The 238,800-nt window shown below is 41.1% G+C and overlaps 1 protein-coding gene and 1 pseudogene across 1 annotated transcript; one reads left to right on the top strand and one right to left on the bottom strand.

The window, feature by feature from the left end:
* Positions 1-25,201: 25,201 nt before the first annotated feature.
* Positions 25,202-203,975, bottom strand: LOC124711735 (2-oxoglutarate dehydrogenase, mitochondrial-like). The gene is made up of 18 exons (XM_047241947.1): positions 203,727-203,975; positions 176,509-176,724; positions 141,132-141,234; positions 132,317-132,572; positions 124,265-124,499; positions 106,457-106,636; positions 106,054-106,234; positions 105,840-105,967; positions 97,491-97,643; positions 96,246-96,474; positions 84,185-84,335; positions 78,937-79,064; positions 77,409-77,587; positions 53,529-53,651; positions 49,739-49,902; positions 33,512-33,659; positions 33,258-33,412; positions 25,202-25,620 (listed from the first exon to the last, which is right to left on the bottom strand). Exons 1-18 carry the CDS (start codon positions 203,973-203,975, stop codon positions 25,521-25,523), a joined length of 3,078 nt encoding a protein of 1,025 aa, XP_047097903.1. The 3' UTR covers positions 25,202-25,520.
* Positions 203,976-233,680: 29,705 nt separating this feature from the next.
* Positions 233,681-233,798, top strand: LOC124712941 (annotated as a pseudogene).
* The last annotated feature ends 5,002 nt before the right edge of the window (positions 233,799-238,800 follow it).

Raw genomic sequence — 238,800 nt, 5'->3', positions numbered from 1 at the left:
TGGGATGCACTTCTATCAGTCAATCGTAGCTCATGTCATGTGATCTCACCAGCCAATGATACCAGATATTCACAGCGTGGGACATTTGATGCAGTCAGCCAATAGCAACATCACTGTTAAGTATCATGAACACCGACGTAGGAAAAGTTAATGGTTTAAGTTAATATATGCACACTACAGCAACAAGAAAAGCTAAGCTTTCACATATAATATTGGTCATCAGAAATGTTTTGCTGTTTTTTCTGAGGGTGTGGTTAGGCAGGATTCTGAGAGCACAGCTTAAGTTGCAGCAGCTGAGTATGTCTGACAATTATAAATTTTAGTGCTATGTACCAAAAATTTCATAGGTTATCTGGCTGAATAAATGTTCTGTCCACAGAAAAATTAATTATGTCTGAAATTGTCAAATAACTCACCTCACACTTTTTTTCAAGGATAATTATACTTCTTGCTATCATTATTGCATAACTTGTATTCTATGAAAGAACTAAAATAAATATGAAAAACTAACCTTGAAACTTGGTCTCTTTTAGTCTGTGTTTCCCTTTAAGCTATATCATCAACACGTATGTGCCTGTAAAATTTAAAAAAAATGGCCTAAATGGTTGGTCTTCAGGGCCCAAAATTTTTCTATGCGGCTGGTCCTCAAAGTGTTTAGTTTTGAATCAGATTAAAATGATTTATGATGTAAGAAATTCATCACATATTCTCACACATAACATCATTCATATTGGATAAAAGGAAATTTACTTTGAAAGTAAAATTAGATGGATAGATCATATAACTAATGAGGAGGTATTGAATAGGATTGGGGAGAATGGAAGTTTGTGGCACAACTTGACTAGAAGAAGGGACTGGTTGGTAGGACATGTTCTGAGGCATCAAGGGATCACCAGTTTAGTATTGGAGGGAAGCATGGAGGGTAAAAATCGTAGAGGGAGACCAAGAGATGAATACACTAAACAGATTCAGAAGGGTGTAGATTGCAGTAGGTACTGGGAGATGAAGAAGCTTGCACAGGATAGAGTAGCATGGAGAGCTGCATCAAACCAGTCTCAGGACTGAAGACCACAACAACAACAACAACATCAAAAACAACAACAGTCTATTAGAAATGTAAACAGTTGTGATGTCATGCTCACTGAAAGCAGTTTGTTGTTACGAAGTATTGCATGGTTTTCATTGTAAAGCCTTTGACAGATTTTGCTGTTCATAGACACCTGTATGAGTGCTGTGTTTTGTTGTTGTAAATGGTGCATTGCCTTTGCAACTGAAGTTTTATTTTAGTGTTAATCTCTCTTTTATGTTTTATTGCTGCAGTAGTAATCTGCAGTAGTGGACTAAAGTAAAAGTCTTTGTTAGAGTATCAGTTCTTACCAGTCAAAATGACAAAAATTCATGGAATTCTAAAAAATTCCCAGGATTTTTTCCAAATTTCCCAGGTTGTGTACACTCTGTGGGCACTTTAATACTGAATCAAGTTGTGTATCAAATAGTTCAACACCTTTTGCTGTGGATCAGAGTCTTCACTAAAAGTTTGCAAACACAGTTGTTGACATATAAAGCCTATAAACTACATAATGTACATTGGGATACTATCTTGTAATAAAAATATAGATAATACTTAATTTGCTCTGATCATTTCCAAAACTTGTGTAAGAAATCAAAAAACCATCTAATCTCTAAGTTATTATTTAATGCAGATTGCTACATAATCTAATGAACTGTTTAACTCTGAGTGCAGACAGCCTTCAGGGTAAGTGGTGGGGAGATGGAGAGGGGGGCGCCAGTGACACATTGCTGATTGAGAGAAATGTTTAATTCAACTTCAAATACATGTCACACATCATTAGCAATGTGAGGCAGACATGCCACCCTCAGAAAATGTTGGCCAGTGTCAGCTTGCAGGCAGCTGACTTGTATCCTGGTGAGGAGAGGCACACATAGGCACTCTGTGTTGAAAACATCAGGCTGAGCAATGGCCAGCTGCTTGATAGTAGGTCATGGCCTTGACATCACAGGCACTCTGCTACTTTTGCTGTGACGCTGTTACTCTGTGGTATGGCTGCTGACATTGTCTCAGACCAGCGCGCATTCACTGTAGAGGCGGGTGGAGATTGCCACGCACAAGACACAACCTGCTGCCCTCTGACAGGAGTTTGGTGATGGCATTTGCAGTTGGCTGGTCAGTGGCACTGCAGCATCAAGTCCTGCAAGGAGACTCAGTGCTGATGGTGACAGAGTAGGTCTAGCTCATCTTGTAATCCTTTTGCGCATGTGTTATTCTAACCCACACGTCACCACACTGCGTTTACCAGCCCGCAGTTGCTACTGCAATTCTTCATGGCAGCTTACTTACATCTTCTTACTAATCTCACTAAAAACTATGAAGCAACAATACAGTGCTCCCCTGCACAGGGAAGGCCAAACTCCTCATGTCTTGCTCAGGGCCCCTTCTCCACTGTTACTACTTCTGCCCTTGATCTATAAAATTAATATACACTCCCAAGCCTATACTAAGTGGCAATTCTTAAATGCCACACACGTTCTACATTAAACTTCGTGGCTATTTCTCATTATCTTTAAGCCCAACATATTCAGTTTTCTCTGATTCTTACAGTACAATATTCCTCACACACTTTCTATGGCTGTCATCCCCTTGGTACCTCTCCATGTATTGCTTAATCTCACAAAATCTCTCATTGCCCTACTCATTATCTCCAGTACTACAAAACATATTTCACTGCTAGGCCCCTTGCCTCACTTCTGCACAAACAACTTCTAACTATCCATTCCATACTTACAAACTAAAACTGCACTCTTTCTTTCTTGATACATTAGCATATCAACTTGAACAAGACATAGTCCTGCTCCATTTAGCTCTTATGCTTGGCATCTCATCTGTCTATCCAGCGATTTTTAACCCTTTGTTTTGGAACAATTCTTGGAACTTTGTCTTTGCAACAACAGTTCCCCCTGCACTTTACAAGAAAACATACTCCCAAAACTACCCTCATGAGAGAATCACATCCACACTACTATTCACAACACTTTGACAGGTAGCCCCAGTTATTCCTCCCACCGATGTGCTCATTACAGATTGAATTCCCCTTAAAATGCTTGGTTTTCCAGAACTCCTGCTCACCCAAAACAGTTTCTTGAAGGCTTGTTGTTGTGGCACTGCACCAAGTGAATTACACCTTAGCGTATTTGTACACCATTTAACTGGTTTGTCTTGTACAACGGACACTTCTCGTGACAGCTCCACACTTGCCACAGCTTTCTGTCACTGAAGGTTTACATTGCCATGATATTCAGTTACAACATTTACTATCATGCTCCTACTGTATCCTTCACCCACTTCATAATCATCATATACATCAGACTGTGGCAGCGCTGTAAACAGTTTGCTGCGCACATTAGCTGCTTGCCATGCAAGGCTGTGTCCCAGTACTTGCACTTGTGCTACATTCTGAACCTCTGATGCACACTCTTCAAACATATTCAACCCTATTGACTTGATCATCCACTCAACAACTCCGTCTCCTCTTCCTTTACCTCTGTTCTCTGCTTTTGAGAAAGTATATGTGTTTGTACAGTTTCTACCTTAACATCTACAACACAAGGTTCAACAACTTCTTGTGTACTCCATGCAGTACCCTTAACTTCAACAATGTTTTTATTCTGTGCGTTGCTTACAGTCTCAGGAACTTCTATTATGCCACTATTTACAATTACTTTGGTCTCCCTAGTCAAATGATTGTCCACCACTCCGTGATGTTCTTCCCTACTCTTCACAGGATCGACAGGTTTATCTAAGGGGTGGTTATAATTAAACTGACAGTGTTCTGAGTGCTGCAATGCAGGCTGTATACACCAGCAAGATGCTGAAAAATAGTAGATATATTCATTAATTTGTGTGCTCTCAGAGTATGCTGGGGGGAAAAAAAAAAAAAAAAAAAAAAAAAAAAAAAAAAATATAACCAGTTCCACTTTTTGCCACCAGGGAAAATATGGCGCTGTGAGCAGTCAGAATGTAATGTGGGTGCAGGAAATGGGGAGGAATGATCAAATACATGCTAACAGCGGTTCTGGCACATTTATTAGGACATGATCACAAGTTATGTGTTCAGTATGGTTTCAGCAGCATGCTGCAACCATAACATGCCATTGTTAACAGTTTCTCACAGCATATGTTGTGTAGTCACAGTGATATTTTGCCGTATGCTGTCCTTCAGATCAGGAAGAGTCCAGATACATTCCTGATAGACACAAAATTTCAGATGTCCCCACAACCAGAAGTCACATGGATTTAGCTTGGGGGTCTGGAAGGCCACTCATCTTGAAATTGCCTAGAGATGATGCAGTTGTAACTGAAGGTTCCTTGAAGCAATTCTTCCACCTGGCAAGTGATATGTGGTGTTGTCCCATCTCGCATGAAAATAGTGATGTGGATACAGCTGTGTTCTAACAAAGCTGCATTCATGTGTTGAAAAAATGTTGCTGTACACATGACAAATCTGGGAGGTGTCATCTCCTCAAAGGGAAACTGATCGAGAATGAAGGAGCTTGAGAAATCACACCACCAGTCACATAAGCTAAGTGCCTTGGATGTTCCTGCACAACATGTGGCAGAGTAGAACCCCATATGTGACAGTTCTGAGCATTCATAGTGCCCTGAAGAGTAAAATGTGCCTCATCCGTCCAAAGAATATTCTCTGGCTATACGTCATCCATTTCTGTGCGTCCCAGTATCAAAGGTCAAAGTCACGGCATTGTAGCTTACCCTGGGGCTTCATTTGGTGCACGTTCGTAATACGTTAGGGATATCAGTGTAAAATGTGTCACAAAATTTTTGAATTGTTGACCAGGGAAGAGGGAATTCCCATTACACAGCTCTAGCACTGGCTACAGAATCTGAGATGTGCACTGCATCATCAGCTATAGCTACAACAATTTCATGAACAACTGCAATGGAAATGGGCCACCTCCCTCTCCCTACTGCATCACCTAATTCACCTGCTTCTTTGAATTTCTTGATCATACTCTTTATCCCATTTATTTATACGGGGACCCTTTGCAGCTCTTTCTGTCAGCAATATTCCCGCAACAAAGTGCTGCTATTGCTGGTGCTCTGATATAATAACTTTATCAGTTGTATAAGGTCTTTAGTCTTAATAGCCATACAGGAAACTTTAACCTTCTTATGTCTTGTCCAAGATGGCGACGCATATAGATGTGGTAGTAAATCGGTCCATAAATTGCGAGTATTTAGCGTCAATAAGGTACAAGTTATGCGACAAAATCGTATCAAGTGGCATTAGAATTTGTTCAGTGTTGCATATTTGGTATCATTCGCAGTGCTTCACGAAAATAAATCAAGAAAACATCTCGTATACGTGTGGAACAAAGTGTAACGGACGTCTGGCAGCGAGTGAAATGTGCCGCGCAAATCGTGAAATCATAGTACTCGAATCACTGCAGAAAGAACTGAAAGCCACAAGAGAACATGCTCTGTTGTTGGAAAACATTATTAAAAGTGTATCTGACCCATCACATAAAGAACTCGGTCAACTGCAAGAGTACAGTGAACCAAAGAAATGTGCAAAACCTAAATTTGTTTCCAGTGTGTTAAAAGTTCCGTTAAGAAATCGATTTCAACATCTTATTACAGATTGTGAACTTAAAAATGTTGAAACAAGCAACTCACACCAAGACTACGAATCAGAATCGGCGGACAGTAAATTTACAAAGCGCAATAAGTCAGTAAAACGTAACTGTCTCGATGTTGCAAACAAAGTGACTCCTAAAAACTTTAGTAGGCCTACAGTTTTGCTTGCTGACAGCCACGGAAGAGGAATTGCAGGAATGCTTCGTTTCCAGCAGGATCTCAATGTGACAAGTGTTGTGAAACCTGGAGCAGGCCTAAAAGAAGTTTTGAAAAACTATAAAAACAATAATAGCGTGACACAAAGTGAATGCATTGTAATATTGGGCGGTGCAAACAACGTATATAAGAATGAACTAATAGTAGCAAACAGAGTGCTAAGAGATGTGCTACGTACAACAGAGGATCAGAAAGTTATTGTTGTAGGCATTCCACACAGACATGACCTTACTGAATCTTCTTGTGTGAACAGAGAAATCCAAAAAGCAAACAGGATGTATGAAAGGATCTGCAAGACCACTTCAAACGCTTTTTTCCTCAGTATTGACGATCTTGAAAGACAGCACTTCACAACACATGGTATGCATTTAAATAAATGGGGCAAATCGCTGCTCAGTCAAAAGATCAAAATGGTAGTGGATATTGTTTCTCCTATATGTAACAAAAGTGATCCTATTCCACTACCACTGGTAAAGGATGCCTGCAAAGTATCTTCCCTACCATGTACTCCAGTTGCAGCAGTAACACAACATCAGGTATCACTGATTACAAAAGAATGTGGTGGGAGAGAGGAAGCTGTAACTACAGTTACAACAGGTAGAACACCTCGTTCAGGAACTAAGATAACAGAAACAGCAAAAGTGGCAGCATATTCAGCAACAAGTGTACCAACAGGTGATCCAGCTGTCCATTCTGCAGCAACATTTGAACTACCTACAGTGGGAACCCAGCCACTTAGATCATGCCATGAACAAGAAGACGCGAAGAGACCTCCAAGAGTAGAAGCAGTATCAAGTGTAGCGGGCAAACGGAAAACTGTACCTCCATTACGTCTAAATGATTTTTTAGTAGAAGGCAGCAAGGGGAAGAAGCCCATAAGATAAATAGTGCCAGAGATATAATAGCCTCTCAGCAAAATAGTGCATCTGTAAAGAAAGACAGGTTTGATTTTATAATCTGTTATCTTAACATTGAAGGAGTAAGGGATAAAGAATTTATTGTCAATGACTTTGGATTAGAAAATAGGTTTGATATCTTTTGTTTAAGTGAACACTGGGCTAGTGAGAGTGAACTTACATTTATTAAATTTGATGATTATATTCTAGCCAGTAGCTACTGCAGAAAATTGCATTTAAGAGGTGGTGTGGTAATATATGTTAACAAGTCATTTAGCGGTACATTCAATAGATTAGATCTAGATTTTCTGTGCGATGAACAGAACTTTGAAGCTGCTGGTATAGTAATAGACGGTTTTAAGTTAGTTGTAATTTCCCTGTACAGGTCACCTAAGGGTATAACCAATGTATTTTTAGAAAAACTGGACCTGCTGTTATATGTACTTACAGATACTAGATGGATACATTATGATATTGTGATAGGTGGAGATGTGAATGCTGAATTCGATGTCACAACACAAAAACGTACTGTCACTGAACTTCAAAACCTACTAAGACAGTGCAACTTACATTCAGTCAATAACAAACCTACAAGAGAACATGCATGTCTTGACAATATTTTTGTAAATTTTAAAACAACAGAAGAATCATGTTTTGTGACAGTATTTCCGTATTCTGATCATGATTCAGTATCTTTAAATTATACAAGTAGGTTCCCTCTTGATAAGAGTTATGTAAATAAGTTTGTCCCAGAAGTTGTGGTCACTAGACCAGTCACAGATGAGAAAATTGACAGGTTTCGTACGTCCCTTTCTAACAGAGATTGGTTTGGCCTGTGTTATGATGAGACACATTATATTCTAAGCAATTATCTGCCAGCAAAGGTACTATTTGATAGGTTTCTCAAAGCATTTTTTGGACACTTTAATGACTGCATACCAATAAAGAAATGCAAAGTAACTGACAGAGTCCTAAAAGCAAAAGTTCCAAATAGACAAAATACATGGTACACAAAACAGCTGTCTACTATGAAAAATCAAGTTATGTTGTTGTACAATATTTATAAAAATCTGAAAACCAACCATGCTAAACTAGCCTATGTTAGATCTAGGAATGAGTACAAAAAAGCAATTGTGGAAGCCAAACAAGCACACAATCTCGGAAGTATTGAGAAATCCACCAATAAGTGCAAAGCAGCATGGACTCTAATAAATAGTGTCGCCAAAGATAAAAGAAGTGACAAAATTAGTATCTCTCCCCAGGAATTTAATGACTTTTTTATTAAATCAGTTGAGGAAGTAGGAAGTGCTATAATTAAACCTGAAATCAGCTCATCACAGTTACTGTCAAAAAATATTGCTAGGTCATCAAAAAACACAAGTACCTTCAATTTTTCTGAGGTCTCACCTGGTTTTGTGTTAAGAATAGTGAAGCAGTTAAAATCATCAGACAGTGTAGACATATATGACCTGTCTTGTAACATGCTTAAGAAAGTAATAGACTGTATAGTGTACCCCCTAACATATTGTATAAACAAGTGTATACTGGAGGGTTTTTTCCCTGATGAGCTTAAACTGTCTAGGGTAGTTCCAGTACATAAAAAAGGAGATAAAAATTCTGTCTCTAGTTACAGGCCAATATCCATAGTCCCAGTTTTCTCAAAAGTTCTAGAATGCATAATTTACCAACAATTATCTGTTTACTTTGATAACATAGGATTAATAAGTGGATCACAGTATGGCTTTAGGAAAAACCTGTCAACCATTGATGCCATAGACAATGTTGTTAAATACATCCATCAAGTATTTGAAGATAAATGCTTTGCCCAGGTGACTTTTTGTGACCTAAGCAAAGCCTTTGACTGTGTAGAACATACACTGCTACTCGAAAAAATGGACTTTTACGGTGTTAAAGGTAACAGCCTTAAGCTATTAAGATCATATTTACAAAACCGTAAGCAAGCCGTCTGTGTTGGGAAATAAATGTCCAGTATAGAACAAGTTGAGGTAGGTATTCCGCAGGGATCCGTGCTGGGCCCTTTCCTTTTCCTAATACACTCCTGGAAATGGAAAAAAGAACACATTGACACCGGTGTGTCAGACCCACCATACTTGCTCCGGACACTGCGAGAGGGCTGTACAAGCAATGATCACACGCACGGCACAGCGGACACACCAGGAACCGCGGTGTTGGCCGTCGAATGGCGCTAGCTGCGCAGCATTTGTGCACCGCCGCCGTCAGTGTCAGCCAGTTTGCCGTGGCATACGGAGCTCCATCGCAGTCTTTAACACTGGTAGCATGCCGCGACAGCGTGGACGTGAACCGTATGTGCAGTTGACGGACTTTGAGCGAGGGCGTATAGTGGGCATGCGGGAGGCCGGGTGGACGTACCGCCGAATTGCTCAACACGTGGGGCGTGAGGTCTCCACAGTACATCGATGTTGTCGCCAGTGGTCGGCGGAAGGTGCACGTGCCCGTCGACCTGGGACCGGACCGCAGCGACGCACGGATGCACGCCAAGACCGTAGGATCCTACGCAGTGCCGTAGGGGACCGCACCGCCACTTCCCAGCAAATTAGGGACACTGTTGCTCCTGGGGTATCGGCGAGGACCATTCGCAACCGTCTCCATGAAGCTGGGCTACGGTCCCGCACACCGTTAGGCCGTCTTCCGCTCACGCCCCAACATCGTGCAGCCCGCCTCCAGTGGTGTCGCGACAGGCGTGAATGGAGGGACGAATGGAGACGTGTCGTCTTCAGCGATGAGAGTCGCTTCTGCCTTGGTGCCAATGATGGTCGTATGCGTGTTTGGCGCCGTGCAGGTGAGCGCCACAATCAGGACTGCATACGACTGAGGCACACAGGGCCAACACCCGGCATCATGGTGTGGGGAGCGATCTCCTACACTGGCCGTACACCACTGGTGATCGTCGAGGGGACACTGAATAGTGCACGGTACATCCAAACCGTCATCGAACCCATCGTTCTACCATTCCTAGACCGGCAAGGGAACTTGCTGTTCCAACAGGACAATGCACGTCCGCATGTATCCCGTGCCACCCAACGTGCTCTAGAAGGTGTAAGTCAACTACCCTGGCCAGCAAGATCTCCGGATCTGTCCCCCATTGAGCATGTTTGGGACTGGATGAAGCGTCGTCTCACGCGGTCTGCACGTCCAGCACGAACGCTGGTCCAACTGAGGCGCCAGGTGGAAATGGCATGGCAAGCCGTTCCACAGGACTACATCCAGCATCTCTACGATCGTCTCCATGGGAGAATAGCAGCCTGCATTGCTGCGAAAGGTGGATATACACTGTACTAGTGCCGACATTGTGCATGTTCTGTTGCCTGTGTCTATGTGCCTGTGGTTCTGTCAGTGTGATCATGTGATGTATCTGACCCCAGGAATGTGTCAATAAAGTTTCCCATTCCTGGGACAATGAATTCACAGTGTTCTTATTTCAATTTCCAGGAGTGTAATAATAAATGACCTGCCATCATTTATCAAATCCAGAACAGTACTCTATGCTGATGATACAACATTTCTGAACAGCAGTAATGATCTTAATAGCCTTAAAACATGTATTACAGAGACAACTGAGCAAGCTTAACTCTGGTTTAAAGCAAATGGGTTCTTGCTTAATGAAAGCAAAACCCAGCAGATGGTATTTAGTTTAAAAGACAAGTTTCCATCAGATGATCCTAGTTGTGTTAAATTTTTGGGGGTATATTTGGATGATAAACTTTCTTGGAATCCACATATTAAGTATATTAGCTGTAAATTGTCTAGGGTAATCTATTTGTTAAGGCGATTAATGCACTGTGTACCTAAAAATTATGTTAGAGTATCTTACTACTCATTTTTCCAAAGCATCATATCCTATGGCATTATTTTATGGGGAAACTCCACTTGTGTGCATGATATACTATTGCTGCAAAAGAAAGCTATTAGGATAATTACAGGCTCACCATACAAGGGTCATTGTAAACCTTTGTTTACTCAACAAAAAATCATGACAGTAATAAACCTATATATTTATTATGTTTTAATCTACACAAAAAAGAATTTACCTAAAGTAAAACGCAGGGCAAATATACATTGTTACAGCACTAGGACAAACAGCTCTATCTATATGCCCTACCACAGACTGTCAAAATCAGTCAACAGTTATGAACTTATGGGCCACAAATTATTTAACAAACTTCCACAAGGTATACAAAATTTACCAGAGCAACAATACAAACAAACACTTTATGACTGGTTAGTTGTAAACCCATTCTACAATGTAAAGGATTTCATGACCTGTGATATTAAACTGTAAAGATTTTCACAATTCTGTCCTTCTATAGCATGTACTGTACTGTATTGTATTATATGTATGACTTTGTCTATTGCTGTAATGGCTTAAAGACAATAAAATTATTATTATTATTATTGATATCAAAAGAAACATTTCACATTCTAACTGCTTACAGTGCCATATTTTCACCTGGTGGCAGAAAGTGGAACTATTATTTTTTCAGTATACACTTTGAGCACACTGATTAATGAGATTACATACAATGTTTCTGCACCTTATGATGTATTCAATCAGCACTGCAACACTCAGGACACTGTCAGTATAATTTTAGCCTCCTGTTACATTAAAGGTAGTCAGACAGCCTGCAAGAAGGGGTGAACTATCCACAAGCCTGCTCCTCTCCCTTTCCATTTCCCTTTCCTGTCAGCTTCCTCCTCTTCTCTCCTCTCTGCTGAATCCCTTTCCCTCCTTTCCATCCTCCATATGATCACCATATTTCTCACATTTCAAAAGCTACTGTTACCTTCTTTTCAATTTGAATCACTTCACATCTCTTGGACAGCTTTGCATTGTCTGCTTGCTCCTTACCTACTTCATCTCTCAAAATTCTCGATATATCCTCCGTGGTAGCCCCTTGTGGTATTGAAAACCCTATTCCCAGTGACATTGACAATGACCTGATTACTTCTTATCAATTACACATGTTCAAATGTAAAACATTTAAACATACAACTATCCTAAAACTTCTCACTGCTTAAATACTGAGCCAAATTCCTTGCTCAGCATGAAACAAAATCAAATTACGAAAACATCTTAGCCACAACACTATCATATTAGTTCTTATTTTAACTTACTTACTCTCAATAAATTGCTGCTCATAATTACTGCTATGCATCGAAACAATGACTAAACTTAGCTTCATCTCCCGACTTACTGCTCATGGTTCACAGCTTATGACATCCATATTTCCCATACCACTGAGGTGAAAATTAATGCTTATGTTTACACCTCAAGATACTGTATGCATTCACCTGTCACATACTGAACTTACCAGCACAACTTAACCTCTGACTTGCCATGACCACATAGTCAAACAAAAATGATACAAGAAACTACACTCACCCCACCACATGTTGATGAAACTGCACCCTTGCAGTAGTTAAGTCATCTTCTCCATCCATGGATTGTGGTTGTAAGCGCTATCTGCTGTTACGAGCCCATGTGTATAAGATCCCCTGATGACACAACCTGTTCAGTGCAGGTGGCACTTGGTGAGTAAGTGGTGGAGTGATGGGCCAGTGGGGTCCAGTGGCACACTGGGGATCAAGATAAATGTTTCATTCAACTTTAAATACACCTCACATTGTTAGCAATGTGAGGCAGAAATGCCCCACTCCTGCAGCCCTGGACAGTGTCAGCTCTAGGGTCAACTGTGGAAGCATGTGAAGACTGCCGTGCATGGGGCACAACCCGCTGCTCTCTGGCAGGAGTCTGGTGATGGCAGGTATTGATGGCCAATCAGCAACAACGTGGCACCAACTCCTCAAGGACACTCAGTGCAGACAATGACTGGCCCAAAGCATTCTTGAATCCATCTGTATAACGGCCGCAACGTTGTTGGCTTGGGGTCAATTCACTTTGCGACTTCAGCAGTTAAGGATATTCACTGGTGAGCAGTGTATTTGTCATGACTAAAGTGTTTAAAATTTTTCAGGCAATAAGTCTAAAAACTTGTAGAATATCTGCAAGGATACAGGAATGCAGAGAACTTTTCAATAACTGCACTAGTGGACTTTAACTCTGAACAGCAGAGCAGTATTAGACCCATATAATTTCTAAATATGTTTGTGAACTTTGAAAAGTTATTCACAACCAATTGTTTGAACTTTTAAACCAGGCAATGGAAAACCCGGGATGGAATAAGGACATTATTATAAAAAATGGTAGATTGCTACCCACCATATAGAGATGTCACAGACAGGCACAACAAAAAGACTTAACCACAATGTGTGCCTCAAGGCACCAATCTTGTTTGCATTATACATAAATGACTTACCCATACATATAAATTTCACATCAGTTCTGTTTGTAAATAATACTTCTGTTTTAATTGAAGATAACAATGCAGAAAAACATTCAGAGCTACATCGTAAGCACACTGGCTACCCTAGAAAGCTGATTCTAGTTAAACAATTTGAAACTGAGCATTGTAAAAACCCATATGGTACATTTCAAAACCAAACATTTGAAATGTGTGGAACTTACAATACAACATAACAATCAACCTATGAAAGCAGCTGACATGATAAAATTCCTAGGACTAAATGTGGACAAGAACTTAAGCTGGAATAAATATATTGATTTCCTATCATAAACTAAGCAGTTTTGCATTTGCAGTGCAAATACTAGCAAATTCCACTGACTTGAATACACAAAAAATTGCATATCATTGTTATTTTGAACCAGTCATTAGATATGGTATAATTTTCAAATAATGTATCTCAAATACTGAAACTGCAGAAGAAAATTGTCAGAGACATGTGCACTGCACAGCAATACAGAGTCTTGTTGCCCATTATTTCAGAAACTACAAATCCTAACTATTCCCTCCATATACACTTATGAAATTACAATTTTCCTACATAACGGACAAAAATTATTTGAGGAGAATCATTTTAACCACACGTCTAACATGAGAAATAAAAATTTTATGCTACCTACACACCATTGAAATTATATGCACAGACTCCACAGTATATGGGGATGACAATATATGAGACCTTAATGGGCAAAAACATATTTAATATGAAGCCAGAGATCTTAAAAACAAGGCTACAACAAATTCTGTTGGAGAAATACAACAATTCAATAGAAGAATTCATAGAGGATGAAATGATAACTTGAGCAAGGGGAAATTAAGTGATAATTTTATTTTTTATTATAGGTTATCTGTCTTGAACTGACTGCAATCTAATTCAAAATTAATTATTTACATTGCAGTCAGCTCAAGACAGATAACCTATAATAAATGATATTAACAGCTGCTGCGGAAGGTGACCACACAAATAAATGTTAATTTTATTGTAAGTATATATAACAAAACTGTGTTGTTATGCTGCTGTTTGTTAACATCAGCTGTTATATGTTTACACTGAAATTTCACCACAATTTTGACACATCTCCTTTACCTGAATCAAATGATTTAGATTATGTATGTTACAAGACTAATAAACCACAATTCACTGAACATGTGAGCTTGTGGTCAAAAGGCCTTCTTCTCAAATAGACAGAGAGAGAGAGAGAGAGAGAGAGAGAGAGAGAGAGAGTGAGAGAGTGAGAGAGTGAGGGGGGGAGGGGTGTCCACTTCAGGAGGCCTTTTGCCCAAAGACTCCCATGCTCACATGGGTTGGTTTGGGTTGTTTGGGAGAAGAGACCAAACTGCGAGGTCATCAGTCTCATGGGGTTAGGGAAGGACAGGGAAGGAAGTCGGCCATGCCCTTTCAAAGGAACCATCCTGATGCTCACATGTTTAGCAGTCTTTTTGTTGTGCCGGTCAGCAGTTCAACATCTCTATAAGGTGAGTACCAATCTATCCTTTTCATAATATTTTTGAACTTTAACTTTGAACAGCAATGTGGTATGCCAGTTTTTGTACATTCTTTGTTGAGTTCACAAACTGATCTGTCACACTCCAGTATTAAATAAGGGTTGCAAAACATTTTCATTGCTGAACAGTGCCCAGCTAGTGTTAAGAACAGTTATTCATTTCATCTCACCAACCATAATCCTCGCAGCAATTTATTACTTTATTACTATATCTTCGTCGTTTACCAGCCATGGCTGGACAGACTGCATCACAAGTACAATGTTCATCAACTAACATTTATACAACACCATATACAAACTTTATATTACAAATAAAAGAAAATATTTATGCAGTGCACAAAAACACACAGAACATAGAGAAAATGAAATATAACTAACAGGAAAGTAAAACTTCATAGCAGCAAATGAAAACACCATAAAGCAAAATGTTTACAAAACCATGTAGATCACACACATAAAGTTTCGTTTTGGCAAAATACGTACTTTAAGTAAAATACAAAATTAAATGTGCAGTTAACTGAGAACATAAAAAGAAGATTAAATTTATGCAAAATTATATTTAAAACATAACAATATTTATTATTTTGTCCATTCACTAGAACCACTGTTGAAAAACTCTTCCAAAGAATATACTGGATGTTGTTTCAAGTCCTGAGCAATTTTTTTCCGAAATAATTCAGGTGGCAGGGATTTCACTTCTGGGGGCAGTTGATTGCACATTTTTAGGGCGACTGTGGGAAAGCTATCTTGTGTGCTTGATAGGCGACACCTTGGCACTTCAATGTTCCTCTTACAGCGAGTGACATGATTATGTATTTCTTGTTTTATGCCAAATTTCCTTTGATTTTATTTTATATAAATGAGGCAGAAAAACACATACTGGCTAAAAACAGTCATTATGCCTAGCCTGGTGAAAATAGGCTTACAGTGGTCCAGTCTTTTGCTATAGAATATGATCCTGATGGCTTTTTTTTGTAATAGCAACACATCTTTGCAGCCTGAGGAGTGTCCCCACAACAACAGTCCATAGCTAATGTGGCTGTGGAAGAGTGCATGGTAGACTAATGTGAGAAACTGGTCAGTTATTACCCTCTTCAGCTTCCTCAGGAGGTATATCACATGAGAAAGTTTGGTGCATACATATGCGGTGTGATCATTCATGGAGAGTTTGCTGTCAATCTTGAAGCCCAGTAGTCTGACAGTCTCCATGTTTTCTTGCTCTTCAATGTTAGTTAGACTGCATATCAAATGTTGGGTTTTTTCTTCATTGATCTTCATTTTATTTATGATGAACCATTCTTTTATTTCTTCAAACATCAAATTTGATGCACCAAGAGCTTCTGTGGCTGTATATCCTTTGGCAACAAGGGTAGTGTCATCTGCAAACTGCAACATTTGACTATTACAGCTCGTATCATTGACATATATGAGGAATAGGAGAGGTCCTAAGACTGATCCTTGGGGCACTCCATGTTCCATTTTATGTTCAAGAGAAGTTATAGAAAGCTGACAGAATGCTGTCAAGGTAATGTGTCAGGTTTGTGGTCATCTTCTACATACATACATTGTGAATTATTACAAATCATGTGATTATGGTACTGGAGACACGTCCAAAATTACAAACTAGAATCTAACATTAATTTTTAAAACTATATTTAGTCTATGTAGCAGTATCTATATTTTATTATTTTCCAGCATAGATAAATATCTTTCTTGATAATGGACAATTTGTTTTTTCTTTTTTACAATATAATGCTAATTTTCAGTTGGATTCTGCTCAAATTATCAGCTCATCTTCCATGAACTCTTCTAATGAGTAATAACATTTGTGTATAAGAATTTCATGTAACTTCTTTTTTAGTATCCCTAGATCAATGTTTAGAATGTTTTTGCCTTTAAGTTTGTTGTAGACCTTCATGCCCATATATTGTGGGGACTGAGCATACAATTTCGATCTATGGGCAGAAAGCATAAAATTGAAACTTCCTGGCAGATTAAAACTGTGTGCCCGACCGAGACTCGAACTCGGGACCTTTGCCTTTCGTGGGCAAGTGCTCTACCAACTGAGCTACCGAAGCACAACTCACGCCCGGTACTCACAGCTTTACTTCTGCCAGTACCTCGTCTCCTACCTGCCAGGAAGTTTCATATCAGCGCACACTCCGCTGCAGAGTGAAAATCTCATTCTGGAAGCATAAAATTATCTTTATTCCTTGCACTGTATGGATGATCAAATTGGTTTCTAATGAACAATTCCGGTTTGTTGTGTAAAAATACCATTAGCTCGTATATGTATAGGGAGGGGACAGTCAAAATTTTTAGTTTGTGTAATAATGGATGACATGATTCTCTTCGCTGTGCAGTGCACATATTTCTGATAATTTTTTTCTGGAGCTTCAGCACACGAGATATATTATTGGAGCTCCCCCAGAAAATAATGCCATATGTTATCACTGATTCAAAGTAACTTAGATATGCTACTTTGCGGGTGGACATATTAGTAGCACTTGATAAAACTACCCAGTTTGCTGCACAGGTACTCAATATGTGTGTTCCAGTTTAAATTCTTATCGAGGTGTAGACCTAGAAATTTGGCAGAATGCACTTCTGATAATTCCTCACTTTTATGATTTATACTAATTTCCTGGTCTCTTGACTGTTTGGTTCTGAATTCAATCAAGTTTGTTTTTAATATGTTAAGCTTCAGTCCATTTAACTGGAACCATGACTCTAGCCTATCTAATGTACCAGTGACTCTATAAGGAATTATTTCTGTTTCTTCGCTTTCTATCAAGACCGACGTGTCATCAGCAAACAGAACAGCTGGTGAATTTATGTTTAATGGTAAGTCGTTGATATACAATAGAAAGAGAATTGGACCGAGGATCAAACCTTGCGGGACACCCCGTGTTGTTGTTTTCCAGTCTGAATGGTAATTTACACCATCTGAAGAGATGATTGTTCTTTGTTTTCTATTAGATATGTAAGAAGTAAGCCATTGAAGTACTGCACCCTTAAGCCCATATTATTCTAGTTTGTGGATTAGCAAGGAATGATTTACGGAATCGAAAGCCTTTGTCAGGTCGCAGAAAATTCCGGCTACTTTACTTTTTTATCTAGAGCTGCACTAATTTTTTCTTTGAAATTATTTATGGCATCTGTTATTTTTTCCCTTGTTGGACGCCAAACTGATTGCACAAAATAATCCCCTGTGATACAATAAAGTTTTGGATTTGGATAGCAACCACTTTCTCGAAAATTTTTGACAGCACTGGAAGGAGGCAGATAGGACAATAATTCCCCATATCTTCTCTTGACCCTTTCTTGAACTTTCAAACCAGTCACACACTTAGTAATCCTATTTGACACACAAGATACAGTGTGAGGAAGGACTTTAGTTTGTTACATCTTCGTCAGCGAAGCGTGTAGGTATATATAGTGTTACTACAGCTGTTGGCCTCAGCTTAGTGTCTGTCTTGGCTATGATATTTTCACTATGTTGTTCATAGTAGTTCACTTGCATGCATATTTCCAGAGTCCTTATTACATCTACTCCTACACTCCCCTTATTTTGATTTTTATTGTTGACTCTGTTTTCAGTTAAACATAAATTTTTTTTTTTTTTTTTTTTTGCTGCAGTATAATTAAATCTCACTATATTTAACTCCAGCCTATTAATTTCTGTTTTTGAGTTCCCTGACCTACTTAACTGCTTAATGGATCTAATATTCCATGCACCAACTGTGACATCTCCTGGAAAGCCCAATAAAAACTAAACTAAACCTATACCAGACTTGTAAATTTGAAGTATAATAAAAAAAGTACAAAACTAAATATATTTCTGTTGATAAAAACCGTAGCTGATACAACTGATAGGTATACAACCTACAACTCATCAATATGATATATTTTTGTGTTAAATATGTAATAAAATATGTATTTTAGTATCAGAGAATAAGTACACAATGTAAAGACATTCTTTGTAACAATGGACATCTTATCTCATAGAGGTTAAAAAAACTTGGTTGAAAGACCGAGGACTGCTTTTGTCTCTGCTGTTGAAGAATTAAGTCACTTAGCTGTTCTGATGCACTAGTATTCATTTTATAATTTGCAGTAAAAAGTGAATTTCCCTGTTCTTATTCAAAACCTCTCCCTCCCTGTGGAAATACTTAAGTGAAGGATAATTATTTAAAGTGAGTTATGTAGAAGATTGCCCACCCAGCTTTCTTTTGCCACAATGGCACACAGGTGGCCATAATGTTGAGCCCCACCCTCAACTTAGCATTATAAATACTTTCAATATTGATATAACAATGAAAATAATCAATTACTGATAATATAATGTAAACGGACAGATAAAAAAATCTACTCACCACGTGGTGGCAAGGGAACACACACATAAAGAATTTAACTTTTATAAGCTTTTGTAGCAAGTGGCTCCTCCTTCTGGTGGAAGAGTTGAAGGGGAATGAAGAGGGGTAGAAAGAAGGGCTGGAGAGATTTAGGGAACGGTGTGCAGTTTAGAAAAGTCACCGAGAACCCCGGGTCAGGGAAGACTTTCCAGATGGGACAATAAGGAAAGGAAATAACTGATTATTTTCATCGTTATATCAATATTCAAAGTATTTATAATGTTAACTTGAGGGCGAAATCCAACATTTAGTATTTAATTAAATGTTAAGTAATGGCCACCTGTGTGCCATAATGACAAAAGAAAGCCAGGTGGGCAATCTTCTACATAACTTAAATACATTCCTGCAGGAAACTCCTCCAAGAGCTCACAACAGTATCTCAGTACAGTTTCTCTTTCATTTGATTCTTCTGTAAAAACCATTCCCTTTTTGGAATGAACAGCATGTATCATAACTATGACACTAGGGTAAAAAATTATCTACATCTTGAACAAAAGAATCTAAGTATGGTACAAAAAGGAGTACACTACTCTTGCATAAAAATATTTAATGCTCTCCCTCAGGCAATAAAAATGTCAGTTACTGATCCACCTACTTTTAAAGATAAACTTAAACAATATCTTCTAAGTAAAACCATTTACTCATTGGACGAATTTATGTATGAGAATATGTGAATTGACTTTGATCTATTGTAAGTCTGTACAATGTAATTTTTTTTACAAAAACAACTCTTGTAAACATTTTTTCTATGTAATATATTATTCATTGTACAACCTATTATTATAAACAAATGTCTATAAATCTATGTAAATGACACCTTCTACACCCAAGCGATTAATCGCTAATGGGACTACAGAGCACGAATGAAATAAATAAATAAATTAATTAAATAAATAAGACTTCAAATTTACAAGTCTGGTGCAGGTTTAATTTAATTTTTATTGGGTTTTCCAGGAGATGTCACAGTTGGTGCATGGAATATTAGATCCATTAAGCAGTTTCCTTCACATCCCGTCTGGTAAGTCTCCCCTGACCTGGGGTTTGTAAAAGTTAAATCCTTTTGTGTGTGTGTGTGTGTGTGTGTGTGTGTGTGTGTTTTCCCCTGGCACTGCTTGGTGAGTAAGATTTTTTAATCCATCCATTTATATTATATTTGAATATTGATAGTAATTTAGAAGTATTAATATTTTCAAGTTGATTTTATCAGAATTTTTACAGAATTGCATATGTAGATTTAACTGCAATAGACAACAAGCCTTAGGTTTGCCTTACAATACCTTTGGGTTTGCAATTAAATTTATTTCTGTCATGGAAATGCTTATCCTAAAGTGGAGCCAACTTGAAACTTCCTGGCAGATTAAAACTGTGTGCCCGATCGAGATTCGAACTCGGGACCTATGCCTTTCGCGGGCAAGTGCTCTACCATCTCAGCTACCGAAGCACGACTCACGCCCGGTACACAGCCCAGGCTGTGGCTAAGCCATGTCTCCACAATATCCTTTCTTTCAGGAGTGCTGGTTCTTCAAGGTTCGCAGGAGAGCTTCTGTAAAGTTTGGAAGGTAGGAGACGAGGTACTGGCAGAAGTAAAGCTGTGAGTACCGGGCGTGAGTCGTGCTTCTGTAGCTCAGATGGTAGAGCACTTGCCCGCGAAAGGCAAAGGTCCCGAGTTCGAATCTCGGTTGGGCACACAGTTTTAATCTGCCAGGAAGTTTCATATCGGCGCACACTCCACTGCAGAGTGAAAATCTCATTCTGGAGCCAACTTATTCTCAATGAAAATTATGTATCACAAGTAAAAATCGTTATGCTACGTAGGTGGTTATATCGTCTCTCTCTTCAGAACAATTAATTTGATGGGCAAAAGCAGTAATAGTTGCATGCTACTTCTGACTATCTTTGAGCTAAATGCGAGTTTAAATAATATAATTCAACCATTAAAAACAAAACTGTACCCACTTCTATCAACATTTGTGCCTGTGTAGCAACCTTAATTATCATTGGCGTATATGTAATCAGCAGTTACGAGCTTGCAGAATATATGCGACACCAACAAAATATTAAATATATTCCTGACCACATCTTACATTTAAAAAATCAAAGAATTTTCATGCCGGAGAGAGAGAGAGAGAGAGAGAGAGAGACAACCCATAGGATGCTGGGTTTTGTTTCTCTGATGGTAATATCCTCCTAAGTATTCCCCACTCAGAAATACATATGGGGTACTATTCTATCTCCAGAATATTTAATCCAAGAGGATGCCATATAGTAGAGTTTCATGTCCTCAGGAAATATAATGGCTGTAGTCTCCCCTTTCTTTCAGCTGTGCACAGAACCTAACTGCAGGCCACACCAATGCTTTGCGAGCATCAGCTGGCACCAGAAAAAGCACCGGTGCTCTGCTGTAGCAACTGTGGTGAGGGGGAAGGTGAAGGAGGCAGACACACTGTTGTGGCAGTGGTAGGAGAGGAACATAATGTGGCAGTGCTTAGCGAGGCAAGAATCTTCTTCTTGTTTGATGAATGGGCGCACATCAGGTGGAGTACCGGTATTTAAAAATAAATAATAAATAAAAAATAAATATAATAATTGTAATAATAATAATAATAACAATAATAATGCCAATTTTGTGTACAGACTAAAAGAATAGTTTTATTGTGCTCCTTATTTTTCACTAATTTACAACATTCTTTGTTTATCTTTGACATTGCTTTGAAGCCACTAATTTTCAGATATTTGGAACAATTGTTCTGGCAGCTGCATTTTGAAGGATAGCTTCCAACAAAGCATCAGACAAACTAAAGCTTTTTTTTTTATTTTTTTTATTTTTATTTTATTTTATTTTATTTTATTTATTTATTTATTTTTTTTTTTTTTTTGGTTGAATTCATAGTTTCAAACATAGTAACACATTTCAGGGCAAGGGCATGCATCCTCGGTAATTGTTGATCAATGCCTATCAAAATTTTATCAGCTCAACTTTGAGACACAGTGCGGCACCCTCTGGGCGCACCGAAAAAGGAATCATAAAAACTTTGAGTGCAGGTTTTACTTGCTTTAATTCTTCAAATTCTTCATACAATGACTAACGCTTTTGTGTACTCACTGATATGCTCATAGGTACCTAAATTCAAAGATTTTAGAGAGGGCAAATTGTCCAAATTTCCTCCCTGAAGCTGACTTTTAAAAAGCAAAAGCTGCAATTTGAAACTTTCAATATAGTCACAAATAGTACCAATTAATTTATTTTTACCTTAGAACGAGATATTTAAATCACATAAACGCACCGTGATGTCTTTCCTGAAAGCTAGGTCAGAGATCCGTTGTTAATCATCCAAGTCTGACTGTGGAGAATCTTTCATATATGTGAATAGAGCTATTTCTTGTCTCAAATCGAAAAATATTGAGAATACTCTTGAGCAACTTAACCATCATGTGGCATAATAAAAAGGAGTGTCTTTGTGAATTGATTCAAGAGCCTTCAAAAAAGCCTTTAAATTCACAAGGATTCAAGCCTTGCTTTCTACAAAAATTCACAATTTTTGTAACTTTATCCATGATGGACCTAAACTTGTGGAAAATTTTTGCACCTAGATGTTCTTGATGTAAAAGGAATAGTATTGCCAAAATTGAAGGAAGCCCAGCTTCACACACTTTTTTTTTCATACTCCCTACAAAATCTACCCATTCTGACAACTCTGCAGGGCCCCCATCAGTTGCAACATTGTACAGGCAGTGCTTAAGTAACAGCTGCATATTGTTCAAAACCACCTCTACAGCCAGGAAAATATCTTCCCTGGTTTTGATACTTTTCAGAGAAATAACATCCACAAGTCCCTCAGAAACAGTGAACTCTTTTTTTGACACCTCTTATAAAAATTGCAAATTGAGCTATGCTGTAACTGCCAGTGCTCTCATCAAGGGAAATTGAGTACTCTAGGAAGTTACATTTATCACGCAACTGCTCCTTTCATTCTGCGCCAATTTATTGTATGTTCAGACAAGCTTTACGGCTCAAATTTGGCCACTACAGATGGGCATATTACCTCTGAATACACTACAGAACACTCTTTTTACAAACTGGTCATCTGTAAAAGGTCTTCCACTTTTCACAATTTTAAGGGTAACAGTGTAGTTTGCCTCAAATGCACTTTCCAATGTGCAATTCAGCTCAGATGTTTGCGGGACAGCAACAGCAATTTAACTTTAAAATCTTACCGCACAAAACAATCTCTTAATTTAGTTATCTAAAGAGAAATAGCACAAGTTTCTACAGATATGAGTACAATTACAAAAGGGTATATTTTTGATTTTCCTTTTAAAATGAACAGTATAAAGAGTCTCACCTCTTCAGATTGTGGCAATTCTGTTTTTAATTTAGTAATCAGTTCACTCCTCTTCAATCCAACAATACCCTCATGTGTTGAGGAATGTTTTATCTTTGTAGTGACGGTGCACTGTCACTGCTTTGATACTTATGACAGAGTGGCATATTAAGCACAATTTCCCATCAGACTTTACAAGCAAATACGAATCTTCCCATTGGGCATTAAAAAATGGCACACCTACATCTGAACGTTTTCTGCTCATGCTGAATGCTCGCAAGACAGATTAACAGTGTCCCATTTGATAATATTCTGAAAAGATACTTCTGTGCACCAAAGACGACACCAGAGAGAGTGTTGTCTGTCACACACATGCTGCTACAGCCACTATACAGGAGGGAAGATGGGAGGGAGGGAAAAAGCACTGGTCCTGCTCAACGTGGCACAGGGGCACGCAAGCACTAAGTCCTCGAGGTCTAGCACCTACGGAAAAGCCTGTCACCCCTCTTCAGGAAGTGTGTGTTAGTCTGGCCCATCCACAGAGACCCCTTCCATGTGGCTACACCGATATTATAGCTATCTGCATCATTGAGATACACAAGCCACTCCACCATGGCAAGACTCATGGTTCATGAGGGAGGGGGTGGGGGAAGAGGCAAGTGTGTGACATGTTGTATTCATAAAATTACTGGATGAATAAATGCAGTACATTTCACACTTCAAAACAGTAATTTATTCATTTATTTAAAAACTAAATTAATCACGAGCTTACATTTATCAACAGTCACAACAATCTGGCACTGAAACAAATCCTCATCAATGATCTGCAGTTCACAAATTAATATTGTGGTTCATATTGTGTCATACAATCCATATAAAACAACAAAATAAATATCTGACAATGCATGTGTATTATTGGTCCTTTCTAAGAAGTTTCAACAATTAACAGCAGTTTTTATTTAAGTAGAACTAAAGCAGGTGAAACTATGAGTTGCAAACCAAATTTCTACGGAAACAGTCCAGTTACATGCAAAGCATATTGCAGAACATAACAGATCAGCTTTGACATGATATTTCTTTATAGATGTATGTTAATTAGCTACACTATTATGGTAAGATGCACTTAAGATGGACTGTGCAGTGCAATGACATATCACATCAAAACATGCAACATTTATTAAACTGTAGGAAAATATGAAATCCATACATAATAATATTTTACAGAGTTCCATGGAAAATCAACAGCAGTACCTTGGGAACTTTTACATTAAAGACATCTGGCAAACATATGAACCTGCAAAATATATTTTAAACTAAGCTAAAGCCAATCAATATAGTTGATTAAGTCACTTCAACATCAAGCACTCAACATCAGACAAATTATCTGCCGGACAGTTAATTTCTTATAATGGAAAATGTTTCTGGGTGTTGCATGCAGAACCTCAATCCAAAAAGGTGACAATTTTGATTGCCAACATATTTATAGAAATATGCCAGAAAGTAACACAGACTTTAAGACATAAGTAAAAGCAAAAAGCACAGCATGTACTTAAAACACTAACTCATGGACAGAATTAAACAAATATTTAGAGCACATAATGGAAAAAGAAAAAGTATCAACAATTTCTCAGGACACATTACTTCTGCAACAAAATACACAGTCAATAAGAAGTTTTAATTCTTACATGCATAAAACACTGTACACACAATGCACATATCAGTTTATTTCACATGGCACAACCACTACTGGGTGGAATTCTCTCTCTCTCTCTCTCTCTCTCTCTCTCTCTCTCTCTCTCTCTCTCTCACGCACACACACACACACACACACAAACACATAAACACACAAAGCTGACAAAGTCAGTCAGATGAAACACACTGGTTAACAACTGGGCAAATATGATTAATTGCACACTGCTAAAACTAAGACAATAGCTCCAGTCTAATGAGATAGTGCATGTGCTTAACATCTGGTGGAAATCTTCAAACATTTGCTGGTAAAAAAGTGTACAGGTGATATGAGCCTTCTAACCATTGGCATGTACAATATGAAATGCCAATAACTGAAATGGAAACATGAACTAGGATGACTGTTCAAATTGACATCGCCTCATCAAGAAAAGCAGCAAGTTCCCTAAGGTGAAGGACTCTACTACCAGTTGCTGAAGATGCAGAAGGAGGCCGCCCAGCATAACTGAAACAGACATATCAAACACATTGTTTTAAATACATAAAAACCAATGCATAATGCCCAGTTCCTGCAATATGTGGGAAGAGGACACACAGAAACCAGTAAAGGGAAGGCAATTGCAAAAAGTTAAAACTGTTAATTCAAACATCTTCTAATACCAAAACACTTACTAATTTCAATATAACCTTTTATCTATTTTTTTCATAATATTTTAAATGCTACAGGAAAATTGAACCTTTTATCACTTTTAATCACATTTTTCTAACAAGTGTTTAATGCAGGTAGTAGACACATCACTGCAACAGTATCATCAATATATCGAGTAAAATAGAGAAAGGGAACCACTAACATATAGCTGAGTGTGGGGGAACAGAAACATACAACAGGTGTTTATACTAGCTTTAGAGCTCTTGTTCTTTCTCTAGCAGAAGTACACAAATCTACATACACAACCACACAGACACCCAGACACCCAAATGTACACACCTGCAGTTGTAGCAGGTAAAATAAAGTATGCCACTTATTTGCAAATAAGACTAAAGTCCCTAACTGTACTAATCTGCACTTTTGAGATGAAGATTAAACCTAACTTTCCACTGCACCTCTCTGCCAAGGAAATTCTGAGACTGATAACACCATTTATGTGCTCTGACTCATCACATCACTAAAATAGTTGACATAAATCACACATTCAGGTTCAAAATGCATTAAATATCAACAGCAACCACAAATACAGTTGTTCTCAGGACAGATGTAACAGCTTTGCCAATTCATAATTAAACTGTCACCTTCATCACAGGGAACTATTTGTCACATCTATGCAAAAGGTCTCTGATTATTGCCTTTCAGTGAAGCTCAAGAACATGTCTGCTCATGTGTTCCCATTTAGTAGATCAGTTGTAATGAAACTTACACATATAACAAGAAACACTGTAAAACACACACCATCAGAATGCAAGCTGGCTCATTTCACTGCTGTCTGGTCTGACATGTCACTGCATCAGAAATTACAGACATTACCCATGTCAGGTAGAAAGAAAATGATATCCCTGGTAAGTTTACAACAAATTACTTCTATGAACACCTACACCTACATAATACTCTGTGCACTATATAGTGCTTGGTGTATGGTACCCAGTACCACCACTAGTCATTTCCTTTCCTGTTCCACACACAAATAGAGCTATGGGCAAATGCCTGTCTCTATGAGTCCTATTTTTTCTTATCATCTGGTCCAGATGCAAAAAGTATGTTAGCATTAGTGGAACTGTTCTGCAATCAGCTTCAAATGCCAGCTCTCCAAATTTTTTCAATAGTGTTTCACAAACTTTACATTGTCTTTCATCCAGGGATTGACTTTACAAAGCATCTCCTAAATACTCACACATTGATCAAACTAATTGGTAACAAATCTAGCTCCCCGCCTCTGTATTGCTTTGATATCTTCCTTCAATCTGACCTGTTGCAGATCCCAAAAACTCAAGCAGTACTCAAGAACAGGTTTTATTTGTGTTCTGTACGCATTCACCTCCTCATATTAAGCACACTTTCATAAAATTCTCCCACTAAATCAAAGTTGAACATTCACCTTCCCTACAACCATCCTTATGTACTCATTCCATTTCGTATCTTTTGCAATGTTAATTGACCTGACTGCATGAAGCATCACACTATTAAAGCTATATTCAAATATTATGGGAATGTTTTTTCCTACTCATATGCATTACCTCGAATTTTTCTACAGTTAGAGCAAGCCGCCATTCATGATACCAACCAGAAATTAAGTCTAAGTCATTGTGTGTGCTCCTACAGTCACTCCCAATGACACCTTCCAGCCGCAGATTGCTGCACACACTATCTGCCAAATCATTTATGTAGAGAGATAACAACAACAGTCTTATTACAGTTCCCTGAGACACTCCTGATGATACCCTTGCCTCTGATGAACACTTGTCTCCGATGAATACTTGATGTCAAGGGCAATGTAATGGTTTCTATTACTTATGAAGTCTTCTAGTCATTAACAGCTCTGAGAACCTACTCTGTAAGCTTGTACCTTCCTTCACAGTTTGCAGTGGGGCTCTGTGTTGAACAATTTTTGGAAATCCAGGAATATGGAATCTGCCTGTTGACCTTCACGTAAGTTTCACAGGATATTGTGCGAGAAGAGAGCAAGCCAAGCTCTGCATGACCAAAGCTTTGTAAAACCATGTTCATATGTGGACAGAATCTATTCCACTGGAAGGAAATTTATTATATTCAAACTCATAATATGTTAAAGAATTCTGCAACAAGTGCATGTTAGGGGTACAGGTCTGTAATTTTGTTGGTCCTTTCTTTTACCCTTCTTATAAACAAGAGTGACCTGCACATTTTGCCAGTGGCTTGTGACTTTAGGATGGGTGAGACTCTCATGATAAATGCAAGGGAAGTAAGGGGCCAATGCTCCACAGTACTTTCTGTAAAACTGAACTGAGATTCCATTTGGACCTGGCTCTTTTGTTTTAAACTCTTTCAGTTGCTTCTAAATGGCAGGGATCCTATTACTTTGTCGTCCCCATGGGAGTTGGTGTGATGGTCAAGCAATGGTATGTTTGTACAATCCTACTGTGCATGAATGATTTCTTAAACATGAAATTTAAGACTTCAGCTTTCCTTTTGCTGTCTTCTACTGCCACACCAGACTCGTCAATGAGTGGCTTGATTGAAGCCTTCAACCCACTTAGCAGTTCAACATAGGTCTAGAATTTTCTTGGGTTCCTGGCAAGATATTTTGCTAAGTTATGATGCTGGTAGTTCTAAGCTTCACTCCAATAGCTGAAAATATTCTTTCTTCTCCCCCTTTTGATACTTTCTACATTATATTGTGGTATTTGGATGGGGATTTTAAAGGTTTTTCCACAAATGAGGTAAGTGATGCACCATAGAAGCAAATATTGCAGAGTAGTTTTGTGTGTGCATGGAGAAACATGAGTTGGATTGGTCTGTTCTTGTGTTACTTTGTTTTGCACATTGTTTGAGTTTCTAACAGTGTAAGTAATAAATAATTTACATGAACTCAAACCTAGTTTTTCCAACAAATTTTAGTGACTTGGTTGCAATCAAATGAATGAGTGACAATGCAGTTTTGGCTGTCTATTTATATTAAGATGGACTATTCTGAGTGTTGCTTTGCTGCCAATGGTACTGTGATGTCTGACTGAGTGGATTTTGAATCTATGTCAAGAATTCACATTTTAAAATTGATTAGCAGTAGCAAAAAACACAAAAAGAAATTTTATATGTTGTAATGAAAGGAGAAGTATCCAATGTAATGAAGACTATAGACAAAACAGGTTTGAATGTGGGGTACTGAGCTTTAATTCACAATGGATGGTTTATCTATGCATCAATTCTGATACATTATAACAGATTTGTTTGGTCTATTTTGGAATCCTGTGAAAAGCAAAACTAGGTGATAAAATATCTAGAAATGACAGCTTTAGATAAAATCAAAGTAGTAAGTAAAATATAACCTCTGCACCATTTAAGGCCATTAAATCTTTACACAAGATAATTTTGAAATCAGCTCCAAATGACAAAAAGAAAATGGAAACATTTGAGGGAATTTCTGGCTTTACTTTTCAATGAACAGCTGTCAAAATTGGATCTAAGAAGTCATTTATTGAAGCATCATTTTCAAAAGCGAGTTGGGAGCAATCTAATATATTATGTATTGATAACAGGATGTAAAATGGAATGGCTACGTAAATTCATTATTATGCAATGGAAAGTGCAAGTTAGAATATCAACAATATTATGAAAAGGATAGATTGCAATTCACTGTTAAGATGACATACAGAGTTGCAGACAAGCACAACAAAAAGATTGTTATACAATGAGCTGTGCTAATGCTAATAACAACTCACAATTCCAGTATGTGGCTGACAGGATAAAAGACAAATTGGGCACAAAACTTCTACTTTATGGTACTGGAAATGTAACAGGGTTTACGGAAAAAAAGGAAGCTTTACAAAAGAGCTGTGAAGTCACTGCCATTAAGAGTAACAAACATTACAGGAACGAAAAATCCAGAAACTCCATAACAAAGTAGCTGAAGACTCAAATAACAAAAACATGAAGTGCAGCTTGGGATCTAAACAGAACATATTTCAACTGTGGTTCCAGCAGCCCCATATCAACTGATAATTACAAAAGCGAGGGAAGGAGATGCTTTAACTGCACCAAGTTTGGCCATATCTCATCTGAATGCCCGAAGGAGAAGAATAGTCTAAAGATGGCAATGAAGGCATACACTGCTAAGTAGGGCAGCCTATTAATAACTTAAATTAAAAAATGTCTGAGGAAGTAACTAAAAGCTGACAGCATTAATTGACTGTACTATTCAATTTCTTACACAGTGTTTCTCAGAAAAAGGATGCTCCAAGATTGCTAGATACAGAATTGTTTTTGACATGATTTGGGAAAAGCTCCCTTTCCACAAGGTTATTTTACACATCCTGTTGAGATTGATGATGTGAAAATTGAAACATGGATTTATGTTTTCTCTAGAGACATTGTGAATTTAGAAATGGTAGCTGGTGAAGATTTTCTAGACGAAACTGAAATTTCAATAAACAAGGATGGAGTTACTATTAGGAAGTCAGAAGGCAAATCTCATATCATGTGTATCAATACAGGAGATAAACCAGAATTTTACAACAAAAGCTCCTTTAGTGATGATGTGAAGGAACATACTGCAGATTTAATGAGTAATTACACCCAACAATGACCAGGTCTACTGCTGTTAGAATGATGACTGTTAAGAGAGAAAAGTAATCAATACATAGTGTATTTAAAAAAGAATGACCTGATTTTGGATTGTGGTAATTATGAAACATGGGACCTGCCGGAAAGGAAATGTGTGTTGTTTGAATGGTCATGCCCTAGAATTTCAGAAAATAAATGTTAGATGTCAGTCAATGTATCTTCTCAGTTTGCAGTCAATCAGAAGTAATATGAGGTCTGCTCAACAGAAGGCATTTTGTGTGACACAGTTTGCAAAGAGTGAGTTAGTGATTTTGGTGCAGGGTACTTTTCATTGGCAGTTTGGCACTAATCTACCTGCACCCAAAAACATTCGTTGTTGGTGTCATCAATTTGGAGAGACAGGATGCTTGTGCAAAGGTAAATGTCCACAGTGACCTCAAACTTCTGATGACTTGGTTTAGTTTTTACCACAACTTCAGGAGTGCTCCAGTGATGTCATTTTCCAACAGGACCAAGCTGCATCTCACTCACAGAATAACATATGTCAGTTTCTAAATTACACTCTGTGTCAATGTTGGGTAGGGAACACGGGACACCAAGACACTGCCCTGCATTCCTGGTCCCCAACATTACCAGGCACAACCCCATGCAATATTTTTTCTTGTGGACGTATTGAAGGAAAGTGTGTTCATCTCCCCTTTATCTTGTGACAAAAAAAGTGAAGAACAGAACAGAACAACAGCCACCATAACTTCTGTAAAGGCAGATACACTGTGTAAAGTTCATGACAAATTTAGCTATTGTGCTGCTACTGCTGCTGCTGCTGCAGGACCAACAGAGCATTTGTAAAAGCATAACTAAAATTAAGATTTTCTGAGTATTTTTCAATGTATTCCATGTTTGTAGTATGTTTTTCTCAATAAATATGGAATTTTGAAATCGGGCCTTTCTTTTTAAAACACACTGTATAATAGACTGAGCAGATTGCCACCAGGACCAAGAGACCCTTTTGATAACTACCCCCAGGTGTGACTTGATCAAGGAACAATAGAACCTAGTTCATCTGAATATGATAGCCAGGTCATTGCTGTAAAAAAGAAAAATGCAGAGTATTTCCTCTGTATAGATCATAGTAAATTAAATAAAATTACAGTGAATGATTGTTACCCATTGCCTCTTATAGAAGAACCACAGATGAAGTACAAGATGCCTGTGTATTTTGCACACTGGACTCAATTTTTATGTTTATGATGAAGTGGAAAGGCAACAGTATACTTCATTTGAGACAGTCAAAGCAAATCCAGTTCAAGAAAGTTCCATCTGTATTATCAATTATCACATTCACCTGCAGTTATCCATCTTTTCTTTTTACATGGATGATATTCTAATACCAGGAAAGAATGAGGATGAGGCACTGTGGGGGCTTGGTGTAGTGTCAAAAATTGCAGCAGATATGGCTTGGAAATTAATTTTTCAAAATGCCAATTCTTGTATGTGTTTATACAGTATGAACAAATCTGACCTTCTCCTGAAAAGACAAAAGCTCTCTACAGCTTTCCAGCCCTGAAATATATTGCAGCAGTACAAAGTTTCCTGAGGCTAACAGGATCTTTTAAGAAGTTTCTCTCTAATTACTCTACGACTGCCAAATCTCTGAATGATTTACTGAGCAATGTTCAGGAATATAAGTTTGAAGAAAAGCAGAGACACCCTTTCATTGGATCCAGTTTTAAAAGCCTGGAAACTAAAATATGAAACTGAACAACACACATGCAAGCAAAGAACATTTTGGAGCTGCGTTATTACAAAAATATCCAGATGATAAGTTCCATCCAGTCTGTTACATGGGTAAAAAAACACCTCAAGAGGAAATATATATTTATGAACTTAAAACCTTAGCTACTGTTAATATCTCAAGGGAATTTTGATGTTTTTACTAGGAATACATTTTAAAATTTAACAGACTGTGTCGCATTCTGAAATATCATGGATGAGGACAACTTGTCACCAAGAATAGCAAGATGGACTTCAGTGTTAGAAAAGTATTCCTAACACCATGGAATCTGGGTCTAGCATGACACATTTAAAAAATCTTAGAAATGTTCTCAATGTAACCACATGTACAAATTAATTTGTGATGTGAATGTAAAATGACTTGTTCCACATTACGATCTATCGTGCAGAATGATCCATGGAACATATAACTAGCTAAATCACTGTGTAAATGCACTGTTTGGTTTTGCAGATAGGTTAGTAGCTAGAATCCAGAAAGTTCAAGAGAAGAATGACGGTTTGGCAATGATCATGGACAGTCTCGGAGAATACCTTGTAAAAACTTTATTGAGAGAGGGAATTCTTTTCAAGTTCAGTGAGGGAAGAGAGACTTAAGAGACTCTAATACACAACATGAAATAATCAAGCTTGCACCTGAGAAAGGACATTATGCTGTTAAACTGGAGAGGAAATAAAACATGATTATTATACACCAAAATTGAACGGCAAGGTGAAGAGCGACTTCTGATTGTGTAAAATGTTTAATTGTGAATAAGAAATCAAAAAGCAGAAGAGTTTCCTTTAACTCTTGTTCATAGAGATTGAGCCATTACATACTTATCATATGGATCATACTCCACCACTTCAGTTGACTAATGAAAGAGCCAAGCACTTTTTAAGTATTATTGATGGACGAGAGCTATTGAAAAAGTAACTTACATTTTGCCGCTATACTGTGAGATGAAGTGTTGGAGTGGTGTTGGAGTGCCTACTGAATAATTATGCAATGGGTTGTGATAATTTGCAGTGCATGTTGTCTCTGCTTTGTTCACTGCAAATGTTTAAGACATCTGCTGCAATAGACAGTGTAACTGTATCTGGCACGGGAATTCACTTACACAATATTCCTGGTTCCATTTATTGCTGTGTTGAATCTTGGCTGAACATATGTCCATGGACCTTGGTTCTTGTGTTCCTCTTGAGCCCAGCACAAAAGTGCATTTGGATACTTCGCACACTCATTCTTCACCAAGTCATAGGGGAAAGGGCATATCTGTAATTACAATAAAAATAAATATTTTGTGATCTGAACTAGATGTAAGAGTAATAGCCTAAAGTACAATTATGTGTATTATTTATACAATTAAAATACCTGTTCAATCCTTGTAATGGCTATGTCATTGGTCAAAACTCTCTCATCACGAGCTTTTCGCAAGTCATAGAACACCTTGCCTGTGCAGAATATTAATTTCTTGACAGCATCTGCATTCTTGCTAGGGGCCCCGTTCTCTGGAATGACCCTGAAAATAAAAATAGTTTCAAAAAAGAGGATGAAGAAACAAATGTTAAACTATAATAAATGAAAACCATCTTCCTTGAATTTATAATTAGAGATCAGACTGAGGGAAATGGTTATTCGAAAAATCAGATAGGTAAATATGTAAGTAACTCAAAATCTGACCAGCCTGAGTCTCACAGATTGGTTACTGTACGTACTTAACTGACAGTAGTATTCGTTACTTGAATGACAGTGTTATCCCCTCCCTATTTTATATTCTGAGAGGGAAATGATCTAGACACAAGGACAACTTAAATTGTCATTTGAATCACATAAAACCCTTTAATAAATATTAAATGCAGAGCATTTACAGTAATTCTTTACTTAAGTGATTATTCCTAAATTTTAAAACACCTGTGGGTAGATAATATTCTCCAAATGGCCAAATTCATTCAATTTCATCCCTGCTGCCATTTTGCTTCCACCCACCCACCTGCCCATTGAGGCCTAGCAAATGTTCTCAAGGGTGCATGACATCCACAATTATCTACAGTGAAAAGCAGTGGCTGATACAGAAGAACCTCAAGGAGGGGGTGCTAAAGACATCTTGAGCTGCCTTTAATTTTATCATAATAATCAAGTCACATGCAAAGTTTAAGAAAGTATTATTTAAACTGAATATATTATATATAAATACAAAGATGAGGTGACTTACCGAACAAAAACGCTGGCAGGTCGATAGACACACAAACAAACACAAACATACACACAAAATTCAAGCTTTCGCAACAAATTGTTGCCTCATCAGGAAAGAGGGAAGGAGAGGGGAAGACGAAAGGAAGTGGGTTTTAAAGGAGAGGGTAAGGAGTCATTCCAATCCCGGGAGCGGAAAGACTTACCTTACGGGGAAAAAAGGACAGGTATACACTCGCACACACGCATATATCCATCCACACATACAGACACAAGCAGACATATTTAAACTGAATATACACGTATACAAGACAATGTAATCATATGATATAAAAAAGTTACAAATGTGGTTCTCTTCCTTAAATGATGAATTCTATGCATCTATTCTTCTTGGCAAATTGGTTAATTACATCATCAATAGGACAATCAAAGTCAGGGTGGGTGTTCAACAGAACTAAGTCATTAAGTCAATCCTCCTCAATCGTCAACCTCAGCCATGTCTTTGTATGCCACACCATTAAAAACTTCTTTCTACTGTAGTAATAGATGCAGGTAGACAAGCAAATATTTTGTACAGTGTGTGCAAAGTAGGAAAGTCAGATCTAGGATGAACAGTCAATGCTTGAATAGCAGAATCATGATCATTAAGGGTGTTTATGCTCATTTGCTTGTATTGAAGAATCTCTCCCATTAGTCTCTTTTTAATCACAAAGAGTGATTTTTCTTCAAAGAATAGTAGTTCAATTAAGCACTGATTCAATTCATGTGGCAGATCATTACCATCATGTTTCAGCAGTTATGAGGGCAAAAGTATGTCGAATTTAAAAGATAAATATTTTCTTCAACAAAATGTTCTCTCATGTCAGTCGTCCCACGGTCCAGTGTTGGAAGGAAATTCTTCAGTCCTAATATTTCTGCTTCTGAATGTAAACTAGCCTCCTATTCAGCAAATAGTCCTTATTTATAACGCTATGTATCGAAGGTTTTCTGTACAAGAAAACAGTAGAATATTTGTGACTTTTCTTGAACAAGTGCCAGACAGAACAACATACCGAGATCACTAGAATGGCCACGACTTTTCTTGTAAGCATGTGTTAGCTATCTATGTGCCAGACAGAAATGTATAAATATTATGACGTGGATGTGCGTGCTACATAGGAAATTACAACTATTCAGTAACTTGATTCAGTTGGGTCAACTGATGAAAGAAGTGAATGAATAGCGTGCGGACTGACTGGTGGGGGCAGCTTGGGTGGCAATGCGGGCGGCCCCACAAGGGGGTCGTGGTGACGACGACTGTAAATATGGAGGGAAGCAACAATGTGGTTGTTAGTCCCTCCGTGTATCTGAATATGCAGGTATGACCCCCTGCCCTCCTCCCTCCTTCACCTTCTTCCTCTCTCTGTTAGAGTAAAAAAACTTCTATGTCTTGTACTAGATACATAAATGGATAACTACGCTAGTAAAATTCAACTGTCAAAAATGAAACTAAGTACACAGCATAAAAGTTCAAATCACTACCTAACATACATAATTAGTAACATATGTTAGGAGATAGTGATGTCCTAGGTTCATTTGACACTGCAGATATTGGGTAGCTGTACAATCTTCAAGGAAGTAATGAACCACTGTTGTTCCTCCACAGACACACTGAGGATATTTACTGGCGTAGTGGAAATTCATGAGTTACTTTGGGATGTGCTATTCTGCTACAGCACAAGGCAATACCTTCTCCCCTTGAGCTTTGTAGCCAAGTCTGCCAGACCTTAGAGGTTTGTTTGATGGTTTCTTCAGGATGTGGCATCTGATGTGAGTCCATAAGTCAGCACTTAGAATATCTATGTCAAGCATTTCTATTCCCATTGCTTCTTTGGCTAGCTTGTCAATCAGCTGATTACTTGGAATGCTGATGTGACTTGGCAGCTAGAGAAAAATAGCTGACATACCTGTACTGCTGAGGGCATACAGTTTGTCATGGATGCAGGGACTAATGGGTGTTCTGGACAGCAACTGTCTATTGTTTGCAGAACACTCAAAGAGTCACTGTATATAATGAAGTTCTGTTGAGGGAAAGTCAATATGTTTTGTGGTGCTCCAAGTATGGCTATTAACTTGGCGTATAAATACTGCACTTTCTCTGGTAGAGAATGTTGTTCTAGATTTCAGTTGTGTATTAATGAATAACCGATTCTTTCATTATCTTTGGTGCCATCTGTGTAAAGAAGATTAAAATGAGTATACTCTTGGATGACCGAATAAAATGCACAACGATAAAAACTGGCAGTTCTTTTGTCTTTGGCATTGACCTTTATGTCCACCCTTCCTACTTGTTGGGAAACATACTGGGGATGCGTTCATGGTCAAGAGTGTTATGTATGGGTACTCAGAGCAAGCTGAAGTTCTGGTCAGAGGTCTTCCAGTCTTACTGCTGTGGCTTACCCTTTTGTAAGACAGTTATTGAGTAATTGGGTCTTTGTATTGTGAAATTTGATTAATTGGGACTGCATAGTTAAATAAATTTTTTTGGTGTCATATTTTCAGTGTTGGTACTCCAACATCAACAAAAAGACAATCAGGTGAACTTGTCTGAAAAGCTCCAGTTGCCAACCCGATCTGATTATGATGACCAGGATCTAGTACTGATGGTGCTGCTGATCCATAAACAATACTTCCATAGTCCAAAAGGGATAAAATTAGCACTTTATAAAATGATAATGAAACTGTTAGATATGGCACCCCAGAATCCATCAGCAAGGAAATGAGTACCAAATTTTTCCATGCAGGAAGTCTTGAGTTGGCGCATATGTAGAACCATGTTAAGTATATAATCAAAAAGAAGTTACTTCCAGTAACTGGGTTTCAAGGTATTGTCTGGATGATAATAGGCAGGCCATATTCTACAAAAGTCACAAATATTGATTTAGTTGGTTAGAAACAGGGAAACAGTCTCCACGATTTTGCATTCATTTTTGTGCCTTCTGCATAGCTATCTGTAGCTGGCACTCTGTTGTACATAACACTACTTGCTATAATATAAACAAAGATGACCAACATATAATACCAGTGTGATTATATGTCCCACTGCATTTACTATACCATTTACTGCAGCTGTAAAAAGTGTGGCACTTAAAAGTGATCCTTACTAAAACTGCACCTTCTTGCATGAGTAATTGGGTCTTTGTATTGTGAAATTTGATTAATTGGGACTGCATAGTTAAATAAATTTTTTTGGTGTCATATTTTCAGTGTTGGTACTCCAACATCAACAAAAAGACAATCAGGTGAACTTGTCTGAAAAGCTCCAGTTGCCAACCCGATCTGATTATGATGACCAGGATCTAGTACTGATGGTGCTGCTGATCCATAAACAATACTTCCATAGTCCAAAAGGGATAAAATTAGCACTTTATAAAATGATAATGAAACTGTTAGATATGGCACCCCAGAATCCATCAGCAAGGAAATGAGTACCAAATTTTTCCATGCAGGAAGTCTTGAGTTGGCGCATATGTAGAACCATGTTAAGTATATAATCAAAAAGAAGTTACTTCCAGTAACTGGGTTTCAAGGTATTGTCTGGATGATAATAGGCAGGCCATATTCTACAAAAGTCACAAATATTGATTTAGTTGGTTAGAAACAGGGAAACAGTCTCCACGATTTTGCATTCATTTTTGTGCCTTCTGCATAGCTATCTGTAGCTGGCACTCTGTTGTACATAACACTACTTGCTATAATATAAACAAAGATGACCAACATATAATACCAGTGTGATTATATGTCCCACTGCATTTACTATACCATTTACTGCAGCTGTAAAAAGTGTGGCACTTAAAAGTGATCCTTACTAAAACTGCACCTTCTTGCATGAGTAATTGGGTCTTTGTATTGTGAAATTTGATTAATTGGGACTGCATAGTTAAATAAATTTTTTTGGTGTCATATTTTCAGTGTTGGTACTCCAACATCAACAAAAAGACAATCAGGTGAACTTGTCTGAAAAGCTCCAGTTGCCAACCCGATCTGATTATGATGACCAGGATCTAGTACTGATGGTGCTGCTGATCCATAAACAATACTTCCATAGTCCAAAAGGGATAAAATTAGCACTTTATAAAATGATAATGAAACTGTTAGATATGGCACCCCAGAATCCATCAGCAAGGAAATGAGTACCAAATTTTTCCATGCAGGAAGTCTTGAGTTGGCGCATATGTAGAACCATGTTAAGTATATAATCAAAAAGAAGTTACTTCCAGTAACTGGGTTTCAAGGTATTGTCTGGATGATAATAGGCAGGCCATATTCTACAAAAGTCACAAATATTGATTTAGTTGGTTAGAAACAGGGAAACAGTCTCCACGATTTTGCATTCATTTTTGTGCCTTCTGCATAGCTATCTGTAGCTGGCACTCTGTTGTACATAACACTACTTGCTATAATATAAACAAAGATGACCAACATATAATACCAGTGTGATTATATGTCCCACTGCATTTACTATACCATTTACTGCAGCTGTAAAAAGTGTGGCACTTAAAAGTGATCCTTACTAAAACTGCACCTTCTTGCATGTATTGGTTACTAAGTGTGGAACCAACCTTGATTCTAAACAGTCTAAGAAACAAAAACAAAAAAAAACTTTGGATGAAGACTGGTAAATTTCCAAATGCAGAATAAAATGTGACACTATCGTGTACATCTTGTGCAAATAAAAAAAAAAAAAAACTCTGTGATCATTTGTTGATAGTTCACAAAGACCTTTTGCATTGCAACTCCAATCATATGAGATGATCTGTGGTAGTGTAAAATCTTTGGAATCTGCACTGGAATTGAAAAAGAAGATTTCCAGATTCCACACACACCAATGAAGCCACTCATTAACCATTCTTCCTAATAATTTTCCCAAGTTACTTGTTAGGTTGATCAGTTATGTAACTATTTTTAGTTTTGGGGTCTTGTCCTGGTAGGGGTATTGATGTACCCTCTCCCCATTGCAGGGGAAATTTGCTGCCTTGTCATATCTTGTGAAAAACTCTGTGGGACAGAGCTTTTAGTATTTTCACCAAGATGTTGAGACATTTAATTATGGATGTTGTCTGCTCCTGGGAACTTATCTCTACATTGCTTTAAAACATTATGTAGTTCCCAGACTGTAAAGTGTGCACTGCAGGTTGTCAAGTTTGTTAACATAAAAGATATAGTATTAAGTTCAGTGGAAAGTCGATGTTGAGTAAAATTAGTACGGTAATAGATGCCAACATTTCTGCATAATATATTGCTAAAATTTCAGGAATTTCACAGAACTTGCGTTAATTTCTCCTTCATCAAGGATTCCCTGGAGTCCGTTAGTGGACATCATGACACTAACCCACTGTAATTGGAACATCATCTGCGAAGCTGTGGTTTGTGCTTCCACAGAAGAAACATATCAATCCCAATATTCTTTCTTCTTTTGCTTTTTCCCTTGACCTTTTAAAATTAAGTTTTAGGTAGAGTGGTGACACCTATGTCGTCATACAGCCCTTAATCATTCTATGATGGCATCTGCAATCTTCTTCCACCACCATGGAAAAGGTTTCCGTTTAGGAGGATGAGAATAGAATAGTATTATTGTGTTCACAGATTGATTGAATGTGTCTATTGTATCTTGTACTGTTTCTTTGAACCTTTTCTCTGTATTTGTTGTGGTGAAACCAGGGTTGCTAGCTGAAAGAAAAAAAATTGCCTGAAAATAAAAGTTAATACTGTAGTCCATGAAAGTACTGCTTCAAATCTGTGTTTAAAATTTAACTTTAATAGGTGATACTGACATGTAGAAGAACAAATCTAATCTCAATGCCAATTATTTCATGTTGTGCAGGTGGGGTATCAAAACATACTTTCATGCAAATCATAAACAAATATTAATATTTTCTACAGAAAAATTATTGTGTGAGGGAGTTACATTCTTGCAAGAAAATATTGACTTCATTCTTCTCTTAGCCTCTTTTTAACAAACAAATTTAAGTGCCCCATGTTCTATTACATATATTTAGGTGCTACTAAACATTGTTCCTGTGTGAGAAATTCTGATTTGATTTGATTGTTTATTGGTCCAGTTTTATCATACAGCACAGATTGTACAATTGATATTGGACAGGTCAAAGATAAGTTACAATAATAAATAGTATTATCAAAATAGTAGACAAATTAAAAATAGGTACCTATTACAATTAATTTTGTTATGTACCGTATTTACTCGAATCTAAGCCGCACTTTTTTTCCGGTTTTTGTAATCCAAAAAACTGCCTGCGGCTTAGAATCGAGTGCAAAGCAAGCGGAAGTTCTTAAAAATGTCGGTGGGTGCTGCCACAACTTAGTTCTGCCGGCGAATATATGTAGCGCTACACAAGCATGCTTTGTAGGCACAAAGATAAATGCTGGCACCAAAACCTCTGCGTCAGTAAATAAATTAAAAAAAAAAGGTGGAAGACAAGCTTTTTTTCTCCGCGCCGAGTTTCGACCACTGCATTTTCATACATTATCCAACGAAGTAAATACTAATTCCGTATTGTTCATCTTCGAATGTAGCAGCATTTCAATGTACTACGAAAACCCGACTGGCAAGAATGTTTAGGATGTTTGTCAATATGGCCAACTCTACGTTCTGAATTTTTTCCTATCTGTGAGAAGAGATGGTTGCTAATACGAACTCTTATAAATTGTGAATCACATGCAGTATTCTCGTCACCATAAGAATAATACGAATATAAACATTTTGCCATGTATTGTTTCGTGTTTGCTACTATCTCATTTAAATCCTGTCTGTGTAATAAACCACAAAACTAGAGTGAGACAACAGCAAACGCGGAAGAATGTACATATCATGTCATGTTTATATTCGTATTATTCTTATGCTAAACAGTGATACAGTCAGAAATGAAGCGAGGCAATTGGCTAGATTTTTAAATCTAATATGACTCTAATTTCTGTGCAGAATGCAATGTACTAAAGAGGTGCCTGCAAAGATTTTCAAACGGAGAAAAATTTTCGCTAAACTCTCGTTCAGAACATCTTCTATCATACGCAGTCTATTATTTGGTTCTTGTTAATCATTATCAAAGAAAGCAGCAGTGTGAGTAACAAGAAGTAGCAGTCTCTTGCCATTGTTTCGCTAATGAGACGATTCCTCTCTCTCTCTCTCTCTCTCTCTCTCTCTCTCTCTCTCTCTTTTTCTTTTTTTTATTTGTAAGCAGTGGTAGCGCGCTCAAAAGCAAGCCATGCCCCGATCGGCGACAGGCCGTAAATACACAGTATCAGAGTACGACAAACAATGCATGACACAGTACAGTAATCCATTTTCAGTGTAGAGTGACGTAAACACCTATAACAAAGAAAACTGCGCTTTCAGATCAAAGAAAAATAAGCAATCAATTCAAACCAGACGAAGCACGTGAAAAAGGAAGGGTACCCGTATTAATACGGACGGAGCGACTGACGCATAGCAATGGCTACCTGGTAAAGCTTAACTGCTAAGCTTACGACTCGAACTAAACTACTGTAGCTGTATCGTCATTCATTCGACCTAAATTGTCTCATATTACAGTGGACCAACTTTGTTTCAATTTGGAGATGCTGCCTAAAGCTTTTCTCTCCCCTTGAATTTCGAGTCTCAAATTTCAGGTGCGGCTTAGATTCGGGAATTTTTTTTCCTTGATTTCGAGTCTCATTTTTCAGGTGCGGCTTAGATTCGAGTGCGGCTTAGACTCGAGTAAATATGGTATTCAGAAATTCTCTGACAGAATAGAAACAGTGCTTTGTTAGAAATGCCTTTAGTTTAACTTTAAATATTGGATGAGTAGCATTTATATTTCCTCTGGTATCTTATTGTGTAGTATTACACCAATGTTAATTATGCTCCTCTGATAGGTGGTTGTTCTGTGATATTTTTGATGTATATTTGATTTCCCTCTGGTACTATAGTTGTGTACATTTTTGTTCTGTAGCAGTTTGCCTGTTTTCAGGAGGTAGTCCCTAGTGAACACGATAGTTTCATAAATGAATAAACTTGGAACATTTAGAACATCAAGCTCAGTAAAACGGGATTTACAGGACTCCATCTTTTTAAGGCCACAAATTATTCTTAGAGCTCTTTTTTGCATTCTAAAAACCTTTACACTGTGAGTTGAGTACCCCCAGAAAACGATCCCATATCGGACTAGTGAGTGGAACAGTGTGCAGTATGCCTGCAGTACTGTTGTTTTGCTTGTTGTAGCCTTTAAAATTCTTAGGCCATAGCACACAGATGATAGTTTTCTAGACACGTTATTTATACATGTGTCCCATTTTAAGTCTTGCTGAACCCATAGACCGAAAAATTTTTTGACGCTTACATTTTCTAGGGGATCATTTTTTAATTGTGCTTGAATAGACATTTGATTAGGTGGTGGAATTAAATGAAAATCGACACACATAGTTTTTTCAGTATTTATAATGAGTTTGTTTTTTTGTGAATCACTCAGAAAGTCTTTTCATAGAACTTTCTGCTGTGGACTGCAAAGTTTCTGGACTGGATCCAGTGAGCAATATGATGATGTTGAAGGAGATATCAAGGTGGTAAGGTAATGACCACGGTTCTCTCTTCTAATCACCAATACTTTTATTACATGAACAAACGTACAGGTAGAAGACTAGGCGAGAACTGAGGTCCCGGAAGTATACAAAACAAAGATAACTTGAAGACATAATACACATATGATGGTCTGGCCTATCAATCCGTGGATCGACACCACATAGCCGCCCCCCCCCCCCCCCATGCAGTATGGAGTACGTACCTGAAGGTGGGGGGGGGGGGGGTTGGCGAGAGTTTAAGTGGGTTACAGTGAGTTCCTCCGCGTCTTAACGGCACGGGCCGTGTGGGTGTGGGAGGAGAGCGTGGAGCAAATCCTGTAATGCTGATGCTGAAGTCTTGAAGCGACATCAACGGTCGTAGTCGTCGGCAGGTGTGGGAGCGCTTGTGTGGAAGGGTGTCGTCGGCAGGGAACCTAATGATCACCTTTCCACTTGGCCTAACGTAAGCACATATGTTGCCACAAGTAGCACTTCGAGAGGTTTGAAATGCTTCACTACACATTTTGACACATCACCTAATAAGTCACACGAATCGTCACACGCAAGTAGCACTAATGCGGTATCACCATTAATGACAACAGATAAACCACAGATGTCATTAGGACAAACGTGGGTAGAGAGCTCATAAGTGGCACCTGCTAATGGAGAGGTATCCTGAGCCAGTGGGGCGGGGGAACCATAGCACGGTGAGGACGGTGTGCTACGAGTAGAGAGGTGAGTGTCAGACGGTGAGGTCTGAGTGGGCATGGCCAGAACCTGGAGGCTGCACCGGTTAGAAGAGCAGCGTGGTGTGCTGTTGCACGAAGATGTAACTGTTATATTAGAGCCCTGGGAGCTGGGGCCTCTGCTATGGGAGCCGGGAGGTGGAAAACCCCAGAATGAGTGTGGGCTCATTGATGGGACCGGTGTAGGCATGAGTTTACGCGAATCATGAGTAGAGGAAGAAGGCCGAGGGTGGCCAGAGAGCATGGTCTCTTCAGCGGTTAATGAGGTAGGGGAAAACTTAACATGAGCAGGTTTAACCCTGTTGAGGGAGACAGTAGTTACTGAGCCCTTAATTACAATGTCCATTGTGTTACTGGTTCGTTTGACAACTCTGTACGGGCCTGTGTAAGGGAGCTGTAATGGTGCTTTTGCAGCGTTGTCGCGAAGGAACACAAATTTGCAAGTGTCGAGTGCCTTGGAAACATATTTGTGCGGCAAAGTGTGGCTGGAAGGGGACGGGGGTTAAGCTTGTTACAGTGTAACCTAACCCGTTCTACCAAGGATGGCAGTTCGGACAGTTTGGCGACTGGAGTAGGAGCAACAAGTTCGCCTGGCAGTGTAAGGGATTGGCCATAGACGAACTCGGCCACTGAGCCTTTAAGGTCTTCCTTGAAAGTGGTCCCCAAACTGAGTAAGGTGAATGGCAGGGCTTCTGTCCAAAGGAGGCCATGGCAATGTAGGGCCATCTTAAGTGTCCTATGCCAACGTTCCACGAGGCTTTGCTTTAGGGGTGGTATGCTGATGAATGAATGTTCTTGATGTCTTGGAGACACGTTTCAGCATTGCTTGTTTAGCTGTAGTGTACTTCTTGTTCGGAGGAGGTGACTTAACCAGGTCATAAATTAAGTTGACACAGTCGTGGAGGTGGTTCATGAGGCATGTGTAACGGATGTTGTCATCAAGTGCACAGACACTGAAAGTTTGCTCGACCAGGTTGAACCGGAATTCTGGGTGAGCAGGTATGAATGCCGGAAGTTTCGGTAGATTCAACGAACTGGCGGTCGAAGAATGCGGGCAGCCACTCGCGGATGCAGGAGTAGGCAAGTCAAAGTTAGCTCTGTGTCATGAGGGCAGTAGAGAGGAAGCAGGCGTGCCAGCTATGTTCATAGTAGCTGGAGGGGAAGCGAAATCCATTAGCAGGAAGCCCAGCGTGGAGCGAAGCGGGACCGGTTGTTGCAGCGGAAGGTCAAAGTGGTCACGACTGTTGCTCAACAGGTTATTATTATTATGCAATTGGTCCTCCACATCTGCAGCGAAATTGTCCATCACAGAGTCAGTGATGAGCTTGGTGGAACCTGACGCGCTCAAATTACTGCACTGATGAACACTCGGAGTAACAGGCTGGCGAATGTCATTCACATAGTGTGCAACCGGCACGGAGTGATACGCACGTCGAGCTTGCACATTCAAAAAGGCGTCCTGTTAAGGCACATTATGAAAACTATGCTTCCCACTATTTACTGTACTTGCATTAAAGTTCGGTATCAGTGTGTAGTGGTTTCTTGTACTGCTGTGTGGTGAAAACTGAAGCACTTCGGGGCTAACAAAGCCGGAGTCAGAGACCGCTGGCGACACATTCAAGACCACTGCACCTGACGAGGTCCCTGGGTTCTCGAGGCTATATGACTGCGGAAATTCACGTCAGGCACTGACTACAGCTGGCATGCTTGAATTTAGGTGCTGTTGCTGGTGAAAACCGGGCAGCGGTGGCGTGTTGTAGAAGGCCATTGTGTAGCAGACAAAGGCCCACGTGGAACGCGGAAGCCGGCGCGGTAGTCACTTTGTACTCAGTTCGACGGATTATTCGAACTTCGGGGTCACCACTGAAGGAGATATCAAGGTGGTAAGTTAATGACCACAGTTCTCTCTTCTAATCATTAATACTTTTATTACATGAACAAATGTACAGGTCGAAGGCTAGGCAGGAACAGAGGTCCCGGAAGTATACAAAACAAAGATCAACTCGAAGACATAATACACATATGATGTTCTGGCCTATCGATCCATGGATCGACATCACAGTGTCATCGGCAAACAGGATAGTTTTTGTGGGACTCATATATTCAACTATGTCGTCCACATAAATCAAGAAGAGTAGTGAACCTAAGATTGAGCCCTGCGGTACACCATATTTTATTGGTAATTCACTAGAAAAAAAAGGAGTTGTTTCTTGTTTTATTCATTTTGTTGAATTCATACTAAAGTGATACTTTCTGCCTGCAGTTTTTTAGGTGTGAACACAACCAGCTATGTGCTACACCTCTTAATCCTCGTCTTTCTACTTTTTCGAGGAGAATGTTATGGTCCACAACATCGAAGGTTTTTGATAGATCTAGAAAAGTACCTGCAACTAATTTATGTTGATCAAGGGATTTTAAAATTCAGTCTAAGAATTCGAAAATTGCTGTCTGTGTAGATTTAGACTTTCTAAAACCATTTCGTTGTACTGTAAGAGGTGCATATTTATTTATGAAACTTAAAAGCCTGTCATAGAAGAGTTTTTCTAGAATTTTTGAGAAGGAACTTAACTGTGACATGGGTCAGTAGTTTGATATTTTTTCAGAAGAACTTTTTTTGACAGTGGTGAAACTTTTGCTATTTTAAAAATATCTGGAAATACACCAGTTTTTAAAGACAGGTTGAAAATTTATGCCAAGGGGTTTGCTATGTGGTGAGCACATGCTTTTAATATGAAATCAGGTACTTCATCAAGACCACTTGACATTTTATTGCTTAATGATTTAATTTTACTTACAATTTCATTGGGGTTTGTTTCATAAACATACATAGAAGCATTCAAGATCACTGACTTGCTGGAGAAACTTTGTACTGGTCCTTGACAGTGTACTTGAGTGAGGTCTTCAGCTAGTAAAGTGAAGTATTCATTGAATTTTTCCACAACTGAATTTGGGTCTGTGACTTTTGAGCCTCTAATGTTAATGATACATTCTTATTCTTTGGAGCTGGACTACAAGTTTCTTTCTTTATAACTCTCCATGTGTATCTCATTTTGTTAGATGAGTTTCTTATCAAATTGTCATTCCACGTAATTTTTACCTCTTTGACTACTCTACCACAGATTCTTGTGAAGGCTTTTGAATAACCTGCGAATTCTCAGGTTACTCTATATTTCTTACAACAGTACTGCAGAAATCTGTTTCTCTCACTGGAAATTTTTATGCCTTTAGTTACCCATTGCTTATTATTGTTAGGTTTTACTGTTTATACTACTTTTGGAAATGCTACATTAAAATAGTGAAGAAAGATGCTCTGAAAACTCATATACATGCTATCAACATTGTTCTGAGTGGCGATGCTTTCCCAGGTTTCCTTCGCTAGTAAGAGATTAAAAATTCTAATGTTATCTTCAGAAAAGGTTCTTTTTTCAACTACTTTTTCGGAACTACTACTACTACTTGTTGGCATTTCTATACACAGCAGCTGCGCCTCATGATCACTATAACACATGCTCAGTACTCTGCTTGTGAAACTGTAATTTGTATCTGATATGAATATTTGCTCAATAATGGAATTTGTGCATTCTGTTAATCTTGTTGGGCAGCGTATTGTGGGGATCATATTGAATGTGTTGGTCATATTTACCAAAGCATCTCTGCTGCTGAGGTCTTTTGAAAAATCAGTATTGAAATCGTCAAAAAGCACTATTTTCATATTTAGTGTACTGATCCTGTTCAGCAGAACCTCTAGTTTATTCATGAAGACTGGCAGGTTTCCATTTGGTGCTCTATATATGGTAATAACTATGAAATTAAGCTCTGACAGTTTAGTAATGGAAAGTTCAAAGTCTTTTTCAATAGGGTCAATATAACTTTTACTGACATCACAGAACTTTATTTGTTCTTTCACAAAGATAGCGAAGCCACCATGTTTGTAAAAATCTCAGCTAAAATGACTTGCTAATCTAAATCCTGAGATTGAGGTTACTTTTACTTTGTCATTTCATAGCCAATGTTCAGTAATGCAAATTATGTCTACATTTACTGCATACTGGAGTGGTGCTTCCAACATGGAAATTTTATTTGTGAGTGACTGAACATTATGGTGTAGTATAGAAAAATCTGGGTATTTAGCAACTTTAGTTGAAACGGTTTCTGATTCTTTATCGAATGGCATTTCTAATACAGCACTTACCCTAAAAAATTTTCAGTATCTTTCTTGTGTGTGGCTTCTGTTTGCTGGTGGCAATCAGCAGGCGAGTTAACTTCTGGAGCTTGTATGAGTTTTGCTTCATCCACATCTGTCCTCTTCGGTTTAAACCATTTTGTAATTTTCGTTTGGCTGACAACTTTATTATTTGTTTCTCCCCTAATCGGTTTAAACCACTTGGTAATTTGCGTTTGGTCGATGGAACAGCTTGTAACTCTTCTAAAGCAGTTCGTAATCTCCATGTGTTTGTCACTTATACTTTTTCCTTCACTCTTCTTCGAGATGTGAGTACATATTTTTTCGAAGCGTAATTTCTTTCCCGGCGTATTTAAATGAAGTCCATGGACTGTATGGAACCTTCGCTGCAATATGTTTATATCTACAATATCAACATTCTTAAAGTTAGTGCATATTTCAGTGATACACTCGTTTGCAACATTAATTTCGCAGTTCACACACAACCAGGGTGGTAAATCATGACGATGTGGGATGTTCACCACGAGTACATTTGTGTGGGTTAAATTATTTAAACATTTTCTCATTTCTGTAATAACCTTGTATGTCTCGTTTCTATAGATGTCGTATGATGCTCCTATTAAAATAGTGAAATCATCTTTATCAAACTAGCTACGTCAGTTGATGTTGTTAGGTCCATTATTTCACTCAATGGAGCCCCTGGCTTCATGAAACCAGATGCCTTGAAACTACCTGTTCTCGTCAACATTGCAGAAATTTCACAGTCGTGACTATCACCTAACACACAGATTGTTTTGTGTTTCACACTTTTTGTAACCAGAGGATTTAAGGTTCTTCTTCTCACCTGACTAGTGTTGTCTTTTTGCCACACGTGTTCTAAAGGTTCTTCAGTTTGCAGTTTCACTCGAGATACATTTTTCAACGTAGTTTCCTTTGTTGCATTGAAGTCTGTGTTAGTGTAGGTGTTCGCACTTATTTTCGGAGTTTTTACAATATCTCCTGATGCAGTATTTTCACTGTTTGACCTACTTAAAACAAGCAATGGTTTGCATACTTTGTTTTCCAACTTTTCAACCCTTTCCGACATGTTCACTGAATCCATGGCAGAAAGCACTTCAAAAGTGTTTTTTTGCACTAAATTTTCACTGTCTTTCAAATCTTTTACCTTCTGAGTACACCTTCCTTCAGTCATTATCTTCCATTTTTCTGAGACCGAGTCTTCTTTTTTCATTAGCGTCTCACATTTTTCAGATTGTAGTTCACTTATTGCCACCTTTTGAGCATCGACTGTAAACTGTAGACTGGATATCCGTTCGTTCAACTTCAGTACTTCATTCATACAACTTGCACACATTTTCGTTTTACTACCGAAATTTACGTTCGACTTGGCTGCCATCTTTCCTTTCCTTTCCTTTGTTTATTCAAAAATTGTGTGTAATGCAGTAAACTACTGTCATCTTGATGACCGAACTTCCCCAGAAAATTTCCAAGAAGGAGAAAAAAATTTAAAACACTTTAACAGGTGTTATCATCCAACAGAGCTGTAAATAAATTTAACATCATACTAATTCAGAGCCCTCTCCTGAACACACACTGATTGGCTTTTGATAAATGTGACACACGTTTCTAAAATATAACAAGTAACAAATTTTCAGTTAAAATGTGTACGCCACTTCATTTAAAAAGATGTAAAGTTATCAAATTTTACAAATAACAAAGGTAAACTATTATGAAATTATCTCCCCACAGCAACAAGGAATACGACATTTTTTTGATCAGCATAAACAATGGATTCAATTACAAAATTCCCTTGCATACTTTTTGTTTATTACAATCAAGAAACTTATTTCCCCTTTTCTAGACTAATAAAATATGTATTTAATATACCTGAGAAATTGCGTTTCTTCAGTCATTTCGTCAAAACTTGATCTGGCCTCAGGATGACGCAAAAGTGACTTTGGAGTCATCAAAATGAGGGGCTTGCGAAATGGAAGGGCTATCTGCCGACGGAGAATGTGGAAGTAGTTGGCTGGTGTTGAGCAGTTTGCAACCTGTTATAGGTGAAACAATATCCAGCTTTATATTTAAGGTCTGACACCATATATATAGAGGGAAACATTCCACGTGGGAAAAATATATATAAAAAACAAAGATGCTGTGACTTACCAAACGAGAAAGCGCTGGTAGATAGGCACAATAAAAAATACACAAACACACACACAAATTTCAAGCTTTTGCAACCCACAATTGCTTCATCAGGAAAGGGGGACAGAGAGAGAAAGATGAAAGGATGTGGGTTTTAAGGGAGAGGGTAAGGAGTCATTCCAATCCCGGGAGCGGAAAGACTTACCTTAGGGGGAAAAAGGGACACACACACACACACACACACACACACACACACACACACACGGTGGATATGTGTGTGTGTGTGTGTGTGTGTGTGTGTGTGTGTGTGTGTGTGTGTGTGTGTGTATACCTGTCCCTTTTTCCCCCTTTCCAAAGAAACCACCCCCCCACTCACACACAAATTTGAAATAAGGTGAAGCAATGACTATGTGACAAGTTAGCATTGTGTGCTGGTGTGCTGAACTGTGGTCCAAACAAGGATCTTTAACTTTGACAGATAATGTACTATGAACTCTGCAATCCATGTGTTCCTTACAGACAGAATCAAGGTTTTAGCTTGTCATTCATTTATTTATTACGATATGGCACCGAGTCCAGAGTAGCAGGTATTTTTAACTTGTCATGAAATGTTCATCACAACATGTATTACACTAAAGTTAATAAAAATGTCATCTTTGAGGAAGTTAATTTATCTTTGTTAGTCTTGCACACTGGAGCATAAATACGAGGGCTATCCACAAAGTACATTACGTTTTGGAATTGAAAATAAATAAAGTATTTGAATTTTTTTTTTATTATATACAGATGAAAGCCACACTTAAATACTACTTTTCTACATAGTTGCCATTTAAATTAAGGCACTTATCGTAGCGATGGACGAGCTTGGAAATTCCTTCGTCGTAAAATTCGGCCGCCTGCGCCTTCAACCACGTAATGACTGTCTTTTGGGACAGAAAAGGTGTGATTTTTGTGGATTTCCTGGAAAGAGGCAGTACAATAAACTCTCAAAGGTATTGCCAAACTCTGCACAACCTCAGAAGAGCAATACAAAACAAGCGCAGGGGAAGTTGGGCTCAAAGATCTTGGTGATTCACGACAACGCCCGGGCCCACACGGCAAATTCCACTCGTGAAGTTCTCGAATCTTTTAAGTGGTAGTTGTTTCCTCATCTGCCGTACAGTCCTGACCTGGCACTGAGCGACTTCCACTTATTCCCAGCAATGAAGATGTGGTTGGCTATGCAGCGTTTTGATGACGACGCACAGCTTTAAGAAGAGGTAACCACGTGGTTGAAGGCGCAGGCGGCCGAATTTTACGATGAAGGAATTTCCAAGCTCGTTCATCGCTATGATAAGTGCTTTAATTTAAATGGCAACCATGTAGAAAAGTAGTATTTAAGTGTGGCTTTCATCTGTATATAATAAAAAAAAATTTCAAATACTTTATTTATTTTTAATTCCAAAACGTAATGTACTTTGTGGATAGCCTTCGTAGCAAGAAAGAAAATTAGCAAAATTTTTGCATACTGATCATTGAAAGTGTTTGTTTCATGGTAGCAGCACTGAAGCAGAAGGAAGATTACCATTCCTGGACATCATGGTGAAGAGAAGAGCTGATGGTACCCTGAGCCACGGTGTGTACAGGGAGAAAACACACACTGATCTGTACCTGCATGCAGACAGCTGCCACCACCCTTCTCAGAGGAATGGAGTACTAAAAACACTAGAACACAGGGCATGCAGCATCTCATATGCAGAGAATCTGCCCCAGGAATTGGAACACTTCAAAACTGTGTTCCGAAAAAACGGGTACTTGGAATGGCAGATTAGATGCGCTCTCTGTCCCACCACCACAACACAACCTGTGGAGACGCGTGAAGTCACGGAAGAAGAGGTAGCCACTGCCTTTATTCCGTACAATGGCGCACTATTGTGAAAATCGGCCGTATATTAAAGAAACACAGAGTTAAAACGATTTTCGGCTCGTCCAATAAAACACGGGCATTACTGAGAAGTGTGAAAGATGACCTCAAGGAAGGCTGGCATATACCAAATTCCCTGTGAGTGTGGGAAGACTTATATCAGACAAACAGTACGCACCATCGAAGATCGTTTCTGAGAACATCAAAGGCATACTCGACTGAAATATCCAAATAAGTCGGTGGTAGCAGAGCACTGTTTGTCCAAGAAACACGACATGGATTATGAGCGTTCAAGATCCTGGCTCAAATCTCTAAATATTGGGACGGTGTTATAAGGGAGGCTATTGAAATTTGCACCAGGGAAGATCTTATCAACCGAGATTGCGGCCACAATCTCAGCAAGGCTTGGGACCTGGCATTGAGTGTAATTAAGAAGACTCTCAGGAAGAAGTATGAGCTGGCGACCAGGGCGGACATAGCAAGCACATCGGCACTACGACAGATTCCGACGCTCATGTCTTTGCGACCCCCGGCGCATGGGCTTGGACGGTGAAGAGAGCGGCCCGCAGGGGGAGGGGATTTAAATCGGCACCTGCCCTCAGAAGCTCAGTTCATCAGCGCACCTGACGATGGCAACATGTCTGACCGCTGAAATATTGTGCCCGTTGGACACTATGAACCGGCAGTATACCTGTGGACTGTTCGAGCAAGTCTTTAGTTCTCTGTTAGAAAGCTAACAAATCCAAATAAGCTTTTATTCTACAGAAAATGCGTAATTTTTCATAATTTCAGAAGGAGAAGTTGGTAAGACATGACTGGAATTTATAAAAGTTACTTTTTCAACCTACTGCTTTGATTTTTCTCTCGAACTGATCATCCCCATATTTTCTACTCCATTTAAGAAACAATTATCTAACTTTGCTGCTACCTGTCACTGATCACCTACAGCTCTTCCACTTAAATCAATAGTGATGTTATGTTCTGTGGCCTGTTGTCCTGTCTACATCCCATACAGACTTACGTTTTGTGGGCATTACTCATTTCTGATACAGTGTACATTCCTTGATTTTTAATAGCTTTTCTTAGTGATTTTGAGTAGTTTTTGTAGTCCATGCCTACTGTAGGATCTTTATTTGTTCTCACCAACAAATACATCTCTCTTTTCTTTTCTGATTAGCTTATGTGAAAATTATTTTCAAATGATGATATGAATTTATCATGGAACAGATTAAATTTTACATGTGGCTCATTATCAATTTCATCTCAGGTCATCTCTTACAAAATATTCTTAGAAATATCTGCCCTGGAGTCACTTATTATCTCTGATTTCCACTGAGGAGTAGCTATACTGAAAAGCACTAACTTGTTCATCCAAACTAACTGCACCTCATGAGCAGAGACACCAGCTGTTACTGGGTATACATTTATTTTTTTCCTTTGAGCATCATCAAAGGAAACATCATCAACTAGTGTTCTATGGTCTATATCCACTTGTGTTGGAAAATTAACTACTGAGATCACATTATAGGATGCAAATAAGGTTTCCAGACAATTTTTCATCTCAGAATCCTGTAGAAAATATACATTTAATTCACCGGGAGAATTTATTTTAATTCAGGTTTTACTCACAATCCAGTTGATATCATGTAACTGTCTAACACCAAACTCTTCACTTTCTGGTGGGAAATAATCCGGATCATCAGAAGACATCTGCAGGAACCTCTCAAGGCGAGCACTGGAATGCTCAGGCCCCTGAAACAAATGCAATACATTTAATCAAATAGGATAAATTCCAATGAGTCATATTAAAATTAAAATAACATTTTTTATCTTCTATGTGACATTCAGCAATAATAATAATAATAATAAAATATAATTTATTAATAAGGTTAAAATATTCATTACACGGAAATTAATGACACATACAACACAAAACAAAATTATAAATGAAGAACAAAAAGGCTGCTGCAAAGGAGCATGAGGATGTAAAGAGCAACTGATAATAGTTGCAGAGGTGACATATCAAGCTAAAACTAAACAAAGGTCGCTACACTATGCATACATTGATTACCAAAAAGTTTTTGATAGTGTACCCCACTCATGGTTACTACAAATATTGGAAATATACAAAGTAGATCCTAAACTGATACAGTTCCTAAACGTAGTAATGAAAAATTGGAAAACCACACTTAATATCCAAACAAATTCAAATAATATCACATCACAGCCAATACAGATTAAGTGTGGAATATACCAAGGAGACTCATGAAGTCCATTCTGGTTCTGCCTTGCTCTGAACCCACTATCCAACTTGCTAAATAATACAAATTATGGATATATGAATATAATAGAGGGAAACATTCCACGTGGGAAAAATATATCTAAAAACACAGATGATGTGACTTACCGAACGAAAGTGCTGGCAGGTCGATAGACACACAAACATACACATGAAATTCAAGCTTTCGCAACAAACTGTTGCCTCATCAGGAAAGAGGGAAGGAGAGGGAAAGACAAAAGGATGTGGGTTTTAAGGGAGAGGGTAAGGAGTCATTCCAATCCCGGGAGTGGAAAGACTTACCTTAGGGGGAAAAAAGGGGTATACACTTGCACACGCACACACACACATATCCATCCGCACATACACAGACACTTGTAAAGGCAAAGAGTTTGGGCCCAAACTCTTTGCCTTTACAAATGTCTGCTTGTGTCTGTGTATGTGCGGATGGATAAGTGTGTGTGTGTGCGAGTGCAAGTGTATACCCCTTTTTTCCCCCTAAGGTAAGTCTTTCCGCTCGCGGGTCTGGAATGACTCCTTACCCTCTCCCTTAAAACCCACATCCTTTCGTCTTTCCCTCTCCTTCCCTCTTTCCTGATGAGGCAACAGTTTGTTGCAAAAGCTTGAATTTCATGTGTATGTTTGTGTTTGTTTGTTTGTCTATCGACCTGCCAGCACTTTCGTTCGGTAAGTCACATCATCTGTGTTTTTAGATATAAATTATGGATATAATATTACTGGAACATACCAACACAAAATCACACATTTGCTATACATAGATGATCTAAAACTACTGGCAGCAACAAATCAACAACTCAACCAATTACTAAAGATAATAGAAGTATTCAGTAATGATATAAATATGGCTTTTGGAACAGACAAATGTAAGAAAAATAGCATAGTCAAGGGAAAACACACTAAACAAGAAGATTACATATTGGATAACCACAGCGACTGCATAGAAGCGATGGAAAAAAACAGATGCCTATAAATATCTAGGATACAGACAAAAAATAGGAATAGATAATACAAATTTTAAAGAAGAACTAAAAGAAAAATATAGACAAAGACTAACAAAAATACTGAAAACAGAATTGCAGCAAGAAACAAGACAAAAGCTATAAATACTTATGCTATACCAATATTGACCTACTCATTTGGAGTAGTGAAATGGAGTAACACTGACCTAGAAGCACTCAATACACTTACACGATCACAATGTCACAAATATTGAATACATCACATACATTCAGCAACAGAAAGATTCACATTAAGCAGAAAGGAAGGAGGAAGGGGATTTATCGACATAAAAAACCTACATTATGGACAGGTAGACAATTTAAGATAATTATTTATAGAATGAGCAGAAACTAGCAAAATACACAAAGCAATCACTCATATACATCAGCTACACCATTGCAATTTCATAACCACTTCTACAACCCTTTAGATCACATAGCATCAACAAATATGAAGAAAGTACATTGGAAAAAGAAAACACTACATGGCAAGCACCCGTATCATCTAACACAGCTACACATCGATCAAGACGCATCCAACACATGGCTAAGAAAAGGCAATATATACAGTGAGTTGGAAGGATTCATGATTGCAATACAGGATCAAACAATAAACACCAGATATTACAGCAAGCATATTATTAAAGATCCCAATACCACAACAGATAAATGCAGACTTTGCAAGCAACAAACAGAAACAGTAGATCGCATCACAAGTGGATGTACAATACTAGCAAATACAGAATACACCAGAAGACATGACAATGTAGCAAAAATAATACATCAACAACTTGCCATACAACATAAACTAATAAAACAACACGTTCCCACATACAAGTATGCACCAAAAATGTACTGGAGAGTGATGAATACAAATTATACTGGAACAGAACCATTATAACAGATAAAACAACACCACATAACAAACCTGACATCATACTCACCAATAAAAAGAAGAAATTAACACAACTAATCGAAATATCCAAACCCAATACAACAAATATACAGAAGAAAACAGGAGAAAAAATTGAAAAATACATCCAACTAGCTGAGGAAGTTAAGGACATGTGGCACCAGGATAAAGTTGACATTATACCAATTATACTATCAAGTACAGGAGTCATACCACACAGTACCACCAATACATCAACGCAATACAGCTACATCCAAACGTATATACAGGATGAGTCACCTAACGTTACCGCTGGATATATTTCATAAACAACATCAAATACTGACGAACCGATTCCACAGACCGAACGGGAGGAGAGGGGCTAGTGTAATTGTTTAATACAAACCATACAAAAATGCACGGAAGTATGTTTTTTAACACAAACCTATGTTTTTTTAAATGGAACCCCGTTAGTTTTGTTAGCACATCTGAACATATAAACAAATATGCAATCAGCGCCATTTGTTGCATTGTAAAATGTTAATTACATTCGGAGATATTGTAACCTAAAGTTGACGCTTTAAACCTCTGACGTTCAGTTGCGTGTTGTAACAAACACGGGCCACGGTCGGCGAGCAGCTGCAACATACATCACGTTTCTACAGAATGATCTGCCAACGTTGCTCGAAAATGTCCCACTGGAAACGCGTCAACGTATGTGGTATCAGCATGATGGTGCACCTGCACATTCCGCAATTAACATTAGGCTGACCCTTGACAGGATGTTCGACGGGCGATTCATAGGACGTGGAGACACATAAATTGGCCAGCCCATTCTCCTGATCTTACACCTCTGGACTTCTTTCTGTGGGGTACGTTAAAGGATAATGTGTACCGTGATGTGCCTACAACCCCAGAGGATATGAAACAATGTACTGTGGCAGCCTGCGGCGACATTACACCAGATGTACTTCGGCGTGTATGACGTTCATTACGCCAGAGATTGCAATTGTGTGCAGCAAATGATGGCCACCACATTGAACATCTATTGCCCTGACATGTCGGGACACACTCTATTCCACTCCGTAATTGAAAACAGAAACCACGTGTGTACGTGTACCCCACCCCTCATGGTAATGTACATGTGCGTCAGTGAAAAAGACCAATAAAAAGGTGTTAGCATGTGGTCGTAATGTTCTGTTCCAGTCTCTTCTGTACCTAAGGTCCATCACCGTTCCCTTTGGATCCCTACGTAATTCGGTGCTCTCCGATACACACGATCGAACAGCGGAGGAGTGGTACTCAAGCGTCAACTTTAGGTTACAATATCTCCGGACGTAATTAACATTTTACAATGCAACAAATGGCACTGATTACGTATTTGTTTATATGTTCAGATGTCCTAACAAAACTAATGGGGTTCCATTTTAAAAAAACGTAGGTTTGTGTTAAAAAACATACTTCCGTGCATTTTTTTATGGTTTGTATTAACCAATTACACTAGCCCCTCTCCTCACGTTCGGTCTGTGGAATCGATTCGTCAGTATTTGATGTGGTTTACGAAATATATCCAGCGGTAATGTTAGGTGACTCACCCTGTATACAACTACAGAAATCTGTAATTATTGATACATGTTCAATTACCCGAAAGTTCCTAAATGCAATGTAACATATACCGACAGTTAAAAGGAAGTCACGCTTGATCAAGGTCTGCATCACTTTGCATTTTTAACCAGACATAACGTCTGAGAAAGGAAAGAAGTAATAATAATATATTTTCAAGCTCAGTCCAGAGACGGAATAAATTTCTACAACAGTTATTAGCAAAGCCCACATTGTTATATAATATGACACAATACAAGTAGACAGGCACACTCAGTGCTGCTTTTAGCCATTTTTGTGCACTTTTCAACAAACATTAATTTTAAGGCTATCAGAAGCAGCCATATTATCTCTGGCACTGTATCTACAGTTAATCTGCCAAATAAATTTACAGTTTCCCATGCAAAGTACTATGTGAAGTTTAAAGAAGTGGTGTTAGAGATAAGTAATGGAGGCAGAACCTTTAAATATGTTCACATTCTCCTAGCCCCTTCAGAGTACTTGGAAAATGTATGTAACAACAAATGAGTTCAAAAAATCCAGATAATCTTCTTGTTATGGTGTCAAGAAATATGTACTTTTAATATGGGTATCAGGGCATGGGAGATTTCATGACTATGAACAAGCATATAGTGCACCCAGACACATCACTGAAGTACACATAATGATATTGTGTGGCATTTCATCACACATTATTGCCGCCCTCCTTTGAAGAGCCAAATCTCACTGCAAAATTAGAGAACCAAAAGTTGGACCACACAAAACAAGAATCTACACCAGGTGATGCATAAAAAAAACGCCACTGTGGGCATTATTCAAGTAAAACTGGAGGAAAGAGACTACACTAACAAGAATAATGAATAGTACACTTCCCTATAGCAGAGGATCACAGCCACACGCTATGGCACAGTGCAGAGATGAAGGTACTTCATATCAATTTATAAACTTTGCACCATTCCATTGACACACGGAGTGAAGGAAAAATTACTTCTGTATGGCTCAGTACACATACTAATCTCTTATCTTATTCTCATGGCCCTTATTAGAGAGATATTGTGGGGCGGCAGGTGGTATAATTGTTAAATGTTCCTATTATTTATTTAATGCTGTTGTTTGCCGTTCTCAACACTGGCTCTCTAATTACAATATTGGCAACCAGAAAGTGAGTAGCAAAATGTGAAGCCTGTAATTAGAATTCCTAGTGCCCACTTCATCTGAGAAATACATTTATAGCTACAGCTTATAGCTCTGAGGAATTAGGAGATTGTCTGGGATTCATAATCTAAAACCATTCCCTCTAAATGTTCACTATATTGTGAAAGGCACAGACCAAAAAGAATCCACACAATCCAACTACCAGAGCAGTTCAGAGTCTAATGCACTGATGCAACTATAACTGTTCAAATTAAATGTTTAAGTGAATGCTTGCCATAATTTGATGATAATGTTCATCAAACGCCAAGCTAATAATGGTAGAATGTCTGTCCTGTGGCGGCAAGTGAAAGTACGACATACGCAAACTAAAGTTAGATCATTAACGTCATCCCAAAATTAACACTTCACTCGAAAACGATTTCATGGTTATGCGTATCCTGAGTAACTTATTACTGCATCCGAGGCTGTTTATATCAATGATACCAACGCGACGCGACTCCCGGCACAATATGATGGATGAACAGAACTCTTGCAAGCTGCCTTCTCTGAATTTACTCAAAAAGAGTTCATGAGATCCATGTTAGTTTCCTTCGCATTTCCATTATATTTTTATATGGGCTGTACTGACATATTGTTGTTGTTGTTGACATTATGGTCTTCAGACCAAAGACTGAGTTGCAGGTTCAGTGGTCGAACCTGGGACTCCAGAGAGCGTCAAGGGGCAGTGCACAGTGATACAGCGGTATTCAGTAGCATTACTTTATTTGGATGATTTACAGTATTCGATGAGTGCAGCGTAATGTTGGCGTGTCACACGCAGCTGTGCCTCGAGTCCAGCCAGCTAAGCAGATGCTTGGTATGCCAATACTGCTGCTCTGTCATCAAGGCTGCTCAGCTGGAAGTCAGCCACGCTCTCCCCGGTCACCACCTGCCAATGCATCGCGTCTAGTGCTGCACTGCTTCCCACAACTCCAGAGACTGCTACAGTCCCTGGTCCTTGCCGCCCTCCGCCCCGTTTGGCCTGGTCTGTCCGACCAGGGGACAAAGATGGATGTTCTGGTCACCCGTGGCCCTCAAGCCGCTGCTGCTCCCAGGACAGAACCAGACTCGAACCCACGCACTCCTGGATGCGGTGCCACAACTTGCCGCTAGTGGTGCTTGCCACATGGCAACACCCGCCACCATCCCTGGCGCTGCTGCAGTGCTGCCGCACCTACCGCAGCATACACCTCACCCGGACCCCGGTACGCCAGGTGGAAAGCGAGCATGGCCCATAGACTGGAGTGAAACTGAGTCCTTCCTGGACCTGCTGAAGACCACTGTCACTGCCCTCTTTCAAGCAGACCACGTTATCTCAAAGTTCCAGGCTGCCGTTCCGTCCCATCCCGGTGTTGTGTCCCCAGAGGCGGAATATAGCCCGAACAAGTACATAGAATCAAAGAACAAGTTTGTGTAGAATACTTATAACATTACTGCCAGACTGGCCCCTATAAGTGTAGACCACCACAGGTCCATCCCAACACTCAACTGACCTGGCACACTATCTCAAGCTAAAATTGCCCATCTATTTATACTGATTTTCTCCTCACTTCCAACGTAGTGTCAGAGAGAGACAGAAACTATGACAGGGATAAATTCCCACATATCGGCCACTTATAAATTGCCTCCTGGCTCTGGCCTAGTGCTCCGCCTCATACATCGCAATGCTTCAAATATTGTTGTGGTTTCCTGCCTCGTTGTTGCACCACTCAAAAAATCATGTGTGCAATACCACCGTCGCAGCTCCATGCCCACGAGTGCCATGTTTACCTTGCCTGGCCTGCTGGCTGTCGTCTGTTACCACATTCTGCCAGCTGCCCCAGATTTCATCGCCCAACTGCATCTTCATTGAACTTTGATAAAATTTACCTTTCCCTCAACTAGAACTGACACTAGCTCAGCACACCCACCTCCTTTCAACAAGTTTCGTCCCAAATCGAGATAAAACGTATGTGGCCTGTGGCTGCATAAACATACCTTGTCCACAAAACTTACATTCTACAGACTAAAACTAATGAGAACATCAAAACATTAACTCTATACCTATACACTATTTACACTGGTTACCCAAGCCGTAGGTAACTGATGTGTTGGTGCCTCCTCCACTGGTGTATGTTTCCACATTCTCCACAAAGTTATACCCGAGAAAAATAGAAAAATGGCACACGCTGTGGCTGAAATGCTCACTGTCATCATCCTGTTGCTCCGATGCTGTTGTAACGTTTGAACATGTACCAATACTTTATTAAACATAACTGATCCTTCCTGTGCATTAATAAAGGAATGTAATGTTTCCAAAAACTCTGGGTTTAATGTGGAGTTCAAATATGTCAGATTCTGCACTAGTGATATCTCCAGAGCCCCTTCCAGGTAAAACAACATTCCCTGTGACAAGGTTAAAGCTGTTTCACCTGTACATGACACTGGAAGACTGAAATCCTTCCCCACACAATGACAAAACTAAAACAACAAACAAGAAAAACTATTATCAGACCCACCAAAACGCGAGAAAAAGAGAGAGAGAGAAGAAAACACACACACAAAAACAAAATGCAAATTATCACTTGATACAAAAACACAAAATGTAAACATGCCATACAATATTACACGTACAATAATTTACTCCCTCCGTGACCATAATGCATGCGGAACGTTATGCGCCCACTGTTGTTCTTCCGTCAAGACCTCCTTCTTCCGTTTGCTGTTTGCTTGCCTAGCCACTGCAATCAGGTCACTTCCTTGTAATTGAGGTAATCCATCCACCATTGTTTTAAAAGGCTTTACCCTACTCATGCAGATAATGTATGTTTTTATTGGCAACTGCACTTTAACATTCGCAGGCGAAGTAGTCTCCACGACCTGGTACGGTCTGTGGTACTTTGTCAAGAATTTTTTTCATCTTTCCCTTAGATGTATATGGATTCATGATTAATACCCACTGACCTACCTTGTACTGTGGTAAAGGTCCCAACTGCTTATTCGGTTCTTCCTGCCTCTCTAATGCTTTTGTATTGGCCTTCTGTACCCCCTTCCAGATTTCCCATATCGTTTATGCAAATTCCCTCACTGCATCCCCTTTAGCTCCCGATTTCGGACATAGAATGTCAAATGGCAATGGGATCTTTCTTCCACAGACCACCTCGAATGGTGACATTCCAACACTCGAATGTATTTTAGTGTTATAACTCGATACCACGTATCATTCAACACTGCATGATCTGTCGTGACCTTAAACTTCCTACCATAAAGGTAACAATGAAAATACATTACTCCACGTATTACAGTCAACATCTCCTTTTCTGTTGTGGAATAAATTCGCTCTGCCCTATTTAAATGTCTAGAAGCATACGCCACCGGATGCTCCTGTCCATTCACCATTTGCCCCGAAACACATCCTACCACACCATTTGAAGCATCACATGATAAGATGAAGTCTTCTTCAAATTTTGGAAACATCACCACTGGACCAGAAACTAATCTCATCTTTTATTTATCGATAGCTTCCCGACATTCCTCCATCCACTGAAATTTAACCCCTTTCTTTAAAAGCTTTGTTAATGGCTCAGCTATTTTAGCAAAATCTTTTACAAATTTATGATAATATGAACATAACCTAATATACGATTGTAATTGCTTCATTGTACTTGGTGTCAGAAAATTTTGAACTGCCTCTGTTAACCAAGGATCGGGTTGAACCGCTTGTTCACTGATTACATGACCTAAATATTTGACCTGCGTTTGCGCAAAATCACATTTTTCTAAACTTAATGTCAACTGAGCTGACTGCAATCTTCTAAAGACTTATCTTAAACATGATACATGTTCTGTTATATATTTCAAAAATACTATAATGTCGTCAAGATAAACCATACACAATGTGAACGGCATACATATATACTGATAGTGTCCCCCTGGAACAGTAAAAGCTGCCTTTGCCCTATCCTCTGGCACTACTTTCAACTAATGATATCCACTCCATAAATCCATCATTGTAAAATACTTACATTGTCCCATGTGATCGTGATATTCGGAATTGGATATGCTTTCAAAATATTTTTTGCATTCAGAAACCTATAATCACAGCAAAACCTATATTCTTGTACCATGCACTAACTTCTTAGATACAAGAACTACATTGCTTGAATATGGACTATCGCTATGCTCTATGATTCTATCCTGTAGTAGTTGTTCTATAAACTCCTGTAGCAGCAGTTCCATATGACGTACTATCCTATATGGTTTCCTAAACACTGGTGTATTATCCTCCATTGGTATGTGATGCTTTGTAATTGGTGTTGCCGGTAACCTACCATCTGTTCCAAATAAATCGCTAAATGTCAATAACAATTCCTCCAACGCGACCCTGTCGTCTCCCTGCAAATTCTGTAATTTTCCCCTCAATTGCACTACATCGATGTTTTGCTTATGGCTCACCTCTAAATCCTCCCTATTGAGGTCATCTTCATCAAACACCCCCAACGTGGCCAATAACAACCCTTTCTACAAGCTAAAATACACTCTGCCAATGTTATCTATACTTACAGGAACCCTATAATCTCCCTCCACACAACATGCGTGAGCTAAACTCCGACGCACAAAACAGTTCACAATTTCCAACTCCTCATTACTCAAGGGTGACTTCACCATGTACGACGTCTCCTTTGGCAACTCCATATTTATCGAAACCCAAACTATCATCCCTGTAATTACCAGTACGTTATCCTTTTGATTGACCTTTAATGAATCCATTTGCAGTTTAGCTGGCATCACCTTCATGTTAAGTGCACCTCACAACATTCATCCATTTGCAACCATTTCCCCCATGTAAAACATTGTTCCACCGAGTTCCACTGTTTGTTCCCAAAGATCTATCTTTGACCGATGTTCGTTAAGGAAGTCCAGTCTGAGTATCACCAAATACCCCTCACCTACACATAGTAACACCTCTGCCTGCTCACTTAACTTAGTTCCTGCAGTCACGAATTGAAGTACTGTCATACCCAATGACCTCACTTTATCACCTCCAACCCCATGTAACCTTTAAAGTGGTGGCTCAAGCCTTCTCCTGCTAACCAGGTCTAGATAATACCAGACACGTGTGCCCCCATGTCAACCAGAAACCTTTGTCCCCTTCTGTTCACCAAGCCTAATAAGCAGCATTCCATCTCTGCACCTACAAGCGCATTACCTAATTTCACTGGGACTGCTCTCCGACGGTTGAAGCAATCCCGTTCTCGTTTAACGGCTGCTGTCACTGAGGTTCCCCCCTACTTTTACTCCTGTAGTTCATTGCTCGGTGACCTGTTTTCCCACATGAGTAACACCACAACTGACACTGACATTGCCGCCTAATGTGCCCTACCTGGCCACAACCAAAACACTTAATTTCCGCTGCCAAGACACTATGCTCCACCCTTTGCTTCGTCACATAATCTACCTCCTCTAAGTATGTGGCAATCCTTAGAGCCACCGCAAGATCACTGGAATTCTCCATTCTCACCCGATGTGATATCTCCAGCGGTACTCCCCACAAAAACACATCAATGCCCTGCTCTCGACCTCTTGTAACAGCACCCTATTAGTCTCCCCATTCTGTGACAGTTTGAACGTTTGTGCATTCAGTTTTCCAATCCTGTCTGAGAAAACCTCCACAGTCTCATTTCTCCTCATAACTAACACACTTAACTTTTCACAAAAGAACCTGGTACTATTCTGTTTTTGGTACCTCTGGCATAACCCAGCCTCAAGCTCTGAGTATGTCCCCACATTGTTCAACGTTTCATGGTACAATATGTATGACTTGGCATCCCCTATTAAGTGTAACTTCACCACCTTCAACATTACAACATGCGACCAACCATTAGCCTCGGCCATTGTGATAATGTCATTAAGGTATACTGACACATCTTCCATTGATTTACTCGGAAAGGGGTTAATCAATGCCACGTCAAATGGTCTATGACACTCCACGACCTGTAATTTACTTTCACCCAACATCCCTTCCCCTATTCGCAATGCCTCAAATCTCCCTGCTAATTTCTCATAATTTTCTTTGTCACTTATCCTCATCTTTGACAATACCCGAATTTGCTCAGTTAGAACGGCTACAGCTTCCACTGTAGTTACTGCTGCAGCCTCTGCTGCTTGCCATGTTTCCACCATTTTTGCTTATAGCTCCACTGTTTCCATTAATTTCACTCTGCTACTCCTTAACTTAGTTTTTGCGGCGAATCATCGTCCATCTACATTCTGAACAGCTGTGTGCCAAATGACTAAATCTCTTACAAATAAAACAATTCTTTGGCACCCACTTTGTACACGGTGATCTGTGGCCTGACAGGTTACAAATATTACAATGCTTAGGCGCTATGTCATCATGTCTCCCATTTCCCCTGAATCCACATAAATCTACAGGCTCCTCCGGCATTACAAAAGACACCTTTAAAAAGTCCATCCTAATTCATACTTAACCATTCAAAACTCAAAAGAATTACACAAACAATAAATCAAGTGTCACTCACCCATCCACATCGTGCTTGTGTGCAGGTGAACAGTCCTACTTTCCTCCCTATACTGGTATGGACGAACACCTCCCGAATGACAAGACGTAACAAGAAGTGCATGACTACCCATCATGAATGCAACCAAACACCTCATCTACCCCTCTACACAGGCACACCTCAATGCTACTTGCTTGACATAAGATGTGGGAGGGAAAATCCGGTACAAGTGTTTTAACCGGCACCATTTCTGACACCACTGTTGCGGGTTCGGTGGTCGAACCCGGGACTCCAGATGGCTGAGCTGAAGCCGGGACCCATCGTGCCGTATTTTGTGAGGAGGCTGAGCCATTTCAAGAGCATCGAGGGGCAGTGCAGAGTGATACGGCGGTATTCGGTAACGTTACTTTATTCAGATAATTTACAGTATTCGATGGGTGCAGTGTACTGTTGGTGTGCCGCCTGCAGCTGTGCAGTGAGTCCAGCCAGCTCAGAAGACTCCTGGTATGAAGACACTGCTGCTCTGTCATCAAGGCCTCTCAGCTGGAAGTCAACCGCACTCTCCCAAGTTGCTGCCCACCAATTAGTCGTGTCTTGTGCTGCGCTGCTGCCTTGATTCCGGAGACTGCTACAGTCCCTAGTCCTTGCCGCCCTCCACCCCGTTTGGCCTGCTCTGTCTGACCATGGGATGATGGTGGATGTACTGGTCACCCGTGGCCCTCAGGCCCCCACTGCTCCCAGGACAGGACCGGACTTGAACCCGCGCCCTCCTGGATGCGGTGCCACAACTTGCCGCTAGTGGTGCTTGCCACATGGCAACACCCGCCACCGTCCCTGGCGCTGCTGTGCCTCCCACAGCGTATGCTGCACCCGGACTCCAGTACGCCAGGTGGAATGCGAATGTGGCCCATAGACTGGAGTGGAACTGAGCCCCTCCTGGGCCCGCTGCACTCTGCTGTCACTGCTCTCTTTCAGGCAGACCGTGTGTTCACAAAGTTCCAGGCTGCCATTCCATCCCACCCCGTTGTTGTGTGTCCCCAGAGGCAGAATATAGACCGAAAAAGTACATAGAAGCAAAGCACAACTTTATGTAGAATACTTATAACATTGCTGCCAGACTGGCCCTTATAAGCGTAGACCAGCACAGGCCCGGCCCAACACTCAACTGATCTGGCACACACTATCTCAAGCTAAAATTGCTCATCTATTTATACTGGTTTTCCCCTCACTTCTGACAGAGTATCAGAGAGAGACAGAAATTTTGGCAGGGATAAATTCCCACACGTCAGCCACTTACAAACTGCCCTCCTGGCTCTGGCCTATTGCCCCATCTTATACATCGCAATATTTCAAGCAATGCTGTGGTTTCCTGCCTCATTGTTGCACCACTCAAAACAAATCGTGCATGCAATACCGCCGTCGCAGCTCCGCGCCCACGAGTGCCATGTTTACTTTGCCTGACCTGCTGGCTTTCATGTGTTACCACACTCTGCAGTGGCCCCAGATGTCATCGCCCAACCGTGCTTTCATTGAATTCTGATAAAATCCCTCGACTAGGTCTGACACTAGTGCAGCAACTGGTTTGATGTACCTCTCCATGCTACTCTGTCCTGCGCAAACTTCTTCATCTCCAAATAACTACTGCAACCTACATTCATATGAATCTCCATATTGTATTCATCTCTCTGTCTCTCTCTACAATTTTTACTCCCAACACTTTCCTCCACCATCAATTGATGATCCCTCAATGTTGCAGCATGTGTCCTGTCAAGGTATCACTTCTTTTAGTCAAGCTATGAAGCTGTGCCACAAATTTCTTTTTCCCCCATTATATTCAATACCACCTCATTAGTTACACAATCTACCAACCTAAATCTTCAGGATTCTTCTGTTGCAAGGCATTTCAAAAGCTATTCCCTTCTTGAATTAGATTTTCACTCTGCAGAGGAGTTTGCGCTGATATGAAACTTCCTGGCAGATTAAAACTGTGTGCCGGACCGAGACTCGAACTCGGGACCTTTGCCCTTCACGGTCTCGAGTTCGAGTCTCGGTCTGGCACACAGTTTTTATCTGCCAGGAAGTTTCATATCAGCACACACTCTACTGCAGAGTGAAAATATCATTCTGGAAACATCCCCTAGGCTGTGGCATAGCCATGTCTCTGCAATATCCTTTCTTTCAGGAGTGCTAGTCCTGCATGGTTCACAGGAGAGCTTCTGTAAAGTTTGGAAGGTAGGAGATGAGGTACTGGTGGAAGTAAGGCTGTGAGGATGAGACGTGAGTCATGCTTGGGTAGCTCAGTTGGTAGAGCACTTGCCCGTGAAAGGCAAAGGTCCCGAATTCAAGTCTCGGCCCAGCACACAGTTTTAATTTGCCAGGAAGTTTCTTATTCCCTTCTTGACTGAATTGTTTATCATCCACATTTAACTTCCCTACAACGCTACACTCTTGGCAAATACCTTCAGAAAACACTTTGTAATAAATCTCTAGCTAAAAATCTGATACAATTAATTAATTTCTTCAGCTGGTTTGTTGTTAATCTCCATTTGCTATTAACAAATTTCTCTTCTTAGAAATACTTTATTTTTCCATTGCTAGTCTACATTTTATATCCTCCCTACTTTTTCCATTATCAGTTATTTTACTACCCAAATAGTACAACCCATCTATTACTTTTAGTGTCTCATTTCCTACTCTAATTCCAATAGCAATATCTTCTGGTAAACCTTCCGGGATGTAAGGTCGTGGTCCATGAAACTCTTCAGCTCCTTCATGGACCACGACCTTACATCCCGGAAGGTTTACCAGAAGATATGTCATCCAGTCGTGAAAGCCTTCATACACTGCCTGATTTAATTCAATCACATTCCACTACCTTTGTTTGGCTTTTCTTGGTGTCCATCTCTTATCCTGCTTTCAAGACACAGCCTATTCTTTTCAACCGCTCTTACATTCACTTTGCTGTCTCTGACAGAATTATGTCATTGGCAAACCCTAATGTTTTTATTTCTTCCCCCTTTGTCTTTAATTCATTCTACAACATTTTCTTTGATTTCCTTTAATGCTTGTGCTATGAACAGATTGAACAACATTGGAGACAGGCTAAAACCCTGTCTCACTCTTCTCAACCAGTGCTTCCCTTTAATTTCTCCTGACTATTCTAACTGCCGTCTGGTCTTGCACCCTGTATTTTACCCCTACCACCTTCAGACTGTCAACTTTGTCAAAAGCTTTCAACTAGTCTACAAAACCTCCTTTCCTTAACTTATATTAAGAGAACTCATATCATCAGTACTGCCTCATGTTTTTCTACATTTCTCCAGAATCCAAACTGATCTTCCCTGATGTCAGCTTCAAGTTTATCCGTCTTCCATACATAACTCATGTCAGCTTTCTACAATCATGACTTGTTAAACTGATGGTTCAGTAATATTCATTCCCACCAGCACCTGCTTTTTTTGAATTGGGTTACTGCATTCTTCTTGAAGTTGAGGGAATTTCGCCTGTCTCATACATCTTGCACACCAGATGGAATAGTTTTATCATGCTGGCTCTCTAAAAGATACCAGTAGCTCTGTTAGAATGTTGGGTACTCCCTTTACTAGGAACTATCACTAGGAACCTAAAAATTGGCATTTGTGATAAAATTAACTGAAGCTTGTATTCTGTCTCAAAATGTGAAAAAGCAAATTTACGTAATAAATGCTGAAACTTCCTGGCAGATTAAAACTGTGTTCCGGGCCGAGACTCGAACTCGCGACCTTCGCCTTTCACGGGCAAGTGCTCTACCATTTGAGCTGCCCAAGCTCAACTCATGACCTTTTCTCACAGCTTCTGTGAAGTTTGGAAGGTAGGAGATGAGGTACTGGGAGAATTAAGGCTGTGAGGACGGGTTGTAAGTCGTGCTTGGGCAGCTCAGATGGTAGATCTGCCAGGAAGTTTTATATCAGCGTACACTCTGCTGCAGAGTCACAATTTCATTCTGGAAACATCCCCCAGGCTGTGGCAAAGCCATGTCTTCACAAATCCTTTCTTCCAGGAGTGCTAGTTCTGCAAGATTCGCAGGAGAGCTTCTGTGAAGTTTGGAAGGTAGGAGATGAGGTACTAGCAGAATTAACGGCATGAGGATGGCTCATTAGTTGTGCTTGGGTGGCTCAGATGGTAGAGCACTTGCCCGCGAAAGGCAAAGGTTCCGAGTTCGAGTCTCGGTCCGGCACACAATTTTAATCTGCCAGGAAGTTTCAAATCAGCATACACTCCACTGCAGAGTGAAAATTTCATTCTGGTAATAAATGCATTTCACAGTTAATTGTATCCATCTGAACTATTTTACCACTGATAGGTTGAAACAACTTTATCTTCTGCATATAAGTATCAAAACAGTAACCAATTTTTGGTTTGGTGAAGCCCCATCAGATAAGATAATATGTGTAAAAAAATACTAACAAAGAGATAGAGGGGCTGGCCAGTACTTACCTCAGCTCAGTACAGCCGATAGATACACATAAAACAGAACTGAAAATTTACATTCCTAGCTTTCGGAACTTTGTTCCTTCATCAGGGAGGAGAGAGGGGAAAAAAGGGAAGAAGGGAAAGTGGATTCAGTTACTCACAACCCAGGTTATGAAGCAACAGGGAAAGGTAAACAGGGAGGGTAGCAAGGATGGAGGCATGGTTGTCAGAGGGAAGCCAAAGATATTCTACTGTAAGTACTGTGCCAGCTTCAAACCAAAGAGGATGCATACAGAAGTAAAGTATAAAGATAAACACAACTATGTAGGATGAAAAGATGCGTGAATGGCTAAAGAGGAAAGGGAAAGAGGAGAAGACTGAAGAGTGAATGGGAGTGAGGTTGTTTAACGTAGGTTCAGTCCAGGGGGATGGCGGGATTAAAGGATGTGTTGGAGTGCAAGTTCCCATCTCCGCAGTTCAGAGGGACTGGTGTTGGGTGGGAGAAGCCAAATGGCACATACGGTGTAGCAGGTTCCTAGGTCCCTAGAATTATGCTGGAGGGCATGCTCCGCTACTGGGTATTGGGCATCTCCTAGGCGGACAGTTCGTCTGTGTCCGTTCATTCGCTCAGCCAGTTTGGTTGTTGTCATGCCGATGTAAAAGGCTGTGCAGTGCAGGCACGTCAGTTGATAAATGACATGTGTAGTTTCACATGTAGCCCTGCCTTGAATTGTGTATGTTTTACCAGGAGCGGGGCTGGAGCAGGTGGTTGTGGGCGGATGCATGGGGCAGGTTTTGCAGCGGGGTCGGTTACAGGGGTAGGAACCGCTGGGTAGAGAAGGTAGTCTGGGAATATTGTAAGGTTTAACAAGGATGTTACGGAGGTTAGGGGGGCGACGAAAGGCAACTCTGGGTGGTGTGGGGAGAATTTTGTCAAGGGATGATCTCATTTCAGGGGTTGACTTGAGAAAGTCATATCCCTGGCGGAGTAATTTGTTGATGTTTTCGAGGCCAGGATAATATTGGGTGACAAGGGGGATGCTTCTGTGTGGTCTGGGGGTAGGAACATTGTTGTTGGACGGGGAGGAATGTATTGCTCGGGAAATCTGTTTGTGGACAAGGTCTGCAGGATAGTTGCGGGAGAGGAAAGCACTGGTCAGGTTATTGGTGTAGTTGTTGAGGGATTCGTCACTGGAGCAGATACGTTTGCCACGAATACCTAGGCTGTAGGGAAGGGAGCGTTTGATGTGGAAAGGATGGCAGCTATCAAAGTGAAGGTACTGTTGTTTGTTTGTGGGTTTGATATGGACAGAGGTGTGGATGTGAGCTTCAACAAGATGAAGGTCAACATCCAGGAAGGTGGCTTGGGTTTTGGAGAAGGACCAGGTGAAATTCAGATTCGAAAAGGAGTTGAAGTTATGGAGGAAATTAAGGAGTGTTTCTTCACCATGAGTCCAGACCACAAAGATGTCATCTATAAACCTATACCAGGCCAGGGGAAGCAGCTGTTGGGTCTTCAGGAAAGCCTCCTCCATGCGGCCCATGAAGAGGTTGGCATAGGAGGGAGCCATCCTGGTTCCCATGGCCGTTCCCCTGATTTGTTTGTAGGTCTGGCCTTCAAAAGTGAAGTAATTATGGGTGAGGATGAAGTTGGTAAGTGTGATAAGGAACGAGGTTTTTGGAAGATCTTTGGGTGGGCGTTGGGAGAGGTAGTGCTCAAGGGCAGAGAGACCATGGGTATGTGGGATGTTTGTGTAAAGGGATGTAGCATCTATGGTGACAAGAAACGTTTCAGGTGGGAGAGGAGTGGGAATGGATTTGAGGTGTTCTAGGAAGTGGTTTGTGTCTTTGATGTAGGATGGGAGTCTGCGGGTGATAGGTTGTAGGTGCTGGTCTACCAGAGCTGAGATACGTTTGGTTGGGGATTTGAAGCCTGCTACAATGGGACGGCCAGGATGGTTCTCTTTGTGGATTTTGGGTAATAGGTAGAAGGTAGGGGTACGTGGCTCAGGTGGAGTGAGTAAGTCTATGGAAGCCGTTGTGAGGCCTTGTGAGGGACCTTGGATTTTTAGGATTTTTTGCAGCTCAGTCTGGATGGAGGGAATGGGATCCTGGGTAACAGCTTTGTAGGTTGAGGTGTCAGAGAGTTGACGCAGTCCTTCTGCCACATACTCCACGCGGTCAAGTACGACAGTTGTGGAGCCTTTATCCGCCGGGAGGATGACAATAGAGTGGTCTATTTTCAGCTCTTTAATGGCACGGGATTCAGCTGGGGTGATGTTGGGGGTTGTCGGGATGTTCTTCAAGAAGGACTGGGAGGCAACACTGGATGTGAGGAATTCCTGAAATGTCTGCAAGGGATGGTTTTGGGGGAGGGGAGGAGGATCCCTTTGAGAAGGCAGTCGAAACTGTTCTAGACAGGGTTCAACACTGGGTCTAGTACTTGGGGGCTGTGTTTGGGTAGTGAAGTGATATTTCCAGTTGAGGTTCCGGGTGAATGAGAGGAGATCTTTAACCAGGGCAGTGTGGTTGAATTTAGGTGTGGGGCTAAAGGTTAAGCCTTTCGATAGAACAGATGTCTCTGGAGGAGAGAGGGATCTGGATGAGAGGTTTAGGACTGAATTGGGACTGGTGATATGTGGCATTTGACTGTGGTTATAGTTGAGATTTGGTCTGTGTGGGGTATGTGCTGGGATGGGGAGATTGAGTAGGGTGGCTAGGCTAGGTTTGTTGGCTATAAGGGGGGTTTGTTGAAGGTTCTGTTGTGGTTGGTGTTTGTGAGGGATAGGGAGAGGGACCCCACTTCTTAGGTGTTGCACTAGCACTGTGGATAATTTTTTCAGGTGTTGTGTGGCATGGAACTCAAGTTTGCAGCTGGCTTCTAGGATGATGTTCCTCAGTGTGTTCTCCAAGCAAGGGTTTGAGAGGTGGAGGACTTTGAAGAGAGATAGGAGCTGTTGGGAGTGGTGGTTACATGAAGTAGTGTAGAGATTCAGGACAAGTTGGGTAAGGGCTAAGGATTGAAGGTTCTGGAAGTCCAGGAGAGACTGGTGGAAGGAGGAATTGCACCCAGAGATGGGAACTTTTAAGGTAAGCCCTTTAGGGGTAATTCCAAAGGTTAAGCAGGACTGGAGGAAAAGTATGTGGGATTGCAGTTTGGCTACAGTGAATGCATGTTTCCGAAATGAATGTAAATAATGTGGTATAGGATTAGGGTACATAGTGGGTGTTTCCGAAATGAATGTAAATAATGTGGTATAGGATTAGGGTACATAGTGGGTGTTTCCGAAATGAATGTAAATAATGTGGTATAGGATTAGGGTACATAGTGGGTGTTTCCGAAATGAATGTAAATAATGTGGTATAGGATTAGGGTACATAGTGGGTGTTTCCGAAATGAATGTAAATAATGTGGTATAGGATTAGGGTACATAGTGGGTCCACTGTCCTGGTTAAAGATCTCCTCTCATTCACCCGGAACCTCAACTGGAAATATCACTTCACTACCCAAACACAGCCCCCAAGTACTAGACCCAGTGTTGAACCCTGTCTAGAACAGTTTCGACTGCCTTCTCAAAGGGATCCTCCTCCCCTCCCCCAAAACCATCCCTTGCAGACATTTCAGGAATTCCTCACATCCAGTGTTGCCTCCCAGTCCTTCTTGAAGAACATCCCGACAACCCCCAACATCACCCCAGCTGAATCCCGTGCCATTAAAGAGCTGAAAATAGACCACTCTATTGTCATCCTCCCGGCGGATAAAGGCTCCACAACTGTCGTACTTGACCGCGTGGAGTATGTGGCAGAAGGACTGCGTCAACTCTCTGACACCTCAACCTACAAAGCTGTTACCCAGGATCCCATTCCCTCCATCCAGACTGAGCTGCAAAAAATCCTAAAAATCCAAGGTCCCTCACAAGGCCTCACAACGGCTTCCATAGACTTACTCACTCCACCTGAGCCACGTACCCCTACCTTCTACCTATTACCCAAAATCCACAAAGAGAACCATCCTGGCCGTCCCATTGTAGCAGGCTTCAAATCCCCAACCAAACGTATCTCAGCTCTGGTAGACCAGCACCTACAACCTATCACCCGCAGACTCCCATCCTACATCAAAGACACAAACCACTTCCTAGAACGCCTCAAATCCATTCCCACTCCTCTCCCACCTGAAACGTTTCTTGTCACCATAGATGCTACATCCCTTTACACAAACATCCCACATACCCATGGTCTCTCTGCCCTTGAGCACTACCTCTCCCAACGCCCACCCGAAGATCTTCCAAAAACCTCGTTCCTTATCACACTTACCAACTTCATCCTCACCCATAATTACTTCACTTTTGAAGGCCAGACCTACAAACAAATCAGGGGAACGGCCATGGGAACCAGGATGGCTCCCTCCTATGCCAACCTCTTCATGGGCCGCATGGAGGAGGCTTTCCTGAAGACCCAACAGCTGCTTCCCCTGGCCTGGTATAGGTTTATAGATGACATCTTTGTGGTCTGGACTCATGGTGAAGAAACACTCCTTAATTTCCTCCATAACTTCAACTCCTTTTCGAATCTGAATTTCACCTGGTCCTTCTCCAAAACCCAAGCCACCTTCCTGGATGTTGACCTTCATCTTGTTGAAGCTCACATCCACACCTCTGTCCATATCAAACCCACAAACAAACAACAGTACCTTCACTTTGATAGCTGCCATCCTTTCCACATCAAACGCTCCCTTCCCTACAGCCTAGGTATTCGTGGCAAACGTATCTGCTCCAGTGACGAATCCCTCAACAACTACACCAATAACCTGACCAGTGCTTTCCTCTCCCGCAACTATCCTGCAGACCTTGTCCACAAACAGATTTCCCGAGCAATACATTCCTCCCCGTCCAACAACAATGTTCCTACCCCCAGACCACACAGAAGCATCCCCCTTGTCACCCAATATTATCCTGGCCTCGAAAACATCAACAAATTACTCCGCCAGGGATATGACTTTCTCAAGTCAACCCCTGAAATGAGATCATCCCTTGACAAAATTCTCCCCACACCACCCAGAGTTGCCTTTCGTCGCCCCCCTAACCTCCGTAACATCCTTGTTAAACCTTACAATATTCCCAGACTACCTTCTCTACCCAGCGGTTCCTACCCCTGTAACCGACCCCGCTGCAAAACCTGCCCCATGCATCCGCCCACAACCACCTGCTCCAGCCCCGCTCCTGGTAAAACATACACAATTCAAGGCAGGGCTACATGTGAAACTACACATGTCATTTATCAACTGACGTGCCTGCACTGCACAGCCTTTTACATCGGCATGACAACAACCAAACTGGCTGAGCGAATGAACGGACACAGACGAACTGTCCGCCTAGGAGATGCCCAATACCCAGTAGCGGAGCATGCCCTCCAGCATAATTCTAGGGACCTAGGAACCTGCTACACCGTATGTGCCATTTGGCTTCTCCCACCCAACACCAGTCCCTCTGAACTGCGGAGATGGGAACTTGCACTCCAACACATCCTTTAATCCCGCCATCCCCCTGGACTGAGCTACGTTAAACAACCTCACTCCCATTCACTCTTCAGTCTTCTCCTCTTTCCCTTTCCTCTTTAGCCATTCACGCATCTTTTCATCCTACATAGTTGTGTTTATCTTTATACTTTACTTCTGTAGGCATCCTCTTTGGTTTGAAGCTGGCACAGTACTTACAGTAGAATATCTTTGGCTTCCCTCTGACAACCATGCCTCCATCCTTGCTACCCTCCCTGTTTACCTTTCCCTGTTGATTCATAACCTGGGTTGTGAGTAACTGAATCCACTTTCCCTTCTTCCCTTTTTTCCCCTCTCTCCTCCCTGATGAAGGAACAAAGTTCCGAAAGCTAGGAATGTAAATTTTCAGTTCTGTTTTATGTGTATCTATCGGCTGTACTGAGCTGAGGTAAGTACTGGCCAGCCCCTCTATCTCTTTGTTAGTATTTGTTTCACATCTTATATGAGATTTTCCATTAATCATTTAGATCACCAATATGTGTAAAAACGCATTTGCAAAATAAACAGCATGTCTCTATACAAACAAAGTGATGTACCAGTGCCCTCATAAGTTACTCTCTGAAGCCAAGTCAAGCAGTGTGTAGTTGATGATCTCTACGAGATACACACCGAGTATGGCTATGTACGACTCGTACAACAAAGAAATGCTTTAGTCTGTCTCCTAGGTAAAATTTATATTATGTGCAATTGCAGACACTTTAACGAGGAAATTTTGGATGTTACAGTTGTGTAACATACTGCAGAAGTTGGCCTGAACTACCTTGTCTACAATACTACCAACTTTGGCAAGCAATCATGCAATAGCTATTCCAAATGCATTATATATACTCAATTTTGATTTGCATTTGCACAGCTTCTTGCTTCTTTTCTTACTTTAAAATGAGTGAAGAGATTAATCCCCTCTTCATCACGGAGTTCAACTCTCATAACACCAGAAAGGACTGGCAATCCACATGACCATGTGGAACACAGAATGTGGGTGAAGGCTGGCAGCCCTGTGAGAGGGAGGTGGGAACTGTTCCCCCACACTACTCCACACCCTTTGAGCATTCCAAGTTGTCATCGTTCATGCTCGTGGCCACCTGTCACCTGTTTGTAGTTTCTACACTAAAGTGACCAGAAAACGAAACCAGTCAATATATTTCGACCACACAGTCATCCTGAAGAACACAAGTAGAGTGACTTTCGGTTCTATTTCCCCTTTAGTTACCCTGTCAATTCTATCCATTTCATTGTCAATTGTGGTAATATGGGTCATGAAAGGGCATTGTAATTACATGCTACATGTTTCAAATAAGTGTTTGGCATGTTCTGCATTTACTGATCTGGGTGGCAAAATAAAAATAATGGCAAAAAAAGTTTAAATCAGAGTAGCACTCGGTTTACTAGTGATAAAATGTTGCTGTCTCTCAACAGAAAAGCCTCTTGTTGAAAGCTTAAGTAGAGCCAAAAGAAGAAAACAAAAGACTACTCAAGAAAAAATACTGAAAGTTTTTGCAAAAGATATATTCCACTGAAAAGCTGTTTTCACAGAGAATAAAATCTATTTATTCCTTTTATTATTAATTTATTTTTAACGACTGTTTTTTAAATTTTTTTCATATCACTACTGAGGGGGACTAGCAATCCCGCACATCTATTTCTAAGGTGTATAAATGCTAATGGCTAAAACACCTGTGATGCACCTAAAACCATAACATCATTCATGCAAATGTTCTGAATTCCCAAACATTGGTATACAGGAATATTTATCTCTAAAATTCTACTTCGCGGACTGTTAATCCAACTATAGGAATATTTTTGTTTAGTCATTAACCATTTTAAGCATTTATTGCAACAATGAAATGAGTTTTATTCTGAATGTAATAGTTGCCTTTAAAAAAGAACCACACTGATTGAAACAAAACTTTAGTAAGCAAAATGTGTACTTCACACAATAAGTAGGTTTCTACACTTTGTTTAATTAACTTAGAGCATTTCAGTATTTCATCAAGAAACATAAAATAACTAAAACCTACCATCCCTTCAAAACCGTGAGGTAGCAACATCACTAGTCCAGACTGTCGCACCCATTTTGCCTGACCCGATGATATAAACTGGTCTATGATGCACTGTGCTGTATTGTTGAAATCTCCAAACTGAGCTTCCCAACAAACTAAGGCATTCGGATTTGTCATAGAATATCCCAGTTCAAAGCCTGAAAGTACATTGTTTTAAAGATAAACAGAACAATGACAATTGATAAATTATAGACACAAATTATATTGCCAGCTCTAAGGGGTGATGGGGAAGGGGAGAGGCACAGAGGTGAGGGGTGGGGAGGGAGAGGTGAGGGGGTGGGGAGGGAAGGGTGGGGTGTGGGGAGGGTGAGGTGGGGTGTGGGGAGGGAGAGGTGGGGTGTGGGGAAAGAGAGTTGGGGGTGGGGAGGGAGGGGTGGGGGTGGGGGGACAGGTGGGGGGTTAGGAGGGAGAGGTGGGGGGTTGGGAGGGAGAGGTGGGGGTTGGGAGGGAGAGGTGGGGGTTGGGAGGGAGGGAGGGAGGGAGGCAGAGGCGGCGGCGGAGAGTAGGGGGAGGGAGAGGCAGAGGCGGAGAGGCGGGGGGAGGGAGAGGCAGAGGCAGAGAGGCGGGAGGAGGGAGAGGCGGAGAGGTGGGGGGAGGGAGAGGAGGGCGGGAGAGGCGGAGGTGGAGAGGTGGGGGGAGGGAGAGGCGGGAGGGAGAGGCGGTGGCGGAGAGGCGGGAGGGAGAGGCGGAGGCCGAGAGGCGGGAGGGAGAGGCGGGAGGGAGAGGTGGAGGCGGAGAGGCGGGAGGGAGAGGCAGAGGCGGAGAGGCGGGAGGGAGAGGCGGAGGCACGGGAGGGACAGGCATAGTCGGAGAGGTGGGAGGGACAGGCAGAGGCGGAGAGGCGGGAGGGACAGGCGGAGGCGGAGAGGCGGGAGGGACAGGCGGAGCGGAGAGGCGGGAGGGAGAGGCGGGGAGTGGGGGGTGGGAGAGGGGGGTGGGAGAGGCGGGGAGTGGGGGGTGGGAGAGGTGGGGGGAGGAAGAGGCGGAGGCGTAGAGGCAGGGGGAGGGAGAGGTGGAGGTGGAGGCGGAGAGGCGGAGGCGTAGAGCGGGAGGCGGAGAGGGGGAGGGAGAGAGGGGGAGGGAGAGGTGGAGAGTGGGGAGGTAGAGGTGGAGAGTGGGGAGGGAGAGGCAGAGAGTGGGGAGGGAGAGGCAGAGAGTGGGGAGGGAGAGGTGGAGAGTGGGGAGGGAGAGGCGGAGAGTGGGGAGGGAGAGGCGGAGAGAGAGTAGTGAAACAAAAAAATATATAATTAGTTATATTTGTTAACTATAGTGTTGCTGAGGGTAAGACTGGTCTACATAGGAGCTTGACACAAAATTTTGTCATGCGTGATAATGTTCACTATGTGTGCTGCACAAATCTTGGTGGAGTTTTCTTTTACTAGAGAGCAGAGTCAGGATTACTGATCCTCTCAAGATTATCACTCACAATTCTATGTGCTAAGAAGATTGATGATGTAACATAAATTTTGAGAAAATTTTAACTTACCTAATACTGCAAACTCTGACAAAGAGCTATTACAAACAACATAAGAACCCTGGTCAGGGTAAAGGTAACATAGAGGCCTGTATGTAGCCTTATCTACTTTCCGGTGATGAAGTACATGGTGCCTGTGACTAAAAATAAAATAAAAAAGAAAAAAATTAAAAGTACATAGCAATTTTTTAGTATATTTGGTACTACTACTACTGCTACTACTAACAACAACATATCACACACAGCATTCCATAAATACCATTATGAAGGAGAGTTTTTAGGTATGTGGAACAAGAAAAGTTGAGCTGCTATACATTAATAGCCAGAAACAGCCACTGAGAGCAACTTAAATACACTATGAACAAACAACAACTAGTATTGACCTACTAATATTTTAGGAAAAAAGCAGTTGCTCTGAAAATACCATTGATTTTCTGTTATATTATTTCACTATTGTTTTGATGTGCTACATAAAACCATCTGCTACTTCGTATGTCATAGTTAATATGCACACTGTAAAATGGAACTTACTCACAAATGTCCTGATAAATTATAGAAAGCTAATAACGTGCTCTTTTAATTTGTATTTTGATATCTTGTGTTTTTCAATTTCCTGTTGGATATCTATTCGCAATTTGTTAAAGGCTTTTGCATCAGAATATACGAATTCTTTCTGAACCCTAAAAGGGACAAACAGGTTAAATGGAAATTATTTTTATTGCTTGTTTATGGTTGTAAATTATACACCACATACTAATTTCACTTTCATTATAAGACACACATACTGTTATGAGTAAATGTACTGGCCCACAAGGGTTAAAATCTCTAAATTCCTGGAAGGGCTTCTGCAACATTTTCGGTTATCACCTTTACATGACGTTCTTAGAGCATGTGTTTGTTGCATAAATAATTTTTTTGTCTTAGCTAATTGATTGTTCTGAACGTTAAGCTATGGAAATGAGGCAAGTGAAAGTATTCCAAGTAAGCTAGAAGTCCCATCTGTAGGTCAACTCAGCCACAGATTACTTTGTGCAAAGTAGGTAGGACTGAGCTATTTGATTAGCTTATTTATGTGCTTATGCCATCTCAGTATGTCTAGGTGGCCAGTGCAAAGACCTTGTGTTCTCGCTTCCTGCATTGGCATGTTTCCTACATTGTGCTCTATTTTAAATTGGACAACCAACCTCTTAAAAGTTAAACAGTTTTATCACAAATGGACAAATAATGTGGGTCATCTACTGTTTATCTTCTGGTATAAATTATAAATTTGTACCCCTCATGAAGTGGCTCTAATGCTGCAAAGGTAGATCACAAATAAAGATTTATCACACAGCTGAAGCATCCTTATTCATAATGGGTCAGTTCTACACCTGGTTGCCCACAAAATTTGCTACACTTCAATCTGTTACCCAACTTAATTCCTAGGAACTTCACCCATGGAATTTCATTTATGTATACCCACCAATCTCCCCACTTCTCGTACCTACAAGTCATCTTCTCTTGTCTAAAATTTTGTAGTGTGATTTTGTGTGTTTAAGAGCAAGGCTGCTTGCTGTAAACCACATGCATACCTGTTCCACTAACCTCCCAGCTGTCTGATAAGAATATGTTTGAATCAGTCATCAGAACATTTTTTTCATCACAGCATTTGAAGACGCCTCCGGCAGCTTCCTGTCTGCGGTGTTTTACGAAACATTCACGAGAAGATTGTCCACAACATTGGGCTGTGTGTCACAAATGCAAAAAAAAAAAGGTTCATGTGTCATCCGTTTGCAAACCTGACCGCATACGTGATGTTCATGACCATGATGCTGATTCTAATTCTGTGTTGTCTGTCAACTGTACTTCTTCCCTTTCAGGGAAGTTATTCCTCACTGTCCAAATACTTGGTCGAGATGTTCGCATGCAGGTGGATACTGGTCCTGCTGCCACTATAATCAATTCTCAGAGGTATCTTCAGTTGGGTTCTCCAATCCTGTCACCTGTCACTAGGCAATTACGGACTTAACAATAAACAGAAGGTTTCTCTCTTGGGACAATTTGATGCCAAGGTATCTTACAAATCTGTCGTTCACACTGTTCCCATATTTGTGGTTGACCATAGTAATGCGGAGAATCTTTTTGGTTTCGATGCCTTTCGTGTGTTTGTGTTCTCCATTGATGACTCTGTCAATATCGTCTCTGATGCTATTCCTTATGCTTAACTGGATTCCTTGTCAACGACATTTTTGTTCCCTTTTTCTGCTGGGTTAGGCCGTGCAAACGACTCTGAAGCTCATATCACGCTCAAACCCACTGCTCGGCCTAAGTTTTTTAGAGCTCAGCCCATTCCTGTGGCCCTTCATGATCTGGTCAAATGGGAGCTGGATCGTCTCACTGCTTCAGGGGTCTTGCTTCCTGTCACTTACAGTGAGTGGTCCTGTCCTGTCGTTGTCGTTGCTAAGCCAAATGGTGATATTCATGTCTGTGGCGATTTCAAAGCCACTGTAAATGCTCAATGCCTTATCGACACTTACCCTATGCCTCGACCTGAAGAATTGTTCACTAAACTTGCTGGAGGCCAGTATTTTTCTAAACTTGACCTGTCAGCAGCTTATCAACAACTTCCTCTCGATGCTGCTTCCCAGCAGTTTCTGGTCCTTAACATGCCTTTTGGCCTCTATCAATACCAACGATTGCCATTCAGGGTTCCCAGCGGCCCTGCTCTCTTTCAGCGATTCTTGGAACAATTATTGCTCATTGTCTCTGGGTGTATAAATTACCAGGACGACTTGTTGTCACTGGCTCCACCACTGACAAACATCTTCAAAATCTCCGCACACTTTTTCATGTCTTACAGACTGACGGTATTAAGAGTAATATTCAGAAATCAAAATTTTTGCAGGCATCTATCACATAATTGGGGTTTCAACTCTCTCGGGATGGTATTCGTCCGCTTCAGCAAACTGTCGCTGCGATCGATCCCCTTCCTTGCCCTACATGTGTTAAGGAACTGCAGGCCTTCTTGGGGAAAATAGCATACTATCACAAGTTTTTACCATATGCTGCCTTGATGGCTCAGCCGTTGCATCGCCTATTGCCTCAAAATGTGCCTTTTCACTGGTCCACGTCATGCGATGTGGCTTTCCAGAAATTAAAGACTATGCTGAAACAGGCCCCATGCCTGGCTACTTATTGACCTGGCCAACATCTTGTTCTTGCCATGGACGCCTCTCAATACGGGGTCGGTGCAGTCCTTGCGCACCATTTTTCTGATGGTTCTGAACAACCCATTGCTTATGCCTCCAAAACGCTCACGGATGCCCAACAAAAGTATTCTCAAACTGAAAAAGAAACTTTGGCCATTATTTATGCTCTTCATAAGTTTGGTGTTTTTCTCTATGAATCCAAATTTCATCTTGTTACGGATCACAAACCACTTGTTTCCTTGTATCATCCATCAACGTCACTTCCCGACAAGGCTACACACCACCTCCAGTGTTGGGCTCTTTACTTGTCTCGTTCCAATTATGAGATTCATGCAAATGCTGATGCACTGTCTTGCCTTCCCATGGGTCCTGATCTGGCATTCGATAGGGATGAACTTTTGTGTTTCCACCTGGATGTTGCCGAGCAGCAGATTGTGGACGGGTTCCCCATCACCGGGGACCGGCTGGCGGCTGCTACGGGTTCTGACCCTACCCTCTCCCGGGTTTTACACTGTATTCAGAAGGGTTGGCCAGATCGTCCGTCCGCTATGATGGAACTACTATGCTTTGCCTCACGGCTAGGGATGGTGTTATCCTCCTTTCCACCGAAAACGCTTTGCCGCATGTTATGGTACCTGTGTCTTTGCGTGCTTCGGTCTTGTGCCTCCTTCACCAAGGGCACTGGGGTGTCTCTCACATGAAGTTGTCTTTGTCACTGTGACCTTCGCCTGAGAAGCCCTGGGAGCGTTTCCATGCTGACTTCGCGGGACCTTTTTTAGGTACTTATTGGCTTCTCGTTATTGACGCCTACTCTAACTTTCCTTTCATTGTCCGTTGCACACCACCTACTACTGCGGCAACCACCAATGCTCTAGCTTGCATTTTCTCTTTGGAAGGCCTTCCTTCTACTCTTCTTACTGATAATGGTCCGCAATTTGCCTCTTCCGATTTTGCGGATTTTTGTGCCCGTCACGGCATCATGCATGTCACGGCCCCTCTGTTCCATCCCCAGTCAAATGGTGAGGCTGAATGACTGGTCCACACATTTAAGGCTCAAATGAGGAAACTCCTGACTTCTTCTGCTGCTGATGATGCACTTCTCCAATTTCTGGCTTCTTACCGTTTCACCCCCATGGGCAACCACAGCCCGGCTGAGCTTTTACATGGCCAACAGCCCCGCACGCTACTTCATCTTCTGCGGCCTTCCACCTCACGGCTGCAAGTGCCTTCGCATGGCCGGTTCCTTGCTGGCGACCTTGTATGGGTACGGGGATATGGCAGGCAGCCAAAATGGAGTCCTGGCCACATCTTACGACACCGTGGCCGACTCCTGTATGAAATCCAGACGGACACAGGTGTTGTGTGCGTCATTCGGACCAGCTTCGGCCTCGCTTGTTCCGGATGCCGCTACACCACCTTCGGCTCTACCTGACACTCGGAATACTGGAATCTCTCATTACTCACAATGCAGTCCTCTCACCATCATATCGGTGCCAGCACAAGAACTGACACCACCAGGAGACGTGCCCATGCAGGAACCAGGTGACCATCATCTGTCGGAGCAACTCTACTCGTCTCCTCCTCCTACGGACACGGACACATTGCCCATGTCTCCTGTTATAACAACTGGACTTGCCGCAATGGGCAGATTGGTGCACGGGGCCCCAGCAGATTCGACCCCCACGTGTCCTGACATCTCGACCCGCTATCATCGGGGACACTTCCGTCCGTACGGGAAGCCTCCTCCTCGAGACTTTATGGCCAGTCAAACAACACCTATGGACGTTAGCAATCTACAGGCCACCTCCATCAAGACCTGTGCAAAAAATTCAAAGGAGGGAAAAGTGTTGTGACTCGCCAATCTTTCAAAGTGCCGCCACGCAGTTACGCACGTCCTCTACATGCGGCGCTGTCTGCCAGCCAGCCAACGGCTGCTAGACTTAGACTCAGTTATGATTTGACTGTTAAAGTGTACACACGTCTTACTCTGTATACTTGATCTGTGACTTTCATGTATTGCGTCTTCCTTGAAATATATTTGTACAACTTGAAGTTATTACAAACTCACATACCTGAATGTGCCCCTCTCTACATCTTGTCCACTTAGGCGCACATGGATTCCTTCCTTCAACAGAGAACCAAAAGCCATTGCTTCACCAAGAGCCCAATCAGCTTTTCTCGCCTTTACCATTTCCATTCGTGCTCTCAATATGCGTTCTAAACCTACAGCAAAAGAACATTAATGCAAAGATTGTGCTGTTTGATGTTTTCCTGATGATGTTTGTCTGCAACAAAAAGTAAAAAATAAAGAAAGAAAGGTAAAAAACTTTACAACAGAATACTGAATATGAAAGGACATAAGCTTCTTGTGCATTATACACTCCTGGAAATGGAAAAAAGAACACATTGACACCGGTGTGTCAGACCCACCATACTTGCTCCGGACACTGCGAGAGGGCTGTACAAGCAATGATCACACGCACGGCACAGCGGACACACCAGGAACCGCGGTGTTGGCCATCGAATGGCGCTAGCTGCGCAGCATTTGTGCACCACCGCCGTCAGTGTCAGCCAGTTTGCTGTTGCATACGGAGCTCCATCGCAGTCTTTAACACTGGTAGCATGCCGCGACAGCGTGGACGTGAACCGTATGTGCAGTTGATGGACTTTGAGCGAGGGCGTACAGTGGGCATGCGGGAGGCCAGGTGGACGTACCGCCGAATTGCTCAACACGTGGGGCGTGAGGTCTCCACAGTACATCGATGTTGTCGCCAGTGGTCGGCGGAAGGTGCACGTGCCCGTCGACCTGGGACCGGACCGCAGCGACACACGGATGCACACCAAGACCGTAGGATCCTACGCAGTGCCGTAGGGGACCGCACCGCCACTTCCCAGCAAATTAGGGACACTGTTGCTCCTGGGGTATCGGCGAGGACCATTCGCAACCGTCTCCATGAAGCTGGGCTACGGTCCCGCACACCGTTAGGCCGTCTTCCGCTCACGCCCCAACATCGTGCAGCCCGCCTCCAGTGGTGTCGCGACAGGCGTGAATGGAGGGACGAACGGAGACGTGTCGTCTTCAGCGATGAGAGTCGCTTCTGCCTTGGTGCCAATGATGGTCGTATGCGTGTTTGGCGCCGTGCAGGTGAGCGCCACAATCAGGACTGCATACGACCGAGGCACACAGGGCCAACACCCGGCATCATGGTGTGGGGAGCGATCTCCTTCACTGGCCGTACACCACTGGTGATCGTCGAGGGGACACTGAATAGTGCACGGTACATCCAAACCGTCATCGAACCCATCGTTCTACCATTCCTAGACCGGCAAGGGAACTTGCTGTTCCAACAGGACAATGCACGTCCGCATGTATCCCGTGCCACCCAACGTGCTCTAGAAGGTGTAAGTCAACTACCCTGGCCAGCAAGATCTCCGGATCTGTCCCCCATTGAGCATGTTTGGGACTGGATAAAGCGTCGTCTCACACGGTCTGCACGTCCAGCACGAACGCTGGTCCAACTGAGGTGCCAGGTGGAAATGGCATGGCAAGCCGTTCCACAGGACTACATCCAGCATCTCTACGATCGTCTCCGTGGGAGAATAGCAGCCTGCATTGCTGCGAAAAGTGGATATACACTGTACTAGTGCCGACATTGTGCATGCTCTGTTGCCTGTGTCTATGTGCCTGTGGTTCTGTCAGTGTGATCATGTGATGTATCTGACCCCAGGAATGTGTCAATAAAGTTTCCCCTTCCTGGGACAATGAATTCACGGTGTTCTTATTTCAATTTCCAGGAGTGTATATGGGAAAAAGTTACTACTACATAACAAAGCCATGGCATAAATATAATAAAATTATTGCACTCTCTCTTTCATGATAAATGTCGACAGTAATATTATATTCCACATAAATGTGTATGAGGAGTGACCTGAATTCATTATATTCTAACAATATTTGTCCATGCAAATAAAAACTGGCTGTATTGAACTAGAGGACGACATACAAAATCAGCACTAATGCCAAGAAACAGAGATTTTTGAAATGCAGAACTGAATGTTATACATAAACATTTTACTGTACCACTGGCTTATATATCTAAAGAGATAACTAAGTACACAACAGCCACAACAGATACAGTCATATGTCATCTACATGGCATCGAGCAGGTTTTGCATCTAGGTCTATTACAATTTTGTAGGCTCCGTGGGTCTTATTATAAGACATTTGAATGACTTAATCATTTAATTTTGTATGTTCTGTGACATGTGTATTGGCAATGAGGCATCAGATGATAGGCAAAAGTCCTAAACTCATCAGGTTAAGTGAATTTAACAAATAAAATGCTTAAAACAAACATATATTTGTTATAAGTGAGCTTTTGCCAGAAGGCCTTCTTCTAACACACACACACACACACACACACACACACACACACACACACACACATGTACACCCACTGTCTCTGGCCACCGAGGCTGGACTTTGAGCAACTGCACGTGACGGGAGAAGCAGTCTGGGTGGTAGGGGTTAGGACGAAGCTGCTGTGCAGATGGCGAGGGGGAGCAGGGTAGGGGTGTAATATGGTAAAGTGCTGCTTGTGGGAGCATAAAGGGACAAACACAGATCTCCCATGCCTTCTCTCTCCAGTCACCGTCCACCTCCCAAAGTCCCAACATCCGACCACAAAGGAGCATTTGCCTCATGATTCAGTATCACCCAGGACTGGAGCAACTGAATCATATTCTCCACCAGGGTTTTGACTTCCGCTTGTCGTGCCCTAAAATGAGGACCATCCTACCCACTATCCTTCCCAACCCTCCCACAGTGGTATTCTGCTGTCAAATGTGTGAAATCTTATGGGACTTAACTGATAAGGTCATCAGTCCCTAAGCTTACACACTACTTAACCTAAATTATTCTAAGGACAAACACACACGCCCATGGCCGAGGGAGGATTCGAACCTCCGCTGGGACCAGCTGCACAGTCCATGACTGCAGCGCCCTAGACCACTCGGCTAATCCCGCACAGCGGTATTCTGCTGTCCACTGAACCTACATAATATACTCGTCCATCTTTACACAACCCCTGCTCCCAATCCCTTACCTCATGGCTCATACCCCTGTAATAGACCTAGCTGCAACCACTGTGCTGCATTCAATGTAGGCTTGACAACCAACAAGCTGACTGTGCACATTAATGACCACCGACAAACTGGGTCCAATAAACAAGTGGACCACCCTGTCGCTGAACACTCTGCCAAACATGATATCCTTAAAGTCAATGACTGCTTCACAGTCTGTGCCATATGGATCCTTCCCACCAACACCAGCTTTTCTGAATTGTGCAGGTGAGAACTTTCCCTGCAATACATCCTATGTTCACATAACCCTACTGGCCTCAAACTTTGGTAGTCATTGTCCTCACCCATCCAGCCCCTTCCATGTTCCCATTACAGCACTATACAGCCATCATCCCACCACCACCACCACCACCACCACTGCTGCCACCCACCCAGTCTTTTAATTTCTCTCCTTTTCCGCTCTATGACTTATAGCACGTCAAAACGCTGCTCAGTCTTGCACACTTCTCGCTGAGTACGGGGCTCATTATCGCTGGCACAGGCGCGTGAGGTGGGGATGACTGATGTCACACTACAAAAATGAGCTTAGGCGAGGATTGTCGAATAGGACATGTGCTGGCCCGAGAGACTCGCTTTATTGTAACATATCGTTAGGCAGTAAGTTGTCATGGGACTAAACTCAGTACGAGTGGTTGCGGAACCAGGACCAGTGCAATAACTACCATCACAAAAGATGTGTTGGAGAAACTTGCTGATGGGACGTACATTCTGATAAATAAAGTGGGAGTAAGGAGTGGTAGTTCCAGTTGGGAAAAATTTAAGGTAATCCCTTCAATTATTACTAAGTAATTACAGAATAGAGCTTCTGAATTCGAGACATGATAGTATTTGATTAATCGAATCACTTCGTTTGTGTAGTATTTTTTAATGAATTGATACATTTGTTGTGTCTGTAAACAAAAAGAAAAATGGTCTTCATGAAACATACATGAAGGTGGTTATTAAGACTGTTTCAAATGGTTGTTGAAAGAGATACACAGCTTCCAGTTGGTTATGTTAAGTGCCAAAATGGAAATTGTGGAGCATTGCTTGCTTACAAAGGAAGCACAACTGGAAGGAACATACATAAATGTAAGGATAATTGATGCTTGTCAAGCATTGCAGCTGCCAGTGCTGATAAAATATCTATTAGGGACAAATGTGTTTTAATGTGTGCAGCAGACCTCCGACCATTTCATATGGTAAGTGATGAAGGTTTCATAAGCTTAGCTCAAGAACTGATAAATACAGGAGCAAAATACGGACAAATCACCACCCAAGACGTGCTACCTTCCCCAAGGTCTGTAGCACGACATATTAAGAAATTGGCTGATCAAGTCAAGAGTGAACTTATTCCAGTAGTGAAAGACACAATTGGTAAAAACCAGTGTTCAATGACCTGCAATCTGTGGACACAGTTATCATAAAACCCATTACCTGACTATCACATCCAACTGTATTGATAAGTCGACGGACAAATGGAAACTAGAAAACAGTGTACTCTTAAGTATGAGGTTTCCTGATGTTGCCAAGACTGGTGAACATATCATTACAGAAATATATGAACAAATGTCAGAGTTGCAGAAAACGTCCTTGGAACTAAGACAGGTTACTTTTGTTACAGATCTGGGAGCTAACATCAAGAAAGCATGCAAACGACTCCCATGTGTGATGCACTATATTAATACAGGATTGAGGCACACATTCAATGAAGGTTTCTTAATGGATGAGATTCCTGCAGTGTATGACTCCATCCTAACTGTACGTAAACTAGTAGGCTTTATGAAACGATCTGGCTTAGTCGTGAGATTAGATAAACCTTACACTATGATGTAGAAACCAGGTGGAACAGTGTGTACATGATGTTAGACTCATTCCATTCACAGAAAGACCAAATAGAGATTGTTTTGAGTGATTAAAACAAACGCAAGATGAAGACATCATATCAGAATGTGACTATGGAAAGCGTTATTCAATTTTTGAAGGTTTTCAAAGAGGCTACGGACGATTTGGAAGGAGACAATGAGCCAACACTACCATTTGTAGTGCCATGGATTTTGAAACTGATAGGTCTCTGCGAAACTGGAGCTGACAATGTGACAATGTGTAAGCTAAATGAAAGGGCAGAACTGTTTATAAAACAGAAAGTTCTAAATGAACTACATGACATTCATCATGTGGCAACGTTCTTGCATCCCTGTTTCAAGGAACTATTAGTTTTTCCTGAAGAAAGAAGAGAAAAAATTCATCAAGAAGTGTGAAAAATGTTAAATAATGTTGTTGACACAAACATAACCAAAGATGTCGTGCCTTCTCCCACAAAAAAATTTCAAAAGTGGCGAACATCCACCTCAAAGTCGAAAGATGAGGTTGAGAAATATACGAATATGGAGAGTCCAAACGATGAGTTCACAGACCTTCTTTCATGGTGGAAAACAAATTCATGTGCCCTCTCAAAACTCAGCAAAGAGGTTTTCTGCATACCTGCCAGTAGTACCTCGAGTGAAAGAAATTTTAGTAAGGCAGGGATGGTACTGGCTCAGAAAAGAAGTTTTCTAGATTCTGATCATGTTAATGATATTATCATCATCCATAACAATAAGAGAACCAAATAAGCTAAATTTGAGGCACCGAAACAAAGGCAACTGACAACTGGTTTTCTGAGGTGTGTATGTAATCAAATATAATATTGAGGGGTGATAAGTAATGACTGCACAATTATGCAGTGGATATTACATACTTCATGCTAAGTAATGTAAATTATTGTATAACTATGGTACTAACAGGAGAACAGACTCAACTGCAGTGCAATATCTTCAGAAATGGGACTGCTGAATTAAGGTTTCAGATTAATTTGCAAAACTATATTGTACATCATTTGTTTTGACTATGTACACTTTCATTTAATTACATGAATTTGTAATTGTGTACTACGGTCATTTACATAGCTTGAGTAGAAGAAAATTGGTTGTGTATAAGAAACGACTTCTTCACTAAATAACAGATTAATTTCAACGTACTGTTTAGCAGGTGGATCAAATCCTCAGCTGCTGCTTTAAATCATTTTTCTTTTGGGTGCTACTGTACGACTGTCAGTACAACAGTCTTTGGTTGGTCAGTTAGTTAGTTAAATGTTTGATAAATCATTTGAATGTTTCTTTTATGGAAATGATGTGGAAAGAACATCTTTTTTCTCTGGCTACCACCTTTCCAATATACATTCATCAATGGAACAGAAGTTGTCCAGAAGAAGTGATTTTTAAGTTCAATTTAAAACTTACTTTGCTACCTGCTAGACATTTTATGTTATTGGGCAAGTGACCAAAGATATTTGTTGCTGCATACTGAACTCCTTTCTGAGCCACTGACAGCTTTAATAATGGGTAAGATCTTTTTCCTTCTAGTGTCCTTCTCAAACTGTGATGGGCTGTTTATGACGAATGTCATTAACAAATATATGTATTTGACAGCGCAGTTAAAATGCCAACCCCCTTGAAGATTATTGTGCCTACATGATTTCTGTGAGTGAACATCACATATTATTTTTACTGCTCTCTTTTGTGGAATCAATACTTTCTTTCTAAGTGACGAGTTACCTCAGAACATCATTCCATAACGCATTTCTCTTTGTTGAGTTCAAGCACTGTAATCTTGAGTTTCTTTCAGCTTTAGCAACAGGTGGATCTGGCTTTTTGTAGTTTTTCTTATGTCTGTTGCTGTGATTTGTATATTTTCAGTTAGAAAACACAGCATATAAAAATAAAATTGCAAGGCAGTGATGGTTAACAGAAGGGTATCAAATGATAACAAATGGTAATTACATACTGCAATTAATACATTAAGCACCTATGACCTGAAAAGTGGAACACTTCAAAAGGTGGTCGTTTTCATCAAGTGTTCCAAGTATGTATTTACAGAGCCTGCGAAAAACTGTATATTTTCAGTTAGAAAACACAGCATATAAAAATTAAATTGCAAGGCAGTGATGGTTAACAGAAGGGTGTCAAATGATAACAAATGGTAATTACGTACAGCGATTAATACATTAAGCACCTATGACCTGAAGAATGGAACACCTCAAAAGGTGGTCGTTTCCTTCAAGCGTTCCAAGCATGTATCTACAGAGGCTGCGAAAGACTGTTCGTAAGTCCAAAGCACTTACTTTCTCGAATATTCTACCTGTACAGCATTGTTGCAAAAGTGAAATATCTTTTATAGAACTAGGGCCTACAATAAAATAAAAATAAAACATAAAAGTTACACAATTAGTTTTGATAGAAAAGTTACAAAATTAACTCAAACAGATAATACGTTAACCACCTTTCCCTAGTTGATGGCAATCTTTAATACTAACTGAGGTCGTAATAAATACAATGAACCTTATTAAGTCATCGAAGAGTGAAGAAACAGTGGAGTAATGAACCTGTAGCTAAGTAAAGAGGAAGAAATAAACACAAGCATAAAGGCAATAAACTTCAAAACTAATTCCATGAAAGGAAATCTTGCATACGCGCAGTTACACACAAAATAGGAAACATTTGTAAAATGAAATGTCACTTTAAAAACAACCACAAGTACAAAACACACACACACAAAATTCAACATTAATATCTATGGCAGGCAGGAAAGTGGGTGGCTAGTTTTCCTTGCTATTGCAAGAAATGACTTCGTGTTAATGCTTAGCTTAAACCCCACGATAATCTTATCTTCATGCAGAAAATATTTTACAGTCATCATCTCTTGCTTTATGATAAGGTTTAACAATTTCCCTTGTCGCCATTACATGACAGTTTCTGAGTAACCAGAATGCCGCCACTGATAGCACTTTTACAGGAAACTTTGGCAGCTTTACATTTATAATTACGTGGACTGGATTTGTTCGAATGTCTGTTTAGGTTCATTTGACTAAAATTTGTCTTAAATCTCCCAAAATGCATTCATACATACCAGCACAACTGTGACATGTTACACACACATGTTCCTTATTAGTATACTTGTAACTCGGATTGCCACACACGGTATGACCCACGTTTGGAACAGCCCCATGCGACTGGCGGCACTGCAGGTGGCCAGCCAAGAGTGTCAGGTTGCATCATTATCAAGACTGCACTCCCGGAACATGATAATCTTGCAGGCAGCATTCTCACTGCTCAGTCCCGCTTACAAGAACAAGCGGGAATATGGCGACATCTGACGGCCTCTACTATGACTCAGCATCTCTACTGTATGGCAACAACTTTCCTTCTCATCGTATCATTACATTACATCCTGGATTTTCCATTGTTTTATTTAAATTTTAAGAAGTCTGACTTCAGAAGTCTAATTTCAGAAGCACCCCTCCCACTTCCTGGAAGGTCACTGTACCAGAACTACTACTTTTACAAATCAAGCACTGGCCTTAGGTAATAAGCTTGCTATATATGAACTGTTTTATTCCACAATCTGTCAGCTGGTGTCCAACTGTTATGTTTGATATATTTTAACATTTAATTTCCCATTCATAAATGTCTCAGTTTGCCATGAAAATTCATTATACCTATCTCACTGTCTTAATTTATTTTGAAGCACTCCAACATTCCATTCATATCCATCATTCCTCTATATTAACTATAATCTTCAACTTCTTGTTTATTTCCTTATCTGGTGTCACAAAAAATTCTGTGATGTGATAAGTTGTCTTTTTATTCACAGCATTGCAAAGCAAGGAAGAAGGAAGATTTTGGTTTAACATCCTATCAACAGGGTTAAAAAGACAAAGAAAAAGATCACATTGGAAGGAAATTGGCTATGTCCTTTATGAAGGATCAGTTCTAGCGCTGACTAGGCTCCCATACATTTATCACAATAAAGATGATTGTTGTTTTATAGGAACTAAACTTTGAGATCATCAGGACCTCTATCCTAAGAAAACTCAGCTCTTTTCAATCTCCGAGGTCTGTTTACTATGGCCTGTTGCTGTGGTAAATTACTGGAATAAGGTGATAAAAAGAATGGGAGGTGTCAGTTTATGGAGGCTAAAACAGAAATAGTTTGGGGAGGGAGGATAATCACTGCAGGGAGGTGGAAAACTCAAGGAACAGTGAATTAGTACTTCACAGGTGATAAGTATCACGTCATTTATTTCCGAGTCAGTTCCACAAATTCCCTTCTGATGGTTAATCTTAAACATTACTTTTGCACTGAAGGCTACCCAGTTAACTTTTCTGTTGAGTGGTGGTTAAGAAAAGAGAGAGAGGGATCAAAGCTGCACAGAGCATTAGGGCTGCTCCAATGGCAAAAGGAGTGGTGGCTGTACTACATATTATAATGTCTATGATGGAATACACCGTGTAGGCTATGTTGAATTGCATTGGAGGTCCAACTTTAAGTAGCCCTAGAGCAAGCTTTGCAATTAATTTTCCAGTCAATAGACCAGTTCTGGACTTGTTTGTAAGGCCACAGAGTGGGTTCTTAGTATTATGATACACCCTGCAATAACGAGGCTAGGAGGAAATTGTTCTACTAGACCAGCTATATGATGGAATGCTAGTTCCCTGTTTTGGGGATTGTAGATATGTATATTATACATACAGGTACCTGAAAGCCAACAACTGCTTGGGTGGTGCTTTACTAAGAGCCTTGTTTTCTTATTCATCACCAAGGCAGACAGGTAGGTCGTTAGCAATTAGAGACAAAATTAGTGTTCATGACAGCCATCAAAATTCCTTTGTAATAATGCCGTGGATGGAATTTTAGTATAATCTTCTGACAACAGTACGAAGAGAGGAAGAGCACAACCTGCAATAGGGATCAGTTTGTCTTGTCTTTCAATGGTATCTTTTAAGGTATGTAATCTCTTTTTCAATGCATCAAATGTAACATTACACACACTTTGAAATGACACTAACTTCTCATTAAATTCAGACTCTATATTGGTACACTTGTCCTCAATATCAAATTCTAATTTCTTGGTCAACCTCTGAAATTGATCATTCTGCTTTTTGTTAAAGTCTGTAAACATTTGATTCATCTGTACAGTTAAAGAATTACTTAATTCATTCATTAAATGTACTTGTAAATTTTCCACTTTATCATTTAACTTCTCAAATTTAGAATTTAAAGCTTCACCCTGTGCTTCTAGTTTCTTAAAAGCTTCACTCTGTGCTTCTATTGAACAGTTGAAATCACACTCTGTGCTTCTAACTTTAAATGAAAAGTAGTACTTACTTCATTTCTCAAAGAGTCAATCTGAGGAGTGGCGGCTACACTTTGCCCACCTATTTTTTCACTTAACGAAGAATTCTGAGCATCTAATTTGGTATTTAACTTAGTATTCACTGAGTCTAACTTCAGATTCAGTCCCTTAATTAAATTTGCTACTTCAGCCCAGTCTGGCATGAACTTAGTCACTGTCATCGTCATAGCTGGTTCTACAGTTTCTGTAGGTTGTTGTTCCTTCTCCATAGTCCTAATTTTCTCTGATCTTGTGATCATTAAAAAAATCACCTCTGTGAATAATGACCACCCTAATTTACATTCACATAGTTATTATCTTGAGCTCACCCGGCATAGGTTTGTAGGCTGCGTCGGTGAGGTATAGAAACGGCACCAGTGAAACACACGGGCACCGGCAGCATCATATGTTGCTTGCAGCATTGGTGGGCATGAAGTCAGCAACTCAAACAGCAACCAGCAATGATGGTGGGTTACTGTGACTACGTCAGCTGGTTACTGTGTGTGTGAGGATTGCTTCCTCCCCACAACCAAATCTTCTTAATCGAACCTTGCAGACCAATTTTTTCGTCTCATTATTATATGTTGCTATGGCAACTCTCTACTTTTGGTCATCTCAATCTTCTTAAAAAAAAAAAATTCCTCCTTTTCATATCCTGCTCACTTTGGTCACCATGTTCTGGCGGTTTTAACATGAGGATTTACTTTAGCAGTAAACTGATCAATTACACAACAGCTATTGTACACTTCAAGTGGACAAAAGCAACTATACACACTGAAATTCTCTCAATCCTTTGACACATGAATATTGACATTTAGTAAGTTCCCATATGTCTTCTTAATGCTGGAAACAATAAATTACTTTTTAAATAAATACAGTTTCAAAATTATCTCCAGATTTCACAAGACAACTGTCTGGAACTTACGAAAGTAAGAGAATGAATAAGTAATTGTCTTTTCCGTTCTTTCAACAACATTCAAATGTTCACACAATAATGTCTGACGTTACACAGAGTACGGCGTGTTTATTCTTTGAGTTGGGCATATAACTTCTTAGGCAGGCTCGACGTCTACCTGCTCGCACCGGTCATCCATCCAATACATGTCTGTCCTGCACACACATAATTGTGGTGCTGTAGACACAGTTCTACTTTACCACACTCATCTCTAAAATAACATGTGTTCAAGATGGTGGAAATACGAGGGTCTCTAGAATTTACCCCAAAATTCTCGTGGCACTACAATATGTCCCCAAGCTTATAAGAAGATTGATGCATCTCTGACTAAGCAGCATTTAACATACTGATCAAAAGGATGAACCTCATCTCTTCTAAGGCCACAACTTCACAAAAGTTTTTCAATGTGTTCAGTGAAGAAAATGGCTTTGTCAAAAAGAATTCTTCTTTGATCACACCAGATACTGGGAAGATTGCTTTTCTTCACCTGTTATCTGTCAACAAGGACAGGATCACCACAGGGACATAATTATCTATATCAAAACTTTTCTGCCTTCTCCTTGCACATATTTCAGCGCTGCCACCACTCTGTGCAAGTCTGAACCACTTTATTCCAGGTCATCTGGTTTGATGTAACTTACTCTTGTCAGAGGCTCTCCCCATCATCGATACCCCATCAAAATAATATCTACTTAACATACTAGCTGTTGAAGAGGACCACATATTATTTAAGTGAAAGTTGGGGGTTTGATGTATGATCTCAGGAATTCTTTGAAGATGCTTAATTGAACAGTCAGATTCAGAGACAAAATATCTTACAAATTAATTTTACTTAACTACAGACCTGGATGAATTTCAAATTCTGCAGCATTTGGTGGTGGAGATGACATTTTCTTGCCAATGTGAATGAGTGTGTCTTCTTTGACACCTGTAGGAGATACTCTCATTGGATCTTTGCCCTCAAAGAACCCAGACCATGGAGAATCAAGCCAGTCCTTAAACTTGATGTGAGTCTCCTTTCTTGCATTTTCCAATGCTTCCTCACATATTTTTTCATACTTGTCATGAACATCCTGAAAGTAGGATTTACCACATTCCAAGTAAATACAACAAAACTAGGTTTATTTTTCAAAGCTACTGGTTATCACATGCTGGATCTTCATTATGTAATTTCACTACTACATTTGTGTAGCAACTCAGTACACATGTTATAAGCAACTTACAAATATAAATTACAAATATAGTGAGAGGAAAATCAACACTGAAATGTTAGCAATAAATGAGATTGTAGACCTTTCAAATTAGACATGGAAAGGGCAGTCAACACAACACAGATTTAAAATGATTATCAATTGTTGCATATCACTGGTATATGACTTGGATCATTTCATACACAGCTGCAAAATTTACAGCAGAGAAGAATGACTGAGATTTAATAACTCACTGATGACAATCATTAGAAATAAAGTACAAGCTTGTATTGTAAAAATATGACTGGATGGGGATTTGAGCCTCTCTCATCCAAAATGAGAGTCTGGTGGCCTATCCACAAGAGCACATCTCTTTGAGACCTTTTACAGAGAGTATTGAAGCTGTCAAGGGTAGTGATACGAGTCTCACAATTTCTTATTCTCAGACTTCAATCTCTCTAACATCATCTTGGCCCTTATTGTCACTGGGGCACAGATGATGGGTGTAAGAAACAATACAGTATTCAAGGTACCTTTCCTAAAACTGCACTGCAAGTTTAGATGAATTCACAAGGAGACTGGAATGTAATTTTATCCAGAGTCTGCTGTACTCACCATCTCATTCAGCATTCTCTTATGTTAAAGTATATTTATTTCATAGTCACCTGCATTCTGCACTTTGTTTCAGCTTTTGTGTGCAGCTCTTATTAGATTTCCAACACATATACCTTATGCTCTCCCTTCCAATATCCGTTAGTTTTTATACATATTGTATTTTTCCACATCTCCTTGAATTCTCACCATAAACCCGAGACATTAGGTTAATTCCTGCTTGTTGCTATTAGCATTTCACTCACCTGGCAGTATTATAACTAATACAGTTTAGAGAAAACACCTACCTTGACCTCTTCTGCTGTAACAACACCTTCATTTATTAGTTTATTTGCATATTTATCCAACACTGGTTTTGTTTTCTTGATCTTCTGGTACATTAGAGGTTGAGTGAACATTGGTTCATCAGCTTCATTGTGACCATTACGTCGGTAGCACACCTATCGCAGAAATGGTAGAACCACACAAGCCCAATAAACAGTTTGATAGAATTAAGGTATTACTAAGACAGAAGTAAAACAAGATTAATGGAATGCAGTCAAATTAAATCAGATAGTAATGAGGGAATTAGCAAATGAGAAACTAAAAGTAGTAGGAGAGTTTTCCTACTTGGGCAACAAAATAAATGATGATGGTTGAAGCAGAGAGGACATAAAATGCAGACTGGCAATAACAAGAAAATATTTTCTTAAGAGGAGACATTTGTTAAAATTTAATATAGATTTAAATGTCAGGATGTCTTTTCTGAAGGTATTTGTCTAAAATGTAGCCTTGCTTGGAAGTGAAATCTGAACAACAAACAGCTCACACAAAAAGAAAATAGAAGCTTCTAAAATGTGATGCTACAGAAGTTTAGATGAGAAGATCAAACAACTAATGAGGAGGTATTGGACTGGATTGGGGAAGAAAAAAATTTATGGTGCAGTTTGACTTAAAGAAGGGATTGGTTAATGGGACACATCCTGAGGCATAAAGAGTTCATCTTTTTGGTAATTTTTTTCTCTTTTATAAAAAGGCCAATAAGCAGGTTCAAATGAATGCAAGTTGTGATTATGACACAAAATAATTAAGGACATTAGCTTCCAGAGGGCAATGACTTGTCTCAATGGGGCGAATTGACAATTTGTGCTGGACTGGAATTTGAATCTGGGTCTCACAATTACTAGACAGATGCACTGACCACTACAACATCTGGACACACTGCAACTGCACGGACATATCTGAAAGAACAGACATAACATATAAAAGTTGCAGTAGTTACACAGAGATGAAGAGGCTTTCACTGGATAGACTATGGAATGCAGCATGCTTAATTCAAGTATTTAACAAGCTATAGCTAACTGTCATTACCTTATTATCATGACTGCACCTTAGGTGTACCTGTATTTATCAACTTTTCTGTCTGGCATTCTTATTATTGTAGATATAATTTCTCCAACCCTGAACATTGTGGGGAAATTGTTTTCACTTAAAGTTAAATATTTCAGGAGGTATCATGACTTGAAGACAACAAATTCATTATGATGCTCATGTGTCGAAACCAACAGCCTAGTCAGTTTTTCTGACCAATTGTTTCCGATTCAGAGAAAGTAATTGTTTTATCTTAAATATCCATATTTCAAAAGTTGTTAATGAGAGATGATTTCAAAACACCACCATTCTTATACCCCGTCATGTTTCTAAAATCTGTTTTGATAATACTGAAACCCAAAATTTTATGAACATAGATATGTTCTTAGATGTCCCTTATTTTGGATTTCAAGGTAAATAGTTGAAATGTAAACATCTCTGAAATAATTTTACATGGCAACTCAATTGGAAGCCAGGAAAAGTTTCTCGTGCATTAGTTAATGATATTAAAAAAGTAGCATCTTGTGTTTTTGTAGAACACAAAAGATATAAATAGTCTGAGACGTGAAATCATTAGTTTTAAACATCCACACCACTATGATATTTTCTCTTTCATATTATTAATTGATATATCATTTTCTTGTAATTGACAAAAAACCATGAAGTTATGAGTTGCTACTAAAGGGTAGTCATAAACAGCTGGAATTGAGAGCAGGCAACAGGCATTCACAAAGTGTATTCATGAGAACTACATCTATCTCTATACTCTACAAACCATCATGAGATGCACAGCAGAGGGTACATCCCACTGCACCAGTTATTAGCGTTTCTTCTTATTTAATTTACATATGAAGTGCAGGAAGAATGATTGTTTGAATGCCTCTGTGCATGCAGTAATTATTCCAGTCTTATCTTCCCGGTCCCTATGTGAGTGATAAATAGGGGAGTGTAGTATAGTCCTGGAATCATCATTTAAAGCCAGTTCTTGAAACTTTGTTAACAGAATTTCTCAGGACAGTTTATGTCTATCTTCAGGAGTCTTCCTGTCCAGTTCCTTCAGTATCTCTGACATCTCCCACAGATCAAACAAACCTGTGACCATCCGTGCTGCCCTTCTCTGTATATGTTCAATATCCCCCGTTATTCCTATCTCGTACGGTTCCCCCACACTTGATCAATATTCTAAAACCAGTTGCACATTTGATTTGTAAGCAATCTCTTTTGTAGGCTGGCTGTACTTCCCCAGTAATCTACCAAAAAACAAGGTCTACAACCTGCTTTACCCACAATAGAGACTATGTGATCATTCCATTTCATATGCCCACAATGTGTTACACCCAGATATTTGTATAAGCTGGCTAATTCCAGCAGTGACTCATTGCTATCATAGTCATAGGATATTACCATTTTCATTTTGTGAAACGCACAATTTTAGATTTCTGAACATTTATAGCAAGTTGCCAATCTTTGCACCACTTTGAAATCTTATCAACATCCGATAATATTTATGCAGTTTCTTTCAGATAGTATTTCATTATAAGTCACTGCATCACCAGCAAAAAATCTGAGGTTACTATTAATATTAACATGGGCAAGGCCAATTATAAGGGTGAACTTTTATGTGAACATTGTAAAGTGTATTGCGTAGAGATATTACAGAAGTTATTGATGGCTGTGTTAATGTAAAGACAACAGTGGGTGAGAATTAAATACTTTCCAGCATTATTTTATGTGCATGTATCAACCAGGGAACAATTACCATATTTGGCTAGTCAATATTATATATGTTGTGGGAATAAACTGCAAATAAATAGCAATGTTGTATGTCAGAGTTTTCAATTGACATACCTACAATCCCATACCCCACTGCCCCACCACTGTTGAGATTTCAGATTTTCAGTCTAGATCACATAAGAAACAAATTGACCATCCACTTGCTCTGGCAGGCAACCCTCAACAGGGAGCAGTCACCAGACAGTGACAGCCATCACACCCTTACCTCTGGCACTAATGACTAGATGGCACTTCATTCAAGACATTCGCAGCAACCTTGCTCCAACACAAATAGCTCCAAATTGCTTGCCAGTATCTGGCATCTGTGAAGGACAGTTGTGTCTGAGATAGACTCATTAGTGGATCGAGTTCTCATACCAAGTGATCACAAGTACATCAACTGTGGAGCAAGCAGACAGGAAAGCCCTGGATTAAGAATGTTCAGTTTTGTTGACACAGATAAAGAATTACAGAAGTGGAGTTTGAATTCAGGTGATGAATCCATTATGGGTAGAATCCTAAGCAGTCTATCCTCCCAAAATGTTGTTGGTCTTAGACGTCAATACGAGTATAATGCAGCAATTGCACTTCCTGTACAGAAACCATATGATATTTTTAAATGAAATCATTGCTCCCACTTGACTAAGTTTTCATTATTTATTTAGCTCACTGTCATGATTTCAGCTATAGAGCCATTTTCAAGTGTGAGATGAAAACTGAAAACAATAAAACATTTGGGTAACATTTGATAAACACAATTTAAGGAACATTACTTCAGTCTTCACTTTGCACTTGCAAATGGCTCTATAGACGAAATAACAATCGTGAAATAAACAATAAAAACTTACATTCAAATGTTACCAATTATTTCATTTAAAAAATATGACCAAGGTTGCCAACCAAGGAGTAATCACATATATCATATCATGTCACATTTCCCTGTTCTAAAGCCTGCTGTGTACTAAAGCAAATGGAAGTGAACATGAGAGAAGGAGTGTAAAGCCTCATTTACACTGCAGCAAATGGAAGGAAACAAGCAAATATGCATTCACAGACAATTCACCAGAATTCATTTGTATCTGGCAACAAGCATTCACATTGGTGGGATTGGAGGTGAACATGAGAAAATGAACATAGCATGCCAATCCCATAAAGGTTTCACTTGACAACACAATTTATAGCTGTGATGTAAATCTTTGTTATTGAGATAGCGTCATTTTGTGCAATGCTTTTAACAAATCAAGAAAAGCCGAGTGTGAAAATAAGTATGTAGGTGTCTGAATTTGTATGTAAGCATGAAACGCAAGGAGGTAATGCATTCAACAGTGAATTGCACCCCCAGCATTCTTTAGTATTATTAAAAAACTTTACGCATGTGTCTGTTGATGCCTTCACTGGCTCCTCATTACCAATGAGGAGAAAATTAAAAAGCTGCTGTTTGTTCACACTCACCCACAGTTTACACCAGGGAGAATTCCCATTTGCTTGTGTTCACTCTGGTGTAAACCAGGTTTAAGAGAGCAATTCATTAGTGCTCTCTGCCATTTGTTTCAATTATCAGCTGCCTTTTCCACAAGCATTTTAATGTTTTTGAATGGAAAGGAACACAACAGAACAAGCATTTAATCAAACACTTCCAAAAATTGAGATTATGCATTTGGTACTAAATTGTTTCTCATTGCACTAAAGGATAAAAAACATTACAGACAGGATTTGTTTCACTTATGAAGCAAATAATGTTACATACTAGAAAAGATTAGGAATCATGTGACTAAACTATTGCAGAAAAATCAGACATGGTTGACAGCAAATGGACTATGGGCCAAACACATCCAAATGTCATTTTCTCACACCTGCCTACCAATTACATGTGAGGGAATACAGTTTTCACAGGTGTTCCTTTGCTCAATGTTAACTAGGCTTAAAATACCCTTGCAGTAAAGACAACATTCACAGAATTCAAAGACTGAAATGTAATGCAGAATAATCTCTTAAATGTGATCAGTAACCTAAGTGTGGTCAAGTATTAACACATTACTCATGAAAGACATTATTTCAGTATAAATTGATGAAGAGTTTGCTATTAATGATGTCCCACAGATATTCAAAAGCATACGGGACAATCTGCTTCATGGCAACTTCACTTTCAACAGTGCTTTTGTTTCATTTGAAGAGTGAAAGACATAAGACAATGATAAGAAGAACAAATAAATGCAAACGATGTTAAACCACACTGACAGTCATTTGCAAGAAAATTCATTTCAGAAAATGAATGTGAAAATGGCAGTCCTGGTCCTCAATCACTCTGTTATGTGGCTTTCAGATCATATCAATTTGATGTTTTGAATAGCAGGGCAGCATTTTCCTGTAACTCATACAGATGAGCATTACCAGACCACACAACTTGGAGCACAACGACTGTGTAAACTATGAGAATGCATGAATCTAGCAGTTTAGTAGAAAGCTTAAAGCTTTTATTGCAATACAGTCACCATTCAAATGTTAACTTGTAAGAACTGTTTGTAAGTGTACTTTTAATTAATTTCATGTTTTTTTCCACAGATAACTGTAAGGAGTATCACTGCAGTAGAAACAAATTTTGTTTGTAAAATTACAAGAGCTAATCTGCATTTACCAATTGAAAACCTGAGAAAAATTGCTCAGGAGAAACCACAGTCAATCTTCAGCTACATTCTTCTGCAGAATGAATGCAACACTCAGCCTGAGCTGAGTTCTGCTAATCAACTACAAACATACCCTCATGAGACTGCACCAAAGAAATTGCAATGTCAGTTCCTTGACACATATAGGTCAATGAGCATTGTAGCATCACCTACAATATCTGTCACCTGGTTGACACAAGCACTCAGGTGATTAGTTTTTGGTGATATGCAGGCATTTAAGCTGCCTCACTGTCATATTAGTAGATTGGGGATGGGATTAATAAAGTCTATGGGAACTTACCCTGTTGAACTAATGATCAATGGAAAAAAAATATGAGCTTGAGATAGAAGCAGTGAAGAAATGTGGACAGGATTTTCATGTCATCTCAGGTAGCTATTTTCTGCACCATTTTCAGGGTGCTGATGATCAATCGTGAACTGTTGAACTCCATGAAGTAATTCATCATTTGAAAACACACGACAGGAGCAAGGTACCCTGAGGAAATGCCCTATTCACTGAGATTCTAGTGAACCTTAGATCTGTGTGCTAAAAGCCAATGCCCCTGTAACCATGTGTGGGGGTAGGATGACAGTCAAAATACGAGAGCCTAACAGAACTATCTTTCTGATTGACCCGCTCAACCAGAATGAAGTCTTATCAATTTCAGGTTCATGTGAATCATTGCCTCTGTAAACCTGAGACTGAATAGTAAACTATGTGCCCCAGCTTGCACAGATAATTTCAGTACGAGAGATGATGTACCATGCGAGACTGTACTGGGCAGAATACAGATGATAGTTAATGATGAACTACCTTTGACAGGAGGAAAACAAATTCAAAAGAGCAGGAAACAGAAGTCATTTCCCCATGAGAGAAGTTTACAGTCATGCAACCCATTAGAAATCACTTACTGGAGAAATTGACACACCTGCCAGTATCTGATCAAAGCCTTATCCAGTACTAGAAGAGTTTCCTGACCACAGGCCTAACATACTGCAAAATTGCAACTTGGAGCATTAGACAGGTAGTGCAAAAACCCTATTAACCCATAGCATTTGCATTTAGTTGTAGAAGAGTATTCAGCAACAGCTCAATAGTGGAATTATTTAACTTTTCTCAAATCTATGGGCTTCACCTATAGCAATTGTGGCCAAGAAGTCTTAATGGTGAAAAATCCTGCTGCTTACACATTGATATGTGAATGGTGAATGAAGTCACAATATCTGACACATACCCACTGCCTCGTATAGGTGAAACCCAGGATATGTCACAGAACTGCAGATATGCAGGTTGGGGCAAAAGCCATCGCAACTTTTTTTTGTTCTTGCCGATATGTTAGTGGATTGCAACCTGGTATTTGTTGCATGGGCGTTATGCAGGCATATTATGTATTCACAACAACAGATGGCACTGTGATTGCTGACAGTAGCACAGAGAGCATTGTGAAATCAGATGTGTGGTGAGTGTTGTGTGAGATGGAAGTAACTTGTGTTGAGCAATGTTCATACAGCAAAACAGCCTTTCACTGAGGGAGAAATGCGAGATAATGTCACAGTGAATTGGTGGAAGACCTTGGGAATAATGCCTTCCCATACCATGCAGTGGAATGGTGGGTACAAATGTTTCAGCAAGGACATGTGGCAACCAGTGATCAGCAATGCTCTTGACGACCTCTCATTGGCTGGATTGAAGTGGTGTGACTTGGGTTTTCAGTTCGCAGTGATAAACAGAGAAACTTCACACGGTAAGGACAGAAAAGTTTCAGTTAGTGTGCAGGGCTGTATTCTACCAGTCTTCAGACAGAGAACAACAACAACAACAACAAATACAAATACCCTACATGTAGTGAACTGATTACAACTGTTCAGAAATTAGTGTTAGAAGTTCAAACATTCTTCTTCTTCTTCTTCGCCTTTTCCTGTCTGTCTATGGGATCAATGTTGTTTTATGGGCTATGGTAATGATAGTGACACTGTGTGGCCAGACACCATTCCTGGCACCACCACTTCCAGGGGATGGAAAATTACACTCCAACTGCCTGCATCTACAGTACATTTCTTGCTAAAGTGTGGGAATGTCTTCTAAGTGTTTGCATAGTATCTGACAGGGCATGGGTTCAAGCTCAGTATTTACCTAGTTATGTTTGAGAAACTGCCTAGAAACCACATCCAGATTGCCTGGCTTACCAGCCCTCATTGTTAATCTGTGAAATAGGTTCAGTCTGGGGAGGGGCTGCCTCCCCAAATCATGGACACTGTGCTTCAGTGCATGTAGCTATCTGCATGAGTTGTTACTTCAAACATTAAGTTCAATTAACAATTAATTTACAAAGCAACTGCAAAAGCAACCGACATTGAATGTTTATGCTTATCAAAATTTGAGTCCCAATTAAATCTCAAATGTTGTGACATATATAAATGGATGAAGAGAGACATCTTCACACTTTATCAAGTAAAGCATTAGTACTAATGTGAGCTCTAAAGTTATATTCCTCTACCGCCAATGTACTTGGCTATAATGTTAATGAACAGAAATAAGTTGGGGTTGGGGAGGGGGGGGGGGAGACAAGCAAAAGTTGTATCTATTAAATCAATCGTGCAGATGCATACAATGAACTTTTGCTGCTACTGCTGAAACTTTATTAACATGTAATGCAAATTTTGCACTTGTATCAAATTTGTTGCAGTGGAATGCACTTTATTTCCTAGAGAGAAAGGTGACTATGTTCATCTGTATCATCACCATACACAAATCAATTAAATGTAACTTGTTGTTTACTGCAAACATATCAGCAAATATGGATTTTCCAATTTTTTTTAGAAATACGACAGATGATTCACACAACTTACAATATCAATAACAACATCTTTGTGGAATGTTGCTCTCCACTCTGCAGCAATTTTAGACACATGTATGACAGCTTCAGGGTCATCTGAGTTGACATGGAAGATAGGTGCATTCACCACTTTGGCAACATCTGTAACGTAATTTAACAGTTACACTTAGTATGCATTATACACACCACTAGTGCATACACATAACCAAAAGTAACAGAATACAAACCAGTGCAGTATGGGGATGAGCGTGAATGCCTTGGGTCAGTGGTGAAACCAATCTGATTGTTGAGTACAATATGAATGGTACCATGTGTTGTGTAATCAGGCAAATCAGACAAGTGGAAAGTCTCATACACTATGCCTTGACCACAGAATGCAGCATCCCCATGTAACAGTATGGACATAACCTATTACAGGAATGTAACACATATTTTCTCATTAATTTTTTTAATTAAAAGATATACAGTTATCTGCAGCAACAGATAACAGTGATGAACCCTACAACTATTTAAAAACAGACAAAATCAAAAACAACATTATGTAAATCAACATCCGAGTATCTTCATAACCAAAGAGAATAGACATGAAATAACATTCCATAATACTTCAGCAATCAAAAGTTGTCTTACCTTCTTTCCTTCTCCATCACCACGGTAGAACTGTTCAGCACGAGTCTTCCCCTGAACAACAGGATCCACAGCCTCAAGATGGGATGGATTGGCTACCACAGCTAGTCGCATATTTTTGTTAGTCACACGGTTCAAACGTTCAATGTAAGTACCCAAATGATATTTGACATCACCTGACCCCTAAAATCAGAAGCAGTCTCACTGCATGAGCTATGTACCATGTACTAAATTAGTCCACTTTTGCCATAAATGAAAGGCAACAAGCAGAATTTCAAAAAAGCTACTCAAAGCAATTACATATGCTTAATTAGTACTACAGATTAATTCTACATTTTCTGCTGGATACCAAGCTTGACATGTAAATTGCATTTTAGGGCAAATATCAACAACAGGTGAGAGGTAACACTAACAACCAGTCTCAAAAATTAGAGAAATATGAAAGTAGTACCAAAAAAAAAAAAAAACTAAAGTTACTTTAAAATGGTTTACTGTACAAAATAAATAAACTGTGAATCAACTAATATTGCCAGTAAAACTGAGCACTGGATGGGGGAGGGGGGGGAGGGGCAGTGACAGTAGGGGGGGGGGGGTAGGACAGTAGGGAAGCATTTGGGCGGAAGGAGGGGGGTGCACACCAGAGTTGCTGTGAAATATCAAGAGGGGAAAAAGGAAACAAAACAGAGTCTGAACATCAAAAGGAAAAGCATCCTTTGTAGCAAACAATGGGAATCTGACATGAAATATAATAATATGAAATGGACAGATTGCTACTCACCAGACAGGAGGCATTTAGTGGCAGAAGGGTACATTGAAAGAAGACTGCTCAATATTATCAGCTGTCAGACTAACAAGGTGAGGTCCCCAGTGGTAGGGTTGACTTTCTGAAATCATCTATATGGTGATGTAGATTAAGATACCAGGTATCATAACCTGCAGACATTCACCCTGGTGGGCTCTTGTTTGTAAGTAATCAACAGAAAAAAACTGAATTTTGTGCAACAGTAGTGTTGAAATAGTAATATTGTATGGACTGGTTGCGTGATGTAATGGACAGCGTAAGATCTTCACATGCAGAAGGTCAGGGGTTTGACTATTGTTGGGTGCATGAAATTTTTTTATTTTTAAATCTTTATCAAATATACTTTGATTACTGGTATTAATTTAATTGGTTTAAAGGTTATTTTTATTTCTATTCCTTTGTTATCGTTTTAACCATCATAGCAAATTCTTCATTTCCTCTTATTTTTCCTTCCTGTCTTTCTTCCCACTTGAAATCTTTGTTCATGTGATTTTAATTAATCAAAAAACGGAAATACCAGGATGTAATGTAACAATATTATGAACAGGAAAGTTGCTACTTACCATACAGCAGAGATGCTGAGTCACAGATAGGCACAATAAGATTTTCCAATTAAAGCTTTTGGCCATTAAGGCCTCCATCAACAATAGACGACAGATACAGATATGCTCACACAAATGCAGCTCACACACACAATACCAATCTCAGACAACTGAAACCACACTCAATCATGTTGTGTGCTTTTAGTTGCCCAAGACTGCAGTCGTGTGTGTGAGTTGCATTTGCATGAGTGTGTGTATGTGTGTCTGTCATCTATTGTTGACAGTGGTTTTAATTAACTTTATAAATTAATTTCAATTTAATCTCTTATTTTATCATCTCATTTTTCCACCCATGTTATTGCATTCACTATTTCTACTCCTTCCTCATTTTGCTCGATTTCATTTCACTTATAATCCTTTCTTTCACTTAAATCTTCATTCGCATTATTTTTTTCATAGTAAGTAGGCATTTAAGTTATTTTTGTAAGATGATTACCATCTACAAAAACGCACATTTGGTCAGAAAACACATATTTTTGACACCATTGCACAGTCAATAAAAACAGATCATTTCATATTTTGTTTTTCAAGCTGATGTGGCATTTTCAAATATTTAAATATTTTAAGGGATAAATATAATTAAATTCTGATTGGAAAAATAATGATATAAAGAAAAAATGAGAGCAAGTGAAAAAACTGATATGACAATTAAAACGATATAACAAAGGAATAGACATAATAAATTACATTCAAACCACTTAACTGAATACCAATAATGATCACAGTAATTTTGATAGAGATTTAAAAGACATAACAAGATTCAAGACCATGAACTTCTGCATGTGAAATTCTTACACTATCCATTACATCACCCAACAATACTACTACTTTAACACTATTGAAAGTCACACAAAACTCCGCCAATTACTTGCAAACAAGGGCCCACCAGGGTGAATGGCTGCAGGGTGTGATAGCTGGAATCTTAATCTTATCACTGTATGGATCATTTCAAAAAGTAGATCCCACTGTTGGGGACCTCTCTTTGCAAGTTGCTCTTCAGGTGTAGACAAAAGACTCTCACACGCATGCATGCATGCATGCACGCACGCACGTACGCGCACCCACGCACACACACACACACACACACACACACACACACATGCACAACCCACTGTTCTGGTTGCTGAGGTTGGACTGCAGACTGCGACTGCACCCAATGGGAGAAGCAATCTGTAGGTGATGGGGATAAGGAGGAGGCTGGGGTGGGAAGAAGAAGGGGAGAGTTCGCAGGGTAGGGGAGGGGGAAGGGGTAGTGCTGATGGGAGCAAGCACGGATGTGGTCGGGATAGGGTAGGGCTGCTAGGTGCAGTCAGGAGGTTTCAAAGCAGGGGGGGAGTAGAGAAGTGGAGAAAGACTGGGTGTACTGGTGGAAAGAAGGCTATTTAGTGGTGGTGAGGTATCCCCTTCCCTGTTCCCTTTCCAACATTACACAGCTGCCTATTCCACCAAACTACCAATTTTTCCCCTCTTCTCCAGCAGTTCTTTTCCACCCCCTACCCCCAACAATACCTCCTGACTATGACCAGCAGCCCTGCTCCATTCTCACTACATCCGTACACGCTCCCACAAGCAGCACTAAACCTCCCTCCACCCCTACCACCTACCATGCTATCCCTCCCCCTCCCTACCTCAGCCTCCTACTTACACCTGCCACTAGCAGGTGCAGTTAAAATCTGCACTCTGGCCTCAGCAGCCAGATGCAGTGGTGGTTCTCTCTCTCTCTCTCTCTCTCTCTCTCTCTCTCTCTCTCTCTCTCTCTCTGTGTGTGTGTGTGTGTGTGTGTGTGTGTGTCTATCCTTTTCATAATATTGTCATTATTCTATCCTGGACTTTCCATTGTTTGATGTGCAGAACAAGCTAAAAACACCTCAACAATGGAAGATTGTACAATGTTAAGAAGTCATTGTTTTGTACCTTTCAGTTTGGCAACCTACTCAGCAGCCTATTTTCATCACCTCTGTATAAAGTGTCCAGTTTCTAAGGTGCTGGAGCTAAAGACCATTGTGTAGCGCATCATAATTGTTAACATTCTACTGCACACCCCTATGGCTGGTGCCACTTCTCTGCTCCAATCGCCATCATCTGTCTTGATTTTCGTCAATATTCATATTTTTTCTTTCCATTGTCTCCTCCTCTTCATCTGGCCATTTTGGATTCATGGTGACCCCTTTTCTTGTGATAGGGTGGTATCCAACATAGTATCCTATTTGGTACCCTGTCTTCCTTTATCCTATTTACATGGGCAAATCAAACTGGCTGTTTTCTTGCATGTTGTTACAGATATATCTATCCATTTTCATCCTTTAATGGATTAAGTCATATTTTTATCCTAACCATCCTAATACAGCTTGAACTTCACCTTTAGTAATCCATTTCAGTGGCCAGCAGTTCATTCTGATTTCTAGTTTGCTAATGTATCAGGCTTGTGTTCCATACAAAACTATGATCTGAATTACAGCCTTATACATTCTACTCTTTGTTGTTATTCTTATCTTCCCATTCCATAGAACAGAATTCATTATGTTTGTACAGTTTGTCCTTTATTAATCCTGCTAGTGCTTTCATCATTACTTGTGCTCTGTTTATTAAATAATACCTCAAGGTATTTTGCCTTTCCAATGGCCAAGTACTCATATTACTTCATGTTCATCTTCCTGTCAGCCTTACTGAATTCCTCTTTAACACTAAACTGGCAGAGTTTCTGACATTCCTGAAAATGCAGAAAGGGGTCATTTTGAGACAGTGTAAAATAGTTTCCTATTCACCTTAACCAAGTAATTTACTTTAGTGTACATTAATCTGTAATCTTTTGTGAGTTATTATAATAATGTGGCAGAACTGCCAGAAAATATTAATATCTTTGGTTTTTGGTACTTCATTTTACTTACTTTGGTTGTTGACTAGCTGGTGTGAGACATTCGTCATGACTGTTACTGTGATTGTTGAAAACTATTGCTTTGTGTTTTGATTTATCTAGTGCCAATAAAAATATTACATAGTGAAAGTAAATGGTGTTTTCTGTGTTATAAGAATAACACTCGCCATACTGGTGACCTCCGACACTCAATGTATGTCCGGTTCGACAATGTGGCCGTTTACTTCGACATCTCCACATCGCTCACCTTCCGCTCCTGTCGGACTAAAACATGATACTAAGATGCCTCTACACTGCCTTTCCATGGTTTCCTATGCACAACGCCACCAACAACTGGGATAAAATTGGAAGATAAGTACGCCGTGGAGTTTTCTCCGTCATCAACAATGCCATTGTGGACTCTTTCAACATCGTCAGTGATGTCACCTGCTATGAAATCTTTATCTACGTTCATCTATAACAATCCAATCATGAGTGCTCTGCCTAAATTTGTGACTCACAGTGTGTCGAATGTACAACCTCCTGTGACATGTAGTGTGCAACAGTGCCCCAACACTATGAACCTCACAGACTTTTCGAGCCCACAGGTCACTTGGAGCTCCCCATATATTGCTGATAAATCGGTTTTGGACACATTTTCTCCACACCCACTACAAGACTCACTACAAAAACAGATGGGTACAAATTTCAGTGACAACAATTACTGGTTGGACAGTTGTCCCGCCCTGACTGTTTCTGCAGCCCCGGCTGCGCCTGCCGCGCCTCCCGCGCCAGCCGTGTTTAAACCAGCTGCCGCGAGTGACAGCTTCATAAACACTCCGCCACTCCCGTCCGCTTCATAAACACTCCGCCACTCCCGTCCGCTGTGCTATCAAATCTATTACATTCATAACACAAGAGTGAGAAAATTCTTAAACTACCAAGGTTCACGATGGACAATCCGCATACGTGGTTTATTTTGGCAGAGACTATATTCACCGCCCTAAACATTGATTCAGACAGTGCTAAATTTATTCTAAACATTGATTCAGACGGTGCTAAATTTATTGCGCTTATTAATGCCCTAGAGGACCACACTGAGTGGGTACAGGACTTTGTGCTGTCGGCGGCCCCCGCAAATCGTTATGCACTGGCAAAACAAAGTCTGTTTTATACATACTGCAAGATGTACATCTCGAAGACTCGACTCCTTCACAACTGTGGCGATGTATCAGAGCAGTCTTCAATAGCAAAACTATGCCAGATGAAGCTTTACTTTCTTTCTGGGTTGCAAAGCTGCCGCAAGCTATCCAACTACAGCTCCTATCACACGATCAGGAATGTCTACAAGCGAAATTATTGCTGGCCGACGTCGCATATAAGATAATCAACAAAAGAAAGTTATCTACGTGGGCCTCCCTCCATATTACACCTCCCCCATGTGGCAGAGGCCGATCTTTCCTAAAAAACAGACGGAGTACACTGGCTGAGCACCAGATTCCACACCGTCCTTCACCATCCCATACCACAGCTTCAAGTGACGTCCTTCACCCGGTAACAACACAGGATCAGCAAGTTTATCCTCTCTGCTGGTATCACTCCGTTTATGGTAATACAGCCAGGAATTGCCACTCACCCTGTGCAATGCGCCCAAACACGCACGGCGGGCCACTATAGGCGCACCGGTCCGCACTGTGACGTCAAGTTGCCTAACAGATCACAGGCTAGTACTTCCGAATTATTCTCTCGGACGTTTGTATATCCAAGATATAGCTTCTCAGAAATGGTTTTTAGTGGACACTGGTGCCGATGTGAGTGTCATTCCATGTTTAATGGTCACTTCTACAATCAGGCATTTGCCTCAACAAATCAGAGCAGCCAACAATTCCTCATTAAAGGTTTATGGTGTAATGCAACTTCGCATTTACTTCGATGATACACATAATTATCAATGGACATTTTCAGTAGTATAAATCGACAAGCCAGTATTAGGATTGGACTTCTTAACTGCTCATAGCTTTTCTTTGGACTTAATTACACCTGCCCTCTGCTCAGTGGATTTTAAACAAAAATTTTCGGCGAGATTTTCCCCATCCACGCCGACAGAATGCAGCTCAAATACGTTCTGTCAACAAGACAAAGAGACATTTTCTATTCTATCTGAGGAGGTCAAAGCTGCCGTAGTGAACTTAGTTATGCAATGCCTTGAAATCGACCAACTGTTCGAAGACAATGCAAAGCTACTTCAATGTTGTGGTGTCCTGACTGATGAATTGCGTGGGCTTAGAGAGGAGATCGAGATTAAAAGTAATAACACACACGAAACTACATGGGACCTGCATACTGCACCGCTGTTTATATGCAGCCACAGCAGCACCTGCCACGACCTGGACAGCGAAGACGGCAACCTGGCCAGCAACCCCCCACCCTGCGCTTCACCATACGCCTTTCATCAAAACACAGAGGCGACAGCTGTTACAGGTGACACCGCGCATGCGCGCGCAACGATTCCTTCATGCAGTAACACCATAGTCAATGGAACCCCACCGACTGTCACACAGCGCAGCTCCATGGACAACACTGCAGCTTTCACTGAACTACCATTCAATGATAATGTATTTCAGGTTAGTTCCCTTTCATACTTACCACGCACCGACGATAACATCGCTCCTTCCTGCATCCCTCCACGTATTTTGGCCACATCTATTCACAAAATCAAGACCATTACTACGGGCGTCTGTCACAGGCTTAACACAACTGAGGAACCGCCTGTCCGTTCTCGCCCCCGACGCCTCAATGCAAAAAAAATTACCGTTGCCAAAGAATGTATTAATGAACTTTTACGCTCAGGTATAGTCCGCCCCTCAGACAGTGCATGGTCTTCCCCAATACATGTCATTCCCAAAAAGGACAATTCCTTTTGACTCTGTGGAGACTATAGGCGTTTGAACACCAGAACAATACTTGATAATTACACTGTCCCACACCTCCACGATTTTTCACAATCCATGTACGGTGCCAATTTTTTCTCTGTGTTAGACTGCAAAAAGGCATACCATCAGATTCTGATGCACCCAGAAATATCCCCAAAACCGCTATCATCACCCCATTTGGACTATATGAATATTTGTTTATGCCTTATGGATTGAAGAATGCCGCCCAGACCTGGCAAAGATTCATTGACACCATTCTACGTGGCCTTAATTTTTGCTGTGCCTACCTAGATGACATTATTATTTTCTCCACAACTGCCAAGGAACACAAACAACACTTCCAACAGGTTTTTGATAGATTGGCATGACACGGAGTTGAGATTAATCATGACAAATCCCAACTGGAGAAGCCAGAGGTTATTTTCCTGGGACATTTGGTCAATAATGAGGGCATTCGTCCCACCTCAGATATAGAGTACCACAAATACTTGACCTTCCCTTCCCTCAAACCTATAAAGAGTTACGTAGATACCTCAGAATGGTAAATTTTCTTAGACTCCACATTCCACATGTGGCATCTTTTCAAGCCCCTCTCACTGAGGCCTTAAAGGGAAAGAATACCACAGGTGACAGACACATAGAATGGGATCAGACCATGCAGCGAGCCTTCGACTCGCTTAACTACGCCTTGGTGAACGCTATTACCCTGTCTCAGTCTCACCCTGATGCTTCCTGACAATAACCACAGACGCTAGCGATAATGCCATTGGCGCAGTTTTGCATCAGACCCTACCAACAGGTACCACACCGCTGGGTTTCTTTTCAAAAAAGCTCACCGAAACGCAAAGAAAGTGGTCCGCATTTGATCGTGAACTTTATGCCATTTATGAGGCCATAAAGTACTTTCATACAGATATTGAAGCCCGACTTGTGACAGTTTACACAGATCACAAGCCCCTTGTTGAGGCTCTCCGTAAACCAGCATTAGAGGTACTACCCAGAAGGTTTCGCCATATGGATTTGGTATTACAATATGTTTCAGACTTTCAATACATGAGGGGTAATGACAATGTTGCAGCAGACTACCTGTCACGCATGTCCTCCCTGAAGACAGCTATTGTACCTCACCTTACGTTTTCCACAACCTCGATCGCATGCTACCCCTCCGGTTTTCATCCACCCACACCTCAGTTCTTGAAACTATGTGATGCTTAGAGAAGATGCCATGTGTCCACCCCTTGCTCCACACTACACTGGCCCATACCGGGTCCAGCCGGCCGGAGTGGCCGAGCGGTTAAAGGCGCTACAGTCTGGAACCGCACGACCGCTACGGTCGCAGGTTCGAATCCTGCCTCGGGCATGGATGTGTGTGATGTCCTTAGGTTAGTTAGGTTTAAGTAGTTCTAAGTTCTAGGGGACTTATGACCACAGCAGTTGAGTCCCATAGTGCTCAGAGCCATTTGAACCATACCGGGTCCTGTCACGCTCTGAAAATACTTATACGATCCTCTTTAAGAACAAACTATCTGTCGTGTCCATTGAGTGCTTGAAACCAGCATGGATCCTTAACGACACCGACATACACGATAATGAATTTGTTTTGCAGGAAACTTCAGAGGCCTGTCCTCTCCCTTCTCCACAAGCTAATCAAACACTCTCTGCAAGTCAAGGCCCCCCTCTTCTATACTTCACGCCTCCGAGTGCCAGCAGTAATGAACTAGTGTTTCAAGTGAACTTGAGTGACTATGATGTGGACTCTATAAAAATACAACTTGTGGACACTTTTCTTTTTTTATTTGAAATTCAAAACAATTCTGTGCCATCTGACCAGAAAGTCATTAAGCTATTACAGTGCTTCAATGTGGCTCCGGGTACTTCACAAAATGACATTTCAGCCTTTGTAGACTCCAATAATGTTTTATTTATAAGAGTAACCCCCCTTCTCCGTCATCTTCCCCGAATCCTCCTACCCCTATTGCTATCACCCGTGCTGGCCGCACTGTACGGCCACCTCTCAGACTTCAAGATTACGTCATGCCTTAAATGTTTACCTTCCCTTTACCACTTACTCCTCATCACTCCTCCTATGCACTCCGCGCTCCTTGAGGGGGGGGGGGGGGCAGGGGGGGGGGCTCTGTGGCAGAACTGCCAGAAAATTAATATCTTTGCTTTTTTGTACTTCATTTTACTTACTTTGGTTGTTGACTAGCTGGTGTGAGACATTCGTCATGACTGTTACTGTGATTGTTGAAAACTATTGCTTTGTGTTTTGAAAAATATTACATAGTGAAAGTATATGGTGTTTTCTGTGTTATAAGTATAGCTCTCACTATAATAATTATGTTACACGCTAATTTATATATTACTTACTTATTTCAACAAATCTTACTTATTAATATTGCTCATGCTAACAAGCTTCCCGAACAGTAATAATTAACTATCTGTGTAAGATTCTAGGCATATTTAGTATATACAGTCCATATTATACTCACATGTGTTTTACACACAAATTTGTTGTTTTTTACTCAAGTCACTGGAATCTGCTACACACACCACAGGTGATTTCTGTTTTATGTGCACGGCTTTGTGACACTTTATGCAGTTGTCGCTAGTCTTGTTGCCTTCACAGAGGCCAGTTTGGCACTTCTTTCACTTCACAGATGATTTTAGTCCCATGGCCTTTCGTTCTATCTTTCTTTTGTTCCTTTGAGTTGATTCACCTGCTGAAATATGAATTACTTCTCTTCCATGTTCTTGTTCATTGCTATTTTGTAGAAGACCCACGCATTTATTGGTGTGTGTGTGTGTGTGTGTGTGTGTGTGTGTGTGTGTGTGTGTGTGTGTGTGTGTGTCGGGGCTTATGGGCACTCAACGTCGAGGTCATCAGCACTCTGACACACATTAAAACAAACGAATGTGGACAAATTTAGTAAAATGGAAGCATACTTGCAAAGAAAGTGGGAAAAGATGAAAAATGATGTATAAGAAAATCAAACATAAGGAAAACGAGAAAGGAGCATCAAGGATGCCACAGGAAATTGTCACTGGCTGGCCACTTACATAAAATATGGGCGAGCCAGTCACCCTGTGAACACATTGAGACCCTCTCCCCCTAAAATTTTGGTAGAAACATTGGACAAGTCACAGAACCTAAAAACTTTAACCACATTGGTTTGAGTATTTCCTTAAAGAGATGTCAGATCTGCCGGCAAGTCAGCCACGGCACACTGGTCAGAAAATACATTGCAATCCAATAAAATGTGGTGCATTGTGACCTCCATGCCACAAGTACGACACATTGGAGTGTCCTCTTGCCGGAGCGGGAAGCCATGCGTCATAGGACTGTGGCCTATCCGAAGCAGAGTGAGGAGAACCTCATCCCATCTACGTGGCTGGAAGGAAGTACAACACACATGCGTTGTGAGCTTGACTAAACGGAGCTTATTGTCAGTCATTTCCAGCACTCATCTTCCCACCGACGCATGACTCGTGAGCTCAACAGTGAGGTGAGTGCATGCAGGGGGATGGCACACTGAAATACTTGCAGACTGAGACATACCTCCTCGGCTGCGAGATCTGCCTTTTGTTCCCAGCAATGCCAATGTGCCCTGGAAACCAACAGAAAGCCACCTCAACCCCAGTCATTGTAGATGTAGGAGGGCATCCTGGATGGTCTGGGCTATTTTATCCGCTGGATACAAATGTTGCAAAGAGTGAAGGGCACTTGGTGAATCAGAACAGACAAGAAATTTAGGATGAGAGGAGTGTCTCATCTGCTCCAGTGCCCACAGGACCGCAGACAATTCTGCATCAAAGGCAGTAAAGGCTTCAGGCAGTTGGACCTTGAGGAGACAATCCGGAAAAACAACAGAGCAACCAATGCAATCCGCCTGTTTCAACCCATCCGTAAAAACAGCTATATATCCATGGTGCTGAGATAAAAATGGCAAAAAAATTTGCATTAAAAACAGAAGCAGGAGTGCAATCTCTCTTGTACCACGCCAAATCTAAAATCACTCTGGGCCTCTCCAGTAACCAGGGTGGCAGGCAGTTCAAACCCTGGATTTGGGGCCATACGGGCTCCACACCAAAGGACTCCAGCACATGCTGCACACGGATCCCAAACGGCATCATGGGCTCGGGGACTGTGGGAAAAAAGATGGTCCGGAGGTGGATGAGCAACAATATGGTGAGTGGCTGAGGTTGGATCTGCAAGAAACTTACACACCTGGTTCACCAGGAGGAGATGCCATTGGATGATAAGTGGCAGTTCCCAGGTCTCAGCACAGACGCTGGGTATGGGACTGGTCTGATAAGCACCCGTGGCCAGTCGAATCCCTGCATGGTGGACAGTGTCAAGGACCCGCAAATAAGAGGGCCTCGCTGACTGATACACCGTGCACCCTTAGTCCAGCCGCAAGCACATAAAAGCCCAATAAAACTGGAGGAGATGCACCCTGTCTGCTCCCCAGGACCTGTGGCTGGGGCACTTGAAGATGTTCAGTGCCTTGAGGGTTCTGGCTTTCAAGTCTCGCAGGTGTGGCAACCATGACAATCTGGAGTCAAAAATGTGGCCCAGAAACCACACTGTGTCTCTAAAATGAGGGGTAGTGTTCCCTATATGCCAGGCAGGCAAATTAAAAGGACAACGAGAATGATTAAAATGAACACACACACACACACACACACACACACACACACACACACACTTATCAGCAGAGAACTGACAACCCGTCTTTGCAGCCCACTCCTCTAACCACTGCACTGTAAGTTGCAACTGATGGCTCACCATTGCAACACTGGAGGAGGAACAGAAAACAGCAAAGTCATCCACAAATAAGGAGCACTGTACTGGACTCCTTACTGTAGATGTTATACTGTTGATGGCTATGGCAAAGAGGCTAACACTTAAAACACTGCCCTGGGGGACACCATTCCCCTGCTCAAATCGATCAGACAGTGTGTAACCAACTCGGGTCCGAAGAAACTGCTGAGACAGAAAAAACTGAATGAAAATGGGGAGGTGGCCATGAACTCCCCATTAATGCAGTTGTGTGAGAATACAGTGTCTCCAAGCAGCATCATACACTTTACTGATATAAAAAAATATGCCAATACAGTGATGCTGATGGAGGAAAGCCTGCTGAATAGCTGCTTCTAGAAGAGTCGGGTTGTCGACCGTGGACCAAAATTTTCGAAATCCACACTGAGAGCGGCTAAGGAGTTGCCTGGTCTCTAAAAGCCAGAGCAGACAACAGTTAACCATCCTTTCCAGGGTCTTTCCTGGCTTGCATTGGCAGCAGTTTGTGCAAAATGCTCGGCCAGCATCTGAACAATGTTTCTAAGTGTTGTTCGGAGGCACCCCTGGTTCAACACTGCAGCTATCGTCTGTGTTTACCGAAAATCCTCCGGATGGCTTCCCATACTTTTCAGAAACAAGTGGAATGATTGATGGAGTTCAGGAACTCATGCCATGGCCACTTTTTGCTCTCTTTAATGACACAGTGAGCCTTGGCTCTCGTGATTCGGAAGGATGGGAGATTGTCCACTGTTGGGCAGCATTTAAACCATCAAAGAGCCGCACGGATGGCTAAATGGCACTCTTCTGTCCACCAAGGGACAGGTCGCCTCTGAAGAGGACCAAAAAACATTGGCATGGATAGATCACTTGCGTGATGTGATCCATCGATTTCTGGACACTGTCACAGAGTTCAAACATGGCCAACTGGCCAACCAGTGTCCAGTTAGCCCTGCGAATCATACACGTTGGTAGCTTCTGTTCCAGCAGCACACCACTGAATAGCTGAAGGTGGATCGGGAAGTGGCCACTGGAATGAAGGTTGTCAATGACCGCCCAGTAACAGAGTTGGCGAGGGCTGGAGAGCAGAGAGATAGGTTGATGGCTGAGAATGCTCCAGTAGCAGCACAGAAATGAGTTGGAGTACCAGCATTTAGGAGGCACAGCTCTCAAGATGTCAGGAGGCTCTCCAAAACTCAACCCCAACGGCAAGTAGACGTTGAGCCCCTCAGGACACGGTGGGGATTGAAGTCTCCCAGGAGGAGAAATGGTTGGGGGTGTTGCGCGATAAGACCTGTGAGAGCCTCAGAGTCTACTGTATCCAGTGGAGGTAAATAAAGAGAACACACTGTAAGCTGCTGACATGCTGCAATTTCAACCGCAACTGCTTGCAGGTTGGTATCCAGGAGAAAAGCAGAGGAGTGGTGCCCATTACTGACAAACACAGCAACCCCTCCTTTGGCTCTTTCCCCAGTCAGGTCATCTTTGCGATATAGGGAATAGCCCCATAGCGCAGGGGCATCAGATGCTTTAAAATGTGTTTACTGCAAACACAAGCACAGAGAGTGTTGCTGCATTAGGAGTCTCAGTTCCTCCATGTGCATACTGAATCCATTCATGTTCCACTGTAAAATGGAAGCCATCTACCAGGGGGGTAGTACTTTCATCCTGACTTTCTGATGGAGAGGGGAGCTCACAATGGATGGAGGCTCAGGTTTGGAGCAAGATGGTTGTCCCAATCTGACATTGAGCTCCATAGCCTTTAAAGAAGAATTGACAGATGTGAGAGAGGTCAATGTTGACATCATCAGGCTGTTTTCTGCCCAGTTTATTGGCAGCATGTCAAAAAATACTGTAGAAGACACACACTGACCATCTCTTACGTGTATCCTTTGTAGCGTATTTAGATGCCATTTAATCAACTACATCCATCCCATACTTTGTTGCATTTTATAATGGTAAGGTGCTAGGTTTCTGCTTCAGGAGGCAATGGACTCAGAAGAATGATATTTTTATTTTTATTTTCATGGTATACAGACATGGTGCAGCCTATGTTGCCAATCTGTCACAGAATATTGGGCAGAGTACTTCAGCATTTGCCTTTCTTACTTTCATGACAGTTCTTGTTCAGTGCATCAACTAATGAAGTTTTCTAATATTACCTATCTTAAGTTTTCTTTTAAACAATGGAAACTCCAGTTAGGAATATCAACAATGTAGGAAAATATAGATTTCTACTTACAATAAAGACAACATGCTAAGTAGCAATCTGTCTTTTCCTACATTGTTGTTAAGTTTTCTTTTCTTTGAGCTGCTTAGCAAGATGAAGGCACATGAAAAAAATGTTTGTCATCATGTTTCTTCCTTGATTTGGAAATGGTTCCAGGAGACTTAGAATGACTTACTCACTGAATGACTGCTTCTCTCTATGCATGTCTGCTTTCCTGAGATATGGCAAAGCATTACATATATATTCTGTTGGGACATAGGCAACAATCCAGAATTTGATATCATTGTCAGATGTGTTAGGCCTGAATTGAAAGAACCTGCATCTTGTTTTGCTCAGTAACAGCTGCTTGACAATGATTATTTTTCTCCTCTGCAGTAAGAATGAATACAGTTTTTAATTAATTTTCCCCACATTTCAGATACAAGAGCAAAATTGTTGGCCAACAGGCTTTCAACCTGTGTTGATTTTTCATGGAAATGAAGAAATCTGAGGAGCACCTGAAATCCATCCCTTGGTACAATGTCCTTGAAGAAAGTAGGGCCCTAAGAATGTGACTGAAGATCACCCGCAGACATACCTTTTGTAAAAATGACACCCCAAGCCGATATCAGGGCTATCAATTTTTCCAGTTCATCAAGTCATACTGTCCAATCATTGTTTGTAGTACTTTTTGAGCATTTATTACGTGTCTTTGTTAACAAGACATAGCATTATGCCAACAACAACAAGACAGAAAACAGTGATGACAGAGTTGTCTACTTCTTGTGAAGCATAACCAGTGGGGCCTCTCTCATCTTTAGAAAATCCACAGTCAGTCTCCTTCCACAAGATGAAAAATTGGTGATCTCCCACTCGGTTCCATCCCTAGTCAGCAAATTTTTAAAGGAATTCAACTGGGTATGCTGTGATGGTTGAGGTGAGGATCATCTAAATCCTCCTCCATTAATCCTTCCCCATTCACAATGTCTTCATCTTCAACCTCACTTGCATCTGGTATGAAATCCTTATCTTAACCACTGAAGACAGTTTCCAATTCAGTGTCAAAATTCTTTAAGAAATGGGAGACATGCTTGAAAAGCTCTTCAAAGTATTTTATGTGAATGTCATGAAGTAAACTGCGGCAGATTGGAAAGCACACATGCCAAGATGCACCAACGAGCAGCAACAGCTCTGCATGATAGCTGATAGCTGTCATTTCACATTTACATATTTTCAGAAGAGAAATTACATTTGTGTCAAACTGACCTCTTCCACAGTTCTAGGTACATCAAATTAAATGTCCAAGAAAATATAAATATTTTGTAAATTGCCATACATCATTGAACAGAGGAGATAAAATTAGGGAAAGCCATAGAATTTCATGAACGAAGTAAAAAAAACTGGATGTGACATTGAAGAAGAAAGTATGACAGGGGTCACTGTGACCCCTTCCACCATTCTAGTGTTAAGCTTTCTAGTCATATTGTTAAGATCTTCTTCATCTTATGTTAGTACAATCTGGTCATTCATTCACAAAACATAAGCTAAATAACTTGCTGACCTCTAACATAACTCTCATAACCTGGCATTTTATAAGCCAAGTTTCCCTGTAATGAAAAGCATGCACTCTGTTGCAGTTTTGTTGAGTTTTAATGAAATCATCCAATGTAATCTTTAACAGCCCCAGCGACATTTATTGTGTCAGAAACAACACAAGCATAACATTTTACATGATAATTTTAGGACGGAAACATACAGAAAAATTAGGGTTGGCAACTAAGTGGGAGATGAATAATGAGTGATGCACAGATACACTTATTTCTCATTTAATTCCACTAGCTTTCAAATTAATTTGAAATTTCTGTCATAATTCCCCCACCCCTCCCACTCCCAACTGACCACACCACTCCATATGTGCCTGTGCACAAACAAGTATACATTCGTGCACGTGTACACAGTGTCCCAGAAATGTTGAAATGAACTTTGAGGGATTTTAGAGGGTGTCTTGAGCAACAAATTAAGGATGGGAAGCCATGCCTGGAAAAGTCATCCAACAACACTATAGAGAATCTTAGTTATAGGCACCGGTGCCTGCGATAGGCCTCCCTTCGGCAGCAAATGTGAATTTTCGCTGATGGACTGTAGGCAGAACATCTCAAAATGTTTGTTATTCAGTGCTCGCAACTGAATGCAATGATTGCCAGTGGAGAGATTGGCCTTGTCTCTGATGAATGAAATGCTCTGTTGCCTTTGTGGATGATGGTTTCGGACACAACTTTCCATCTGCAGTTTATTTTTCTCCTGTATACCAAAAAACACTGAAGATTTAGAGGGTTCCAGGAGCAAAATAACCTGTGGATCGAAACCTGTGTCCGAAACTGTCATCAACTGGGGTAACAATTATTGCACATAGGGGACAAGGCCTTTCTAAGCAGCAGCTAGCTCCATCACGGCAATCAGTTGCAAACACTGAAAAACTACAATCCGAGACATCTGCCTAAGGTACATCAGCATACAAAGTTATGCTTGTTGCTGAACGGGTGGCACAATGGCAGAGGGGAGCCTATAACTTTGACGCACTATAGCGTCGTTGGATAACACTTCCACAGCTGGGTTCCTGTCTGATTTGTTCCTCAAAATACCCCTCTCCAACCCTCTGGAGTTTGTCGAAATATTTCTGGGGCACCCTGCAAAACTAAAATAACTAATGCTTTTTTCTTGAAATATGAATAGCGCTCCCCTCACTTCCCAGAATATTAATGTCTACAACAGTCTACAGTCTCAGTATGGCAACACAATGTCAGAGGAATCTTTTTGACTACGTGCCTCATCTTTCTCTTTATTTTCTACAAAGCTAGAAGGTCCTGGGTGAAGTATAAACAATGGGAGAACTAAAAATAACCATCACTATAAATTGTTGACGTGTTGAGTGACAGACTGACAGTTAAACAAGATCAAGGTTATCCAAAAACTTAAACAATGAGTTTGAGTGCCCCCCCTCCCCCCCCCCCCCCCTCCCCTCCCCTGTGTGTGCGCTCAGACGCGCGCGCACACACACACACACACACACACACACACACACACACACGAGAGGGAGTGAGGAGGGGGGGGGGGAGGGGGAGCAGAGAGAGATAGAGAGAGAGAGAGAGAGAGAGAGAGAGAGAGAGAGAGAGAGAGAGAGAGTCCTACTGCAAGTGAGACTCCAGCACTAGGACAACACAATAGAAAAACACATCTATTGTAGTGTCTGCCTCCACACTGAGTGGTCACTGCAGCAGACTGCCTTGCGAGGGGCCCAGGTTCGATTTCCGGCCTGGTCGAGATCTTCTCCAATGTGTTGTATAGTCTACATCATCATTTCAGCCCCATCGATATGCAAGTTATGAAGAAGTATCACCTAAAAAGACTTGCACCTGGCGACTGGTCTACCTGACAGGAGGCCCTAGCCACACGAACATTTCATTTCATCTACTTTATGGTATATTAATTTGAGCTGCTTGCACAAACACAGCAACAACTGATTTACACCACAATTGGCGGACAAAAGACTGGCTAGCCCTACTTTAAAATACCTTATCCAATTCCAAGAAAATATGAAATAATAATTACTTACGTCATCTTCAGATTCCAGAGCAGCAAACTGGGTAAAAATATGTTCCAGTGGCTTCCGACAAACATTGGCCAAAACATTCAGACGACCTCTGTGAGACATGCCCATTACAACAGATTCTATACCATACTCTGTTGAGTGATCAATAATCTGCTTCATGGCTGGTACCAAGATTTCACAACCCTCCAAACCAAATCGTTTTTCACTTGACCATTTTCTTGCCAGAAATGCTTCAAGTCTGAGATAAAAACATAAAATGGCAATGATTTAATTTCCTCCAAATAATTCTTTTAAAAACAAAAGTATCACTTACAGATTATATTTAAAAACACAGCTCATATAAATGAAATCCTGGATATGTCACGGAACTGGAAATACGAGGTTTTGCAGGAAAGTCATTGCAACTTTTTTTGCCTTGCTAATTAGTGAGTGGATCACAAACTGGTATTTGTTGCACGGAAGCTATGCAGGCATATTTATGTATTCACAACAGATGGCTCTGTGATTGCTGGCAAGAGCACAAAGTGCACTGCAAAATCCACTGTAGGGCGTGTGTCATGCAAAATGGAAGTAACCTGCCTTGAGCAGTGTGCATAGAGCAAGATAGCCATTTGCTGATGAAGAAATGTGAGAGAATGTCACAATGACTAGGTGGAAGGCCCTTGGGAATAATGTCTTTCCATACCATACAGTGGTATAGTGGGTACAAAAAGTTTCAGTAAGGATGTGTGGTAATCACTGATCAGCCATAGTTGGGATGACTGAAGTGATACATGCTGTCATAGAGCAGCTCCTGGAGGAAGACAAATGATGGATTCCAATGGCGTTAGAGAGGGCAAGTGGTATCGAGAAAGGCACCATCCATGGGATATTGTGGACAGAGCTTCAACTGTGCAAAATTACATTGTGGTGGGTATGAACTGACATAAGTCCAATAGTGAATGCAATACACAATATGCTCCAACCACCTCACAAGCTGGCAACAGGATGGTGACCATTCCTTGTCACGAATAATAGCCATCGATGAATGTTGGGGCAGGGCATACGAGCCAGAACTCAAACATCAGTCCACAGAGTGGCAACATGTTGGATCATCAAGATGACAGAAGTTCTGTCAAAATCCTTGCGAAGGGAAATTGATGTTGATCGCAACATTTGATGCCAGGAGAGTCATTGTGTGTCACTTTGTTTCACATGGCAGAACAGTGAGTGCAAAGTACTACAGGAACTTTGTGGTGTAACAGGTATGATGAGGCATTCAGGACAAACATCCAGATCTTATGGACAGTGCAGTAACACCGCATGACAATGCAAAACCACAGAAAGCAGAGTGTGTGCAGCGTCAACTGTGATGCTGTCAATGGGAAGAATTGGAGCACCTGTCATAGTCTCCTGACCTTTCACCTTGTGACTTATCTTAAATGACTGATATATGAACCATTACCTGTCAGGCGGACTGCAACATGAGAGGACACTGAAAATGCTGTAGGACAACATATGACCCAATTCAGACATGCTGCAGAAATGTAGACACAGATGGTATTCATCATCTCCCCCTTATTGGCAGCATGTGGTGGACTTTGCAGGACACTACTTTTATGACCTTTAAATCCAGTTAACTGAATGTGTGCTGTGCTATAATCATTTTGCACCATGAAACCATTAACATCCTGTACACTACTGTAATACGTATGTCAGGCGCAACGTTTACATGTTCTTCACTTTCCACACATTAAGTTCCCACCTCAGCCTTTCATCTGTCAGTCAAATTTTCCAACCATGATTGCATCTGCAAAAATGTTAACCCTCGTATTTTACTACTCTGGATACAAAATCAGGCTAGCATCAGATTCTTATTGTGCCCCAAGACAGACCGAAAACTGCTTTCTTTAGTACGCCTTTTGGCTTAAAGAATGTACCTGCTACATTTCAGCAGTTTGAAGATTTGTTAACAGGATTGAAACTAACTATGTGTTTGGTTTATTTACACAATATTATTGACTCTCATATACAATCTAAGAACACGCTGAACAGCTAAGAAGTCTGTTGTTACAATTACAAGGGGCACATTTGAGTCTGAAGTTGGAAAAATGTTCTTTTGCACAATCACAGATCAGTACCTAGGTCATGATATTAGCTCAACTGAGGTGAAACCAAATGTGTTGGCAGAAGTGCCAACACCTTGTTACTAGAGGAGGCCGAAATGTGCACATTTTAGCTCACACAGCCTGACGTGAGGAGGAAAGAACTATACTGATGTGAGGTCTGGAACATGACAAGGAATTAGAATTCAGAAAGTGGACGTAATTAGTCTGATACTTAACTTTAATCCATTAATGATGAACGTCACTCTTGATGGTACACGATTCACAATATTATCAGTTCAGAATACATTCTTGAAGAATATGACGCCTTGCTGGGTTGTAGCAAATGACCTAGCTGAAGACTATGCTAAACTGTCGTCTCGGCAAATGAGAGCATATGTAGACAGTGAACCATCGCTGGCAAAGTCGGCTGTACAATTCTAGACTAGACCTGCCGTGTGGCGGCGCTCGGTCTGCAATTCACTGATAGTGGCGACACGAGGGTCCGATGTATACTAACGGACCGCGGCCGATTTAAAGACTACCACCTAGCAAGTGTGGTTTCTGGTGGTGACACCACACCAGACCTGTCACTTGCCAAAGTGGTAGACAATTTTTCTGCACTAACCTGAAGGAATTGCAGAGCTTTCTTAGTAGATTGTAAATTATTAATTACTATTGCTCTGTCAAGGATTACACTACAGTGACTAAACCTCTGACTAAATTTGGGGGGAGGAGGGGGGGGGGAGGAAAAGAAGAATATCTTTAATATACTACAGAGTATGAGATAGCTACATGGCAGATTAAAGACGTTTCCACAAGTTCTCCCCTACTAATACACCCAGATTTTGAAAAGCCATTCATATCATCTTGTGATGCATCCAACTTTGCTGTGGGATGTGTTCTAAGTCAGAAACAGGGTACAGAAGAGAAATTCACTGGTTACACATCTCACCAAGTTAATACAGCAGACATTAATTACAGCACAATGGAGGTGGAATTATTAGCCCTCATGTTTGGGATAAATTAGTTCAAAGCAATTGGTATTCAGGAAAATAAGTTGCTACAGACCGTGCATCCCTTCTGTGGCTGTTAAATCTGAAGGGCCCAAATAGACATTTGATGTGATAGATGTGTGAGTATGATTATGATATGCATCATAACACAGATGCGTTGAGCCAAAAGGTCCTTACGATGCAAGCAGATGAGATGCTTATTGCAGGAGCTGCAAGAAGCTCAATAGCAGGTTACAGACTGCTGGCAATATGCTACTCTCCTGGATTTCAAAGAGTAACCAACTGTCTCCACATTCTCCATCCCACAGTTTCCAACCCTCTGTCCTATCATCTCCTCCCAATTCACATTCCCTCACCATCACTGCATGCTGCTCTGTGCCAATGCATCCACCAGTCTTTACCCCTTTTGCACTCTTTGCCCACTCCCTTCTCCCCCCCTGCCCTCCCCCACCTCCCCACGTTACATCTGGCAGCCTTATCCTGCCACCATCTAGTAGCTGCACTCTCTGCCAAGCAATGCTGACTCCACCCCTCCCCCCCTGTTATCCCTCCCCTTTTTCTGACCCACTCCGAATTGCTGCTTCCATTTAACATGACACAGTTGCATTCTGGTTGGAGCAGTCAATGACTGCATTCATGTGAATGAGCTGTGTTTGCTTGTGTGAATGTGTATGTTTTGTTGCTTCCTGAAGAAGATTTCAGCTGAAAGCTCATGTGTAACAGTCTTTTAGTTGTGCCTGGCCACTACTCAACATGTCATGTTTACAGTGAGTAGCACTCTATCCTTTTTACAATATTGTTGATATTCCAACCTAGACATTCCATTGTTCAGTTTTAAATTCATTTTTTGTTCCTGCCAGACCCCCTTTGAAATGCATCACCATGGTAACTGGATGGTGCCATTAATGTCACTGATACTCATCCATCACAATCAAATTCAATCAATCTGTTTATAGCCCATGAGGAGGGACAAATTAACTTAGGTTGTGCTGTTACTCATGTTAATGTAAGGTATTACCAGAGCTATACTAACCGAATGCCGCCTAGCTCTGCTTCTCCTCTCCTACTTTGCTTTTGGTATAGTTATTGTGAGTGAAGCTGTGACTACAGGCTTACAGAAACTTCAACTTTGTTAGTAGTACACATTCTTTAAAAAATTGAAAAATAATAATTACCTATCAAGCACAGTTTTGCTTGTGACCTCTTGCAAAAAGAGGTAACTGGAATTGAAAGCTTGTGTGTACAGCGCAATTAACAGATCTTGCATCCACAGATCATGGTCTAGCGGCTAGCGTAGCTGCCTCTGGATCATGGGGTCTCAGGTTCGATTCCCGGCCAGGTTGGGGATTTTTCTCTGCCCGGGGCCTGGGTGTTTGTGTTGTCATCATCATCATCATCATCATCATCATCATCTGTGACCATGGCTAATTTGGATTGTGTAATAATTGGACTGTAGAAAAACTGGGACTTTGTACAGATGCTGATAACCATGCAGATGAGCATCCCACAAACCAAACACCATCATCCAACAGATCTTGCATACTTGAGCATCAATTGAGGAGGTATTACTGAGATTCCATAACCTCGATGGTATTTTGCACTTCCTCTAAAGGTACAACATGACAGATTGTACAAAAACTTTTTAAGTTATGTTCTTCTGTTGTAAATATACTGTTGTCAAAATTGAATGAAGTGTGTCAGTCTTCTTCTGTTCTTACTTACACAATAGTTGTCTTTCACCAGTGTTTTACTTGAACTCCAACTGGCCAGAACTTATGAATAAAAACCATCTGACAAGGACACGTAACATCACACTTAGACATAAGATTAAATTGTCTATTTGTGTGTTAATGTTTATTGTTACAATATGAATGTTTCCTGATAAATTTGGTAATTGAGTGGTATGTCTGCGGACAAAAACTTCGATTTCTTCTCTGTTTAGTGATTGTAGACTACCAAGTGCCAAGTACAATGTGAGAATTCCCCTACTCACTAATAGGTACAGCATTATGTTGCTGCCCAGGTAGCCTAGGACAATATTCTAGAGTTTACTGTGTGAGCTTTGAGATTGTATGTTTTCTATACAAAGAGTTGTGAGTGATAACTGAAGCTGACATTCATTTCTTGTCTGTCACTTGGTTTGCAGTCTTGTGCTATACAATTTAACTATGTATTTTGAGAGCCTTGGCTAAAAATTGTCACGGAACACTGGTACAGTAACAGGAGAGAAGACGTTTTAATTTCAAGGGATAATCCACAACCACAGGTAGAGAGCAAAACTGAAAGTTTATTGTATCAGTATTGCTAGAAGTAGCCAGTATAATATGTAAGTCTATTAACTGAAATTTAAAAGTTAAAAAGTCAAAAACTGAAATGTTAATTGCTGATGAAATAATGTCATTTCCAAAATAAACTCTCTCACTATATGGTGCACCCCCCATAGCTTGAAGTCCTCTATCAGGGCAACCCACCTTTCCGAGCAGGTGTCTGGTGTTCTTTTGCAGACACTGTGAGCCACCAGACCTGTGAAATTAATGACTGTACAGGCATCCACCCCTTTGGAGGGGTTGGTAACTATTTATTACTGACACTGAATTGTAAAATGTTTTTCCTTCTCTCATGTTAGAAGTTGTGTCTATTTACGGGACGGTGTCACTCAAGAGGATGCAAGCAGAGCACAGATTCCAGTCTTAACTCTCTCTCTGCCTTTAGACTCTGTTGTGACCACATGCAACATTCTTCTGCTCCTAAAATTCTGCTACAACCCAAGCTGATGGTAGGCTGTTCACCTTCTTCAAGCACATCCTTCATACCCAAGTACTGAATTATAGTGAGCTTTTACCTAAATCATTGCCTATCATTCATAAAAGCTACCCTCCTTAGATGCCAACTCCTCAGTCCTACCTTTGGTCTCTGTAGTACATCTTGGAAGAAAGATGTCAGTTTACGTGAAACCCTGTTGGTAAATTTGGAGCATCTGTTTTCGGAGAAGACTGAGCAACCATCAGATATCTTGTGTAGGGCTAAAGAGAATAATATAGGAGACCTTCAGGAACATACAGATGTATATAAATGGCCTTTTCCCTTGCTCAGTATGAAAGTGGAATACGAAAGGAAATCTGTAATACTCATACGATTCAGTCATGTATTGTCCAACGGCCTGCAGAGAATGCATGTAAATATGGATAGACAGGTATTATCCCCAATACATCATGTGGGATTGAACTACCAATGAGCTCTCAACTCATGTGAATCAACACGACTACCGTATTTACTCGAATCTAAGCCGCACTTTTTTTCCGGTTTTTGTAATCCAAAAACCCGCCTGCGGCTTAGAATCGAGTGCAATGCAAGCGGAAGTTCTGAAAAATGTTGATAGCTGCCGCCACAACTAACTTCTGCCATCGAATATATGTAGCGCTACACAAGCATGCTTTGTAGGCACAAAGATAAATACTGGCGCCAAAACCTCTGCATCAGTAAATACATTTAAAAAAAAAGGTAGAAGACGAGCTTTTTTTTTTCTCCGCCACGAGTTTCGACCACTGCATTTTCATACATTATCCAACGAAGTAAATACAAATTCCATATTGTTCATCTTCGAATGTAGCAGAATTTCAATGTACTATGAAAATCCGACTGGCAAGACTGTTGGGGATGTTTGTCAATATGGCCAACTCTACGTTCCGAGTTTTTTCCTACCTGTGAGAAGAGATGGTTGCTAATAGGAACCTGATGAAATGTGAATCACATGCAGTATTCTCTTCACCATAAGAATAATACGAATATAAACATTTTGCCATGTATTCTTTCGTGTTTGCTGCTATCTCATTTAAATCCTGTCTGCGTAATAAACTACGAAACTAGAGTGAGACAACAGCAAACGCGGAAGAATATATGTATCGTGTCATGTTTATATTCGTATTATTCTTATGCCTAATAGTGATACAGTCAGAAATGAAGCATGGCAACTGACTAGATTTTAAATGTAAGATGACTAATTTCTGTGCAGAATTTGATGTACTAAAGAAGCGGCCGCAAAGATTTTCAAACGGAGGAAAATTCTCGTTCAGAACATGTTCTATCATACGCATTTGGTTCTTTTTGATCATTATCAAAGAAAGCAGCAGTGTAAGTAACAACAAATAGCAGTCTCTTGCCATTGTTTCGCTAATGAGACGATTCCTCTTTTTTTTTTTAAACGGCGGTAGCGCGCACAAAAGCAAGTCATGCCGCGAGCGGCGACAGGCCGTAAACACGCACTATCAAAATGCGACAAACAATGCATTACACAGTACAGTAATGCATTTTCATCTTAGAGTGACATAAACACCCATAACAAAGAAAACGGCACTTATCAGATCTAAGCAAAATAAGCAATCAATTCAAACCAGATGAAGCACGTGAAAAAGGAAGGGTACCCGTATAAATACGGACGGAGCGCCTGACGAATTGCAATGGCTACCTGGTAAAGCTTAACTGATAAGCTTACGACTCGAACCAAACTACTGTAGCTGTATCGTCTTTCATTCGACCTAAATTGTGTCTCATATTACAATGGAGCAACTTTGTTTCGATTTGGAGGTGCGGCCTAAAACTTTTCTCTCCCCTTGAATTTGGAGTCTCAAATTTCAGGTGCGGCTTAGATTCGGGAAATTTTTTTTTTCCTTTATTTCGAGTCTCATTTTTCAGGTGCGGCTTAGATTCGAGTGTGGCTTAGATTCGAGTAAATACGGTAAATGCTGTCCTGTTTCAGATCCTGCAACAGCAGCTGCTGCTGTTGCCACTGTTGCTCCTCCTCCTCCTCTTTCTGTTGTTATATTATTCCCTTCTTCAGTTACAGGTGACCTTTCAATTGCACAACATTTCAGTTTTAATATGCGAATTGGCAGTTTGTACATGAAAGTTCCTATTTCTATAAAAAAGATAAAAAAAATTGTAAACTGTTTACTAACCCAGTTGCTCGTGTCAGTCTTGCAAGTATAAGCCTCTTTTCATCATTTGTTATTTCCATCACTCCAGGTGTTTCCAATTTTTGACGTATCCAGTTGCACTGCTCCAAGGAATTTATGAACATGAATTCCGCACCTATGTGGTGGCAGTAAGTGTTTTCAAGTCTCCTCAGAATTTCCCGCAAAGGAAGAGCTTTCTCCTTGCCACCTATGAATGTAGTTGCTGGCAACTTGAAAATGCGGTCCATGTCAGCCTCCTCTGCACAAAATCAGTCACTTTGATGATTGGTGTTACAAAGAAACAAATTCAGTGTTATCTTGAGACTACACTTAAATTTAATATTCACAGTGTTCATTATCACATATTTAATGTTCACCACTTTCAACCTCACCATCATATTTCATGGCTCTCATACAACTTTTTTAATCTGTTTTACACTTATCACAAGATGTAGCAACTGTTATTTGATGGTTAAAAAAGTCTAAACAACTAAACAACTAAATAAAATGTTGTTTGTATGTACTGGAAAGTGTATTTTGAAGCAGAACTGTACCATATCCAACAGCAAGATAAAGTCTGAAACTTATAACATGATATCATCCATGTGTTTGCAAACCCAAGCCATGCCAGTTCCATAATAACCTTCATGCTACATTTCTGAGCTATTTTCACACAATATTAAAAGCAACTGAACACCAATGATTTCATCAAGATTTTATAACAGTACTGCACAAGTATGTATTTAAATTATCTAGTTATTGAGAAAATTGCTACAGGCAAGACGTGTAATGATGGAAGGAAATGATGTACGGAGGAGTCATTCTTAATTGATGGCTCAAATGGCTCTGAGCACTATGCGACTAAACTTCTGAGGTCATCAGTCGCCTAGAACTTAGAACTAATTAAACCTAACTAACCTAAGGACATCACACACATCCATGCCCAAGGCAGGATTCGAACCTGCGACCGTAGCGGTCGTTCGACTCCAGACTGTAGTGCCTAGAACCGCACGGCCACTCTGGCCTGCATTTCTTAATTGACCTTTGTAAATGCTTTCTTTCATTGACACCACACTGCAGATCTTGAGATTAAGCAGTTCTTTCTTTCTTTCCTAAACAACACATTACAATACAAAAATTTCAAAATCAAAGACAAAAGAACTGCTGGAAGCAACTGGTAATGAAAGTCAGCTGCAGATTACCATGATTTAAAAATTGCAAGTCAATATTAACTCATATATCCCCAAAACAAGGAAAATGTGCTCCATAATTATCTGGTGAGGGGGCGAGGCAGAGAGAGAGAGAGAGTCGGGGGGGGGGGGGGCAAGAGAGAGAGAGAGAGAGAGAGAGAGAGAGAGAGAGAGAGAGAGAGAGAGAGAGAGAGAGAGGGGGGGGGGCAAGAGAGAGAGAGGGGGGGGGCAAGAGAGATGGGGGGCAAGTGAGAGAGAGATAGGGGGCAAGAGAGAGAGGGGGGGGGGCAAGAGAGAGAGAGAGAGAGGGGGGGCAGGACAGAGAGGGGGGCAGGAGAGAGAGTGAGGGGGGCAGGAGAGAGAGTGAGGGGGGCAGGAGAGAGAGTGAGGGGGGCAGGAGAGAGAGTGAGGGGGGCAGGAGAGAGAGTGAGGGGAGGCAGGAGAGAGAGAGGGGGGGCAGGAGAGAGAGGGGGGGCAGAAGAGAGAGAGGGGGGCAGGAGAGAGAGGGGGGCAGGAGAGAGAGGGGGGCAGGAGAGAGAGGGGGACAGGAGAGAGAGGGGGGCAGGAGAGAGAGAGGGGGGCAGGAGAGAGAGGGGGGAGCAGGAGAGAGAGAGGGGAGCAGGAGAGAGAGAGGGGGGGCAGGAGAGAGGGGGGGCAGGAGAGAGATGGGGCAGGAGAGAGAGAGGGGGGCAGGAGAGAGAGAGGGTGGCAGGAGAGAGAGGGGGCAGGATAGAGAGAGGGGGGCAGGAGAAAGAGGGGGCAGGAGAGAGAGTGAGGCGGGGCAGGAGAGAGAGTGAGGGGGGGCAGGAGAGAGAGTGAGGGGGGGCAGGAGGGAGAGTGAGGGGGGGCAGGAGAGAGAGTGAGGGGGCGCAGGAGAGAGAGTGAGGGGGCGCAGGAGAGAGAAGGGGCAGGAGAGAGAGGGGGCAGGAGAGAGAGGGGGCAGGAGAGAGAGAGAAGGGGCAGGAGAGAGAGAGAAGGGGCAGGAGAGAGAGAGAAGGGGCAGGAGAGAGAGAGGGGGGCAGGAGAGAGAGAGGGGGGGCAGGAGAGAGAGAGAGGGGGCCAGGAGAGAGAGAGAGGGAGGCAGGAAAGGGGGGACGGGGGGAGATAGAGAGAAAGAGAGAGAGAGAGAGAGAGAGAGAGAAAGAGAGATTTAAATTGAGGTGACAGTTTTGAACCACAATTTAATGTACTACATATAGGTTTCCCATGGACTACAGCAAATTATGACTGTTTTCCTAAGGCATCAATTGCTTTCAACATTAATTAGTGATAAATAGATGATGTCCAATTTATTAGTGTGCAACACTGAAGTCATTAATATGGTTCATGCAAAGCTATATAAAATTTTTAAATTACAATAAATCCCTTTAATACAAATTTGTACAAATATAATAAACACAGAAATTGGTATAAACACACATAATAATCTTACAGTATATTACATGCCTACATCTAAATGTGATTCATACTATTACTCACCATATAGCAGAGATGCTGAGTTGCAGATAGTCACAACAAAAAGATTTTCACACACACACACACATGCACACGCACACCACGCACACGCACACGCACACGCACACGTGCGCGCGTGCGCGCAAACGTAAACGCAACTCACACACACAACTGCAGTCTCAGGCAACTGAAACCACACTGTGAGCAGTAGTACCAGTGCATGACAAGAGTGGCAACTGGGGTGGGGGAAAGGAGGAGGCTGGGGCGGGGAGGGGTAGGGATAGTATGGTGAGGATGGCTGACAGTGAAGTGCTGCAGGTTGGGCAGCAGGCAGGGGAGAAATATTTATTTCTCTCCTTGCCCCCACCAAGTTGCCACTCCATCATGTACTGGTGCTGTTGCTTGCAGTGTGGTTTCAGTCGCCTGAGAATGCAGTCGGTTGTGAGAGTTGTGTTTGCGTGAGTGTGAGTGTGTGTGTGCGTGTGCGTGTGTATGTGTTTACTGTTGACAAAGGTCATTGGCTGAAAGCTTTAAGTGTGAAAATATTTTTGTTGTGCCTATCTGTGACTCAGCATTGGCACCTATAATATTGTAACATTCCATCCTGGATTTTTCATTGTTCAATTCATACTATTTACGTACGTATCTAAAATACGGTAAGGGCCACAATTTGCCTTATCATCAAGATATGCAATAACACAAAAAACCAAAAAGTCTAACACAATCAAAGTGAACCTTTGAACTTGCATAAAATAATGTTACTGATTTCCAGGAAACAGTCCTCATTTCACAACCATGTGATTAAAGGTTGTAAGAATTATTTTCATTAACCAAAAAAAACTTGCGAGATTTGCTTCATATATGCGTGCTCTACTGAAAAATACATCTGAGTTCTATTCAGAACTGCCTCCAACATACACTACCCATGAAATGGTGCTATGTCTAACACATCAGCAGAATGTAGTGGTGAACCATTCGCATAAGTAAATCCCTTGCAGCATGAAATAAAATGTCACCGAGCCCATCAGTTGATGAAGTATGATGTCAATGCAGAAAGTATTCATTATGTGAGCAAAACTCTCCCAACAGAATTAACTATTTCTTCTACAAAGTTCAACCATCTAACAAACAGTGTTTAAAGAACCTCTTTTCACTATTGTTAAGGCATTAAACTTAGATTACAGCTAATCAGTAGATTCTAATGTACTGGGAAGTAAATCTGTTATTTGTACTGAAGCCTTTGAATGATTGTTGGCAGGAATTTGGGTGAATTTATTTGTTGCCCAAACAATGCATTAGCTTGTCCTTAAGATGTTTGAGGAGGACCAATTTTCTTCAAAATTTTTGTCATAACGTAAGAATAGGCTATTGCCTAAAATGTTTTCATCAAGATATTTTCTTATTTTTCCACTGATCATAACCTAATGGTCTGAGCCACTAAATAGGAATAATAACTCCTACACAGAACCCCAAATCCAAGAAATTTGACTTTTCCCACAACATTCAAGCAGATATGACTAGCCAGGTAACCCACGGGCCACAAAAGTCTATTTCAGAGTTAGAACACACTGAGAAGTGCCCTTCCACTGCTCACAAACTAATGACTTTATTTGCATCACTTCTTTTATGTGCTTCTGAAGTAGCATGGCCACATTAAATCCTGTTGTTTCCATCAAGACGAGTCTCACAGGAAGTTGTCTGCATCAGTTGACAATGAAGTCCCGTGGTTGGTTCAATAAGAATTCTTAAAGAATGCAGCAATCATTATTATCAGTTATTTTCATCATACAAATTACCTCAAGCATCTTGTAGTTAGCATTACTGTCTGCTAATGCTTGGATCCTAGATTTTCTTCCCATTAACAACTTCAGATATTTCTATGGTGGAAAAGTCTGGAGTGGGGTCCACTCAGCCTCATATGGCTGAGTAAGAAGCTGCTTGAGTAAATAAGCAATAAAACTGACAACTGAGCTTCCAAAATGACATCAAATCTGAAAACCTTTACCTTACTGGAAGCCAAAAAATATTTATTTATTTAACTTATAGTACAATTCAGTGTTTCTACAACAACATCAACCCAAGGATCTGCAACTCCTCTGAAATGTGTGATGGAATGCTGAAAATGGTGGGATAGTGCCCTGTTCAAACCTAACCTCATTTCAAACTTCCTGGTAGATTAAAACTGTGTGCTGGATTGGGACAAACGTGGGACCTATACCTATTCCAGGCACAAAAGATAAAGTTCCCGAGATCAAGTCTTGGTCCAGCACACAGTTTTAATCTGTTGCAGAGTAAAAGTTTCATTCTCATCATCCTTATTTTGTTCCTCATTTACTTATTCTGGCAGAAAAAAACTTGTATGATACTGGCTGACTGACACACACACGCACACGCACACGCACGCACGCACGCACACACACACACACACACACACACACACACACACACACACGAATAATGTATATCACATAATTCTATTAATGTAGTGGCTTGATGATCATGAATGCTTATCTCGTTTTTTAAAAAGAAAAGAGAGTTTGTATGCACTTCTGCAGTTACACAGCATATTCTGTCCATTTAATTTTTTGAACAAAAAGACTGTGACAAATATTTATACAGGGTGTTACAAAAAGGTACGGCCAAACTTTCAGGAAACATTCCTCACACACAAAGAAAGAAAATATGTTATGTGGACACGTGTCCGGAAACACTTACTTTCCATGTTAGAGCTCATTTTATTACTTCTCTTCAAATCACATTAATCATGGAATGGAAACACACAGCAACAGAACGTACCAGCGTGACTTCAAACATTTTGTTACAGGAAATGTTCAAAATGTCCTCCGTTAGTGAAGATACATGCATCCACCCTCCATCGCATGGAATCCCTGATGCACTGATGCAGCCCTGGAGAATGGCATATTGTATCACAGCCATCCACAATACGAGCACGAAGAGTTTCTACATTTGGTACCGGGGTTGCGTAGACAAGAGCTTTCAAATGCCCCCATAAATGAAAGTCAAGAGGGTTGAGGTCAGGAGAGCGTGGAGGCCATGGAATTGGTCCGCCTCTACCAATGCATCGGTCACCGAATCTGTTGTCGAGAAGCGTACGAACACTTCGACTGAAATGTGCAGGAGCTCCAGCGTGCATGAACCATGTGTTGTGTTGTACTTGTAAAGGCACATGTTCTAGCAGCACAGGCGGAGTATCCCATATGAAATCATGATAACGTGCTCCAATGAGAGTAGGTGGAAGAACATGGGGCACAATCAAGACATCACCAACAATGCCAGCCAAAACATTCACAGAAAATCTGTGTTGATGCGTGATTGCACAATTGCGTGCAGTTTCTCGTCAGCCCACACATGTTGATTGTGAAAATTTACAATTTGATCGCGTTGGAATGAAGCCTCATCTGTAAAGAGAACATTTTCACTGAAATGAGGATTGACACATTGTTGGATGAACCATTCGCAGAAGTGTACCCGTGGAGGCCAATCAGCTGCTGATAGTGCCTGCACACGCTGTACATGGTATGGAAACAACTAGTTCTCCCGTAGCACTCTCCATACAGTGACGTGGTCAACGTTACCTTGTACAGCAGCAACTTCTCTGACGCTGACATTAGGGTTATCGTCAACTGCACGAAGAATTGCCTCGTCCATTGCAGGTGTCCTCATTGTTCTAGGTCTTCCCCAGTCACGAGTCATAGGCTGGAATGTCCCGTGCTCCCTAAGACGCCGATCAATTGCTTCAAACGTCCTCCTGTCGGGACACCTTCATTCTGGAAATCTGTCTCGATACAAACGTACCGCGCCATGGCTATTGCCCCATGCTAATCCATACATCAAATGGGCATCTGCCAACTCCGCATTTGCAAACATTGCACTGACTGCAAAACCACGTTTGTGATGAACACTAACCTACTAACGCTACGTACTGATGTGCTTGATGCCAGTACTGTAGAGGAATGAGTCGCATGTCAACGCAAGCACCGAAGTCAACATTATCTTCCTTCAATTGGGCCAACTGGCAGTGAATCGAGGAAGTACAGTACATACTGACGAAACTAAAATGAGCTCTAACATGGAAATTAAGCATTTCCGGACACATGTCCACATAACATCTTTTCTTTATTTGTATGTGAGGAATGTTTCCTGAAAGTTTGGCCGTACCTTTTTGTAAGATCCTGTATTTCTGGGAACTGCTTACATGGATCGTCTGCCTTCCTCTATGAAGGTCATGTACATTTAATTACTCAGTGACTAATTTTTAACAACAGTGGGAAAAAACCTTATTTTGATAGTCAGTCTGTTGCAAAAAGCCACATCATACAAAATACACAGCCAATTTTAAAACTCAAATTTTCAACACAACAAAAAATAACTCTTTTATATGGCTCACAGATCTTGGCTATGGCACAAAGTGGCCAGTCAAGACTGTTGATTAAATGGGAGTGCATAACATTGAGAAAAAGTTTGTGCAACACAATGGTTTATGGACAAGAGTGCCTACAATGTAATGAATAACAGTACAGAAACAAATTCAAGAATATCACCAGTTTGAAACAGAAGATCTATTTCCTAAGGACATATATGTGGAACAAACTAATCAATTAAAGGCCCTCACAAGCTCCACAACTCCACAGAAAAAATGAAACATTTTTAAAAATGCCCAAAGGACCTACAGCAAGTTGTATCCTACAGCTCAGATTGTACACTAATACCATGGATTCAGAATGAAACAATAACCTATGAGGGTTGAATGAAAGGTAATGCCTCCACCTTCGGTAATTGGGTTTGCGTGGGAACATTTTAATAAATCAAATGCAGACATAATTACTTAGAATGTGATCTTTAGTTACCAATATTCACTTTTCCACAATCATCAGCAAATTGGATACATTTCTGCCAACGATGAACGAGTTTTCTGAATCTGTCACACAAGAAGTCAACACTCTGTTTCTGCAACCACAGTCTCACAGTTCCCTCAATGTCATCATCAGCAGCATAATGATGTCCCTGTAGATCGTCTTTCATTATAGGGAACAGATGAAAGTCAGACAGTGCTAAATCTGGACTGTATGGAGGATGCTGTACAGTGGTGAGATTCAGTCTCTGAAGTTCTGCTGTGGTGACACATGAAGTGTGTGGTTTGACATTGTCATGCTGCAGGAAAACATTTCCCTTTTCCTTTCGGACCCTTGTTAGTCGTTGTTTTAGAGTTCGCAGCATTGTGATACAACACACTGAATTTATTGTTCTTCCACAATCAAGGAAATCAACATGGATAAAACCATCTGCATCCCAGAATACTGTGGCCATTACTTTTCCAGCTGAGGGCTGTGTCTTGAATTTCTTTTTCTGGGGCGAGTCTTTGTGTCGATACTCCATAGACTGGCGTTTCGTCTCTGGGTCATAATTTCAGGAGTTAGCATCCAGGGTACCCATCGTGCACAGATCTTCCAATAGCCAAGCAAAGCAATAATGTGACACACACATTCTTGTGAAATGCCGATTGTGCTTGCAGTTTCTCTCTGAGTGATACGACGATCATCCTGAATCAATCTGTCAACATTTTGCTTGTGAAACTCAGTTGTTGCTGTCACACGACGTCCAAGTCTTTGTCTGTCACACGGGTCAGATGTTCCCACCCCAACATCTTTAAACTGCAGCTTTAAACGCACAGTACTCACATCAACACAATCACCATAAACTGCTTTCTTTCTCTGATGAATCTCCTTTGGGGTGACACCTTCTGCTGTCAAGAATTCAATGAGTGCACATTGATTGACCGTCTGCACAGGGTTCCATACTTTACACTGTAATAACACAACCATTCAATGCTAAAGCTTCCTGAAAACTGGAGCTATAGAGAAGAGGCTACAAAACAAGCCAGTACTGCTGCATACCAATTCTGCCAACTGTTGAAGAGTTACGGAGGTGGAGGCGTTGCTTTTCAGTCAACCCTCATAGAAGATAGGGAGAGTGTCTGCTAGAGGAAAGAAAGAAATACTGTCAAAACGTAGCTCATATAGGCTTAATTCAAATGTACAATAGCCTATTTTTATGGAAGAATGTTAGCAATTACAATAAAATACAAATATATATTAGAGAATAATACTTTGCTGAAGCAAAATCCTAAACTCCATAACATTCCATTATCTTACCAAAGCTGTAGTGGCTGTACAGCAATTCTGGAGGAGTTTTGTCATCCAGGTCTGCACTTGAGATTTCCAGGGGATCCAGCTTGGCGATGTGATGACCTCGAATCTGGTAACACAATGTGGAGGGCAGAAAACCACTGAAGACATTACTTATCAAATACTTAAAATTGGCCATCAAATCACCCCATCTAGTAAGAAATTTTGAGAATGGCCACATACTTCAGTCCTAACGCTTAAAAATCAGCACTTAGAATTTTCAGATCTTATAAACAACAAATAATTGTAAATACTTGAAAAAATTAAATGAATATAGCAATCTTTAACAAAATGTCAACCCTAACAAACTCAAAGCATGAAAATCTACAGAAATGATCTGTCACCTATATCTGCAGGTCTTGCAAAACTGTGGGTACGCTTGATCACAAACTTCAAGTTTTCTGTAAGTTTCCATGCAGAAATTTTATGCAACTGTTGACTATTGTAATCACCCAATAGACTTGGCAGTAGAGGTTTCTTTGTAATTGGCGACAGAAGTGGAGTGTTCATGTATCAGCTGCTTAGTGAATGTATCAGATTAATGCACTTGTAGTGCCGATGAGGTCGACACCAGCACCGATCTGAGCATCATCTTTGAACTAAGCTAAACATTATCTTTTTGCAGTTCCGCCATGTCAGTTCTCTGTAAGCCTTTTATGTGTTTAGGTGAATAAATGAACTACTGCAAAATGGGAGTGTTGTTTGGTGTAACCGACCCAAACTTCCTCCTCACTGGTGACCCCAAGTTGTAACGTCTTCCGCTTTCCGCCATTTTACTGTGTCCGCGACCTCCGCGTCAGTTATTTTTGCATGTATTACATCGACACAGCATTCAAACAATGACTTTGGCCCAGCGCCTAATGCCGGATTTTGTGATCGACATGCATCGTGTTGCGGACAATGTACACCTGCCAGGACTGCAACATGATGTCTCTCACTCGACGATTACGCCGATTTCGCCGGACGTTTTTGAGCCTGCAACAATTAGTGAGGTTAGGAGTGTGCATGACTCCGGCTATCAAACGCCTTTGTTCCCACCACATGTGCCCTCCCTCATCAACTGTGCAGTTACCCCTTACGGATCTCCGTGCAGTGTGGGACCAATGCCGATTTCTGCAAATGCTTCATTGGACAACCTACCACCACCAGGACAACGATTTGCTATACCGCAATCCATGCTGTGCTTCGCGGATACCTGCCACATGGCCAGAACTGCTTCGTTCACAGGTCAACCTCCTCAGCATCCGGCCACACCTGTGCCTGCCTCGGTTCAGCATCAGCACATGCCTTCCTACTTTGATACCTCGGCCTGCAACACGAACAATAATTTATCTGTGCCTGACCTCCACCTCTGTCCCACTGCTATGCCTCAGTGTTTTTTGTCACGACATTCACCTTATCTGCACACCGTTTTGAGTGGAGTGACTATGAACAGAGAACATTCACACATTCCGTCCCACGTTCGACATCATTTCCCACACTATGCTTCTGGACAACCCGCACCTCGGCAGCCTCCCTGCAACACAGGTGGCCCTGGCCCTGATCATACGTCGAGCTATCTGCGGACTAACACGCGTTCTCAAACTTCAAACTTTTTCTCACCTGTCGCCCGCGCGCCAGCTCCAGTCGAGCTTCCGCTACCGTTCTCGGCACATCTCGGTGCCTCATTTGTGTCGGTCTTCCGTGATGCATCAATCTGAACACACCCGCAATGTGTGGAGCTTCCACAACTGCAATCAACACATTACGGTGTCTCACCCATGTCGGCCTTCCATGTTGCGACGGATTGTGACACGTTGTGGTTGAGCACTTTCACGCTGCCACCCGAACAGCCGTCGTTGCCACATCCCCTGGAGGCACACTCTCCTGGAATACTACAGCAACAACAGCTCGTTTCAGGCAGTGCCCCGATGAACTCAACTCATCCTGTTCTTCCGAACATTCTGCAATGCTTACCGACGCTGCCGCTGTTTAATCCCGACAAAGCTACAACCTGGTTCAAAATTGCGGACTAAGTGTTCGACCATTACAAATTCGATGAGTCAATCAGGTTTCCGTGTCTCTTCCATATACAATCTTCTTTCATGTTTCCTAAACCAGGTCATCATCATTGCTGTCCATTGTCATCCATCATGAACAGTTTCCAGGCCCAGGTTGAGTCTGTCTGGAACATAAGACTAACCATCTAGTCCTGTTTTACCACCATTATTCTGTGTTCACTCTGGTCCAGTCCTCACCTCTTTTTCAATACACTCCTCCACACCTTTCAGCCATCCATCCTTTGGTCTTCCTCTTAGTGATTTCCTCTGCATCTTCATTTCATGTATCTTCTTGAAAAATCCTCTTTTTTTATGTTCTCTTTAAATGTCCATATCATCTCATGCTTGATGTTCCTTAAACCAAGTGCAGCAATAATTAAATTATGTTCTGTGCAGAATTCTACCAGGTGGCTTTCTCTTTCATTCATTTCCCATACTATTCTTCCTTTTCCTACTACATAATTCGTCACCCATCACAATTAAATTTTCAGCTGTTTGACTATTTGAATAATTTCATTTACCTCATCATACATTCTCTCTCTCTCGTGCTCATCTGTGCATCTAGTCGGCCTATAAAATTGTACTACTGCAAAAGGTGTTGGCTTCGTGTTTGTCTTGGCCCTTTTTTTAATTTTTTTTTCATGCACACCCATGTTAGAACCTTAGAGCACTAAGACAAAAAAGTGGTTAAAAGTGACTACATGTTAAGCCCAATCAACGGAAGGAAGGACAGCTAAAAACAAGGACTTCCTCTTTCAGAAAGGTCGACAAAACATACTGTAGAGACAATGGAGGTCCTGCACCATAGAGACAACAGAGGTCCTGAAATAAAGCTTAAATGCCCTTGCCATATTGTTATGACAGATGAAACATAAAACGCAGTCGACAGCCTGCGTGTCTTTCACTAAAATGCCCGATAACTAAGACAGCAAACATACATTACAACATAAGTGTTAAAAAAGGGCATTTGGTCAGGAACTGGCAAACTGTCAAAGGTTAATGACAAGGGGCACAAAGTGGTGGGGGATCACCACTTAACAAATGGTGATGGTTGAAACGATGGTGCCCAATACATAACCTAGCTAAAATGATCTCCTCATGGTGAGAGGGTCAAGAAGTGGTCAGCGAAGCCACTGGGAGAGGCTTAATTTACCAGAGCTTGTTCCCATGAAAGGAAGGCCAGTGGTGACACCACCTGCTGACAAATGGCAGCATGGAGATGATCAGAAGGAATGGAAGAAGTAGCGGGCTGAGGTGGGAGGACTGCAGCCTTGGCAGCAGTGACCAATGTGACCAGGAACCCAGTGGCTCCCTCAAGAGTGAGCAAGTGGAAGGTTTCTTCGACCCATTGCAGTAAGGGATGGACTGTGTACAGCACACAAAGGCTCTGGATGGCACAGACAATCAAAGCAGATGACAACTGAAAAGCCTGTGTCGTCGGATGTACTGCATGGCCTGATGCAGGGCAAAGAGCTCTGCTGTAAATACTGAGCTGATATGAAATATGGTCAGTGCTAATGATGAAGGCACAATCAATATCATCATCAGTCTGAGAATCATTAGTGTACACAAAAGTACTATCGTGAAATTATGTGTGAAGGTTGAGAAACTTACAGCAATAGATCAAATCTGGAGTAGTGTCCTTAGAAAGCAAGCGAAGTACAAGCTGAACACGGGCTGCCACGTGAAGGCCAGGCGGTGAAGGGTTTACACCTACTGGGAAAGTGGCAAGTAGTGTGAAGTTAATCTGCTGTAGCAAAAGACGAAAGCAAACTCCAGGGGGTAACAGAGAAGAGGGACACACCCCATACTGGTGGACGAAGGGAGTTGAAGAAGGAGGCATAGCATTGGTGGCTGGGCATAGCAGACAAATGGCGTGCATAACTGCTGAGGAGAACATCACATCAGTATGATTGTGGTAGTTCAGCAGCTTCTGCATAGACTCTCAACCAAGCTGGTGTTTTAAAGACACCAGTGGCCAAATGTATGCCATGATGGTAGACTGTATTTAGATGGTGTAAGATGGACATATGTGTAGAGGCATAAACAAAACACCCATGGTCTAGTTTGAGGGACTGGGTACAGCGGGCTGCCAGGTAAGCATGTGGGAGGACCAAGGAAGTTTCCTATCAAGCATTTTTTTAGTTTCAGCAGATGTAAGAGCAAGAGGCCCAAGATAAAAAGATGATTAAAGAAACCCATTGTGCCACCAGAAATTCATACAAACAGTTTTGTCAGTTGAAAAGTGAAGGCCATTGTTGACACTCCATGAGTAAAAATGATCGAGACATCGCTGAAGGCGCTGCTCAAGGACACAAGCCTGGAGAACTGCAATAGATTGCAAAATCATCAACAAAAAGGGAGCCGAAGACACTCAGTAGGAGTCGGGCCATAATGGGGTCAACGGCAAGAGCAAAGAGACGACGTTCAAGACAGAGCCCACCCTGTTTTCCTGGATAAAGGTGTCCAACAAGGCAGAACCCGCACGTACCTTGTAAATTCCTGAAGGAAATGGTGGAGGTGGCCTTGGAAGCTCCACATGTAGAGGTATGGAGGATACCAGTCCTCCAGCAGGTGGTGTAGACTTTCTCCAAATAAAAAAAACATGGCCACAGTCTGGTATTTCCACAGAAAACCGTTCATAGTTTTGGTTGACAAAGTGACAAGATGGTCAACTGCATAAGGGCATGCTTTAAATCCACATTGTGCAGTGATTAGTAAACTGTGAGACTCTAGCCACCATACCAACTGGGCATGTTCCATCACTCTGCAAACAGCTGATGAGAGAAAGGGGGTAGTAGCCAGAAGGAACCTGTTTGTCTTTACCAGGCTAAAGCATGGGTATGACAGTGGCTTCACACTGGCATCTGGGAAATGTGCCATCCATCCAGATGTATGAAGGAGAAAGTGCTTGCCCACAAGAGAAAGGTGCTGCAACATTTGAATGTTATCATCATCCGGCCCTTGGGCAGAAGATCAGGAGGACATGAGAACATGATCTAGCTCTCACATAATAAAGATGGCATCATAGCATTCATGATTCTGAGAGGAGAACGTTATCAGCCGAGCCTCCTACACTCATTTCTGATTTGATTGATTGGTTGATAAATTGAGAGAGTTTATGGGACCAAACAGTGAGGTCATCAGTCCCGCAATTCCGGAGTTACTCACAGAACAAAGAGGGTCCACTAAAAGTGGACAAATCCAGTCAGGGGAGTCAAATTATAAAATAATCAAGTTAAAACACACACAGTAGAAGGCATAAGAGGTGAGACCAAATCTAAAATCTGGAAAAAAGGGCACCTTTCGTTGGGGGAGTGGTCATGGGATCCCAGACCGAGAAGACATGAAGAAAGGTCCCAACCACAACCACCCTGCCCCTGCTCCAGGAGTAAAGCAAAACCATATATCTGTAAATAGAAACCACTTTCACAGAGAAAACTGAGGACCAGTTCAACCATCCGTGAATCGTCTGCTAATATTACAATTAAGGAATCTGGAAGACTACTTAGTATAAAGAGCCAAAAGATGAGGACATTCCACCAATATGTGGGATACCATCAGTCTGGCTCCACTACCACATTGTTGCAATGGTTCGTTACGAGGAGGAAACAATGGGTGAGCCTGGTATGACCAATGCGTAGGTGGACTCCTTCCAAGAGGAGTGGAAGGAAGTACACCAAACTGCGATAGACTCCCAGATTGTGCAGAGTTTATTACTATGAGCAGTAGCGTACCAGCTGTCATTCCACTTTTGACCAAAGAGAGATTTGACATAGATCCGCATATCCACAGCTGGAATCATGAAAGGGAATGGGAGGGTAAGTACCTGCTTCTCCAGCCAAATGGTCAGCCAGTTCATTCCCTGGGATGCCCACATTACTTGGGAACCACAAAGACAACTGACCAGGCAGCATCAACTGATAGCCTGCAGGCTGCTCATTGAGTCAGGACAAATTAAAACACTGTGGAAAGACGCCTGAGAAACAAAACAGAGGGCTCTGTAAATGACTAGGAGCTCTGCTGTGAACACACTACAAGATCCCGGCAATAAACGGTGTACTAAGCCAGTAGGAGACGTAAAAGTGAACCGTATTTACTCGAATCTAAGCCGCACTTTTTTTCCGGTTTTTGTAATCCAAAAACCTGCCTGCGGCTTAGAATTGAGTGCAAAGTAAGCGGAAGTTCTGAAAAATGTTGGTAGGTGCCACCACAACTAACTTCTGCCATCGAATTATGTAGCGCTACACAGGCATGCTTTGCAGGCACAAAGATAAATACTGGCGAAAAAACCTCTGCGTCAGTAAACAAAATAAATAAATAAATAAATAAAAGGTGGAAGACAAGTTTTTTTTCACTGCCCCGAGTGTCAACCACTGCATTTTCATACATTATCCAATGAAGTAAATACAAATTCCGTATTGTTCATCTTCGAATGTAGCAGCATTTCAATGTACTATGAAAATCCGACTGGCAAGATTGTTTGGGATGTTTGTCAATATGGCCAACTCTATGTTCAGAATTTTTTCCTACCTGTGACAAGAGATCGTTGCTAATAAGGACTTTTATGAATTGTGAATCACATGCAGTATTCTCTTCACCATAAGAATAATACTGTACGAACATAAACATTTTGCCATGTATTCTTTCATGTCTGCTGCTATCTCATTTAAATCCTGTCTGCCTAATAAACTACGAAACTAGAGTGAGACAACAGCAAACGCAGAATAATATACATATCATGTCATGTTTATATTCGTACTGTTCTTATGCCTAATGGTGATACAGTCAGAAATGAAGCACGGCAATTGACAAGATTTTTAAATCTAAGATGACTAATTTCTGTGCAGAATGTAATGTACTACAGAGGCGTTTGCAAAGATTTTCAACCAGAGAAAAATTTTCACTAAACTCTCGTTCAGAACATCATCTATCATATGCCGTCTATTATTTGGTTCTTGTTGATCATTATCAAAGAAAGCAGCAGTGTAAGTAACAGCAAATAGCAAGCAGAGTCTTGCCATTGTTTTGCTAATGAGATGATTCCTCCCCCCCCCCCCTTTTTTTTTTTTTTTTTTTTTTTTTTTACTGTAAGCAGTGGTAGCACGCACAAAAGCAAGCCATGCCGCGAGTGGCGACAGGTCATAGACACTCATTATCAGAATGCGACAAACAATGCATGACACAGTACAGTAATGCATTTTCAGCTTAGAGTGACGTAAACACCTATAAGAAAGAGAACGGCACTTACCAGATCAAAGAAAAATAAGCAATCAATTCAAACCAGATGAAGCACGTGATAAAGGAATGGTACCCATATAAATACGGATGGAGCACCTGACACATAGCAATGGCTACATGGTAAAGCTTAACTGCTAAGCTTAAGACTCGAACCAAACTACTGTAGCTGTATTGTCAGTCATTCGACCTAAATTGTGTCTCATATTACAGTGGACCATCTTTGGTTCAATTTGGATGTGCGGCCTAAAACTTTTTTCTCCATTGGAATTTCGAGTCTCAAATTTCAGTGCGGCTTAGATTCGGGAAAATTTTTTTTCCTTGATTTTGAGTCTCATTTTTCAGGTGTGGCTTAGATTCGAGTGCGACTTAGATTCGAGTAAATAGGTATCTCACCTTATTGATTGTCTTAGAACCATCAGTGTAGAAGTTGGTGGCACCCAAGAACTCTGTAAGGATGGCACGTACAAGACGCTGGAAAACCATAGGGGCGACAGAGACCTTAGGAACCTGGAATAGATCGATCTTAATCTGTGATCTAGGTACCATCCAGGGGGATGGAGGTGGGGTATTGGAGGAAAGACACAGGGTGCATTCCAGTGAGTGGAGATCCCAACAGAAGGAGACACATACCCACCCATGGGCAGTTGTCAGGAGGAGACATCCCCCATTTGCAAAGAGGACAGGATACATGGGACGGCCAGGGAACTGGCGAATAGCAGTTGCATAAGAAACCAGAGTTGGCTCCATTGTATGTGTACAGGGGGAATCCCCGCTTCTGTGAGGAGATTGTCATCAGGACTAGCGCAAAAGGCACTAATAGCCAGACACACCCCACAATGGTGAACAGGATCGAGTAGTTGCAGAGTGGAAGGAGCTGCTGAGCCATAAACTTGACTATCACATTCTAGACTGGACAAGAGCAGAGCATGGTAAAGATGGAGAAGAGCGGTATGGTTTGCACTAGAAGATGTATGGGCTAGTAGTGGAGAGCATTAAGCTTCCGCATGCATGTAGTCTTCAGATGGCGAATATGGGGCAGCCATGTCAGGTTTTTATCAAAAATAAGGCCCAAGAAATGGGACTGTGCTGCAATATCGAGGAGCTGGTAACCTGAATAAAGTTCCAGATCAGGGTGTACTTTGGATCGCCAACAAAAATGTATAACCTGCCTTTTGGAGGGAGAAAACTGGAAGCCACGGCAGATGGTCCATGCAGAGCCCCATCAGATGGTGCTTTGGAGCCAGCATTCAGCAGATGCTACCAAATGGGAGCTGCACCAGATTCAAAAGTCGTCGACATACAACGCCGGGGTAACCACAGTCCCAACAAAAGTTACCAGCCCATTGATGGCTATGAGGAAGAGTGTGACACACTTAGAACAGAACCCTGTGGGATATCATTCTCCTGAATCTGAGGGGCATGGAGTGAAGTGCCAACCTGAACACGGAAGAGAGACTGAGATAAAAACTCATACATAAAAATCGTAAGAGGGTCATGGAAGCCCCAGTCATGGAGGGTAGCTAAAATCTGATGGTGCCAAGCCATGTTGTAAGCCTTATATAGGTCAAAAAAGACCATGACAAGCTGTCGGCAGTTAGTGAAAGCCTGTCAGATTGCTGTTTCCAATCTGAGTAAATGGTCAGTTGGAGATCATCCTGCCCAGAACCCTCACTGACAATGGGACAAAAGGCCCCAAGATTCAAGTACCCAATGTAATCTGAAGCAAACCATCCTCTCGAGCAGTTTACAAAGTACATTCCTCAGACTAATTGGGGGGTAGCTGTCGAGAGAAATTGGGCTCATTTCCAGTGGAGGGAGGCAGTGTGATAGTGGGTGGAGCTCAAAATCTCCACAAAATAGCAGCCCAAGGTGTTGGGGATAGTAACAGAGTCCACAATGAATCATCTGCTGCGGTCAGGCCAGAAAGTGGGGAATGGACTTTGATCCCAGAGAGCCATCGGAGGTTGGCCCACATGACAGAAGAGGGAGTGGAACTGTTAAAAGAACTAGTAAGTGAAATACAGCTAACTTCCTTGTTATCCTGAAGAATGTGACAACACTACACATGCAACTGTTTATAACAAATGCAGTTTGCCATTGTACAACAACAGTTAAAAATGAAGACAGCGCATATCCATGCACGAATTGCACCTCAGTCCACCAATGAACCAGGACATGGCACAGTAAAGGTGAAGTGCAAGAAATGGAACGTTCTGCAGCAGTGAGGACAACATCTGTAAGGTATTGTACCTATTCATCACAACTGGGGAAATGTTTGTTGAAGGTTGTCAGTGAGGAGTATAGACACCAGTCGACCTTAGAAAGGTGGCAATTGGGTTAACATGTAGGTAGGGTAGGAGTCAGCAAACAGATAGTGCAAAGGAAATTGTCGCTTGAGTACGTGTCAGAGAGAATGGACCATTTGAGACAAGGGACAAACTGGGCTGTGCATAACAAGAGGTTCATATGGGAATAGGTGTGTGTGGAGTCTGAAAGGAATGTTGGTGCTCCAGTGTTAAGGCAGATGAGACTGAGTTTACTGAGAAGGTCAGCCAAGAGGACACCTCTCCAACAGGTTCGGGGAGAGCCCCAAAACAGATGGTGTGCATTAAACTCACCGAGCAGCAGAAAGGGGTGAGGGAGTTGCCAATAAGCTGGAGAAACTCTGCCCTGGTGAGACCTAATGGTACAACGGAAAACGTGTAGCGAGGAAGGAAAATGTAGACTGCAACAGGTTGCAGTCGGGTGTTCAATGCAATGGTTTGACTATGAACATCATCCAAGATGAGCAACATTACTCCCCCAGGAGATGCAATGCCATCCTCAGGGGGAAGGTGAAAGCAGACTGGAAAGAAATGCAAGAGGTTAAAGCGGTTGTGAGGAAGCTATTTTGTTTCCTGGAGGCAAAAAACAGTTGATGCTGCAATTTCAAGAGCAGCCATAGTTCTTCCTTGTTGGCTCTAATGCCATGAACATACCATTGGAGGAGAGTCATGGTGGGAATAGGGAGAAGGGAAAAAATGAAGGGTTGTCATCTCAGCAGCTGTGAATGGTCAGCCTTCAAAGACTCACTGCTATGAAGCGCAGGGGCAGTAGGATCCTGCTCCTTGAGATCTAAAGAGGCATCAGCAATCTCCCTCAGTCAGCCTGTGGATTTCAGAGCATAAGAATGGATGGCAGTGCACATCAGCGAAATGGAGGTTGGCTGGGTGAGGGTATCATGCGGAGACACTGTTGAAGGCAATCTCCTAGTCGTCAAAGGGGAAGATCTTATGTCTTTGTTTGATTTCTTGGAGCCTCTGCAGTTGGCAGATGAAGATTTAGATGTTTGCTGACAAAAGGGACATAAAAAGTTTTCACAGGACTATTCCTTCTGTCCTTTCTGGTCTGCTGGTTGAGCAGCAAGCGATTTCACAGCCGGAGGTGAAAATTTGGTCACTTGTTGCACAGCTGTAGCAGAAGGAGACGGGAATGCTACCGTCACAATGGGCGATTTTACAACAATGGTGCTGAATTTGAGATTGCAAGTCTGTGTGGTCATGTCCTTTGTGGAGCGAGGCCTATCAACAACAGTGCTGTAAGTGCCAGATGGTAAAACACAGGGCTTTCAACTAGCCAATAACTTGTGAGCAACAGGTTAAGGCACTTTTTCCTTCAATTGTATTTCCTGGACAGTCCACTCATCAAGAGACAGGGTATATTCTCAGGATGAGGCTGCATGGTTGCCATTGCAATTGATACAGCAGGGAGGAGGAGGCAGGCAATCACCATTGTGAGCATCCCTCCCAGAAGTTACAAATCTGACCATGTTTCGACAGGGCATTCAAGTGTGATGGTAATGTTGACACTGGAGGCAGCACATTGGGTTCAGTATGTGTGGTCAGACCATGATGACTTCATAGCCTGCTTTGATCCATGATGGAAACACTACTCTATTGAACATGAGGAAAAAACTGCATGGAGGCACTAAGAAGGCATAAACCTTTTCCATCAGCCAATGGACTGCAGTGACACCCTGATCAGAGAGGTAAGTTTGGATGTCTCCCTTGGTCAGAGCATTGAGCAGCCTAGTGGAGATAATACTACACAAAGAATTCAGCATTCGATGGGCCTCAACAAGAACAGGATAAACATGGAGGAGTGAAGCTGCAAGCAGTTGTTGTGCTTGAGAATCACAATTAGTCTTCAAAAGCAATGTGTGCAAACAATAGCAAGATTTTAAAGGGGCTGAACTGCATCAACACCTTTCTGAATTATAAACGGATTAACCATGGCAAAGCACTGACCGTCTTCAGTACGTGAAACCCCAAAGAACTGAGCTGGGAGAGTCTGACTCTTTAGCCTCATTCCGTTTACGCTTAGTAGACATCTACTGAAGGGGCGATTGGCTCATTGTGAGAAAATGCCCCATGATTGTCAGCATCTCAGATGGCACGCTTCTTTCAACTGGTAGGGGGGGGGGGGGGGGTGTCACTTGTCTTAGGTGATTGGCCACACCTCAAGTCACTTCTGACAGAGGGACCAATTGGCAATTTGGGAAAGCAACAGCTCAGGTAATCACCTCTCCCTGGGCCTGGCCTGTACCGGGGGTACATGCAAACTCTACATGTCAACCCAGGGCTGGCAATTACATGTTACTCAGTCACTTGTTACACATCAGATGCATGGGCTGGCCTTCAGGAGTGCACAAGGAGGAAGATGAAATAAAGAGGAACCTCAAACATCAAAGCAGAGCATGAATAGGAGATGTAGAACAAAGAAAAAAACTGTGGAAAGGACTGTTCTGACATCAAGCTACTGAAAATTCAGAACACATTCTCAGAAATATCCCAGACATGTTCCCGAAGGGAGGGGAAAAAGAATAGCAGGAGGGTAGACGTGAACAGAAGGAAAAGGTGCTACAAAGTCTGGGGCCCCCGTGGTAGCCAAGCACGAACTCACCGAAGAGTGGTGAGCCCCTGGGGGTCTGTGTTGGCTATGATAAGGTTTAAACTGTCCTGTTATATTAGTTTACATGCATTCCTATTTCAACATTCATTATTAAGGCCAAGTATTTCGTTTCCGTTATTTGACTTTGGGTTGATAACCATGTATTGGCCTGACCAGAAGTCAAGTTCTTCCAGCTACCACACTCCACTAATTCCCACCGTAGTAACCAAGTAATACACAAGACTGGACCAAGTAACACAAATACGGCTTTATCATGAATCTCTGAACAATAACAGGAAACAGACACTTGTGGATCCCAACGTAACAAAACATAATACACTGGTTTGAATAGTACACAGTTACTGCTACTCTGCACCTATATATGCGTGAGCTGCTGACAGATGGCATGGCAGAGACCACACCAGCCTTCAGCAGCTGACCCTTGCTGATACAGTTGGGCAATTCAAACAAACAAACAAACACACACACACACACACACACACACACACACACACACACAAACACGCACTAGTCACAGGATACAGCACTCCTTGATTGAAGTGGGTGCCCAGGCGACAGCAGAGACGCCAGCAGCCTGACAATACACACATCTATCAAATTTGGAGTGGCAGCAGCTGGTGTTGATGGAGGGGGCAGGACGATGTGCCTGTCAGGCACTGAAGCATAGGGCCAGAATGCATGCACACCCAAGGGCAGTGAGCCCACGCAGCACCCGATGACAGCACTGGAGAAGATGGTGCCATCACCAGCTCCACATTGTCATCAGCAGGCAGGTCCCAGTGTGGGGGAGAAGGGTAAACTGACACCTGGCAGTGGGAAGCAGGAACAACTGGATGCAAACAGATGGAAGGCAACCAAATGGACAAGGGTGCCTCCAGAGCAGATGACAAAGGACTCAAGGTGGAAGGCAGCGGGGCGGGCTACCCTTATAAGGACAGCACCTGCAGGCCAGTAGCAGCAAGCGGGGGTGCAACTGATCAAAGTGGTGCACCATCGGCCATACAGATGTCACACAGACAGTGCCCCTGGCAGCAGACAACAGTGGCCGGTATCCACTTGGGCCAGCAAACAAACACTCATTCTCACACCTCGCCACAAAGTGGCTGGATGAATCTGACCTTGGCAGGTGCAGCCCAGGCCGAAGGTGGAGGAGCATGTGTGGCTGGCAGCCACACATGCTCCCCCATAGGCAAGAAGCGATAGGTGCTCAGAAGACACAGACGGGCATAGTCTGGCAAAGAATCCACAAAAACTTTTTCATTTGGAACTTGAATATACACACTAGACGTTCCAGCTCATCACTTGACTGAGGGTGAAATGATGGAGCCATAGCATGATGAATGCCATGATGGAAACAAAACAATTGAAAGGCGTGAGAAACAAACAGAGGCCCATATTGGAAAATAAGGTACAAGGCAACCCCCTAAATATAAAAAAGCAAACTAATTGTGACCTTAGCCAATGTCGCCAGACACTGGAGAATTTAAGGATACTGGGAAAAGGCATCCACAACCAAACACCAATAGGAGTTCAAGAAGCAACCAGCAAAGTCAATATGAATGCTTTTCCATGGCTGGCGTGGAGTGGGCCATAGGGACAGGGACACCCTGGGAGCTGCCTATTGTCAGGCACATGGCTCAGTCAGTGTGTGTGTTTGTGTGTGTGTGTGTGTGTGTGTGTGTGTGTGTTTTGGGGCTTACAGGTGCTCAGCGTCGAGGTCATCAGCGACCTGACACACATTTAAAGAAACGAATGTGGGCAAATTAAGTAAAATGGAAGCATACACGCAAAGAAAGTGGGAAAAGATAAAAAATGCTGAATAAGAAAATGAAATGTAAGGAAAACGAGAAAGGAGCATTAAGGATGCCACAGGCAATTGTCACTGGCTGGCCATTTACGTAAAATATGGGCGCACCAGTCATCCTGTGAACAAATTAACACTCTCTCCCTAAAATCTTGGTAAAAACATTCAGGGTGTCTACATGGACAAGGAAAAATAATTCCCGGATTTTTCCTGGATTTTCCGGTTGAAAATACACTTTCTCCCGGGTAAAAATACACTTTTTCCGTGTTAAGTGGCAGTATACTTTTTCCCGGCACTTATCAATCCTTTTATGGTTTATGGTTTTATACACCGGCGTAAAATTTCCTGGCACTTTAGAAAATGAAACTCAGGGGAAAAAAACACGTTTTGGAAAGATCCTTGATGTGCAGCAACATATACACTGCATATTTCCGTGTTACGAAGGTATAAATTCGAATTCCACCGAGCGAGGTGGCGCAGTGGTTAGCACACTGGACTCGCATTTGGGAGGACGACGGTTCAATCCTGTGTCCGGCCATCCTGATTTAGGTTTTCCGTGATTTCCCTAAGTCGCTCCAGGCAAATGCCGGGATGGTTCCTTTGACAGGGCACGGCCGACTTCCTTCCCTGTCCTTCCCTAAACCGATGAGACCGATGACCACGCAGTTTGGTCTCTTCCCCCAAAACAACCCAATCGAATTCCACCAAACACCGCATGTTACTTTCCGAAGCATTAAAATCGAGTTTGCGACGTGCTTTTGTAACCCGTCACAGCTCATGTCACATGACCTCGCCAGCTGATGACAGCATTTGACACGTGGTGTAGTCAGCCAATAGCAAGATCACTCTTAAGTAGCACGAACACACAAATACGAAAAATTAATGGCTTAAATTAATGTACAATTGTTGCTACAAGAAAATCAAAGCTATCACATATAATATTGGTCTCTAAGATTAATAAGCTGCAAGAGAAGCTAAGCTTCCACATATATTGTTGATCTTTTTCGCGCGTCATACATCACATAAATGTGCCAGTAAAATTTTTTAATAACGACGTAAATGTCTGATCTTCTGGGCTTGAAACTCTTCATATGGTCGTCCCCAAAGAGTTGATTTTTAAATGAGAGTCAAACGCTCTGTGATTTAAGAAATTCATCGTACACTCTCTCACATAGTTTATCTTAGATAAAAGGAAATTTACTTTGAAAGTAACGCTTTTCAAAGCAATATTCGCAATATTTTTCTGTGACCTATTAGAAAGGTACATTTCAGCAGTTGCCAGAGAGTGCCAGATAACAGGCGTCACTGCACTTGCGCAGCTACGATGATGCAGGAAGCCCGCATGTTCGTGCGTGTGAAACATTAAAAGATCTTGCATTAAAACGATTCTAATGTAAAAAACTGTCACGTCATGCTCATTGGAGGCAATTTGTTGTTAAGAAGCACTGCACAGTCTTCCTAAAGCTTTTGACACACTTTGCTGTTGGCAGACGCCTGTATGAGCACTGTGTTTTGTTGTTGTATATGGTGCATTTTCTTTGCGACTTAAGTTTTATTTTCGTTCTTTTCCCTCGTTCATGTTTTGTTGCTGCAGTATTATTCTGCAGAAGCAGGATATAGTAAATTTTTTTGTCAGAGTATTGGTTCTTACCAGTCAAAATCACAAAAATTTAACTGAAAACTAAAACAATGAAAAATTCCCGGAATTCAGAAAGATTCCCGGGTTTTTCCCGGTTTTCTCCCGGATGAAAAAATTCCCGGGTTTCTCCCGGTTGTCCCGGGTCATAGACACCCTGAACATTGGACAAGTCACAGAACTTTAAAACTTTAACCACATTTCTTTGAGTATTTCCTAAAAGAGATGGCACATCCACCAGCAAGTCAGCTGCATTGCAATACAACGTGGTGCACAGTGACCTGGACGCCACTAGTACCACACATTGGAGGGTCCTCTCACCAGAGCAGGAAGCCATGCATCATAGGACCGTGGCCTATCTGAAGCCAAGTGAGGAGAACCTCATCCCGTCTACAGAGCTGGAAAGAAGTACCACACACACACACACACACACACACACACACACACACACACACATTGTGGGCTTGACTAAAGGGAGCTTATTGTCAGTCATTTCCAGCCACTCTTCCTCCCACCGACACACAACACATGAGCTCAATAGCAAGGTGAATGCATGCAGGGGGATGGCATACTGAAATACTTGCAGATTAAGGCACGCCTCCTTGGCTGCAAGATCTGCCCTTTTGTTCCCAGCTCACAAGCTGTGACAAAATGTACAATTTCATCATGAATCACTGGCCAAAAAACATGTTTACTAGTTAACAGTTTACTGCATGAAACTCCCAATGGCCCTGGCAGAGGAGACGTAGAACTTCGTGCCTAATGCAGTGGGAATGACTACTCTTGGAGAGAGGTCTTTCATGGACAACAGCAAAACACTATCAAAAACAGAGAGAGGATACCATAAGGAAAAACAGCTGTTCAGGGGGCCCAAAGCCTGACCCAGCAGTTTAGCTAGCCAACTCTGAACAAACCAAACCATCTGGCAGAGAACAGGGTCAGTGGCAAAGGTGCTGCTATACATGAGCTCATAATTGGGAAACCATCTACTGTGGCCTGTATTTCAATATCAAGATGGAAACAAAGCAATTCTTCATTATCAAAGTTGGGATTAGGCCACAGGAAGTAGGTACAAGGTATCCGCATTGCCATGTTTAGAGGTACGTTGACGATGGATTTTGTAATTATAGTGGGACAAGAACAACACCCAGCATTGTAGTGGTGTGCTGCCTTGTCAGGCAAGGAAGTGTGAGGTTTAAACAAGGAAACCAAGGGTTTATGATCAATAATAAGGTGAAACTTTGAGCCATACAAAAGACATGAAATTTCTGGAGAGCACAGACTACAGTGAGAGCCCCTTTTTGCACATAAGAGTCGCACTGCTGGGCCAAGGTGACAGACAGAGGCAAAAGCAACTGGTCGGTCAGAGTTGTTGGCATATCAGTGTGCTAGGACCATACCAAGGCTGTACTGAGAGGCGTCAGTCATAAAAACTATGTGATGATCTGGAGTGAATGTAGCATGTTTGCAGTCTGGGCTCCAACAAAAAGGTACATTCTTGCATAACAAGGCATGCAAAGGGCGGGCCAATATGGCCACCCCTGGCAGAAATTTATGGTAGCAGGCCATCATTCCTAGGAAGGCCTAAAGCTCCTTCAAGGATGAAGGGCAAGACATAGATGTATCATCAGAGATGTGACCTCCCATAGAGTGGACCCCATCCTGCAAGACCTTGAACCACAAATAAACAATGGAAGGCTGAAAAAACAGATTTCGTGAAGTTACACCGTAAGCCTGCAGACTGTAAAACAGAAAACAAAGTGCACAAATTTTTCAAGTGATCAGCCGTGGAGGAGATCATGACAATATCATCCAGATAATGTTCCCAGGACAGACATAGTCAATGGCTCTATAAATTGTCGGGAAATAGCAGGGGCACTAATCACACCAAAAGGAAGGTGAAAATATTGATAAAGTCCAAAAGGAGTATTCTAAACCAGAACTCACAGAGACTTTTCATCCACAGGAACCTGCAGATACACTTCAGACACCCAATATTTTTGCAAACAGTTCCTCCCAGCACGGGAAATGATATGTATCCACAATTGAATGTGCATTGACAATAGTGCTGATGTCACAAAAGAGGTGAAGTTTCCCTGATGGCTTCCAAACTACAACTAACAGAAATTCATATTCACTAGCCATAACAAGTTGCACTACCTCTGATATTGAATCTGTCCAATTCTGCTTTCCATTGATCTTTCAGGGTTACAGGAATAGGAAAATCACGCCAAGCCGTGGATTTCTGAGAAATGTGAGTAGAAAAATAAGTAGCATAGCCTATACCTTCTGAAAACAAGTCCAAAAACTCCTCACACAGTGTTGCCAACTAAGAACATGGTACCCAATTGAACACAAGGTGAACTGCACCAGTAAGAGAAAATACAACTGTGTGAATGTGTCCATCCTGAACAAGTTTACAACACCGGCATCAGCATTCACCAAAAATGTAATGGAACAAACCATGACTTGTAAGAGGCAGATGCTGTAAATTGTCCCAACAGTGCAAGATTCTTTTTGTTATAACTACCAGCTTCTGCATGGTGGTGAGCCTAAACCCACACATGTATGAGAATTCAATAAAGTCACTGCAGCATCTGTGTCAAGCCGCAGCAGGATCACTTGGCAAAAAACACTTAACTTGATAAACAACTTGGGAGAAGTCACAAGCAGCATTGGAGTCTCACAGTTTATGTCCACGTCCTACCCCAAGCAACCTGTGGCGAATGACACATGGAGGTGATGTGGCCTTTCTTCTGGCAAGCATTACAAGTAGCCCAGTACTTAGGGTGTGCTGAACATTTGTGTTGGACAAAACAGAAGGGAAAAGATGGAAAACAGAGAACACTGACATTGGCATTGGCATTTTGGCTGTTGTGGCTGCTTGGGCCGGCCTTGCTCAGCTCAGCAATGGGCCCACGTATTTACTGCTGCCACTGCCACTTCCTCATGTAAGCTATCTGTCATCGTAGAGGGCACATCTTTTGTCACTACTGTTACATTGCTCCATGCTTCAATTTGGTCACCAGCTGCCCAAGAAATTTCAAATGATTGTGCTATTTTCAAAACTTCTCCCAATTGGGAGTTTTCACAAAGTAAAGCCATCTGGCACCCTTCCTTGTCCAGGGCTAAACAGATAATTGCTTCATGCACCATAGAGTCTGCATAAGAGTCATTATGGGTATCAGTTATGGCTAAGACTGTGAAGTTCAGCTGCCTAGGCCCTGGTTTGGTTTCTTGTGGCAGAATTCAACTGATGCTGCAATCAATGCATTCGTTTGCGATGGTAGTTGGACAAACTGCAAATGTGATCAATAGTAGGAGCTGCCAATTTTTGTAAAGGGGCAAGCCAACACAATAATTGATACACCTTGGCTGGAACACACAAGAGGAAAACAGCTTTGCACAAATTCGAGTCTGTAATCGAAATATGCTGTTTCAGTCTTTTTTCATAAGTGTTCCAATCCTCAGCTGATCATTGTATGGAGAAAAAGTGGGTGGATGGACCAGTGAAATGGTACCCTGTTTGTTAATGGAAGCTGAAAAGGTGGTCACAGCCAAAGTAAGCTGTTTAATCAGGGTTGCTAGCACAGCATCCATAATGAATAAACCTAATGAAACTAAACTTAAAGATTGCACACACTCCAAATTTGTCACCAGTCGTGTAGTAACCAAGTAGTACATGAGACTGGACCAAGTAACACAAATATGACATTATTCATTAAACTTTGAACATTGGTGGAGAACAGATTCTTGTGGATCTCTGTGTAACAAGACATGATACACTGATGTGAATGGTACACTGGAAGGACATAAGAGAGAAACAGTTCACACTGCTCTGCACATATATATATGCGCATGAGTCGCTGGCAGACGGCATGATACCTCGCCATTCACATGCCTTATCATCATTCAGTGAAAGTGCATTTCCAAGACTGAAATATATGGTACAAACATTCATTTATAACAGTGGAGATAAATAACTATCCTCAAATTATTGAGCTATCTCCCTCCTTCCCATGTCCAAGAATTTTTGAGAAGTCCGCTTACAACAGAATACTCAACCATCTTTATGAGAATAACCTTTAACATTTCGGTTTGGCTTCCATGAAGGCATTTACATGGAAAAAGCAACATACAATCTCACAAACTCAATTCCAGTGTAACTAAACAAGTACAATTACACTGTTGGCAAGGCTTTTGATTGTATAGAATTGTAGATCATAAAATTGTACTAAGGAAATCAAATGGTGGGTCATTAAAGGCAATTAAATGTGAGGTGTGTCAAGACTTGGTGCTTGGCCCATTCCTGTTTTTGCTCTACATAAATGATTTACCTCAGACACTGGAGGACTCTTCAAAAGATATAATGTTTGCTGGTGAAAAGTATATTGAAAAGGGGTTCAAAGCACATTGCTAACACACTCAGTCTAGTGAATAGTGGAATAGTCTTGCAACTTGTTCACAGCTTAACCCTTCATCTTAAAAAACTCTCATTATATTTATTTATTTATTTTTTATTTATTTATTTATTGTTCCGTGGGACCACATTTAGGAGAAGTCTCCATGGTCATGGAACGAGTCAATACATGAAATTATAACACGATTGTAGAAACACATAAAATGAAACAAGTCGTTAGTTTAAATAAAGAAAATCAAGAATGTAACACTGAAATTTGCTTAATTTTTTATCTCTTCCAGGAGCTCCTCGACAGAATAGAAGGAGTGAGCCATGAGGAAACTCTTCAGTTTAGACTTAAAAGTGTTTGGGCTACTGCTAAGATTTTTGAGTTCTTGTGGTAGCTTATTGAAAATGGATGCAGCAGAATACTGCACTCCTTTCTGCACAAGAGTCAAGGAAGTGCATTCCACATGCAGATTTGATTTCTGCCTAGTATTAACTGAGTGAAAGCTGCTAACTCTTGGGAATAAGCTAATATTGCTAACAACAAACGACATTAAAGAAAATACATACTGTGAGGGCAATGTCAAAATTCCCAGACTATTGAATAGGGGTCGACAAGAGGTTTTCGAACTTACACCATACATAGCTCGAACAGCCCGTTTTTGAGCCAAAAATACCCTTTTTGAATCAGAAGAATTACCCCAAAAAATAATACCATATGACATAAGCGTATGAAAATATGCGAAGTATACTACTTTTCGTGTTGAAATGTCACTTATTTCAGATACTGTTCTAATGGTAAATAAAGCGGCATTTAGTTTCTGAACAAGATCCTGAACATGGGCTTTCCACAACAGCTTACTATCTATCCGTACGCCTAGGAACTTGAACTGTTCCGTCTCGCTTATAACATGCCCATTCTGTCTGATTAAAATGTCAGTTCTTGTTGAATTGTGGGTTAGAAACTGTAAAAACTGAGTCTTACTGTGATTTAGCATCAAATTATTTTCCACAAGCCACGAACTTACTTCATGAACTACATTATTTGATAATGTTTCAATATTACACACAAGATCCTTCACTACCAAGGTGGTGTCATCAGCAAACAGAAATATTTTTGAATCACCTGTAATACTAGAAGGCATATCATTTACATAAATAAGGAACAGCAGTGGCCCCAGCACCGACCCTTGGGGAACGCCCCATTTAACAGTGCCCCATTGGGACTGAACATCATTACCACTCTCAATATTGCGGAGGATTACCTTCTGCTTTCTGTTCTTAAAGTAGGAGGCGAACCAATTGTAAGCTACTCCCCTTACTCCATAATGTAATGTAATCGTATAGGTAAAAATCTACTCACCAAGTGGTGGCAGGAAAACACACACAAAAGAGAAGGTTACACTATTGCAAGCTTTCAGGGCCAGTGGCTCCTTCTGGTGGAAGGGTTGAAGGGAAAGGAAGAGGGGTGAAGGAAAAGGATTGGAGAGGTTTAGCAAAAGGGGTAGATTTCAGAAAAGTCACCCACAACTATGCGTCAGGGGAAACTTACCGGACAAGATGAGATGGAAAAACTGACTATTGGGGACTGCACACTGGACAAGATTTGAATACCAGAGACAGGTCAGAAAATGAAATATGTAGAAAACTAAAACTTAGTAAAGAAAGGAGTAGTGACTGAAGAATGCTGAGACAGAAGAAAGCAACATAAATTAAGGCCAGATGGGTGGCGACAACCAAGCACATTTGTAGTGCTAGTTCCCACCTACAGAGTTCTGAGAAACTGGTGTCTGGGGGAAGAATCCAGATGGTGCATGTTGTAAAACAGGTACTGATGTCACTACTATCATGTTGTAGAGTATATTATGCTTGGTGAGTAGATTTTTACCTACTCGATTACATTATATTGTCAAAAATTGATTATTTTCATTGTTATTAAATTCTCATTATGTAATTCCAAACAAATCAAAACTATTTACAGGTGCTGTAACAGAAGAAGACATCAATGGACATTCAGAAGATGACGGTCCTTGTATGGATTTCCTGAGCAGCCCAATGTACAATAAACTGATGTAGCAACAGCTTGTGGATAAGTTAACAAGAAAATGTCCTTCCCTGGACCATACACATGAGAGAGAGAGAGAGAGATAAGATTTCTCATTGTCTGCAGGAGAGGACACAGCTGCAGCTGGTAGTGGACCGATAAGGTTGATATGTACATGATGAAATCTTCATTGTGGAATGTTGAACTTGCCTAGTGGAGGGGAGGTGTGGCGGCCGATTTTGTTGCATTGACAGGAGACGCAGTTGCGTGCCCAGGTCTGACCGTCCCGTTTAATATTTTTCCAAATGAAACACTCAGATACGAGCTGTGTGGTGGCACGGACGCCAGGGTGAGCGATGGCACGGACGCCAGGGTGAGCGAGGTTATGCAAGGTGTCGAAGGCTTGCCGGCGCAATGTGGGCAGGAGCAACAGCCGCAGGGTGCCAGTAGTAGAATCACAACACACCTCATCCAAAACACCAGGGAACTTGGCTTTGATAAACACAAGATATGTTTGAGGATCTGCGAGGAGAGCTTGAGATTCCTCGTCAGAGGCCTGGAGAGCGGCCAGGTTGGATAAGTTGATGATGTGTGAGACAGTACTCATCCGCAACAAAATATCAGTGGGGATGTTTTCTGTGCCTGTGATGTAGCAAATGTATGTTGTGAATTGTGAGACTAAATCAAAGTGTGGAAACACGGAGGGGGTGGGTTCTCGGGAGGGTTGTAGAAAGCGTCTACTAGTGGTTTGTGATCAGTAAGGATGAAGAAAGAACGGCCCTCGATGTCGGGGCGAAAGTGTTCGATGGCTTCATCGACTGCCAGATGTTCCCTATCAAAAGCTTAATATTTCTTCTGAGCTGTAGACAGTTTTTTTAGAGAAGAAATGAAGGGAAGAAACCATGTCACCTTTGCGTTGCTGTAGTACTGCCCCCACCCCGATGTCACTGGTATCTGTAGTGATGAACAATTCGGCCGACAGGTCAGGATGGGCAAGTGTCATGACATGAGCTAAGGAAGTTTTTAGAGCCTTGAAGGCCTCCAGCATAGGTTCAGTCCAGCGTTTAAGGCCTGAAGTCTCTTTGTCCAACTGCGAGCCTGTCAGTGGGGCCTGCAAGGCGGCAGCAGAAGGCAGATGCCGACAGTAGTAATTTATTGTACCCCAGAAATATCAGAGTTCTTTGTATGTAGCCAGAGGTGGCAGTGACACGATGGCCTGCACGTGGGATTTGGGAGGCTGTATTCCATGTTTGGAGACGGTGCTACCCAAAAATGTGACAGAAGACTGGCGCAGTTGGAATTTGTCTTTGTTGATCTCGACACTGTTGGAGTTCAAGGTCTGGAGGACCTTGGGTAAATGATTTTCGTGTTCTCGTGTTCCTTAGCTGAGTTGCTGAAAATGAGTATGTCATCCATATATGCAAAGCAAAGCTCGAAATATTGTAAGATTGAGTTGATGATACGTTGCCATGTTTGTGCCATGTTTTCCAGGCCGAATGGCATGAAGTTGTATTGGAACAAACCGAGCAGTGTGATAATAGCTGTCTTTGGAATGTCTTCTGGTGCTACAGGAATCTGGGGATAGGCACGTTTACAGTCAATAACACTGAAGATTGTGGCGCCTGATAACATATGAGTGAAGTCGTTTATGTTTGGCGCTGGCTAATTGTCCATGACGGTACGAGTGTGTAACCGTCTGTAGTCGCTGCACATTCGGAAAGAACTGTCACATTTGGTGACAAGATGAAACAGTGAAGACCAGTTGCTGTCCAATGGTTACACGATACCTGCCTCCAAAATTTCGTTAATTTGCTGCCGGGCCAAGTGCAACTTAACGGGGTTGAGGCGTCTAACCTTGTGCCTGATAGGAGGCCCAGCAGTGGTAATTATCTTGTGTGCCATTCTGTCAGCAATGGAAGAAACTGAGAACTGCACACAAGACTGAGCAACATTCTGATGGGAAGTTTTTGGACAAGTGGGGCGCGACGAGGCGCAACCGTTAGCGCAAGTAGAAAAAGGCAGCACAAAAGTCACATGCGTATTAACTGAGCGCCGTGTGTGCTTGTTTGGAGAGATCAGCTGTGCGCACAGTGCAGAGCAGGTCAGGACGCACAGCGACTGTCTGTTGTCAGCCTTGCCTTGGGTAACTGGCGCAGGCAAGAGAGGCGTTGGCGTTGGCGTCGTGCGGGGAACAGCAATGGCCACCGACTAACATGGGTGGCGTGTGAGAGAGGGAGAATGTTTATCAGCACGCGGGGTGGCTGCCTGTGTGGTGGGTGTGGTTGTCCATGAAACTGACTGTCATTAGAAGCACTGTTTGAAACACTTGGCACTGAACATGGCGAGTGCGTTGGGGGTGCGATGTCTACCAGGCGCGAATCGTCACATGCAATTAATGTTTTTGGACAAACCTGATGAGTGCCCAAGCTGGTGTCTGCAGGAGAAACACTATTAGGTGGTGGCACTGTGGACTGCAGTTTCAGCACAGAGGTACGAGCCGCAACAAGCTCGTTGTAAGTGTGTGCTATTCATTGTTTCAGCTTGTCATTTTCCCGGTGGAGTTTTGCTGCCGAGTCGTATTCTGACAGCAGGTTAGTGACGCAAGTCACAATGTCGCCCATGAGGGTGGAGCTCTCACGTACTAACTCACATGTTGCAAGAGAAACAGAATGTGCAACATAAGTGCGGGAGCACGAGATCTGAGTGTTGGTGGGATGATGTAGCACTGAGCCCTGAACCACATTTGGAGAGTGTTTGTAATGTGACAAAAAATCCATACCAAGAATTGGTTCATCGATGTCGGCAATGTAGGAAGTCCATGGAAAACACAGAGAAGGAGATAGGTGCACCGTAACTTTGACAGAGCCTGAGGTTTGTAATGTTGATGCGTTGACAGCTCGTAGAAGTAACCTTGTTGGTGAAAAGGCAGGAGGAGCCAACAATGTGGGTATGATAGACACATCAGCACCTGTGTTGACTAGGAAGATGAGCTGTGATGAAATGTCGGTCATGTACAAATGACCGCTCAGCCGGGTGGACGAGTGGATGGAGTGCAATGTGAGGTTCCCTGCAGGACTCGGCATCTTCTAGATCCTGCGGTCAGCATTTGGGTGCTGGCAAAGTAATCGACACTTCCTGGCATCATCACCAAAAAACTTGTGGTACCAACAATACGGATAAGCCGGACATGGTAGTGGTGACAACTGTGGCAGCGGAGGAGGTTTGTCCTCATTGATTTGTTCCGGGATGTATACTGGCAGGTATGGTGCGTGAGCAATTCTTGAGTGCTCGGATGGAGGAGAGAGCAAGCAGATACTGCCAGGCAGCGTAGACGGTGATGGAGTGGGCTCTGCCTCTGCCTGCAGACGGCCGGTAAACAGCAGCAGTTGTGCCAACCAGTGGTGAGTGGTGTGCTGGTTGGTGATGTCGTAGCAGTGCATACAGCTTGTCTGCGATGCAAAGATGAGAGCCGATTGACTTGAAGAAGTGCAATAGCAGGTGAATCTGTAGGTTGGTAGGTAACTTGGTGGACCATACCACCCACAGAATAACATCCAGCATCATATGTTCACTCACAAGTAATCGAAGGTGGCGCCAGAGTTATGATGGAGTTCGGTCCCCCAGGAGCTCCTCGTACAAGATCTTGATTAATTCTTGTGGTGAGCAGGCAAGTTCGTCCAATATTGTTTTCTTTGTGAACTCATACTTTGGTAGAGGCAGTGGCAAGACAAGTAGATCACAAATTAAATCCGAGTGATCATGGAGGTGTGTGACGAGACATAGGAATTTAGAGTTGTTGTCGGACAACTATCCCCATTAAATTCCACATAGAGATATATTTCATAGTCAGTCATAAATGCGTACAGGACAGAACTAAAAACTAACATGGAGGCTCAGCAGAGCAATAAGAGTCCGAAGATGGTGTTAATCATAATCGATACGACCTATTGATGCCACAAGGGGTCTAAACAGATAGGGACATAGGCAGCCTGATAAAATTGGAAAAAAAATATTATGATATAATTATAAATTAACAATTTTTGGATTTTTCTTTACTTGTACTGTGAAAACTTATCAAATTACTTTCTTTTGGAGCAATGGGAATTACCATATAGGATTTGATGAGTGATCTTGCAAGTATCAAAATATGTGACATAAATGGGTGTATCTTTTGAGTGCACTGACTTAGAAGCTTAAATTTTTCACACTGCCAAGGGATCACAGACATTAGTATGTGACCAATTTCAAAGTGATATGTCTTTTGATTCCTGAGAAAAAGAGGTCTTAACAGTCAGACAGACGGATGGCAAAGTGATCCAATAATTGTTCTGTTTTTACCAACTGAGGTACAGAACCCTAAAAAGGAGCATAAAGTTAGAAAGAATAGACATAATAAGACAGAACCACAACATAATACCACAACCAAATACAATTTAAAAATGGATTGTGTGTACAACATAAGACAAAATTTGACTATCACATTTTTTTCCAAAAATGCTCCATAGTCCAAGAGGTTACTGGGGTACTGGTGTACAGGGAAAAAAGACTAGAACCAGATATGACACAACTGCAAGTAATTTCAGTAAAACTGCACATTGTTACCCATCCTGTTCTGCCAAATGATGACCTGTGTTGGGGCACATGGTAATCTTCATACTTGTTGTGAAGATCTGTATGCATTATTCCTAGAGAATGTAATTCTGCCACCAAGCGGCCTCATGCATAAATGTTACATAATGAAGACACCAAAATTACGAGCAATCAGTAAGAATTTTGTTCCACATTTTGACTATATTAACTGTGTAATTTCATTAATTTCAAACTAGAATGGCCTGCAATGTTCAAACAAAGACTGGCATTGAGTGATTTTTTTACACATCATGAAAGTATTACTCTTTCAAAATTTTACTTTAAATCTTGTATTTGAAGCTGATGAAATCTGCAGCCCACTGACAAGCATGATTATTTTAATGTAAAATGAAAGAAATTGCTTACAATATACTTAATATAGGACAAAAATATGAAAAATTAAAAATTTAACACTTGCACAGTGCACAGACTTCTTCTTCACATTTTTGTGTGCACACTTAAGCAAACTTTCATACAAGCTGTGCTGTTATAGTATTTTTCTTGTTAACCTTGAACGCACAGCAATGCAATCATTAGCAGTGCTCAAAACAGACAACACAAATGCAGAATCCCCACTCAATCAATAGCGATAGCTTCTAGCAAGCACAAATTAAGTGCCCCATTGTCACCCAACACTCAAAACAATGTTCCAAAGCAAAAAATATAAGAAAACTTGGGTAAATGACAGCTTACTTACACACACACACACACACACACACACACACACACATTAATTTACTACAACATACAACAGACCCCTAACACTGTAACACAGAAAGCAACACACAGTTAAAAATGTTGCTGTTATTTTTTGAGCAAACAACTGGATAAACACGAGGGTATCACTCACCATGAAGTAGTTGTAGCAATAATGATTATCGAAATACAAAAGGCAACTAAACAAGTCCAAGGATTTAAATGTTCACCACAATATATAAAGAGGCAGTAATGCTATACCCCACTGAGGAACTAGAAACATTTAGCCCTGGAGAGTAGCATTTGTAAGAACTGTGGCTCTGGTTTAGAAGAATAGTTCACCATACACTTGACAAATATTTATCTAGGAGAACAGTTCATGACAGGATGGTCCCCTCAATGGTATATAGTGTAATGCAACAGACAAACATTTGCCTACTGTAACACACAGTACATCTCATTACTTAATGTCACGATACACTGTTGTGTTATTACATGGTCATATATTTATGGTCATGTCTTGATTTTCAACTTAGGCTAATTATTGTTTAATAACATTTGAGGCAATACAGAAAATACTTTAATAGAATTTTTGCTCAAGTATTATAAAACAATGAAAAATTTATTCATTATGAACATGTGTTAATTCCTATGTTTAAATACAAGGTGGAGTAGTGTATTTTGTGTAAAATAACCTGAACTGATGAATGGCGTAGCCCATGTTGTAGTGAAATAAAAAAATTAATTCTAATGAAAATATAATACAGTAATATTAATTGTCACAAACAGTCATCACATAATATTCAACACTCCAAGCCTTTATATTTTATGAAATTACTTATGAAAATTACGTTTATGTTTTATGCTGAGTGTAACGTCACACCCGAATAATTTTGTTTAAGTTTTTCTCTATTGTAAATTATACAAATTACTAAAAACAAAACTTAAGTACCAAGCATGGTTGAGATGTCATTTAAGTGATGGCAGCTGCAGCCGCATGACAGTAGTCAGTGTTAACAAATGGAGATCAGGGAGTAACAGAGGTTTTGCAATGCAGTGCCTGTAGTCAGTATTATGGAAAGGAATTCAGGGTGATGTATTGATTAGTCCAAGTTTGATTAAATTGCAGTTCAGAAGATGGACTGAATAAATGAACAAATTATCTGGTACATAGTGTTGCACTTTTTATTTTAAAAAGTTATCCTCCACCTAATTGTAAGTTAAATACTAACACTGTTAGCAGCAAAGAACAAGATTTTCTGCAGTGAATAGATTTGGAAAATATATTTCAACAACTAATTCTAACAGCTTAGTATGGACCTCAACTGTAGCATTTGTTGTTCTAAGAACTACATGATTTGCAATACACCACAATTAGTATCCGAGGCTCGACACATAAGTCACTGAAATGGCATCAAATAAAAATACTTGCATCAGGCAGCCCAAAAACCTCAGATGAGGTCTCCCGGCAAAAAATTCGATATGATTATTTCCGTATCTGAGGCACGCTCAATCTAAATTGTATACTTTTTCTGGCACAGCGCGCCATGGAATTTGAATCCCCGCCAGATGTCATGGGCATCGAAGACCCCTAGAGGTCTCCGCACCATCGCGCCGTAAGCTGTGGCGGTGCGCGCGTCTTGGGCTGCATTTAGTGTGAGGGTGCCACAGTGGAACAGGTGGTTCCAGAGGCCAATAGCGGTGTCCCCGATAGAGTATCTAAGTGCCTGCCTCTCCCTCAGCCAGCGACTCTAATCATTGTGAGAGTCTCGACACATCGCCTCGACAACAGACAGTGTGTTTATCGTTCTTTGTTTTCATTCCTAGTGGACATCTTGGATTCGTTTGGTTGTCTCTGTCACACTGTTGCTTCTTGCGTGTTGTCGTCGTAAGGTCTCTCTCCATCGTTGTTTCGTATCCGTCCTTTCTGTTCGTTTGTTTGTTCGCGGGCCGCTCTCTGTTTGGTCCCGCCACGCTTTCTTGGCCACCCCGCGACCATTCTGGTTTCAGTCACAACAGGTTACAACATTTTTATTATTTAATTCAACTGCATGAGGACAGGAATGTTAGAACAGTCACTGTAATGAAAAAAACACTGCTGCATAACAGGTGTGAACAAAGCATAGTGCTACAGATAGGAACATGCTAATGAAATTTGTTTGGCTCTCTAAAGGGCAGCAGATTATTATTGAAAGATTAGCAGAACATTATCGAAGGATCTCTCATGAAACCCAAAGAGATCCTGGTCTTATGTAAAGGCTGTTAGTGGTACCAAAGATAACGTCCAGACACTCGTGGATGAGACAGGAACTAAAATAAGGTACCAAAGCAAAATCATAAACCCTGAACTCAGTTTACAAATGAAATCCAAAGGTATTACACCAGTTTAATTCTCTCACCACTGCAAAGATGGGCATCAGTCATGTTACGAAACAACTGAAATTGCTAAATCTGTACAAAGCTCCAGGAGCTGGTGGAATCGGATTCTATACCAAATTTGTGGGCACATTAGCCCTCTTAACCATAGTCCGCCACAGAACCCTCAAATAACAAACTGTGCTCAGTAATTGGAAGAAAGCACAGATAACACACGTTTACAAAATGGAGAGAAGCTGTGATCCACAAAACTACCATCCAATAGTCTCAACATCCATTTGTTGTAGAATCTTAGAATATAATGAACTATCTCTACAGTTTCCTCTAGCTCACAGTAAACAACATGCAGATCCTCTTCAAACGTGAGGAACAGAGCATCAATGCCTTTTAAACAGCAACTAATTGGGGCCAACGTACATGAAATTCATCACTAATGGAAGTATGACACTGACAAAATTCTGCAAACACATTGTTAACAGTTTTTGTCTGAAGGTGAGCAATTATCAAAGGTTGCCCAAATTAATACAAGACACTGTTGAGTTAGGGCTTTACAAAAATCAGACATTCATCCAATGAGAACCTTGTCCAGTTTCCATTTTTCCACAGCATTCTTTTTAAAAAGTTCTCAGTATAAACGCACTACTCAGTCAACTCCTGAGCTGCCACTGTTTTAACAATAACAAATGACATATTTCAAAACTGTGTGCACTCTGGTATGCCATATGTGCAGATGGATACAAAGGAGTCAGCTCAGAACATTGACAATGTCTGATGATAAGTGTTAGTCTCCACCTGCTGTGGAGACCCACTTCTACTTTGGCGTCAAGGCTTGGTGGTGTCTTGAAAGTCACAGTGCAAAGGGTACAGACGATAATGTTGACACCAGAACAATTGAAGAATACATAATAACTGACATTCTGAAAAGTAAAATCAGTACAGTGTATATACATGCTTTGATCTGCCTTTAAGCTACAAGTTGAGCAAGATCTGTATCACGCGCAATTGTTAATGAAATTGTATAGAGAAAACATTGTGGTTATAATACAGAAGAGTTATTGAAAAAGTGATTACATCATTGTAGTAGCTTAAATAGATGGGAGCTCAGTTTCAGCACCCACCCACTGCAAAAAGTCATGTCACACATCACGGTCTAGTGGCACTGCATATTGCATCCACTGCAGCAAATAACTTTAATGGTGACAGCAAAATACTTGTACGGTAAAAGGTGGGCAACAGATCATGCATGGGGTGTAACACATCATAATCAAAACCTCATCCACCTATTACATTGCAGTTCATACCTTTAAGACCTTAGCACTGAACGTTGACTAGAGTAGGGGTTTGGGATCTTGGGTGGCTAGGAAGGTTTCCTCTTGATGGCGCATAAAAAGACTGGTATATGGGGTGTGTCACCCAAGTGTCAGTGACTGTTCTATAGATTTTTGTTGTGTATCTTGCCCTCAAAGAAGTAGTAGTAATGGCTAAAGACATACTTAGTCAGATGTATAAGGAATGATCTTGTGGGTTTGGTGTTGGCATAACAATGGGAGAACTAATGTCTGACAGCAGCAAACCCAGTGGCATGAGTGTATGTTGATGTTGTAAAATAACAGACTGCAACTCAAATCTTTAGGTATAAGATACAGTTCATTGTCAAGATAAATAACTGTTAATGTATTATGCAATACACAGCCTATAATGTATTAATAGACACAGTGTATCTTGTATTATTAAACTCTTGATTATCCACAAGTGGATTATCTGTGACCTATTACTTGCACTTTTTTCCACTGCAAAGTTAACTGTTACTTGAAAACCTATTCACACTCTATGTCAACCTTGATGTCACATGTGAAATTATTCTTATTAATCTTTTTCATTGCAATTAATGCACAATGTGCAGTCCAGTAATAATTACAGTTGTTTACATTGTCATAATATTATTTAAGTGACTGAGGTTGTGTTTGCACAGGTCAGATAAAACAAATTTCAGTTTTCAAAGTGTCCAGATTCAGTCAAGATTTTGTATTAATACTTGTTAATGAAAAATTATGAAGTTACAAATAAATTGCTATACTTTCTGCAGCACTGGAATACAATGTGTAAAATCAGTTATCAGTAATGGACACCTGGAACTGATCAAGTTCAGTATAAATTTTCAATGAAATATTTTCTGCTCTAAAAGATTAAATAATTACTTGAAAATGATCATATTTAATGTTGAGTTTAATGCAAAACATAAAATCTGAAATGAGTAATGTTTGACAGTTGGATACCATTTCAATGCAAAAGATTGGTTGCGTCAACAGGGGCTACTAGGGATCCTGATGGTAATGTGTGTTCACAGATGAGAGGCAATGAAGAAGTGGTTTACACCTCAATGTATAAACAGTGAAATGAGTTGGGGTGTTGGTCAACAACAACCAAGATTCCCTCTGTGGGAACCCAGTACCAGCAAAACTACAATTGGGCATAGTTTTGTGGATTTTGGGAAGCATGTAGAAGATGAGAGTGCTGGAGGTATTTGGAGTGCAGACATTTTATCTTCCAGTTCATACTTCCATCCAGCTGTCATCTTCCCCCAATCCTCCAAATCACCCCCCGGGTAGCTTACAAAAACTACTCACCTCTAACCTGGCCTCATTCTCCTACTCTATGTTCATCATGACCTTGATGGAGCCTAAGTTTGCAGGAAGAATGATCAAATTCCAGTCCATTTTACAGGTGTAAATAACTGTTCTTTCCACTGTATAGAGTTGTGTGTTCTTGGAAACATTCCTTGGAAAGGAGAGTGATTGCAAGTCAGAGGCAAGGAATTTTTTGAAGGTAATCATTGTTTGATTTACTAGGAGTGGGGGAGGGTCACATCTGTATGGTGTTAAGAACTGGCACAGGCAATGTCCATTGTTGGCCAGAGGCTAGTTCCCCAAATGTGGGGAAAGGTCTAGATATTTCAGGAGGGATTGGCTGTTAAGCTGAAATAGGATCACTACAGCAGCACATAAAAGTACAACAATCATGCAGTTGGAAGATCCTGATAAAAGCTTTAGTAGTCTTCACCTGAGTCTGTAACTAGTTATGCTTTTTTGCCACCAACCCCTCTGTCTGAAACTAACCACTAACCAACATTGAATGTTGCCTGTGTCAGTTTATGCCTCCATCCACATGTGAGCCTCCCTAACTCCTATTACACCAGTCCTAGATTACCTTTTAAAAATTTGTTTTCACCAACTTGCCCGCACTCTCCTTCCTTAGGACCCTGTCCATGAACACAAAACCTTCAGTAATGGAAAGAACAGATATTTACACCCTTAAAACAGAAAGTAATTTGATCGTTCTTCGTGCACACATAGGCTCCACCAGTGTCATGATGAACCTAGGCTAGGAGGTTAAGGTCAGATTGGAGGTAAGTAGTTTTTGTAAGGTAAGCATGGGGCACTTTGGGAAGTAGGGGAAGGTCACAATTGGATAGAAATATGAACTGGTGCATACAATGTCTGTAACAAATGCTATTCAATAGTGTGTCTACTTTTTAAAAATATATTTCTAGTGAGTTTCTCTGACATTTCCTAACAGCATAACAAACTTTTATTTATCATTAGATGCCAGTGACTAAACAGAAGTGTAACTTGTGGATGACAAAAGGTGAAAGTACCTCATAGAAAGCAAAACCATTCAGTTACAGTAAAAGGTTATGACTACCATTAAGTGAGATAATCATGAAATCATACTGGCAGACTAATCCCAAATGGGTGAAACCATCAGCAGGGATGCTTATGCTACACTAATGAACAAACTGGAAGGTGTTAGTCATGTAAAATGTTGACATCTAGCTAAGAAGAAAGTTCTCTTACACCAATAAGCAAAAATGTCTCTTACAGCTGCTGCTAAACTGAAACCTATTTGTTTGGAAAGAATGAAGATTATGGTTTAATATCCTGTCGATAATGAAGTCATAAGATATAGAGCACAAGCTGACACTGGAGAAGGTATGAGCCCATGTCCTTTGCAAAGGACACTGCCTTAACCAATTTAGGAAAACCACAGAAAACCTAAGTCAGGAGGATGGTCAGATGGCAATTTGATCAGTCGTGTCCCTGAATGTAAGTCCAGTGTCTTATTACTAGATCATCTTGTTTGGCAATTTCCTTTAACTGCTTCCACATCTATTCTATTGATTGGGTTTGGCTTCCTGTGATTATTTTTTTCCTCTCAAACCTGAAGAAGCACTTGGGTTTACGAAGATTCACATAAAATAATGAAGCTGAACTTGTAAGAGACTTACTATGCATAGATGGACAAATTTTATTTTACTGGATTATTAAAAAGTTGTCGTCTTTGGAGTAAGTACATTGGTTTATAAGATGATAACGTTGCAAAGTTTCAAAAAATGTCACAGTAAGTAAATAAATTCTCACATTTTGCACTTTGTCACGTACAATGACAACAGAAACTGGAGACACTGAGTGTGGTAATCAAAATTCAGCTCAAGGCTAAATAAAGATTCTTTGAAGACAACTGAGTTGATCAAGAACAGATGATGAGATGGAATGCACAATAAAGGGTAAACAATGGCACCATTATTGTTCCTACTTTTTAGTATTTATTAATTTTTCCCTATTATTCAAGTTGTAATTCTTTATTTTTCATTTAAAGGATGTGACTCAGTTATTTATATTGGCAGCTGCTTAAAGTCTTCAATTAGTGAGATCTCCACCACTAAATAAACAAAATCTGAATTTCATCAATTAGATTGCTATGCTGCTTTTATTAATTTCACATATAGTGGCAGTCAGTCATGAGCACACACAAAGGAGAACTTTGACAGTGCTGTGGAGGAACAAGCCCCACCTCTCTATCACAGGTACAACATTCCTAGACCTGTTTTTTGTGCTTCTACAGATGCAGGACTTAAGACATAGCGAAAGCTATTGCCAAACCTTCTTGAGATTGTGGGAGCCAAATTCTAACCATATAATGGACCCAGAGTAGCTTCTTCACTCTTTTCAAAATAGGTAAATCAGCAAAGTGTGACACAAAGCAAAGTGGAGTGCACAAAAGTATTTTGTAATGACTACCGTAATTGTTTGCTGAAGTTGGCAGTGCCATACACAAAGTAGTACTGATCCAACCTCTACCAATATCTTACTTAATAATAGCTCAAATTACACACCCCTCCCCTCCAACCTAAAACTGCCACTTTAAAAGTGTCTGCACTGTATTAGTTTCTGTTTTGACTAAGACTCCCAGAAAGTATTCTATTTGTTATTTACACTATTTGTGTTTTTATTGTTAAGTAGTCTGCATCACAACAGTACAATACACACATTTATAAACATGGTTTCTTATTACACTATCCAACTGGCCAGCTGCCAGTTAGAGGACAAGTCTTAACACTACAGCAATGATTACTTTGGATAACTGAATTTCTTCTTTCCCAGCACAATGATCACAAGAACTAACTAATAAAAAAATACATGTGAAATTCTTCCAAAGCAGCTGATGCTGAAGCCTAGTGGCATACCTGGTATGAACGGATGATTGCCTGCACAGCCAAGTGGTCATCAATTATCTTTTCATTGAGTTGTCCATCAAGAGCGGGTACTGATGCTCCTAAATAAGGAGCGAGGCTCATTATAGGAACCTGGTTCTTGGCTAGAGGTGCTAGTGAAGGTGGAGGATGGTATGCTTCACCTGGTGCAGCACCTGCTGTGGTGCTTCGGAAAAATGTATCCCATGACTGGAAATATTAAACATATCACATCTCAGTAAACAGATATATGAAGATTTTTAACAATTATTTATAGCCAGAAGTATTAATTAATTCTGAGAAATAAATATGTGTAAAGACACATGGATAAAGAGAAACATTATTTTATAAGTTGCTAATACATACAAGTGCAATGGTGATTTACTTTAGTAGTATAGTGTTCAAAACTTGTGACATAAAAATTTTCAAAGCCAGAATTTCACTTGCAAGCAAAATACCTTTAGTGAAATTCACTTTCCAATCACCAGGCTGTGAGCCAATAAAATAATACTATCCTCAATCTGGAGTTTGGTTGGAACACCAGAGTGTTTTACTAGGCAAGGTCCAACTGGAACTACTATGCCTTTCCCTTACTCCAACATTTGAACTGACTTACCAAGTGAAATGTGACAGACCAGAAAACACTATAGGAAAATGATTGATGCCGGGACCAATGTGGATTCCATTACACAGGTTGTGGTTATAATTAATGTTTTGTAAATAACTTTCAACATTAGCATACTTAACTTCACTAGAATATATGTTTACAACTGTCATTATTATTAGAACAGGCTTTCTGACAAACATCAAATTATCATTGCTCTTAAGTGTATATACTTTCAAAGAAAATTCCAGATTGATTTCACATCAGTTCCTCAAACCACACAAACTGTTTATCCTGAAACAACGACTGCTTAATGTCAATTACCAAAACAAGACTCTGAAAATAGCAATATTAAAGATCATATTGTAACTAAAACAGAAATTCAAACTTTTTTAAGTCTAATGGTTCAAATGTTTACTAAATTATGTATTAAAATATGTATCTGCATTAATGTTATTTACATGAAACATAGCAATACTTTTCAATAACCAAACTGTGTATCAAAATTCTTACAGAATTCTAATTGTTGCCAGAAAATACATTTACTGCCATGTCAATAATGTCACATGAAATTATCACTGTCACCTATCACATGTAGCTGTATGCCTAAGCCCACATGGCTAAATTGGCTCAGTATCTATCAGTTTGTCTCGCTAGGGAACTGTTATACAAGTCTGTCAAAAGTGAGCAATACGTAAAACAGGGGGAAGGCAACCTCTCACCAACAGCAGACTGATGCCTGGAGCATAGAAAACATTACAGAAAACAGCATTCACACTAGCTTCTGAGCACTAGCTCTTTTTCTAGCAGTAGCGCACACATTTACATAAACAATCACAGAAACCCAAACTCACATTCCAGTGGCCACAGCAAGATTTATTAGACAGACTAGTCTTGCTGGCCATAGGAGGGTGACTGTGTGTGTGTGTGTGTGTGTGTGTGTGTGTGTGTGTGTGTGTGTGTGTCGGGAGGTTCCTCTTTCTCCGTGAGGTTGGTGTTGTATTATCAGTTGTGGAAAGTGGATGGCTGATGCTCTTCCTGATCCCCCCGTGACAAAATCTGTATACACCATCTGTCTGTGTCTAGAGTAAATGTCATAAAATTTTCTTAAATGTTTGCATAAAATGTTTCTGAGGTGGGAGGTGGATACTAGACTGGTATTCACCTAGTGGATGTAGAAAACCATCTAAAATCCACATACAGGTTGGTCAGCTTACCAGCCCTTGTTAACCCATGAGGTGGATTGATACAGAATTGTCTTTTTTTTTCCTGTATCCTGTGAGCAGCTTCTTAACACATGTGGTTATCCAAGTGGGTCGAACATCCTACTTGCATTATTACAAAATTTATTGAAGGACACAGCGCACTTTTTCAGTTCTATATTATGTGAAAATCGTCACTTTTCTTCCCTCCACTATATTTTGTGTATGTTTTACAGTTTTTCGCTGGTAATGCAGAAACTTAGCAATTTACAAGTATTTTGAACAACTCAGGATGTCTCAATGTTCATAGGAAACAACACAAAAAATGGATGCCCGACGTTTTCTAAAACACTTCCTCAAATTCCTACCATTTAGTTCCACAATACATACTTTAGTGCCCCCAGAATTTTATGGAAGTCTGGAGCCACTTGTGTTCCAGACGTTTCGAACACGCGTTATTTTAAAACAGGGTATAAGGATGAGCATGGGATACTGCACCCACTTATTGTTTGTGCAGGCAAAACTGGAAGGGAGATGATTCGTCGGCGCTGGCAGGTGTTCAGCGCAACCTGCCAAGAATAAGCAAATATGGCCCGGGAGATCCATGGCAGGCTGCAAAGAGTAATGTAGCATTGTATTGTTAAAAAACTAATGGAGAGACGCGAAATAGTGACTGTTTATTAGACATTGAACTGCTGTTGAGAGTACATGGACTGGACATGGATAGTCAGCCACGATAAAAGCTTATGTATTAATTGTGTTCAAAAATGTGTAATTAACTGACTCTGGGTGCCCAGTAATGTGTGGGCTTACGTCATAAAGTTTAGTTGTTTTTTTGTACAAAGTGGAAATAAATATGTTCTGGTGCATTGAATGATATTCCAAGAGTAGCGTATTTTTTAAATAAGAATAGAGAGAGCGAGAGAGTGAAAATTTCCCCTTCCTAGCAGTGAAATCTTTGGAGAAGCGTCCGGTGCTATCAGAAGGCATCGGCGCTGCAAGAAAGCAGAACCAGCATTCTTCAACAAGTAAGTCCACGAAATGCTTAAGCTGTATAGAGAGAGCTTACATTACACCGGGCCACCACAAGAACGTGGCGACCGTGACAGGACCTGAGAAAGAAGGGGAAATATTAAAGAAGAAGCTTTTAAAAAAAAAAAAAAAAAATTTTTTTTGCGAGTTGCCATAGCAACCGATAACAGTGAGACAGTGAAGCTGAAGAGCGATTCCACGATACTTATCCACTTATCCAGAAATATCGTGTTGATAAATGGTGAAATGATTAAGGGAATCAAGAAAATCGCACAAAGCTGCAATTAGTCTCAAATTGCCGACGCCACCATCTACAAACGCTGACACTGTCGCACACTAACGCCGATGCAGCCATACACCAAAGCCGACGCCGACGTACACCAATGCTGATGTCACATCACACCAATGCCAACGCAGCTGTCCACAAAAACCGATGCCGCCATTTACCTACGCCAACGCCGCCGTACACCAACGCCGACATCGCATCACACCAATGCCGACACAGCCATCCACGAAAGCCGACGATGTCATCCACCTACGCCGGGTGAGCTACTACTGACCTTTGATTGTTTGTGAAGTGTGGGGAGTTGTGGAAATAAGCAAGTGTATCTTTAAGGATAACTAGATTAAAGGCAAAACAAAACACAATGGAAAAAGAACATCAATCTGTAGAGTCTGTTGTGGCTATGGGAATTGAAAAACAGGGGCCAGATTTAGACGAATTAATGAGGTTTATCAAAGCGCAGTTTGAACCACAGAACACAAAACAGGACGAACTGAAGGCAGAATTAAACTCTAAGTTAGATCTGCAAAACACAAAACTAGAGGCTCAAGTTAATATCCAAAGTAATCAGATACAAGAACTGAAAAAAGAATTGAAAAAAGAATTGTCTGATTCCCTTAGTGAGCAGACAAATTTTATTTAAGGATTTAGAACAAAGAAATGAAGCTCATCTAAAAGGGTTAGTTCAAAAATTAGAATATGATGTAGACTGTAAATGTAGTAATTTGGAAACACAATTTAACGAAAAATACGACTCTTTGAAAAATGTATGTAATGTTACATTTCATGTGGTCAAACAAGAATTAACTACGCTAAAAACCAATGTCCAGAAACAAGATAAGTTGCTCCCCCTAGTACAGGCACAAATTTCAGGGGTCAAATCATGGGTGGAACTTCAAAGAAAAGTTGATGACTGCAGAGCTTATAACTTTGAAAGGCTTAGAAGAACAAGTAGAAGAATTAATAGGATGAAAGGTTGAAGAGAAACTAAGTGTTGATATCTCTTCGCCTATAGTAACTTCCGATTTAGATAACACCACCAAGAAAGACTTGGAAACGTTGAGCAAAGAATTCAAGCTTATGCAGGAGAAACTAGAGAAAGGCACAGTTTCCCAAAATATTATATTAAATAAGAACATGATATCTGATTTGCAATGGGGGTCAAATTCAGGCTTGTCAAGACAGTTTCCTAAATTCAAACCAGACGGGGAGGTACACCACACCCATTTCTTAAAACGGTTTAACCAAGCCATACCACTGAAAAAAGAAACACCCAATTTTTTTCTGAAATACGTAGGACCTTACCGCATTCAATCAATAGTACACCAAAAAACCCTATGTTTAGTAGATCCTGTGACAGGAGAGGAAAAGGGAATGTATAATGCTAAGGATATAAAACGATATGTACAAAACCCCCAGGGATGTTGACGTTCTGTGTCAACGGGCGGAGTGACATCCGCTGGTTCCCGAGTTGGGTTCGGTGTTACTTCCACATTAGTTTTCCTACACCGAACTCCCTTCAAATCTTCGACTATCCTGTAACCTATTCATAAGCCTCAAGCTATCCTATCATATTAGTATTAAAAGAGACCAATTATGACTACACGATTATGACTGATTGTAGGAGTCACAATAAACAGTAACCTCTAAGCATGAGATAAAACCAACAGGGTAACATTCTAACAGGAGATATAATATGATGGTACTGTTTAGGAAGAATGATACCTAGATGTCATAAACTGAACATGTGTATGAAATATAGAGTGAAGTGACTAACTCAACAACTATTTGATTATAGTGTATATAATTTCTATCTTTATAGAATGTTTTATATTTTTTGTAAAGTGTGATGTGATTGGGGAGGGTTTACATCTAATTTTGAAATGGGTGGGTAGCATAGGTACAGACACGACCTACGCACCACACCCTTCACCTTCATACAACCCTTGCAAACAAGTGTGACTCGTTCTTCATCATTTGCCGTTCCGTAGGAGTCTTTTCTTCGGGGACTTCAAAGGTGATGGCGAGAATGTCCGTTCTGCAGGAGACGCCGAACATCATACCTCCTCTGGCTTCTCACGTAAGTACTGGCGAAGTGGGGATCCAGGGGAAGGGGGGTAGGAAGGGTTTCATGTCTTTGGGGCTGTCTTCTTTCTTTCTTCGATCTTAGCAACCAATTCTTTCATTTCCTTTCTTACTTCTCTTAAGAGTACCAATCTATCTTTCCCTCTGTCCACATTCATATACTTCTATCACTGAAGTCCTTCTCTTTTTCATGATTTCTATAAATCTTCAACTAAGAACCTTAGTTGGCCAAAGAATCAGGACGCACGATCACACTTCCACACTCAAACAATTAAATACAAAGACGCAGACAAGTAATACACAGGGAGATGTAATAAACGTCACAGATAAGGGGGGAAGTAGTTCTCAGGAAGGGCTTGAGCACATGTCCTAAGTAATGACAGTCGCACATCTCAAGTGAAATGGTATGTAAGCTTAAGCCAAAGGAACAAGGGGGGACGAAGTGTATATCCACCTGTGTTCATAGCTATAGTAATACAAAGTAATATGAATGGAGATAAAAAGAAATAGATATTAAGTCAGAGGTATTGAGTCAAATAAGTTGCTGATGAATAATAGGATTGTGCAGACCGAATAGCCCAATGAAAAGAAATAAAGTTACAAACATGGACGAAACATATTTAGTTATTAAGGCTAAATAAGTGAGCTGTAAGCAATGAACAAGCGAAGAATTTACGCAGGTAGGCTGAAGGACTCAGGAGGAGGAAACGAGAGGTAGATAGAAATTTTACCAGGAAATTTTAAATAAAATAGTGTGCAGAGGAGTACAAAAGAGGCAAGACTATGAATCATTGTTAGAGAAGATAAGGAGGACGCATCCGACATAGATGAAATGAGAGAAAAAGAGGCAGGTAGGCAGACCCAGAGGAGGTTGATGTATACTGTGCGGGCAGGGGCACCAAAAAGGGGATTGACCTGTACCATAGTTTAGTATAAATGGAAGGGGTGTACCTACCCAAGGATGAGGAAGAAGATGTTTTCATAGTATCAACCCTTACATAGATTGGAACCCAAAGGGAAAGGGTGGAATAGTGACCTGAGATTGTAGTGGAAAGTTTCTCCTGGTAAATTTGAATCCTAAAATTTTTTAAATAAGAAAGATGAGTCCTGCGCAAGCAGATAGAAAAAAGAGAAAATCCCCAGTACAACAAATTTTTTTCAGACCCGGAAAACCAGTGGTTATCATTGCAACAGCTTCTTAAAAAAGAGTAAAGACTCTACTCAGAATAATGCCTGAACTTTGAAACTGGCTAAGGAGATGGATTTATTTTGGCTCAATCCTGGAAGCAAGAGTAGATAAATCTATTGGAAATAGCTAATACTTGTTGTACTATTAGTTTATCATACTACTATGTCTATGAAAGTTATTACCAACAGTTTAATGAAATACCGGAAATGAAAGAGTGTTTTTGTACCTAATGTTTTGATATAGTACAAAGTAACAAGATAAGTGATTAGAAAAAAAAATTATTAAAATATATGTTGTGTGCAAAATAACGAGTGTTCGAGCTAAGGGGAGGGATATGTAGTGCCCCCAGAATTTTACAAAAGTCTGGAGACACTTGTGTTCCAGACTGGAAGGGAGATAATTCATCGGCACTGGCAAGAATTCAGTGTGACCTGCCAAGAATAAGCAAATACGGCCCGGAAGCTCCATGGCCTGCTGCAAAGAGTAATGTAGCATTTTATTATTAAAAAACAAATGGAGAGACTCGAAATAGTGACTGTTTATTAGACGTTGAACTGCTGTTGAGAGTACGTGGACTGGACGTGGACAGTCAGCCACGATAAAAGCTTATGCATTAATTGTGTTCAAAACTGTGTAATTAACTGATTCTGGGTGCCCGGTAATGTGTGGGCTTACGTCATAAAGTTCAGTTGTTTTTTGTACAAAGTGGAAATAAATATGTTCTGGTGCATTGAATGATATTCCAAGAGTAGCGTATTTTTTAAATAAGAATAGAGAGACTGAGAGAGTGAAAATTTCCCCTTCCTAGCAATGAAATCTTTGGAGAAGCGTCTGGTGCTAGTAGAAGACATCAGCGCTGCAAGAAAGCAGAACCAGCATTCTTCAACAAGTAAGTACACAAAATGCTTAAGCTGTATAGAGAGAGCTTAACATTACACCGGGCCACCGCAATACACGAAGGACACCAAATTTTTACCATATATGTGTGTCTGCACCTACACTCCAACCAGACAACAACCACAGAACACCTGCATCTCTCAGGTGGCCAGCCTCAAGTACAGTTCATTTCTTTCGCAGACATCTCAAAATCAGCTTAACAATAACAGTTCTGGGTAGTAAACCAGCACAACCACAACAACAACAACAACAACAACAACAACGGTTTTTTATCGCCAAGAATTCAGGACGCCACCATCCAAGGAGTTTACTCTTGCCGTCGCGTGGTGTTCCAACTGACAACAGGAGGCACAGCCAGCATGTGACTATGTACCTCAGCAAGTCACAGGCCTGAAAATAATCCACACTGTATACCTTCACCTTGGTGCTACTCAGGCCAGTGCATGGAACTTGAGAGAAGCCGGTACCACCAGGAGGTATGCTGGGCAATTGTGCCGACTACTCCACAATTTCTCATTTGGAGTAACTCCTGACCAGACCCACAATGCTGATCCTTGATGGATCTTTACATCAAGGCAAACTCAGCTTACAGGTTTAGGCTTCCTGCTATGCCTTACTGCTTAGCCTTAAGCCTTCATCATGCACCTTCCAACAAACTTACTTGACAGTGTTCTCTCTCCCCGTAACTCATATCAGAGCTATACAGCAATCAGCAATGTTATCTCTTCTTTTAATGGCATGCAGAATAAACAAGTTGTTATTTCCATCCCACTTGACTTTTGTTAAGGCTTCTTTCCCAAGGGAGGCACTCCTTCGAGAATTGGACTTAACTCTTCTTCGCAACATCCATTTTCTGACATCGGTGATGCCATTCCATATTTTTCAGTGTCTCGTTTCCATGTTGATCTGTCCATTGTCATTATTGGCACTGATGGTAACAGAATTCTTTGCACCATTTCTACATCCACATACATACTCTGCCAGCCACCATATGGTGTGTTGCGGAGGGGACCTTCTACCACTGCTTGTCATTTCCTGTCCTGCTCCACTCACAAATAGAGCAAGGGAAAAATGACTGTCTCTATGCCTCTGTACAAGCCTTAATTTCTTTTACATTATGTTCGTGGTCCTTGTGGAAAATGTATGCAGGCAGCAGTAGAATCATTCTGCAGCTAGCTTCAAATGCCAATTTTCTAAATTTTCTCAATAGTGTTCTGCAAAACAAACACTGCCTTCCCTACAGGAATTTCCATGTCAGTTCAGAAAGCATCTCTGTAACCCTTGCATGATGACTGACTCAGATGGTAACAAATCTAGCAGCCCGCGGCCGAACAGTTTTGATATCTTCTTTTAATCCAACCTGTTGGGAACCCTAAACACTCCAGCTGAACTCAAGAATGGGTTGGACTAGTGTTTTATATGTGGTCATGCACATAAACCACACTTTCTTAAAAGTCTCCCAATAAAATGAAGTTGACCATTTGCATTCGTTACAATCCTTACAAGCTTGTACCATTTCATATCACTTTGTAATGTTAGGCCTAGATATTTAATCGACCTGACTGTCAAGTAGCACATTACTAATGTTGTATTTGAACATCACATGACTGTTTTTCCTACTCACCTGCAATAACTGACATGTTCCTACATAGCTACCTGCCTTTCATCACAACAACTAGATATTTTGTCAAAGTCGTACTGTATCCTCCTACAGTCACTCAATGACAACACCTCCCCATACACCACAGTGTCATTATCAAACAGCCACAGTTTGCTGCTCACCCTGTCCATCAGGTCATTTATGTATACAGAGAGTAATAGCAGTCCTATCACAATTCCGTGGGGCACTCCTGATGATACCCTTGTCTCTGATGAACACTCATCGTCAAGAACATGCTGGGTTCTATTACTTGTGAAGGCTTTGAGCCAATCACATATCTGGGAACTTATTCCATATTTATTTATTTATTTCCTGTTCCAGTGATCCATGTTGTGACAGTATCACAGGATATGGAACATGTCAGAAATCTGTGGTAGCACATAAAAACAAAACGATTTCACATTACAGTGAACAGTAACTTAGGTTCTATTACAGAAAATCAATTATCAGAGATAAATAAATATACAAAATAATAAGTGTTACAGAAAATAAATATTGCAAAATATGTGTTTACAATAAACAATAGTCAAGATTATAAATGTAGATTTGGGCACATATTTGCATTTAACAATACAAGAAATGCTATAAACATTATAGTTCAGGAACTCTTCTATCATATAAAATGATTCTTGTAATAGGAACTGCCTTAAAGTTTTTTTCAAGAAGAGCTCATCTTCTAACAAACAGTTCTTGAAGGCATACTCATACCTTCATTCAGAGCCTGCAGTGGGGCACAGTATCAAACACTTTTTGGAAATCTAGAACACGGAATCTGCCTCTTGCCCTTAATCCATAGTTTGCAAGACACCATCTGAGAAAAGGGCAAGTATGTATTGCACGAGTGATGCTTTCTAAAACCACGCTGATTTGTGGACAATCTTTTCTGTCTCACAGTATATTCAAACTGTGAATATGTTCAAGAATTCTGCAACAAACCAATTTTAAGGATATTTGTCTGTAATTTTGCAGGTCCAGGCTTTTACCATTTTTATATACAGGAGTCATCTGCACCTTTTTCCAGTGGCTTGGGGCTCTGTCCTGGGTGAGAGATTTGAGATAAATGCATACTAAGGGGCAATGCCCTGCAGAGTGTTCTTTGTAAAGCTGAATTGGAATAGCATACAGATCTGGCAATTTATATGCTTTCAATGCATTCAGCTGTTTCTCTAAACCAGGAATGCTTATTACTATGTCCTCCATACAGGAATGTGATGGTCACTTGACAGTACATTTGTATGATCCTCCTGTGTGAATGGTTTCTTAAATGAGAAATTTAAAACTTCAGCTTTTCTTTTGCTATCTCCTGTTACCACACTACATTGGTCGACAAGTGACTGGACAGAAGCTTTCGACCCACTTAGCAGTTCTACATAGGACCAGAATCTTCTTGGGTTCTTGGCGAGATCTTTTGCTAAGGTATTACAGTGGTAGTTGATATATATGCTCCATACATTATCCTTTTCACAGACTAATGAAACCCTGCAAACTTTTGCCTGTCGTCATTTGCGCATCCTCTTTTGAACCAAGAGGGGAAGAGTCTTAGCTCCCTCAGAATTTTCCAAATTTTGTTATTAAACCACATTTCATCTTTTCTGTTCTCAATCCACTTACTCCATATTTCTCCAGAGCACAATTTACAATCTGTGTAAACTTTGCCCATAATTGTTGTGTTCACTATATTGGAACCCATTTATGTCCCATCATTATCTAAGTGAGATCCCAACAACTCTATCTGTTCTTTCTAACAAAAATACCCTTCTAACACTCTTGGTTCATTTATTAACTTCTGTAATCGCTGTCGCTATGATGACTTCATAATCACTAATACTTGCCTCTATACTGACACCATCAATAAAGTCAGGTCTGTTTGTAGCTACAAGGTCTAAAATATTTTCATTGTGTGTAGGCTATCTAAATAGCTGCTGAAGATAGTTTTCAGATAACTGTGTTCAAAAGTCCTTCACAAGAGTGCCTACCTGTGCCCCCTGCAATGAATCCACAGACATCTCAGTCTATACTTGTTAGGTTAAAGTTGCCTCCACTTAATATTATATGATCAGAGTGTAGACCTTCTTGGAATGGCACAAACTATGGTAGCAGTGCATAAAACATTGAACAGTTAACTTGATTTCACCCAGACATGTTACAAGTCTCCAGATAACTTCACAGCCACACTCAAATTCAACCTCAAAACAGATAATATTTTTGTCTACTGCAATGAACACAATCCCTTTGACTGTGTCTAATCTCTCTTCAATATATGTTCCATGACTCGCTAAATATTTCTTAACCCTCTTAACAGAATGGGTGATGATCACAGCATTCCAGTCTCATATGCCATCTGGCTACTTGATACTGTTTCCTGTTGCATCTGCAAACTGCATCCATGGCAGACCCTCTACTTGAAGGTAGCACACTGCCACAGACTTCATTTGCCATGGGACTCCAGCTCAATTCTTCTGTATCGGCCCCTGTGCAGCTGGCCTCCAGGGTTGATTGTCTCTGGGGCTCCGAGGGTCAACAGCAGCCTGCAGAGCCCCAATGGCCCGCAGTGGCTCGAACTCAGTGAACTACTTCAATCTGCCACCTTTCTCAACCCACACTAAGTATGTGAAGGAGATCAAATTTTTTACCATATGTGTGTGCCTACACTGACTGGGCAACAACTGCTGCACACCACCTCTCGCAGGTGACAGCGAGGTGGCATAGTGGTTAACATACTAGACTCGCACCCAGAAGGACAATGGTTCAAACCCGTGTCCGGCCACCCTGATTTAGGATTTCCACGATTTCCCTAAATCACTTTAGGCAACTGCCAGGATGATTCCTTTGAAAGGGCACAGGTGACTTTCTTCCCTATCCTTCCCTAATCCGATGGGACCGATGACCTCGCTGTTTGGTCCCCTTCACTAAATCAACCAACCAACCTCCCAGATGACCTAGCTGCAGGCGTAGTACATTTCTGGCACAGACATCTGCAAGCCAGCACAACAATGAGAACAACGACAACAACAAACACAATGTGGCTTGATGTTGTTGTTGTTGTTGTTGTTGTTGTTGTGGTCTTCAGTCCTGAGACTGGTTTGATGCAGCTCTCCATGCTACTCTATCCCGTGCAAGCTTCTTCATCTCGCAGTACTTACTGCAACCTACATTCTTCTGAATCTGCTTTGTGTATTCATCTCTTGGTCTCTCTTGTAATGGTACTTGAATTACACAACCATTATGGCACCTCACCTGAACCTCTCGATACCAGCAATATTCTACTGTGTTTCTGTAGAAATAGTTAACATATTTATGAGACAACATTCAGATTTGATTTCATTTGTGATACATCGATATGTTTATATTGCAATGATATTATTCTTATGTGTATTCTTTCTTTTGTCGCTATGATCTTTGACATACTTGTAACTCAGATTTTTGGGTGTGTAAGCGATTGTTAGTTAGTTGTTAAGTTGTTAGAGAGTCGGACGTGGAAAAAGTCAAGTGTTGGACGTCATGTCGGAAAAACGCATAACGTAGTCCGCTTATAAAATGTGAACTTTAACAGTGACTGTGACAGAGATGTTTTTAAGTATGTTTTGTATTGTGAAGTGATGTTTCGCGTTTACATGATATTGCAATAAAAGCAATTAAAAGGAAGTGTAACTTAATTTCGGAGTGCTGATTAATTTTTTACATCACCATTGTCCAGCAAAAGTGTAATCTTCAAGGATGGTTTGTGAAGCGCATCTACATAACTTTTGAATATAGCAGAATAAAATCTAGGCCTCTTTGCATCCGAGCTTGGAATCATAACCACATAGATTTTCAATGATTTAGCCATGATTTTACGACGAGACCTGCGTGGGAAACACAAAAAGATGAGTGCCTAGTTTTTTTATTATTACATGAAATGACTATTAACTGTGCTCTAATGACACCTGCCACATAATATGACTGATGTTGCCCGAAAATTTGTTTAGTAGCGTGAGCACCACCACAATTGTTATTAAAATTTTGACCTTTGTTGTGGTAGGGTTGTTATACCCTCTATGATTTTTACCCTCCATGCTGCCCTCCAATGCTAAATTTGTGATCCCTTGATGCCTCAGAACATGTCCTACCAACCAGTCCCTTCTTCTAGTCAAGTTGTGCCACAAACTCCTCTTCTCCCCAATTCTATTCAAGACCTCCTCATTAGTTATGTGATCTACCCATATAATCTTCAGCATTCTTCTTTAGCACCACATTTTGAAAGCTTCTATTCTCTCCTTGTCCAAACTATTTATCATCCATGTTTCACTTCCATACATGGCTACACACCATACAAATACTTTCAGAAACGACTTCCTGACTCTTAAATCTATACTAGATGTTAACAAATTTCTCTTCTTCAGAAAGGCTTTCCTCGCCATTGCCAGTCTACATTTTATATCCTCTCTACTTCGACCATCATCAGTTATTTTGCTCCCCAAATAGCAAAACTCCTTTACTACTTTAAGTGTCTCATTTCCTAACCTAATTCCCTCAGCATCACCTGGCTTAATTTGACTACATTCGATTATCCTCATTTTGCTTTTGTTGATGTTCATCTTATACCCTCCTTTCAAGACACTGTCCATTCCATTCAACTGTTCTTCGAAGTCCTTTGCTGTCTCTGACAGAATTACAATGTCATTGGCGAACCTCAAAGTTTTTGTTTCTTCTCCATGGATTTAATACCTACTCCAAATTTTTCTTTTGTTTCCTTTACTGCTTGCTCAATATACAGATTGAATAACATTGGGGAGAGGCTACAACCCTGTCTCACTCCCTTCCCAACCACTGCTTCCCTTTCATGCCCCTCGACTCTTGTAACTGCCTTGTGGTTTCTGTACAAATTGTAAATAGCCTTTCGCTCCCTGTATTTTACCCCTGCCACCTTTAGAACTTTAAAGAGAGTATTCCAGTCAACATTGTCAAAAGTTTTACCGCTGGGAATTCAGGATGTTACCACTGTAGGAACTACTCTTATCGCACATGGGACTATTTCCCTCAGCACTATATACCTCTGCCTCAGCAGTACTTAGGCTGGAACACGACCTCCGAGAAGCTGGTCACTGTTGAGAGACCACTCTGCAGTTCCTCATTTGGAACAGCTCCCGACCAGTGTGCCGATCCTTGATGGACCTTCACATCCAGGTGAACCTGACTTGAGGAGATAGGCTTCATGCTATGGCTCACTGTGTTAGGGTTTCATTACGCACCTTCCAATGAAGTTACTTGATAGTGTTACCTTTCCTTGTAACTCCAATCAGAGTTGTGCAGTAATAGGTAATGTTACCTCTTCTTGTAGTGGTATCCCAAATAACAAGGTATAATTTCCAATCCACTTGATTGCTGTTATTTTCGGAGTGCACCACACATGCTGGACAGTTTGTAGTTGCAGAAAAGCACAACACAAAGAGGATGTCTGATCACAGTGTAGGTACATACACTGCAGTATGTATGCCATGAACTGCAGCACTAGATCTATCATTTCTACACATTATGAAGCAGAAAAATATTATTACATTCTATAGTTTAATTTTAGAATTTTTTCTTAGTTAAACATTTAATTCCTCTGTAATTAAGTTGAAACTGCATTTAAGTTTAGACCTACACTACTAGATAGGTATAGATTAGGGCAGCCAAGATTCCAGCTCACAGGCCATGCCATAGCACTTAGCCTCGTTGCACATTTCCCTAATCACCATGCTGCACTGTCTGAACAGGAGGAGGGGAAAGAGATGGGAAACTGTGAACATGCCACATTTAAATGCTAGTACAGTAACACTGTGTATTTTATATTTAAGTTCTCAACAATGTAGATAAAAAAACAAATTTCAAGTATTAGTTAATTATTTTTGGTGTACTGAAGCCTAATTTTTATCTGGTACAAACTGTTGGCATACAGACGGATGCAGAGAATTACACAGATTTTTGCACTCAAGCTGCCACGTCATCACAACTTACAGAGTTTCATAATCGAAAAGAGGTCTTTCACACAAATATGTCAATTGAAACAATGTAGCACTTTTGCAACTGCATTATGGACATGGGCCAACAGCCTTGCCACATCCGGTGATGCCTAAGGGCTGAGGATAACACTGCAGCCGGGCAGTACCATTGGGCTTTCAAGGACTATTCGGATGGTGTTTGATTTCATTTTTAAGTATGGACACACGAAAACTCTTACCTGAGAAAAGCAGTCTAGACATCCTGGACAGTTTTGAGGTAAAAGGATTGGTCATTAAAATGGGAATTGCCTTACAGAACAATCAGTTACATCTGCACATGCACAGGCAGCAAATTGTCTTTTGTTGTTGGTTTTTTGGGAAAGGAGACCAGACAGCGAGGTCATCGGTCAAATTGTCTCAAAAACTGATGTAAGATTGATAGAGTCCTCAAAATGTTTATGAAGCTGTCCTTGTAATTTTTTTCAAAACAGTAGTGAGCTTTAGGGAACTGGCTTGTGTCTGTCAAACTGTGTCTCTTCTATAATGCAATTTTCTTTTTAAATGCATACCCATCAAATCTGAAAGAAGTTCTTTCTCACCTTGCAGTGTCTTACTGTGGGCAGTGTGTAGTGAAGTCCACTCAAAAGGCGAGGTCTGCCATCCATTCCAAATGTTCTAATTTTCATCCAGCACTCCTTTTTCCTTCATAAACTCAACAACAGTGAGTTTTATATCAAAAAACCATTCCAGTAATGTCTGCTGAATTAACCAATATAAAACTTCCTGGCAGATTAAAACTGTGTGCCGGACTGAGATTCTAACTTGGGACCTTTGCCTTTCGCAGGCAAGTCCTCTACCAACTGAGCTACCCAAGCACGACTCACGCCCCGTCCTCACAGCTTTACTTCTGCCAGTACCTCGTCTCCTACCTTCCAAACTTAGCAGAAGCTCTCCTACGAACCTTGCAGAACTAGCACTCCTGAAAGAAAGGATATTGCAGAGACATGGGTTAGCCACAGCCTGGGGGATGTTTCCAGAGTGAGATTTTCACTCTGCAGTGGAGTGTGCGCTGATATGAAACTTCCTGGCCAAGTTCAAGTCTCGGTCCGGCACACAGTTTTAATCTGCCGGGAAGTTTCATATCAGTGCACACTCCGCTGCAGAGTGAAAATCTCATTCTGTTAACCAATATACTTTCCAACATATATAAAGTCTCTGTACTCTTCATTCAGTTCCATTGAAAACTGTTTCACTGACATCATAATAATGCATGTGACTCCATACATTCTACTATTCATAACATCAATGCCACATGCCTGCAAATCTACCTTCATCTTCTTGATGTACTGAACAATAAATCCCATCTGTCAATCACTGCAATGTTTTACTCTTTCATTGTCAACTAAATCTTTAAATTCTTTGTGTGTTGTACAGTAATATCATTTTGAAACAAACTGCATAATGTTTACTGAGAATTCTCATCCCTCTCCTCTGTAATCCTGTGAATGAGCTGTGTGTGCTTGATACTGCCTGTTGCGTAGATATTACATATATGGTTTAGGATTCTTATCTAAAAGAATTTTCCCCATAGTCAGTCATTCCTTCTCATCCCATTTGGTAAGTCTCCCCAGCATGGGGTTCTGGGTGACTTTTCCGTTAACTCAGCTCATTTCCTAAACATCACCAGCCCTTTTCCTTCATCCCTCTTTCTTTCCCTTCAGCCCTTCCAGCAGAAGTACGTAGTCACTGGCTTCTAAAGCTAGCACATTTCCACAACTTACGCACCTTTTCTCATGCCACCACATGGCGAATAGACCTTTTTAACAACTGAATTATATTAGATTTTCAAAAAATGATTTTTCATTAAAATATGAAAAGCATAGATTGCTACTCACCACATAGAGCATGCATTGATTGGCAGACAAGCACATTCAAAAGGGCTCTCAGATATTATTCACTATTGGACTCAGCCCATCATAGATGTAGACACAACAAAACACATACACACCTGCTCAAAATGGTCACTGTTGTCTCCAGTGCTAACACCCATCTGTGACTGTATCCAAGGGGAGCAGTGATCTTTGCTGGGGTGGGTAGTGAGGGTGAGAGGCATCAGACTAGAGGTAAGGGAAGATTCTAGTCCTGCCTGTGGGAGTATACTGGGACATGGTGTGGATAAGCTAGTGGACTGTTAGGTGCACCAGTGGGAGGCTGTAAGATGTGCTGTGAGGGCCAAAATGGGGAGAGGAAAGATGCAGAAAAGGGAAAAGGACTATCGATGTGCACTGGGCATATAGAAGGGTGAATGAGACTGGAATTGGAATAGGGAAGAAGAAGGCAGGGAGAGGATAGGGACTGATGAAGTTTGAGGCAGGGGAGGGATTATAGGAACAAACAATATACTGCTGGGAGAGTTCCCGTCAGTGCAGTTCAGAAAGTTTCAACACTCATACAGAATGATAAGTACATTAACAAATTCGATCTTCAAACATAAATCAGTAATAAGATAACTCTGAGAAGCCAGCTGAGATTTAGAGAGACACATCTTGAAAGGAGAAGCAGCAGAAATAAATGTGTTCAAACACGAAGTATATGCAGTAACAGAACAAGTATGAAGTGGTTCAAGGAAACAAACAGGGGGAACAGATTAAAGACTATTGAAGGAAACCAAAAATGAGGCTTTGAAAATGCCACCTGGTCCTTAACTGGCCATAATGAAAGGGGAGAGAGAAAAAAAATTACTTCATCAACTCACAACCAAACTATTACCGTCCAATCCAACCTAGATCGTTACAGATCAATCTTTCACCACAACTTACATTCCAAGAATTGATACGGACTAAAAAAAATATTGTCAGTGTTCTGTTCTCCTTCTGCTGCCCACTTGTGGCATCACATGCTACATCATCATCATGTTATGAGATGATGATGATGATAGCTGATATTGGTAGGTTGCATACAGATGTACAGGGTTGTTATAATGAAACTTTCGCTACTTGGGACCATTCCCACTACAAACAAGTTATTGTAGGACAATGGAACATTTTTAAGGGGATACAGAAGAGAAATAATAAATAAACCACTGAAGAAACACATTAAAAATTTCCACAAGAGGGTGACATTTGTTAATTGCCTATCATGTTTACATTCCAGTTTACAAATACTGCTCAATGTGATGGCCATCTGCATCCAGAACAGTCTGGAACTGCACTAGAAATACCATTTCACAATTGTTCACTGCATATTTAAGAGATTAAGTATCATTTGCTATTTAATGAGAGTGCTTGAAAACTTGTTATAAGGATTGTCTAATGAATATTTATTATGCTAATATATATTCTATTCTGAAGTATGGGATCACTTTCTGGGGTAACTCACCATCCTGCCTAAAACCCTTCAGGATGCAAGAAAGGATAATGAGAATCATGGCTGGAATAAAAAGGAACACACCCAAAGACCACTATTTAAAAGGACAGGGATTCCTCTTCTCCCATGTACTTAAATCTTTGTAAGTGCAATGTTTACTAAGAAATATGCAATAGCAGATCCTACTGCTCTCCTCAAAAATGAAGATCTGCATCGATGTAACACATGACAGAACACTGACTTTCACATGCTTAAAATAAAAACCAGTTTGTGCCAAAAGGGAACATTACACTATGGTACAATTATTTACAGTCAGTAAGTTGCCAAAAGCAATTACAGTAATAAGTAATCTAAAAAATTTAAAACAGTATTAAAAGAATATCTATTAATGCATGCTTCTATAGTCTGGAAGAGTTTCTCCAAAATCTTTGAGAGCTCAGGAAAGTCAACGTTATGTGTATAAGCCACATTCTTTATAACTTACAAAAATATCATGTAAATATGAGTACTATGTGTAGCATGTAAAGACTTAAATTGTGTGTTTTGGGATCATGGTGCATTTTTTTTTTTTTTACTGTTATATTTAGCTTGTCCCCTCCCTAAAACCACAAATTTCCCATGGTTGTCCCATTAGTTTGATTGTATTTTAGGAGGGAGATGTTATTGTCTTATTTTATACATATTCTCAAGTTTGTTGCTATGTGCATGTAGTGACATCATAGGTGCCATATTGGAGACGCTTAGAATAGCCATTTCCACTACATTGATGACGTCATGGGTCAAAGCAGACGGGTGGAATTGCACACTTCCATAATACTGTCACCATAACAGTACCAGTTCTTAAATGGCAAGTCATGACACTAACACTATGCACTAACAATAGAAATCCGGCAGTGCAAAGCCTGAACATCATTCCTACAAAGTTGGCTAAAACACATGGTAAATAGTTTTCTATCTACAATGGTTCAAATAGCACAAGTTTAATTATAACCACCCTGTATATATGCCACAGGCAATACATATTTTTAGGCTTCATCACTGAAGACAGTACTGACTAGAAACAATCCCCAATGCATAGGTGTGTTAATAGGTCATCAATTTACCTCAGTGGTTGGCAGGAACCTGCTCATGATCAGCTCACTGGCTTCATGAAACACAGCTCGTACCTCATGTTCAGCCACTTTCTCCCAATGCCACCACATCCTTTACCTCAACAGGAAGGCCATTGTATATAGGAATACAGGGCAGTGTGCCACTGATGGAATGGTGCTGGCCTTTTGGCAGCTAACTGGTAACATCCTTCAACAGCTACGACATTCAGTAAGATCCAGCACAGAAAGGAGGTCAGCATTGGTCATAATGTCACCTGTCTTTCATTGCATTGCCATCACAGTCATGGGGCACAATCATTCCTATGGAACCGAACATGATTCTGTAAGATGTTTCTTGCACTTCAGTAAATGGAAAGGATTGTCAAAAAATGCACACTCCCCAGTGGACAAATTCAAAAGTTGGAAGATATAACGAAAGTAAAATCTACGCAAAGAACTAAGAGTGCTGCAGATGTCTACAAATTCGAAATTCATGTAAAATCAAATGGAAACATTGCTAAGAAATAAAAAGTGATGTACTAATATCATTATATTTGCAGAAATGTAATGACAAGAGATCCACAAAATTTTAGCAACAACATTCATTAATTTATGGAAAGGGAAACAATATTAAACACGGACATGAAAATGGTGCTAACAGCATACAAAAACAGAATTAGTGCATTTAAAAAAACTGTGGTGACTTATAGCTATTCCAAATAAAATGTCTTTCAACAATTTCAAATCAAATAACAGTTTGAGAACAAAATAAAAAAAGAAGAGAAGATTCAAGTTCAGAGCAACAATATCACTACTATGAAAAGACTATATATATCAACAGTACAATGCATTGGTTAATGTACATACCAGGCACTGTAATAGTAAGCATATGCTAAAGAATATTAGTTGAACATTTTTTATGTTTTTCCCCCTCTTAATGAACAAGATACAAAATGCAAAAAAACTGTTGGGAGTAAGACAGAGACAAAATGAGAGGCCCAGTTAATGCTAGAAGGAGAGAGCATTGGATGAACTTTAAGACAATATAATTGACATAACGCAATATCCTTCACTGGCATATTAACAATTTGTATCATTTCAAAATACAAACATAACAGAACTATAAATTAGTTATGATAAAATGAGGTGGTGCTGACCTAAGATTCTGGAGACTGAAGTTTAAGCTCTTTCCAGCATCCTGATTTAGATTTCCCTAAATAACTCCAGACAAATGTCACAATGGTTCCTTCAACAAGGCCACAAACAACAACTGTCCTTTCCTCGATAAACACATATGAGTATGTTTTCAATGTAAAATGATCCTTGAATGAGTATATTACTAATATGAAAATATGACAAAATTTGTATATATAATACAGAAAATAAAAGCTAAGTAGTATAGGACATTATAAAACATGAAACTGGAAAATGCATACACAAGGCTAGTCAGTTTTTCAAACAGACCAGAGTTAGGACAAGGAACATAGCAGCACATTCATGGTCCATAAATCACCAGTAGCTGTCCTTGGAGTGAATAGCAAAGAAAAACAAGCAGTGTTTTACATTGTAAGTTATCTGGAGTAATTTGTGTTTAAATCAAAGAAAATTATACATTAGGGACCAACTGAATGAGGTAGTGCACTTAAGACACTTGTCTCATATGAGAGAGCTCTGTTCGGCCATCGTCATTTAGGTTTTCTGAGGGTTTCCTAATTCATTTCAGGTAAATGCCAGGATGATTCCCTCAAGGCCACGGCCAACCATGTGTCCTATCCTCACAAAAGTATACTCATATATTCTGTATGTAAGTATATTTTGAGCTATTTATTTTCATTCTGTTATGAAGACAATTCCTATTTCAGTGTAAGAGAGCTCTGGATGGATGAACAAATAAAATATAATAATGCACAAATGAAATATAGTGTAGGAGTAGAACGACTGAAAACCTTCAGGAATTGGCAAATTATGTAAATGACTATTTTTCTGGTATTGTGGAGAAGCTGCAACAATATCTTCCTAAAACAGTGCAACACTGACAATCACTTACACAGCAAACAAAGTGATGATGAGACAGTACCCTCACTGTAACAGATAAACACCAGAATTCCTATTAGACAAAGAAAATGAAACCCTCAAAGATGTTTATGGTTAAGCACTATGTGGTACATTAACATTCAACATAAAGAAAATAAACAGTATGCACTTCAGCAAAAAGAGGGAAAAACAACTCTGTCACATTACGCATAGATGAGAAATCTATAGATTGTGCTTGTTATCCAAAATTTTCAGGGATGAATACCGATTGTTAGTGAACACTGAAAGAACACACAAAGCTACTAGGGAAAAAACCAGCATGTTGTGTTCATGGGGTGCTATGTAACAGACAATCTCTTGTGGTGACATACTATTTCAACAAACTCACTATGAAATTCTTTTCTGGGGACTGAAGACATGAAATATGGTCACAATTTTTAGACTGCAGAAAAGAGCTTAAGTTACATATTGCCCACCCCCATGAAATCTCGCTTGTGGTGACAGAATGATCTGTACAACACCTAAAGTCTACATTAGGAAATGTGAAATGTGTTTTATTCATCTCATAATGTACACAATTCCAGAACATATGTCTGATGTACAGGAGACATGTCAAGGTTACAATTGGCTTATTTAAAATTTTGTCACACTTACAATAATACTTTGTGGAGAGTTTACTTACTTGAAATTCGTCAAATTTACAGGATTTACATCTACTATAACTATCATAAATTTTTATTCCATTTTAGGGATCAAGCTCAAAGTATCACTTTGTCCTTCATGAAATCTTCCACAGAGTAGTAGCATCGTTCAATAAGAAAATCATGTAACTTGCTTTTTAAAATATTTATCTCCATATTCATTATGTCTCACCCTTTTATTGTGTTGTGTATTTTCATGGCTATATACTGAGGAGTTTGAGCACACAGTTTTAAGCGATGAGAGATGAGCATAAAGTTCTCTTTATGTCTTGTGTCATGTTGTTGTAGTGGTCTTCAGTCCTGAGACTGGTTTGATGCAGCTCTCCATGCTACTCTATCCTGTGCAAGTTTCTTCATCTCCCAGTACCTACTGCAACCTACATCCTTCTGAATCTGCTTGGTGTATTCATCTCTTGGTCTCCCTCTACGATTTCTACCCTCCACGCTGCCCTCCAATACTAAATTGGAGATCCCTTGATGCCTCAGAACATGTCCTACCAACCGATCCCTTCTTCTAGTCAAGTTGTGCCACAAACTTCTCTTCTCCCCAGTCCTATTCAACACCTCCTCATTAGTTATGTGATCTATCCATCTAATCTTCAGCATTCTTCTGTAGCACCACATTTCGAAAGCTTCTATTCTCTTCTTGTCTAAACTGTTTGTTGTCCATGTTTCACTTCCATACATGGCTACACTCCATACAAATACTTTCAGAAACGACTTCCTAACACTTAAATCAATACTCGATGTTATTAAATTTCTCTTCTTCAGAAACGCTTTCCTTCCCATTGCCAGTCTACATTTTATATCCTCTCTACTTCGAACATCATCAGTTATTTTGCTCCCCAAATAGCAAAACTCCTTTACTACTTTAAGTGTCTCATTTCCGAATCTAATTCCCTCAGCATCACCCGACTTAATTCGTCTACATTCCATTATCCTCGTTTTGCTTTTGTTGATGTTCATCTTATATCCTCTCTTCAAGACGCCATCCATTCTGTTCAACTGCTGTTCCAAGTTCTTTCCTGTGTCTGACAGAATTATAATGTCATCGGCGAACGTCAAAGTTTTTATTTCTGCTCCATGGATTTTAATACCTACTCCGAATTTTTCTTTTGTTTCCTTTACTGCTTGCTCAATATACAGATTGAATAACATCGGGGAGAGGCTACAACCCTGTCTCACTCCCTTCCCAACCACTGCTTCCCTTTCATGCCCCTCAACTCTTATAACTGCCATTTGGTTTCTATACAAATTGTAAATAGCCTCTCGTTCCCTATATTTTACCCCTCCCACCTTCAGAATTTGAAAGAGAGTATTCCAGTGAACATTGTCAAAAGCTTTCTCTAAGTCTACAAATGCTAGAAATGTAGGTTTGCCTTTCCTTAATCTAGCTTCTAAGATTAGCCGTAGGGTCAGTATTGCCTCACGTGTTCCAATATTTCTACGGAATCCAAACTGATCTTCCCCAAGGTCAGCTTCTACTAATTTTTCCATTCGTCTGTAAAGAATTTGCGTTAGTATTTTGCAGCCATGACTTATTAAACTGATAGTTCAGTAATTTTCACATCTGTCAGCACCTGCTTTCTTTGGGATTGGGATTATTATATTCTTCTTGAAGTCTGAGGGTATTTCGCCTCTCTCATACATCTTGCTCACCAGATGGTAGAGTTTTGTCAGGACTGGCTCTCCCAAGCCCATCAGTAGTTCTAATGGAATGTTGTCTACTCCCGGGGCCTTGTTTCGCCTTAGGTCTTTCAGTGCTCTGTCGAACTCTTCACACAGTATCATATCTCCCATTTCATCTTCATCTACATCCTCTTCCATTTCCATAATATTGTCCTCAAGTACATTGCCCTTGTATAGACTCTCTATATACTCATTCCACCTTTCTGCTTTCCCTTCTTTGCTTAGGACTGGGTTTCCATGTGAGCTCTTGATATTCATACAAGTGGTTCTCTTTTCTCCAAAGGTCTCTTTAATTTTCCTGTAGGCAGTATCTATCTTACCCCTAGTGATATATGCCTCTACATCCTTACATTTATCCTCTAGCCATCCCTGCTTAGCTATTTTGCACTTCCTGTCGATCTCATTTTTGAGATGTTTGTATTCCTTTTTGCCTGCTTCATTTACTGCATTTTTATATTTTCTCCTTTCATCAATTAAATTCAATATTTCTTCTGTTACCCAAGGATTTCTACTAGCCCTCGTCTTTTTACCTACTAGGTCCTCTGCTGCCTTCACTACTTCATCTCTCAAAGCTACCCATTCTTCGTCTACTGTATTTCTTTCCGCCATTCCTGCCATTTGTTCCCTTACGCTCTCCCTGAAACTATGTACAACCTCTGGTTCTTTCAGTTTATCCAGGTCCCATCTCCTTAAATTCCCACCTTTTTGCAGTTTCTTCAGTTTTAATCTACAGTTCATAACCAATAGATTGTGGTCAGAGTCCACATCTGCCCCTGGAAATGGCTTACAATTTAAAACCTAGTTCCTAAATCTCTGTCTTACCATTATATAATCTATCTGATATCTTTTAGTATCTCCAAGGTTCTTCCATGTACACAACCTCCTTTCATGATTCCTGAACCAAGTGTTAGCTATGATTAAGTTATGCTCTGCACAAAATTCTACCAGGCGGCTTCCTCTTTCATTTCTTACCCCCAATCCATATTCACCTACTACGTTTCCTTCTCTCCCTTTTCCTACTACCGAATTCCAGTCACCCATGACTATTAAATTTCGTCTCCCTTCACTACCTGAATAATTTCTTTTATTTCATCATACATTTCTTCAATTTCTTCGTCATCTGCAGAGCTAGTTGGCATATAAACTTGTACTACTGTAGTATGCGTGGGCTTCGTGTTTATCTTGACCACAATAATGCGTTCACTATGCTGTTTGTAGTAGCTTACCCGCATTCCTATTTTTTTATTCATTATTAAACCTACTCCTGCATTACCCTTATTTGACTTTGTATTTATAACCCTGTATTCGCCTGACCAAAAGTCTTGTTCCTCCTGCCACCGAACTTCACTAATTCCCACTATATCTAACTTTAACCTATCCATTTCCCTTTTTAAATTTTCTAAACTACCTGCCCAATTAGGGATCTGTCATTCCACGCTCCGATCCGTAGAATGCCAGTTTTCTATCTCCTGATGATGACGTCCTCCTGAGTAGTCCCCGCCCGGAGATCCGAATGGGGGACTATTTTACCTCCGGAATATTTTACCCAAGAGGACGCCATCATCATTAACCATACAGTAAAGCTGCATGCCCTCGGAAAAAATTACGGCTGTAGTTTCCCCTTGCTTTCAACCGTTCGCAGTACCACACAGCAAGGCCGTTTTGGTTAATGTTTCGAGGCCAGATCAGTCAATCATCCAGACTGTTGCCCCTGCAACTACTGAAAAGGCTGCTGCCCCTCTTCAGGAGCCATGCGTTTGTCTGGCCTCTCAACAGATACCCCTCCGTTGTGGTTGCACCTACGGTACGGCTATCTGTATCGCTGAGGCACGCAAGCCTCCCCACCAACAGCAAGGCCCATGGTTCAGGGGGGGGGGGGGGGGTCTTGTGTCATATGAGTGTTCAAAATGAGTTTTTTTTAATAGATCAGCTCTGCTGCATAGGAAAAGAACCACCTCAAAGATGTATAAAGAGGGGACAGTTAATATTTTTAGGTCTTTAAATAATGGTCGACATGATGCCCTCGGCTGTACTGAGCACATGCTGCGAATGATTCTTTTTCAAAACTTTAAAATTCGTGTGAAGGGACAATTTGGTTGTGAGTGTGCGAAGCCAACAAATGTGAAAGCAGAAATCTGGATGTGGTAACAAATTGACCAACAGTGAAGCCTTATGTTTATGTCCACACCATATTGAAAAATGTAAAGCGGGAGGGCGGGTGCTGGCTCCAAGTTACATTTACCAAAAAAGAGGCCATAGAATTATAGTTCAAAGTAGTAATCAGGCCCACTGTAAAGAACTATTTAAAAAACTGGTTTCCCTGCTGCAACAAGTGAGTGCATCTACCAAACTTTTTTGGAAATCAGAGAAAATATTACTAAGTATTTCACTATTAGTTCAATATATAATCATGGAACAAGAGCCAGTCTACTGGGCATATATTTGTCATGGAAAAACAAACAAAAAAACTCAAAACAGCATTTTCTGTAAGAGAATAAAATTGATAAATTGTCCAAGGAAATGTAAAAGATTACTAGTACACATCTGTTCAGAAACGCAGCTAAAACAGTCTTCATAAGTAACATATACCACTTAGAGTGTTGTGAGCAGTGATTAATAAAGAAAGGAGACAACTACAACAACATTGTCACATTATAGTACATGATCACTATGCAATGCTTTTACAAGAATATCATGTGACAATACCTACAGTGATGATATTAAGTCTTGTTATTATCCTGCACTCAACATCTCACTCATTATTGGGGGAGGGGGGAGGGGAGTGCTGAGTTTTTCGAGCAAACTGATGGGAGGAAGACAAGCATTGGTGTATGTTTCTGCATCTGGAGACAGTTTCCCGAACAGACTGGAGGGAGCGCAAAGGGCACTGCAGTGTTTTCACAGTCCAGGAGTCATCAGCAGGTGTTGTCAGTATGCACCTTGATGCATACAAACTGTGTTTTATATTATAAGTTATCTGACAAAAACCGCATGTAAATCATAGTACAATGTACAACAGGAGCCAAATGAACGAGGCAGTTCAGTTGTTATGACACTGACCGACCTCATATTTGGAAGGTTGGAGTTTGGTCTGGCCAGTCATCCTGGTTTAGGGTTTCGTAACTCATTTCCAGAATATGCCAGGATGAGTCCTTCATAAAGGCAAGGACTGGCCATCTGTCATATCCTCACAAAAAATTTATTTATGTATTCTATGTTTAAGACATTTTCATTGTATTAGGATAACAAACCAACCACTGAGAGATGGTTCCTGGAGAATAAATAAGTCAAATGTATGACATTTCTTACTATATACCTACATTTGCTTCCCCACTAAATTAGCTGAACAGCAGAAATGCAAGATCCAGCAAATAAGTACAACTCGTAAAGCCTACAAATGGGACAGCAATACTTACCACATGAACACTTTTCGGGTCAGCTAACCAAGCATTGTACATTTCTTCCACATATACTGATGAAGTTCCATTGAGAAATGGTTCTGGTGCAACAGATGCACTGTAATTTCGGATGCTGGTAACTGACAGTGAGCTTGTAGCACTTCCTGAACGCAACAGCCACGCTGCATATCTTTCAGGTCCTGCAGCCCGTGGAATTAGTGGTGTGAGAGGTAACAGATTTATTAATACTGATCTCGCACGATGCATCTTGTTTGCCTGAAAAATGGAAGTAAAAAGAGAAATATTGCCTCTCGGATACGGCAAACGAATATGAAACATTAACTTATTCGTGTACGAGTAGTTTGTCCCAATAGCACATGGCAGTTGCAGCCGAGAGGCGTTGTAAGCAGTAAGAAAGAGTGTGTGCTTTCTACTTCTAAACAGACACGAATCGTATTCGGCACAGCGCACAAGTCAGGATATTTCATGAATCAAACACTTACAGAAAAACAAATGACACTGACATATGACAGTCGCGAAATACTAATTCCTTGATTAGTAGTTTCTTGTTTACGTTACAGTCTATGACACTCTATCACGTATTAGTCACTAAACGCCGGCTGCACTTCAATTCCGGCAGTTCACACAGTGCGCTTAAGCGCGATAAGGAGCACCGGCGTTGCATCACTCGTCAGGTTGGAGGCAGCCAATGGCTGGATGGCACCAGGTAGCCAATGACAACCTGTTAACGGGATGACGTCTAAATGCCGGAAAATACGAATAGCCCGCATCGTGTGAACAGTCTGTTCATCATTTCCTGCTTTATGACTAGTTTTTGACGAAGTTACCTTCATACGCGGGAAAGTGCGAAGTGCTAGCTTTGTTTCGATTGCCCTTCCTTCACTCTCTGTGTTATTGTCATCACATCTATCATCATTATCGCTCAGCTGCCATCCACTGCTAAAGACAAGCCTCCTCTCGAATTTTCCACGTTTTACAGTCGTCAACGATGCACATTCTCGCTGCTCCTGCATAGTTTCTAGTATCATCTATTGTTTCCACACTGCTTTAGACCGTTTTGTCGGCCTTGGAAGCCAGCAAAGAACTTTCTTGGCCTATCTACCACGCACGCATTCGCGAGGCTAGTAGTAGTAGTAGTAGTACTGGTCGTAGTTTTATTTACTGGTAGATCTCTTTTATGAAGATACTGGTCATGCCTTGGTATTATAATTTAAGAAACAATAAAAATTAAGTAATTCACATATACAGACTTACAGGTCTAGAAACACAAAGGTGGGACAGGTAGTTGGAACAATCCTTGCATTTACTGAAATAATTTAGGGAAACAACGGAAAACCTAAATCAGGATGGCTGGATGAAGACTGGAGCCTCCACTCTCCCAGATACAGGGCCACTCTGTTTAAAGTAGTGCTACCTCATTCGTTTTACCCCTATTGTACAATACTGTTTTACAAATTAGTTATTTAATAATAATAAAAGGCAAACACTACACTTAATTCAAAAAATGTTCAAATGTGTGTGAAATCTTATGGGAATTAACTTCTAAGGCCATCAGTCCCTAAACTTACACACTACTTAACCTAAATTAGCCTAAGCACAAACACACACACCCATGGCCGAGGGAGGACTCGAATCTCCGTCGGGACCAGCCGCACTTAATTCATTTCTCAGTCCCAATAACTTCAGATTCTACACACACTATACACACATTGTTTCATACCATTACACATACTATCAGCTGATGCCAGGACCATTTTGTACACCGCAACTTTTCATTTGCTAGCCTGAAAAACTGATAAGTGTCCCTCTATAACGAGTCAGATATTGGGCTCAAAAAGAGGATAAGGTGTTAGTATTATGCACTGCATAGCTCTAGGAGTAAGTTTTTTCAAGAAAAGGAAAAAAATATAGTACGAAAGTGTTACGTGGAATGTTGGATGTTTTATTGTCGTTATGATTATTTGTGCTACATTTTTTTATAAAACCCCTACTCTGCGTTATCGAAGTAATGCTTCAGTGTATAGAATGTTTGGATTAACAGGTACTTCTTAACTGACTTTTTAAAATAGGTTTGTTTCAGCAGTTTCTTTCAACTCCCTTGGAAATTTATTGTACAGATTTATTCCTTGGCAGAAAATGCTGTTTTGAGTGAGTCGCACTTGGGTTGCTTAGTTGGTAGAGCACTTGCCCGCGAAATGCAAAGGTCCCGACGTCTTGTCTTTGTCCGGCACACAGTTTTAATCTGGCAGAGTGAAAGTTTCAGTCTCGAAATATGGCCCAGGCTATGGCTACACCATGTCGCCGCGCAACATCAGTTATTCGAGGGTTGCTAGTTCTGCATGTTACACAGGGGAACTTCTGTGAAGTTTGGAGGGTAGGAGACAAGGTCCCGGCGAAAGTAAAATTGTTAGGAGGAGTCGTAAGTCCTGTTTGGGTAGCTCAGTTGGTAGAGCACTTGCGAACGAAAGGCAAAGGTCCCGATGTCGTCTCTCTGTCCGGCACACATTTTTAATCTGTCTGGAAATGTCATGACCAAAGATATCCCTAAACGTTTTCCTTTATCACTTTAATGTGATTTCTCTTACTGTTTGTTGGTATGCAGTAGAATAATAATGGAACACACAGACCACCAAAAATGGTTCTGACAAGACTTTCTCCATTGCAACACTTTTAAATTTCAATAGAGTACTTGTTTCTATGCACATGATCATGTTTACCATGGAACATATTTTTCACTTTGGTAAACCGTACTTTTCCAGAGTAATTTTTGTTATTTAAGAAAAAGCCTTCAGCACACAAAAATTGAGTGTTATAATTTAAAAATGGAATATGAAAAAAACTTGTATTATTGGGCTAGGTAGAGGAGAAAATCAGAGAAGTTTTCCAAGCTACAAGGCTCCGCCCTCCTTTCTTGGAGTGAAGATGCCATCGCAGCTAAAAACTTAGATATTATCTTTGCTTAAATATTACTCTAAGAAGCGATTAAAACTGTTTGCATGGTTGCCATCTAACACATCAAAAATTACAATTTCCTGCATTAGGTATATTGCCTTCACTATCTAATTATTGATTGCTGCCTTGCGATGTGTTTCTTTGTTGATTTTCGCATCGGGGTTCGCAGAATTTTGCAAGTGAAGCTCTACACGATGAACATTACCTTTCTGGTAACGTCTCGCGTTGTCGAGCTTTTCGCAGACACTCACGCGCTGACTATACACTTGGCGAATTGTGCAGTTCTTCCTCCAGTCTTTTATATGTCTCCCAGTAACCAAAGCTGCTAGGTGACCCAGACTGACGAAAAAGCGCGACAATTCGTCGAATGTGGGTTGTGCCCGCATCTCGTGGTCGTGCGGTAGCGTTCTCGCTTCCCACGCCCGGGTTCCCGGGTTCGATTCCCGGCGGGGTCAGGGATTTTCTCTGCCTTGTGATGGCTGGGTGTTGTGTGATGTCCTTAGGTTAGTTAGGTTTAAGTAGTTCTAAGTACTAGGGGACTGATGACCATAGATGTTAAGTCCCATAGTGCTCAGAGCCATTTGAACCATTTTTTTTTTTTTTTTTTTGTGGGTTGTGTGAACGGTCTCTTCCGAGCGTGAATTGAGGGTGTGACTTTTCAGGAACTGATCACCGCCCGTGTAACGTAGGCAAATGATATTGGATCTTCTCATCTTTTTAAGCACATTTCATTACATTTCTTTATGTTTAGCGTCGGCAGCCAATCATTGCACCAGGCACTGATCAAGTCTCTGAGTTTCATAACTTTTTTCTAAAGATGTCACTTCTCTGTACAGCTGTGTCGTCTGGGAACAGTTTCATAAGGTTTTAGACGATATCTATCGGGTGCTTTGTACGAGGTGTTAGAAAAAAAAAAGTGGCACATGTTCCTCCAGGAGCACTGGTCACAACTAGGGGAAAAGTTCCTGTAATTATATGCCCAGAAACCAATACCTGTTGAGATACAGACCGTTTTAATTTGGACGAGTAATGTGTAGAATTCGGTGGTGTAGGTCGTCTTATTACTGCAGTTCTTTGCGCATTTCTGAATGGTTGTAACATGTTGTAGTCTGCAGGACACTAATGGTGGCGCTGATATCACTTACAGGAGAGCAAACGATCTTGTTCTAAGTTCTAGGGGACTGATGACAGAAGTCCCGTAGTGCTCAGAGCCATTTGAACATTTTTTTCTATTTTTTTCTGCCCTTGCACTACCTTAACAGGACAAGGTTCTGATTTATCCGATTGCAGTCTTTCTCGGCGTATTCCACTGGTGAATTCTTCTCGAGTAATCAACCGAGTGGTGGCGTCGTCTTGTTGCAACGTTTCAATGAGTTTCGTATCCATCATCTTCGCCATTGAAACGTTGCGGCAAGACTACGTCACCACTCGGCTGATAACCCGAGAAGAATTCATCAAGGTTCTGATTTGGTGCATCGTGAACAAACTGTACTGTAGACAGTGCAATGAAGGCCTGCTATTCCACGAGGAAACTGACAGATATGATGCTCTGTTATGATTTAGCCGACGGCAGTAATCACCTTTCCGTGAACTACAGTGGGCGGACAAAAATATCGACACACCAAAAACACAACACATTACCAGGCCTAATACGGTGTAGGAAGCCCGTTGGCATTCAAAATAGCTTCCAGTCGTCTCGGTATGGGTAAATACAGATCCTGCATGGTTTGCAAGGGAATCTCATACCATTCTTTCTGCAAAATAGTGCCAAGCTTAGGTATCGATGAGGGAGGTGGATAGCGATCGTGCTATCTTCCCTCCACAGTAGACCACAATGGCTCAATAATACTGAGGTCTGGTGACTGTAGTGCCTAGGGAAGATGCGATAATTTGTCTTCGACCTCACAAAACAAGTCCTGGATGGTGCGAGCTGTGTGAATAGGGGCTCTGCCGTTCTGGAAAACTTTATAACCACTGAAGAACAAACGTTTTATCATGAGATGGTCGTGATTGGCCAAAATGGTTGCGTAATGCTTGGCAGTAATGAGACGTTGCAGTGCGACCACGGGGCTCACAAAACACTACAATATGGCTATCCAGATCATCGCCGAATCCCCGCCATGTTTCGTTCTTGGAACGTAAACTCGACCAGAAGTTGGAAATACCGTGAAAAAAAGACTGATCCAACCAGATAACTTTCTTCCGTTGCTCCATTTGTGGCTTCCTGTTACGGGCATCTACATCTAGATCTATATCTATAGTCTGCAAACCACCGTGAGCTGCATGGCAGAGGGTACATCTCATTGTACCAGTTATTAGGGTTTCTCCCCGTTGCATTCTCGTATGAAGCGCAAGAAGAATTATTGTTTGAACGCCTCTGTGCGTGCAGTAATTATTCTAATCTTGTCTTCGCGATCTCTATGTGAGCGATACGTAGAGGGTTGTAGTCTATCCCTTGAGTAATCATTTAAAGCCGGTTCTGGAAACTTTGTTAATAGACTTTCTCGGAATAGTTTACGTCTATCTTCAAGACTCTTCCAGTTCAGTTCCCTCAATATCTCTGTGACACTCTCTCACAGATTAAACAAACCTGCCCTTCTCTGTATACGTTCGATATCTCTGTTAGTCCTATCTGGTACGGATCCCACACACTTGAGCAACATTCTATAACCTGTCGCACGAGTGATTTGTAACCATTTGCATCACTCATGAATGGTTTTCAAATTCCAGCTCGCCTAGCAATTTCCCACTTCTGGAGCTCATTTTGTATTATTTTGCTGCCGAGAGAGTTCGTGAATGCGATTTTCAGCTCGGCCGTAACTTTTGCTGCTGTCATCCACTCTATTTTTCGTTACAATTCTCTTCAATGACCGTCTGTCACGATCGCTCAACACAGACTTCCGTTCGCGTTGTGACTTAGAGGATGTCGTTTCTTTGTTTTTCCCTGTTTATGGCATAAATATTCGATACATTACCTGTTCATACACCATTACTTAAGCTCGCTTGGTTACGGAAGCACAAACCATACGGGCACCAACAATTTGCCCACGTTCGAATTCACTTAGCCCCGAAATAATTCACTTCACTCGCAGCTACACAGAACATTATTCTGATCACGACTGCGCTTGAAACGTATTGAGGACACTGAAGTGGTGCCGTTCGTGGCCAATCCTGCAGAACAGTGTAGCCTGCAGACTTGTGTAGCATCTGCATTTACATTCGAGCATGCATTTCTCGTGGGGTTCCCATCTTTTCGTCCAACCTCCGTACACGCAGAACATCATTCACAAAGCGCCATTGGATCTGCAAGCATGTTCAGTAGGCTGTTCCAGCACCTCGCAGATTGTGGGTCATTCGTAGCACGGACAAATGACCTCAGTAGGCATCGCACAATATGCACGCCGGAGATGGATGAACAGGTACGAGGCCTGTCCAAGAAATTCCAGAACTTTGTCCACAAAATTTTTCTACACTTACCTTTTCTTATTGTGCAAGGTGTCCTTCAAAATAATCTCCTCCACCGTTCGTACACCGCTCCCAACCCTGTTTCCACTTCCAGAACAGTCTTGGTACGCCTCTTGATAAATAGCGCGAAGCGCCCTCTGCGAATTTTATTTTACCTCGTCTGTCGTTGCAGAACTTAATCCTTTGAACGGAATTTTCAACTCTGTAAATAAAAAAAACGTCCGCACGGATCAGGTCTGAAGGGATCGGAAGGTGAGGCAGTACAGTGATTTCGTTTTTTGTGCAATAATCACGCACCAACAGGGTTGAATGTGCGGGGGCGTTATCGTGACGCAAGAGATATGAATTACCTCGACACATTTCAGGCCGTTTCCTTCTCACATTTTCTCGCAGGCGTCGCAACACGTCCCGATAGTAACATCGATTAACAGTTTATCCATTTGTCACGAATTCATGATGAACTTATCCTCCAAACTCAAAGAAAACTATCAGCATGGCCTTGACATTTGACCTGACCCGACGAACATTTTTTGGTCTTCGAGAATCTTCCCCGATCAATTGTGAACACTGAACCTCGGTCTCAGCATCATAACCTAGGACCCACATCTCATCACCAGTTATGATTCTCTTAAGGCACATCTCGTTCTCATTTGCGCGATCCAAGAGCTCTTCACAGATTGCGAGGCGAAGGTCTTTCTGGTCTTGACTTATGAGTCGCGGCGCGAACCTGACGGCAACACAGTGCATTCCAAGATGCTCTGTCAGGATTCCATGAGACGATCCAACAAATATTTTACGTTCTTCTGCAATCTCTCGGACAGTCAGTGTCCGATTGGCACGCAAAATTTCTTTGACGCTCCTGACATGAGCGTCGTAGGTAGACGTCGAAGGGCGTCCTGAACGAGGGTCATCTTTAACATCCGTTCGACCATTTTTAAACCGTGTGAACAATTCGGCTTAAGCACTCATCATCGTAGGCTTCCTGCATCATTTGATGTGTCTCTGTAAAGGTTTACTTGAGTTTCACGCAAAACTTAATGCTGTTGCTTTGCTCCTCTAAGTCTGCCACCTCCAAATTTGCAAAATGTGCGACACAACCATCTACTCGATACATCACTGAACAATAACTAACGGACATACAACAATGAAACTTCCGGCAAGTACGTATTAATCTCAGGCGTGTGCAGGGATGCCAATCGCATTTCGCCTCGACACACAATTGGCGCGAAATTACGAATGCCCCGGAAACAAGTATTCGAAGAACTGGAGTTGCTGTAGGTATCAATCATACCCTTGCATGGTCAGTTCTGCACTAGCACTTGCAAGCATGTAAGGTCTTCGACCAAAAGAGCATTTTGCCCGGTCACAGTTCTGCCAATTTCACTCATGCACCCCAAATGCTACGAAATTTTTATTCTAAACCTAATTTTGGAGCTACGGTTCGTACAAGTGCCTAAAAGACATTGTAATATAGTTGTTTTTTAAATTTTATCCGTATTTTGCAGCTTAAAATGTGACTGTATTGATAACATTGGAGGTATGAATTAAACAACGCCTTCAGTCACAACTTTTTCGTGTTTTATTAACTACACGATGCATGTCGGACCCTGTGGTTCCATCGTCAGGTGTAATTTGTGTTAATACATGTTTTATTTCTTCTCCTGAATGAGGTGAAATGGATATTCCTGTCACGAAAAGGTTTAATGTTAGGTTATGAATTTAGTAAGCCGAACGCGGAAAATATGTGCAAAATAGTGGAAAATGAACAGTATAAACTTACCACATCATCAAAGGAAATCATTTTTAACGTTCTGGTACCGGCAAACATTCTTTTCTCCGTCGTTTTAGTACACGTCACTTCATTCTGGATGTACATATGCACACACGTTTATAAACACTTCACAGATGTTTTTGTACATCTTTGACAACACCATATACAGAAACATCTGTGAAGTATTTATAAAAATGTGTGCGCAATTGTACACCCTAAATTTAGTGACATGTACTAAAACGACGGAGAAAAGAATGTTTGCCGGTACTAAAACGTTAAAAATGATTTCCTTGGATTATGTGGTAAGTTTATGCTGTTCATTTTCCACTATTTTGCACAAATTTTCCGCGTTCGACTTACGAAATTCATAACATAACGTTAAACCTTTTCGTGACAGGAATATGCATTTCACCTCATTCAGGAGAAGAAATAAAACATGTATTAAGACAAATTACACCTGACGATGGACCCACAGGGTCCGAAATGCATCGTGTAGTTAATAAAAAGTTGTGACTGAAGGCGTTGTTTAATTCATACCTCCAATAGTTGATTTTCTTTATTAAAAGCTACAATGAATCTGAAATAATACTGTCACCAGTAAGTAATTTTGTTACATCCTTTCTCAATTCCACTGGGCAAGTGTTCAAAGAGCGTCGAAGTTTCCAGTATTGGAATTTGATTATCTGAATATGTATACTGCCAGCATTGCATTAATACCAACCTTTTTTAGGATAAAGTGAGCTGCTGTGAACCACAAATCTACTTTTAATTAATTAAATAATTCTTATTTACTCTCTCATAAATTTTATCCTTCCCCATATTATAGAAACATCTAACGTAAATAACCAGTATGTGCTCATAACATCATGAGGAAAACCTTTATACACCGATTTCGCCACTGTAGCAGAATAAACCATACTCCGAACAACGTGTTTTGGAGACATCCTTCAGTGCAGTGCGCCATTGACGCTACATATTTTCGTAATACATGGATATTTCGTAAGACTTGCCTGAGGCGTTCATAATTCCCTAGGTGATCACTGTAGGCGATTTCAGTTAAAGGTAATTACCAATTTCTGTTGCCACCTGCTAGCAGAGACTCCGCTGGAAACGACGGGAAAGAGTACCCGATTAAATGGTTTGTTTCATTAAAGGCTTTTCATAGGTTTTCAGAAACAGTCCTCGGACTTTACTCTCAGAAAACCGCATTAGTGTTGTAACAGTCCAGTTACATACGTCTGTTCTTTATGCGCTAAAATACCAATTTCAAATGGAAAAGAGAGGATAATAAATCTTGCACTGTTGCTGAGTGATGGGAGAAGGGCGACAAGCGGAAAAAATCCTTTCACAAGAATGAAAAATGTTCCTGTCAAGGTACAAAAAAAGGCTAGTATGTCCTTAGCAGAGTTAGGGATGTTAATGGAGGAAAGTAACTTTTCGCCTTATCATGCAGCTTCAAAGAAGTGTAAATTAAAACATCTTGACATATTCACGCTTTTTTACTTAGTATTAGTACCGATGTCATGTTATATAATACATAGCATAAAGTAAAGTAACATGATACATGATGTCACATCGTACCACTGAAAATTAATTATAACAGTCTAGATCGTAAGGAACATTTATTCAAAGGTGACCGGTACCGATCGTTACATGATCATCTTCAGATCTAGCCATTTTTATGGACAATGGCTGTCTATAGAGCAGGAACCGCCGAACGACAATAGCCAACTGTTCGATTATTACATGATCGTCTTCAGACTTTTTTATGGGCAGTGACTGTGTATGGACAGGGACCGCTGAACGACAATAGTCAACTGCAGTTGACGACCGTCATTCAGAGGTTCCTGCTCCATCCGCAGCCATTGTCCATCAAAATGGCTACGTCTGAAGATGATCAAGTAATGATCGAAAACGGTCACCTTTCAATAAATGTGTCTTGCGATCCAGACTGTTATAATTATTTTCAAAGGTTATAGTTGGATCGCTGATATGTCCAATACTGTTTTCAAAAATTATAGTGTCATATAACATGACACATGCCATCATGGCACTCAGTGCGACATTTGTCATTTGGTGCAATATGACACAATGTGTCATTAAAGCTTAGGAGGCATTCATCCCCAGGCGGGGATACTTCCTACTGTAGTTGCATCCCCACTCTCTGGTGCTTGCTATTGCAGATGCATCCCACGATCTAGAAACACATAAATTTGCATTTATTATATTTCTTACACCCCTCACCACATATGTAACAGGGGTGAGTTTGGGAAAGAAATGGTGCTTTCGGGGGGAAAAAAATTAAATCCTACACCCAAAATCAAAAAAGTGTTCTAGTGTCCTTCCCAGGAACAGTCCACCCCCAGAAATTTTATCGGCCCCACAAAAACATTTTTAGCTATTACATGTACACTCTTCAACCATATGATATTATATATTGTGAATCATCTGTATTTTGGGCACTGGATTGGGAACCTTAGCCTATAAATTTCAAGATGCAGTGTGCCGACACCTTGCATCCAGTGGAGTTCACTGTGCTGGGGTAGTAGGGCTAAAATTTGTAAAAAAGCGCAAGTATGGCAAGATGTCTTTGAAGCTGTCAGATAAATGGAAAAGCTTGTTCTCTTCTTTTATATCCCTAACTCTACCCAGGATATAATTCACCTTTATAGTGCTATGATAGGAGCATTTTCATTCTGGTTCCCAACTTTTACTCTGCCATAATTTTGACATTAGACCGTGAAAGCTCGGCAACCGACATACATGTTAGTTGACTACAGTGACGACTTCTCCGAATTACGTAGCTTGAGTTGGGCATCCTCTACAGTTACATGCCTGATATGGATGAACCTGTCTAGTAGAGCCAACTGTCTCCTCAAAGGTCACAAACCTCATCACTAAGTCAAGGTCACATGCCCGCAGGAGATTTTCGTTTTATCTTTTAAATATTTATTATTATTGTTATTTTGTTAGCATGTTTTATATTTTTTAATTTTTTTTAAATTTTGTTCAGTTTTTAATTTTTTTGTTCTATAGTCACACACATTTTATTCATACATGCATGAGACAATACACAGATACATAAAAACTAATCATAAATACTTCATATAGTGCACAAAATAATAGCAAACATAAATACGATACCGCACGAAATATTAAATACTGTGCACAGTTTATGATAATAATGTATGCATTTAGTTTGTTTCACTTAGATAAACTCACGATAAGAGCATACTACATAGATGAACTTACTTAAAAGCTTACTATATCACAAATTAAACGATTCCCACAACGTATAACAAACTATGGAAAACCATACATCTTATTCTTATCTCTTATCTTAAAATTGTTGTCACTGTTTGAAGTACGCAATAATTTTTCTACGTAACTACAAGCGCCGGAAAGAAGATGAAGAACGCAAGAGAAGAGCAGGCGGTGAAACGACGTCGACCAATGGTGTGCTGATTAGGACCGCACCACGACAGGAGCGGCCTCTACAAGAGGATAATATAAGCTCTGCGCCTACCAGCCTCCGCCGGACATTAGTGGACAGTATTCGCAGAGTTTTAGCGCGGCCTAGCAGAGAACGCTACGCTAACAGTTATTAGTGATCCACGAACTGTGTGTCAAACTTGCATGAACATTATATATAACAAAGTACTCGGATTTATGTCGCATGTCGCCCATCGCTAGCGACACCATTGTTATTTCAAAGTTAAGTATTGTCAATCTGCTTTATTGAAATAAAACTGCTAATGTTATTTTCTTGAATTGTTGTGTATCATTCCGAGAACGCAGCATCCGTTAGGCACCCTATAAGAGGCGAGTGAGCAGGACCCTGTAATTATAAAAACTGAAAATAAGCAACCGCCCCTAGAAAAACTCAGGTAAATAACTTTGGTGCAAAATGTTGCAACAACCAGTCCAAATAAAGTATGAGTATGACTGGCTAGAATAAGCAGAAAAACAGTGTACAGTATGCTGGATAAAATATCAGTTTTTCAATCCTGTACGAAAACACAAAGTTAAGCTTGTTTTATCCGAAAATAGTTGTTTTTTAAGAAAATCAGTAAAACATTTTATATTCGTTAGAAATAAGGTGACCTTTTTTCTAAAAATTACTTTTATAGCAATTTTCGGGTTGGTTTAATTTCCTGTGTGGTCATCGATAAAGCTATCAATATTCGACCAAACGGTATACCATTTTGTACAGGGCTGTGCATAATTCTGGCTTGGCAGATGCATTTTTTTGCACGTTCCAATATTTTTCGATGAACAAATTTTTAACGTATAAACAACTAAACGACAATCAACTGTAATAACCAGTTATTTAAATTACATATCGGAAGGCAAGCACTGGCAGAGAAGTTTCTACTTAACAGGATATCCTTTTCACATCTTCCTTTGCAATTCCAAAGGAATTTATTCACTGGAATACTATTCATAGCGCCTCCGTCCCTGTACTGTTGATTAGTCGTAGAACATGTAGTCATGTGTCAGCAAAAATCCTCAGTACATGTTCGCTCTCTGTCTACATGCCCAACTGTTCTATTGTCTCCCATGACGTACGCCTACATTTAGACGGCGCATCACTAACGGACAATCCATATATCTATTGCGATATAATGTGCACACTATACCAAAAATGGTAGGACTGTTTGCGCGTATATACCGATGGTTCCAAATTAAGAGAAGAAGAAAACGCGGGATGCATCTTTCTATGTCCACAAATACACGTCACAAAAATGTTTCAACTGACGGAAGAAACTATCATTTTTTGTCAGGAAGCTGTAGCTGTACTACGAGTGCGCACCGAAAAGTAATATCTCCGAATTTTTGTGAGAAAATTCTTAAAACTTTTTAAATAAAACAAACGTTATTTACATTCGACATATTTATTCTTCGTGTCTACATATTTGCAGTCCTCTGCCTCTAGAGGGCTCCGAAATTGTAGGTGTAACATGGCGGTGCGTGACGTAACAATTTCAATGCTTGAAAAAAAATGCTGTATTCGAGTTATGCATTCAATGAGTTCGTCCACTTACGGAGCACCCCTCTTTGAGCACGACAATGCCAGACTGGACTCGAGCGTTTCGACAGCTACAACAAGCCGACGCCTTGGGTTCACCGTCACTGGTCGTCTTCCATATAGTCCCGATTTAGCCCCATCCGATTTTCGTCTATTTCTAAAACTTAAATAACACCTTCGAGGGCTTCACTTTGATAGTGATGAAGCGACGCAAGCAGAGGTTAGGTTGTGCTTCCGTTGACAAAGTCCAACATTCTACAGTGATGGTATCAAAGGTCTCTCGTTAAGAGAAATGTGTTCGTCAGCGTGACTATACTGAGAAATAAATGTATAGACATGAAGAATAAAGATGTAGAATGTTAACAAGGCATTTTTTTTAAAAAATAAAGCCTAAAGAGTTTCCACATTAAAAATTCGAAGGTATTACTTTTCAGCACGCTCTCGTAGAAACCTTAACATATGTCAGTTCCATTCATGTTTCCAAGGTTCTAATTTTATCTGATTTTAGTCAATTTTATAGTGTCTAAGGCACAAAAAGTGGTATCGAGAAACCAACAACCTCACCTTTTCAATGATTTGGCAGAGCATCCAGTGCGAAACCGGAAAATAGACAGTAGAATTCGTATGGGTTAAATCTGACTGCGGCATGATTCATAAGGAAGAAGACGATATTGATGCTAAAGAAGCCACAAATCCGGAACTTCCGCCGACCTCAAACTTTCGCCGTCTGGCCGCACAGAGCACCTTCGACGAGTGTCAAGAGGACTGGAATCTGTCTCGTTCGTCTGGGGAAACTACTACGCCTGTATGTAGCCTAATATCCCACGTACATCCCATGCTTTCGTGATGTCCGCATAACCAGATGGCTGTATCTACAGTCTGCCTATGTCATTCACCCAAGGAAGTTTACCGACGCACCTTCACCGCGTTGGAATTACTTCAAGCCCGTTATGAGACTACACTAACACTACAGAAGTTAATTAGTTGCATGCTCCATAGATCATTTTGCACGACAGATCATAACGAGTGGAATAAGTCATTTTATATTCACGATGCAAATTAAGTTTGTACACATGGCTACATTCTGAACATTTCTATAGTGAACAATGGAAGTGGCACAAACAATCGCTTTTTTAACAATTAAGTCGTCTGACATTAGAGCCAGCGAGAGTCGCCGTTTTTATTTCTCTGAATAACCCCACGTACTAATGAGCTTTTTAAATTTTTACAAGCAGTCAAGATATCTTTGTAGTAATAGTGCAGTACTGGGAACTATGTTAATCGTTGTTTCACGTTAATGTGTATTTTATATGTACAGTTATTTCAATTTAGTCTCTGAACATTTGTTTCTCCAGTGCTCCTCTTCATTTCCTTGAGGTGCCAGAACAATTAATTGTGTCAACCTACCACCTTTTACACAATATGTCCAACACCTTTGTTAAACTTGTATCTTTAGTTACATTTGTGCCACTATACCGTCGTTAATCGTTAATGTCGTTATACTGTACTTCCATCTTTTCCTTTAAAGAACTAAACCCTATTGTAAAATATCTTACATGCATGTCAATCAACAGCAGGCTTCTAAAGCTCTTGGTTATTTTTGTATCACTTAACCCTCATATTATCTCTTCAGTTTATGTTTTGTATTGTATGTCAGTAATTTACCTTTTAGCTGGCTATCTGGTGTGAACTCAAGAACATCCTGCAGAAGCCTGTTTAGGGAACTAGGGATACTAACTACTGCTTCCCAATATATTTATTCCTTAATGAAATTTGTCATTAAAAATATATCACTTTTTCAAACCAACAGCTCAATTCATGGAATCAGTACTAGAAATAAGAATAATCATCACAAGGATTTAAAGTCACTTAGTCTTGTACAAAAAGGTGTGCATTATTCAGGAACACACATTTTCAATAACTTGCCAGCAGCCATAAAAACCTTAACTACCAATGAAATTCAGTTTAAGAGAAGCCTAAAGGATTTATTGGTGGCCAGCTCCTTCTACTCCATTGATGAATTTCTTAGTAAAACCAACTGATTTGTATATAAGTACAACATAACTTCTGCACAATTTCAGTGCAGTAATGTGTTCATTGAAAATTTGTGTGTCTGTCTGTGTGTGTGTGTGTGTGTGTGTTTTAGTATAATCTAACTTCTGCACCATTTCAGTGCAGTAATGTGTTCATTGTAAATAAGTATTACAGTAGTTGTATTACCTTATAAATAAATAAAAAACTTTTTTATTTTAAATTCAGTGCATTAGTATTTGTAAAATGACTCATAGTGTTCATTAAAAAATGACGATCATTCCACTTGGGACCTGTAGAATGGTACATTAGCTTATTTGTTTTAGTTGTAAATATTTGTCATGTATTGTTGTTTTTCTGACATGTTCCACATCCTGGAGGACTTCCTCACTACGAATCAATTGGAATGAAAGTAAATCTAATCTAATCTAGCTGCCGAAGGCCAGATAAAAAACTAAATAAATAAATAAGACAAATATTTACTCCTTAGAGTATCATTTTAAGTTCAGTTGTTTCGTTAGCGGCGCCCGTAGCGGCGGAACAGATATTAATTTTATGGCCCAGCTGCGGTTTTTATTTTGGTAGTTTAACTTTTTCCAGGTTTTTTATTGAGGCCCCTTAGCGCGGCGATTCACCCGAGACGAAGTATAAGTAGTACACTATTACTCAACTGCGCTCAAGAATGGATCCAGTCTTAAATAACATTTTAAAAAATTCAATCTTCATTTTAAGAAAAGGGAGATGCCACAGTATTTCTCTGACCCAGTTAGCAGCACAGTATGTCTCTGGTACTTCTACAACCACTTCATACCTTTCCTGTCTGTCCCCAAACCGTTTCACAGATTCGGTCTACAGTACAGAGCGCATCACGGCGGTGAACTTCGGCTGGAAGGGCAGATGTAAACACCGTTATCAAATGCCCGGTAAATGGTGTGATTAAACTGATTTATCAGCGTAGTCTCTCTTATCTGTACAAGGCCACACACGTGGCATACTAATCTTATATCATCTGAATTGTTGTTTCACTTCTAAGAATTTTCTCTCGGTCAATCGGTTGACTGTATGGATGTCTGCGTTATTGTGTTTATGTTGCGCTATTTCGGTCATCAACCTTACGGCCAGTCTGGTACAATCGTTCGTTACTGTTGTCTGCCAGCTTCTTCTTCATTTCATCATAACTGCTGCAAATTTCATCATACATTATGTAGTCATATCTAGACTCGTCAGTGAGATTCTTTCCTTCCACTGTCCCTTCAACTACGGTTCACAGCAACGACTTACGCACATTGATGAATCAAAACATTATGCTTACCTGTTTAATACCGTGTTAGTCCACTTTCGGAACGCAGTACGATACCGAACGAGGTGGCGCAGTGGTTAGCATGCTGGAATCGCATTCCGGAGGACGACGGTTCAAAACCCGCGTCCGGGCATACTGAATTATGCTTTCCGTGATTTCCCTAAACCGCTTCAGGCAAATTCCGGGATGGTCCCTTTGAAAGGACATTGCCGAGTTCCTTCCCTAATCCGATGGGACCGATGACCTCGCTGTTTGGTCCCCTCCCCCAAATCAACCACTTGCAATACGGCAGCGATTCTGGGTGGCGTGGATCTCATAAGTCCGTAGTAAGTCTCCGGATTCACCAGATGCCTATACACGGATCACGCACTTTCTGTTAAATACGGGCAGGAGGTTTGTGGGCGTGAAGATGGTGCCCAGTAGTGTCCCATATGTATTCCATCGGGTTAAGAGCAGGCGAATCTGATGCCCAAGACATCAACGTGAGTTCACTATCAAGATCTTCAAACTACTGTAGCAGATTCTTGTCTAGTGAAACAGACAGTTATCCTATTGGAAGATGCCATAGCTGTTAGGTAAGACATCAAGCATGAAGGTCACATTAATGTGACCATCTGTCAAAAGCCTGAATAACCAACTTTTGCACCGCAGACCATTGTGAGATGTCCAGAAAGAGAGTTAATGAGGTTGTGGAAAGTACTGACAGGTATGTGGAGCCACACCGACTCCACTGCCATGGCCAGCTATGCTAGGTTTCTTGGTTGTGGATCGATGGTGAGAATAGCCTTATCGAGGTGGTCCCACAAATTCTCGACTGGGGTGAAATCCGAGGAGTTCGGGGGCCAGGAGAGTACAGTAGACTTAGCATGGTGCTCTTTGAACCACGCACATACACTGCAAACTGTGGGACGTTTAGAATAGTACTGCTGATAAATGCCATTGTGGCGAGGAAAAACAAACTACATGTTGCAGTAGACATGGTCCGGAAGGATAGTTGTGTACTTGTGTTGATCCATGGGTCCTTCTACCCAGGGAACGCCACAAAAATATTTCCCAGACTACAACATTCCCTCCTCCAGTCTGGACCTTTCTGATGATTGTTGCAGGGTGTTTGCTTTCAGACATTTCAAGTCATACACACCAATAGACATCTTTCTGATGGAGCATAAAACGTGATTCATCAGAAAAGGCCAGCTGTTGCCACTTGGTGGACGTCCAGTTGAGTTATTGGGAAGCAAATACCAGTCTTCATTACCGATGAACAGCACTCAGCATAGGTGGAAGAACCAGGCACCTGCTGCAGAGTCCCATATGCAGCAAACATTTGACGAACAGTCATTGAGGGGACACTGTTGGTAGCCACTTGGTTCATCTGGGCGGTCGGTTGCTCAACAGCTGCACATGTATTCTCCCAAACAGTTCCCTGCAGCCATCATTTCACCACTGTCATCTATGGCCCATGGTGAAGCAAAGTTGCCTCAGTGTTGGGTTTTGGATAGCACAGTTTTTCCATGCATGGTATACTTTAACAGCTGCATCATGTGAACAGTTTACAAACTGTGTTGTTTCGGGAATGTTTCCATCCTTGGCCCAAAGCCAATTATCATGCCCTTTTGGATGTCAGATAAATCGCTTCATTTCTGCAGTATGACAACTGCACTGTTTCTGCATCCCCTCAACACCTTTCACTGCTGGTACTGCCACCCGCTGCCAGTGAGTGATAATTGCATGTCGACGTCGAATACATGAGGTGGTGACATTAATGTAACTGGACCATGTAGATGATCTTGAATAATTTTCACGTGATCCACATTTGATATGATACCCTTGAAGGTTGATTGATTGATTGATTTTTATTGCCCAAAAACAAAACATTTACAGGGATGTAAAGCTTGTATAAGCAACGTCAATAAATGTACAAACAACAATGACAATAAATACACATACAATCTATGTTAGAAATTATGCTCACAGAAATCTTCCATTGTATAAAAACAATTTTGAATTAATAAAGTTCTTACAATTATCTTAATTTTTTCAGCTCCAGACTCTTAACTGACTCTGGTAGTTTATTAAATAGCTTTACAGATGTGTGTTTGAAGCTGTTTAGAATTTTGGTATATGAGCAGTAGTCTTTTCTTACATCATTACAGTGTCGTGTGTTATAACTATGTACATCAGAATTCAGATCAAAACTAGACAAGTTCTTTTTAATGTACAAGAGACATTGAAAGATGTATATACATGGCAAGGTCATAATACTAAGTTTAGTAAATAATTCTCTACAGTGAGTTCTAGGTGTACGTTAATATCAGTCTGACATCTTTTTTCTGGGCTGTAAATAAACATTTTGAGTAGCAATTATTTCCCCACAAGATTGTCCCACACGTCAAATGAGAGCCATGGAAGCTCAGGTGAATTTCTTCCAGCACGTTTCGAGCAGCTGTTTGCCTGAACAAGAGCATATCTGGACACAGCCATCGACCTGGTTTACCAAGATACATGTTTCCAATGATCCTCGACCCAATCTCGCATCTCGTGCCCCCTATAGCCATAACTAATGACGTTGTTGGGTCAAAATTGGAACAAGTATGTGTTGTCTGCTGTGGAATTCCATGTTCCGTCAATGTGTGCTGAACGGTACAACCTGAAACACTTGTGCCTGCACTAACACTGTATTAACATAACGAGGCATCTTGAGTAGGATGACCTCCTCAACGCCAATCAACATGGATTTCGAAAACATCGATCATGTGAGACACAACTCGCACTTTTCTCGCATGATGTAGTGAAAGCTTTGGATCAAGGCAACCAAATAGACGCAGTGTTTCTTGATTTACGAAAAGCATTTGAATCAGTACCGCACCTATGCTTATTACCAAAAGTATGATGATATGGGATATCAAGTGAAATTTGTGACTGTATTGAGGACTTTTTGGTATTGAGGACACACATGTTATTTTCGATGGAGAGTCTTCGTCAGATGTAGTCGCGAGTGTGCCCACAGGAAGTATGTTGAGACCCTTGCTGCTCATGTTGTATATTAATGATCTTGCAGACAATATTAATAGCAAAATCAGGCTTTTTGCAGATGATGCAGTTATCTGTAATGAAATATATCTGAGAGAAGCTTCATAAACAATCAGTGAGATCTTGATAAGATTTCAAAGTGGTGCAGAGATTGGCAACTTGTTCTGGACGTTCAGAAATGTAAAAGTTTGCACTTCACAAAACGAAAAAACGTAGTATCCTAGGGCTACGTAGTATCTTAGGAGTACAACATCAATGAGTCACTGTCGGAATCAGCCAAATCATACAAATACCTGTGTGTAACACTTTGTAGGGATATGAAACGGAATGATCACATAGGTTCAGTCGTGGGTAAAGCAGGTGGCAGACTTCGGTTTCTTGATGGAATACTGGGGAAGTGCAAAAAGTCTACAAAAGAGATGCTTACAGATCACTCGTGCGACCAGTTCTAGAATAATGCTCAAGTGTGAGGGACCCATACCAGATAAGAGTAACAGGGAATATTGAACGTATACAGAGAAGAGCAGTACGAATGGTCACAGCTTTGTTTGATGCGTGGGAGAGTGTCAAAGAGATACTGAAGGAACTGAACTAGCACACTTTTGAAGACAGACGTAAACTATCTCTAGAAAGTATATTAACAACTTTCAGGAACTGGCTTTAAGAGATTTCTCTACGGATGTACTACAACGCTCTATGTATCGCTGACAGAGGGATCATGAGGATAAGATCAGAATAATTACTGCATGCACAGAGGCATTCAATCATTCTTCTCGCGCTCCATACGCGAATGGAACACGAAGGAACCCTAATAACCAGAACAATGGCATGTGTCCTCTGCCATGGGCGACACGGTGGTTTGCAGAGTGTAGATGCAGATGCAGATGTAGATATTCCGTTGTTAGATCCGCCAGAGATCACCACCCATCTCGCTTTACAGGACGGGTACACCACCAAACTCCACGTTGTGTGATGAGGCCTACTCGTATTTTCACTGTCCTTCAAACACTACATAGTTCCTCACGACAGTAGCACAGGAACAGCAGTCTAACTTTGCCGTTTCTGAGACGCCCGTTCCCAGGCACCAAACTGTAACAAGTCGCTTACGTCAGTGGATTTGAGTTTACTTTACAAACACCATTCGTATAACAGTTTGAAGCTACACAAAATATTCAAATCGCAGTTCTACCTTTCACACAAATTGTTCCTTTTCTGGAGACACAAATTTGATTGATTTTTAAGATTGATTGATAACATATTCGGTTTTCGAGTAATTTGGTCGCAGTCTCAAAATTCAGCTGTTGTTGTTGTGGTCTTCAGTCCTAAGACTGGTTTGATGCAGCTCTCCATGCTAATCTATCTTGTGCAAGCTTCTTCATCTCCCAGTACCTACTGCAACCTACACCCTTCTGAATCTACTTAGTGTATTCATCTCTTGGTCTCCCTCTACGATTATTTCCCTCTACGCTGCCCTCCAACAATACTAGATTGGTGATCCATTGATGCCTCAGAACATGTCCTACCAACAGATCCCTTCTTCTGAATATGTTAAAATTACGCTGAAAGATCAAGTCCGTTACCGGTACTGGAATGTTTTTAAAAAAATAATGTAGTATTATATTTATCGCTTTTGCTGGCGGGAAAGTTTCTAAAATGGTAAAATGGTACACAGAAAATTGTTACTTGTTGATAGTGAAATTATATTCCTCCAACCAGCATCAGGATTCCCATCCGACCGACGAGAACGTTGACCGACAGCATTGGTTAGAGGACAGCGACCGATCTTAAAATTACGCAGCTTGCGTAATTACTTTGCCCGGATACTGATAGAAAAGACCGGTTAAAGAGATCTCAAGGTCGCTGAAATAGAAGTTTGATAAATCAAATGTCGATTGAACACTAGTAGCGTTCGGCTGTGGCCACCAAACAATCCGTCGGTAACTCTCCTTCGCCGCAGCCTGAAAAAGTTCTAAAATGTAACATAATAAACTGAGATTGGCATTAATGGAAGAGAAAAGTAGGTTCTTAATTCAAACACGGCTATTGTAATCACATTAGAGTAATTATTTAGCCGAAAGTTACAGACACGAGAGCGACACTTACATTTTGTGTAACAGCCATCAAAAACAAACGAGAGAGAGAGAGAGAGAGAGAGAGAGAGAGAGAGAGAGAGAGAGAGCTCACAGCTCCTGCTTTTATATAATCCAAAAACAAATTACGGCGACTGCCTTCAACTTGCTTTACAGTTTCGATGTATAAACATTTCTCTGGAACATTGTTTTTCGGAACAGCAAAAAAATACATTCCTTGCACTAAATCGAGACTTTTCTCCTTACTTTTCAGATTTATTTACACAGAGAAAATGTATTCTTAATATATTTTAGCCTTAATTAAACGATGGGGGCATGTTCTACCAATTATTCAAAAAGCAACGATTCAATATATCTAAGCGAAATTTTAAATCATTCAAATAATTCTCTCTGCCCACAATATCTTGCTATACTTTTCCCATCTCTAAACAAATTAGTTAAATCTTATTAAATGTAAGCTTCTACAGAAAACGAGAGGTGATAATTTATTTTTAAATATCTCACCAAATAATACAGTTACGAATTAATTCTTTTGTTGTTTGCAGCTACACGTCTCACAACAAATCCCCACGCAACGGTACTCAAGCACAGTGAATGCGGAAATTTGAGAATTAATACAGGTGTTGTAATTGTTGAAAATGTTCCAACAAAAATGATTTAGCCTACCGATAAAGCGTATGGTACTTCTTACTGTGCAATGCATGGAGGTAAGAATAAGGGGAGATGGCGCTACGTATCCCAGCCGTACTACGTTTTGAAGCCATGGGGGCGTGGCTCGCTGCCATGACACTCTGACCAAAACATTGCCAGTGTGCTATAGCGCTGCGTGTATTACAGTCGTTAATTTCACCATATACGCATGTAACGTCATCAGATTGGTTGTTTCAAAGTTTTTGTTTAAAATAAAATCTCGTAAAGGCGAAATTCCGCGTTTCTTCTGATTAAAAATAGTTTTTAATGTAATATTACGAATAGCTAGCCTTCAATGTAAACGATACAATTTTGTTAATTCAGTAATAAACGTGTATCACAAACTAAATAATAGAAACTGAAAACTAAGTTAGCTATACCCTCCCTCCAAAGCCCCATAAATACATCTTGTTTGTAATACGTACTGGGATATTTCAGTTGCGTTACACTACTGGGAAACACTGTTCATTACCACCAATATTTACTGAAATAGGGTACATAGAATGGCTAATCTACACAGTGTCCTGTTTAGGCCTGTACTTTACGCCAGTTAATGTAGTGTTAGCTTTTAATTTGGTACATGATGAAGACAAAGTGAGTTACTCAACACTCTGATTATCGACGATACGTATGTATTATACTGAAACGTGAACTTGAAAACTAAGAATTTAATTCTTTGAATTAACATACCTTTTGCAAATGTTTTGGGTGTGTAGGAAAAACTGATGGTACAGCATTTTCTCGGAGCCTTACTGTTGAAAGGGAAGTTCGGTCTATGTCCTCTTCTCGGAAATGCTGAGAACATATAGTGCTCCATTTAGATGCACGCCAATTCTTCCTCCTCACGGCATTCTCCCACAGAGCTTTCCGACTTTCATTTTTAGGAAATCTAAAATCATACAGGAGAAAAACACGCTATAGTACAAGTACCGATGTAGCACACGTTCATTCACAATGAAGTTGTAAAATCACACTTAATGAGACAACTTACACATGAAATGTTATTCCCTTCGATTTCGCATCACAATCAGAACGATTCGTACATCCGAACACCACACACGTCACCATAATAGCGCAAAATCCTTCCAAAAGCGAGCGACAAGCCTATGCACACAAGCTTACAGCAGCAATGTCTTGGTCGGATTGAGATGGCTACCCTCGGCTTCACATAGCTTCACAGCTGTGACGTCACGGCGTCTCCCTCTATTCTTACCTCCATGGTGCAATGGAAGGAGAACGGCGCTCTAAGAGTCTGTGACGTGTCTGACACGAAGCGACAGTTCTTTGACTATGCTCTTTGGTTTGTCTTCTTGTCTTTGTTTGTTGTTCTAGCGCTATATTCGATAGCCATCTTTCTGTATTCGCTCTATCAAGTGACGAAATAAATGTCGTTTCGATCCTAAAAGTGTGTTATTACAGTTCGATGCCATGTAAAACCCACAGTGGTGACCCCAACTTCAACGTCGTGCGTTCGGAAATTATTTTGTGCTTATTTTCATCGTTAACAAACTTTGTGTGCCAGTCCACATTATATTCGGAACAATGGATTTACCAGTGTCGTTTTGTGCTGATGCCATGCACCCTTTTAACTGTGCTTGCGTATATACAAGTGTTCCAAATGTACATTTAGTTAAAAGTGAACAATTACGTGGCCCCTGCCATGCCAGAGTCCACTTAACCGTTACCGGCCCAACATGGCCACCATCAAATGCTACTACACAGCAGTGTCTGCTGCCTGTCAACACCACTTAGCAACATTGTGAACTATAATCGTGTCAAGGACGTTGTGTTTCACCTGTCATCAACTCACTCGCATTCAGGTTGGGCTGATGTGCTGACGAAGTTTGAGAACTATACCACTGTGCCCGCCCCCCCCCCCCCCCCCCCCGTTCCCCTGCACGCTGCCCCCGACATCGGTTGCCTCGTCTGTACCAGATTCTGCGACCATCGCTCCGTGGTCACATCAAGTTCACCTACTGCCTGCTCTTGTAATGGCACCTGCCGTTTCTTCCATGCCGGTTTTGGGATCAGTTCCCCCTTGGCTGCATTGCGACCACCTTCCGCCCACTGTTGCAACGGCACCATCATTACACCCGCACCTGCCTCCAGGCCTGCAGTTGGGACACATCGTGCCGTCGGTTGCACCGGCTCACTCCACATTGTGTGCTGATTGTGGCCGCCCTCCTACGCAGACCTTGGGCGCTGCATCGTCCACTGCTACTGCACTCCCGGTGTTGGGGGCTCCCTCAACTGCCGACAATGACCTACGCCTGCCTGTGCTTCATCAACATGTGTTACCTGGCAGATTTCCTAATCTGCTTACATTGCACAAGGACAACCCTAAGACTTGGTTCGCACTTGTGGACCATCTACTGGAGATCCACGGGATCTCAGATGATGACACATGTTTCACCTGCCTGGTGAGCCACCTCCACGCCCATCCTGACCTAATCAGTGATCTGCTACTCTTGCCGCCTGCCTCGCCCAAGTGTGTGACGGCAAAAACTTTACTTATCAGATGCCTCCAGCAGAGGCTATTCACCACATCATCCATTACACGCACCTCGACAAGTGCACACCTCTGCAGCTTTGGTGGCATTTTCATGCATTAATTGATGATCAAACACTACCAGACTCTGTGGTTTGGACTTTGTGGTTGGTCAAACTACCATTGGACCTACAACTCCTCCTGCTATTTCACATCACTGACCCTCTCGAGGTTCACCTACGCATGGCCGATTGGGCATACGCAATCATTTGTCACCGACACCAACTGTCACAGACGACATCCCCATCGCCACCAGTTGGCATACCTGTACCTTCAGTTCCGTGCTCTGCCGACAGAGATCAGTGTGCTCGCCTCAGCATCTTAGGTGCCTGTCAGAGTTTTACGTGGCATTGAGCCGTAATAACACCCTTTTAGAATCGAAACGATATATATTTCATTACTTGATAGAGTGAATACATAAAGATGCTTTTCAAACATAGCATTAGAACAACAAAGACAATACCAAAGAGCTTACTTAGTCGAAGAACTGTCGTTTCACAATAGAGAGGCCACAGAGCCACCGCCCCACCGTGCACCACACTTCTTGGGGGGAGAGGAGGGGGGGCGGGGCTCTGTGGTGTCTCTGAAGCGAAGCGGAAGTTCTTTAAGTTCTTTGACTCTGCAATGTTTCAGCTGGGCATGTGCCAGTCATCTTCAGGTGAGCCATCAAACACTGACAAAGATGCTATTTTTTCCTTTATTGCACTTATGGGCAGGGGAGGGCTGGGAGCAGCACAATCCGTCATTCTTCAACTGAGTGACACATTTAATAAAAAAATGAAAACAAGACACACAAAAGGTGATAAAGGGGTACATAAGAACATAGTAAGGGGAGACAGTGGGGGTTAATATACACTTACACCGACACATTCATGTGGGACAGTTAAAAAAGTCGACATAAATTTAAAAAAAAAAACACAGTTGACGATTTGTGAAGCATGTATAAAACACTGAAGTCTCAAGCACAAGTTAAAGGTCGGCCACAGTGTTAAGATACACCACAAAGACGACACGTAAAAGCCACTGCACAAGATGGAGCATACATGACGAGGAGTGAAACCTGCCAGGAGGGACCCACTGAGGGTGGGAAGGCCTGAGAGGAGGGAAAAGAAGAGACAGGGCGGGGCAGAGGGGGAGAAGGGCTGGAGAGAGTGGGAGGAGAAACAAGGGGGTCAGGGGGCACATCAAGGGGCAGGAGACGGGTGGGGTGGGAGATGGAGAGGGAAGGCAAGTCACAAGGGAGTGAAGAGACACAGAAGGGATGCACTGGGAAACGGAGGGCGTGGAGGAGGGAGGAAAAAATCGCTCAGGGGAAGAGAAAAGGAGATGAGTGGGAGCCCTGAGGAGGGGGAGGGGGAAGGTGGTGTTAGAGTTGCTAGGAGGGGTAGATATCAGGCCGAAGCTCATCATCACGAAGATGTTCTCCGCTCCATCTTATACAGCACGCTGATAGAATTGCTATACATGCGTCAGATTCATGGTGACAGGACGACCACATTGCCTGGCAGTGTCCTCGCTGATGGAACTACAAGGATCAGCTGTCTTAGACATTGCCACTCATTACAGTCATCAGAGTATTCTGGCACCTTCATCTGGAGAAAATCTCGGAGATGACGGGATACCACCCATTATCCACATGGTAGCCAGTGTTATGCTTCATTAGATTTTCCGTGATGGGTATTTCAATGGAGTCTTTTATACTGGAGTCCCAAAAAGATGTTGTTGTGGCCAAAATTGAAGTTTTGTCATACTTCGTTGAATGTCTGTTGGAGATACAATGTTGCACAACTGCAGACTTGTTGGGTTGCAGAAGGAGAGTGCGACGTTTATGTTCTGTGCAATGTTCCTCCACTGTGCATGTTGTTTGCTCTACACAGGCCATACCACACTGGCAAAGTATTTTGTAAATTCCTGCCTTTCGCAATAACATGTCGTCCTTCACTGATTCCAGCATGTTCGAAATCTTAGATGGTGGGTGGAAAATCACTTTCACCTGAAAATTATTAGAGATTCTTTTTTATTTGAAGGAAATATTTCCACGAGGGAGGGCACTGCCGCTGGGCGGTGTGGCCCTTCCGTCACTGTGACTCTGATGCATGCACAGAAATTCTATCAGCTCGCTATATAAAGCGGAGGGGAGAACGTCTTCATCAGCAGTGCGAGCTACGGATGCTGATGCGAAGAGTGCTATGTCGGTGCACGCGGCTTCTGTCATGCGTGGAGACGACACAGTCTGTAATACAGTCCCCCATGTGGGTGGGGGCTTACTCCCAAAAATCGTATCACACACTTTAGATGTAGGGAGAGGTCACTGATGTACCCAGGCTGTTTTTGGTGCTACCTGTCCCCCCCCCCCCCCCCCTTCAACGCCAGTGTGAGCAAAAGCCTTGTCGTGGATGAGACACCTGTCTCGAACGCGCGAATGGCACATTTACTAGCTGCACTGGTGTCTCAGAGGCTTCTGCAACCACAGCTGTGGTCAGTGAAAGTCTGGCGTTCCTGAAGAGTTTAATCCTGGCTGGGAAGCAGACAGAGATGGATGTGGACATGACCACGAGGGGACAACATGATGCGGGTGCATCCTCGAGGAAGCACCCTGTGGTGTCTTCTCAGGATATCTCCGCTAAGAAGCCTGCCGCCTCGAAAAGCAATGTGGCTAAGATGCACACAAAGAAGAAATCTTCTGCTGTGGGCTCGATGGCTGTCATGGTCGACCTCCCACCCAGGACGCCTTCCAACTGCCGAACAGGAAGCACACTGCCAGGGCAGCTGTGCCCACGCAGGCACAGTTGTTACCAACTGATGACAACAATGCACAACCAAATAGACCATGATGGCCCCACCTCCTCCCATTGTTATACAATGGTCGAGCAATCTTAAGAGTTTTCAACAGCTCTTAAATAGTTCAGTCCTGTCTAAGTCATCTGTCACAATCAAAACAGTGGGCCACGACTCCCCACAAACTCAAAATGGCGAAAGCCGCTGTGGACGAACTGTCACGTGCTGGTATTGTATGGCCATCTGACAGTGCCTGGGCCTCTACTATCAAGCTCATCCTCAAAAACTGTGTAGCGATTATCGGTACCTCATCGCCTGGACTATAGTACACAGCTACCCTGTACCGAACTTAAAAGACTTCACACACAAACTTGCGGCACACGGCGTCGTAATTAATAACGATAAATGCCAGCTATGGTAATCATGAGTCACCTTCATTGGACATTTGGTTGATGCTTCAGGGATATGCCTCACGCTTGAGAAAAGGGAACAAATCTGCCTCTTCCCTCCCCCTTCATACTATCAAGAACTACGACGTTTCCTCAGTCACCAAGTTCTACAGGTGTCATCTCCCACACACTACTGAAACACTCTCGTTCTGACAGAGCCACTGTGTGGCAAGAACACTACCAGCAAACGATACCTGACATGGACGCCCAAAATGCAAACGGCCTTCAACAATATTAAATCCGACCTCATACAGCCTGTCACCCTCACCCTTCCCTGCTGCGTTTCTTCTCTCGAAGGTTGACTGATAATCAGAAGAAGTGGTCGACTTTCGATAGAGAGCTCTTGGTCATCTATGAGGCGGTCAACTATTTCCATGATGACGTTGAAGGATGCCCTCTAACCATTCACAACGACCACAAGCCTCTTGCAGATATGATCAAAAACCCTTCTGTTAACACCACATCAAGGAGCTTTCGCCACCTCGACCTGGTCTCGCAATTTACCACCAGTACCAGACACATCTGAGGTGCCGAAAATATAGTCACAAACCACCTGTCTCGCTTGGCAGCCATTCTGCTCAGTTGAACTTTCTACGCACTGGCATACAGGCCACAGATTCTGAACTACGACAACTACTCACTGGACAAGACAGTGGGCTAGAACTACAACAGTGCACACTGGCAGGAGCCACCAACCCTGTTTGGTGTGATGCGTGAGAGAATACGACCAAAAAACCTGCAATCCTATAATAAAACTGTGTTTGAATTGCTGCACAATCTCGCACATCCCTGCACAATCTCGCACATCCTGACGTACGTCCCATACTCAAATTAGCCACAGAACATTTCCCCTGGCTCAACGTCATGCACAGCATGGATCAGGGCTTGCTTTTCTTGTCAACAGGCAAAGGCAGGATTCCACACTCAGCCCCTCCACCTTTGGGAAATTTCCTATCCAAAAGGAGCATTTTCAACATGTTCATACTGATTAGTTAGGTCACTCTGTTAGTCATCTTATTCATGACTGACTGTATGACAAGTTGGTTTGAGGACTCCCGATTACCAGACATTCCAGCTGACACAGCTGCCAAGGCCTTTGTTTGCAACTGGTTTGCCAGGTTAGGCTGTCCTACATCGCTGACAACAGACCAAGAATGGCAATTTGAATCTGCCTTGTTCAATGATCTGTGCCGACATTGCGGGTGCCATTGTTCCCACACAACTGCTTACCACCCACAGTCAAAGGGTCTAGTGAAACGATGGCATTGCACACTCAAAGCAGCATTAATTTTCCACTCAGTCATGGACCGATGCTCATCCCTGGATGCTTTTCAGAATTAGGACAGCTCATAAAGAGGATTTGAAAGCCTCACTTTCTGAGGTCCTACATGGTGACTAGCTCTGCCACTGTCCAAAATTTGTCACACAAGATGTAGCTACAGCGATCTACGATCTGCTGGAACTAGTGCATATATGCAATGTATGTGTGCCCCCGCCTGCCCATCACGCAAAGCCTCCGACATTTATTCACAAGGATTTAAGCACCTGTTTCCACACATTATGCTGTACACAGATGCCATTAAGCTGGCTTTGCCCTCCCCACCTCCCCCCATACTGCGGCTGATACCACATAGTCAAGCAGGACATCAAAGACCACTACAGTGTCTTTAAACACACTGAAGTCTGCATGGACTTTAGCTGACTCCTCGGTGGCGTGCCCAGCATTCGCACCTCCACAGCTAACAGACACTCACTTCAAAGTACAACTAAATATGATATACTTTCTGCCGGAAGATATCGATGTCACCATATGTGAATTGCAACGGCCTTGCTGCAGTGGATACACCGGTTCCCATCAGATCACCGAAGTTAAGCACTGTCGGGCGTGGCCAGCGCTTGGATGGGTGACCATCCTGGCCGCCACGTGCTGTTGCCATTTTTCGGGGTGCATTCAGCCTTGTGATGCCAATTGAGGAGCTACTCGAATGAATAGTGGCGGCTCCGGTCAAAGAAAACCATCGTAACCATCGTAACGACCGGGAGAGCGGTGTGCTGACCACATGCTCCTCCAATCCGCATCCTCAACTGAGGATGACACGGCAGTCGGATGGTCCCAATGGGCCACTTGTGGCCTGAAGATGGAGTGCTATGTGAATTACTGTTAGTCATCCCCACCAGTTCTCCAAACAGGCTGGCAGGCTCCAGTGTAAACTCCAGGTCAATTGATCATGCCATGCCCCTGCCCTCCTTTGTTGATACAGTGGGTTTAACATCTTGCTTCATGACCACTGGAGCCCTCATTGACACCACCTCTGTATACACTGCTCCTGCTGCTTGCACCACCTCTAATCATCACACCAGGTACACTGCCCCTCCTGCACCACCAAGGACAATGTCACACCTCCTGCTGCCCTGGTGGTCTCGGACTATCATGCTGCCTACACTGCACTGCCATCCCCCTCTCCTCAGCCTCCTTCGTGCTTTGGGCGTGCACTGCGTCCTCCACTGTACCTCGCCCTTTATGACATTTTAGTGATTAACACCTCCACTGCACCGACATCCCACCGGTACACACCACTTTCTCCCACATGCTCCACACTCACACTATGGGGAGGAGGGGGGTGGGGGTGGGGGGGTTCTGTGGGGATGTAACTCCGTGGAGTCAACCAGAACAGTGTTGTTGCTCTGAGCTAGCTCAACTAACATCTCTGGACCTGCAGTTTGCTCTGATCGATGTTTGTGACAAAATGCTTTGTACCTTGTAGGACAATAAAATATATTTGTATGGAATCATGCGACCTGTTACTTGTATTATACATACCTACTATCCCAAGTACCATACTTCCTACAGGTCAATGACAACCCATGACCTCTCTTGGTCCCTTTATGCAAAGATGTTTAACTTCAGATTTTCGTATCTCTGGGAAGCAGTCCTCCTCAAAATATTGATTTATTGTCATTGAAATGACATTTTGTATACACCCGAAGCTGCTGAATAATTTATTTTTAGTTAGGTTCCTTGTAAGGCTTCAGACTTACTTTTTTCAACTGCCTTGAGGGAAATTTGTTCCCATGTGAATGAAAACGCCCTTTGTATCCCTGGTACACTAATCTGTTGTGCTCTCTCTTGAATGTAAGATGTCGAAATTTTTATGCAATTGGTGCATCCTGATTCCTAGTCAACATCAGTTTTTGAAGTTAGGCATGACTGTTTTTTAAAAAGGACTAACCATTAATTGAGAATTTACTTTCTGTCTTACTATGCTGCTGCTTTTTGCCTTTAGCGTACATTACACTAATCAACATATATTTGTTTAGTTATTTCGCACCTTCAGTTTCTTTTTCTTCCATAATGGTGACAGATGTGTCTGTGTCTTCACATTAACAGTGTCATGACATTGTTCTGACAGTTACACCTGTGGTAAGTATTATGATATGGATTCGCATTGTGTGAATCTGGGTTGATGTTTGTTGTTTGCAAAATAAAATGTTGTGTTGGACCGTAATTCGAACCCGAATTTCCCCATTATTGCGACCACTTGCCTTAACCACTTCAGCTGTCCGAGCACACCACCAGGACCGATGCAAACCTCCTAACATCTTGGAGTCTACAACCTACAACTTTCGTCATATGCAGTCACAGACCCACAGGAATAAAAGGGCACACACAAAAATACAGGGTGTACATAAAGTCCGGGAACACTTTCAATCATTTATTGCACAAGAACTCAACATAGTACAGATGTCGTATATATTGCATTCTGAAGACAAACTCTGCAAGTTTTTTTTTACAAACATTTGATATGTGAACCATGAGTGATCCGGCAGACATCAATATGGTAATCGATTTCTTGCCATACCCGTCCCTGCATGGCATAGTCGACTGTGGCAGTCACTTCCCATATTCTCTCCTGGAGCTCTGCTACATTACATTTTAGAGGCAGTATATACACTAGATCTTTAATGTGTCCCTACAGAAAAAAGTCACATGGAGTGAGATCTGATGATTGGGGAGGCCATTTCATGAAACAGCTGTCCCCTTCCGTAGCAGGACCAAGCCATTGATGCGGCAGCCCTGTGTTCAGGTACCCATGAACTTCACAATGAAAATGGCCTGGAGCCCCATCCTGCTGAAAGATGAGCAGAGAGTCTGATTGCATTTGGCTCATCAGCCATTACTGCAACATGTCCAAGTAGGAATATCCAGTGACAGTGCTCTCGGCGGAGAAGAATGGCCCGTACAGTTTTCAGTGTGACAAGGCACAAAAAATATTTACCTTTGGGGAATCATTCTCAAATTCAATGCATTCATGTGGATGCTTTGTAGCCTAGATTCAACAATTGTACCTGTTCACTTTCCCGTTACTGTGAAAAGTGACTTCGTCACTAAAAATTAAGCAATCAACAATGCCATATCTATCCTCATTCAGTTGTTGCAACTGCGGAAAAAACTCAAAAAGCTTGTCTTTGTCAACATCATTGAGCTTCTCCACTAGCTCCAATTTGAATGGTTTCATAGACAGTTTCTGTTGCAGGACTTTCCACACTGTCATTGGAGCCATTTTGAGTTCACAGGATGCACAGCGCACCGATTTCTTTGGACTCCTTGTGAATGTCTCTTGTATGTGCTCCACATTAAAAAAAAAAATGGCTCTGAGCACTATGGGACTTAACTTCTGAGGTCATCAGTCCCCTAGAATGTAGAACTACTTAAACCTAACTAACCAAAGGACATCACACACATCCTTGCCTGAGATAGGATACGAACCTGCAACCGTAGCGGTTGCACGGTTCCAGACTGTAATGCCTAGAACCGCTCGGCCACCCCGGCCGGCCTCCACATTCACTTCACTCACAATGGGACGCCCGCTTCTCTATGCCGGGCACAAGCAACCCGTCGTAATGAGTTTGTTTTGCCAGTGATAAATGGCGTTCCTTATTGGTGGCTTCTTACCGTACTTGGTTCTAAACATCTGATGAACAGCTGTAGCACACTTGTTTTTGTTGAACTCCAATACACAGAAAGCTTGCTCCACCTGAGCTCGTCATATGTTTGTGACTAGTGCTGACTATCGGCAAATTACCGAACTACACTGTGGCAGTATACATGGAGGGGGGGGGGGGGAACTTCAATGGTTTCTCTTCAAAATGACATATGTATAATATCTGTACAATGTTTGGTTCTTGTGCAATAAATAATTGAAAGTTTTCCTGGACTTTGTGTCCACCCTGCATGTGGAAAGAACCTGTGTACGCATGGGCATTATCATGTCCCATGTTGCTTCATTGTGCAAGCAGTCTGCTATGAATTCCCTTCTTTGCTTGGGAGCTTCTGTTGCGTTTATTGTAATGAAAAGGTGACAGATAAAGGAAACACAAATGCGATTGTGGGCAAAGAAAAATCTAAATAACAGAGGTACAAGAAATACGAAGTGATGACAACATTTTGTCTGCAAATTTCAAAGGAGGTCACACTGAGATTTTAGATTTTCTGCTTGGGAAACTGTACTGATAAGGCTGGATGTAAAATCTTGTTTGCTAGTAAATGGCGACTTAATACCAAGTTGAACTATTTATGTGCCATTTCAAAACAAATCATTTCTGTAATTATTCCTAAAACTGATAAATATTGAAGAGAGGTTCTTAGTCATTATGTGAAGGCTAATTAACTTACAATGCATAATTGTATTTTAATTATTTACATAACTTCAATCATGAAAGATGATATGTAGATTAAGATCCTCGAAATCAACAAATTTGGGAATTTCATAGATGCTAGAATCAACTAGAACAGAGGTTGTATTTTTCAATTTTGTATTTTTTGCATTATCGATGTACTTCATTTCAATTTTTAGTGGTTTTTTTGAGGAACCTGATGTATCCCGTCACTTCTTTTGTTCAAATATTTATTACTAGGTCTGTGTCATTTTACCAGTCATGACAATATGAGGCTCCATAGTGGCTATTCTTTGAAGTTGCCATAACATGAATATTCATCCCCAGTTTTCATAAAGGTGTAAACGTTTCATAAATTTGTTGCTTATTCTTCTCAGTTTTTATACTTCTAAACTTATGGTGTCTTATTCTCTACAAAAATATGATCAGAGATCTTTCATATTATACGTGACAATCAGGGCAACAGATCTCGAATTTTTATTCAAGTAATCTTCTTCCATATGATTTGTTTCTTTGTCTGTAAACATAAACTTAAGCAAGCTTCCTTTGTAGTCAACAGATATTATTGCACAGAATTCGTTTCACAACATAACCTTATGGGAACTGGATACGAGTATCGGTATATGGAATAAACTGTCCACATTAATATCTGCACATACATATATTTCGACAATGATCATACATGTGAAATCAGTACAAGGTACAAGAACAGACTGAATTAACATGGCGGCTCGGATGAGCAATCTGAGTCCCAAAGATTATGTTGTTCATGGTCGATATGACCTATCGACACCACACAGCCCCACCTCCCCACAGTACGGAGTACCACAGGTGAGTTGTGAGGGAAGACCATGTAGGCATCGACACTGTTGGAGGTTTTACAAGATGATAGACACACAACCGGGACCTTCACCTCGACCAGGGCAGGGTGCGGAGGCAGAGGTATGGGAAGCAGGTCCGCCTCAAAGTCGTTGAGCCAGTGAGGATGGACGATGCTGGTGGAACGGCAGATGACAGGGTGTAGGTGTGGCAAGCCCGGATGCTAATCGAGGCGTCCTTCAAGATGAAGGTGCGAATTGTCATCGGGTCATACTCACGAGGGAGGGTGAGGCTATGCACAACACTGACATTTAAGTGGTCATTGGGTGGCGAGGCCGCGGTGTCTGTGAGTAGTATTAGAACTCAGTTGTCGAGAGAGTGGCAATTGAAATGTTGTTAACATGGTGTGGTGGTACGTTGCAGAGCAGGGTGACTATGGGAGA

Source organism: Schistocerca piceifrons, chromosome 8, assembly GCF_021461385.2.
Source record: "Schistocerca piceifrons isolate TAMUIC-IGC-003096 chromosome 8, iqSchPice1.1, whole genome shotgun sequence".
Taxonomy (NCBI): domain Eukaryota; kingdom Metazoa; phylum Arthropoda; class Insecta; order Orthoptera; family Acrididae; genus Schistocerca; species Schistocerca piceifrons.
Note: the sequence above shows the minus strand (reverse complement) of the source record. Positions and strands in the feature narration are given on the sequence as shown.

Excerpts from the sequence above, each read along its gene's own strand:
- LOC124711735 (XM_047241947.1), bottom strand. The coding sequence starts at position 203,975 with ATGCATCGTGCGAGATCAGTATTAATAAATCTGTTACCTCTCACACCA. Across the intron at positions 106,235-106,456 it reads GTGATGGAGAAGGAAAGAAG|GTTATGTCCATACTGTTACA; the intron begins GTAAGACAACTT and ends TTCCTGTAATAG. Across the intron at positions 79,065-84,184 it reads GTAGAGAGGGGCACATTCAG|TCACAGGCACCATGTACTTC; the intron begins GTATGTGAGTTT and ends TTTTATTTTTAG.